General features: G+C 39.4%; 13 protein-coding genes, 2 long non-coding RNA genes and 1 other non-coding gene across 35 annotated transcripts; 7 read left to right on the top strand and 9 right to left on the bottom strand.

The window, feature by feature from the left end:
• Window positions 1-4,547: 4,547 nt before the first annotated feature.
• Window positions 4,548-21,997, bottom strand: dom (domino helicase). 4 transcript variants are annotated; one of them, XM_086909467.1, is made up of 26 exons: window positions 21,662-21,997; window positions 19,006-19,202; window positions 18,223-18,928; window positions 17,666-17,794; window positions 16,298-16,923; window positions 15,843-16,053; window positions 15,216-15,430; window positions 15,002-15,139; window positions 14,841-14,931; window positions 14,415-14,602; window positions 14,245-14,346; window positions 13,671-13,986; window positions 13,402-13,576; window positions 13,089-13,275; window positions 12,675-12,811; window positions 12,316-12,502; window positions 11,914-12,229; window positions 11,767-11,847; window positions 11,228-11,485; window positions 10,668-10,987; window positions 10,292-10,584; window positions 9,836-10,208; window positions 9,502-9,698; window positions 9,316-9,430; window positions 8,894-9,226; window positions 4,548-8,809 (listed from the first exon to the last, which is right to left on the bottom strand). In XM_086909467.1, exons 2-26 carry the CDS (start codon window positions 19,189-19,191, stop codon window positions 5,249-5,251), a joined length of 9,441 nt encoding a protein of 3,146 aa, XP_086765593.1. In that variant the 5' UTR covers window positions 19,192-19,202; window positions 21,662-21,997; the 3' UTR covers window positions 4,548-5,248. The 4 variants fall into 4 exon arrangements, with proteins under 4 accessions (XP_086765593.1, XP_086765592.1, XP_086765595.1 ...); XM_086909466.1 differs by lacking the exon at window positions 21,662-21,997 and adding an exon at window positions 20,436-20,715; XM_086909469.1 differs by lacking the exons at window positions 11,228-11,485; window positions 21,662-21,997 and adding an exon at window positions 20,436-20,715.
• On the bottom strand, window positions 16,134-16,267 carry LOC116415363 (small nucleolar RNA snoR639/H1). The gene has a single exon (XR_004225983.1). It is a non-coding gene; the product is annotated as a small nucleolar RNA snoR639/H1 (small nucleolar RNA).
• LOC147657446 (uncharacterized) lies at window positions 19,622-20,939 on the top strand. Its single transcript, XR_015292397.1, has 3 exons — window positions 19,622-19,836; window positions 19,896-20,466; window positions 20,576-20,939. It is a non-coding gene; the product is annotated as an uncharacterized LOC147657446 (long non-coding RNA).
• Rad51D (Rad51 recombinase D) lies at window positions 21,925-23,842 on the top strand. The gene is made up of 4 exons (XM_003698566.4): window positions 21,925-22,543; window positions 22,685-22,797; window positions 22,862-23,072; window positions 23,162-23,842. Exons 1-4 carry the CDS (start codon window positions 22,400-22,402, stop codon window positions 23,663-23,665), a joined length of 972 nt encoding a protein of 323 aa, XP_003698614.1. The 5' UTR covers window positions 21,925-22,399; the 3' UTR covers window positions 23,666-23,842.
• Window positions 23,843-24,005: 163 nt separating this feature from the next.
• LOC100871715 (uncharacterized) lies at window positions 24,006-30,179 on the top strand. 4 transcript variants are annotated; one of them, XM_031919996.2, is made up of 4 exons: window positions 24,006-24,200; window positions 24,668-24,906; window positions 24,997-25,210; window positions 29,456-30,179. In XM_031919996.2, the coding sequence occupies exons 1-4, from the start codon at window positions 24,118-24,120 to the stop codon at window positions 29,490-29,492; spliced, it is 573 nt and encodes a 190-aa protein (XP_031775856.2). In that variant the 5' UTR covers window positions 24,006-24,117; the 3' UTR covers window positions 29,493-30,179. The 4 variants fall into 4 exon arrangements, with proteins under 4 accessions (XP_031775856.2, XP_012349168.1, XP_086765589.1 ...); XM_086909464.1 differs by adding an exon at window positions 24,282-24,344 and having other exon boundaries at window positions 24,016-24,200; window positions 24,675-25,210; XM_086909463.1 differs by having other exon boundaries at window positions 24,010-24,200; window positions 24,668-25,210.
• Ttd14 (TRPL translocation defect 14) lies at window positions 28,120-43,925 on the bottom strand. Of its 4 annotated transcripts, none has more exons than XM_031919890.2 (10): window positions 42,524-43,925; window positions 40,236-40,303; window positions 39,624-39,661; window positions 38,720-38,757; window positions 32,404-32,520; window positions 29,984-30,112; window positions 29,434-29,907; window positions 29,121-29,328; window positions 28,864-29,045; window positions 28,120-28,690 (listed from the first exon to the last, which is right to left on the bottom strand). In XM_031919890.2, exons 1-10 carry the CDS (start codon window positions 42,561-42,563, stop codon window positions 28,422-28,424), a joined length of 1,563 nt encoding a protein of 520 aa, XP_031775750.1. In that variant the 5' UTR covers window positions 42,564-43,925; the 3' UTR covers window positions 28,120-28,421. The 4 variants fall into 4 exon arrangements, with proteins under 4 accessions (XP_031775750.1, XP_086765588.1, XP_012349166.1 ...); XM_086909462.1 differs by having other exon boundaries at window positions 32,410-32,520; XM_012493712.2 differs by lacking the exon at window positions 32,404-32,520.
• A 1,816-nt stretch (window positions 43,926-45,741) lies between these two features.
• Window positions 45,742-48,608, bottom strand: slim (scruin like at the midline). Its single transcript, XM_012493954.3, has 3 exons — window positions 47,410-48,608; window positions 46,999-47,328; window positions 45,742-46,917 (listed from the first exon to the last, which is right to left on the bottom strand). The coding sequence occupies exons 1-3, from the start codon at window positions 48,082-48,084 to the stop codon at window positions 46,741-46,743; spliced, it is 1,182 nt and encodes a 393-aa protein (XP_012349408.1). The 5' UTR covers window positions 48,085-48,608; the 3' UTR covers window positions 45,742-46,740.
• Window positions 48,609-48,976: 368 nt separating this feature from the next.
• On the bottom strand, window positions 48,977-52,362 carry LOC105736980 (uncharacterized). 2 transcript variants are annotated; one of them, XM_086909460.1, is made up of 7 exons: window positions 52,039-52,362; window positions 51,750-51,956; window positions 51,263-51,524; window positions 49,789-51,197; window positions 49,508-49,640; window positions 49,247-49,425; window positions 48,977-49,176 (listed from the first exon to the last, which is right to left on the bottom strand). In XM_086909460.1, exons 2-7 carry the CDS (start codon window positions 51,945-51,947, stop codon window positions 49,096-49,098), a joined length of 2,262 nt encoding a protein of 753 aa, XP_086765586.1. In that variant the 5' UTR covers window positions 51,948-51,956; window positions 52,039-52,362; the 3' UTR covers window positions 48,977-49,095. The 2 variants fall into 2 exon arrangements, with proteins under 2 accessions (XP_086765586.1, XP_012349420.2); XM_012493966.3 differs by lacking the exon at window positions 52,039-52,362 and having other exon boundaries at window positions 51,263-51,538; window positions 51,750-51,883.
• A 1,177-nt stretch (window positions 52,363-53,539) lies between these two features.
• Window positions 53,540-221,817, top strand: LOC100871246 (uncharacterized). 3 transcript variants are annotated; one of them, XM_086909453.1, is made up of 12 exons: window positions 53,540-54,498; window positions 88,636-88,825; window positions 88,919-89,103; window positions 100,058-100,103; window positions 101,351-101,523; window positions 214,534-214,722; window positions 216,548-216,703; window positions 216,779-216,996; window positions 217,303-217,429; window positions 217,988-218,649; window positions 218,729-219,027; window positions 219,207-221,817. In XM_086909453.1, exons 1-12 carry the CDS (start codon window positions 54,307-54,309, stop codon window positions 220,376-220,378), a joined length of 3,609 nt encoding a protein of 1,202 aa, XP_086765579.1. In that variant the 5' UTR covers window positions 53,540-54,306; the 3' UTR covers window positions 220,379-221,817. The 3 variants fall into 3 exon arrangements, with proteins under 3 accessions (XP_086765579.1, XP_031775848.2, XP_086765581.1); XM_031919988.2 differs by having other exon boundaries at window positions 219,204-221,817; XM_086909455.1 differs by lacking the exons at window positions 53,540-54,498; window positions 88,636-88,825; window positions 88,919-89,103; window positions 100,058-100,103; window positions 101,351-101,523 and adding an exon at window positions 128,217-129,424 and having other exon boundaries at window positions 219,204-221,817.
• LOC100863125 (tubulin monoglutamylase TTLL4) lies at window positions 60,810-65,065 on the bottom strand. Of its 3 annotated transcripts, XR_015292472.1 has the most exons (6): window positions 64,318-65,059; window positions 63,787-64,190; window positions 63,127-63,517; window positions 61,971-62,636; window positions 61,190-61,363; window positions 60,810-61,110 (listed from the first exon to the last, which is right to left on the bottom strand). XR_015292472.1 is itself a non-coding variant. In XM_003698567.4 (4 exons), exons 1-4 carry the CDS (start codon window positions 64,939-64,941, stop codon window positions 62,178-62,180), a joined length of 1,878 nt encoding a protein of 625 aa, XP_003698615.3. In that variant the 5' UTR covers window positions 64,942-65,059; the 3' UTR covers window positions 60,810-62,177. The 3 variants fall into 3 exon arrangements, 1 of the variants encoding a protein (XP_003698615.3); XR_015292471.1 differs by having other exon boundaries at window positions 61,190-62,636; window positions 64,318-65,065; XM_003698567.4 differs by having other exon boundaries at window positions 60,810-62,636.
• Window positions 221,818-221,908: 91 nt separating the features above from the next.
• Window positions 221,909-230,954, top strand: LOC100863358 (serine/threonine-protein phosphatase 4 regulatory subunit 4). Of its 3 annotated transcripts, none has more exons than XM_086909451.1 (17): window positions 221,909-222,110; window positions 222,195-222,274; window positions 224,030-224,280; window positions 224,385-224,458; window positions 224,783-224,889; window positions 225,079-225,308; window positions 225,437-225,565; window positions 225,638-225,744; window positions 225,823-226,014; window positions 226,081-226,239; window positions 226,316-226,498; window positions 226,581-227,027; window positions 227,101-227,206; window positions 227,320-227,350; window positions 227,465-227,484; window positions 227,565-227,610; window positions 227,843-230,954. In XM_086909451.1, the coding sequence occupies exons 1-17, from the start codon at window positions 222,048-222,050 to the stop codon at window positions 229,356-229,358; spliced, it is 3,741 nt and encodes a 1,246-aa protein (XP_086765577.1). In that variant the 5' UTR covers window positions 221,909-222,047; the 3' UTR covers window positions 229,359-230,954. The 3 variants fall into 3 exon arrangements, with proteins under 3 accessions (XP_086765577.1, XP_086765578.1, XP_003698617.1); XM_086909452.1 differs by having other exon boundaries at window positions 221,933-222,110; window positions 228,230-230,954; XM_003698569.4 differs by lacking the exons at window positions 221,909-222,110; window positions 222,195-222,274 and adding an exon at window positions 222,999-223,230.
• LOC147657445 (uncharacterized) lies at window positions 227,465-247,592 on the top strand. Its single transcript, XM_086909458.1, has 7 exons — window positions 227,465-227,484; window positions 227,565-227,610; window positions 246,026-246,173; window positions 246,323-246,373; window positions 246,469-246,603; window positions 246,689-246,905; window positions 246,975-247,592. Exons 3-7 carry the CDS (start codon window positions 246,064-246,066, stop codon window positions 247,515-247,517), a joined length of 1,056 nt encoding a protein of 351 aa, XP_086765584.1. The 5' UTR covers window positions 227,465-227,484; window positions 227,565-227,610; window positions 246,026-246,063; the 3' UTR covers window positions 247,518-247,592.
• On the bottom strand, window positions 239,061-245,529 carry LOC100872033 (uncharacterized). 3 transcript variants are annotated; one of them, XM_086909456.1, is made up of 7 exons: window positions 245,369-245,515; window positions 245,158-245,262; window positions 244,010-244,055; window positions 242,906-243,136; window positions 240,066-242,811; window positions 239,670-239,901; window positions 239,061-239,593 (listed from the first exon to the last, which is right to left on the bottom strand). In XM_086909456.1, exons 2-7 carry the CDS (start codon window positions 245,212-245,214, stop codon window positions 239,585-239,587), a joined length of 3,321 nt encoding a protein of 1,106 aa, XP_086765582.1. In that variant the 5' UTR covers window positions 245,215-245,262; window positions 245,369-245,515; the 3' UTR covers window positions 239,061-239,584. The 3 variants fall into 3 exon arrangements, with proteins under 3 accessions (XP_086765582.1, XP_086765583.1, XP_003698818.1); XM_086909457.1 differs by adding an exon at window positions 244,312-244,539 and having other exon boundaries at window positions 245,158-245,512; XM_003698770.4 differs by having other exon boundaries at window positions 245,158-245,529.
• LOC100872271 (uncharacterized) lies at window positions 247,532-249,610 on the bottom strand. Of its 2 annotated transcripts, XM_086909459.1 has the most exons (4): window positions 249,304-249,610; window positions 248,672-248,963; window positions 248,435-248,586; window positions 247,532-248,351 (listed from the first exon to the last, which is right to left on the bottom strand). In XM_086909459.1, the coding sequence occupies exons 2-4, from the start codon at window positions 248,858-248,860 to the stop codon at window positions 248,081-248,083; spliced, it is 612 nt and encodes a 203-aa protein (XP_086765585.1). In that variant the 5' UTR covers window positions 248,861-248,963; window positions 249,304-249,610; the 3' UTR covers window positions 247,532-248,080. The 2 variants fall into 2 exon arrangements, with proteins under 2 accessions (XP_086765585.1, XP_003698820.1); XM_003698772.4 differs by lacking the exon at window positions 249,304-249,610 and having other exon boundaries at window positions 248,672-249,160.
• A 2,159-nt stretch (window positions 249,611-251,769) lies between these two features.
• Window positions 251,770-253,913, top strand: LOC105736901 (uncharacterized). The gene is made up of 2 exons (XR_004225899.2): window positions 251,770-252,135; window positions 253,402-253,913. It is a non-coding gene; the product is annotated as an uncharacterized LOC105736901 (long non-coding RNA).
• Window positions 253,914-258,120: 4,207 nt separating this feature from the next.
• On the bottom strand, window positions 258,121-273,997 carry Cdk5alpha (Cdk5 activator-like protein). Its single transcript, XM_031919992.2, has 4 exons — window positions 271,628-273,997; window positions 270,636-270,878; window positions 258,657-258,953; window positions 258,121-258,261 (listed from the first exon to the last, which is right to left on the bottom strand). The coding sequence occupies exons 1-4, from the start codon at window positions 272,072-272,074 to the stop codon at window positions 258,166-258,168; spliced, it is 1,083 nt and encodes a 360-aa protein (XP_031775852.2). The 5' UTR covers window positions 272,075-273,997; the 3' UTR covers window positions 258,121-258,165.
• Between the last annotated feature and the right edge of the window lie 234 nt (window positions 273,998-274,231).

The raw sequence follows: 274,231 nt of genomic DNA, 5'->3' as shown, positions 1-274,231 counted from the left end.
AAGTTCTAGTATAAACATCGCATCATTGAAAGAAATTTGTAAGTTCTACAGGTAACTATAGATAAATATACAATCGCATACAATTGTTTCGTAATTATTCTTTCTCATTCGTATGTATCAACAAATTAAATATTTTCGAGGCTGAATTATTTTTCATTAACTTTTATAAATTCAAGAAGAATACATTTTGACATGCAATCAGAATATTGCGAAGATATTTTCTACGAATTATTCCTCGTTTTCAAGAAAATAACATTTATATTATCTGATACATTATCCCTTAAACAAAGTTGCATTGCTTAATATAAACTAATTTGTCAAAAGTTTTTTTCAATAAGTTCTAAGGATGCAAAACATTCAACATGCGTGGGTTCTAATTTCAATGAAATTAAAACATTAAACTGTGCATAGTCCTGTCACTCATGTTTCTGTTTGCAATTCTATAATCGTTAACAATTTGTATTTATATTTAAAACAAAAAATATAATAAATGTTAATACTACAGTAATTCTCTAAAAGTTAATGATGCACAAAATTTTTGTTTTAATATCATGTACAAATTCGGCCAGCAAATTTTGAAAAATGATAGAATAAAATTGGCGTATTTCAATATTGATCGAATTGAAATGATATATGTTTGAAATACACCATTCTTGATAAATAAAAATAAAATATCAAGAAAATCTTTTATGACATATAACTATGCATATGTAAAAAGATATTTACACAAATATTATAGTTATATTATGTCTAAACCGAAATAGTTACTACATCGAATTGATTAGAGTTTATTTTCATTACTCTTTTTATTTGCAATCTCTTTTGGAATGTTGTAATTTCTTTTTAATTTTTTTTTTTTTGTTTTTTGTTTTTTCAAATGAGAATTCCATATTGATTTCATTTCGCTTGATGAACATAAATTGAAAATAGAAAAAACTTTGTAACATTTAATAAATATGAAAACCCGATGAAAACATACTTACTTTGGTTGAGCATCTGGTTGAGTTTGTGACTGTTGTTGTTGTTGTTGTTGCTGTTGCTGTTCTGTTGTTGTTGTACTTGTTGAGGATGAATAGGATGTGCAAGAGTTTGCAATTTAACTTGACTAGGCCCGGGACTACCTCTTGCAGTTGTAACAACAGGTTTACCTTGAGCAGGTGTAGCTTGGCGTAATTGAGCACTACTTGCAGTCATAACTTGAATTGTTTGTTTTAAAGCAGCGGATGCAACTGGAATTACTCTTGTCTGCAACGGAGATTTAGCTAAAACTACTTGACCAGGTTGTGAGACCGTTTGTCCTGTAGAAACCTGAAATCATAGAAAAAGAAACAATAAAATAAAATGATTAAAAAAAAAAAAGATATCAAATATAAAATATGTAACATACATGTGTAAATTGTTGCATTGCAGATGGTTGAACATGTTTCATGACTTGTTGAATTTGTTGCACAGTCATCGTTGCAGGCAATGACTTTTGTTGCACAATTAGTTGAGTTTGAACACCAGTTTTTGCGGCAACTTGCGTTAATTGTGCAACTTTTTGTGCTGGCAATTTTCTTTGATGGATAATCTGAGGATGAAGAGCGAGCTGACGGATTTGTTGAGGTGTTGCTGTACGTACATTTGCAGTTTTTACTAAGGTAGCAACTGGAGTTCCACTTGTAGATGTTCCAGCATGTTGTACTTGTAAACCTGCCTGTGCGAATATTTGAGCTGGAGTAAGTCCAGTCTGTGCAGGTACTTGTACTTGAGCTACCGCTTTTGCTTGTTGCTGCAAAGCTTGTCGCTTTATTAGTGCAGCCATTTCCGTCTCTGATACTGCACGTGCTACAGTCTGTTTTCCAACAGTAGTTTGTGCAACAGTGCCACTAGTTATATTTTGTTTCATCAACGTAGCTCTTTGTTGTGCAGCAGCAGCTGAAACAGCTACCGATACTTTTTGACTATTTGCAGCAGCTTGTGCTTGTAATACTTTTAGTTGCTGCTGTCGCAATAGAACTTGCTGTTGCCGATAATATTGCAATTGTGCAGCAGTTAATGTCTTACTACCAGAAGGCGTTGCCACAGTAACTCCAATACTTTTTTGTGTACCTGCAGGAGAATTTTGGGCAGCGGATACTAAACTTGCGGTTGCAATTCTTTGAGCAGCTTGAAGATTACCAACACTAACAACAGTTGGTGCTGTCCGTGCATCTTGCATAGTTAATGTTCCTCCTGGTCGAGTTTTAACTGTTGATGTAGCAACTGTCGTACCACCGGTAGTAACATTAGTGATTGTAGTAATAGTCTTCATTGTAGTTAATCCTGTTGTAACAGTGGTTGCAACTTGCGTTAATTGATGTACTTGAGGACTTGTGGTGTTTGAAATATTTTGTTGAGCTTGTTGTTGTTGTTGCAGCTTAATTTGTTGCTGCTGCTGCTGCTGCTGCTGAACCTGCTGTTGTTGTTGCTGTTGTTGCTGCTGCTGCTGTTGTTGTTGCTGTTGCAATAGACGAGCGGCTACTTGTTGTTGTTGCTCCGCAGTTAAAACCTACATGCATAACAAATTAATAAAATTTTCAAGAACTTAAAAATTTAAATAATTAAAATGTTATACAATATTGTACTAACAGCATGCTTAAGTTTCTCTTTTGCAATCCTATCGGCGCGTCGTGTTGCAACTTCTATAGGAGCTAACGGATTATCATATTGAATACCACATTCAGCTAAAACTGCAGCGTTGGTAGGATTTTTCATTAATGGATTAACGAGTAACGGTTTAACAGTAGGTGTTCTCTTATTCGAAACAGATTTAATGGTATCAAATCTTTGACAGCACATTAATGTAAACGAATGATTTTTATCCTGATTATATAACTGAGACGTTTTCATTGGCCTGTTTGTTTTGCTTTGTTGCTAAAAGAAGATGATAAAAAAATAATAATTTTTTTCCAACAAGCATCTCTCTCAAATGTAGAATAAAAATATCTTGATATACCTCGGAAACCTGAGGCATTTTGTAAACGCCTTTTTGTTTCTTTTGCTTTTTCGGCGTGGTATCGTAAAGTAATTTTCCTTCTTCTCTTGGTACTATTACCGATTCGTATCTGCTTCTACATTGTTTAGGAGATCTATATATTCGAGAAGTATTGTTTACTATATCTGCAACTAAATCCCAATTGGGAGTGTGGCCAGGAGATAAAATCATCAAATTTAATGGCAGTCCTTGATAAATTTGAATTGCTTGAAGTAAAGCCCAATCCTCGTGTATCATCCAATCTAAAACATGTTCTTGGTCCACGGAAGATTTCGATATATGCGAAGGCTTTATACCCGGCAGTGGAATTGGTGGCCGCACTATACGGTATTTATGTAATTTCATATCACGGCGAATTTTCATAAGTGCTGGTGAAGGCCGATCAAATAAAGATCTCGGTGCGTAAACAGATTCTTCTTTATGTCTCATTTTAACCGCTCGACGTCCTATATAAGATATAAAAAATTTAATATATAATTATAAAAATAAAAGTAAAACTAATTAAAAAACAATGAATTAAATAAATAAATAAAATGAATTTATATATTGTAACTATATTTATACATTATACTTACCATCACGATCATTAATTCCGGCTTCAATTCTACTTCTCTTTTGTTCTTTTTTAATGTATATCGGAGGTAATTGTGCTTCCGACATAGGAGTATTTTCATAAAGAAATCCCAAAGAATAGTCGATGTAAACATCATTATCCGTTGTAGGAGGTGTGGGAGGACACCACATCTAATAATTAAAATAATTTTTATATATTTTCAAAAAACGAAAATGCAAATAAAATATGTACACTAACCGGCATTTGCTCCATATTGTCGTCCGATAACCATATCTGCAAGATATTAAAGTACGACTATGAGAGCTATTCAAAAATTAGAAATAAAAAATCTGCTTCAAGAAGATTTAAAGGGATTACGAAGAATGAGCGTCGTGTATGATGCACCAACTTTTCAAGTATGCAGAAGAATTTGAAGAAAAAATCGTTTCCTCTTCATTTTTATATATGTCTTCATATTTCTTCTATTAAGCATAAATGAAGTTAAAAAATACTAATGTCGAAATAAATGAATAATCTTGGAATTTGAAGGAAATGAATAGGAAATATACATACATTTTGCTCGTTCAAAGGCTCATTTTTGTCATCAAGAATTTTGTTATTTTAACTTCGCATTAAATATCAAATATTATACAAGACGCTCATTAATGTGCCTGCTTATACCTTGGCTGACTCCAAGTTTGGAATGGCAAAGGCAGTGTTTTGGTGCCATTTTATAAATAATTATTTGGAGCTTTCTACTGCATGCTATTATCTAATTTAATTTGCAAAAAATTTTTTTTAATGTGCGGTCATGATAGCCTTGCCACACCAAAACATCGCGAGAATATAAGATCATTATTTTTAATGATCTCAGTATATATAACCAAGCACACTGAGCAAAATTTGACACCAAAACGGAACTGAACCTTTGATCGAACAGACTTGGATACGCACCAAGAAATAAGAAAACACATGATCTTCGTAGCAAGGAATATTTTGTTTATTTCCTTCCTCGGACTCACTCGATCATACAAAATACAGGCACGCAACTTAAATATTACAGTGGGGCATACCATTAAACGAAGAACTTCTTAAGTCTAGCATGTAATCAGGTCGTCACCTCGCAAAGTATGTAATACAAGGCGTTACACAAGAGCAAAGTACGACGCATTCACAGTATTACTTCTGTTTTTGTTTACTTCTGAATCGACTGTCTATTTCTTTTGTTTATATGATCAATTGCTACAAAATCGTCGCGAAAAGCGAGATTTTTGCAGCATGCTAATGAACTAAGCTGTAATGAATTGTTCTCATCTATATATTCTAATATGATACAGTCAGATATCTTACTTCTTTCATCTTTCATTTTTTTTATCACCAAGTATAAATTACAATGTCACTTAAAGACATTTGAAACCTTTACAGGAAAGTACAATTTACAATGCTAAAAATGTTACACGTATGTACTTAGTACAACGAAAGAAATATCTTACTTATCTTTACTTTTGTGATTATATACAAGAATCATGTGAAAATTAAGAAACAAATAAAACTTGGATTTCTTATGCGCACGCAATTCCAAGTAGTAGTCCAAGATAATGTTTATGCGTGTCTAAATTATGAGAAATATTTATACAAACACGCTGCTAAATGTTACAGCGATAAAGTTTTAGCGAGACTCAAGATATAGTACCGCTACTTAGTTTTTCCAGTTGAGTTGTTTGTGAAGGAGGAGGAGGAGCAGGAAGCTGAGAACGAATTGCTTTTTTAAATGGCGGTATTTGCTCTTCATCGCCTACCGCGTCGACTATTTGCGATTCGTTCGTTTTTCCCCTTATCAACGGTTTTGCAAATGATGACAATCGTGTTCGCTTAATTTTTCTTCTTAATCTTTTTGAACCATCTGATGAATCGTAATTAGGATCGTTATCTAAATCGACCAATGCTATCACTGTTGATTGTACAGGCAATGAAACTTTATCCGTTTTAAGTTTAGAATTCAACGATGTATTTTTCATCGTCGATGTTTTTCCTGACTTACTGGAATTTGTATAAGTACTTGCTACATTGGAATATACATTAGATGAAACGCGATCTCTATCTCTATTATCCAATCCAGAACTACACCATCCATCTAGTTTACAATTTGAAGTAACATCTGAAATTCTAAGAACACAATTTTTTTCTGATGAATCAGATCCGGAATTGGAATTAGAATCGACGTTTTTTTTATTATTTTTATCAGCAGAATTGCAATTAGATGTTTTTGTATGAACAGAACTAGAAGCTTTATTACTATAATTACTTCTTGTATCCAAAGTAAGAATAGCAACGACTTTAGCTGTTCTTTGTGGTTTTTCATTAACATCATTAAAAGTAGGTAATGATGAATCATCGTGTTTTGTAAAAGTTTCCGATACGACTGCGTTTCCATTTGAATCTGTATTTAATGTTTCCGTTTTTGAAGAAATAGAAGATTCTTCTTCTTGTGCTTTTGAATCAGAAGATAAATCTGTTTTCCGAATATGTTTATTTCCTTTATTTGACATATGATTAGCGCTCGATTTTCCTAAATTTAACATGAAATTGAGTCCAGATCGAGTAACTCGCGATGTTTGTTCAGAAGTAGGAACAGGTGTATCCGGTCGTCGTCTTGTGCTTACATTTATATTGCTAAATTCATTGTTTTTCTTAGATCTAGTCGAAATAGAACTGCAATCTTTCATTTCATTCAATTTTTCAGAGATTGGTTTCATTGGTGGTATTGAACTGCTTCTTCGAAATGGAGGTGGATTTAAGAATCCATTATCCAAGGATTTTGAACTACGCGTCATAGGCCTTTCATATAATGTTGTATTCTGTTCTTCATTTCTTAATGGTGAATTTATATTTGACATAGATCTTGTTGCTGGTCGTGGAGAAGATTTAAAACATTCTGGCAAAGGAGTATCTGGTCGTCTTTTGTGTACTGATTTCATAGGATTTGAATTTGGTGGAGGTGTTAAAGAACGAACTACACTCGATCTTGTAATTCTAACTTGTTCTATAGTGGGCCGAGGCGTATCAGGTCTTCGAATTTGTGTCATCTTACTAATTTCTTTACGATGAGTATTCGAAATTGAATTTGAATTTTCATTTCCTTGATTTTGTTTTGATTCACAGCATTCGTCAGATAATATTAGAGACGAATGCGTTTCTAAATTTTTATTTTCAGAATTATCTATATTAACATTTATTTTTGCGCTTCTTGTAATAACTCCGTAAGATACTATATCTGGTTTACGAAATTTTACTTTATTTTCTACATTAGACTCAGATTCACATGATTCATTCGAGTTTAAAATATCAAAAGAAAAAGTATTGTCACTGGTGCACTGGTCACTTTGCATTGGTGAAGTCAACTGAATTTTTGAATCATTTTCGTCATACATACATTCATCTAATTTAGTAAAAGATTCTTGTTTGATGCTACTAAATTCCTGACTAGATCTTGATTCTATCACAGAAATAGATTCAGTATCATTAACAAACTTATGTGTCATATTTGAATTTGAAGTACTTTCATCAAATTGCTCCTTATTTTTGAACGTTTCTTCTATGTTCATATTTTCCTTTTCAGTAGGAGTTTGTGCTCTCGCATCGTTTTTTGACCCACATTCATCATCGGAAACATTTGTTGTATCTTGGAATTTATATACAGTTTTATCTTCCAATGTCTTTAGTTTTATATTAGAAGTAAGTAAATCCTCTTTTATTTGCATATCTGCTTCATTAATATTAGATGAAATTATCTCATTTTTAGAAATAGAATCATTTAACTTCTCTATAGATTCACCGGTATTTTCATCTACATCTTGAGCAATCATTTTATTTTTTAAAGGAGCAATTAATGAATTTTCTGATATATTAATTTCCTCATCTATTTCTAAAGTTATTGGATTTTTTAAACATTTTGAATCAGAAATTCTTTTTATTGTATTTGATTCTATTGTAGACAAACAAGAATTACTACTTTGTGAAATCAAATCGACATTAGAGTTTTCAGAATCATCATTATAACTTACATCACCTTCAGAATTACTAGATTGCGCTGTTAATTTATACATAGATTGTGTAATATATATCGATGATGACATATCTGTTACATCTTCATCACAAACTTTGTCATCAATTATACTCTCTTCTGAATTTTTACACTGTTCTGACATACCAGATGAATTACCTGATTGAGAACATGTTTCTGTTTCTACCGAATTTAAAGGAACAGAATTAGATTCTTCTATCGTGATTGTTTTAATATATTTTGACTTTGGTGAAGAAGTTGCAACAATGCAATGATTTGCTATCACTTTACAATTTTCAATACTTTCAGATAATTCTTCAGCAGGTAAAATTGTATCTTGTTCACTGTCAGTACATTTTAAATCAGATGTTGTTATTACTTTTTGATTCATAATATCTTCTTCGTCAAATTTATTTGAAACATTTGCATTATTCAATTTTTTACAACTTGAAACGGGAGATGAAGGTAGGACGAAACTTTCTTCTGCTTTCATTCTCATTTCAAGTTCGCGTTGTTTACGCAGATTACTAGCTCTTCCTCGACATTTTGGTTTTATACCAGGTAAAATAGGACTTACATCTAATGTCCATAAATTAATTTTTACGTTTCCTCTAGATCTCGTTCGCGGACTATTTAGATCAAAATGATTTTGACTGAATGATTTATTAGACCGATTTTTACGTTTTGGATATCCGCCTTTTCCAGAATCATTCTGATCATTTGTCTCCTCCTCCTCATCTTCATCGCCTTGACTTTGACTTTCCGTATGACTTGACTCTTCGTCAAGACTATCTTCTACGACATCTTCTTGTGATTCTGATTCTGATTCTGTAGTAGTCTCAGTTTCACTTTCTGATTCTTGAGCACTTTTACTAATATTCTTACGCGAATTCCTCCTCCTATTCGGTGGGAGTTTCTTATTGACTAATTTCTTAGAATTACTAGCACTATTAACCTGATTTTGCGCATCCTCACGTCCAAACGTCAACGGCTTCTCGTCATCATCAGCTAATCGCATTCGTCTTTCTTCTTCCTCACGCAGCGCTCGTAATCGATCTAATTCCCATTCTTTCTTTTGTTCTTCGAGTTCACGTTCTGCTGCTGCAAGTTGTGCCGCAGAAAATGCACCTTCCGATTCCTCGACAAACTTCATTGCATAACGTTCTATGGGCGTCAACTATATACAAAAAAATGATTTTTAATAATTTTATTTTGATATTAAGAAAAATATCAGCAAAATAAATGTAAACATTTATTTTACCTGAGATACTAAATTTTGTACTTCAAGTTCAGCCTTGCTAACTTGTAAATCATCCCTATCTGCATCATCTAAAGGTATATTTTCATCAAATTCTGCTAAATCAGCAACAGCCTCTGCTTTAGCAGTCTTTGCAGCTTGAACATCGAGATCTTCTTCAGCAGCAGCAAGAGCACTTTCAAGTGCACCCATTGCTATCTTATCCTCTAAAGTTTGACTTTGATTATCCTTTTGCAAAAATTTCTCTCGATCTCTATTTTGTTCCAATACTTCGGCCATTCGGGTTGTTGCATCATTCTCCGATTGATCAATATTAAAAAGATCTTGAATTGTAGACTAAAAATAATTATAATCATATTATACATGATTAAATAAACATATTTTAAATGAACATTTTATTAATACTTTTGAAATGAAATACTTACACTTTTAAAGTAAGCTGTTGTGAAATTCCCTCCTTCAATAGCTAAATCTCCAAGTAGTCTTTTTTGATTGGCCTTTTTCAGAATATTTTCTTCCACAGTTTTTTCACTTACTAACCTAAAATATACATTATTAAATATACTTATAAATATAGGAATATCATATATTTTATATATATATATATATACCTGTAGATATGTACATCCCGAGTTTGACCTATTCTATGACATCTATCTTGTGCTTGGGCATCCATTGTAGGATTCCAATCACTATCATAAAATATAACGGTATCTGCTCCTGTAAGATTTACACCGACACCTCCAGATCTCGTCGACAAAATGAAACAAAATATTCGTTTGTCTCCATTAAATCTTTCCATCAAAACCTATAATTTTTTCATAAGATAAACTATATTAAAAAAATAATAAAAGAAACAATGTTTTTATAGTATTTTTATAAATTGATATATGATTTTTATAATAATTTATTATTATAATAATGTTTATAGTAGTTAATTATTACCTGTCGCTGATCTACTTTAGTAGTACCATCTAAACGTAAATATATATGACCATGAAAATTAAGAAAAGCTTCTAATACATCCAACATTCTTGTCATTTGTGTAAAAATTAAAACTCTATGATTTTCAGATTTAAGTTTTCTAAGAAGTTGATGTAAAGATTGTAATTTTCCACAATCATATTGTATCAATCTAGGATCCGGGAATTGCGTCATCATTGCACTAGCTACTGGATGGAACAATGCCAATTTTGGCGATAGTTGACGTTGTAATTCCATTTGTATACGTCGTTGACCAAACAATTTATGTGGAGGAGGATGAGAAACATGAAAACGTGGTGCAGGAGCACATACAGCAGGAACATGTACAACAAACCTAGTACAAAACAAAATTATATTAAAGATAATTGAATATTAATATATATTGAAAATTAAATTTTATTTATCAATATAACATACCTTTCAAAAACTTCTTTAAGCTCTTCAACAATTTGTTCTGTACTTTTAATCGCTTCTGCAAGTGCTTCTGTGCGAGAAAAAAATTGCCTTCGTGTACGTGTATTATCTTTAGCAGTTGCACAGTGAACCCAACCATTATGCCATCTACATGCTGTAGATGGTTTACCAATTCTTAATGCCATAAACAAATCTTCTCCATATAAAGGACACGCAGCACATCGTCTTTCATTAATATTTGCAACCAGACGAAGCTTAGCTTGCCTTCTTTGTTTTCGTTCTTCTTCTAATTGTGGCTGCAAAGAGATTACATTTAAAATTATTTAAATCTTTAAAAATGTATAAAACAATATAAATATTATATTTTTAATATAATTACCAAATAAAATTCGGATTTTGGACGTTCTTTTGTTTGTGCCTTTTCTGATTCTTTTTGTGCGTGTCTAGTAACAATACCGGAACGAATTGATTGTTGTTGAGATTGTCCATTACCAGCGGCAGACTGTGCAGTAATATTAGGAGAAGCAGTAACATTCAGTGGTGGTACTCTCATTACGGGTCTTCCACTTGTTCCACTTGTAGTTGTCACTACACCTCCTATGACTTTGTTTACAGTAGTTGCTGTAGTAGATAGGCCCATTAAAGATTTTGGTAAGACTTTCAAACGTTGTACACACGGAGTCATTACTGGAAATGAAACTGTAAATATAAAACAATATTAATCATTATTATAAAGAGCAAAAAAAGATATAAAAAATATCAATTTATAAATTATGCTGTATTGGATTAAAGATTTTAGCTATTAATTTAGGAAAATATTTATAATCATGCATTATATTTTAACATTCACTTAAATGCATACAAATGATATGAAAAAAAAATGTATATGATTCACACAATGTCGACATAAATCAGAGGGGCATGAGACTTGGGACAAACCTGTGTTAGTGTTTTGTTGATTCGAAGTCAGAATGATATGTCTACCAATAGATGTTTGAACCATCTGTGCAAGATTAGGCATTGCTATTCTTTGGACGGAATCACCTTGTTTAACTGCAACTGTTTGTGTTGCTAGTCGTTGCAATCCATCTATAATATTTGCATTTCCTACTGTAATCCTCTGTGCATTTGTTGCTGCTGTAGTTGGTGTCACTGTTGTACTTTGTGGGTTATGTGCTAATGTTCCAACAGGGATTGCTATTTTCGAAGCAAATACAACAAATATTTTACACAAATTGTAATTCACAAATGTTAGATAATAATTAAATGTAAGTTTGTTAATGTGCTCTCGGTTCTAGAATGCTTATAACATAGGAAAACTATAAACAAGCTGGCCCGAGATGATCAATTCCTCTAGCACCACTGCAAGAATGATTACACAGTGACAAGTTTGAGTGCAACCACTGATCGATGATGCACAGGATTTCAGGTTTTAAATATACATATACATTAAAAAAATAAGAGAAAAAAGTATTCACCTTTTACACTACCTTGATGTTGAACTAATTGTACAGAATATCCCTGCAATTGTTGACCACCTGCTACTTTTAATGTGACACCTGTAAAAATAAATAAAAATTAAATAAAAAAATACTAAATATTGATAAATATTTATAAATTTATACCTTGTGTTGGAGTACTTTGATTATTTGCAGTCTTTATTAAAGGAGATGTCCCAACTTTTGGAGTAGGTAAAATTCCGGCTAAATTTTTTAATTTTGCTTGGGTCTGTCGTGGAACAGATGGTTTAACTTGATTAGATAATCTAACATTAATTTTAATTTTTCCGGATGGACATCTTGGAGATGGATCTGATTGTGTGTCTATTTCTTCTATAAGTTTTCGTGACGTTTGTAAACGCCTAACTCTATGCGCCACGAACGCAGTAAGAGTTAATTCCAAATCACATAATAAAAGATTAACACTAGATAGATCGATATGCTATAAAATAAAATCAATATATATTATACTTTTCTTTGAATTTTTAAAAATCTTCATAAAAAAATTAAGTTTTATATATATATTACCTTAAATGGATCATAATCCAGAGCACTCCATATCAAAGAAGCAGTGACATATTCAATTGCTTCCATTTGAAATGGTGATACAGTAGGTCTCACTTCAAATAAATTTGGATGATTGCATACTTTTCTTAATTGCATTAATACATTAATAACGCTTAACAAATTACCGCTAGCCAGAGTTTCTTTTGTCCTTTACAACAAAAATTGTATTTATGTACTATATAAATCTGTATATATATATATATAATATAATATAATATATAATATATATATATATATATATATATATAATAAAAATTTATATTTTATAATATATAATGCATATAAATATATTATAAAAATATAAAATATGTAATACTTACTTTGCTCTAGACATAAAATCATCATACAGATATCTCTGTCGTTTTGATAAACGACACATGACAACATGTTCATATTTTTTAGGTAATTGTTTTTCTACTTCTGTTTTTAATCTTCGCAATAAAAAAGGCCGTAAAACCTATAAATAACGTAATATATGTAATATGTAAATGCAATAAAGGAATTGGATTAAAAAACAAATAATATAATAAAAATTTTATTAAAAATGTTTCTCCAGACAGGATTCGAATGTCATATAAATATATTATGACACGCGAGTTTTAATAGAGAATTTTTTTTAATATTTCGCTATTTATATAAAACAGATATATAATATATAATCATATATCTGTGTCGGTAGCGAATAATCGTATACATGAAATAATTATAAATATAAAAGCAAATTACGTACAAACCTTGTGCAGACGACGAATGATATTTTCATTATATTCACTGTTCCCTTCTATCATTCCAGTAACAGGATTACTAAACCATTCTTTAAATTCTCTGTGTGATTGAAATACATTTGGCATTAAAAAATGCATTAATGACCACAATTCCATCAAATTATTTTGGAGAGGTGTACCAGTAAGCAATAAACGTCTGTAACAATAAAAATTTTCATATAAAATAATAATTATAAAATACAATATAAAATATACAATTATAAATATAAATATAAATTATAATTATTTTTAAAATACATTATCCAAATATGATATAAATTACCGTTGTGTTTGAAAATTCAACAATAATTGCCATCTTTGTGATTTGAAATTTTTTATATTTTGAGCTTCATCTAATATAAGATACTTCCATTTTTTTCTTCTAAAACTTTGATGATCTTGTATAACTAATTTATACGATGTTATACAAATATGAAATGCATTAGGTTTTGTCCAACCTAAAAATAAACAAAATATTATAAATATTTTATTTATATTTCCTACTACTATAATTACTTTATTTATATTTCTGTTTAATAATAAATTTTGTACCTGTTCTCTTTTGTTTTCTTTCTTTTTGTGTTCCATAATAAGTTAATATCTTAAATCCTGGACACCATTTTTTACATTCCATTTCCCAGTTGAGCATTACAGATGTTGGTACTATTATGAGATGAGGACCCCAATTACCTTTTTCACATGCTAAATGTGCAAGTAAAGCAATTGTTTGTATGGTTTTACCCAAACCCATTTCATCTGCCAAAATGCCATTTAATTTTCTATCATACATTGTAACAAGCCAATCCAATCCTATGTGCTGATATTCTCGAAGAGGATGTTTTAAAAGAAATGGAATTTTTGTAACAACCTAAAATTATATCAATTTTTTGTTAGAGAATTATAAATATTTTTTTTTAACTCATATAATTTATAAAAATTGTCGTGACAATTCTCTAAAATAAATCGACGAATTAATTTACTTGTCAAGAAAAGATGCCACTTATACTTTAGCCTTTCTAAATGGTCATGTGCAAATTATTGTCACATAACCTTGGATGGAAGGCTGTCTCAACAATAAAGACTGGCTCCACGACAAAAAGATTATCAAAATATTAGAATGACGTACACTAGTTGTAAGTAAAGTATTTCCTTTAGGTTGAATACTTTCTGCCAATGCTGCTACGTTATCCATTTCATTGTGAGCATCTGAATGATCCAATTCTGCAGTCTATAAAAAATAACCGATATATTATTTTTTTATATAAAGATTGTCATCATCTAAGAATATTATTTTACTTTATCATCTGATGATTTCTCCATAGATATATCTTCTAACAGAGATTTAAGTCCAATATCAGTTTCATTATCAGTTTGTGTTTGAGACTCCTCTTCTCCAACTTCATTATCACTTTCTTCACTTTCACTTTCGTTAGTTGTAGATTCTTCTTCATTCTCTTCTTCCTTTGTGCTTTCTTTATCTGATTCTATACAAATATATATATATATATATATACTTATATGTATATATACATTAAAAATAAGTATTCATGCTGATTCAATAATTGTAAATTTTAATTTTCAGACAAATGCCTCATATTACATCAGAAATAGAAATCAAGAATGAAAACCATTTCTTGAATCATCAGGAATGGTAGAATGTCATCACCAAAATATGAATATTCTATAACTAAAATTAATTTAAATAATATTATATATATTTACCTTGAATTGGTTCTTGTTCAACATCCATTGGCACATCTGATATGTTACCATATTTAGCCATAAGTTCATCAATAGACATTTCATTTTCGGCCTAAAAGTATTATACTTTTATAGAGAAAATTCATTACTCCTCTATAACAGCTAGAAAAGTATACACATACTTTGAGATCGTCTAATTCTTGTTTATAATCTGCATTTTCTTCCAGTTTTTCTTGTTCCATGATAGTTTCTTCCTCATCTGAGGATTCATCTGATGCGGCAACAAAATCCATATCTCCATCCGCTGTCTTTTCATTCTCCTTTTAAAATATACAAAAAATTATTTATCAAAATAAAATATCACTTATATTCTTGATCCAAAAATATATTACATACTTCTTCCACTTCCTTTGATGCAGGTGACAAACTTTTACTTCTATTCTCTAAGTAATCAGGTGGTAATTCTTTTAAAAGATCTTCTAAGGGTAATTCCGATTCTTTTTTTAACAATTCAACTTCTTCTTTATGATTTGTCACAGATTTCAGTTCTTCTTCAGCTTTTGCTATAGTTTCTTCATCATCATCTGAACTTTGGTTTGGTTGAAAATCCTCTATATTAAAAAATATTATACAAATATTAATTATTATACAGAATATTAATATACTCGCAGGACTTTTGGAGAACTAATTTTAGAGTCAAAACAAATATATAAATTGGTATACAAAAATATTGAAAAAATTTATTAAGTTATAAGCAATTTAAATTCATGTTACATAAAACGGAAAGAGACAATATAATGAAAACAGAGTGATTTTACTTTATTTCTCTCTCGCTTTGTCTAAATATAACTTTGTTTATAACTTTATAAGTTTTAACTAATATTTTTGTATATCAACTATTATATTTGTTTTGATCCTTAAAATTGAATCAAAAATATCTTATAAATAATATTAACATATGTATTAACATCATATATATTATATTATTAATACAATAAATTCAATAAAATAAATTTTACACACCATCAGAATGAGATTTGCCAGGTGGTATTGGAGAAGAAATGCGTGAACTATTCATAGAAGCTGGTATACTTTGAGGACCATCAGTTTTATTAAGTCCTTCAGTTAACCACGTTGAATATTTTTCTGTTTGGCCCACAATAAAATTTAAGTGCTGGTCTAGTGCTTGTTTTCTTTTTTCTTCAAGCCTCGTTTGCTGCTTATATTCCACCAACTTAAAAAAAAAACAAACATAATAAAATATATACGATATATTTATTTTTATAAAAATATTTTAGATGCTATGAAAATAAATGTCCTGCATCAATTCTTTGATTATAAAAATAAATAAATACAATCATACACAATGAGCAGACTTTGCTGTTCCCATAACGAGCACACATTTTCAATTGAAATACATTGAAATTGTCGGCTTAATAGTATGGGGTAAATAAAATTATTACAACTTATAAACTTACTTTTTCTACATTTGTCCAGAAAGTTTTAATTTCTTTAGCGATAAAACTAGCAATCTTTTTTAACCTAAGTTCTTGTGATTTTTCAGCTTTTTGTGCTTGAATTGCTTTCTCCTGAAAATATTTTTGTACCATACGCGCACATTTTTTTGCTGCAGCTTTTTTCCACTTTCGTTCTTGAGCAAAGTCAGCAGCTAACCAAACCATTTCTTCCAATAAATAGTCCCAGTGAGCTTTTGTACGAGGTGGTTCTTGTACCTTAGGTAATCTTCTTTCTGACCATAATCCTTCACGTTGTAATTCCGCAATCCTTTGCATGACATATGCTTCTTGTTTAGCTTTTTCTACTATTTGTTCTTGGTTATTTGTGATATCACATGATGTCGCATTAGAAGCAGGTAATTTAACAAGTTTGACAACAGGTTGAACAGGTGTAGTAGGTGTAGAAGATGTTTTTGTGGTAGTAGTAACAGCAATTGTAGTAGTAGCTCCAGTAAAGGTAACAGTAGAAGTAGTCATTGTAGTAATAGTTGTTGTAATAGATGTAGTTATTGTAGATTTATCTATCACTGAACTTGGAACGGTTGTTGTTACAGATTTTGGTGAACTTGGAACTATTGGTGCATTACCTGTAATGATAATAAAAAGACTTAATATATCAAATATATTTCAAAAAATTTTTGAAAAATATATATATGTATCAACAGTGCCCTTAGGTTGAGAAGCATAATGCTAAACAACCTTACATAAGCTGTGAATTAATTAATTTTCCCACACAGAGTGGACTGTTCCAAAATACATAAATTTGAGCCAGCCGTCTATTGTGGGATTATATGTTATCTCTATAATATTGTAAAATATTAAAGAAAACATAGAATCATAATACATAAATTATTAACATAAATATAAATATAATAAAAATTTCTCAAATAGAGATATTGCTATGAGTATGAACTATGAAATATGAATATAATAAAAAATGAATTAAAAAAAAATTACATGAAATAAAATTTCTCATTATATTTTTTAAACAAAAGTGATTGCTTTTTTTAATTTTAAGGAATATTGCAATACTATTTAATTATTAAAAAACAACATTATTAATTATAATCAAACTTATTTAATCAAATCTATAATAAACTAATTTTAATAATGCAAAATAATTTTAATAAGATGAAAATAATTTTCATATTAATTGCTTATTTTTATTTAAGTTTCATTTTTTCTGAACTTAATTCAATGCATAAAAAGCATTAAATAGAAAGTATATGCAAATATGATAAGAAGAAGCAACAAAGATAATTTATATAGAAATCTGTATAAGGAAGATTAATGGATCTAAACATCAAATGATAAGCCTGCAGTAATCACCTATAATGAGCGTGGGTGCTAGAGTAGAAGTAGGTGGAGGATGAGCGGTGACTGGTGAAGACTGAATTGCTGGTCTGAAGGCAAACACCATGCCATGGCGGCCCCCTTGAGGCCTACCTGGTACATGTCCTATTATGCAAAGTAATTATTTTGATTGTTATAAAATATGTACTAAAACTCTTAATTGTTTTTCCACTTTCTCAAATAAATATCTATCAAAAAGGAAAAATTAATATTTCTATTCAATTTCTATATAATTTCTATACAAAATAAATCAAAATATATTTAAACATATATTACAATATTAATCAAAATATTTTTTTTTAAACTTAATACATTATATATAAATAGAAATTATTTTTTTATTTTTTAATTTATTAGTTTTTAAAGAAATAAATATAATGGTGTGCCTTCTAGCATTCTAAGAAAAATAATTGACTAAATATAAATTATATTAGACTAAATATAAAATTTTATTAGAAATTTGTAAAATTGTTTTTTTTTCTTTTTTAAAATATCAAATTTATTACATATATTTAAAATAATAATATAATTACCTTGTTGATTAAGTTGGGCTACTGCAGCAGGCAATGTTGTAGATACTGCAACTGGAGCAACATTGATTCCAGAAATTTTTACTTCTGTACATTGATTCACAGGAACTATTGTAGAAACAGTAGTTGTAGTTGGTGTTAATGGAATTTCTGATATTGCTGGCAGTGGAGCTGTTAAATCTTCATCATCATCATCTGGATCTAATCTATGTTGCCGTAAAAAATGCAAGTATTGAGGTGTTGGAGGTTTCTTTCTCCATGTTTGAAAATCCATCATATTGCCTCCAGCATGTAGAAAGAATAGTTCTGATGCATTTTCAGCATATTTTTCTCTTATTGCACGCATTCTTTTCATTTTATGTTCCATAATTCTCCTTCTATAACCCATTGTATCATCAGCAATCATAGTAGATTTTTCAGTGGAATCTGCTAACTTCAATTTCTTTCTTGCAGGTGGTGACTGCAATGAAGCTTGAGAAGTTGGTGCAACAAACATATTTCTAATAGAAGTACGAACAAGTTTTGGAGATGTTGCTAAAACAACTTTAGGTGAACTTTGACGGGTAGGAGATGTGAGAGGTGAACTACTAACACCTGCAACTCCCACACTACTTGCACGTGGTGGTGTACCACTAATATTAACAATTCTACTAATATTAACACCGATTTGTTGAATATTTGCATTTGTTGATGCATTACTTGGAATAACCTACGATTAAAAAAATAATTGTTTAATTTATATTCATTAAAAAATTTAAATATTTATTATAGAAATTTCATACATACCTGTGTAAGACCAGGAACCTGTGAAGTAATAACAAATTGTTGTCCAGTACCTGTGGTAAGAACATTGAGTCCTTGAGCAGTAGCAAGAACTTGTTGCAGATTAACTGTTTGTTGAGTTGTGCTTCCATTGCTTCCTCCACCCCCATTAAGGGGCGGTAAAATAGGTGCAGTCTGCTTATCACTCATTACACATTACACTATTAAAACAAATTATTGATAAATATTATTAAAAATTATTTTTTAATTTTTTAATTTTATATGAAATAATTTTTAATAAAAAAATTAGATAAAGATAAGATAAGATACATATTAAAATTTTTTCAATATTGACAATGCATTTAAATATAATTTTAAACATACCATAAAAATTTCTATTTATCATAATTAAAATTTAAACTTAAGTTATTTGTAATTAAATTTTGAAAAAGCTAAAATAATAAATATTTATATTTTTTTTATAATAAAAAAAAATTTAATTAAATTTTTTTTATTTTTTGATAATAAAATAATAAAAATTATATAAATGTTTCAATTTTTATCTTATATTTGTCAAAAGAATTTTTAAAAACATTTTTCTTTAAATTAAACTAATAAAAAAAAATTATTTTAGATTTATAAAAAAAAACAAATGAAAACAAACAAAAGGAGAAAATTAAAAATTAAAAAAATTGAAAAATAACTTCAATTTGTCAATTGTATGCAATATTATATTAAACTGCACATTTTTTTGACAATTATATGTTTATTTCATATTAAAAAAATATACATATAAAATTGATAATTAAAAAAAAAACATATATAAAAAATAAGAAATTAAAGCTTCACAGATTGGTAATAAGTTTATTTTTCAATTACTTAAAATATATGAATAATTTATTATCGAATTTTAGGTCAAATATATACATTTCAACCTTATTCTAAGTAAGATAATTTCAATGAATCAAAATGAGAACGTTAATTGATTTGTGAAAAAAGCGCCGAAATCAAAATTTCTCCGTTCACAACTGATACACCACATTGGAATTTATAAAACATGCGTATTGCGCAAAAGAAAAAATATCCTTCAAAATACAACAGCATGAACATTAAAAATGTATCTACAATCAACTGAATAGTGAAACGAACAATGTCATTTAGAATATCAAAAGATTGCAACGAATATGCAAACGTCCAATATATCAAGCATTCAGGGCGTTCAAGTCTTCTTATTAGAAAAATGTCAATTTATTTTAATCTAATAACAATAATTGTTACACCAGTCTATTAGTTAAACTTTTTAATGATAAAAAACAATTTTTTCGATCTTTTGAAGTGTATCGCTTTCCGAAAGAATACATTTTTCACAATTGCGTCAGTGGAGCCTCGCGGCGATACAAAGGAAATTTTTCGTCCGCCATGTTGGCGTTGGTCTGATAGGAGGGCGGACTTACCATACTGTAATCACAAAATTCTGCAATGTAGGTGAGCCATCCACGAAAATAATTGTTACACTCGTGATCGACGAGCATTAAATTGTAATTAGGTACTTCACGTAATATACAGTGCATGAGCTATATCTAATATTTTACAGAACATCGTCGCTCGACTCGCTCAAGGACGCACACACTTCTAAACATGGCGACGGTTCCCGACAAATTTCGACCGCGACCAGATCGTGAGCTGCTTGCTACTTCACGTTTACACAAGCCACGGAGAGATGCCGCTTCAACTGAATACTGAATCTGCGATTGGTCGAATACAACCGGATACTTGGCAACGTGGCAGTATTAAACGTTCCTGATTGGTTACTGGTAAAAATATTAAAAGGACTTGTTTTCCGACTAACAAATCAAATCAGCAACTATTATTTCTGAGTAGATATACATTTTATAAAATCTATTGCTATATGTATTGCTAATATATAAAAAATATTAATAAAAAAGTATTACAATTTATTCCTTTATGATAAAAATTTAATGTATAAAAAACATTCAGTTCGATGTAACTATTTGCAAAATAATTAATCTTTTAAAAAGTATTCATAAAATAAATATTTTTATATAGTTTAATATTGAAATTAAAAGATTTTATAAAAATAATTATTTTTCTTTGATAATAATTTTATATAATGGTATACGATCGACAAATATAGACATACATTAACATACAGTATTACATCATTTTACATTCTTGGGATCGCCGTTATCCAAATATTTCGATCCAATTTATAGTGAAAATAAACTGATATCATGAAACTATATATATGTATATATTTTCATATCTCTTTCATTTATTTATTAATTATGTACCACGTGTTTATAAAATTAGATGTTATATCTTTTTAATTATTTTTTTTTAATTATAATTATTATTTATAAAATTAATTAAAATAAATTTTTATGTAAAAAATAAATAAATTTTATTTTTTATTCAACTTATTTTTCAATAAATTGTTATTTTGTAACAAACAATATTTTTTATTTGTTTTATATATTTTTTATAAGATAAATTTATGAAAATATCAGAATATATTTTAAATTTTGATATTTTATAATTGATATAACATGGTTGCCGCGTTACATGCACTTAAACATACCACGTGCTACTCACAATTGTTATAATCGTTAATATTACAAATATAAGCAAGTATAAGTTCAAAAAAGAAGATTTTACTTACTTTTTCGTTGATCTTCATTTTGTGCCTTCTTATATTTGTGAATTTGTGTATTTTCTAACCAAAATCAAAGAAATATTTATCTATATATTGAACACATGCGCAACTTCTCGTAATACAACGTATGTTAAACACATTTTTAAATGTAACGATAAAGTCCCAATAAGTTTTCACGAAGCAAATCATAATTATATATAGAATATATCGTATCATATGAATCATAATTAAATAAAAAATGAAATTCAAATACATTTGAATTCATAATCTTTTTTTCTGATTCTACTTGATTCTACTATATTTAACGAAGTACCTGTTTGTGATACGTACAATCGTAAGAATGACGCTGAGGTCATTTCGATACTCAACGCATCATCTTTTGAGTACCACCGTTATATTTACATTGATCTACGTAGTAAATGCGATAATAATTTGAAACTTATTATTTACTATTATTAATAAATAGAAAAAGATAAAAATTTTATCAAATTAAAATAGAATAATTGTAAATTTTTATATAAATGTTTTAAAATTAGATTATATTTTTTTTATAATTAATTATTATCTGCACTGTTAATCATAAATTTATAAAAGATTGATTATTATATTATTATATTGATTAAGTTAGTTTTAATTTTCCGGAAATCTATTAATTTTAAAAATAATAGATAAAGAAAGTAATGAAATTGAAAAAGTACGATATATAATAAATAAAGAGTGACTAAAATATCAATTATCATAAATATGACCAAATTAAGTACAGCTGTAAATTCGAAATTATCAAGCATCGTAATAGAACAATTACAACATAAACATATTTGTACTCTTATACAATTTATAGATGAAGATTCTGAAAAATTAGCATCTTTTACAGGATTGTCATTAAAGGTATATATATATATACACACACACACATATATATATATATATAGGTTTATTAAGAAGAAATAAAAATGAAGATTTTAAAATTAAATATATTATGTAAATAATAATTTTTGCAAAATGTTGATTGTAAGGTTAAATTTATAGGACATAATTGAAATTAAGCGAAATATTTGTAAAAAATATGGAGGTTTAGTTAAAAATGCTTTTCAATTATTTGAAATAGAAGAAAAAAATATAATTTCTACAAACTTATCAAGGTATATAAATATATTAAATACAAACATTCAGAATTCAGAACTAATATTAAATTTAATTGATTAGTTTAGATAATTTATTAAAAGGTGGTTTATATTGTGGTCAAATATATGAAATATGTGGTTTATCTGCAAGTGGAAAAACACAATTGTGTTTTTCAATTGCAATTAATATTGCACTTAAATGCAATAATCTTGTAAGATATATTGATACAAAAAGAGATTTTTGTGGTTCAAGAATAGAACAAATTTTATTAAAGAAAAGTTATAATAAGCAGGTATGTATATTTTCTGTAATAATACTGTAATAATAATTTAATGAGTTAAAATGAAATTGGTAAGCAAAACATTTTTATTTTAATTCTAGGTTATAAATGAAATTATGGAACGTATCAAAGTATGTTGTGTATATAATATACATCAATTGTTTCAAGTTTTACATTGGTTATCAGTTAATTTAAAAGAAGAAAATGAAGAAAGCCGTACAAGAATTATAATTATTGATTCTTTACCAGCACTAATTTTTAAATTTTCTAAGGATCATAAAACAACAATTATCTTAAATCATCTAGCAAATATTTGTCATTTTATTGCTAAAGAATTTAATTTGTCAATTATTAGTGTTAATTTAATTAGTCAATGGAATAATATTAATGAAGAAGGAACAAGTGCAAGTTCAAATGAAAATATTAATGATATTCTAACTAATCCTACTTTAGGAAAATATTGGGCACATGTTCCTAATACAAGATTATTATTAGAAAAACAGGAACTTGGAAACAGAAAAATTTCAATTTGGAATAGTTTTCAATTAGAAGCAGATCTTGCATGCACTTTAATTATAAGTGATTCAGGTGTTTCATGTTTATAATATTAAATAAATAATGATTTTTTTATTATTTTTGTTTTTAAAGATTTTACAACTAATATAAATAAATATTCAAATATATTGTATACTATATGAATTTTGTTATTTATAAGATATTCAATTAATGTTATCTATAATAAATTATCTCTAACATCTATAAATAAAATTAATTAATTTTAATATTATTTTAATCTCATTTGATCATTGAAATTTTATTATTGATTAATATAATAAAATTATACTAAAATTCTGATAAAATTTTAGACTTGCGTAGTAAAGTTTATGTTTACCGCTAATTTCAAAAATATAAGAATGTCGTCAATAACTTCCGGTGACGTAAGTATTACAGTGTTGCCATATTTTTATATAATGTGAACAGTAGCATAACAGTTTATAATGGTTATATTAGATTAGAGTGTTTGTTAGAGTATATTGTTAATTAATTGGTAAGAACGATGGCTTCCTTGGTTGCAGATTATGGAACTTCCTCAAGCTCAGAAAGTAATAGTGATGATATTTCGGATGATGCCGATAACACGTAAGCTTTCACCATCACAAGCATGTTTCTCTATTGTTTATTTTCTTCTTTTGTATAATGATAATTCTTTTAAAATCACAGAAATTTAAAACTTTTAAAATGAATTATTATTACTACATCTTTAACATTATATTTTGCACAAAGGTATGTTTCTTTTTTTATAAAACAAATAGCTTTATATATTTTCATCTATATTTATGAAATAAAAATTAAAAAAGATATATTTATATCATAAATCTTATGTTCTACAATATTAATCTATATAATTATTTTTATTTTGATATTATTTTATTTTAATAAATAAAATATATAATATTTTTTATTTTTACATATATATTTTTCATTATTAATATGATTTATATATTTACATATATGATTTTTACATATATAAATATATTCAATCACAGTTGATACTTACACATCAAATTGAATTTGTTCTTTGTAATCTGATATTGCCTAACCCTTAGTTTTAAGGAAGAGGAAGAAGAAGATGATGAGGAAGAAGAAAATAATGAAAACAATGAAATATGTAAAAAAGCTTCCAAAGAAAAACTTCCATTACCAACTCCAGATTTTAATGGCATACCTACAATGAAAACTTCAGTCTTCTCAAATCCATTTGTTGAAGCAGAAAAAGCAAAAAGTGCAATTCTTGAAAAGCATGTGAAAATGACTCCAACTCTTGATGATACAAAAATGATAAATGGTAAAAAAATTTGTTGGAATTATAGGAAAGGTAGATGCCGATTTGGACATAATTGTACTTTTGCACATGATTCTGATTTACATCGTACAGCAACTGAATTAGAAACAATTAGAACACCACAAGAAACAATTATTTGTCAAACTCCTTATAATGGTCAAGTTTCCATTAATGATGATGATGAGATAGATCAAGAAAATAATCAAATGAATAGGCGTAAGAAGAGGCCAGGATTAAGTCAATCTTTAATACCAAGCAAGAAAGTTTTAAAAATGTACAAAGCACAACAAGCTAAAGCTATTAGTAGGTAAATGTAACTATATCAAATATATATAAGTAATGTTAACATATAATTAGCTGCTATGAAATAGAAACAACTTATAACTTTTAAAACTTAAATGAATTCATACAAGTGGAATTGATTATAAGCTGCATAAAAAATAATAATCAAAAAGCATTAAAATGCTTTATAAACAAAAGAACAAACTAAGAAATTAATCATTTCTTTATATATGAATAAAAAAATTAAAAAATAAATAAATAAAATGAAATGAAAATATATGCTTCCAAATAAAATTTTGCAGAGAACAATATACATGCAGATTATGCTTATTTCAAAATTCATGAAAGTTTCAAGATTATTTAAATATTCAATATTCAATATTTCTAAAAAAAGTGTTCGTTATGTATATAAAGAATAGAATTTAATTGTATAATTAATACTTCCAGGGACCTGTATAAGTGAATCATAATTCATTATGTCTTGCATGCAAATAGTTTTATAAATATATTTCTATTTATATTTGGTATTCTTAACTTGTCCATGAAAACATGTCTTCTTATATTTTGTTATGTAATTTAATTATATGTTTATATGTCTCTCTTTTATTAAAAAGAGACAATTATTTAAAAATTTTCCTTCAGAATCCTTCATTAGAATTCTGAAGAATTTATAAGTAGTGAGAAATAATTTTTCTATCTAAATATTATATAAAATATCACTACAGCTTTAATAAAAATTTTTAGATACTGTTTAATGTACAGAATAAAAATTCATATAAAAGTGATGTGTATGTAAAGAAAGAATTATATAAGTTATGTACAATATTGTTAATATTTTTTCTTGATAAGTATTTAATATTTAATTTAGGTATCAATAATTATGCAATTATAGCAATGAAAAAAGAAAAAACAATTACGCTTCCACTATGCATTACTTTTTACATAATGTTATAAGATATAAAATAGGACTTTATAATTCTACATGAAAAATGAAAATATAAATGTTTATTAATTTTGATTTCATCAATGATATATAATTTGAATATTATATAATTTCTGCCTTTAAATTTTTCCACTTAAATATTCTTATTATTAAAATTTTTTATGTTATTGTATATTATAACAAATGTATATTTTCTATAAATTTTAAATTTCATTAAACTTCAAGCATATACAAAATTGATATGTATGAAACATCTAATTTGTTTCTTTAAAGTTTAATTTTGATATCATTGTGAATTATTATAAATAATCAGGATTTCAATTTGGTAAATATACTATGAAAGTTATTAAAATAAATTATAAAATAAAAATAAAAATGTTTGCAAAAGAATTACAAATATTTTATATAATTTGTTTAGATAATTTTTTATTTAATAAGTTCTTTTTAAAATAATTTGTAAAAAAACTATAACATTTGCATTCAAAGATTTGATATTCTAGAATAGATCATTCTTATAAAAATTTAACAATAAAACTGTTAAGAATAATGTATAAAATCATGTGAAAATTACTTTAATCAAAAAATATAATTTTTCAAAAAAAAAAAGTTTTATTTGCTAAGATAATTTTATATGCATCAATTTAACAAATGTAAAAAAAAAGATATGAATTTATTAATCTAAAAAGCGAATGTAAAGTCCAAAAATACTTATGCATCGAAAAATGTTATATTTTATAAGTTTTTCTTTTTTATTTTCTAATAATAAGTTTATGAAAAAATGTTTTGAAAGTAGCAATAAATTTCAATGATCAAGAAGTTATTGATTTCTATTTTTTTTCCTAATAATACCATATGAAAATGCAAATAAGTTTTAATCTGAAAATATTATTATAAAATATTATATATTAAATCTTTTGATTAATATTAATTATTTAATTATTTAATTATTTATAAGCAAAGAGGAAAAGGAATCTCAAAATGTACAGAAAATGATAGGCACATGACATTTTATTACGATATTACATGGGTACAATATGAATTCAGATCAATTATGTATGGTATAAGTGCATTGATAACTGATTATTGCATCTTCCATTGAAAATATATATTTATATATCATTCTTTTTTTTTTCACTTCTGCGACTAAACATCTCACAGGCACTTTGTCTCTAAATAATAGTAAAATTTGTGATAAATGTTTCTATGTAAAATAAGCATATATGTATATATATATATATATATGGTATATATATATACTATATATATAACCATCACAGTTTATGTTCATTAAGTTATGTTCAATAATGAAACAATTTTTACTGTTAAATTAAATAATAAACGTTTAATAATAAATTTAAAATTAATGTTTTTTATAATCTTATAATAATCTTCTTTATAAAGAGTACAACTCAAAAATCGATATTATTATTTAACCCAACAGCATTTCCAATAAATTAAAGAATTTTGAATTTAAAATAAATTTTTATGGAAACACCTGTTAAGTATGTTTGACAAAATTCTTGTCATAACTATAATACATAACTCTGACAATACTGTAGAATAGTACAATCGTTAAACCATATTTTTCTTGATTACTTGTTGATAAAAGGCAAGTAAAATATTAGATTTATCTTGACATTTTATATCAAACTACTAATAATTTACTCAAAATTCATATCTGTTTATAATATGGACAATATTTTTTGTTTTCTACACTACAGTTTATAAACTTAAACTTTTTCATATTTTAGTGCAGAATATTATTTTTCTATTAAGATAATGTTAAACATTTCTAAAGGAAAGTATACTTCATACAGATCGTATGTTCTTAAATAATTACATAGCTTAATATTTATTTTGTATGCTCCGTGTTACGTGCATTTTGTATCAGAATTATTTATAGTAATTTTCTTAAATAAAAAGATATTATAGATAATAGACAATACTCTAAATAAAATAATGAAATAGCGATGAAAAGTGAAATGAAGTGATTTAAATGTAAAAATGCTTAGTATATTAATCAATATCACTTGTTAAACAGATCGGTAAAAAATAAGTTACAGTCGAATTATTAAATATATTTCACACAGATATTTTTAAAATATGCACGCAAGATTAATTAGAAAAGAGGTATTATAGTTTATAAATTTATCGTTTATAAGTTTTCGAATCGAAATTTCGGAATTAAGTCAGTGCCAATAAAATATTTAATTTTCTTTTTAAATTATTTAAGTAATTTGTTTTTTATCATTATCTAATACAATCAATTCGAAACTGTCTTTGTTATATCTCTTTATATTCTTTTATTTTTAGAATCATTATTCAATATTGTAGTAGAACTACTAGATTCTTGACTATTACTTTTTATTTTGCTATTTCGTTCAACAAATGTCACATTACTATTCGTAACATCATGAACGCCATTTTGTACGCCATTTACAACTTTATCTATACCATTAACTCTATAATGATCAACTGCGCTTATTTTTTTTTTACTCGATGAAGGACAAATATTTTTAATTTCTGTCGATCCAGATTCTCCCAAGCCTGCAAGGGCGTAATCTATGCAATTCAAAAGAGATTGATCAAATGACAAATCATTTATACAAAAAAGAATATATCGAATAATTTTCTTTATATATTTTTTATATTCATTAAAAAAATCTATATAATTTAATTAATATTAATTAATACATATCTATATAAGTTAATAACAAAATATATTCTATACATACCGTGTAAATTATGGCAATATTTATTGGTATTGTTCCATTCTTCTCGTAGACTGAGATTGAACATGCTGTAATCTGGATTTCCAGTAACTTCTTTTTCGATTGTCAGGAACTGTGGTAATATGTTCTTAAGTTCATCTCCTGATAATGCTGTATACGTTTCAAGCAGCATCAATCCTCGACATCTATAATTATATTAAATATGATACATAGTAATAAATTATTTTATTACATAATATATAACATTTTCTAATTCTGACCTTGGATGAGCGGGTTCTCTATATATATCTAATTGGAAATACTGATTGTTGATGAGGAAACAACGTCGACGCTTGAAAATGGTGAAATGTGAATCATCGCGTTGAGCGAGCATGTTCAAATAATCTCGATGAGTCAGTTGTGTTTTAACTTCAATCACTTGGCCACACATTTTTGGGCGTCGAATCGTATGAATATAAGACCAGTGACCTGTCAATTTAAATTTATTCATAATATGACATTATTGATATAGATAATATTAATATTAAAAAAAATCATATAATAATTATATAATAATTATATTTTTTTGCATACCCTTTTGGCCACGTTTACGAAGACGAGCTTGCATCTTCGGATTGTTACTTTGGAGGTAGTTATGGACAACATCAAAGTCCTGGAACGGTGGAAACTCAGAGTCTGGTGGCAAAGGATCTTTGACAAGAAACTTGACTTTCCTGCTACTCGCTCGTAATCTATCTCCAATATCGATACCCAATTTTTGGCACACGCATTCGATCATACGACAGATCTTCGTCTCAAAATCCTGTGAGTTGTCTATTACATCGAAATAAGGATGTCCGACCCAGGCGGCGGCCGCTTTGTAATCGAGTTCCCGAGCCAATTCAACACCTTCCGATCGACATGCATGTTCTTCCGTCGAATAAAATTCTTCAGCACCATTTGCTGCTGAAACCATGTGGATGATCTGATTATACCTATTGTCTCGAAGTTCGACACTATTCCATCCGTTCGAAGCCATCAGTAATTCCCATTTATCCTTTGAAATAACTAAATTGAATAAAACAAAAATTAGTCTTAAAATTTAATTATAAAAAAGGAAAATAAAAATTTATAACTTGCTCACATGCAGAAGCATCCATGGCACCACGATCACAGATAATAAGACAATTTCTTGTGCAGCTGTCACCCAGCTGGAAGAACGTATTCTCTATCTGTATCATCGTACGTAAAAGATTCTCTTGAAATTTAAATCCTGAAACAAATCAAGATAAATTATTAATCAATAAAATATTAAATCATTTAATATACAACAAATAAAACTATTTTCCATGATTTCTTTATCCTACAAATCAACTTTTACGCATGAAACTATCCCATTGATCATATCTAGCTATATACTTTTTTCGCGTTCATAATTGTTGCATAGTAACAAGCTATGAATTATTTTGGATATACGCATTAATATATTGTTGATAAGTGATCACGTATATATTAGTATTTTTTTCAAAGAATGACTATATATAACGCTGTTACAAGCGTTACAACAAGATGATTAATATAAATTTTCTCGAGTAACGTATCACTTAAAAAATAATTTTTATATTTTAAATATGTATAAAATATTTTGTCTCTTTCTCGATATTATTGCAATGAAAAAACAAATCTTAGATATAAATATATTAAAACGTAAAATTATCGCAATAATTTACGTGATAATATCCATTTTGAATAGTATCTGAGATATATCGTGAAAAGATAAAAATGAAAATTTAATTCATTAAGAAAACCTTTCAATATTTTATTATCTTTTTATTTAACAATTTGGAGAGATTTAAACAAAATTCATTTTCATTTACATAATTATAATTAGCTAAAATTACTTAAAATTATCTAAAATTTTCATATGTTTTATAAAAAGATCATTTTTTTTATTAAAATATTTAGTATTTAATGATATATTTATTTCTTGCATATAAAGTAAATAATGCATAATAGAACAACTCTTTTTAATATTGAACATACTAAAATAATATCGGTAAAAATATGTGCAATTTTATTTTAATATAAAATATAAAATACAAATGGACATTTTATATCGTATTATAATTTTTATAGATAATATCTAATTTATACATATCTCTCATATCCTGATCCAATATCATATTGATTCAAATGAACATTCGATTTTACACGCTTATGAAATATACGCTCTTCTTAATTTTTAAAATTCTTTCAATAAAATTCTCTACTATAAGAATATTTTATATTGTTAGACAATTGTCTGCGTTGTACGGGTCAGAGATATGATGTATCATTCCAGACAACCTATATGCTCGAGTCTTTATCACGATATCGATACTCGAATCGTTGAAAAAAAAAAAATCCAATTAATGGAATGGCCAATTTCGTCTAGTGGCCTCGATGAAATTCAGCAATAATTCCCAATGATTGACGTTTTTGTTACCAAATCGCAATCGGATTCAACGTTTTTCGGTATCGCCAACATGAATACGATATCCTTGCGGTTCTGCGACAAAGAATAGCCGTTTCGAGTATGTTATGGTATAGTAGAAACGTCTTTACGATTTTACAGATGAATAACGATGAGTATCACGAATGTTCAGAGATGCGATTAATAACATTGAACATTCTAGCAACGAATGATTGCATATTTACATTACGGTTGATGCACTTCTGAAAGTTGAATTAAGAGCAAGGAGAATCGAAAGGCATATTACAAGGTTGCTCCATTACAAGAAATCAGTTCAATTCCAATAATCAGTTCTCGTTCCAACCTAAAAGATATGTTCTCTTTGTAAATTTTTCTCATAGATGCATACCATCAATCGAAGGTTATATACGCAAAAGCATGATCGAAATATAGAGATATAGAATTAGCGAATGATTGAAAGTATATTTATAAATGTGTGCAATAAAAATAATCATGCCTAATGTATCAAGTGTAACACATCATTCGATGGATCGCACAGGCAGATTTCTAGCAGCAGGGATCGATTCGAATAGCTCTAACAAGGCGTTTGGATGATTAGCCTCTTTTATTTTCGATAATATTATATCGCATGCAGAGATTATCGCTTCTCAGAAAATAAAAAAAAAAAAAAAAAAAAAAACGTAAAATTGAAAGGATATATTTAAAAAAAAAAAAACAAACTGATCAAGTTTATCACAAACTGAAAAATTCTTAGAACCACAGTGATATTCTTATCCTATAATATCCTATATAATAAATTCTTAAAATTTATTATTAATATTTAATTTATCAGGTTAATCAAATAATTAACTCCATAATACCATAAAATCGATCAATTTGACTTTAATAATTAGTTTTTTTAATTACACGAAATGGAAAAAAGTTTCACGATCACAAAGAGAAAGAAGGGACAAGGTTGTAAGTAAAAGGAGAAACATTCGGAAGCGTATAATCTCTGTGATTTCCATATTTTGTGTTCTTAGTGAAAGTAAAAAATAGAGGCTGTTCCTCGTTAGTATCGCCTTCAAAAGGGATGACTTTCTAAAACTCACCCTCACCGGAGTCAACTTCCAAGACCTCCGGCCATCTCGCTTCGTCTTTGTCCGATCTGTTCCTGTAATGTCGCTGTGAGGACTTCGTAATCGAAGGACGCGACCCGGATCCCTTTGCTAGAACCAACCGACCTTGAAGACACTTCCAGTTCGGTAAACCTCTGTGTCATGTATTCCCCCCGTCACGGATTTTTTTTTCTTGTGCGCAGTTTAATTAAATCGTTCTAGAACGATCTTCATCGTTACATTAGCCACGATTTTACAACCTTTTTATCATCGTTTGTCATCGAAATTGCTTGCACGCTAACTCGTCCTGTCTCCACGTGATACGACGCCTATCGATTCCCCTTGCAATTAATATCTTTCAACAAATTTCCACTGATTCCACCAAACGAGATACGAATACCGATCAGAATATTTTATTTGCAAAATTTTGTTCGAATTTATTAATAGGTGAGATATTAGGTGCACGTGTATAAACATAAAGCAATATCAAAAATTTTTAAAATATCAATAGAGAACAAGAATACATGTGCCAGATGAAAATGCCAAGTTTGCAATATGTGATTTCACAGTTAAGAAATTGAGTTATCGAATAAAAGTTTTATCATATAAGAAATTTTATAATTCATTATTTCTGTATTTAACGATTTGGTATTTTGGTAAGCAAGATAAGATAAAATTGTTATCTATCATCGTTGAATTATAATCCAATTTGTCATTTCAATGATTTTATATATTTATTTAATAAACAACAAGTTAAAATTTTCAAAGAATAAGGTTGAGGTTCGAAATTGAGAAACGAAATCTACACGACAACTCACTGCACTAACGAACATATGGTTTCAACAGAAACTTCTGAAAACAAAACTATCATATGGCAAGTTTTATTTCTTTTTTCACGTCGACGAAAAAGGATACAAGCTGGATCGAGCATTTCTCGACGATCTTTTTACAATAAAGAATTTCTATTACGATTCTTTATAATTCGCATAAAATTTAAAGCATTCGGAATATTTCGTAATTCTATCAATAAAATTGGACAGCTTAACATAGACTACCCATAGTGTTTAATAATTGAGCCAATTGCGTTTATCGCTATAAAATGATTTGTGCTCTCGGTTTAACGAAACTTTTTATATAATTTTCTCGAGTATAGTACATATAGAGAGATCTATAAATGGAATATGGAATTGAAATAAACAATTCGTAAATAGATTTTTAACGATTGCGTAAATTGATTTGACCTATTTTAACTGGTAATATCTTATTCTAACTGGAAAACTTGTCAATTGTAACCAATTATTATTTTTCAAGCTTAATCTTTAGATAGGATCATGATTCATTATTTTGTTACAATGTTAAATTCGTGATAATAAAACAATGAAATCGTATTTATACGCCGTATATATTAATTGTATTAACATTTTATAAATTTAACCTCATTTTTGCCGTTTCATTGCTTTTCATGATCACGATAATTATGAATATTAGAAAACATTGATCTTTGTATTTTATCAACTTTTCCGCATATGAAATGATTATTTATAATTACATCTTATATAAAAATAGATAAACGCGAAAGAAATAGATTAACGAATGAACGAAATTCTTTGATAATTAAAATATATATATATTTCAAATAATTAATTAAAAAATAAAAAAAACCGAATAATCAAACGATTGAAATTTTAACTGTATCTCGTATAATAAAAAAATGTATATTATGCATGTTTGACTAGATATAATGTATTATTGTGGCCAGAATTTTGCAATCGCTAAAACTGTATTCCATAAAATTTAAAAATGAAAAAAAGTTTGATAGTCGAATTTTTTAATTCGGATAATCGAAGTTTTTCTATTGTCCTAATTCATCATGGTTTAAAAATAGGAGAAAATGTTGCTTCTGGATAAATTGTTTTAATCTCGTGGCTCGTTTCGTCGTTTTTCCTGTTGCATTTGTTTAATCATCGTGGCAGACTAACAGCTTTGCAAGGAATTGTATCCGGCTTGAAATATAATTTAATTTCTACGTTACTTTTTCATCTGTGCAGAATTTGGCGTTTCGAAAACTAACACGAAGAAGAGTAGATTCAACATCGTGCTTCCTGAAGCACGACTCTTTCACTTGACCTCTTTCAACTCTCACCTTCTACGAATCTTCGAATTTTCTTCGTAAAAAAGGTTCAAGAACGATTAATGAATAATATTTTCTGTATTAAAAATATATTTTTCGATAATTTATCGTTCTTTATAAAAAGAAAAAAAGGAATAACAATAGTGAAAAAATCTTAACGAACAAATTTATTTCGAAAGAAAGAAAAAAAGAAGCAACGAAACTAACGAAGTTGTCTAGACAAAGTCATTATTGGCGCGTAGCCAACAAATTATATACCTAGAATAACGACGATAAAGAGGATCCAACAATCGAATGCATACATTAAATATAAATTTATTAATAATCGATGTTTGGTATAAAATAACTTATTACGAAGTATCTATCGATGAATTGAAGGATGTATATATATATATATATATAAAAGACACGCTCATCACAACCGACCTACATTAATTAATGAATATTCTATCGTGCATAGATAACGGTAGAATAGAATGATAAATTCTAGTCATTTCATTATCATGAATATATTATGGCAATTTTTGTAAGCCTCGTTAAAAGAAATCCTTAAACGAAATATATGTTCTCTGGAATAAATGCAATCAATCAAAATTATAAAAATAATAATAAAAATCGATTATCAGTGTCATTTGGATTATGCGTATACGTATATAATAGAGGAGAAGCCAAATGGAGGATTTAATTACAGGAAGCCCGATTTGTATTAGCATTTCAAGGTCGTGGATTAAAGCTGATAAATACTTTTATGTAAGTATAAAAAATTAAATACGAGCAAACGAGTATAAGGAAGATGTTTTTACAGATATACAAGGAATTACTACAATTTTTTACGCGGAATTTGCATCAAGAACCTGGCCATCGTTGTTGGACTGCGATTAGTTACATTAAATAATTTAACAATCGTGTTTTCGTGTCAAATAACCTGTTGGAAGTTTCGAAAACTATGAAACTGGTATTTTACTCTTAGATATAGGATGAGGTAATGAATCTGGCAAGAAATCAGGGATGATATATCACGGATTGCACGTTTCACAATATATATAACATAACGTAGATAGATCGAATCAATAGCGATAATAAGGAATAGCAAATTTCAAATGAGATAAGTTACAGATGTATTGCATAGTTTCAATGAAATTTTTGATCTCAATTTTCTGTTACATAATCGTAATACGTGTGATGTATTATTATCTTATTAGTTATAGTTAATCTAATCTTCAAGTGGAATGTGTAAATAGAATGGAAAATTCACACGAATCGATGAAAATTTCTCGGTAGATCTCGGGTTAAGTGGTGAACAAACGATCATTTTGTTTCGCAAATATTTTTACTGCCATTGGACGAACAGACATCGTTTATCTACCAGGATAACTGGTTGAATTTATTTAGAAGATGGCAAACATTTCAATGCCGATTGCGTTACGATGAAGTTGCCGATGAAAGTGGAACATCGAGAGAACGTAAAGAAGAAACGAAGAAAAAGATGGAAAAAGAAATATTTTTGTTATTTTTGGCGTTATTTCAAGAATATATATACCAGTCAATTGTGTATAGCTGCTAAAATAATTCTATGACAAAAATTGTGACAGATTTTTTTACGAAGTTTTTTAAAGTTAAAATTACGATACTCGTATAAATCACTATGATAATGTAATTGAGTATATTATATAACGAGGATTTAACGATCCTTCTTATATAAAAGCGTTCTAACGGAACGCTCTTCGGATACCAAGCGCGAATTTATTAGTTTTGATTCTAACTGTGATTATATATTGTATTGTGATTAGTCGTGTATGATTAATCCAGATAATGAGTTACTGGCAAGCAGAAAGGGTGACCTATCGAGGAAAAGTTCGCCACCCAGAATGAAATATTGAAAGAATATCTATATTATATATATTTATAAAATAATTATGCAAAATCGACGTTTTAAAAAAGATGATTTTGAATATTTATATTCATATATTATGAAACCATAAAAATTTAAGTATTTATGTTTTGTCAACAATGAGATAACGAATATTTAGAATGAACCGATAATCAAGTCCACTCGAAATGAAATATTAGTTTATTTGACCGTTGATAAATTTCTTTGGTCAAGTTAATGGCAAATATTTTTTTACGTCTAATAAAATTAAAAAAAGATTCTTAAAAGATTCTAAAAAAAACTTTTTAGAAAAACTTCTTAAAAAACTTCTTCGTTTTATCGTCGAACGGAAATCGACCTTCTTTTTTTTCTTGTTTTTATTGTTATTATTATTATTATTTCAATCGATTATCAATTAAATAATAAATATAATATTTTATATCATTTACACGATCGTTGATCGTTCCAAAACATCGTGCGCGTCTCGTGACTCGATCGCGTTCACCACTTGAAGCGAGAATCTTGGCAAGTTGCCGGTTTCGATTTTACGCAATCGTCGATGTTACACACCGACCATTCTTCTTTAGTCCACCCGCAACCAACTGTACGGATTCTTCTTCTCTTTAATGCGCGCGATATCTTTTTCTTTTTTTCTTCTACGTTTCCATACGTTTTCACGTTTTTAAAATAAATTTATTTTTCTCGTTGCGTCGTTTTATCCGTTTCAACGTTTTACCTGTATTTGACAGAAATACGCTGACAGAGTGTGATGCAGAATGACGTAACATTGCGTAATTTGATATGAATTCACGTTACAAGAAAAAGATACATTTATTTGAATGATTGATTATCATTGATTATTATATACGACTTTGACTATTGTATACTATTTGCATGTCATTCAAATTAAAAATATCTTCCTTTTATTATTTAATTACGAACTTTTCCGATGTCGAGAAACTACGTAGCTCCGTTCTTATCTCGTTTCCGGTATTTTATTCGAGAAATATCACCAGTTTGTTTTATAAAGCTTTAACACTTTATTCAAGTTTGCGATGGCATTTAAAATATTATCTCAATTTCTGAAGTATCGTATCGGCGTATATCTATTTGAAATTTCGTCCAAAAACAATTCTGAATATTTTATCGGTGAAGAACAAATATGAGGACAGGTGACAAATACGAACAATTTAAGTTTGTCATTGAAAGTGATTTCGGGCTGATAAAAAGTTTTGATGATGGTCGATGCATACACAATCATATCTACGTTTATACGGCAGCAAGGGGTAAAATGTGAGGGTATGAGAAGTGCTCGCGCGGACCAACGATCGATACTGCTCTGACATTGTGTCTCTCCTCAAACTTGCGTATCCGCTACACCATAATCGCGAGACAATCTTCTGTTCTGATTTCTAATTTTCTAATTTTCATTAAAATATATTATTAACTTCGATATTTGTTGTAAAAACTTCATTTCGGTTAGAGACATTTTGTAAGAAAAAGTTGTGAATATTTATTTTTTTAACCTCTTAAATGGTTATTCCATATATATTCATCAGATACTATACTGCTTCCAAATTGTGAACTTCTTATAACATATATTCAAATTATTCAAAGTTGACTTTCCTAAAATTATAATTTAATTAATTAAAATGAGCAATATACAAAAAAGAATAATATAATAATAGAAAATTTGTTATTACGAGAATTTATATAACTGTGCAATATCTTCAATGATGAATTATAACGCTTAAGAGATTAACTAGGAATTAACTTGAATTCTTAATTTTAATCAGCCGATATTTTAGATTTGTCTGTAAAAGTTAAGAAATAAACTAAACCTTATATATTGAGAAAATATGAAATTTGCCTATAATATAAAATATTTTGATTATAATATAAAATATTGCATATTTAAGTTTCATATAAAAAAATTGGATTCATTTTAATTACAAAGTTATAATTTGATAAAAAAATATGGTACAGATGAGTTTTCGTTGGCGAAGATAAGCGCGCAGACATAATAAAAGCGGTGAAATATAAATTTTGCAGTTGGGTAATGTTTTTCTTCTCTTCTAGAAACCTCGTAAACGTTTTGTTGCGAGTGTTTTTTTATCAGTGTCGTAAACTCGAGCCAAGGCACACATAGTAGCGGAATTCTAGGAAAGGGAAAGCATGGATAACGCATAGTACATGAAACGCGGATTTAAAATGCGGCGGTAGGTTGAACCGGATACGCGTATTCGAAACGGATGCGAGACTAAAGCTAGAGAAGAATGGTAGAAAATGAAAAGTTGAAGTGAACTTACCCTCTTCAGCGTTCAGGTCTGAATACTTTACGCCGCCGCTGAAATGGAAAAAGTAGAGGAAAGATGAAACTATTGATAAACTAAAGTATGATAGATAAAGAACTTTTGGAAGAGTATCGATCTTTTTTTTTTTTCTTTGACTCAAAAAACAATATAACGTATAATGTGAAAGAAAATTGTTTGTTCGTTTATCAGGTATGATAATTCATATTGTTCGCATGTGACGATACTCTCACGTGTTTCGTTTTTTTTCTTCTTCTTTTTTTTTTTTTTTTTAAGTTTATATTATCGACATGCTAATCTCAATGCTAAAATAGACTTCGTGCACAATGCATGTATTCGTCGAATAAATGGTTCTCGCGATACATGCGCAGCGTTCTTTCGAGTCAATTGATTTTACACTCGATGATTCATCGTTTGTCACAATCAGGATATAATTTTATGCAACTTCTATAAGCTCTGGTTCCGATCGCTGACAAAGGATGTTGAAGTACATCGTACTCCAATGTTTTCTTTCGTCGCCGATAAAATCGCAAATCGTTTCTATACTATCACCATTGTTACGTCTTATTAGTACGATTCTATGTCTCAATCAATAATTCTATGACTAGACAGCGAAAGGTAACGGAATAAGCTCGAAACGAAAATTTAAACGTACGAATTAAAGCGATTCTTTGTGAGCTGGAAACCGAGTCCGTTTCTATCAATATCTGAAAACGATAAAAGAACGCAATTTTATGGATTCTTTTAATTTGTAAGATTGAAAGAAACGATGGAGAGTCTCCAAACAATTTCCAAGCATATTTGAATAGCTTCGAATTCATACCACAAACTTTCGTTTTTTGGCTGTATCTGTTCTTTCCACTGAACATATTTATAAATTTGTTATCGTGTAATTGCATACCTGAGCAGCACGGTCGCTGTCTCGGGAACACGGAACACCTGAAAAAGAAGACAACCAGCGCTCTATCGAATCCAAATCGAAGGGTTATAACCAAAATCAGTTCGTATATTCAGTTCATTTTTCTTTATTTTCATTATACTCATCTTAATGGATCACGAACGAAATTATTTCAAAACATTGTATTAAGGCAAACGATTTCGAGGAGATAAGATTAAAATATTTTTTAACAAATTCTAAAAGTAAAAAAAATTGTGTGCATGTAAAATCATATACAATAATACTTTCGTTGTTAGATAAAACTTGCGAAAACTTACAAAGACAAAATTATGAAGACTACGGATTAGAGAAAAATAACAAAATGAAATAAATGGATTTGCTTATATTATATAATACAGTCTAATTATCTTATAATAATTATCTTATTGTTCGACGTATTTTTTTATTAACCGGAGAGTACTGAATTGTTTGGCGTGTTGTTTAATTTAAATCGAATCTTCGGTCAAAGAGATAGGCTGATGTAGTAATAACTTATGAGACATTTTTTTGTAAAGGAATACAACTTTTTTAATTATAAAAAAAAAGCGAAATAAAAAAACAGCGAGACATGCCTACCTTCCATCCCAAGTTTTCAAAGAATGTGCATAGCCGTGCCTGTCCAGTTGTTTTGCCGCCGCAAGGTCCTGAAACATAAAAATGAAAAAATTCTTAAGCATCTCATTTCTTTTTTTATCTTTCAACTTGGGATTTCGGTTGTTTCTTTTTCCATAATGTGACAACATAATTATTCAAAAAAGAGGAAATGTTTGAAAGGAAACAAGTGATTAAAAGAAAGCAAAATTTTATTTTTTGAATATATATTGATTATTATATCGTTGGATTAACAACGTTAAAACAAATGATATAAAAGACATATATTTAAGCGTAGAGGATGTAAGAAGGTACGTGGTGGCATGAAAGTACGGATTATTCTTGTCATACGAAAGCAAAACGAAAAGGTTATGACGTCGCTAACCTTGACTTCCGCGATACCGCATGGCTATTGAACTCGAGTAGCGTAAATAGAAATATCTTTGATGCGATCAGCATCCCAAATAATGAAATCAGATTGCAACAAATCCAGCACAATTTTCTATCTCTTTAAATCATCCTAATTATAAAATTAAAAAAAAAAAAAAAAAAAAAAAATAGATTTTAACAATCTTAAAATTTTTTATCAATTTATATGAATAAAAATATTATTCTTTGACATATTTCAACACGTTTATTATTATTATTATACTTTGAACAACGCTGACGCATGAAATGATTCGCGATTAAAAAATATTTCTTGAGACATTTAAGATGTATATATTAATATGCTTCAAGTGATCGACCATCCATGCGCCATTAGCCAGCTGCACGCTCATTGACTCATAATTGGTTTGAATTGTCACACGTTGACATGAACACGATTTCATTAATATCGTGAATTGTAAGAATTTCATTGTTAGAAATTTTCGAGATCCAATCATCTAAAAATTATTGATCATAACAAAATTTGTAATGAAATTTTTGGAAATCAATTTTCGAAAATATCAAATGTAAATTGAAAATTTTAGAAAAGATTACTTACATATGAAATATATTTTAAAATTATTATAACAATCTATGAATATTGTTTTATTATAAATATAAATATGACGTTTATGTATTGTAATTTGTCAAAATTTATTAAATATTTTTTATATTTATTATACAAAAAAGATATCATAGCTATTGTATTTGATATATATATATATATATAACTAATAGAATAATATTTTTGAAAAAAAAAATGATCGATTGATATAGTAGGTATAATTGAATATTATTACAATCAATTGTAAAGGTTAATGGTGTTTATGTATTGGCACGAATATACAATTCGAGGCTATCGAAGAGTAGATCATTGATTACTAGGATCTTTTACTTAATAATTCTAGAACAGTCATTTTATTTATGACATCAAATTCACTTTGCTTAATTGGTCTATTTATATATAAGATTTTTTATAGAAATTGAAATTGATCCATTGAGCCTTATTTAATTATCGAACACAAATTGGAATGTGTGTATCAGAAAAACAAATTTTGATGTATTATGATGTTATGATATGATTTGGAAAATCATGTTTTCGATGACTTAAATTTAGATACGTCAATATTTATTAAAATAGTTATGTTTCATTTTATAACATTTCGAGTTATTTCATTTTATTTGCGTTGTCTATCTTAAAATAAATTACGTTGCTAAGTTCGTTTTACAAGGTTAAAAATTTTATATGAATAATAAATAAATCTTTTAAATTTATTCATAAATGATGAATAATAAATAGTGATTTTATGCGAATTTAAGTTTGCATTTATAAAATTTTTATAGAAAGAAAATTCAAATGATTACGATCATATAGTCATATATATGAATAGTTTTTTTACAAATGATTATAAAAAAAAATGAATTTAAACATATATATGTAAATTCAAAGTAAAACGATACAATTCGTGTTTCATTCAGGAATTCAATCAATATTTTCACACCACTGATAAGCACGTAAAGCATCCTGCATGTAAAATGACTGTCACAGCGGAAAAAAAGTTACTTTTCGTTCATTTTGTGTGTAAAAATGAAATTTGATAAGCAAAAAATACGAATTGATTAAAACAGTTATAAAGCTGTTGGAACACGTGGTTTACATCGATGTGTATAGATCGCTCCTTCAAAGATATTTTTCCAGCAAATATTGTTAATCGAAAATACGAAAATTGAAAATATATGTGAAAGTAATATCTATTTTATCGAATAAATGTTTTGTAAAGTAAACGATACATGGAACATATGACAATGAATTTTTTATTAGCTAAAAAAAAAAAAAAATAACTTACCTCCAGTGAGCACTAATTTGTACAGACGTTTCTGCTCCATTATTAAATGAATGTTTTAAAAACTTTTTTGCTGATCAAATCTACGAAGTGTTTCGAGTCGATGTCGATGTATGGATGGAGATAGGTCTTCGTCTGGCACGTGAATGGTGTCTACAGTTACAACAAATACTACATGAACACTTCACCGTTCATTTCGATATACTGCGGAGTTAGATACATCGAAGACATGAGAATAAAGTGATGATATCTTTACACAGAAAAACAGTAAACTACTACTTGAGAGAGCAGACGTCTGCCTCAAAATGAAGCGGTCTGCATCTGCGGGTTGGTTAATCGGGTTATACTATTCTCTTCTGTGTGTATGGTCATGCGCGATACGGAAACGTACGAATCTACGAGCGCCTCTTACGAAATTACCCGAACAATACTTTATACGTTAGATATTTCATTTAATTTCCAACTATTAGCATTAACTTTTAATTTTAAAAATTTTATCAAAAAAATTATTCTTTTTTTTTCTTTTATTTTCAATTACGATTATGCATGATTTGATATTTTAAAATTAAACGATTTACGTGGTCGTAGCGTATTCGTTGGTTATGCTTGTAGAAGATACAATTTTTAACACATTTCTTAATGTTAAATACAAGTAGAGTGGCGCTTTTTTAAAGGATTTTGCGCGGTGAATTTAATTTGGTAATTTAATAGAAAGAAATGTAGAAGCAGTTTATATAGCACCTCTTTATCTTTTCATAAATCGTTACCTGTACAATGGCTATAAATTACAGCGACCTTTTTTAAGCATATAATAAAACATTTCCATTTGTTTTTACAACGAAATTAATTTACAATATTTTCTTTTGTAAGCCGCTTTTTAAAAAATCAATTACAATATACGTCTGTAAAATATATTTATTTTCGCAGATGAATATTGCGTATTTTGTTAGTTAGAATACAACCAAAAGATACAAACATTAATTTACATATTTATTTTTAATATTTAGAAATATAGTCTTATGTATTTGATCTCAACAATCATAATTTTGAATATTTTTCACATCTGTTCATATTAATAGAACATCTGTTCATATTAATGAGATATTATGTTGTCAGTCTATCGATATTCTGTGAGCAGACGTAATAATATCTAAGTACTTATCGCGTATTGACGTTTCGCGATCATTATGAACGCGTGTACATGCATTTAAAGGCACGAAAACAAACGCGCATACTATAAAATACTTTCACCGTTATTATTAATAAGATAAAGGCATCAAGAGAAAGAGAGAAATTGGAATTAATACTCAGATTTTCAAATAAGATTTAAATGATTTTAATGTAATTTTTTTTATCTGAAAATCCTTACGTTTGATAATTTCATTTAATTGCGAAATCGTAACATACAATGTTTCAAATGTTACATTCTTGTAACGATATAATCTTTACAAAATATTTTTGTTACATTGCATTTCCAAATATATTTGTGCATTATCAACCACCTGTTTCATGTATAATTATATTTGTAACTTCAACAGTAAGAAAGTGTATTTTTTACACAAACTTTATATATAGATTAATATGTTAAGTATAGTGTGGTATTGAATTTAATAAAGGGTATGTGAAGAGAAAGAAACAGAATTAAGGGTATCAGCTTGACTGTATTCAATTTCCTATTTACAATCTATCTTTACTAATACACACGCCTATGACGTGCTTTTTTAAATTTAGATAAATAGCACCGAGAATTGAACAATATATAAGAAGAGAAACAACCTTCGTGTCTACTTAAGTATAATTCGCGTGATTTTTCGAAATAATTCGTTTATATGGAACGTCAATAAGAATTGCTTATTATACGTAATTGACGTATCGCATACAAACATTAATGCATTTAGCTTATCTAATTTTAAGGCAAGAGTTTCTTTGCGTTTTACACAAATTCATACAATATTTATCATTCTTTTTACCATCATTTGTTCCCCGAGTTTTCTTTCAATAGTCATGCCCACTAATAATAAACAGATGCATATTTCGCATTGCGTACATAATAAAGTAACTTTTAAGCTATTTTGTACTCCAAAATTGGTACGCAAATATTTCGTCAGTTTGATATGAAATTCTGTTTCAGAGAAACTGCAAATATAGAGAAAGGCAACGTTCTATTTCATATTGTTTTGTACCAAAAAGAAGCAATATTTTTTATAATTTTTTGTTTTCTATTTAAAAAAGAATTTAAAGAATGTTCTACATAAGATGATTTCCATTTTTAACAAAATTTCTTACTTTTTAAACATTCAATGATCAATAATATTTTTTTAAATGTTAGTACATTTTTTTCTATACAGCCTTCACAGTTTAGATATAATTTACTTAACTTATTATATAGAAGAATTAATAATATAAAGAGAATTAGGATCAGATTTTGAATTCAATGACTATGACTTATAATGTTGAAACATAATATTTGTAATATTATATAATATTAAAAAAGAATAAGTAATATCATTAATGGTTTCTATCAATACATCATTCATATCCACTTATATTCATTAAAAAAATAATCTGCAATATGATATAGATAATAAATAGATATATTATGTAATGAATATTCTTATCATAATATCATCATAAAAAGGCTTTTGCAATGGAGCACTTTCTGCTATTCAATTTCCCTGAATAAAAGAATTAATTTATTCAAATTATTTTGTATAATTACTATTAGATTTAGGATTCGTTTTTTCAAGGAACTGAATAAAAGTGTATCCGAAGATATAAACTTATAATATCTAAATATTTGTGTATTATTTGTACTGTTGATCTGTATCTAAAGGTATAAAATTTATTTTTAGCAGTTGTAAATTATATCTATTTCTGTAATTATTTAATTTATTTTTTTAACAAAACAAAAATGAAATTTCATAAACAACAATGAAAGAAAAATTTTATCTATTAAGCAATAAATATTGTATATATTAGTACATTATATTATTACCATCATGATACTAAATGAATTTTTCAATCAAAAATTGAATTTTAATTTAAACATCTATTTAATAAAAATAAAACAATATATTTTGATGGTGATTTCTTTTTATATATTCTTATTTTTCTCTTTTTAATTTAAAATCGTAGCACTCAATAATTTCGTCTAATAATGAATTCATTATTGCTTATTTATATCTATATGTATGTACAAAGATATAGCAAATTTAGTGGAGAACATCCTACAGTAGGAATAAAGAAAGACAGCATATTTTTTAACAAAGTATATGCGCAGTTTATATCGAAAATTTATATACGTTATTATATTTTTGTTGCGAATATTTTATAACATTTAATGTAAATTAATGAGCATATTTGCTAGCAATCTTATGTACCATGCAATATAATTCCTTGTTCACAATAAGAATATCTGTCTTATTAAAAGATTGAGTAAAAAATATTAATTGAATAATTCGAATTGGTAAAAAAGATAATATTAATAAATAAAACTTTTACTATAAAAAATGAATTACCAAAAAAAAAAGGATATTGCAAGTCTTTTTGCAAATAAAATTCTATTATTTACTTACAATTTCTGATTTTCTAAATTTAAATTGTTTATAGATACAAATGAGTTATAATAAACTTTGGAAAAACCAGAAAGATTTTAGAAATAATATAATACATTATTTATTACACAGAGTGTATAAAAAAAAATCTGGATAAAACTTTGAATAAAAATTTAATGTGCTATAATAAAAAAAGTTCGTATAAACGTATTTTTTAAAAAAATTTCATTATTTTATGATCAAACTTCACATAATTTCATTAAAGTTAAAGTTGAATTTGATTTAATTTTATTATATTTAATAATTTACTACAATTTAACATATTTGAAGCATTTACATTAAATTTTAACATTAATATTGATTTCTGAATATATGAACTTTTCTTTCTTTTTTTAACACATAGATAATTCATAGACAAAGTTTCATCCAGTATGTAAAATATATATTGCACAATAATATAAATAAATTTGAAGAAAGTGATCCATTGATAATATTTGTCATATTAGTTGCCCAACACACTATGTATCATTTTTATAAAAATATTGTAAGTAAATTATGGCAATAATATTCAACAATTACAATATTCATGCAATAAGTAACTGGTAACAATGGTCGGAGTGGTAACGCTTTGAATATGTAGCAAATATTGGGAGAGTTTCTTAAATATTATGCATCATACCAATCAATTCTTTGCACAAATTTTAAAGGTATACCCATATGAAGTAATTGATCTTGAGACTTATACCTTAAATCAGGATAATAATAAATCAATGCTTGCCAACATATTTCCGATAATTTAGGAATTGTTAACCAAACAGAATGAACTGCATCTGTTCTTACAACCTACAATAAAATTTTTTTAGAATAATTTAGATATATAAATATTAAAATAAAAAGACAAATAAATAAAAGAATTATAATAACCTTATTATTTTCTTTAATAATACCACCAAATGTATACATGCGTCCTTCTGGAGTAAGAGCTGCAGAATGAAAATATACAGGACATGGAAGTATACATTTTCTTAAACATGTCCATTGCAGTAATTTTAAATCTAGTCTCCAAACATCAGAAAAAACATGATCTCCATTATATCCTCCAGATATTACAACTGATGTGACACCTGATTTTTCATCTGTATATTGTACAGATCCATGACAGCGTCTAGGTTCTGGCACTGTATTATCATCATTATCACCATATGTATTTAATATTATCCATTTATTTGTTTCTAAGTCAAAAGCAGGAATCTCCTAAACATGATTTTCATTTCAAAGTATTTAATTCAAATCCAAAATATTATATTCTGAAAAATTATATTAAAATTTACATACTGAGAAACCAAATGCTTCTGTAGCTGTTCCTCCTCCCAAAACATATATAAGTTTTCCATCAAAAGCTAATTCATGCCTATATCGTCCTGTAGGTTCACTTTGATCTCTTCCAGAACATATATAAACAGTTTCCCAAACACCAGTCCTAAGATCAAATCTATGAATATCACAAGTATATTCGTATCCTGTAGTACCACCAACAGTATATAAATATGACCCATGACATACTAAAGCTTGTCCATATTGGGGTTCAGGTAGTTCTCCTTTTGCAGGAACTATGTACATTTTACCATCATTAACATTGCACACATAAAGATGATTACTACAACTATGTCCAAATGGTACACCAGTTCCACCATAAACCATTAGGGCATTACCCCTTAAAATCACTGCATTAGATGCCAATTCATTGGGCATATTATCTTGACCTGGTAACCGTTTCCATTGTTGTGTAACAAGGTTGAATTTCCAAACTTCTTTAAAAAGTGGTTTACTAGAGATCCATGTTTGATCATTTTGCATATCAGGATCAGTATCAGAGATACAAGGATTAAAGCCACCATAGGAATATAAATTCTTATGATCACACACTATTCTATGTCCACTTCTAGCTTTTGGACGTTCTACACTCTGTGCTTCATGTTTCATGAACACAAATGGTTTGAATGTATACATATTTGCCAAATTAATTGACAATAGATTGTTATTTTCCAGAAAAAGTAATTAAAAATATGAATGCTTCTTTAGGGTTTTTTTATATGATCCAAAAAATGGTATTTAAAAAGAACCATGTGTAACATTCATACATATCGTTTTACGTTTATCTAAGCAAATTACTTGTCACGTTGAGGTTTATACGTTAAAATAAATGTCGTGCTACTTTGATTAAACATGTGAGCATTGTTTCGATGCGCATAAGAAATTTTTAACATAGACATCTTGCACGAACTCTACAATACATCTGGTGTACTTTTCTTACATCGATGAACATGGCGTAACGCAATAAAATTCTTTACTATTTTTCTTAATGATTGTATACTTAATAGATATAAAATATTTTATTTTGATTCAATTTTTTCGTTCCACTTTTAAGCCACTTTTTTTCAACTGAGTATATTCAGTTGTAAACTTATGCTTCATTTAAAACTTCTTCTTTTACGCCTATGCAGTAATACAAATGCGACTGCGCGGCGCTAATCAGCTGACTGGTTATAATATTCAATCGTATTCACTAACAGTTTATTGTGTAAATTATTTTCATTTTATATAATACGATAAAATATATAAAATTTAATTATATATTTTATAAACATTGTATAGTTCATAAATTATTTATTTAAACATCAAATAGATAAATAGATATTACGTTTTTTTTTATCTTCTTTTATGACTCTAATATATTTAATAAAAAATTAACTTACTTTTCATGTTAATTTAAGTATTTTTCTTATAATGGAAGATTTTTCACTTTATACATATAAATTTAACAAAAAGAAATGTTTTCAATTTTATTTACAAATTTAAATTTATATGGGATATAAAATGCATGAAGAACTCCTACGCCATCTACTTGTGATATTTATAAATATGTATGAATTTTATTTTTATTAACAGTCGATAAATGTTTACAGATTTTTAATATATAATTAAGCGATTAATTAATCAAAAAGATTAATTATTTTTATATTATTTTAGATTTTTAATTTCACTTTTTAGGAAAAATTTCAAACGTCGTTTTGTTTCATTTTCTGCTATATCTTGTCGTATCTGAAAATATATAACGAATTATTATTTTTTAATATCATTTTTCTATGAATGAAAAAAATTTAATATCGACCTTTGCAAGTAAAGGACCACTCAATTTATCCGGAACTACGACATTATCCTCTATATCATCTTCATCATTCATGATATTCTTGTTTGTATATGTTGTACCTTGAGTTAACAATTTAATACTATCGCGTGAGAGAGCTGGAGCAATTAATGCCGCTAGCGGTACTCTTTGATTAATTAAACCTATGCAAAAATCAAGAAATAGATCATGAAAATATTACAAATTACAGAATATTAAACATAATTAATTTAAACATGGTAGAACCTTCATTATTAATTTTCTTGGTCTTAAGGGAAGCACACATTTGTCCTACTAAGATTCTCTGAGTGTTCGTCATTCTTTGCAATATTACATGATTCGCGTCTAAATGATTAAGATCTTGGGCACTTTTCCAAGTCTGTAACCACATGGAATAGGAAAAATATTTGTTATCAGATCTTTTTCTTTTGAATATTTCAGATTCCAAGATTTGCAATAACATCTTATTTTCTTTGCTTTTCTTTATATTTTTTTTTTTTTTTTTTTTTTTTTTACAAAAATCTTACTTTGGAATTCGAAGTACGTTTAGTGAGATTTCCTGAAATTCTTCGTTGTTCGGCTGTTTTTATTTTCGAGTTTTCTCTCAAGCTATTTTCCATCTTTGTCTCCGAGATTCGTATAGTTTCATTTTTTTTTTTTCTTTTTTTAATTTTGTTATCGAGGTGGCGATAATTTTTATTATCCATTTTAAGATTTTTATTTTCAACTTTTTCTGTATTAAAATCTGAAGATATCATTCCGGTATTTCCAGTTTGATCAGGTTTCTTCTTATTTTCGGTAAAAATGTTATTTCGTATCTCGGTAATTAGAGCATCCAGAGATGGAAGTGACGGCATTTCTAGAGTCAACGCGATTATCTCCTTTTCTAGAATTCCCTCGAATCGAAGATCTATTTCATCCGCCATTGTGGCTACTGAAAGTACGAAACTTTCCGGGGAACTGACTAACGATTGGCCCAACAGAGATTGAATGAAATTTTGTATTTCCGAACGCACGAGCATTTTATTTATTTCCTCTCTATCTCTTGCGGTGTTAATTATTTTTTTTGATTTTTCTGGATTCACGCGTTCAAGAACCTCGAACACAGTTTGCACTAAAGCTTGGAGCTGATAATTGACAAGAATCGGCACGACTTTGTAATCTTTATTTCGAAGCTCGATATTTTTAATAGGGGCATTCAAATAAATGCATTTTCTACACTTCTTAGTCATATCTGGATTCATCGAGCCTGAAAGAAGTGAATAGGTCGATGGTCGACTGCCAAACATACTGTAAAAATGAGACTTGATGCTCGATGTTTTCGAAGGAGCTTCTTTCATCGTTTTAATACTAGATTTTATGGTAACAAGGTCTTTAGGCATGGTGTCGTTGTTCTTTCTCCGTTTCGATTTTAACATAGTGATTCCATGATCGGTCTTGTATGACGTACCAAACGTAGATCTTTTCGACGGACTAAGCATTCTCCAATTTTTAGTAGATAAGTTCATTGTTGTTCTACTTAAGATATCGTCATCATCGTCAAGACGAAAAGATATACTGTTCTCGTCCAATCTGTTCAAATCAATATTCGAAGAAGCGAATTTTTTTTTAACCACACCTTCGGCAAGAGCTTGTTTAATTCGCAATTCGTGAGAGGCGCCAAGCAAAGAATAGACATGCGGCGAAATCGAAGGCATTTTTTCGAGGCCTGGCAATATTGTCCTACATTTAGCGTTGGACGACAAAACTTTCTCATAGTCAGCATCGTTCTCCATGTATTGTTTATACTTTTCCTCAAAGTTCCGAATCGCTTGATCCTCCAGAATTTTCTTCCGCGGATCTTCGTGAAGTTTCGTGTTCGACGAAACTATTTGAGTATCCACTACGTAACAGGGTATGACGTTGTTCCACGCACCGGAGAAATGTTTGTTCTTAGCTTTAGAAATAATTCATATAGTGAATCAAACAAATGTTTCGTGTTTATTTCATAGCAAGTTATACCTTTCTCCAATAAAGATGTAATAGGCCTGACAATGGAATCATCGTTGTTTTTCCACTTGGTACTGTGGGCGGTCAACAAATGGAGGCAAAGAACTTTGTCGGGATCTACCTCCCCTTTGGTGAACACTATCGAGCGTACGAATTCGTACGAATCTTTCGGCACTTGCTCTTGTTCGATTATCTGACTGCTTTTTTTAATGACACCCGTGCAATGGTAGCAAAATCCAGGATTATGAGTGTCGTACATGCGCACATTAATAGCCTACGCGTCAATTACTGTGCTCGCAATTAGATTGGAAAATAGAATCGTATTTCCGGTGATTGTATATAATATATCGGGGAATATATCAATAATTTAATTTCTAATCAACTAAAGTTTTCTCGAACAATATAAAAATATCCATTAGAAATGAAAAAGAAGCTATGTGCTTTATTATCCTTAAAGAGATTTTTTTTTTTTTTTTATACGCAATATACAAGATCTTACATTTGATCCAAAGGATGGTGCACGATGTTCCAGATCCTTGTGACGCGATCTAAACCGATGCCATGCAGTTTCTATCATCCTTATATCCGATTTCTCCACCTTCTCGAGTTTCTCAAGTTCTCGTGTCAGTATTTGACGGCTAATCTCGTTTTGCTTAACAAGTTTGTCTTGCAGAATTGGATTTGATTTCATAGCCATGCTTACGATCTTCATAGACGGAATTTTATTATTTATTGGGATAAGTTGGAAGTAGAGACGAGAGAAAAGTCAAAAATGAAACAAATCTTACTTTCTTTCTTCGTTTCGCTCAATTGTGTAGAAACGTGAATATAAATGCGTTTCACTTCATATTGGATAATTCTTCCATTTAGTTGTTTGGTTTCTTCTTCGATTTTCCCTTACTTTCGACTAATTAAATTTGGAATTATAACAAAGATTATACATCGCGATAATAATAAATAAGAATAGTTATTTATTTTTATACTCGTTCATCTTGGGCAATGTTTAAATATTATTTATTTCTTAATCATTCTATAAAAGATAAAAATTATTTTTACTTGACAAAGCCTGAATTTTGTTTTAAATTGAATTTATGGCATTCACGGCATACTATGATTTTAAAACAGAGAAGAGAAGATGATATGATAATATAAATGATACAGATAAATATTTACCTATAATTTAGATGAATCTATTGAGTAGAATATTTGATTTATTAAAAATAAAAAGAAATTTTCTTATTGATAATTTTTTTTTTGTTATTTATAGATTAAATAATTTAATTATTATAAATAAGAATGTACGATGACAAGTCTGCGTAGTTACTATCGTGATCGTAACAAGTTTAAATATGCGCTAATCGTGCCAATTGTAACTGATTATTTTTCTTTGATTTCTCGTGTCAACGACAATCACGTTCGTCCAGTATTCAATTCTTAATATTATCGAATATATACGTCATAAGAGCAATAAGCTTCCGTTTCAAAAACTATTCCTTCCTATTGAAAAGTCCTATATTGTATAATATTAATGCATATAACCTATACATAAGTCATCAACGATATCGATTTGTCCTCGCACGAGTAATCGACATGCTTCATAAATACTATAGAGAAACAAGTTTCATAATCTATCTGCGCACAATCGATTGTTATATCGATTTTCAAGCATCATTCAAGACTTTCAAATTTTTATTCAAACGAAATAAATTAATTAAGAAAAATTATGTATATATTATTTGAAATTTTAAATTTTATTAGAAATAATTAAAATTTTTATTAATTAATTAATTTTTAATTATTAGAATTATAGGATAGTCATTAGAATTAATTATATTATAATTATATTTATACATATCATATCGAATTATAATCGATATAAATTGAAATGGAAGAGATCTCATATCGCATATTAAAAAAAACATAAGAAAAATGAAAAAGAATAATTTCTAAGTAAGAAAAATTTTAAACTTGGAAATGCAAAATGGCGTCATTGACGATCCCGTGATAAATAATATCTTGTAATTGGTGGTTTCGGCGAGTATTATTAATACAATGTCGTTGATTGGTCGAACGGTTGGTTAGGTTAGTCGAGATTGATCGCGCGCATCGGTTACATCAGTGTTTCGTAGTCAAGCGTGCGTATGGCATACGGGTTCTATCTAGTTTTGAAATTCGTTTTGTTTACGCGGATTTCTTGGTACGCTAGAAACGAAGACACGAGAGTGACGAAGAGGCGCGACGGTTAGGAAGGCCGGTAGTGTGACGGGCCGCGTGGTAGGAGGTTGCTGCGATTCAATTTCAGTCGAAGCGCGCCAGGCAGACCGAGCGCCAGCAAGAACTGGCTGTTCTCTTTTCCGCACCTTGTGCCTTGCTTTTCGAATACTATCGAATCTCCTGACACACGAGCGCACCGCACTGTACCTTTCTTCGTTCTACCATGGTATGTACGTGAAACTAGGATACACATGTGTCCGTAGGAGATGTTAGTAGAAACGTGTGTGTGCACGCGACCGAAGCCAGCCCTTCAGCATCCGAGCAAGTGTTTACGTCGTGCGTGTAACCCAACGCGGACAACCGTTGCTTCAAAACCAGTATTTGCATTTTCGAACGCGTTCGAAAAATACGATACGTCAGCGACCTAGTTTTGAGAGCGAAAATGTCGAGTGACGGGGCTCGTGAGAGTGATCTTTGACTTCGATTGGTCGAATGCGTGAAATTCGTTAACGACTTTTTGTACCGCATCGGTAGTTGAATCATCGATGTTTTTGTTTTGATATGTGTGTAGAATTTTCAAAAATAAACCGAAGTAATGAATGTATCATTGATGTGTGAAGAATGCGTTTGAATGTCAATAGTAAAAAGACATACAGTGAATTTGGACATAGACAATCGAAATATTCATCATGTATATACAATTTTCGATATAATCGAGTTTCGATAATTCGTCGATAGACTTGAGTCACGATAATCGTATAATTTGTGTGACCACGTGACACAAGATGCGACCGTTTGCCGCCATGAGAGCACGGGGATAAGGAAGAAACACGTTTCTCAGAATGGAATTTGGAGGTTACAAAGGCACTGGTCCTCGAGTTAGGGTGCGACGACGTGCGGAATTAGGCAGACGGCTCACCAGGAGGCTATCTCTGGTCGCGAAAATGCCAGCTGCCATTCTCAGCAAAGCGAATCCACCTGAACCAAGGCCAGTAGAGATCACGGCAATCGCGCCTGACAAGACACACCTCACCGTGAGTAAATTCTATTTTATTTTCTCATGTTTCTTGTCTTGTTCAAAATATCCTATCGCTATTCCTATTCTATTATCATTTTATCTTCGAAATAACGTATTCGAAACGGAATAGCAATCGATTTACTTAATAATTATTATATTTTATTTGCGGATCACACATATTGTCTCGTTCGGAATATATCATTCGGATATTTTAGCGAAGAGTTCATTTGATTGTCGATTACCGACCGTATCTCGTTAAATTTCGATTGTTTCAAATTGTGTCGCGAACATACGTTTTTCGTAATATCGTAGAAAAGGCCAAATCTATATCTAGGCAACGTGAATTCCATGATAGAAATCGAAACTCCGGCATAGGATTCAAACGATTAATGTAGCCTACCAACACGTAGACCGTGTACCGAGTACAAGGTGCCGTACATTCTATACAGGAGTAAGAGGCGTTACCTTCGGTATTTAAGCGCTCTATAGTTGCACGTCATTCTCCTTTCGAGTGTTCGTATACGTTTGCTTTGCTTCTTTGTGTATATGCTCTTTCGCTGACTTTTGTTAGCGATTGGCGAGGCAACGTTTATTACAGACCGTTCGCTTAATTATTTCCGATGGAATTAATGAATGTTTGGATTCTAGTTCGATCATGTATTTACAACATTCCGGTTAACAGAATATACAAGCTGTGTATTAGCTGACAATGAGATACCGGCAACTTTTGATTTACAATTTCTTTTCCTTCTATTCAATCTAATCCGAAACAAAGACCGTAATCTTTTCATGCTTATTCGAATAATCATTGTTTTTTTTTTTTTACTTTTTTTTTTTACCACGGCTCTTAATCGCATGGGAAAAGGAATATTCTCATCTTTCGAGTAACGTTTAATATAATACAGTAATACAGTATGCGCGTTTGCACGTGCGTACGGCGAATTTGCGAAAAGAAAAGTGAATGCGTCGTACGTATGCGCGATGGCGTTCCTTGAACTCCACCGACTTCTACACGTAATCATCGTAAGAAAGAAAGTGCGCAACGTGATCGATAGTCACTTTCTACCATCGAGCAAAATGCACTTTATCCCGAATTGAACTTTTTTTGAATTATAACACGTATATCGATTTTGTGATCAATCATGATCGGAAGTATTTAATATATCACGTGGGTGGAAACGAATACAACCCGATTTTATTTTTCACTGCGCACGCGTATACGTTGTACACGTTTCTCGCGACACGCATACTCGGACATTCAGCTACCGATTGTGGATATCAATCGTTTAGACCGGAGTGGTAATTTTTTCAATTTTTATACGGATATTTGTAACATATATATATACATATATTGCTTGATTGCACAAAGCAGTCGCACGTGCACGCGTAATATGTAGCCACGGTTGCATCGTAAGGATTACTGTTATTTCAAACGAGCTTCGTGCCGTTTACCTATAAACAGAAAACCCTAATTAAATGCTAATGCAGTAGACAAGTGTTTTCTCTGTTGATCGAATGATCTCGCGTCTCCAACCGCGTTTGCCGGGATTTACGATCTAATTGCTGGATAATTTGTAGCCTCGATTCGTACGGAAGAAATAACTCTTTTCGTTGTCTCGTTGAGCCATCGATGTAACGTTCTTCCCTTTCCACGTATCTCCTTTCTCGCGTTCGCAATGAATCTTTTTTTTTTTTCGCTTTCCTCTCTATCACAAAGAAATTTACACGTCCTATTCTTTGTCAAACGAACGTTCTATCAATTAAATTGTTAGCTTTTACATAAATCGAATCTATTTGTTCGATTTCAATGATCATCGTGTTACGTAAGCGGATTTGATTGCGAGCGAGATTAGAAATCTTTCAAAAGAAAACGTTTGTTGATTTTGATACTCGATGACAATAAAATCGCGCAATCATTTATAAATTTTACTATTCCAATCTTTTTCAGTTCATTTATATTCTTAATCGCGTATCTTAATATCCACGCTTTAAATAGGCGTTGTTTGCTTCGTTCTCCGATTACTTTGAAAATTATAATATATAAATCGTAAACAAGTCGCCTATATATAATCATTCTGGAAACGAGAATGATTAAATCACCAACATTATGCAGATGTATAGATTTTATGCACCACTTTCTCCGGCCAATTTCTTACGATTATCTTATCGAATGAAAAATAATTAACAGTCAAACATCCGGGGATTAGTGACTTTCCATATATTATACTCAAACTAATATATTCTCTCGTTGAAGAAAGATATCACGTAAAATCTTGTAGGATTATAAGAGTCTCGATCTAAAGAATTTCCAAGCAAGTCCTATGAAGAATTACGAAATTCAATAGTTTTCAAATTTAATAGTTTACAATATAATTCTTCAATGAAGGATATCGTTGTCGAAGCAAGATTTCGATCATATTTTAGGATCCTCAATCTATCTTCTCAGACAATATTTTTGCTCCAATTACCATTCTTTATAACATAAACCTATAACGTATCCAACATTGCACGAATCACTTTATTAATTATAACGCTATAAAATGAATCCGAATTTATAATCGATATATATCGGTCATGGTTGCCACCGATAACCATCGTTCTTGTTCAATTCGATCGACACGTGAGCACTTCTCTTAAAGGAGTCACTGACACGCCGATCGTGAAGCGCGAAATTCACTTTCAACTTCGAAGATCGGGAGAATCGTGGCATCGATCGATCCGTGCTGACGAAACCTACACCGCTCGTCTAATGAAGCGGAGAAAGTGACGATCGAGTTGGCCAGGTATCTCCGTGTTTAGCATAGAACTCGTGGAATATCACGAGTTATTCGTGGTCGATTTCGGTTTATTATACGCGAACCAGCATGTAGAATTCCGCATAATGGCAACTGTATAAGCCGCAAACGAAACTGTACTTTTACTCTTTATCTCTTCGATCTATCGCTTTGTTCGTTTCTCTTTGTTTCATTTTTGCGATAGATTAGGGAGAATAAAATTTTGAAAAATTATAGAAATTTGGAGAAAGAATTTATAACTTGCACAATATTTTATATCTCTTCATTTTTTTCTACTTAATCGTTCGAAATTCTATCAATTCTCGAATATTTAATAAATAAGTAGAAGTAATATTATGCCCGAAGAGGTTATTTATCGAGTTATTTTTAATACAGAAACAAATCGTATTTTAAGTGCCGTCTAGAAAACGATTTAATAGCTCATTTGGTTAATTACACCGTTCTTTCCCCCTAAACAAAAATGTTAATTTCTTCTCGCGTATCTCGTTCCAATTTTTTTTTTTTTTTTTCTGCAAGCGAAGCGAAGTTAGGAAATTCGGTTCGAGCGAAAGACTTTGGAGCTTGAGTAACTTCCGCGTAACACTTTACGTGTAAAGTAAAAGTCGAAGAAACGAAATCCGTTACACTGTGCTTCCGCTGACACAAGCTTTTCCCGAACGAGATGATAATTTAATCACCCGATAACTCGAAATTACGAGCAATTAGTATTTCCATCGCGGCCGACACGTTTCGTTATCGCGTGAAAGATGAATCGTCCGCGAATGAACGAAGGACTTAAAATTATATGCTGATCGTTATTTATCACGTTCGATTAACCATTTATCCCGTGGATGGATCGATTCCGTTTAGCCTCCGCTCGATTTCATTCTCGGCCGTCCCGCACCTATCAATTATCATCTATCATAGAAGAGATATCATAGAAGAGATTTCCGCGATTTCTCGTTTGCGTCAACTTGATCCAGAGACAAAGAACACACGCGTTAGAGTCGTTTCGCGATGGCAGAAACTGTTGCTTCTACCGTGTTCAATGCGATTTCCGCCATGCCTATTGCGTCGACCTATTTTCACGGAGACGGCTCTCTTCTCTGAAGAGGACAGAGAGATATCAAAGCGTGGATTTATTGGTGGAAAATATATCCGAGGTGCGATAAATAAGTAAGTAGGTGACGAAAACTCGGAAACTCGTGCCAGGATTTATTTAGATTCACGTTTCTTTTTTCTTTTTTTTTTTTTTTTTTAGGAATCGTGTCGCTATTTTCCCTTTTACTTTCTCGTTTATTATTTACCGTTCGGTTTGATAACGGAGAATTCCGAAAGTTGTTGTAGAAGAGCTGAATTGTTTCTACCATTAACGATAATTGTGTCGTAATTAAGAGTGGACTAGAGTGGATTCATTCGTGAGATTGCGAATTTTTAGATCTCATTCTGCTCTGATTGTCAGAGTCACGCAGCCGTACACCCGGTAATAATGTGACAGTCGGAACGCAACCAGGGTAAAACAGTCCGGTATTTTATCACGCTTGACCGCGACCGAGAAAGAGAATATACATGTAATAACTTAAGATTGACAATCTGTCGCTTGAAATCATAAAGCGAATGATATCTCTCAATATATATATATATATCGTCATAAAGTTTATACATTCGGCTCGATTATTCTTGTTTCCTGTTATGAAACAGCAACGACGTACCTTTTGTCAATGTTCCGTGATGTTTTCAACGATTCATCATCTCTTGAAAGAGTTATTGATCGTTCTCCTCGGTAAACACGTAGCTTAAGCTTTTTAAAAATAGCTGCAACTGTCTTGAAACTTGAGACTTTCTACCTGTATTCTCTGCACCGAAACAGGTATCATAATTCTGGGAAAGGTAGGCGGGTATTTGATTCGAAACACTCGACGTTCACGGGAATTGGCGTAATTTCTAAAAATTCTTCCAGATGGGTTGAATCATGGAGAAAAAGCTTCCATTTAAAATTTCCTCGTTTTCATTAGTAACCATTTACGAGAACCAATATAAATATATATATATACACATATAAAACCGTATCTTTCCTCATTTAACACATTCGTTTTTAGCCATCATCCATCCCCTATTCTCGTTCTTGGTAAAATAAATCCATAAATAGCAAGATGTTTTTCCGGAATTTCTCTCGCTTCCGATACGATAACGATCGATGTCCATTCTTTAGCACTTCCAACTAACTCTACCGTGACCGTGCTCGAATAATAATTGCGGATTAACGAAGGAAAGTTCGAGCGCAGCAGCTTTCCGTCCTGTTCGAGCAAAAAAGTCGCTCGAGCCAGTGGCTCTGATAAATCGTTTGTGCTCGCGTGGTATGCGCATCAAGAGATAGAACGCGTTAAAGCGCGCGATGCTCACGTGCGGTCGTCGAGAAGAAAAGTAGGTTGTGCATGTGACGAGGAGAGCGGGGGAGGGGACGAGATTCGCGGAGGAGACAGTCTGAACGAGCTGAAAACCGCTGAAAGTCGGGGGTCTACGGAATTTTCAGGAAGTGATTCATGTTTATGAAGCCCGTCCCAGAGCTTTCACCGGCCGCTTACGTCAGACGTTCGAACGAGGTGACGAGCCGTGACCGATCGAAATTATTACCAATGCGTTTTTGCATTACGAATTCGAGAAATCGTATCGATATTACCTTTAAATGTAATTTTCTATTCGATTTTTCCGAGATAGATATTAAGTCGGAATAATTACAATTAAGATAACGAGAAGAGGGTCGATCGAATCGTAGAATTTTCGAAAGCGACTCTCGAGAGTTTCACTTTCGATATCGTATCGATATCCTTTAAATGTAACGTTGAACGATGTTCGAAACGATTATCAGCCGATCAAGCCGATCGAAATGGTGAAATTTTGTTTTTTTCGGAGAGATATCGGTTCCGAAATGTTTTCAATAACCGATGGAAAATTCTTTGTACGTTTCTCAGCGTGTAACGAGAATTGTTTGCTTTTGCCATTCACGCTTTGGCGAAGCATGCATTCGAGAATTATTGTGAAACTGTCCATCGGCTCGCACCGTGGGGAAATTCAAAGCCTTTGGACTGGATCTATAGAATGCTCTCGCGTTTTGCTTTTATCGTGTATAAATAATCCTTGCCTATAAATGTTAGCATTCTCGCGTGCCAGTTTTCGATACAGGTGATGCTCGTGAATATTATTTTACTTTTAAACATTTTCCCAGACTCGATCGAAACCATTTTACCGTTTCTTTATTTCCCTCGAGATGAATTTTTTTACAATTTCGGAGAGTATACTTTCTCAAGAGAAATTATTGTATTATGTTCTTTCGCTTGTGACACGCGTGAATTTAAAGATTAAAGAACGCAAAGAAACGAGACATATCGATTCGTACGCAGAAATACACGAGGCTTAAAAGAAATCTCTGGATCTTCTGGATCTTTCTTCTACTTTTCCTCGCTTCATCATTTTCAATCTCTTGTTCTTTCCTCGATCGCTTAACGTTCGAAAACTATTCAATATTAAATAAGATGATCTTATCGATAACGTCTCTGTTTTTATGATTTATTAGAGATCTATATAAACCTTTTACGAATAATCGACATGAAAAATTCTATAAAACTTAACAATAAGAGAATAATTATTTTTTTTTTCTTTTTACATATTCTGTTCTCGATTTTTTGTAATTTTATTACAAAATTATTATTATCATACCGCGAAAGGTATAAAGATGATCCCTAAAGATGATTAAAGACTAAAGCTCTCGAAGCTCAATCCACGCCACGATTTCAAAAGGGAAATTGAGTTACGCGTAATTCGATAAAAGGATTCTGTCGTGGAAACGGATACTCCTATTAAGAAGTGTGGAACTTGTAAACGGCAAATGAATGACGTCAATGTGACCGATATAGTTAAAACGACTTACAGTACCTTGCGGTTATGGTTGTTGCGCAACCTCCCGGCTAAGGTGGATTAACAGGCGTAAGGTTTCGTCGGATTTCTCGAATTCCTCTGACATCGGATGTCTCCAGAGACGAAATAGTTTAAACTCCTCGTACTCGCGATTTAGTGTCTTAATCGCTTATTGAGAAACTGTAATCGTACCTACAGTTTCGTATATATATATATATCTCGTCGTGAAAATAATTATATACATATAAGTATATGAAAAGCATTAAACTTGATAAACTTGAAAAAATGTAAACTTGAAGTAATTTCTAGGAAAATATATGAGAAAGATGTTACGTGTATGAAAAAATTTCAAAAACGAAATTTTACGTAATCAGGTAAATTCGATTATACCTTTGTATATTAGGTTATCCCAAAAGTTCTTTATCCCAAAATCTCTCATTTTTCCGATCAATCGCCAATGTATTCAAAATCTCCAGTTTTTCCAAAACTGGACTTCGACTCGGCATACATTTTTTTCTTTATGGAAAGTCATCCGATCGTTTCGCTCGTGACGCGTAATTCGAAGAGAACGATGAATATTTCTCGACTCATAATCATGGCAAAACCGCGCGAATTTAAAAATAACGAGAAGAACATTTGGGACAATCTAACGCTTGTCTTTTTCTCCTTGCTCAGATGTTACAATGAGATTAATTAATATTAAGAATTTGATAGCAAATACAATATAAACTCGACGCACGAGGATATTTCGGAATAAAATTACGCGATCGAGGATACGGGCTATCCTCTTCTTCCATACCTGTCATAAGTATTTTCCTCCTTTTTTTCCTTCGTGCATATATTACGTACTTCGAGAATATTATTACGTAAAAAAATTCTCGCTCCACGCTATTGGCCTTGCTCCGTGCGAACCGCTTTAATTGGATCTCGAATGATATCACGGGTATAAGCGTGGGGCAAAAAAAAAAAAAAAAAGAAAAGAAAAGAAAAGATCAAAGATATCAGTCTACTCGTTTTGATCGAGATGTTGCATGTTCTCGCAGTATCGTTGCAGCCTACGAATCCCCTCCATTCTGTTATCCGAATAACGATTTTCCCAAGCGTCCAGTAACCGGTCGTAGTATCTCTTCACTTCGAAGAATTTGAAGTAACAATAAGAATTTTTGGTAGGGAAGATTTTCTCAAAGTTTTCAACCTGACTCAGCTCATCCTCGTAACGTATCAACTGCCTGATATCGTCCCTGGTCAAATTCTCGAGTATAATGGTCAAATATTCGTCGCGCGTTTCCATCGCGTTGATCTCGTTCTGTTTCGTCTTTTCTTGAAGATTCAAGGCCGTGCTGTACAATTTGTAATTGTGCGCGATCGAGTCGTACTTCTTGTTGGTTGTACCGTTACTCGAAACTTGCTCGTTTTTCGGTATCTGGTATCCGACCATGTTCAACACGTTTTTGACCAAAGTACCCTGAAAAACAAATGGAAGTCGCGCTCAGACGAAGGCATCATCGTACACGATACGACTGTGACTCAATCGATCGTGACCATAAATAATTTATCATCGAACGTGCGCATGATTTCCGTGTATCATTGCGAAGGAATTCGAAAGTTGGAAATTGAACGGTGGTAAGCGCTCGAACGAATTACGTACGTACGAGATCGCGAATGGGCACAATTATCCGCGAGTCTAACGTGTTGCGAATTCGAGAAAGTTTGTACCGCGATGGAGAAAATTATTATTTCCAATTAGTTAGCTTATTATTATCATCGTCGAAAAGTTTTGAATAGAGCGTTCGTTTTATCCTTCGCGAAATATGTTATATAACGATCTTTGGACAGAATCGATTCTCGTTAGATTCAGATTTTCTTTTCTCTCGAGAATTTTGTTTCTGCTATAAACTTATTATTTTAAAATAAAGATATAAACGCCAGCGTCGCGTTCTTTTGAATCTCAATACCTTGATGGAAGTGTCGAGTGGCGAATCGGTTTGCAACGAAGGTAGAATGTTAACTTCGAGCAACCAGGGCCTCAAACTTTCGTCGAGGAGTACGTCGAACCCGTACAATTCGTAACAGCTGTAACTCGAAACAAGATTTTCCGAAATGGCGGTGTTCATGCTGGATTCCACGGCTACGAATGTCTTGATAATGATATTCTTGATCAGGGACCACAATTCGCTAACGTTCACGTCTTCCTGCTTCAGATAGGACCATAAACTCGAGAACGACCATTTATGCCCCTTGAACGAATTCACTCCATCGTTCATCACGTATGCGGGATTCTGTTTGTTCACGCTACTGTTTGTCAGGTGCATGTATTTGTCGTTTAAATTGGTTCCACGAATATATCTAGATAAATCGATATTATTTTTTATCATTAGAACGAAACGAAACTCACGAAATTGTGCAACTATGTATATATATATATATTCAAACGGTAAAGAAAATTTTCCATGATTTCACGGTGTGATTCAAAAATTTAAATATCTAATTTCTATCGGATCGGTCGCAAAATATATTCATCGTAGCGCGGAGATAGAATTAATTGTTCGCAATTCTTATTACGCGAAAATCGATAAAATACGGAAGAAGATTGTGTATATGTTTCTTCGAATTACCTAACCGAAGCGAAACGAACCAAGCCCTCTTGATAGATATAAATTCTGAGGGGATTGATGCTCGTTAGAAGAACGTATATTCGCAGATCGAATTTCAATCCGTTGATTAGTTTCGGCTTGGTGATGTATCGTTGAATGATTACCGAATGCCACTTTGGTATTTCCCACCATTGATTAACAATCTTGATACCCTGGCCACGACCAGCGCACGGCGGTTTGATTATCCACGTGGTCCCTATACCGTGTCTGCTCCACATGCTCTCGAATTTTTGTATCTCCTTGGGCAGGATGTACGTACGAGGCATGAAGTTGTAATCGGATCCGAATTTCTTCGACATTTTGTTCAAGTGAGTCCACAATAAATCCTTGTCCCCTATATTATGCGAACCAGGCATGTTGTTTGCCTGATGGGAAAAGAATAAATAAGAGATATCGCGATTCCGACGATTGCGATGGTGAAATTGTCGTTCGATAGAGGAGAAGATTTCTTTGAACCAACCACAGAATTTCTCGAGAAGAAATTTTGTTTACCTTTTGAAACGGTTTCATACGTCGAAACCTCATCACGTCTTTGCTGGACATATTCCAAACGGCGGACCAATCCGATCCTTTGTTCACCACTTCGTATCCGGAATTGACCAGGATCCTGATCAATATCCTGGGCATGGAGCTAGTGAACTTCCATTTGAAAAGTTGAACGAAATCCCTGGGCAATTTTTTGGTCGGTACGTGATCGTGGCTTTGGAAGAGAACGTAAGGGGACACGTATGGGAAGAGGCTTTTTCTCATTGGTATTGGCGCGATGTCCCTAGCCTTATCCCCGTCCGCTCTTTTATCGAAAATAACCGGTTGGTTCGCATTTTTCAGTGCTACCACTTTGTTCTTCGCTAATTTCGAAGACTGACGAACACGTCTCAACACGTCCACGGATTTCGCTTGTTGCTGTATCGTTTTGCAAAATCTGACGGGTGGAGAATCGGTCAATTTCGTCTTGGAGATCGATTGAAACAAAAAGATTTCCGTGAGTTTTTCGTAAGTCAGCCATTCCTCGTCGAAATTGAGGTTAATCATTCCGTTGGAAGTGCTGGTTGTCGCGCATCGATTCGACGTGTTTTCGAGATTCTCCGCGTTAGGATGGCCGAGGTCACCATGCATCGTGATATTGGGATACTCGTAAATTTTCCGTTCATTATCGTACAGTGTTTTAGATACACTGGGAATTTTAATAGAACTCCATTATCAAACTTTGCGAGTTGAAGTTGTACGCGAAATATCGACTATCGTCCCGGTTCGCACGCTGCTCGATAATCGATCCAATTTATTAAAACGACTCGACGACGAATCGTGTTGCAGACCCGTGTTGCAGGGTCGTAGACGCGCGTTGGGCATCGTCGAAAAAATTCGAGCGTTACTTGCTTCTTCCTCTCCCTCCTTTTTCCTTTTTTTAAAGGAGAATAGAGAGCGTAATGGCGTTCGTTAAATCAGTTTCCGTTCACCTATTTCCTATCTAAGGAAGGAACAATGCAACGATTGATTCGACGGGTTTCCGCGTTTGCGTGCCAGCCGAGCTCGCTTTATCTCGCTGTGAAGAAGAGCGGTCGAACGGACACGCGGGGGTTGGTTTATGCGTGTGCCACGCAACGCACGTGGTTTGGACGCGCGCACAAGACTCGATACAGCACGTTTCAATAATCATCGACCAGGTTTAACCAGGATTCGACTCAAATCGATTAATTCAATTTATCCTATTCCCTTCTATTATTTATAGAATCCAATATTTCTCACGATATCCAACATTTGATAAATTATCCACGAGAATCGACAATTTTCTCGAAATCCAATTTCACGTTTACTTTTCACCTCGTGCGTAAATACGTACATATATATATTAACAGCCCGTGTGTATGGAACGGCAAGTAGGCGAGCGGCCAATCCCTGGAAAAACACTGGGGGAGTTAAAGCTAATCCCTGGAAAGTAATAAAAAAGCTGGTTGAAAAAGGATCCATCGATAGATGGGTGCAAATACGCCTATCGAATCCCCCGCAACTCTCCCGTCCGGGTTCTTCTAATGGCGATGCTAATTTGATTCCCGTGTAGCGCAATCACGGCCCTGATTGTCCATGTCGAGCGCATCACGCGCATTCCTTCGTGCGCGCGTTTTCCATCTTGCACGATTAATTGTTCCCCGTGCGCCCGTCCGTCCCCGTACGCAGCCCCCCCTTCTCTAACCGTGTTTGCCTAGGAGGAATGCTCTGTTGCGTCTCTGATCTCCCGCTCCGTCTACACAATGCACGCGGAACGTAATACACCCGCTTGATCCCCCTCGATATGAGACGCCCATTTACATACATACGTACGTCGAGGTGGAGAGGAGGAAGAATCGTTTCCAGGTGTTCCGGTAGCGTTCACTTTCCTCTCCTCGTTCGCTTTCGAACAGAGATATCAGAAAACGGTTGATTTAAGGAGATCCATCCTCCTTCTACGTTTCCAATCTGACCGAGCTCGCCGAGCTCCGTACAATGCGCGCGATATTAGATACCGCGCGAATTTACATGCCGGGATGAACGATCTTGCGTTCCTTCTTCCGGCATCGCGCTCCTTTTTCCATTCTCCTTTTAGAAGAGGAGAAGCCGGGGCTAGAAAGGCTAGGCTCGTTTCTACGCACGGTAGCTGGGAACCTGGTCTTTTTTTGGGTTTCTCGAGAATGGTAATTTGGGGGAGATGGTTCATTGAAAGGGAGGGGATTGTAGCAAGGATCGTTACGTGTTGTAAGATTGGAATGTGGAAAAAAAGAGATTATTTTTAGACGAGGATCGTATCGTATCGTGGGAATGTTTGCTCAATCCGAAGAGGTGTGGAATTTGCAAACGTGCTTGATGCCTATTGATAGTATTCCGATTATCTGTGTATTACTGTGTAAATACTCTCTTTTTTTTTTAGAAGAATTTTTATATATGTACATAAAACTCGGTGAGAAATCCGTTTGAGAAGAACGTTAGATTTTTATTAACGGTTTCCACGATACTTGTACACTCGTTTTCGTTTCGATTCCGAAATGGAGCGCAAAGTAAAAGGGTTTACCATTCGTTTCCTTTCGAAACGATTCTTCGGAGTCTCGTACCGTTACCAGTGAATCAGATCCACCGTAAATCACGCGACTCGCGATACGTTTTTTTTTTTTATCAACCAAGGCGAATTCGGAAACGGTATATACGAGGTGTCTTCATTGTTCTTCTTCTTGCTTGCTCTTTTTTGCTTCCTATTTTGCCTCGGTTTTGTTCGAGCATTATATTATCGGTTCTGGCAGTTTTACGCCAGACATACGCCCAATGCTGATAATACGAAATATATCGCGGCACCGATACACGGTTCACGTGGCAGGCATAATGCGAGACGAATTCTATCCTGCCACTTTTCAAACGGAAATCTCTCCTGTTATTTATAATCGTTATTAATAATGAACGAGTCAAACAACCTGTCCAGATAAATCATTTTACTTCTAAATGTAGAATGCGCTCGATCGATATATTTTAATGCTTAAGATTAAGAATTTTTTCAAAAGGCTTTGAACAGTTGACAGTTGACTTCTGAATGGATAGTTTGGATAATTTGATAATTCTTCTCAGGATATTTATTCATCTGCAAATATCAATGCGATTCTTAAGAATTGTTCGTTCTTATTTTTTTTTTTTTTTGCGAAACTACCAAAAAATTAGAATTCACCATAACTTTTCTCGAAAGATAAAAATCGCGAAAATTCTTTACAAACTCTCGTCAGAGACAGAGTGGTTGGAAAAATGGCGGAAAGGAAGGTCGCGTCGCGGTTTTCTAAAGGTAAGCGAGCTCGAAGCCCGGTTAATGAAGAGGCCGTGTTGCGAAACTCGAGTACGGGTATAAAGATGGGAAGAGAATAAACGCGACAGATAAGAATAGAGGAGGTGGTAGGAGGAGAGACAGAGGACGGTGGTGGAAGCCTTGAAGGTGTCGTCGAGATCGTGGTCGCCATTCTCGAGCTTCATCGCGCGGGTAAACGCGGCGATCCGAGGCGGGATCGAAGGCACGCGGCAACTCAACTCCTCCATGCACACATTGTCCCCGGACGACGTCCTTCGCTTCGTGAATGCACGCGACTGAGATTCTGCCCGCGTGTACGTACGCGTGTTTGTAACACGCTCATGGTGCATCGCAGATTTCGCAAACAGCCGACGATCGGTGTACGTGCCTGCCTTGCTTTACCACGTCAGGTGTGTATCGTGGTCCTCTCAGCTGGATCGTGCCGAGATTAGGTGGATCTAATCTTAGATCTAATCTTCGATTCATAATTGAAAAGCGATTCCAACCGGTTGCTTGGGAATCTTAGATTCTGCCTCTTCTCTTCAACAAGTATTTAAGGACGAACGAAGGTATTTAATTGAATCAAATTTTAAATGTTGAAACGATTTTGATCGTGTCTCGAAAAATCAAGATATAATAAGCTTTTGTACAATGTATTATATATATCGAGGAATAGTCAAGAGTACGTTGATCTTTTTCTAAAAAGGATAATCTTATTTTACGGAAGAAAGATTGGAGAAAAATCTTTCCTGTTCCTTGAATTCGCGGGACTTTTTTTTCTTTTTGTAACGACATCATAATCTCGAAAAAAGGGACCTCACTTGTACATCTTTAACATCCACGTTCCATTCTCGTAAACTTGCTAAAAGGAGAACGCGTTGTTAGAAAGTAGTAGAAGATTATTCTCTCATCGTCGATTCTTTTCCCCTCTGCCCCTGCCCCCCTCCCCCTGAAAGGTTGCGTTCATTAAGACTCCGCGATTGTTGTCTACGCCAATTAGACGTGGATCGACCACACCGTCGCCGTTCATTTATTTGTCTCACGTTCGATTCGGTTCAACGTACCTGCGTGAATCGTTTCAGATATCTATTTTTCCTACGGTTTCTTCTTATCCTCTGTTCTCCCCTCTCCTCTCCTCTCTGTTTCGAACACTTCCATAAGCAGGGGAAGCAGGGAATTCCACCCGTTGTTCTCTCGTACTCTCGTAATTTTGCAGTGCATCCACGGCTGCGCATTCCCCGTACTCGCGATGCATTAGCGATGTCGCAATGCCGGCATACGTATACTTAAAATCCTTCCCTCAAAACGAAGTTTAAATCTCTCGTATATATCCAAACAAACAGCCTCTCTTGCCTCTTTTCGAAAACTCCCCTCTCCTCTCAACCTTGTTCCAAAGGTTCTTTATCTTCGAGAAAACTATTCACTGTACCGCGTTCTGCACTCCTGGCGCATTCGTGATTTTGCAACTCCTGCTTGCATACAGGTGCGTGTATATATATATATATATATATCCCTCGACGTCGATTCGCGCTGGCACAAAAACAATCGGCGGCAACACGTTCGAACACGGTCGAGAGCCTCTCCCACGCTTCACGAGCGGATAATCCTTCGAAAATCATTCAGGTTGGGAAAAGAGGAGAGAAGAAGAAGAAGAAGAAAAGAAAAGAAAGGGAAAAGAAAGGAAAAGAAGAAGAAAAGGAGAAGCGTTATTAACGACTGCAACGATGTCGAACGCGAGATTGCTTTCTAATAGGCATCGTCGTGATTATGGTCATTCACTCGCGCGAATCGCTTCTTGGCGAGACTTCTTCTTCTTCTTTAACCTCGTTCAGCTTGGAAACGTATTCGAAAAATATCAATTACGGTGGCTGACGTCAGTTTTTCCACCGTCGCGACAAAGACGACTCTTCTCTCCGCTTCCATCGAAAATAACCGGCGTAATAACCGATTCGATGAATTATCGATAATCGATATCTCGCCTTATTGCCGATTTATCATCGGCAATCGAGTTTCGATTCTCGGCCGACGGTAACAACCGATCCGAGGCGCGAGAGAACACGGGTATTCGTTGACCCCGTTTCCCTCGGACCTTTGGGATTGTTTGGCAAAGACAAACGAGCCGTTGCAGATTTATTTTGCGCCCCCCTCCCCTCTCTCTCTCTCTTTCTCTCTGCAAACTCGCGTCTAGATACGCGTGCAACGAGGATTATCACGCGTAGGCGAATATATATACATATATATTTGTTAACGCGCGTTCAATGAGGAGAATCGTGGAACGTTTATTTAAAGTTGGCGCGTTTACGATCGATTCCACCGGTCGATTCGTTGATCGTTGAACGAACGGTAATTCGTATACGATGACCCCTTGTTATTAAAACTGATTGAACGGTTGATCTGTTGCGAAACTTGTTTGAAACGAATGAAACGCGAAAGATTATTTTTTTTTTTCTCGGGAACACAACGCGGATATTTTTCGCGATATCGATAAATTAACACATCGTGTTTTCGCATCCAAGTGTGTTGCGCGCTTATTATTAATTCCAACGCAAATTTTTGATAAAGCGATGGAAGGAGAGGATTCATTGTTTATCTTGACGATCTATCTTGATGATGTATTTGCAGTATTTTTTTTTTTTTAAAGTAATCAATTAACTTTGTTTAATCGTGTCAATAATTTTCTTTATAATCGGAAAAAATTCGATCGATTAGATAATCCGTCGGGACAAACACTTTGATCGAAATTGTAGGAAAATTTGTGCTCCATTTTTCAAATTCCTCTTATCTTATACAACTGGATCAATGTTACAATAAGCGAAGATACGATTATAGATGGATAAATCGAATGAGATACGCGTAATATTCGTACGGAAAAATCGTACACATAGTTGTCAGAATCTCGGCAAATAAGATATCGATGGAAAAACATCGATAAATATTCAACGGAATTTTTTTCTTCCATCCGTTACGATTAAGAAGAATATTTCTTTTTTTTCTTTTTTTACCGTTCGAATTAATTCTATTTGCAAGAGATGTCGCGTATACTCGTTCTCGTTGATTCCACGATTTATTATCGGCCAAGTACCATTTACGCGGCATTCCGTTGAATACGTATTACGGATTGGTCTCTCGCTGGCAAACCTCTTCTTCCTAGTGGCACGGCACCGACGATGAAATATCGCGATCATATTTTATTCCCCGCGCTTTTTTTCCACGCTCGATTAAAAAATAATTCCGCTAGGCGGCACTAGGAGGAAGGCACGGAGGATATATTATTCCTCGGTCTAGGTTTCAGGTAATGACCACGCGGCCCGACCTAATATGCAAATTTCCACGGAACGCGTATTCGTATGCGTTTCGCGGGGAACACGAGGCGTGGCTAACATTTAATAATTCATTTCCCTAAGGTGAACAGATGGATTTATCGTAACGTGATCGTATCGTCGTTCCGTTCTTATCACTCGGAGGAAAAATAATAATCGTTGATAGCACGGCCAATAATCGAATTCTTGAATAGACCTCTTTGTTGGAACGCACGAACGAGTTCAAGCTATGCTCGAACGAGAATCACGTTCACGCGAGCCGCGTTTGCAACGATTAAGCTTAACTTTTCGATCGCGTGCTATTCGCGTGCTTGTCTGGTCTTAGAGAGGTCTTAGAGTTTAATAGAAGAAGAAATTAAATACGTATCGATATGCATGCGTTAATTTTATTTTTAAACAACGAGAATCGCGATGTTATAAGGAAAATTATAACGTTACTCGTGATATTTCAAATCTTATTTCTATCCGGCTTAGCAAAATAAGAATCTTATCGATTTCCAAGGAACCGCCGTCCAGTCCAGAATAAAATCAAGAAGGCCGGTCAAAAATATTTTCACTTAGTCAGCTAGTCGTCGTCGGTTAAAGACAAAGCGTATACAATGTGAAAATGAGATTCGGCATTATCATCATGGTCCATTCGATGGGAGAAAACGAAAAGGAAGGCGGGGAAAAAAAGTATCGATCCTCGTGTTAATGTTGTCATTCCGCGATGTTGCTCGCGGTGTGGTCTATGAATGGTGGTCCCGATCGATCGATCGATCGATGCCGATCCTGATCGATCGATCGATCGATGGAAGAACCACACACGGGGAGGGAGGGGAGGGGCGGTTAGGAACGCGGTCGGCACCGATTTGTCGAGGCGGTTGTCAATCTCTCTCCATGTTGAGAGATAGGAGCCGCGTCAAAGGCAAGAAAACACGTCAAGGCCGTCTCGATTGGTATAGTGGAACGAATACCTGTACTGGATCACTGGAAGACTTTGTATTGAATAAGGTTCAAAGCTGATTCCCAACCGCGATGGTGCTCCAAGTCTGGGGAAGCTGGCAACTTTTCTTGCGGTTTCGTGGCGCGGTACACGCGGTGTCTATTTTCGATGCGTTACGTAGATCGCATATAAAAATGCGCCAACTTTCAAAATGGCGTATCCAGGTGGCATTGGTTCACGAAATCGGAACTACACGGACACTTGACCGGCCGGGAAACGTGCCAGCTCGATCCCGCTCACCGTCTATTTCCATTAATACAGAACAGAAGAAACAATTGTGATGCAATTCGGACGTTCGATATTCCATGGTGTATTTGACTCGAAATTTCCTCGCCAATCTTTCTTCGATGTGCGTTTCCAATGTGCGAGATATACGTACAAGTTTATCTCACTTCGCGGGAAAAAAGCGCGAGACTACGTTTATTTGCAACTGCGAGAGAAAAGACGAGTCAATCTTCGATCTAGCGATTTGATCACATTTGCGATCGATGACTCGTTCATATAACATTTATAAGTGGAGAAAAAGATGTAGGGTCGTAATGGCACACATGGTTATTGTTCGTGCTGTATTAATCGATCGAAAAAACGATGGGAATTTTTCCATAATTGCGGCGTGAGAAATTACGAGAATCGATTTCCCTGGAATTTCCATTAGAATTTCCGTGGATGGAAGATAGAAGCGGCAAGTCTTTCATTTTTGGATCCGCGTCGGAGGAAGAGAGAGGAGGAGAGGAAAGAGCGTTAGAAAAATGTGTAGGCACGTACCCACCAACTTTCGCGCATCTGTCGATGTCAGGAAGGTCTCCGCGCCGCCAAGGTCTGCCGCGGAGATATACTGCGCGAGCATTATGCAGTCGTTGTAGACATTTTTATGCAAATCCATTTAGTACTGTGTCGTGCCATCCGTTCCACTAATCGAGCACCGATGCCTGCGTTGCTCGTCCAGACGTAGAGAAGAAAATCGCAGCTGGCTTATCGTCCCTCTTCTCTAAATTTAAACGCGCGTTACGTAAGTTGGCTTCGCTACCAGTATCCTCCCATAAACTTTTCTTGCGAGTCGTGATTTGTAGCCAACCGATTTGAAAATCTGCGTCGATCTTTTGAGAAAATATCCAGTTTCCGCGTGGAAATAGAATTGGATGAATTGAATGTATTCGAAAGGACGGTGTTGGTGAAAATTTATCAAATATTTAAGCGATATATCGATCATTTGATGATCCATCGAAATGGGATTAGAAATGGAATTGGAGTGGAATTTGTAAATCTAGCGGAACGAAAATTGGGAAAATTTGTTTGCCTCGTTTTTTTTCCACGCCAACGATCGTCCTCTACTCATCAAGGATCCCCGAGGCTTTTCATCGGACATTATGCAGTCGTTCGAGACATTTTTATGCAAATGCAATCGGCATTGTATGTGAAATCATCGGTTTGATCGGTCGTCAATGGAGCGAAGCGCTCAACAACGCTTTCCCGCCCGTCGTCAGACGTTTTAATCGACTTTGCCGATAATTTATGACTCGAATTGGCCAAGTCGTTCGTGAATCGTATACTTAATACTTGTATCGAACGAGAGAGTGGCGGAGGGAATCAATTTTGAGACGGGTCTACGGGAATAAATCGGCATCCTTGCTAATCATCCACTCTTCCTTTAAGACGCGCACCTCTCGTTGAAATCGTAAATCTACATGGAGCCGTTACCTTCGAGCAATCGTACGTAATTAGCATTGACTTATTAACTCCACGGATCTCCATTATCCGTGACTGTACACCGAGCACGTTTCCGATCGTATTACTCGTCCACGATTCGCGTTCGTGAGAATACGGAATACGCGAGCGATGCAGATTGCTTCTATTTTTGTAACAGATATTATTCTCCTTTATATAGCGACGAAAATTACGATATTTGTACATCGATAATCTCATTTAAAAAGTAATTACTTGCAATTAATTATTTCCAATACGCGATCTTCTGAAATTTCTCTCTCTCGAGCATACGCTCCAGATTTTGCTTTTCTCAGAAATTATGAGAATCACACTTCTCCCTTTCGATTCGATTAAAATTTCCAGGATCGAGATGAGCAACAAGTGTCACGACGAGGACCGCAAAACCACAAAAATCTGTTTCGTGATTTTATCGATATTAAAGATCTTCTTCTTTACGCGAACGATTTAAATCATCGACTCGTATCCAATATTCGTATCAATATTTTTAAATAAATTATTCATCAAAATTGTAATTTTGAAATTGAAATACACTGTTGCGTAATCATCTATCTATGCGGGAAGAAATGGTTAATTATCATCGTATATCGGTACATATTAATTTCCGCTCGACAGAGGGAATAGAATCTCGACTCCGATTGGCCAAAGCGATATTTGTCCCTGACAAAAGCGATCTTTCATATTAGTTAATATACACACGTATATCGGCTCGCGATATACACGGCTGTCCACTAATATGGTTACAACGTGCATACCTTTGATCGTATCGATACGCATACTCATCGCCAACCGAGTTGTCCAACTTTCGACCTTGTGATCGGTTATACGGTGCTGGAATTCATCGTTAGACTATCTTAGACCTGTATAAACGTGATTCCATACGTCAATAACAACGATCGTTTACCGATCGAGTACCACTTCGATTCTACGCACATTGAAATTTCATTCATCATTTTTTTATAGTTTCCAAATAAAAATCGATATTAACATTATACCAAATACAATCTACACGTTTTCGATACGCGTGGAAACGATAAAATCGAAACACATTTAATTCGCCCGAAGAAACGATAAAAGTTATTCGCTTAGCGCAATATTTCTATTCAAACGTGCTGTACAACTCGTCTCGTGCTCGTTCCATTATCCATACAGATTGAACAAGGTTCAAAAGCGCGATAAGAAAATGAACGATCGCTTTCCAATTAATAGGAAAATTAATTCTCCTGCCGAATGCTCGTGCGGTTGTATATCCCTTCCTGGAGAGAGAGGTAAATCCACCACCTTGCTTTCGAGTTTTTCTCCCAGCCGGGAGAGACTGAGTCAGGTTGTAATAATAACATAATAATAGTGGGGATCGGCTTTGTTATCGATCTACCAACGATCGCCGGTTCAAGTTGAGTGAGTAATTGCTACGGGCATTTGCTTATCCCCCTGTCCACGTATTAACTCGGACACAGCGCACGAAGTGTGGCGAGAAGTAACGCGATAATACTCGGCGGAGGTGGTTTTGGAACGTCGAATAATATCGGTGGAACTATCGATGCTCACGAAAATGGATCCACGCTAGATGGAAGATAATCGCGCATCGAAAAGCGGCATCGAGAACGATTTGTATCTTTGGCAATTTAATAGAGCGCACGATTTTTTCCGCGCGACTCTTTTATGAATTTCGAGCGGGAGAGGAGTTTGGATCGAAGCAAGAGGAGAAAAATCGTAGTTAGATGCAGTGGCTCGTGTCGAGCAACGATTTATCGTCTCGCGTGCGTTGTCACCCTGTCTCACATTATTCCTCTCGGTCGTAAAGCGTCGGTCCTCTACTTCTCGTTCACCCGATAACCTTTCGAGAAATTCCTACCTTCCCTCTTCGTTTCGATCGTGCATTCGACGCATACGCTCTACACGTACGTTCCATCGACTCGTTTTAAGTATCCGTTTTAAGTGCAACCCAATTTACATTGAATCCGTCGTTTCGAAGAAATTTTCCGATAAGAGAGAGACCGTTATTACGAGACTCGTGACTCGTTACGAAGGTTAGAGATCATTGCGAGAATGATCTTTTGTTCGATGACTTCTGTCATTAGTCGCCAACAACCTCCTCCAACTTTTGCGGAATTTTAATCCTGGATACCCTGGAAAAAAATCGATCTGTCTATGGAATTGGAATGTAGGTTAATAATTAGTTAATGGGTACGTTGTCGTACGGACCTTAATTAAGAAGGGAGTTTAGCGAATATTTTTTCGCCGACGAAAAATCTCTTATTTTGTCCGCCCAATTATCTACGCGGACCTAAATTACGCTCATTAATAAAGCGTAATCGATAGGTGGACGTTACGTGATATAAGATTGTCACATTAATTGCGCGAGTTACGTAGAGTTATGCGCAAATGTAAATACCCCTCTTATCGATTGCTCGTCGAGGCCTCGCGACATTATAAATGCGCTCGGCTTATTCCCTCCCCCCCAACTGTATGATTGCTAATTGCCAAGATTTAGATTCGCAATTTGGTAAAAAATTACCGAAGGAAAAAAATTATCATTTATTTCTTACAACAATTCTCCATTTCTTCTCTACCGAAAGGAGGGAAAAAAGAACACGGTCGTTCGTTTTTCTTATTTTCTTTTTTTTTTTTTCCCTCTCCGTTGTCTCCACAAATGTTGGAGAAAACGTGTATTAGCGTTTCGTCCTCTCACAACCGCGTCCGTCTTTTGCGACGATATCTCGTCAGATCTCCATCTTTAAAGGATCTCCTTTCACCCGTGGCAAAAAGAGGATGCATAATAAGAGGATGAGACAGAGGGAGTTTTCGTCGCGTTCGTTGCGAAAACTTGCCAAAGATTCATCGAGGAAAGCTTTCTCGATTCGACGAAATTTGTTTCCGCGAAAATGGTAAAACGGTCCACGCCCGTCCGCTACGAGTTACGGCGAGAAACGTCTAAATGCCCGTTTCCCCGTCTCTCCATCACCGTTCCGCGAATTCCGCCTCGTTTTATCCCCTCCCCCTCCGAAGAATTATTGCACAGTGGATTTCTCACGTGGCACGCGCGACTTTCGTTCAAAGGCGCGGATCGCGTTCGAGGCCGTATACCGTTATCGGAACGGAGCTGTTACGGAGCTGCAACCTGCTATCTTCTATGGAAATGATACGGCGATAAGGCGCGCGGCTCCGATGGAAAATGTAGCGGATAAACGTGGAGGACTGTGGGTCAACGCAAAGATGCAACGCTTGTTAAAAGATTACAAGCCCTATGGGCGGAGGAATCCGTTAGGGGGAACGGAATCTATCCTTGCGTATTCTTTGGGAAAATTTTTTTTTCGCCGCCGATGTGTTCCCCGCGATTGAAATTATGCGGGCAAATTGTTGCGATCGAAGAGGAATACGATATAAGAAGTTAAAAAATTTTATGTTCGAGATTTGATTTTCTTTGATCTTTTTCTCGAACGATTCATCGATGAAAATAAAATATATTGTTTATCCTATATTTTTTTTTTTTCGCGAGAGGATCGTGTCTCGAAAAAGACACGAGAGACAGATGTGGTATCTTCTCGGAGATTTTTTAAAATTCATTCCCCGTTGAGAAAGTTATATTCGTGTTAATTATTATCTGTTTCCATATCTGTTAGAAACGCTCGTTGCATTTTGTGTAGATGGAAAGGATTGAGCGTGGTGGAAAATTCGAGTTAATCGAATATGTAATTTCGCGGCATTGTATTACAATTGCAACGAATGCCATAACACGTTCGAGTGACGAAGCTGAATGATGGCGAGCCGAAACGAAGGAAATTGCGATTAACATGAACGTTTGGCTCGGCTCGCCTTCCTCGTCCGCCTACTTTTTCCAATCGAGGCGGATCGGATCCAGAAACGTGATCGCGATCTTTCGAGGATATCGAAAGGAGGATATCGAACCGCCTTTGCGGAATCGAATTCGCGTCCTAGGCCAAGTTTCCACTGATGTCATCGACGTTTAAAAATCGAAAACGCGTGGGTCAAATTCTGTGTCACGGACCGCGAATCCAAAAGAGAAATTAGAAATTTTCTTTGCCGACGCGGACACACTTTTTTTTTAATGGAATGGATGATGGAATCTTGTTCTTTCTAGGAAGAAGAATATTAACGATGCGAATATTCGTGTTCTACGAATTGTTTATTTCCTCATCGGAATTGTAACATTTATGCACAGAGATATTCGATCACGGTAATGCCGGAAAGTACTGGAAACTGTTATCGAGTTAAGTGTCGCGCAAATATTAGTCGAGAACGACTGTTTATTAATAAAAAGAAATCGATGCAAGAAGTAACGATAATTTGAGCGATGAACGTACGCTAATTCTCGAAATCGACAAGAATTTATGAATGAATTTCTGAAATTCTATGCTATGCGCGAACAAAACGACTAAATTGTTCGAGCTGTATAAGAGTCATCTAATCATCCACAGATATCCATACGGATAAGTATAATTATCGAAATTACGTCGCGACATCTGAAATCTATATTTAGAAAACGAGTTTTTTTTTCTTTTTTTTTTTTTTTGAAAAGCATGTCGAGGTTGAAAACGTGAGGAGATACCGGGTCGAAATTATGATAACCATGCTAATTTGCAGTTGACGGCGGTGATGCATGGGGAAATACAGCAAAGTCTCGACAAGTGGGTGTCTCTACTTTCACCATTATCGTAACGGTATACCCCTGTATTCTAATTCCTTTGCGTGTCACTGGTCTGTCGTATCGGGTTCTCTCTCGCGTATAATATTATATTTTCGTTTTTCTAAACTCATAATGTGACTTGCTCGTAATATATAGCGTTATCGCCAGCTATGTCAGCGGCGTGATACACGTGATCGTCAGGTAGATAGGAAATCTGTAAAGACGATTTAGTTTCGAACAATCCCCCTCCCCCTTTTTCTAGTAGATTATATTTATTATAAATTCCACAACTTCGAGAGATATCTATCTCGAAAATTTGGCGGATTTTCATTAAAATTTGTCAATTTGAAAATACAAACACCGCTGATCAATATCAATGAAATTATATATATATATAAAAAACAGCGATGAAATGATTTTTTGAAAAATTTATTTTTGCCTTCACATAAATTTCTAATTTCTCGAAATTTGGCAATAAGAAAAATCGAGAGTACAGTCGATTATAAAGCAATTTTGAATTGCTTGCACATCAGAACAGTTTCTCTCTTGTGAAACGACGTTAGGCCATTCGATCAGCCAGCATATCGCCTAAATTCCACCACATTTTTTTCCCCCTCGAATAATTTATACGCTTGACATTCACTCGTATTAATTCCAATTCCTAGGATGTACACATCTCGAGAAACTTCTTTTTGGTTCCACGACTATTATCCACGATAATATCTGTGATAAAGTGGGAGAAAAATTGAAAAATTGAAAATCGTTGGAACGAGATCGAACGGTCGATCGATCGACTTTCCAACGAGTCCCTCTCCTCTCGATTTGGCAACAGGCAAGCAACGAGTTTTGCGGTCACGGAATACCGAGCGACTCGATCGAATTTTCGCGGAAACGTTTAGCATTTTCGGATTGTGCAAACGTCATTATACTGAAATTTCCATCGGGTTTTATTGCTCTCGGATCGGTGCTTATTCGCCGCGTCTTGCTCCGTTTCTCTCGATCGTTGCGCGCACTCGTGCGATTCCGGCCACGCTTCGACATTCCGGGGACGATCTGGTGCACGCACGCTCGTCGGGGAAACGATTAATTATCATTAGACGCTCGTCGATCGAACGATGTCTCGCTGCCAGCCTTTCCAGATGCGATCGTTTCGGCCCAATCGATTCCTCGCTCGTACCGATTCCCGCACACTTGCGAATTATCCTGCTCTCTGATGACTTTGCGATCGGTTGTTTTCATCGACCGAGACACGGTATTTCTTTCCTCTTCTTTTTTTTCGAATGCAGAACGTCGAATCGGTTAACGTATTTCGACCGTTCGTGTATGTTCGAGTTACGTGTTTGCAAATCAATCTAATTGAAAATGAGTCACGTTTACGTAACGTGTTATATGGAAGGAGAGGGGGGTTCCTGGTAAAGGAACTTGGGTGTGATGATGGTTATTTCTTTTTCTTTTTTTTTTTTTTTTTTTTTTATAGATCTAATGCAAACGTAAAAAGTAGACACGCATTTTAAATAAAAATAAAGATATCTCTTCGCGATTATATACTACTTTTTTTTTCACATTCACGTTTCGTGGATGTTCTGAAATAGAGAAAGAGATACGATACTATTAATAAGATACAGAGTATCGGGATGATGGAGCAAAGAAAGGAGATGATTGATGATTATCCGTCGCATCTTCATAAAAATTGATCAAATTTTTCGTAAAACAAGTTTCAGGAAAAAAATTGTTTCTCTTCTTTGCAAGTATTCTATTCGAAACTGCGAGATTAAAAATGAACGACGTTGAAACGACTACTTCGAAATCGTTAAAAAGTGTACGGTTCGATCGAACCGTTCATTTGGCAGCACGCGCATCGCGGTCGAGGATTCCAACACCATTTTCGTCTCTTTGTATTACGTAGAGAGCGAGATTGGGTAGATTAGTCATCGTAGGGGGGAATTTTAATCGAGACGGCCAATTAAGTCACTGTCGCCGAAATGAGATGCGGCGGACTCGCCGATGCGAGGCGCAGAAACAATTGATACGCGCGATTAAAATTGCGTGTACCGCGTCGGACGTGCAATGTTTTCTTCTCGAAGGAATGCGCGTATCCAGTTTACCAATCGAATCACGGCTAAATTGTAACGAGAAAGAAGAGATCGTTTGAACCATTCGTTTCTAACTATTCTTCTCGCTTATTTTTTTGCCCTTTTTTCTTTCTTTTTTTTTTTTTTTTACGTTACTTTTTTACACACTTGACTCGATATCCACTCACGCAGAACGAGTCTCGATAAAATACGATCGAATCCGTACGGATTTTTTTCCGATTCCGAAAACGATATCCAGGAACTGACCTTCTCGAGCGATTTAAAAAAAAAAAAAAAAAAAAAAAGGAAAAAAAGCATCGTGGATTCCGTGTCAGTGGGTTAACCGTACCAATAACGCGTTTCCGCGTGTTTTGGTTCTCGTTCCTTTACGGTTAGATCGACTCGAGACTTAATTATAATCTGATTTCTAACAATCCTTAGGAAGGAAGAATCAATCGAAAGCAGTTTCGTTATACTTTTTCGTTATACACGAAACTGGCTTATAATCCGTCCTGATAGAATAAATAATAGACGTTAAGTATTGTATAGTAATTATGATTGGTAGTATTAATTAAAATAATCGCTCCATAACTCTCGGATCTGTGAAAAATTGAATACGTAAAAGTATCTCAATGATCCCGCTCGCTTCGTTCCTTAAATTTCCAAAGCTTGCGACCTCTTCATTGCGAAAAAAAAATCTTCGAACTGGAAATTACCAGCGAATTATTACCCTCTTCGACCGATCGTCCCGAACAATTATCCGCAATTACGATGTTTTCCGTCATTCGCTGGCAAGGTTGCGGAACACCGGGGCCGTGGTTGAACCGTAAACGCGCGAAATTTATCGCCGTTCAAGGATCCGTTTGCCGTGCAAACATCACTAGCGCGACAAGACTTGTGTTTCGATACTTTGTTGCCGCTTCCAACTGTCACTTCGGCAAGCTCGTATTACGGTATTACGAGAGATATTACGCGTCGGTTTAAAATTTGTTAAATTCGCGGGAAATTCAAAGGTAAGGTAAATCTTATCCACACCCGTTTCTAATCTTCTAGTATCCTTGAATTCGCTCACGACGGATCGAGCACACCGATAATGCCCGTCGAGGCAAACAGGCGTGCGCCTCGGCAAACGAACGATCGTAACGAGAAACGATTATTCGGTGGATTAACGCCGAGGTTCCCTTCGAATAATATCCAAGACAAATAATACGTTTTACACCGAGTTTAGAATGATATTGATTTTGTAACGCAACGGAGGGGACGATCGTTGAATAAATATTGGATGGAAAAAAGCGGAAGCAAGGGGGAGAGAGAGAGAGAGAGAGAGAAAAGGTGGAAGAATCTAATCCATTATCGCGTTAGCCAAACGCTCTCGTGGAACTTGACCGTCGTTTTCAGTCGTCTGACACGCGCGCAATCCCACCCACGCGAATCGTCCTTCTCGACAGCTCGTTTATCTCGCCTTTTTCGCTCACAAGATCACCCTGCTGACCTAGAGAATCGAGTGGGTGTTTCCTTCTTCTTCTTCTTCTTCTTCCTCCCTTGTCTTCGTCGTTATTCGAGCGACAATTAATGCAGTCCGCTGTCAGCTATCACCTTGACTCGGGCACGCGATTGCTTTTTTTGCAGCAACGACGCGTTTCGAATCGAAATCACCTTCTCGACCACCACTTCTCGAAGCTGAGCTCAGCCGTCCGTCGAATTTTCGATAGATTTCGATTGGTAATGGAATTCTCGACGCGGAATTCCACTCGTCGACGCTAAAATTAGAAAGCACGGGATAGCGGTTGTGCGATCCGCGAAAAATCTATTCCCGAATGTGTATATCGGGTAATGGAGCGCGAAACACGTTTCGAAGCGAGCGCGGTTCCAGGAAATTTGCTTTCGACGATGGGGAGGATCAGTGGCCCCTCATTGGGTCATGCAAATTTAGACCGAGTCTGAAACGTCTATTCTCGAGGCGTGCGTGGCCCGCCATCCACGATTCTAGGAGGAATCCCACCGCGCCTTTCCACGTTTCTGCGACAATGGAGCTGACTTACCACCCCACTTCGCGATCTCTGAACAAGCAAACAAGTGGGCGCACGGGTGAATCGGGAAATGCGGCCTCGGTTTATCAACAATCGCCTCGGAATAGGAACTTACGTATGCGCAAAGAAGATTACGCGTACGTTGTGTAAATAAAAGTAAAAAAAAATGCGATGGTATCTCGTCGAATTGGAACATTGTCGATTAAACTTTATCTTCGCGTTCGTTTGACCGATTGAAAAAGAGCCTTTCTTTAAGATATAACTATTTGCGATATTAATTTAATTCAATCGTTGAGATATTTTTACGTCGATGCGCTTCTTTTTCCAACATTCTCTTCAGTTCATTCCAATGAATTCGATCAGTCAAAAGACGTGCGATTACACAAGCTAATACGCTTTAAAATCGAGCGAAACTTTTTCTCTTTTTTCGCCAAGATAATAGAGGGAAGTCGTATTCGAGCGATTCGTCACGATGAACCATCATCGTTCGTGAATCACGCATAAGTAAGATCCGACTTAACCATCGCCTTCCATACGTCGAATTCGTTGTCATAAAGATAATCGCCTCCTCCGCGTCGCTGTGTTGTTCGCGCTATTAATCTCACGAGTTAATACGAAGGCAGAGAGTACGACACGACGATGTTAACGTCGAGATAAACGGAACTCGTTCTTGCGAGGAGCATGTGCGTCCCGAAACCGGGTCATCCGCATCCGTGCCTCCACTTTTACTATTTTCGACCGGCGCATTACCACCTCTGAGACTGGAGCTTAATTATCCAGAACCAGAAATTCTGCTGTCCTCCACGAAAATCGTTTCGTTATTGTCTTTTTTTTGCGTCCCGCAAACGGGACTGTATTAACAACGGTTTCATTGCGAACGGTTTCATAGAGCGTAAATAGAAGTTTTAACCTCGAGAGTCAACTAGCGGAAATACCGGTGAATCTGCGTTTCCTGTCACAGCTTTCTATGATGGGGGAAACGCGCTCATTGCGCGTTGAATTTCGATCGAGGTATTTTAGCAAGGTGGCCAGGGTTGATCGTTCAATTTTTTAACGATCCTGTCTCTGTGGTGAACAAAAAAATCCACTTGCGTCACTTCCGTTCGCCGCCCATTCCGAACGATTCGCTTGTCCACACGCGACTTTTGGATTTCTCGATTTTTATCGCGTGAGTGCGCGTGAAATTTTTGTAATCCAAAATTCGGAGGATCGTTTTATATTTGATTCGATAAAAAGAAAAAAATAAATTATATTATAATTTTGCAGGAGAATTTAACGTTACTTTAGCTCTACTTGCCTACGCGACGCTTTCATCGGAGACTCTCGAATGGAAATTCGAACGCATAGACGTTGTTCAAGGACTCGAGAGTGGAAGGATCGCGTAGGCAAAGTGTTGTTGCATAGAGGCAGCGCAGGTTCATCGGAATTCCCTCGCGGAACGATTTCAGGTGGAACGATAGTTTTCAACCCGCGATGTATAATGCATCGCGCGCATCACGGCCGATCCGCGCGCTGAATGGCGATTTTTCATTTAACGCCCGTGTTCTCACGAATCGAGCAGCGCTCGCCAGCCGTCCATTTGTCGTCGTGGCAGACCGATTCGATTCGAAAGGAACGGGCGAGTCTGTTGGTGGTTGCTGCTCTCCGACGAATTGGTTCGGTCGTTCTCTAGCATGGGCGAGGCTTAGAACGCGCGTTAACACCAACACGCCGTGTATGTGCGCGTCGGCCGCATCCACATTCACACGCTTTTTTTGCGCCCAGCCCAGACCCCAGCATGCGTGTCTGCACCGCGTGTGCGTACCGGCTGTCTTCTTGTCGAGGAAATTATATCGAACTGGATTCAGGATCTGAAAATTGGGAGGAGCTGGATGGAGTTATTCAAATTTGCGCTTGTTAAATTTAAATTGTATTCGAACGAAGACACGAGGAAGATCATTTAAACTCGAGAGAAAATAAAATAATGGAAACTGGACAGCGATGGAGAAAATTTAACAGTTGAAGTTACTTGGATCAATATAATATAATAGCTTACGAATAAATGTTATTCATTTTAATAAGTAATCATTCAAACTTACTTTTCCAACGGATTATAACGGCCAACTCTGAAACTAGATCGCTCGGCAAGAGTGCCATGTATTCTTACTTTAAAATACCCTGTCGGCGAGCAATTTTTCTAATTTCAAACTATACAGTATTTAACAACGAGATCGATCAATTTTTATTGCATCTCTATTCTTTTAAATATACGATAGGGAGATATTTAATCTGTTTTATACGCGTTCAAGGCAGCGTTAGGCGATCTTAGCAAAGTCTCTCCGCGTACAACGTACTTACAACATTCTTGTCCGTGCCACCACTATCGCGAGCTATATATACTTACTTGGTATGTCCTTCGTTCTCTCGGTTGCACGACAATCATACCTCTCGATCCATTATTGGCAGCCGTTATTGGGTAACGACGTTTCGGCAAGCGTGCGCACTTACCCAAGCGAATTGTAGCAAAATTTATTTATTCGTATAATCAATTGGACAACAATAATAATTTATATTTAAAATTCCAACGATTTTTGCACCCTCCTAAGATGCATATAACACGTCCTGTTGCCACGCTCCGTCTAAAATCGGATGGGTCGAAAGAATGCCGTCCGTTAATTCGTAAAGTAGATAGCCCTCGGTCGGAGGGCTCTAATAAAACAATAAAATTGCCGACACGCGCACGGCTCTCAATCATCCACCGCGATCGCTTTCTTCTGACCCGGGCCCCTCCTAATTGGCCAATGATGTAATTCTCCGAATTGAAAAAATTGGCCTCGTGCCACGTCGAAAATCCTACTATCGTCCGTCCTACCATTTAACATCCATCCGTCCATCGTGAAAATTCGCCAAACACGAAGCTGAAACAAGCGGAAACGAACGTCACGCGTGGAATAGAAATTGAAACTCTCGATCGAGTTTTAGAGGTGTGGATGTGGACGGATTCTTCTTCTTCTTCTCCTCCGTTGGACGAGGGTGAAATTAATCGACGCGGCTCCTCCCGCTCGAAACACTCGGCTCTCTTCCGCCTGGACGGAACGGGCTTGCTTGTGACCGACGTAACCACGCTCATTGTCCCGTAATGAATCTGGGAGGGACAGGATGCTGCTGCGCGTACGCGTGTTTCCAACGAACACACTGCAGCAACACTCGTTACGGATATCGCTTCGATAGACTTGGCGTTTCGTACTTGATTTTTATTACGTTGTATATAATAGATATCTTGTTTATTTTTTTTTTTTTTAAGGAGGCAGTTAATTTTTGGAATTACTTCGATGAAATGGAGAGAGAGCATGATATCTCCGATTTCCTCTTCTCGAACAATAGTTACTATAGTAACAAGACGCTGTCGTACAATTCCTCGATCGTGTAATTGTAACAGATCCACGAATCGAGGCAGAAGGCGTCTCGATCGCGGAAGGAAAGTATCGCATCGATGCGTGTCTCCCGTCGAACCAACGTATTCGTTCCGAGTGGACGAATCCACTCCGATCGTGGAGATCGGTGTATCGATCGGCAACCAAGTCGAGTTGAACGCGACAAAGAGGCGTCTGCTTTTGTAAGTCGTGGAACGAAGGACGGATGATTAAGCGAAATCCGATTAACCTTAATGGCGAGGGATTTAATCGAAAGACATAGAGAGAGAGAGAGAGAGAGAGGCGCGGATGTTCAGGATGAAGAATGAAAGTTTGCGTGGCAATTAGAGGCAATTTCCGGTCGGCAGGGGCTCGAGTGATTCGCGCGGTGGTAACGCGGGGCTCGCGATCGTCTCTCGTTTTTCTCCGAGAGAGACCACGGGACGGAGAGAGAGAATGTGTACGAACCGTTTTGCTCGAGCGACTTGTAATTTTGTTGCTGTCCGGGAGGAGTGATACGTTAAAAAAAGCAGCAGGCTCGATCGTTAGCCTAATATTAACATCCATAAAGTGCGATCGCGTGTAGAGAGCGGGGGGGGGGGGGGGAGAGGCTTCTTGCACACGTCTGGTTCCTATCAAATGTTTAATTACAATATAAAGCGGCAGGCGAGCGGCCGCGATGTAAAGCATTTACTTTTGGCCGAATAAGGCCGGTTTCAAGAGGCTGTTTCGCTGGCTGGGGGGGAGGGGGAGGGAGGATGCGCGGTGTGTACTCGTATCTCGCGCCAATTTATAATCCAGCTTCCTCTTACGTTTCGGTACACGACGCGAGGGAGAAAGATTGGCGATGCAACTCGTGCGGCGGGAAGTGGAGACGAAGAAGGAAGGGATTATCGAAGGAAGGAAGGACTCCGGCGAATCGAACCGAATAAATACGAGGAAAGAACGAAACGAGAGAAAGAGAGAGAGAGACTTGTGTATAATTATGCAATTTAGATTCAGTTTTACGATTCTGGTTTTGGGTTTATTAAAAACGAGAGTGGGCGTAAGCGTCGTCGCCCCTTCTGATCCGAGAGTATATATGAAAAAAACTTGGCCAACGAAGATAATGCGTTTCTTGTTTAAACGAAATGTCGGTATATACGTCTTGTCGGGATACTTCTCGTGATACAACCGTGATGAACCGATGAGAATCGTCCAGCGATGTGTATACATATATATGTATGTATATATAAAAGCGACTTGTAACGCGAGCCAAACGAGTAATCCCCTCGGCCGTTCCTTTTCTTTTAATCGCATTTTCATCCGCCGCTCGATTAACCGGAGGAAAGAGCGAGCGGCCTCGCGTTGGATCGGTCACATTTTATTCTCTCTCTCTCTCTCTCTCTCGAGCCTATCCCGCGTTTAAACACCTTTTGATATCGAAGCAGCTCGATCTTATCGGCGTAACATTATCCCCGTACATTATCGCCGTTTAAGGGTTTCATAATTTCTTTCATACGAACACGGTTTGCGTAATAAAAGACGCGTGACGACGTTCTGTTCGATAATCGGCAAGAATGCGGTTCCACCGTTTAGCCAGAACTGGTGGTTGCTCGCGAGAGGAGCCACGTCGATGCGTGACCGAACGAAAACACGAGGGAGGGGAGGGGCGAACAAATGCACCGAATTCCTGAGCGGGGCGTAAACGAGCGGTTTCTGCACGGTGGAGGGAAAAAAAAAAAAAGGAATATTATTCGATATGATTAACGGTACAACGGTTCTAGGCGGGTATCTCTCGGCCTACTACCGGATTCTTCCTTCGAATCATACCGATCGTATCGAACGATCGTGCCGGATCATCCCGCCCCGCTTATATTATACCCGCGATTATTTACAACCGAGAGCGAGAAAGAATTTCGATCCTCGACGTCCAGGCGGCTCTTGGAACCCGTCGTCCGAGAACCGATTAGGAAAGATCGGCGTCCGATGTCGGGTGTAAGCTGGCCCCCCCGGCGTATCGTTGTAAACCGAGATTAAATTGCATTGTCCGGCCCGTTACTGTGCCAACGATAATTGCAACCGCGGCGTAAGGTTACCTGCGAGGTCGCGGGTTAAGCACGCTGGGCAACCAACTCTCGTGCAACGCGTTACAATTTTCGTTTGCCGGACGATCCACCTACTCGTATGGCTCGATTAAAAAGTTCGATCAAACTCGTCTCTTGCTTTCCCTTTGTTGGAATTCGTCGAAGCTGTGGATCGAGGGCTCGATGATAAGCGTTCGATCGATATTAGGATGGATACAATTAGAGTTTCTAATTTGTGGAAAGTTTCGAAGGAGTTGGAATATTGGAAATTAGCGCTCGACTCGACACGCTTTTGGAGCGTGAAAGAATTCGGCAGGTTGCACAGGATCGTGCAACAACTGGAAGGTATTTCCAGTTCTAACCTTGTCCCTTTTTTACGATCGACCGATTCCCCTTATAATTAGGATATATCTTTGCTTCGTGGAAACGGAGCAAAAGAGTGTCGAAATGGTTTAAATCGAGTGTGAAATTACATCTCTTCGATCTTGTTACGCAATACACCGTATTCCACGATCGAGTACATCGATACCAATGATTAGCCCAATTTTTTCTGTTTTTCCTATATCGAGTGGAGAAACGTGGATTTTGGCATCTTGTAACGTGTTAAACTTTATTCGTGATATAAATTCATATTTATAAAAATATTAGAGATACGAGTTTTTTGACTTTAAAGTTTCGAAATCCATCCCCTATCCTTTTCAACGACGAACGAATATTCCCCTTGCGACTGGCTTATCATTGCCGCATATTTATCAGGGATCTCCCTTGTCTGATTGCAGCTACCTGGTGTGTCTCCCGGAGCTATTTCATCCGTGGTTGCACCCGTGTTATTAAAGTATCGGGTCTGCAGACCGAGATTGTTGCTCGCCGGTTCTCGAGCCGAGGTCGATCCAGCCGCAGATGTGGGATTGTTGCACGGGGAAGTTTTGTTGATCGAGGACTCGGCGAGACAGTACGATCCGATAGGAGGTGAGTCCTCGACTGGTTCGATCTGATTTAAAAAAAAAAAATGACACGTACTCATACACAGAACGACGGATGTTTGTTTTTATCGTGTTACAGATACGGACAGGAGATACAGAGCCACGGAAAAGTTGTTGCACGCAGAGGAGGAGTATCACGAGGCTTTGTGCAGCGCGAAAGAATTGTACGCACGGCCCCTGGCGCGAAACTATCCCGAATTTCACGATGTCATCTTTCAACCGCTCGCCGATCTCTCTCTGGTCACTTCTGAACATTGTCAGAGGGTGAGTTGAGAATCTTATACGTATTTTCCTCCCCTTTTTAATACGTTTAATCTATAAAAAGATCGAAGTTCAGAGACCTCGGATAAATTTTAAAAAGAAATTTTCCTAATTATCTTTTATCGTACTGGAGTTACAAGTACTTCGCTATTTGCTCGAGATCTCGTTCAAACTTTCGTACGCGGATGGTAGAGCTCTTCTTATCGACCGATTCGTGTCGCAAGGCTGCGATCGGTAGCCTCGGTCGAGAGATGGCAGCACTCGAAACGTGCCGCGTTATTCGCACGGCACCTGTTACTTCGAGCACGTTGCCTTTCTCCTAGCGTGTCGCAATTACGTTTGACTCTTCCAACCTGTGTAACCTTTCGCGAAAGGGAATTCCAGATGATCGCGCACGCGAAGATCTCTCTATCTATCCAAACGTATCCCGGTTTACCTTCTAAGAATTCTTTTAAACCCCCCCAAAAAAATCCTATCTACATTCCACCAGAATTTAATTTCCAGTCGCACAACGTTCGATTGAATTCGCGTTTTCTCAACATATTCCCTCTCGTTAGAATTCATTATCTCGTTAGTTGGCTCTTCTTCCATCCGAGTATCTTACACAACAATGTAAATACCGTTCAACGAGTAGTAGTCGTAGCCAGAAGGCAGAGCTCGTTCCAAAGTCGAATCCGATCGTCGCTCTCCTGTTTTCGCTAAAAACAACCGTGGAAAATATCGCGGACACGCTGATAAGGCGAGGGAGGGGGTGCCTGCCACTCCGGATGGACGTGTTTTCTTAGGGTAGACGATAAAGAGGATGGGTGTCCTTCGGGTGTAAACACAAAGCCACGCCGGCGGAGCTGGTTAACGAGTCGGGATGAGCGATGACGGTGGTTAGCATCCTCATAAATATTGACTTTTACAAGACCGGCAGGCCGAAGGAACTCGGCTGAAGATTCAACTGCCTCGTAAAGTGAAAAAGCCTCGGCGAGATCGTTGCGCGGGAAACGCCTACCTTCTTTATTCGAAGCGACGAGACGACGGTGATGGTCATTGATAACGAAGTTCCAGGGCAAAAAGCATGCAAATGTATCGGCCACGCTCCCGTGCCCGATCGATCTGGAACGAATTCTCGAGCGTCCTTTTTTGTCACGATCGACGCGTGTATTAACAGTAGATTTGATTCTTTTTTTTTCTTTCGAGTAGATCGATCGGAAGAAAGAGGATTTTGAAGGTTGCCCTCGAATAAAATCCGCCAAAGAATACACGTTTCTTTTTAAACCAAAAATATACACGAATTCGGATAGGTTTCTCCAATATGACGACCTATCTATCGCTATTTTCGTACTACACGTACCAAAGATCGTGCGAGTTCTCGTCATTTTCCTTTTTCTCTCCTCGATTCGTCATAGCGATCGATCAATCCGAGCCGTCGATGGTATTATTCTTTGTCGGAGCGCGTCGCGAAAGGAAAAGCTGAGACTTTCGGCTGGATCTTGCACGTGGTATAGGAAGGTGGTCGAGGTCGATCTATACGCGATTGTCGATGACGCGAAACCTCGGCCGGGAGCGAAGGTTAATTGGTGAAAATCGTTTCGAATCAGCAGTTGCAACTGCAACCACTTTCCGGTGCACCGCTCTTCTCTAACCGCCCTTTTTATCCCGCCTCGTTGTTCGCGCCTGCCATGCTCTCCTCTCCTCTCCGCAATTTCACTTTGGAAGAGGCGGGCAATTAGAAGCAATCGCGCAGCTGGGAGGCGAGGGAAGGGAGATCTCTCGTCTCTTCCTCGGTTTTTCTCTCTCGTCGAGACGAGAGAAGGCGAGACGAGGTAGTAGGATGAGTCCTGTGGGCCAGTCTTCTTCTTCCTCTCCCTTCGAGAAGCCTCGAACGATTCCTGGAAAAGTATCCCTCTCGTTGTTCCTTCTATATCGTTTCCTCGTCGAGCGTAGAATTTCGAGAGGAGGGAAAGGGCGCCTTTTCGATCTCTCCTCGTCGCCTCTCCTCGTTTCGCCTATCCTTCGTCCCCCTCCCCCCCCACCCTCGACGCGGTTGTACGCGCGCTCTACCACCGTAAATTACGTTTTTGCGGGGGAACGCGCGACGGTGATGGCGGCGCGGCTTCAACAGTTGGAAGAGGTTGGTGGATCGCGATGCGCACGTGCACCTGCGCCGCTCATTGCCCCGAGCCACCACCAACCCGGAATGCGACAACTGCTCTCTTACCCGACCAACGCCCTCTCCTCCTCGCCTTTTCATTTTTTTTTTTTGCGCCGCTCCTTACTTGCACCGCTCCGTCCCGTTTCTCTTCCCTTTGTTTACGGAAGAGGACGGCAACGTGATTGGTTAATTACCCTCGAGCGTAATTAGGGATAAGGAAGGATATAGTGGTGGTGGTGGTGGTGGTGGTGGTGGTTGCGAGATTTAAACCGAGCGTGGATGGGAAAAAGAAGAAGAAGAAGAAGAAGAAAAAAGAAAACGTTTGCATCATTAGGAGAAATAGTTGGAGAGATATACTTATTCATTTACATACCCGACGTGAAATTAACATTTACGTTTCGAATACTTTATTTTTATTTATCCGCAATTATATCGTAATTATCGGAGGGGAAATTAATGGATCTGTGTATAAGTTTCAAAGATCATCGAACGTTCGCGTTCTGTAGATTTCCGGAATCGAGATTTACGTCATGGCTAGGAATAAAGGATGATTCAGATACGAAATGACTCGATCCGAGATAATAAACGGCGGACTCGGCTCATATTTGGTCGTATCGTCGTTAATCCGTGCTCGTCGTGGTTAATATTCGCCACGAAAATCGAAAATCGGATACCGTCGTGTTCTCGATGAGATTGCTCGACGAGAAGAGAGCCAGTCCAAAAGCGTTTTTCTCCTCGAAGATCGGGCGAGCCTCTTTTCGAACGTGATCCTTCGACCGCGTAAAATCCCCGTGAAAACGAATCGGGGTTTAGAACCTTAGAAACCAACCCGATCCTCCGTGACCGAATTTCGCGATACCCTTTACGAATCGCTCGTCGATCCATACGTGTTAATCAGAGCGTATAGACGCGTAGAATTGAGTTTCGGTTAACGATCTTCTGGCGCGCGAGGTAATATAAATGCTTGGCTTATGAGTCAATATGAAATTTTTTGCACAGTTTGAAATTGGTTGATAAATTATTGCTATGCGAATGATTATTAATCGCGCAAAGGAGAGGAAATTTGTGTTACGAATCACGTATATTAAAAAAAAAGAAAAATTTAATACCCAGTTTCCCTCTGTTATTTCGATCGAAATTTACTTTCACAAATACACGCTTTATAATTTTATTCTTTCCCTCCCCCTCCCCCCCCTCTTCTCATGAAATTATATACATCACGCCAGTATCACGGCAAGTCTCCAAGTTTTAATTTCTAAAGAAAGTTTCTTTCTTGTGAGAAATCTTCTTGGAATGAATAAGATGACAGATAAATTATTCGGAACTCCAGGTCCAGAAGCGATGGCTTCTCGAAAATCGAACGAATCCAGATTGAATCTCTATCTTCGCTCACGAATCGTTCCGTTGTGAGGAAAAGGAGAAGCGGGTAGAAAATTCTTGCAAGTCGATATCGAGGTAAAGGACTTTCCCGCGGTGTGTCGGGCAAAAATTAAACTGGAACGTGTCCACCTCCCCCCTCGGTCCATCGAGAAAAATGAGACCCTTGTCGAAGATGAAATCGAAACCATTGCCGGCGATCCGGTATCCCAGCGCAGTCCACTTTCCCGACAAAATGCCACCACGATCGTCCACTTTCCTCCTTTTTTTTCGCGTTGACCCACGTGCTCCATAACACCGCCGCTCCACTTTCTTTCGTTTTCCCTTTTTTTTTTTTCCTCTCTCCTTTCCACCGCGAATCGCGAGAACGAGAGAGAGAGAGAGAGAGAGAGAGAGAGAGAGCGCGGGTAAAGTTGATCGAATCGACGAACGATGCCCTAATGCGAATAAAATTACGTCTGGTCGCCAGTGAGCTCGTCGTCCGCCATCACCATTGATGATGACCGAAGTGATGAAGAGGAGTCGTCTCTCTCTTTCTCTGCGATAATGTACGCGCCGCCAGACGATCGCATACCATTTCATTAATTTTCCGCCGTTTCTCCTCTCTTCCTTTCTCTCTCTCTCTCTCTCTCTCTCTCTCTCTCTCTCTCTCTCTCTCTCTCTCTCTCTCTCTCTCTCTCTCTCTCTCTCTTATCGAATCGCGTCGTCTTCTTTCGAATTTTATTCCAAGATAAGATCTCGCGATGATCGATTAACTTATCGAATTACGTTTTAATTTTGCGTGAGAAAAAACGGCAAAATTGGCACGAGTCTCGTATCTTTTATTTCACGTTTTCTTTCGTATATTTTAGATACACGGGATATTTGCACACGAAATGTGTCCAATCACTCGCGGATATCCATCCATCGTTAATTTTCTTCTTCTTCTTCTTCTTCTTCTTCTTCTTCTTCTAAGAAAGATAAAATATACCTTTGACGTTCTATAATTGAAAGGAGGGGGAAAAAAATAGAAGGAAATTCTTTGAAGAAACAAGGGGGCTTGTTTATTTTAGAAAGGAAAAGATGCGTCTATTAATTTTTCGGCCCCTCGTTGGAATAAAAATTGCACGTTTGGAACCCTGTCGACCGGATCCCCGTATATTTGTCACGTCAAACGAATCTGGTATGTTTAATAGCCGTGATTTCAGCCTTTCCATCTACGTCCACTCGCAGCCTTGTCTCCACCGACAAAGAAATTCCATCGGTCGGATTATGCGTAACGTGCCACGAGCTTTCAGCGCGAGGATAAGAATGAAATCGGGTTTTGAACGGGAGGAATCGAAAGAAAGAACGAGAGAGAGAGAGAGAGAGAGAAAAAATAAAAAGTTGGCCGACACGGCTTAATCACCTGCGAGGCTCGCCTTTTAGGTGGTGACATTTATTTCGGTGACGCCTTTCGGGGGCGTTGAGTGGTCATGGAATGAGAAACACGATAGTAACGGGAAATGATAAATACGGGAACCCGTAAGTTCAATCATTTTGATTGCACCGCTAATGGGACCAGTTCCCTTATCGATTCTCAATTTTTTTCTCGCCCTTCGCGAATACCGTGACGTCGGTTCCAAACTGTTTCGCGAAAATTAATCGTCAAAATCTCGAAAATTGTACGTAAATTTATTTATATTTCTCTATTCATGAGAACGCATCTTCGATTTATCTGTAAAGTTTATATTTCGTTCTTAGAATTTACGTATTTCTCAAGCAACTCGTCTCGATAAATCTCAAGATCCACCAATTATTTTCCGGGTCACGATTTCAAAGGCCTCGTTCCGAGACGAAATCGAAAGTTGTAGACGAAAGAAAAAGTATAGGGGCGGTCCAACATTATCCTATTATATCTTATCCTACGTTCTTTCCTCCTCCTCCTCCTCCTCCTCCTCTTCTCAAAGGAACGAACAAAGAGAGAGAAAAGATCGGTCGAGAAGACTCGTCGTCTCGTGTTCTCGATAGACGCATTAATCAAACCTGTTCTCCCGACACCCTAGAAAATCGCGAAACACTCGCGACGCGGCACGCTTTTATCTCGCGCAACAAGAGAAAGTGCGTTTCGTGGTAGACGACGCGCGTGTATCTTCCATCAACTCCGATTTTACACCTTCGCCGTGTCCGTCCATTTTTCAAAAATTCCCTCCTATCTTTCCTTCGCTCCCCTTTCTGAACCGATCTGAAAATCGAACGAAAGGGAGCGAAAGGTTATTATTACGCGGCAAACTTGTCTCGCACACCCTAAGGATAGAATAAGTCCGTTAACGATTAATCCACCGTTGTTAACTTTCGAACGGCTCGGTTGCATAACCGAGGTGGAATTAAAGCTCGGAGCGGACTCGTTAATCAGTTGTTGAGCGGCGGGAATAAGGTGTGACCAGATGGAATTACGATCTAAAGCGGGCAGAATCGATGGTCGATCGTGACGGATCGATAAATTTTCATTGGTATCGGGGCCACGTAAGTCGTAATAATCCTTGCTGGAATTCAAATATCGCTCCCTTTCCGCGTCATCGATTCGTTTCCATTTCGATACTGTTTTGCTATTCGTTCAACCTGCTCGTCACGCTGGTAACGACCATTCTTTACGACTGTGCGAAGAAACGATGATCGAGGAGAAATATCGATTATAACAGCTTGCTGGGTAATCGACGCCTCGACCACGCGCTAGTGTGAAACAGGTGTGAAGGAGAAAGAGCATTTTTCTCTCTCTCTCTCTTTTCGTTCTTTTTTCTTTTCAACCGCAAATCTGCTTTCTCCATCGATCTCGTTAGCGACGAGGATGAACGTATCGGGGCGTTGTTAACTCGACGATGAAAGAATAAAGGGATTTACAAACGGCCCGCAAATGGCCGGGACGTGACGCGTTATGGTGTCTCGAGTAATTTTCGTTCTGAAATATCGATCTCGAAAAAAAAAAGTCGATATAGAAATTATATAATAATAACAACAACAACGAATTTAAAAATATCATCCCATGTTAACACGCTACAAGCGTGCAATTTGCATCGATGAGCGTTTAAATTAAGACCATTCGTTTTGAAATTATTAAAGAGAATAACGTCACGCGTGAAATTTCCAAAACGCGAAACAATATATCTTATGTTTGCGCTTTCGTCGCCTGCGAGTCGGTAAATAAACTTTGATCTTTGAGCTATTTCTCGGTCGCGTCAACAAGCCGTCTCGCGTGGCGGAAATGGAACGAAATTGTCGAAAGGTGGGGAAAAAGAAAAGAGGTACTCGTTGAATCGTTCGTTTCTGCTTACTCGTTTTTCACGGATTTCTCATTAATTCGCTATAATTTGAGGAAACTGGGACAACGCGGAAACGAGTTACACGCGTCAATGCTGTTTGAAGTCTTTGAACTTTGATGCTAGCGTCAATAAATGCGAAGAAATGGAGACCGATTGTTGAAGCGTAGAAAAACGTGATTGAGAGTGGGCTGGCCTAACGCGAACCAACGTTTTTTTTTTTTCGTCGAAGAAATGGTTATAAAAGATCCCTTTTTACATTTGAATGAACTCTCGCAATACTCGTAATCTTTAATAAAAAAAACTGGCCAAGTTCCGTTAATTTCTACGATTGAACGCGAGAACGTCGCCGTCCGAATCGAATCTTATGGATCGTTAGATTTCAATGTAAAACGAATTGATCTTGCCTCGCGCTTCTTGCATTTTTTCAGGGAAAAATTGAATAATAAAATTGATAATTACAAGCGTAATAAAAATCAGTGAAAAGTGTTTCACGACTCGATAGATTCTTCCAACTTTCCACTCGTCGTACACTTTCGAGAATTCAAAAAAAAAAAAAAAAAAAAAAGAAAAAGATCCAAAAATAGAGTTCTCCTTCTCTTTTCTAAATTTCTCTTCTATTCTATTCCAACATCGTTCAACCATAATTCTAATATTCTCGATATTTTAACGATATTGAACAGGGTTATAAAAATTCCTCGATAACTCAATTACAATAACCCATCCTTCCTCGTTCCCAGCTTAATTAATATTTCACGCAGGAGCAAGGAGTCAGGGGAAAGAAAGCCTTCTTCTCAACCTCTTTTTTTTTTTTTTTAATCCCTCGATCGGCGTATATTATTTACGAGCCGAGCCATGGATGAAAATTCATTCCCCCGGCTGAGTGATTTACATAAATGGAATAGGAAACCGTCATATCGATATCCTCCTCCTCCGTGACAAGGATGGAAGGACGTATAACTTTATAGCACTCCGCAGGTGCATCCCGTTTATCGATCTTCGATCTCTCGACAGGGAACGGGAATCTTTATAAAGAGAGAAAGAGAGAGAGAGAGAGAGCCGGCGACTATAAAATAATAATGGGTGGTTGAAACGCCCACGCACGATCTCTAATAACACACGGCCTCGATTATTTGGGGGGGAGAGGAACTCGCGAGACTAGGTACACCATCCCCCTTCACTGGATGGTATATACGCGGCCTCGAAAGGGGGACGGTCGCGCGCGGACGTGTAATTAAAACCTGGAGGAGAGATGGGGGGGGGGGGAGAAGGAGGGAACAACGAAAAATTGGACACGGCGTGTAATATTGAACCGGGTTCCCGGCTATAATCGGTTACGATCGAGATGATCTATCGCTATTCCACGAACCTAGAGAGGGATCCTGTCCCTATTGCGACTCCCTATGAATTATAATCGAACGGCGGCCAATCCCGGTAGCCGAGAGACGCTTTCGTTTCGTTTTGTATCCAACATCGGGAAAATAAAGTTGGATGTTGATGGAGGGGAAGGTTTAATGAGAAGGTTGCCGAGGAGAATTTTTTAGTTTCTAAACCGATTTATAAACTATCTCCCTCCCTCTCTCTCTCTCTCTTCAAAGTATATATATATATATATATATATATACACGGTCTCATGAATATGAATAATTCATAATTAATCTAGGATTGGAGTTTTCGAGGATACAAGGCTCGGAAATGAATGGGTCACGGCGTATGCTCGGCATCACCGGCGCGTAATAATGCGATGCATAAATGCATGGGCACACGCAACGCGTGCGCGCCTTAACGTAGATACGTATCTGACAATAAGAAACGCATCGAGCACCGTCACGCCGTCGCCGATGACGTGACAATGCAACGTGCGTCCGCCTCCCCCATGCATCCACACGTAATACTTTTTTCCAATTTATTATTCGGCCGGGGTGCGGCCGTCATCCCGCTGACGCATCCATCCCCTTCGCATCCGAACCCTTGATCGATGATACCGCGAAAATTGATCCGAGCGGAGGCGATGGGATTGATTTCACGTGGCGGCGTTTCCTCCTCGTGGAATATCGTGGATGACGAGCTGGCATCCCCGTCGAGATTCTTTTCCACGGATGGAAAACCGGGCTTCTTTCTCGAAGGACGATTATCGAAAGATATTTGGGCAATTAATCGAATCGTGCACCGACGTTTTAGAAAGAAACGAATATATATATATTATAAACGAGCTCGTCTCATTTTTAGATGGTTTATCGTCTAGTTTATGACTCACATGTGGTTATAATTCTTTTTTTAAGTATAAGAGAAGAAGGTCGACGACCTCTTTAAACTTAAACAACCTCTTTTCTCTCGTTCATTTTTCCACGTGGAGATGCTTGCTGGATCCCATGCTTGGATGCGCTTCCTAAAAATTTTTTTATTCCTTTCCTTTCCTTCTCTATATTCCGTGCCGTATAATTCCGGACGGCAGGATATTAAGCGCATTGTCGAAACGATCGCGCGTAACTTTATAAATCGCGTATAGGTATATAAGTTAAAAAAAAGAAAAAAAAAAGGGAAAAGAAGGTATTTGTCTACGTGAAAGATGGCAATTAAAGGTGGACGAATTGCTCGTTAACCGAGTCTCTGGGGAGACGGAGACAAGCAATTTTATTATGATTACACGATGTCCGTGATAGGGGCCGGGGGGCAATTAACAGAGTATCGATAATTGGCAACCGGGACAAGGTGGAAAAAAATGTCGAGGCAACCACCGATTAATTTTGATTCGCCGTACGATCATTGGGTTAAAGAAATGCAAATACAGATCGTGCCCACCTGTCTCCGCCACTTTTATTTTACACGACTTTCTCCCGATTTTACGGCTCCGTTGAAATTAACCATTAAACGCGGCGCCGATTAACATAACGCATCGATACTGCCTCTTTACGAGTGATATCTTATACACATTGTCGTACGACTTCACCTACCGTAATGGATACGTATATACGATAAGTGGATTCCCTCGTGACAATGTTACTCGTTAAAGAGTTAAGTGGGTGTCGTTTGGTCCTTTACAAGGTCCTCGTATCTACGTGGTCGATCGGTTCACGGTGCTCCAAGTATACTCCAAGTATCGTATTGGTCGTCGCTTCCTTCGACCAATCTGTTTGAATAAGCCGTGAAAATTTATGCATCGATTTGACGAATGCCATAACCCTTCCAATAATCGTAACGAGTTTAAATTATTTGACACGCAAAGAGAAAAAAAAAAAGAAAAAGGAAAAAAAAGATGCGCGTTCAAGCGTGTTCGTAAGTTTAGTTTGGATTTTGTCGTTATCATCTCAGATGCACAGACGTTATCATATACAAATTGAAGAAACGAAGGATCTATATATGGCGATTGATAGGTGTAACAATATTTTTCTCTCCTTTCTCTCTTTCTCTCGTTTATTTCTTATTATTCAAGGAGGATTTCCGACCCCGAGTTTGATCGACACTTTAATACCCACCGATAGAAAGAGGACTCAAGGACTACCGTGCTTATTCACATTGGTTATGCTCCCCCCTCGATGACGTCCTGATTGGACATAATGCCGCGTATATTATAATTCAACGGACAAGCTCGTTTCGAGGACGTGATTTAACTTCACGCTAAATCACCCTACAGATCGAAATAATAAAATTGAAAAAAGAAGAAAAATCCTTTTCACCCTTCTAAACACGTCTATCTCTGTCTCTGAAAGTCTCTTTCGTTTAATTTTTCATCTCAACTTTGCTCAACTCGAAACAAATCGGGATTTCGATCGGAAATTGGACGCATCGAGATACCCGTCACAATTTTTTCCTCCACCGTTTGATTCGCAAATTTTGCGACGCGTGGTACGGTTTTTTTTCCCCCCCTCAACGAGGATTGCTTTTTTTCTTTTTCTTGTCGTTTGAAAAAGATCAATTGCGCGTAAAGATATTGGATCGAAAGGGGGAGGGAGGATATAAAAAAGTAATCAAACGATGATCGGTTCCAACTCGGCCCGTTGTATAAAACTGGCGTATGGCACTCCCCTCGAGCTCCCCTCGTTCGTGCATTATACTTCATGTATTATACATGGCCCTCTTTATTCTTTTTCGCCCCTTCCTCGTATCTTGGTCATTGTATTTTAAGAGCCAATTCTACCGCGCCCGTTTTGCTTTCTTTCAGATCCGCAGCGCACTCGAGAATTGGGACGGCGGTACCTTCAAATCGAGTGAGTACACAGACTTTCCTCTTTTTTTTTTCCTCTTCTCTCTGCGAATTCTCGTATCATTATTATATACGCGATTTTTTTCTGAAATTTTGTTCGAACACGTAGAATTGTAAATTTAACTTACTTTTTTAATTAATTAACGCTTTCGCACAATTCGAAGGATTCAACGATAAAAATTGAGCGAAATGCAATCGACGTGGACTTCAAGGATCAACGAATCAACAAAATTTATCTATGTAATTCGTAATGAATCCATGGTCCATTTGACATGAGAATTATTTATGACGAGTTGAATAAGAAAATGGAAGCAGAATATGGAAAAAAGTGAGAGATTCGATGGTGAATCACGGTTCGTGAATATGGAAGGTTTTCTTCGCCGTGGCGGCGAAGATCTCATCGAACGAGAAACTGCGTGAAAGAGAGAGAAAGGTATGGATCGTTAAACAGGAACGAGTTTCGTAGGGAAGAAGATGATGATGTATCGCTGGATCGAATCTGTTCGAAGAGAATTTTGGAGGACACGAGATTCCATGGGTATTCCATCATCGAGAATAAAAATTTCGCGTGTCGAAATTTCGAGATCACGAATTTGTCCGGATAATTAACTCTCTCTCTCTCTCTCTCTCTCCCTTTCGTGTCTTTATGTCCATATCCTCGAATATGGGTCAACGAGCGCGATGATTTAGATTTTGACTCGCACGCATCACCGCGTTTCTGATTACGTGATCGAGCGATCGCTTAACGATCATTAAATATGGATCGTGAAAAATCATACCACAAACATCCGTTAATTTCAAAGTGAATTTCGAGGAGGAAAGATCGTTAATTTTCTTTATTACATGATTAGAGTGCGAATACATTTCAGAGGATAAAACTCTCGTGAATTGTTTCTGAGAATATTTCGAGAGTGATCTTAAGTCACTTAACTCTCGAATACCACTGTCGAACGCAGTGTCGAGAACAACTCTCGAGAGTTCCACCCTCTAACGTACCCTTAATCGATGTTATCATTTATGAAACGACCACATTTACGAGTGATGTTATTCATATTTGTATTGTGACGACTGTCTCCGTATTAATTCTTTGCTCTCTTAGACCGCAGTTTATCATTTACAAAAATACGTATATAAGAGAGACATCTTGGAATTGGCTCGTCGAGTTGCTCGAAACAGCCAAAAGGATTGATTCGAACTGATTTGTCGCTGAAGAGTGGATAATTATTTCTAATTAATCCTTCGTGTCGCCAGGTGATCTGTTTCCTGCCTCGTTTTGGAACTCTTACTGGGATTACCTGGAGAGCTACGGAGAGGCCAGGAGGATTCTGGACGAGCTGAGGGCATTCGAGGATCCCCTGCTGCACTTCCTCGGTGTTAGGCAAGCTGCGGCCAGGCATTCCCCATCCTCGTTACTTCTTCTACCGGTAAGTCGTAGTATCGATAGCTAACCCGATTAATAAGAAATAATTTGTAAATTATCCCATGCGATTGGATTAATCTGGGATGAACAGCGCTTGGGGCAAATATATATATATATATATATAATTATACGTATATTAGACATAAATTTGTCAAGGTATATCGGTAGATCGAATATGGGATAAGATGATGAGGTTGGATATACGTATGCTTGATCGACCGATTAAAAAAATAAATTGAAAAGGTAAGGATGAAACGTGAAATACGTGTAATATGAGTTGCACGATCATCCGATCGATTGGATTCAAGATTCAAATCGTAGAAGTAAAATTAAAAAGTTGAAAAACTTAACTCGAGAAAGTTAATCAGTTTCGTGTTTAGGCACGTCCTATATCTACGATGCTCGTACGTACGCGATGCAGAGGCAGGTTTCAATTATATTAATAAAACTGAGCGTACGTTCGTTCGTAAAGAAAATAAATGGTTAAGTATACGAATATACATGCGTTTTCCATTTTGTTTTTTTTTTTTCTTCTTCTTCTTTTAGCACACGTAACAGGGTTACGACTGTGCTAATCTACGCGACGCTAAGATATTCGTCGTTTTACCGGTTACTAGTACTGATATATGTCGATGATATTTCAAGCGGATTCCCGCTTGGATACGTGTCTAATTAATCCCGCGGTCGTTAATTCTAATTACGCTCATTCGCGGAGGGAAAGGGAGAGCCCCTTTTTTACCGACCGGATTCCCTTTGACGAATTATCACGGGATTCTTTTTTCCCCCTTTTCTTCTTGCGTTCCTCGCTCGCAAGAAATCGACCATGGTAATTGACCTTAACGATCTCGAAGCGATGAAGAGACACATCTGTTTTTGCCCTTCTGCCGGCCAAGAATCGCTCTCGTCTCGCGCGCACGGTGAAAGTCCTATCTCGCGGCTGTGGTGACGCAACGATGTACAGAAGAGCATCATCTTCGGTTTAACCTTTCGATTCTCGGCCGCGTGTGATCGAGCGCGCGTACATCGTGCCACGCGTGTCGCAAAAAGATTGTAACGGAATTGTTGTTGGTATATTATTCTCGAAACGAAATTTTTTCTTTATAAACTTCTCCTCGATCGAGGCGTAGAAAAATTCGAAAGGAGGGACGCGAAAGAATTATTAATGTTATCGTTGTCTTTCTTCGTCGCGTCGAAGACTTTCGTTCCAATTATCAGTCACGTGGAGGCGCGTCACTCATCGATGAAAACTGGATTTTAGGTCACTCGGTTTAGAATTCAAGAGGCGGTTCCGTGGTACGGGATATCTGTATCGGGATAATTAAATCGAACGAGTCCTCTGTCTCAGTCTGACGCGTCTTGATCGTTTCTGCGCGCGAACGTTTTTAAAAAGGATCGAAAGTGACGCTTGTAAGTTAGGCGAGGCCGATGCGGGGCTGATTGCAAAATAGAAAAAATGCCAAAGTGGCGGACGGGGGATATCGGTGTGCGGGCCCGCGCCACGTGTGTGAGATGAGCTATGTGACAGCTTATAACGGGTGTAATGATCCGAGCTTCGAACACACCACACCATCGAGTCTCTCCATCACGATGGAATCGACCTCGGCTTTAACGTCCGTTGAAATATAGACTCGAGGCTTGTAAGTCACGCAGCTACCCGAGAGAACTTACCATATATATATACGTACATAGCTAATGTTGCTTGTTCCAACGACGATGTTCATCCGGGGTAAATGTAGTTTTGTCGTGAATACTTAACGAGCAACATCGTTTCTCCCTAATATCGTCGTTACTTCGTCGAAATTCATACCAATTTCTCGCAACTTTTCCCACTCCTGATGCTCTTTGATCTCGCGCCATCTCTTGATGATCTTAAGATTCGTTCCAACTTGGATTGAAACTTTTCCACGTCGTCGAGACGCGGACGATTAATCGGTATCGTTGATTCGCTATGAAATTTCACCTGTCCATTGAAGCACCTGCAGCCACCGCGGCTAGTGCACCCTGCCTACGCTAAATGTCCGCTAGATTATGCGATGCCTTGTCACACGTGGGTGTCCCTGGCTACCCGTTCATATCAGCTCCCTGTGCCGCGTCACTTTCCTCCTCTTTGCCCAAGCCTCGTACGACAAAGTGGTCCCGCTCTTAATATCTCCACCAGCTTTTCCTCGTAGAATCTGCTGTCACTTTTCTCCCCTCCCCTTATCTATCGCTCCCGTGATAACGTGTAATTTCCACGGAGAGATCGTCTTCGAGATTATATTCAAGTAAATTAATATCATCTAGGATAGTGTCCCTCCTTCGATTTGTTTATCTTCATAAAAAGTAAAAAGCGTAAATCTTGCGACGACACAAGGGTTTTTCGTAGGGTTCTTATTAGGAAATTAGGAAATTGGCTCGAGAGAAAGTTGTGAGCGAGGCGCCTCCCTTCCTCGATACGCACCTGCCCGCTTATACGCAAACGCTCATTGTTTCTCTTCTCCTCTGGCGTGTTGCGGAACGACGAGTGATTTACGAGGTGCGCGCGACGTAATACGCCCGCAAGATAATTTCGCGAAGCCTCCGCAAATATTATAAATTTCGATCGTTCGATTCAATCGTTTTCTCCCCTCCACTCTCTTTCGAATCTTTCGGAAAAGGTATGCAAACGCTTGCTTGTTGCGGAAACGGCCGCGAGTTATTAAACCAGGGAAATCGGCGAGGAGCGGCAATTAAAAACGTGAAACGTGTTAACGGTTTCCACGTTGGAAATATACACGCGGCGATGGTTGGCGCGTGATAAATGATGTTGCGCTCTCACGTCGATGCTTCTTCCCCGATGCATCGAGGAAAAATTCTTACGCTACGTTGTTGTCGGCCGTGAAAAAATTCGATACGAACGAAGGTATATCCATTATGGGTATATCCACGATCTCTCTGATATAAAGCCTATAAGTATAAAGCTTCCGATTTTTTTCTTTCTTTTTTTTTTTTCTTATTAAGAGAAGATATCCATTCGAGAGAAGGGGAATCTCTCGTTGATGTATTCGATGGTAGTTTCGATCCCGCGAAATGTTTGAAATTGTTGGAAAGTTAGCCGGTTTCTCGAATATTTCTTCGGGATCATATTCTCACCGCCGGTGTCGTAACAGGCGATACTCTTGGACCAACGACGGCGACGTTAATATGCTCGATCGGGTAACCGAACGACGATAATTGACAACCTTGCGCCGAGAGATTTACACAAAGTTGCTTACACACTCGTCGCGGCGTAGAACAGCGTAATCTCGCGAGCCGGATCGGCCGGAGTTTATTTTCCTCTTCTTCTTTTCTCTTTCTTTCTTTTCCCCCCCGTTTTTTTCTCGTCCGCGGATGAAGGACGATTTGATGGGCGATAAACGCGATAATATAAGGGACAGTATGGCGGACCGTTTAAAGACGAACAGCCAGGACGCGACACCGTGGTCGTGAGTAAAAACGAGCAAATCGTTTCGAAACCGCGAACGGCCGAGAATTTACCTTGCTATAAATTGTGTCATCCCGCGGCGAGACGCGACGCCGGTGTCCGCGAGAATAAAACACCGCCGAGGAAATTAATTAAGATCGGCTGTTTCAAAAAACGCGCGCGATCCATCCAAGAAGAAGAAGAAGAAGAAGAGGAGGAGGAGGAGGAAGAGCGAACTCGTTTCATGCAAAAGTGGTCCGTCTCCTGAATGTTTCCCGCGATTTTGATTAGGAGAATAATTTTAAAAATTCAAAACGGATCGATAAATTCGTTGAAAACGAATGGAGCCACGACGGTACCCGATGTTAGATGTTAGATTTTCCACGTGAGGGGAAGGAGGAGATGAAGAGCAGAGGATGGGAATGGTATATAGCGGAAGAAGAAGAGGAAGAAAAGGAAAGCGCCTGTTTCCGTGTGAAACGTTTGACGGACATAAAGTTCCTCTCGATGCTGTTTAACGATGTTTGAGTTAGGAGGAGAGGATGAGATTCGAAGAAAGGACAAAAGAAGCGGACCCCGATAAATTCGTTCAAAAACTATACGCGATGTTAGATGTTACGCTTTTTCGCTTGAAAGAGGGAGAGGAGCAGAGGATGGTCACGTATATAGGGGAAGAAGAAGAAGAAGAAGAAGAAGTGGAGGAAAAGGGAGGACGAGAAAGAGGGTTATTAGTGATCGATCCGGGGAGCTTCTTCGATGGATGCCGGATAACAAATTGTTGCAGGACCAGTTTCACTGAATTCGAAGAATCGTGGCCAAGTTGCGGGAAAAAGATGAGGGGGAGGAGGGTGGTGGAGGGGAGAGGAGGAAGACCTACGGTGACGCGCACTTCGAAGGTCTCCCCGTTCTTCCAACCTTCCTCTCTCATTCTTTCGGAATTATTATCAAGGTCGGATCGTTCTACGGGGTTAACCTTCTTCTCACGCGAGGTGACGAGGAGGGTGAATACCTTTTCGATTTGAATTCACGTCGTGCCGCGGTTCAGCTATTCGAAATGCGCGCAAAGGGAAAACTGTTGCGTTGTTTATTCGTTTTTAATTAAACGAAACTAAGCTACTGTTAAACCTACTTTTCTTTTTACCGGATACGTTGTTTTTTTTTTTTAATAAATTCATTACGTAATTTTCGAAACACAATTTTTACATCACTCAGGAAAGTAATTAACTGTAAATTTTATTTTTAAGAAAACGTTATTTCACGATTTGAAGAAATAAGTAAATAATGCGTTAAATTGGCATTACATCATTGAAATAGCGATAAGCACTGAGAACTTGGTTGAAAGCTATCTAAGTAACTAAGTAACGTAATCCCATAATCTATTAACGGTATATAATCAAGCGTGTACGTGATCCGAAGGAATCGAATCTGATCGTATTGAATTCGTTTGCAGAAAAAAAAAGAGGATTCGATTAATCGGGAATCGGGTGTACATTCGTTACACCACCGTTGACAAGGATCGCGATTTATTAATTTGTCGGAACGCGGCGAGGAATTTTCGTCGAATAGAGCGAATGAATAAGAACAAATCGAGAAGAACAAAAGCGTGTAATTCCGGATCGATCGATCGATCATTCGTGAAAGTTTCGTATGGAAGTTATCACCGCGATTGCTATAAATAACGAAACGAAAGCCGTTAGTCATAGTTGGTGATCGAGCAAGAAACGGCGGGGTCTAATCGATTCGCCGTAAAATCGCGTCCCGCGTTTAAGGAAGATCGCCGTGCATTATTTTCTCGAAAGGAGGGAGGATGGTTTGTAAAAGCGACTTGCGTGTTTCAAGATCGAATTAGTCTTCGCAAACATAAGGAGCTCGAGAACATAAAACTTATCCTCCCCTTATGTATTCGCCAATTTTTTATTTTCGAACCTTCTACTCTCTAGAAGGAATTAAAAAAAAAAGAAAAAAAAAAAATGGTTAACGAATAATCGATCCGCGTTTACCAGACAGAGTCCATTTAACAGCGACATCTGTCGTTACAAAAAAAGGATGTATACACGCACATATACGTATAGGCGCGTTTGCACGTAGGCGCGCAACTGGCCGGCGCATAATCGGCAGCATTATTTTCTTGCAAATGGAGTAATTACGCGGTACGCGGATAATAATAACATTATCCGTACGGAGGAATAATCACGGAGTGGAGAGCCTTGGTCGAAACAAGGGACACGTAAGTGTTTCTTACCCCCGCTTACGTTGCCCGCGCGTAAATTTTAACGCTAACGATTACCATAAACGCGAGGGCCGTCCTAGGACGACCTCGAGAACGTTCGAATAATTGGCGGGAGTAGCGGCAATTAGTCGAAAATGGTTATCTCCAATTATCCGGCTTGGGATGGAATAATGGGAACTGGCGGTCGAAGAAGAAGGGTGTTCCTTCGGTGTTGAACCGAATTCCTAGGCGCGCAAAAGAAGAGGAAAAGAGGAGTGGAGGAAGAGGAGCCGGTGGAAAATGAGCCGATTGGGCAAAGATACCACGGAGAGAATTTTCGCGGGCATTAACTTTTAACGACGGATAAGCGTGTATAGACGGACACGACGATGGACAAGGTTTGCGCAACAACCGAATTATTAGAATAATTGCCACGTTCGCGGTAGTTAAACGACGATTATTGCGGCTTGCTTGCATTCCAACGGGCTCGGGTTTACGATACGCCGTTGAACCAAGCCCACTACGCGTTACATTCTATTGACATGCTCGGGAACGATTTGTACGCTACGAGCCAACTATCCTGCACTGGGTGTCTCGGGTATTTCTAAACAAGCGTCACTCGCAGAAAGGTACCGGAAAGAGGAATGCGATATTTTCTTGGCTATTCTTCTTTCTACGTATACGTATATTCTGGAACTTTGTTGTTGTGTTAAAAAATGTAAAAAAAAAAAAAGAAGAGGAAAAGAAAAGAGGGATATATTTACACTTGCGTTCTTGAAATTGCTGAAACTAATAATATTGATTAACGCATTTGCATAGTAGTACTTGTAATACTCTGCCGTATCCAAGAGAAAATGAGTCATATTGTTGTCTGACAATGCGGTTACGATCACGTAGGGAAAAAATCAAATAGGAACATCTGTCCTATTCATCGGATATAATGTCTCTTAACTGTTGTATTCTATCTTGTTATCTGTCACGCTATTTGGAGCGTTACACGTCACGTGTGAAAGAGCGAAAGTTAATAAAAATTTTAAAACGGTAAATCCATTGCTTTATTGCTCGCTCTCGTTTTCGACCAGAATTGGACGATATCTTTCGAACGAAATGGAAACTCTTCGATATTTTGCAACTCTTCGAGATGATAAATCCTTGACAATCTTCAATAAGGATTCTAATTCTCCGACGTGTGTACGTATCTCGAGATTCTGGTCAGCTTCATCCTTGAGGGACGCATCCCTCGCGCGGAAATTTATCGACAATCATTTCAAAAGCCGCTGCTTTATCGACTGACCAACGAAACTAAACCGGTCACAGCTAACTATTATCGCCTCGATGTTAATTATTTATCGCCACATCATTCAAAGCGACGAGCGTTCGAATCGCGAAACGTCGGTTGATTTTTAATAATTGAACGTTCTCGACTCCCTGAACTATCGTGCATGCAACCGTGATTTTGCAAGGGAATCATCCTCGATCGGACTCGTTCCAGCAGCAGACAAAACAATAGATTATCCAATCGATCGTGATTTTTCGAAAGATCGCTTCTCGCGCATATCTGGTGGCGGACAGGTTGTTGATTTCTCGTTAGAATCCAGGCTAATTGCACTGTTGTGCAATGGAGAGAAAGAGAGAGAGAGAGAGAGTCGTTGATTTATCTTGCGACATCTTTTGTTGTTCGGTTTTTCGATCACATTTCCCATGCATCGATCGATCTTAATCGAGCCTTGTTTCTATATCGTTGGAACGAAAAAAAAAAGGAAAAAAAATTCTCGTGCTAATTTCTAATGGATATCTACCTAGATCCATTTAGTAGGCGTACGTACGCCAATTTCATCATCGAAATTAATTATGCATCGGATTTGCGCAATTCTCACGCGGTCTATCAAGATCCCTATCCACTTTCGAATTTCATTTCCTTCCAGCCTCCGGCACTTCCGCCCAGACCGGTTAATTAATCGCAATTACGCGGCCGGTGAAATCGAGTCGTCGTAGTTGTTCGAGCAGTATATCGCTTTTACTAATATAATTCGATGTCTCTTGGGAGAGGCGGTACTTACTTACTTACTTACTTTACTTACTTACTTACTTACTTACTTACTTACTTACTGCCCCTCTCTCTCCCTCTCTCTCTCTTTCTCGCGTATCTCGACAGACGAGTTAATTGCATTTTCGACCGGTGATTTATGCTCGCTTTCGTTACAGATCTGAATTATATATTTCATCTATTCAATTACAATTAGCTAACAAAGTGGCTAACAAAGTCACGAATGATGTATCACGACGAAAATTTCCTTTCCTTTTACAAAGGACGTATACCGCGTTACATTTTTTTCTTTTTTTCTTTTTACGAACAATACTCGTTCCGTTCACTGGACGACAGCTTTTTCTCCTCTCCTCCAATTTAAATATAAATTCGAAGAAAAGAAAAGAAAGAGAAAAACTTGTTTGCCGAATTAATCTCTTGCCAGGACACAGATCTCTCATCTTTTAAAGGTTAAAAGGTGCCCGCTTCCTGATCCTCTCTCTCTCTCTCTCTCTCTCGAAAACCGAACCTTAAGCCATCGACACCGTGAGAGAGGGGGACGACGAATGGACCGTAAAGAAAGACTGCGGCGGTATGTAGAGATTCCGTTACAGACCGATACAATGATAATGGCAATTATTCTCGGTTCCTGGCCCCTGCCAGTCGGCCGTGCAAACCTCGTGGGCGATTACACGGCCCACGAAGATATACACGGCCAATCGGACGGAGCGCGAAAGAAGAGAGGAAAGCAGAGAACGAAGAACCCCTCCCCGCTCTTAAGATATCGCTTATATATATATTTAATATTCATTCGGTGTAAGCGCGCCACCGTCGTTAAAGCTCGGCCGTCGTAAAGCACTGTACACACTATGGCGTGCACGTGCATCACGCCCCTCTCTCTCTCTCTCTCTCTCTCTCCTTCATGGTTTAAGGCTGGCCAGTATACGTACACGCGTAACGTCGTTACTTGCGGCACGTCGTAAGTAACACGTGTAAAGGCGCGTTTGCACGAGCGCGAATCGTGCAACATTTTCCGCCTGAATATAAATATAGCACGGGGTATAGACGGTGTGCTGGAAATCGTGGCGCGAGAGAGGTGGTGGTGAGATGATCGGGTTCCGTTTCTAAACAAATCCTCCTACGTTTGGGTTTGAAATTAGGAAACGTAGCATGAGTCAAGGAGTTGGAGGATAGCGGGTAAAGAATTTTAAGAGATAATTGATCTTTCGTATCTGTCAAAAATTCTCTCAGCTTCTTCTTTTTCTTCTCTTTAGGAGGAGTGTATCGTGATTTCACGGTACACCCCGTGGATGGATGCAGACCCCGTTACGAACCCGAAATTTCGTGGAACAATAAGTTAAGATAATCATTCGCGGAACTGCGAAACGGAGGACGCTATCTTACGTCCCGGTGCGTCTGGGATTAATTGCGACGCGGGTCCCGCGGACGCCGGCCAGCATAATTCTCGTTGAAGGGACGGGTGCATCCACTCCGGATAGGGATTCTTCTTAAAAGGTATTTCGGGTAGGAAGGAGAGGAGAGGAGTTTCGGTGCGGAGAAAAGGTGGACGATTGTTGTATTCGAAGGTTGATCAAGGTTGATGATTCTACGTTGATCGGGTGGAGGAGGAGAGGATCTTTTTAAAGACTGTTGTTACGCAACAACAGTAAGGAAATCGTGATGGTTAGAGGAGGGTGAGCGCACGCGCGGCAAAGCATTAATAATCAGCGGCGCGTATAATTGGGAGAGAAATCACGTTTCGGTGGAGAAATATTTCCGTGCAACGTTACACGGCATTCCAATACGGTGGTCGTAGCTATCATTCGATGAAGATGCACGATGTATCATCGAGAGGAGCCGCGCGCGATCCTTCCAGTAAAATTCAAAGATACGTACGCGTAGACGCGAGGGGGAGGAAGGGACCGGATGTCACGCATACATTGCGTGCGCCGCAAACATCGAGGGGGAATCGCTGCACCTTGTGGAATAATAAGCCGCGCTGTGGGGTCGTACTTGCCCTATCCGAGGACGAAGCTATCGACCATGAAGGATGTGGCAAGGATGCGAATATTTTTTCTTTTCTCTCTCTCTCTCTCTCTCTCCTGTAAATCGTGTAAACTTAAAGCGGAAGCAAAACAATCCTGGTAAGATTCTCAACGTTGACGATGACTCGAGTTGGGAATAATTTTGAAAAAGAAAAGGAAAAAATTAACGATTATTAATCAAATTTTTAACATTCTCCGTAGCGTAATTCGAACACTCGGCGATTAACACCGAAATTCAGAATTTCCAATTCTGCGGGATCGTACAAAGGGTGTCTCTCTCTCTCTCTCTCTTCTTCGTTTCCTCCGTATATACGATATTATCACTCGCGCTTTCAACTACCGACCGAATGTCGGCAGCAGGGGACACCATTTCCAGTAGATCCCATAAAAACGAACGTTTCATTAGGATAGAATTATCGGTTAGAAAACAGGCTCCGGTCATTAACGTCGCGAGCTGTGTACCTGTTTGCCGTTTATGAGCCGAGTTATATAGTCGGACACGTGTTGCTCCCGCCTGGCCGGAGGAAGGGACCGCCGTCGGGGGAGGAAATGAAAGTTACTTATTATCGAAGGGGATCCGAAAGATATCGATGGATATAATCGCGCGAGATGAATCCGGATATCGAGTGGAACCACCTCGACGACTCGAGCTTTGCCCCTGGCTTTTTGCCGCTCATCGAACGACGAATAAGCGAAATTCTACTTGCGCGTATATGATCGATACATGATGGATGTCTCACGATTCGATCAACGATCAGAAGCGATGCTTTCCATCGTTGACCCGGTCAATATTCGAAGAGATCGGTTCGCGGCTCGAGTAATTGTCATTAATTACGGGGGGAGAATTTCTTGGTGGATGACAATAATTTGTACAACTGGCTTCGAATCGAAGCCTCGAATCGAAAATCGAGAGACACCTCTTCTATGCGATGCATGCTGGCGTAATTACAAAAAGGACGGGACGATCCTCATGAATAAAAGATGGGGGGGCCTGCTCGCAACGCGAGGCACGCGCTGAATTATTGAGAAAACATGCCGTTTGATCTCTCTCGGGCGTGATCTACGCGATGATCCATAGAATGGAACTTTGCACCCGTGGAGGACTTTGAACCCGGCAAAATCGTATCCTCCTCTCGTCATTTTCCCCCCTACCCTCCTCTACGCATCTACGCAACCGTACAGGTAACAGATTTAATTACAACGCGTATTTTTTCGAGACGACAGTAGAACGAGATCGTGACCGATCTTGGCTCTTAGCCGGTCCCAGCCGAGTCACGTTCTCCGGGGACGTTGCGAAATTTCGCGGGGACGAAAAGGAATTCGCGCGTGCCGCTCGAACTCCGCAACGAACGGCGCAAGAAACATCTCTCCTCGAAAGTCGCCGATATAAATCTCGCCTAGGTTTTCGCCCTTCTCTCATATCCCGAGCGTTATGTAAATATTTCAGCGAAACGTATTTACACCGCGCTTCGTCGTATTCTCTTTGAAGCTCGTTCGAGAAAAATTGCTTTTCCTCTTGCCGTGGTGGCGCGTATCCCAGCGCGACACGCCGCGCCGATGCGCGCGTGCATGGAATCGGCAAAATGCGGCGGTGTCGTGTGCGTGCGTGCACGCACACTCGGCCACGGCCACGCGCCTGTGTGCACTTTCACCGTCGTGCACGGCGGAACTGCAAAGTAGCCTACATGCAGGGCGTTAAACTCGTGGCTCGCGGCGGTTTGATCCGCGACCGAGAATCGAGAGATATCGATCCGTTGCAACAGAATTCCTGCAACGCAGAGAGAGGACAACTCTCCGTGCCGTGTGGATTCGAACGTGGTTTCGCCATCGAATATTCGTCGTCTCGGTTCGCCGCGCATCGCATCCTCGATTCGGCGATTCTTATTTGATCCTCGATACGTCGGATAGACGAGGACGAATAATTCGGAGCGAGAATGATAATTTTCGATTTCGATCGGCAGAATTATCGATGATAATCGAGGTATTTTTGCATTTTTATCCAAGTTGGACGCCGCTAACGAACATTCCGCGTGATAAGCTTAATTTACGACGGAATTCGCGGCATTCTCATTCGTAGGGCGTGTTATTTTACAATTTCACCGTAATGGCCGGGTAATATTCGTCCGACGAAAACGTTCGACACCGTTGGAATTGATAGGATATTTACGTCGGCTGGTTAGCCGAGTCCACTATTCGAGCATCATCGTTCCGCGGTTCCTTTGTAAATCCTCTCCGATGATCCCGCGGAAAAATCTTAATCCACCGTAATTTCGTTGAAACTTTATGCATCGGAGGGGGGAGAGGGAGGGGGGGGGGGAACATACTCTACGTGCCTGGCGAGTCTCGAAGTCTCGTTCCGAGAGGGGATACCTTCCGGTATCGGCGATGCAACAACACGGGCTCCTCTCACCTCCGTGAACAATCTTCGTGATGTAAACTCTCTCTCTCTCTCTCTCTCTCTCCCCCTTTCTCCCGCCAATTTGACCAAGTGACCGGCCAACTATATCATCAGATACTTGGAAATTGGCGAGCGATACGTTCACGCGGCCATCTCATAAATAATAACACGGGGTCAATTTCTCGGTGCGGATCGAGAGGGGTATCGAGTTTATTCGCGAAACCGGCAGAAAGCGACTCGTTTTTCATATAATGCCTGTATCGAGCCTCGAATAAACCTCGAGTGCTGAATTACCGAAGTTAAACGATCGAAGATTGATTATTATCGGCGTGTACATCATCGTATATATCGAAGGTACGAACTCTGAGGAAGGGAGAGAGAGAGAGAGAGAGAGAGAGAGAGAGAGAGAGAGAGAGAGAGTCGTAATACGAAGTGAGAGAGTCGAGGGGTAAAATCGATTTCGAAGAGGATTAAGTTTTGGAAAGTTGGAATGAGATCGCAACCTTTGTGTCGAATCTTTGTATCAATCGTGTATTGTGTTGCAATATTTCCACGACGATAAAATTTTCCAATTTATATTCTTTCTCGAGTTCGACGAGAATCACCTCGTTGCTCTAAAACATTTTTGATCCAAAAATCTTCTACCAGAGAAGATTTCTACCAATCTTTTTCTCCAAGTCGAGTGTCAATATTCAGTGGTAAATTGATCGATGATGCGCGCCTTCCGTTTCCCCGAGCCGGGATTAAACCTCGTTAAAGATTTACGAAGACAAACAATCGATTCTATAATTTATACAGCCTCGTTGAAGCGTTTAACCGCGGCTATTTCTTCCCCTACCCCGCCGCGGACAAATGGTTCGTCCGAAGCGTATACGCGAGCGGTAATAAAATTTCGTGGGGAATTTATTTATCGATTCGCCGTTTAAAAGCGCATCGGTGCGGCCAGATGTATTCTCTTTGTCGGTGTTGGCCGGGCATATATATCTCCGCGAGCACAAACCGCCGCGCACCTTAGAAGGTAGACGCACGATAACCGACCATCCCTTATCTTCCGCGATTCTAAACGCGAGCCAAGCGGTACCCATCCGTATTTCCATCCGTATTTAAGGCTTAATCCAATTTCCTCCATCCACGATCCTCGCTCCACGCTTCTCTCGCGAAAAGATCTCTCTCGTCGAGTAACGATCCACGTTTACGAAAGATTCGCTTCTCGACTAATCGTTCTCACAATACGCTTCGTCACCTTGCTTTCTGAATAGACTTACTGCGCGAGCGCAGTACACTGGTTAACTCGTAGAAAATATTCGTTACTTTTTTTCGTCGTTATTCCGAATTTTGATAAGTAATTTTGCTTTCTGAGTAAATTTACATTCATGCAGTACACTGGCTAACTGGCAGAAAGGTATTCGCGCTTGATGTTGGATTCCAAGTTTTGACAAGTAATTTTCAAAATGTAATTTTGCCGTTTTCTTTTCTCAGTAAATTTGCATTCGTGCACATTTTGTTTTCGTCGGATTCCAAGTTTTAAAAAGTAATTTTCCAAAACTAATTTTGCTTTCCGACTAAATTTATACTCGTGCAGTGGGTATAGAAAGTATTCGCGCTCGGCGTTATTTATTTTCGTCGTTATTCCAAATTTAAGTAATTTTCCAAGAGTAATTTTGCCATTTTGCCTTATGAGTAAATTTACAAATGTATAATTTTCCAAAAGTACATACGTGGATAGAAAATATGATACTTGATCGATAGATACATAATATGTGTTCTCGCATCAACCAAGTAGGAAGATTGAATAGGTATTTAGGCAATTACAGCGTGACAAATTTATGTTCCAACGATTTTTACTGCGCTGCGTAAATATGTAATATAGTCATACGCGGAGATTTGAATGCGTGGAAGCCGCATAAGCGCGCGTATTTGTTCAGCTGAGGTCGCGTAGCTTTGAATTCTTTTTTTTTTTTTTTTTTTTTTTTGCAAAAATCTCTGCATTCTCGAAAGGGCATCGGCCCATCGAGGCGAGAAACCGGACACCGGAAGTCATCGCCAGGAGAAATTTTTGGAATAACGTAAACCGCTACGTTCCCTCCGCGTATCACGCATCTACGAGAATAAAAATTAGACTTCATCGAAGTGGAGCAAGTTGACGATGATCACTTAAAATGTGCCATCTTTCGTATGCGAGTCAGGAATATAAAATACGTATCTGTCCGTTTGCGAGCGTGAAGTCGAGTAAAAGGGAAAGCCGAACGAGAGAGAAACGGGAGAGGATTACTTTCCTTTTTTTCCCCCCCTCCCCTCCCTTTCTTTCTTCCTTTCTTTCTTTCTTTTCGTTCGATCCAATTATTCGTCCGGCTGGATTGTTATTAATGTAATAACGCCGAGTACAACAACCGAGAAATTGCGCGCTGGTGATCGGATCGGTTGAAAAAGAAATAATGGAAGAGGGGGCGCGACTCCGGTGAAATCTCTCGCAGCGTTTTTCGATCGGCCGGGTACTTGCGCGCTCCGCTTGGCCACCCAATGCGTGTCCTACAAAAGGCAAGATCGAAACGACAGCGAGAGGAAGTGGACCGATCTCTGGACGATACTTACTTACTCCCCGCGCCCCGATATATCTCCTCCATACGTGTCTATGGAACGCGATTTATATTCGACAACCACGCCTGGATTTCGCGGTTATCTGGTGGCACGCTTCGTAAAATTGTTGTCCACAACATCCGATCATTTAGATTATTACGGGATAAAGAAAAATCGCGCGCTGTGAAAACGGATAAGCCTCGTTTCGCTACGAGGATTCAAGTCATACGCTCTTATTTTTTCTCTCCTATATTCGCTGTACTCGTGTCATAAAAATTACGCGCTATGCATTATTAATTTTATCGCGTCGTCGTTATCGATATTCCAGTCGCACGATACGTCGAGGAAAGTTTGATTAGAAAAAGATACGATTGCACGATAAATTGCGTTTAAATTTGATTTGAGCTTTTTCGGGTTAATGCCGTCTCGGAGAGAGGAGAGAGAGAGAGAGAAAGAGAAAGAGAAATCATTTCGGTCTGCAGGAAAGAAAAGGATAATAAGAATCCCTTCGAATCCCCATTGACCCATTGAGGTATTTAAAACGAGAAATATTAGAAAATGGTTTGGAAGAGGGGTCGTGAAGAATCGATTATTGTGTTGATTATTGCAATCGAAGAAAATGGAAGTGCATCGTTTGAAGTTGGCGATGATTGAATACACGCGGCGATTTTGCCCCAAGTTTCCCAGATTGGCGTCGACTGTGCGCGTTTACCGCTAGCCCTCTTAAACCGACTCCGTTACCGCTCTTTCCATCGATCCAGATAGTGGTATATCTAGTGGATCGTTATTAAAAAAATATCCGAGATCTCGTTGAACTCTCGTCGAGATTTTACGAGAAGAGAAGTCCAACATTCCGGATAGAGAGACTCGTCGTCGCCTTGTCGTTTTTATTCGAACCGATCTTTTATAATATTATAAAAAGTTTCATACTCAAAAGTTTCGACTTTTCAATTGTGTTCTTCTTCACGCGGCGAAAACGGAAATTCTAACGTTCCTTGTCGTTATTGCTTTCGTGGGAGAGAGCTGAATGAAAAACGGACCTGTCGATTTATTGCCCGGTCCGATAAAAGTTCGTTAACAAGCCATTGACGGGTTTTTCGTTTTTCTTTTCCTTTCGTTTCGTTCTTTTGCGCGACGAATTAGAAGATTAACGCGGATCCGTCGAGATTCGCGCGAGTCGGGTACTCTCGCTCGAAGTAAATAACGTGTCGAAATTACGTGTCATTGTTCCTTGGATGAAAAAAAAAAAAAAAAAGAACGAGTTCTCGATACGAACGATTAATTATCGTGAAACTACCCATTAACGACATCGTTATCGTTTCACGGACACTCCGGTTAATGAGATTTCCCTCGAGTTTCTCTCCTATCGACGATCGAGCGTATGGGCAAGAGAGAGAGAGAGAGAGACTCGTTTGTAAAATCAGCCTTACCTCGGTTTACGACTTTCCTATCTAGTGGGATATCTGCTACTTGCCACTACTTGAATGTCCGCGTGTTGCAATTTAAGATTCGTATAAATAAGAAGGGGAGGGGAGGGGAGAGGGGGGGGAGGAAATTAGAAATTTGTATCTCTCTCATATACCACGCATGATGGATTCTCTCTCTCTCTCTCTCTCTTCATTTTTCGTATTCCATCTTCTGAAAGCTCACGATTCGACGTCCGGGCCGGGACGTTGTTGAGGAAGGTCTAACCGGTCTTGCGATTCCTCGTATATAACGAATGAGAGAGAGGGAGGGAGAGAGAGAGAGAGAGGTGGACGCGCGCATATGCAGCGCGTTTCACAAAGCGAAGCTTTCACCGATGGAAAGCTAGCCGACGGCCAAGGTGGCCGAGCACGTTGACGTTCAAGCTACGGTGTACACAGTGGGTCAGAAAAATTCGTGCAGCCTTTAAATGGGCTTTTAGTTCGCGTAAGGTCGTTCGCGAAAGTGGGCCGTGAGCAGAGCCCGCCACGAGTACGCTCGAATGTAATTGAGAAAATGAGCGGATTTATGCTCGCCACGCCGCACAAAAGGAGGAGATCGCTGCCTCGTTACGTTCGCAGCGAAAACTAATCTCTCTCTCTCTCCCTCTCTCTCTCGATCGTGATTTATGCAACGTCCGACTCGGTTAATTGGTTCATTCAGATCTTCGTGCCGGGGACGATTATTTATATACGCGATCCCACTGTTAATGGGGAGCAAGGGATCGCGTCGCGTTTAATATGATCGGGATGGAATTAAAGGGGAGAGAAGGGAGAAGCGTGGAAGCGAGATGCGATCAAGGAGGAACGGACGGCGTTAAACGAGAGACACACATCGAATTATCCACGCATGACCTTCGTAAGGTCGTTTAGATGACCTTCGCGCGAAAGTGTCATCCACAAGCGTGATTACCTGTTCAGAGTTGGAGTCGTCGCTCCATCCGTGAAACAGGTATGTGGGGAGAAACGCGCGATAAAATACGCGCGAAATCTTTGCAACCGTGTTCCTGGAAACCGCGTAACCAGCCGTGCAATTTTCTCGTGAAACGACAGGTAGTAGTGTGCAACTGAAACGCTGAAACGCCGTGTGCAACTGTTGCACAGTTCCAATTCCTTTGGAATTTCCTCCTCTCCCTTCCTCCCTCCTTCTCTCCGTGTTGTTCGAGAATTTAATTCCCGAACAATTCCGAGTAACTTTCGAACTGTTTGTCGTCGTGCTGTTTTTGGTTATCATCGAGCAGGAATTTAATCTCGAACCGAAGTACGTAACTTTCGAACGTCGTATTGAATTGAATATCATCGAGAGTAGATAATGCGATTCCTCGATGAGAGAAGAGCGTAATTTCGAGGAAATTCGGAGCAAAAGTTTAAATTAATTTTTGGAAATCATCGAATAGGAATCTCCGAATAGCAATCTTCTTCGATTCGATTTTTCAGACGAATTCAAAATAAACTTTTAAACATCTCGTGATTAATCCATTTCTCGAACGAATCTTCTTTAATTTCCATAAAAATTCGGAGCAAAAATTCAACTCAATTTTTGAAAATCGAATCGAATAGCAAATTCTTCGATTCGATTTTTCAGACGAATTCAAAATAAACTTTTAAACATCTCGTGTTAATTAATCCACTTCTCGAATAGCTTTCAACGAATCCTTCTTAATTTCCATAAAAATTGGGAGCAAAAATTCAGCTCGATTTTTGAAAATCGTCGAATAGCAAATTCTTCTCGAATAACAATCGATTCTACTTTTCACACGAATTCAAAAATCGACTTTCGAACGTCGCGTCTTACCAACCAATCCATTTCTCGAATAGATCGGAACGAATCTTCTTTAAATCCTCCTCCTCTCCATAATTCTTAGCTCCACAACACAAAGTAAAGTAGCAACGACCTCTGTGTGCTACTCGATCGGTTCCAATGGCGGAACAAACGAGCGCGTTCGCTTTTCTACGATCAGGACGTGGTCGCTACACTGCGGCTCCGGTAAATCATAGGCTCTCGGCTCGAACACGGCCCGCTTATTCACGCACCGTGAGGACGCGTTTTGCGTGGCGCTGGTATATCCTCTCGCAACGCGGATTGAATTCCTGCCGGTCCGCCTCGGATAAGGGGAGGATGCCGTAATATCGAGGTGGATATCTACCACTACGCCTCGTCCCTCGCCTCGAGATCGTGTGACGTCACTCGTAACTCCTTTAGGGGAAACAGACTTCCGCGATACGGACGGGGTCGCGTTGCGGACCTCGGACGGCAATAATGGCGCCCAGCCTGCCTCTCCACGTTGACGACGATCGTTTCTTTGTCCACGGGGACGGGTTACGTGTAGCTCGCGACGTCCCGTGATAGGGAAACGCTCGAGGTCTTAACTAACTAAGTACTTGTCTTTGTTTCCTTGAATGGGGAAGAGGGAGAAAGAATGTCGTACGTACAATTTCAACGTCTCCGATGCCTGTATTTTATTGTGGAAGTAGAGAAAGGGATTATGCGCATTTTCTGAATACGTACAAGGTGTCTCGGTAATTTCTTTCTTTTTTTTTTTTCCACGAGACAATGGTAGATTTTTTCTTCTTTCGTTTTTAAATTAGAAATAAGGGGGGAAAGCGAAGATAAGAGGAGGCAGGAGGAGAAAGATGATCGCACGCTTACGCGAGTTTAGATTTAGAAAAAGTTCGATAAACGAATAATAAAGCAACGACGTAGCCATAGCATCGTAAGCAACAGATCGGAGGGATCATTTCGTTTTGTTGGAGAAAGAAGTTTCGTGGAAAGAAAGAGAAGTCTGTCGTAAGAATTCGATTCGTGTCTGCAATAACGCGTGCAATAACTATACAAGTTGTTTATCGGCGTATACAAACGTACACATGTATATTTAAACGTTGTACTTTACTCGCGTTTAACGAGCAACGAATCGCATCGTCCGAGACGTTAGACAAGCCGGCACGAACAACCGAGTCGAAAGAAACAGATTCCCCATTGTGTAAAATAAAAGACACGTGTTGTAAAGGGTGCAATTAATCGGTTGGGAAGATACGCCGTTTTGCGTCGGCTAGGATTTGACGGCGCGTCTCACGGTTTTCTGACCGCGTTAAACCCACGTCCCCTCCTCCCCTCCTCCTACGCTGGATGGAGAGGATCTCGGCTAGCAGAATCGTTTGGCGCGGCGAGGAAGGACGGCGGGTATCATCGATACGACGTCGAGTCGCGTCAAGCCGGGTACGCCGCCGTGTTGGACACACGGTGTCTAAATAGCATCGTGAACGAGCTCGATGCGCGTCGTAAGATCGAATCGTCCGAGGAAGGAGGGAGGAGAGAGAGAGAGAGAGAGAGAGAGAGAGAGAGAGAGAGAGAGAGAGAGAGAAGTTCGAAAGAGGAGGAGAAAAAGGGACAAATGCGTGGTCGATGCAAGAAAGGAAGAACGAAAGAAAGAAAGAAGGAGAGAGAGAGAGAGAGAGAGAGAGAGAGAGAAGACAGAATCTGTGAGAATGTCCTTCGAGAAGTTCGCCCACGTTCGTTTTTGCTTCCGAAAAGCAAGTTCTCCGTGGAGTCGTTCGTGGAACAAAGTGGCAACGCGAAGGACGGAGGGAGACGGGTGGACGGAGCGACCGGTACGTGAGTCAGTCCAAAGGAACCTATCTGGTGTAAGGTACCAGGCGAGGATTCTTCTTCTGCGCAGGACGTTGCACCGATCCGCCTCGAAAAGATGTCTCTCCGATCCCGAATTAGGAGCCGAGTCGATCCGCCTCCAATTTTTTCTTCATCCTCCTTCCCCCCCCCCTCCCTCTCTTTCATCCCATCTTTTTACGCGCGGAATCCCACGCAATCCCTATATCTCTCTCTCTCTCTCTCTCTTTCTCTCTCTCTTTCTTCTCATCCGAGTAACACGATGTCGGTACATAATCGTAACAAGGGACATCGAAACGGTCTTAGAGTCTATAAATACAAAGCGATGGTGATCGCGTATGATTGGCCGTGACGCGACAAGCCAGTTGGCGAAGAGAGATCTCTAATGACCGAGACGTGGGACACCAGATGCGAGGCAGAGTTTGCGCCAACGATATTACGACGGACATTTCCATAAAGGACTTTACGGACCCTTTACTACACCAATTTGCTGTACCGTTAACCGGGATCGTCATTATTGGAACGAGCGGGTTCGAGTAAGAGTGCAGCGTGCGGCACGCTTGTGAAGCGGCGGTTTTTCCGCGCTTTAAAGGCTCGCGCGCAATGCGGAAATACGCGGCATCGTTATCACACTTTTGCGGAGCAAAAGAGTCGAGCCTCTCCGCCCGAATCGTTCCATATTACGCCTCGTCCTCGCCGATCTGTCCACGATCGAACGATTATTTACGTTACGCGAGACGAATCGCAGCTTCCTTTCCTTCGATGAACGATGAAAATGATTGTTATTCGCGCGTACCGATTCGTGGAAATGAATATTCGTCTTGTGTCTTGTTATTCCAAACTAAAAGTTAAAAGCTAGGATAAATGGGAAATTTGGCTTGGAAAGGAAGAAGAAGAACTATTCGATGGTTTCGCGGTGCAAGTTTTACCCGTTTCTTGCGAAGATGATCTTTTGCTCATCTTTTTATCATCGTAGGAAGGAGCCTAGGTATGAACCGTTAGGCAATAATCCACATTCGTAAAAGCGCCACTCCAAATAGTTACTAAATAAAACTCCTGTTGATAGTCTCTCTCTTCACAAACTTTCTATCATTATACATATATTCGCTAATATTCTAGAGACTTTCGTTACCTCGATCTCGTAACCTTCTCGTAAATATAAATACCAGTGCAAAGTGTTTATAATCGAAACCCAAGATGGATCTCTCTACAGGATGCGGAAAATTGCCACCACTTCCGCGTCCTAAAAGCAACTTGTTGTTTTCGACTGGCTACAGGGACACGATGTCGTAGCAAGATTATCGACCGATGATAATGAAATCTAAATTGCAAATTGCGAGAGGCATATAACTCGCGCTCGTTATCCACCACGCGATGCCCCATTGTCGCCGCCACGCGCTCTCTCCTTTTCACCCGAGTTTTCTCTCCGTCCGCGCGAGGATCCGCGCGGTCCAGGTCGTCGGTGGCATGCGGATGCCTCGTGTTTCAATACCCCATTCGAAACTCCGCCGTCTACATCGCCGCGAAACGGTCGAGGCAATATGCCGTGGACCGTTAAGTGGCGCGACCTTACTGGATCTCGAGGTAAAAAGGGGGAAGAGTGAAAAAGTGAAAAAAAAAAGAAAAAATAAAAAAATAAAGAATAACCCGTACGAAAGAGCCACAGAGATGAGGGGGCATTGTCGAGACGGCGTGCACGATCCGTGGAAATCGGGATGCACGCGGAAACCACGTCATTCCTCTTCTTCTTTCTCTTCTTTCTCTTGTCTCGCGATCGATACGCGTTTCGTTGAAAAACGGAAGCGAGATACACGATTGGTTCCCTTTGGTGGAAGGGAATTAATCGATTATCCCCTCTTACGTAAGATAGAATGGAGAGAGAGGGAGAGATTTATATCCGAGGAGGATGTGAATAGGTGCAACGATAGGGGAGGATCGATTGGTCGAGACGAGATGGGAAGGCGGAAACGTTGCGTGAGGTCGCGGAGGGATACCCTTTTCCGAAAAGGAAAACGCGTCAATGAGATAATGGGACTGCGAGACATAAATTAAGATATTATCGCCAGGGTGTCTATGAGCGCCGTTCCATCCATTGTGTTTATCGTATATACGCGAGGGTCGTTGAATCTTTAACCACAATTACATAAATAATATCGAGCTTACGTACTTATCCGAAAATCCGAGAAAAGATTTACGATCGTACGCCTCGCTTTAAGGCTTCGATCGAGCTTTAGTTGTAAGTTCGGTGAAACGAGGAGGAAAAAAAAAAAAAAGGGAAAAGAATCGCGCGCGTGGCAATGCGGAAACGAGTTGCGCGAGGTCAAGGCTCTTGAAGGCCCTGGAATGAAAGGACGAGGCTCTCTCCTTCTCGAGGAAAAGATAAGGACGTAACGACCGGATACCGGGACCCGGTTAATTTGACGCCTCGCTGAACCACGCACTTTTCACGCGAGACTTTCATCGTTCGTGGAACGTAACATTACTCGGTTGAATCGTGATTGGAATCGTGAATTTGAACTTCCACTGGAACTAACCTCTGATCAACTGATCGATTTGGGTTTGTCGCGAAAGAAAATTGATTCGTAGACTTTTTTCACGGGGGATTACAAGAATTTTCCCCGTTTTGGAAGATTTTCGTGGAAAGGAAAAGGGGCAAAGGTTTCGAAGAAGGAGGGTTCGTTTGCTCGAAGCCGGCGGATTCCACGCCCATTGTCGAGCCATTTATTAATACCTCTCCATCATTGACCTTTCCATTAACCCGTTTACGCAAGCATACAACAGCCGACAAAACAGCGAGAGAGAGAGGGAGAGAGCGTTTGGATAACGCGCGAGTTATTAGACCGGTCTTTGCGGATCGTTATCGTTGTCCGATCGATGGAATGGAAGTATTTCCTGGCCGGGACTCTGGCGTGCATTCGCGACTTTCACGAAGAAACGATCTCGTTCGCAGCCTTAACTCTCGATCGCATAGCTTGTTAAACGGGACGACTTGCGAGTCGAGAGAGCGCGCGCGCACGCGTCGGTGAAACGTTGTAAATCACCGTTCTGTTTGCCGACCGTTTCGAATATCTACGATTCTTGTGTCACCGATTTTTCACGCGCGCCTACCAACGCGTCTATCTTATCTAAACCGTTCCGTATCGACTTCTCTTTCGCAATTTCCTCCTCTCTCTTCTCTCTCTCTCTCTCTTCTCGCGGTGGAATTCGGCGGAAGCTGGCTCGGCTCGGTTCTGGCGGTTTCTCCGTTACAACCACGGATACTTTATCTTGTATCTATCTTTTCTTTTATCGGCTCGTTGTTAAGGGAGTGAGAATCTTATCGCTTATGGCATAGTTGCATCGTCGAATCGGGTTTTATCTCGCGATTCGAATCGATCTTTTTCTCTTTTTTCTTTTTTTTCTTTCTCTCGAAGGAGAAGGAAACGAGAGATCCTTCCATCGAGCGGCAGAGGATTTTATTTACTTATAGAGTGATGGCTCTATGGAGAAGTTTTGAAGGGAATCTTGTCATTCCGCTTTTACTCGAGCGTGAGAAGAAAGTCGGTAAAAAAAAAAAAGTGCAGGTAGAATTTTTAATAAGATAGTTTTAAATCTTTTTTTTTTTTAATAACGTAACTTAAAAATCGCAGCCAATCTATCCGAATTAATAACAGAGTACAGAGAGAATCTAAGGAGGAGGAGGATGCAAGGAATTTCTATTAAATATTTCTCCGTATAATGAAATTTACATTCATATCCATCCAAATGTTCCCTCTTATTCTCTTGCCTCTCTAATTCTCGGGAATGATAACCCTCGAGCTCGGGCTAGCAAAAGTTTGCAAACCGGAATGTTGTTTAGATTCGCCCCTCGTGGCGAGAGGAAATCGCGGTCCGGCCACTTCCTGCGGCACGTTCACTTCCGTCTCGTCGTGGCTCTCTCGGCTGATAATCTCCGAAGGCAGGTCGTACTGAAACGGCGGCCCGTGGTCGTTAATTTCTTGGAGCGGAGTGAAACCGGCATGGAGTGCGCAGAGAGATCAAAGGATAATATTTCTCACACTGGCCGACAGTATAATCGGCACGCAACGTTTCTCCCTTCTCCTATCCTTCTCTCTCTCTCTCTCTCTCTCTCTCTCTCTCTCTCTCTCTCTCTTCTAAGAGAGTTCTCTCTTTTTCATTGGAGAAGAAGAGGGATTTTTTTCACGAATTCACGTCGTGGGCCACGTGTGCCGCGATCGTGAACGAATCGATCGGAGCGGCACACTTTCGACCGAGATCGAGCTCGCTTTCGAGTTGGTGGAGATGGAAGACCGGAAGGGAAACGATCTATCGATCGATCGATCGATCCGATGTACCGCTTCCGTGGCCTGCGCAGGGATAATCGGCCACGGTTGATCGGCCGTCCGATTTTTCTCCACGTCTGCTGATCGTTCGAGATCAGGCCTTCGATGCGAATATCGGCGGCGAAAGTTTCGATTGTAAGCCTCGTCGTCTCGCATCCTCGTCGTTCGTACCACCACGGATACAGCGCCGGTAACACGGAAGTGGGCATAGCGAGATAGGTTGTTGCGGATTATGGCGTAGTAAATAAGAGTTAGCGTATTGACGATAAATAATTGTTTCCGTTACCGAGCCAGTAGCGGTGTGTTTATTCGTAAAGTGATTATCGCGAAACAAATTATTTGGAAATAACGCGTTTCAAATCGCGCGTTGGTGGTCGTCGCGACTTTCCGAAACAAGGGATTGGAGGGAAGAAAATAAAAAAAAAAAAAAAATGGCCGAGAAAAGAAAAAAGATTCGTTCGTGATAACTGGGGAGGAGGGATATTTATTGCTCGGTGGATCTTGATGGTTTTTTCGCAGTTTTGGCATTCCAGTTTCTGAAATATTTGGGGAACGCGAAAACGTAAAACGATTCGATCTCGTGGCCGGAGTTCGTGAGCCGGATAAATAGATCTGGAACGGCGGGAAGAGACGAGGGAAGAGGCAGGCATTACGCAAACCATATATATATATATATATATATATATATATATATATATATAGGAATTATTTTTCGAGTTATGACTGGTGTAAAAGGAATGCACGCAACGCGCCGCGACCCGATCTAATCAGATATTTATGGCGCTTTGACGTTATCTGACGATTCAACAAGCGCTCGTGTACCATTTCTTTCTCGCGCCGCGTTCCAGTTTCGACTTCTCGAAACCTCAAGTCGAAACGAGCGAACGCGTCCGTCATAGAAGCTTCGAGAGCACGAGTGATGTGCCGAAGATACTTTTACTTCGCAATCGCGGGACAAGATCGGGAGGATTACGAGAAGAAGAAGAAAAAGAAGAAGAAGAAGGAGAAGAAGAATTTGTGAGGAAGAAAAAAAAAAAAGTACACCGCGATTTCGCGATAACTGGAATTTATTCGACCTTTCTCCACTCGTGTTGAAATTTAACCCTCGACCGACGCTTAAAGAACGCTTACAGCGCGAGAGAAAAGACGAGAGAAATTTTCATTCGCGGCTTCTTTCTTCCATTTTATTGCCATCCATCGTCGAGAAAAGAGGGGAGCGACGAACGAGGGGAACGGCCGTCGCCGTTGAGAGACGAGATTCGGTCGAGGTTTAATTATTTCATATACGTCCAACAGGTAGCCAAGTAGGATAAGGCGTGTGTGTTTCTGGTTGCACGTCTCTCGCGTTTTATCGCATAGGTGAATCGCGACGCGGGACAAGTAGACGAGTCTCTCGCGCGAGAGGAGACGAGAAAGACGATGAAGATGAGAGATGAAGGCGAGAGGAGAGCGACTGACCGCGCGTGTACGCTCGTCGTGTTCTCCTACACGACGAATCTCGATCGTTGCCTTACGGGGGATCTCCTCCTCCGGATTCTCTTTTTCGCGCGAGATAAGAAGGAAGATTCGAGCTTAATTATATCGCGACAAATCGAAACAGAGACGATCGAACGTTTTCACAAGTTCCGCTTCTCGTTTCTAACGCGTTCGAGGAGGCAATGAAGAGGAGGTCGCGTCGATTCTCGACTCGCATCGTCCTTGAAACGGACGGTGTCGTGGTCGATCGATCATCGGATCGATCGAAGCTCGGATCGAGGAACGATCGGAAGGTCGCGCACGTTGTTAACCCCGTCTTATCGAGGAAAGAATTGCTCGATGCAGGGGTTTCTCGATCCGAAACGAGCTCTCGTTTCCACCTCTTTCGTCGCTTTCGTCGTGGAAGATGCCGCGGCGTCCTGTTCCGCACGACTACTCCCCATTTATCGCGTCCGACATGCGAAGAATATCACCGCGAAGCAACCGAGAACCAGTCATCGTGCCATTAATTAGCCGGTTGACGCCTAGAAACAGGAATTCATTCCGGGGTCAGGTATTATCAATTGCTTTTATCGTTGCCGAGACCGTTACGGCGGGACACGTTTCGCCGGTTGCAAATAGAGTACGATGCACCCTGCCGCGCATCCAGCCAGCCGGTTATACGCGAATCTTGGAAAATCAATTATTAACTCCCTCCCTCCTTTTCCCTCCTCTTCTCGAAAACCCGTTCCACCCAACGCGTTTCCTCCAACTTTCCGTAACGCAACAGCGTCGAACAGCGCCACGCTCGTGTGATAGATGACAAAGAAAAATTCCGTTCCTTCTTCTTCTAAAAAAAAAAAAAAAAAAGAGAGAGAGAGAGAGAGAGGGAGGGGGGAAGGGAGGGGAATGGAAAAATTAGGCGAATCGGAGAACGTGCGATAAAATAACCCTTTTTGCGGCTCGAGAGAGGAAGGAACGACGCGTAAGGCCCGAAGGGGAATAAGTCCCGATCGCCATGGTAACCGATGGACTCTCGGTCTCGCGGCTGGCCGTCGTAGATCGTCAAACTTCGATCCGGTTCGTGCGGGCTCGCCCGTACTCGGGCATTTCCGTGGAAGCGAGGCCAACCGGTCGGCAGACGCAGTCACCGCGCGACCAGTTCGATTCCGCACGTAGCCAGCGATCGTCGGTGCTCGTGTCGCGTGTATGTGTGTGCCGCGTCGCGTCGCGTTCGATCAATCGTGTATCAATCGTATCTTCCGCCCGTGTTGTTGTCACGTTTCGCCAATTGCCTCGTTTCCTGGAACGAGAGAGAGGAAGAAGGCGTCGTCCCATTCGCGAAACAGGGGAACCGCGAATCGGCGAGGAAAGAAACGGTGCGCGTAGAAACTACCGCTTTGAACACCGTGTTTGCGCTGCACGCCCCAAGGCAAAAATACCTGTGCGCCTGGTTTCGAGCCGATCCCCGACGAGCCTCTGACACGTCGCTCGCTACCACTTTTCTCTCCTCGTCCGATCGACGACGAGAAACGTGCCGCCGGTGGGCGAATACGCGTAGAAAACGAGCGTATTGCGTCGCCAACGAGACTCGAACGAATTGCTCCACCGATATCCCCCTTGTCTACCTACGACTCGTGTTTGTACTCGGTGACCGATTTTTTTTCTATCGCGCGTTATCTCGCTGCCCAGCCTTGTGTTTTTCCTCCTTTCCGCAACGACCGTTCGTCGTTGTATCAACAAACAGATAGGGAAAGATATAGAGAAAGAGAGAGAGAGAGAGAGGTGTGCGTGTGTGCGTGTATTCGCACGCGAGGCAAAGTGTCGTATACGCCGTTCCAGCAACCACCTGTGGATTTCGCGCGAAGCCGATCGAGTGACGGAAAGTGCATACATACATACATACATAGATATAACTGTCGGTTGGTGGAGGAGGAAGGGGTGGTGCATGTTGGCACGAGGAGGTGAACTCGTCGTCGGTCGAAGGGCCGGGCCGTGCGAACGATCATGTCCGAGTGAGGAAGTATCGTCGGGATCGTCGGGAAAACAGGTCGAATGATGACCATGTTCGGGACCCTCGTCCAGAGGCTCACCTCGCCGGTGACCTCGCCGACGAGCCCTCGTCGTCGTTTCAAATCCCCGTCCCGTTGGGAGGTGCAGAGCGATCCGGAGGACGATCCGGCCGCGCCGGTACGCAAGTCGAGGGCCAAGCATTTGTTGGATAAGCGCAAGAGCAAGAGCAGGGCGCGAGCTTTGAACGTGCATTCGGAACAAGTGCAGATGTGCAACTCCGGATGGCACGACGCCGCGTTTCCGCCGCTTCGGGGTACCAAGAGTCTCGGCAGGCTCGACGGTATGAAAGAGGTGAGTCTCGTTGTTTTTTCTCTTTTTTTTTTTTTTTTTCTTCTGCATATATCTATCACGGGAATACGATTCCTCCGGCGTTGCGTAATAAAACGAAGCGAGGTGGCGGTAATGTCGAAATTCCTCTGTCGTGCCGTCATATTATATGCGGCGTGTTACTCGCGCAGATTGGGGGGAATTTCGAGGAGAGCGGCGGTTCGAGCGTTTGGGATCCGTAATTTGGATCCTTTCGAGAGGAAAAAGTTTTGTGTTTAAAAGTTTATCAACGGGTTGAACCTTGACGAGAATTTCGTGTCGCGTTTCGTTTTACACGTTTCTGTTCGATGCAAATCTATTAACTCGGTAATATCCTCGTAAGTCATTCGTAGTAGTGCGTCGAATCGAGTTGACATTTGATTTTCCTCGGTGTAACGTTACCGATTAAACCGCGAATTCGTATTCGCCTGAGAAGCATACAGTAAGCGTAACTTTACTTTTTCTTTCCACTCTTTTCTCTTCGATCGCTCGAAACGCATTTTTCGCGGACGTGTTGCGTGCCCATCGCTCTTTCGAAATTTCGTAAAATTACGCGAATGTTCGCGCTGAATTCCCACTGAAACGATATTTCAAAATATCGCGAACGAACGAACGAACGAACGAACTTTTGAACCGGTCGAGATAAAACGAGTTATCATTATTGTTACATTACGTTGTTGTACGCTATCATGTATGTAGGTTCTAATAGAGTAAGTAAGAGGAATTTCGAGGCCGGAGCCTATTCCGCGAATTCGAGAATGATAGTAAACACGCGCATGCCTACGTGTGTCCCTATGAGAATGTACGTGTCTAAGCCGCGTGTTTATCGCGTGATAACGCCCAATACCTCGAGAACGGGTTTCACCGTTTTCCCAAGCGTCGATCGAAACCTGCGATCTCCGTGGAATCGGATTCGAAAATTGGGGATATCGGGTCGCGCGATTAATTGGAATTGAACGCGGGGAAAGGATAAAAGCGTTGTACTTTTCCATAGCTTTTTAATTAAACTTAAACTTCACGGCGCGGTGAGCGGCGGCGGCGGCGCAACCTGATTACATAATTGCATCGCAACGTAATACCAGTTTTTAGACCGGTGTTTTTGCGTTTTTAACTCGTTCAACCGCGAGTTTCGCTCGTGATCCGCGCTCGCTCCTGATTATGTAGGCGAGCGTTAATGAGTTTTTCTTTCTTTCTTCTCTTTTTCTCCCCTTTTTTCTTTTTCCTTCCTTCCTTCCTTCCTTCCTTCCTTTTCCTCGAAAATGTTGAGCCGCGGCCATTACCTTCGTCGCATCCGTGACACGATCGTAGCGACGTGTAACCGGAACACCGGATAGGTGGGGAAAGGGAGGAAAGAAAGAATAAAAGAATCACGGAGCGAGCGGAATTTCTCGCTGCACAGGCGAGAGGCCCGTGTGTGCGTTTACTTGGATTTTACTTGGAGCAGATCCTATGATCGTTATCGACCGAGTGTTTTCGCCGATATAATATCGTTGTCCGAGATAATTTACGTTCGATAACGGATCATCGATATTGAATCGAAAAACTGGATTATTAATAATCGAATCTTTGTACTCGTCCGACTCGTAAAATCGTTTCGCGTATTTCGAATTCGAATGCCAATATGATATTTCGATTTGCCCCGATCGAAACGAACTTTGCGAACGACTTCTCGACTTCCTTCCGCTCGAAACGATGAAAAACGGCGGGGTCGTGGAGCGTAACAGTCGTATAAATCGGCAGCTTTCACCGAGCGTGGATACATCTTGCCACGTCTCCCGTAACTCGAGCAAATTGTACTCTCTCTCTCTCTCTTTCTCTCTCTCTCCTCCTCCTCTCCCCTTTCTTCTCGAACAGCGGGACGCGAAATTGCGGGTAGGAGAGGAGAGGAGAGGTGCGCGCACAGCGGCCATTAAGTGTCGTCCACGACGAAGGTGGTGCGTTTCGTAATTCGACGAAATTGCACGGTTTTAACGACTCGGTATTTGAACGACGACCTTTTGCGCGTTTCTCTCTGCGCTCGGCGCCACCACACACGGGGGGATGGGGGGGGGAGGAGGGGACCAAAGAAATATATAAATACACGCGCGGATCGGCGGCAGGGGCATTAAGACCCCCGAGTAAAAGGTGGACGTTGCCGAATGCTCGTAATTCGAGCGACTCTTAACTCTTAACGACGACAACGCTTTCGTCCCGCCTCTCTTCCCCCTCCCTTTTCTTCCTTTTTATATATTTTTCTTTCGCCAGGGAAGGCCACTCTCTCTCTCTCTCTCTCTCTTCGAGTACCATTAATTTCGCGCGAGAAAAGAAAGAAGATTGTGGATATCATCGAACGCGTGTAGAAACAGCCCCTAACGACGCTCTCCAAGCGTCTCCACCTCCCTTTCGGAGAACACTGTTGAAGAGGAAACGCGTTGTCGGAAGATAGGGATCTGGCGGGGCGCATCTAGTTAAACGCGGTGCATGCAGAAAGGGTGGAGATCTCCTCTCTTGCTCGAACTCGATCTTGGTGCGAGACACGAGGAAGTTCCGGGCCGAGCTCTCTCTCTCTTTCTCTCTCTCTTTGGAGATCAGATAAGATGGACGATCGGTGGTGATGGAGCACGGTAGCCGAATATCCTCGGCCCTCTCGGCCAATGCTCGATTTTTTTCGAGGTCCTTGAACGCGGCCAGTCCTTGAACCATCTTCCCGAATAGGGAATGTTTACCGATTCTGCCCCACCGAAATTCCTTGCCTCGCGTTTTAAACGGGGATCAGGAGGTGGGGGAGATGGGATGGGAATCGAAAGGATTTTTCGTCTCTTTGATTTTCGTCGATATCGAGAAGTTGTTTGTTTTACAGGCGTTTTATTTCTTCTACGATCTCGATACGACGATATTATTATTATTTTTTTTTTTTTTATCGCCAAGTATAAGCAAATTTTAAGACGGCGGAGAACGAATTGAGCAATCGAGTGAATTTTAAGAAGCGTTAAGAATCGGCGCCGGCGGTACAAGGCGGCTAAAATTCCTGGTCGATCGGAAAGCGAGCTCGCGAACAGGCCCCGTTGGCCCTAAGGCTCAAGCGCATTCCGAAACTCTGAATCAAGCCTCGTTTTCGTCCCCCCTCTGCGTGGAACGCACACATCGGAGACCGCGATCGTTATCGCGCAACGCGATACTTGAGCGTGTTATCGCACGCTTGGGATTCGCGGAAACTTTGAAAATTCATAAAAATTAACTACTCCTTCCCCTCCAATTTCGAATCTGGAGAAAAGAAAGGAAAAAGGAAAGAGAAGAGAAGGAAATCATGACCGATCCGCGCTCCCTTCACGATGATTTACGCTCGAGCCGGGGCCTAAACGCGAAACGAATGACGAGAGGAGCCATCAATTTCGAATATATCAGAAGGGATTAGTCGAAAATGTGTGCTGCTGCTCGCCGATGGCGTTGCGTTTTTTATTCTACGCCAGAAATCCGCGTGTTGCTTTTTCTACGTGTTGGAACGAGCCAGTTCCCCGCGGGTGTCCCCGCCATTGTTCGGACGAATTCGAAAAGACGAGGCAGAAAAAGATGCTAATTGTGAATATGAAAATCGCGGCGGGGGTGTCGAGCCATCAGGTTTCGTTCTTTACGAGAACGACCAAGAGCACACGCCACCTCTCTCTCTCTCTTTCCCTCCTTCGCTCTTTGCCAGACTCTTGCGATTTTCGTCTTCTCCTTTTTTTTTTTTTTTTTTCTTTTGCATCCCTTAACATTCGCTCGGTCGAAGGAGTTATGACGAGTTGACCATTCCCGAGACCACGAAGATTTCGTAGAAAAACGAGTCTTGTTAATGGCAAAAAAGCTGGAGAGAGAGAGAGAGAGAGAGAGAGGTTCTCTCGAAAACGTTTCGACCGTGACATTCTTTGATAGTCCCTCGACCTGTCCTTGATCCTTCCTAGAAGATGCTAGATCTTCCCCCATCGAGAGACCGTTGTTTAGATATAAATGGCCGTGAGAATGGTAGAAAAGGGTTAGAGAAGGTGATAAAAATATGTAACGCGCGCGTGTATTTTATCGCCAAGTTTCGATCTTTATCCCTCCCCCTTTTTTTTTTCCTTCGCTGTAATTAACCATCCTTTCGCGTTACTCCCTCCCTCCCTCCCTCTGCCCTCGTCGATCCTCGCGGGAGATATCACGTGAGATCGTTCGCCCCGTCGAGTCGCCTTTTCTTATTCCCGCCTATCCTATTTGCAATTTGTTTTTCGCACGACGTTTCTTCCTTTTTCCTCCCTCGGCATTCTTCTCGCGATTCTCGATTGCATTCTGATCGATGAAACGAAACGCCGTGTAACCGCTTCACCAAAGCGTATGAATAATTAAACGAGCCGTGACATTAGCCGCGTTATCAGAATGTAAACACATCGGAGGGGGGAGGGAAACGTGAAATGGTTCGCTAACGTGATACGTGCAACGATATACGTACGCGTCGACCTGTCCTGTTTGCCACGTTTCATCCATCCGCGGCATAAGATTTCTTTTTATATCTACGGTGTCCTCTTCCCGATCCATCTGATATAATACGATATTATAGCCGATAGGTGAAATAAATTCGTCGTTAAAGCGTTAAAGCGTGAGGACGAAGATTAAGAAATCGTCGAAATTTGCGAAAAGAAAATTTTAGAAGGAAAAACTTTTCCAACAAGCACCCAATTCCGTTCGTCTCGTCTTGTTTTCAATTTCTCTCCTCCATACATCCTCTTGTAACGGCGCGTGGCGAATAAAATATCAAAGCGATGAATCGTCTCGTATACACCTGAATCCCCATTAGAGGGATTCGCGAACTTATCGTTCGCGGCCGAGAGATCGTTTCGTTAACGAAGGTAACCTCTTCCCTAAAACGACACGCCTTCGTTCGGGAAAAGAATGGAAAGAGAAGAGAGAGAGAGAGAGAGAGAGAGAAAAACGGAGGAGGAATGTTGGCACTCGCGCAACCTCGTCGGGATCGTTAACTGCCAGAGAAACGTAATCGCGGTAATGATCGCAATTAAATTCGTGGCGATTCTCTTCTTTGACTCTGATTCTCCTCTCTTCCTCTTTGCCCTCTCGTTAAGGTGTGCATCGTGATTAAGGAAGCGTGGTGAATCCGTTTGTTTCGTTCCCGATGCGATCCAATTTATTCTCCAAGTAATTAATAGTTGCTACCGAACGTGGATACTTTTGTAATTCTACGTACAAAGAAATTCTTCTTTCACGTTTTCAATTAACTTTTTCTTCTTTTTCTTTTTTTTTTTTTTTTTCGTGTTCTCTTTCCAAGGCTGTTGAGATTCGTAAACGAAAGCGAGGCATGATTGAAATTATCGTTTATATTAGAAAACGAAACCACCTTTAGGACAATGTTGTCCCGAGGATCCACGTGAAACGTCGTCGTTCCAATTATATACATATGTAGCTAGATTTAGCGCATTCGATAAGACGCGGCTTCGTTTCTCTTTTCCAACGTTTAAATGGGATTTCATGGACAAGAGTCGGTTAGTCGGTTAGTCTCGCTTCTTCTTTCTCTTCGATAAAACGAGCGGTCTTTCGAGCGCGCTTTATAAAGCGAGCCTTTTGAACGCGAGCGTTTCCGCTTCGAAAACGGACATTCACGGACAGACACTTTCATTCACGGCATACACACACACATTGAAGACTCGAGTTTTGTATCTTCTCGTGGGGTGTCGCGTAAAAGAGTATAAATGAATTTTGTCATTCTTCTTTTTTTCCTTGGTCGACGGAACGTCTCGTATGTATAAAAATTTCGATTTCGTTTTTTCTTCCCTCGTTACGTCTTTTATTATATTATAATTTTGTCGTAAAAATTTTTCGTAAATAATAGAATACTGTATTAAATTTCCATTTTCACATAATCGATCCGCGACTCTGGCTAATTAATCCTAATGGACGAAACGTTCAGTGGCGCGATTCCAAGTTTATCGAACTTTCCTTGAAATAATAAAATATTTTAATTTTTCTCTCGTTACATCGAATCGAATTTTGTCGTAAAAATTTTTCGTAGACAATAGAATACTGTATTAAATTTCCATTTTCGATCGAAAATGATAGCATGATCGATCCGATATCTCTCTAGCTAATTAATCCCAACGTGGACGAAACGAGTGGCGCGATTCCAAGTTTATCGAACTTTCCTTGAAATAATAAAACATGGTTGGTTTCGTAGACTTTGAAGCATCGATCGCGAGGGAGGGGGAGGCGAGTTTCGACGGTAATTGGCCGGCACAGGGGCACGAACGCTCCGTTAGAAAACAGCAACATCATAAAGCATTCTTTCATTACGGAATCCAGATGGTATCTTATCCGAGGCGTGCTCCCATAATTCAATTCACCGGTCTCCCACAGGTTTCGTGCGAAACTCCTCGCCTGGCAATCGCGGCCCGCGATTTTCTTCAATAAGGCTTGCGATGCACAATGCGCGACGATGATGTCGGGGATGGCAAATGGAGGAAGAAAAGCAGCCTCGACCGATCGATCGTATATCTCGTCGATTGCGCCTCGGTCGGAACAATCGAGCGATTTACCGGGCATTGAATCGTTTCCTTGAATATTTATCAAACGATGTATAAAATAGGATATATAAATTGATGGTGATCATCTGGAAAAATATTTGGCTGTTGTAGGAATACAGCCTTTGCATTCGTTCCTTCTATTATTATCGCAGATAGTTATTCGGAATTGACAAACGATTCGCCGAATTTTAAATCGAAATTAAATTTATCGAGCAGTGATTTTATGCTAGTGTTCGTTGAACAGCGAAATAAGCGTTCCGACGACGGAAAAAAGAAGAAGAAGAAAAAAAAAAACGTACCAATTCGTTGTTAAAACGTTGATCAACGAATGAGGAGTATTAATCATTCTACTTATTTTCTTCTTAAGGATTAATTAAAGTTTTAACATTCCAATGTTTCTTTTAAACGCGTCTCATAGAGTATAATTTCGCATGAGTCACCGATAACTCGGCTGGAAGTTACTAATTGCTGGAAGACCTCCGCCAACTTTGCGCAGGAAGATCGTGTACACGTAGACTCGCTCGCCAGGTGCTTTCACCTAAATGGAAGGAGGGAACAATGAACGTGGAAGGGTCAGTAACTGCGTAACGAAAAGACGGAAAAGGGAGCGCGAGTCACCGTTGTGTAGGCTTGACCAGCGGTAATGCAGTGAAAACGAGGTCTTAACGACCTCGACATTAAGTCGGGTGCCGTCGTGTCTTCATTCCTCCTCCCCTCTCCTCCCTCCCTCTCCTTCTCGACTCGTTGTTCTAGCATGATTGTCGGCTTGTGTCAAAGATCCACGACCCGGAGAACGGAGGGTTCGGGTTAAACGAGGAATTAACGTCGAGCCACTGGACAAAGTGGATGAAAACAAGCTTTTACGATAGTATAACAGGCACGATTTAAAACCAGAGGTGGTGAAATTGTCGGGGGAAATCGTGATTCGCGTGTCGTTTTTACGACACCTGTCGACCTCTTATCCTCGTGATCTATTTAGAATAATCGAACCGTTCCATTTTTTTCCCTCTTCTTTTCTTTTCTTTTCTTTTTTTTTTTTCTTCTTCTTCATTACGAATCGAAGAAACGTGGATGACAGAAAACAATTTTTATATTCGTGTTAAAAGTAACTCGAGACACTCTCTTTCACGCAGCATACGTTATTTCATTCCTGTTTTGAATTTACACGTTTAAAACCACAATTAACAATTACCTTCTACCTTCTCCTCCTCTCCTCTGTGTCCAATCGATCACAAAACGATAATTCCTCTCAACCTCATCGTCGACGAAGAATATCTTTCGTCGAGAGGATCCAGCTCCTTCGAGATATATATATCTTAATTAACGGTTGGCACGGAGAGCCGCGTTCCATTTGGCGGGGGAACATCTCGTGGGCCCGGATTAATCGCCGCCTCGCGCGACGAAATATTATTTTCGCGTTGCTCGCGACGTTCGACATGCATGCTCGGCGAAATTACAACCCGGTGAAACGCTTCGCGCTCCAAGCATCCGAGGTACCGTTATCGAGCTGGTGAACGTCGAGCGCGAAATCCTCTTGGATGACGGCTGCTCCCGCTGCTTCTGCCTTCGAGTGTCGAGTGTCGTTGCTCCTCGGACGAGTTTCTAATCGCGTCGCGGGGGAGGGCCATTGTTTCGCCCTTCCGGGAAAAATTGGGGAAGGATGGGACTCTCGCGCTCTCCATCGCCATTATTTGAGAGAGAAAGAGGGATCGATGAGAGGTTTGTACGCGCGATATCTGAAGCTCGATTCGAAATCATCGAGAGTGAAATATTGGAGAGGAGCAATTTATTTGAATACTTGTTATTTTTATGAAAGGCAAAACCGTTTGCGCTCGAGAGGCGAGTTTCAGTCAGCCATGTCGTTTCGTGCGGCAGCTCGAGCGATTTATGTGTCAGATTTATCTCCAATTAATAAGAGCGCGGTATTAATTTGTAAATAGGTTCTTTGTCTTGTTTATTAAGAAATGTATAAAGTCATTTTGTGAAAAAGTCGTCGAGCGCAAAGGGTTAATAATTTTAATCGCAATACGGTTTAAATTCGATTTCGTTATTTTGTTTCTTCGTCTCAAACGGCAAGCAACGGAACGGTTGTAAAAAAGTAATTTGAATGTTAGTGGTTGATTTCGATAGCGTTGTTTTTATTAGACTTGGGAACGTGTCGAGTAATTTATAGGACGAATATTTCGAATAATTTTATATGAAAAGTGGCGGAGGGCGTAGCGAGGTGAACGAGCCGAGAATGCGATACGAGACACGGCTTACTCATCGGCTTATTATTCGCGGTATCGATTTTACCGCATACCTCGGCCGTCTATTATTATCTCACCAGTTGACTACCTTCTCTGTTTATTAATTATACCGATTGTAGCAAGCTTATCTGTATTTTATATTCCGGCTCGTGTTCTTGTCTTCTGTTCGTCGAGTCATATTCTAATCGCGTTCAACAGATCGGCATTCCGAACTTTGTTGCTCGATTTTTTACGACCTATGAATCGGACAGCCGACCCGATCATTCCTTTTTTTTCAATCAAAATGGAAACAAGCGTTAGAAAATCTTTAAAAAGAAGAGACAAATTTTCGACGTTGCATCATGATAAATTTTCGAGTGGAAAGGAAGGATCGATTTCTCTCGTGATAAAGAATAGATATATAAAATTGAAATTAAAAATCCCACGAAGAAAGTTGAACGAAAAAATTGAATGAAAGATGGAATCGCTTCGGTCGAAGGCTGAATTGGATTGAAATTCGAAGGGGCCACGGCGAACGCGGAATTTTAGACCCCGCACTTTATCGGCTATCAGTTTGATTTGCGGTAAGTGGCTCGTTACGCAATGAATGCCATCGATTTCCTGCCGCGGTTGCACCGCGGGCCCCTCGAACTCGATAAAATCGATCGGTATCTCGATCTTGTACGGCTGCCCAACAGCGTATTAGCACCGATCTAGTTGCTCCTCTTGCCTCGCCACCTTCTCTCTTCCCCCCCCGCGATCCACGATCGCGATCCTCGATCGCACCGCGGGACACGCTTAATTCGAATTACGCTAATTGACGAGATACGAGCCTCGTACCTTGCTCTCCGCTCTCTCTCTCTCTCTCTCTCTATTTCTCTCGTTCCACGTAGAGGCGATACGCTTCCACCGGAAACGGAGAATGAAGTCTTCGTTGGCTCTAATTCGATCGAGCGGATTAGATACCGGAGCGCGTAGCCGCGGGCTGCCTGCCTCGCGTTAATCCGCGTTATATTTTCGTTCTTTATTGCTGCAGCCGATATTGCTAACTGGTGGTTGGCGATGGTGGTGGTGGTAATGGTGTATGTACGAGGCAGAGGATACGTATCGCCTGTGGAGGAACGATCGTAAATATTCGATATCGCGATCGTGGAAACGAAGTGGTATCGCGAATTTTTCTGCTTTTCTTTCCTCTCCTTTTCCTTCTTTCTTTTTTTTTCTTTTATCAACGAACGCTAGATTTCCGCTCGGATTATCTTCCATTTCAGAGGGGTAAAGAATTTGTGTACGGTTGATTGTGATTCGAATCTTGGTTTTTGACGCAACACGTGTATACACGTTCGATTACACGATAATTTTTGGTCGAAGATCAAATTGGACGATCGATTCGCACGTTCGTTGCTGATGAGCAGACAGTTTTGGATTTCATTCCATTATATTCCATTTGTCATAAAAAAATCGATATGTGAGCATTCTCTTTCGTTTTTTCTTTTTCTTTTATGAATAACGCGTTTTTGAATATACGTGTTTGTATTGAGTTTAAATTAAAACGGAAAATATGCGAAAATAAGGATGTTATATATATTTGGATGATGGAGCGACGTTTGGGTGGAGAGCATTGGACGGTGCAGACAGGACCTTGTTCCACGCCGGAATACGGCCCTCGGGAATGCCGAAGGTTCCGGTTCTGATTCATTGTCGCGTCATATATATCTAGACGCCGGTGCCTCCGTCTCTGATGCGTGGGTTGGCACGCACGCAGACGCGTGCAACTTGATACATATTCGCTGGTTGAACGATGGAGAAAGAGAAAGGCCGTCGTTATATATATATCGGAAGAAGAGAAAAGGAGAAAGAGAGAGAGAGGTAGGAGGAAGAGGGTCGAAGAGCCGGCAAAGAGAAGTAACGAGCATGCCTATTCGCGCCATTCATATTTCCTGGAACACGACGCTCCTCCGCGGCCCATTTCATTTAACGCGTTACGTTATATCGTCCCTTCTCTCTTCTTCTTCTTCTTCTTCTACCAAATTCATTATTTCTCCATTACGTATTTTCCGTGTTAATCGTGCTATCGAAATTCCTCGTTTCGAAAAAGTTTCTCTAGTTTAATTCATCGTTTTTTTCTAAATCATCACTACTTAGCATCACTGTGCGACGCTATATCATCCATACGTATATTTACAGTCGCAATATCTTTGCTCAATTATAGTAGAAATAATCAATTAAGCCTGCATTCCTTCCGAAGTTTCTTCCGAACTTCCTCGTCTTAACAAAGTGGCTTTGGCAAGGACTTTTCATTCGAAACGTAAATTCTAAATAATCAAGCGTATATTCTTTCCATTATCCGCTGTCGAGGTGGTAATATCTTGTAAATATCTTTGGTAAATATTAGTAGTTCGATCTACTGGAAACAGCCAATCGTATAACTCACGTATCCCCCCCCCCCCTTTTAAACGCCTTCTTTAGTTCGTTTTTTCTCAAAGTAGTTTCTTTTTAAAAAGAAAAAAAATTAAGCAACGTATATTCCTTCTTATGGAACGTAATTCAACGCGATGTCCCTCGGGTAGTCTTCTCTCTCAAGAATATCCTCCTCCTCCCTTTCGAGCGTATGCTCATTTGCGGCGCACCCTGCTCGCGTCGTATTACAAGCGTCGTTTCCAAGCCACATGTCGAAATCCCATAGACGATTCCGCGCCATTGTTTGCAAACACCTACGAGCGAGCCGGGTATTTTCCTTTCGCGCTCGAGCGCGACGCTTGTTGCACGCGTTCGATCGTCGGCCGGTGAGCCAGATGATCCGATCATTAGGGAGTCGAGAGGCGTCCCTCGATCGGCCAGGCTGATAATCCCTCGGTCCACGCCTTTATCGAGCTCGATGAATCGAGCTTTGACCTGTTGCGCCTTCCGCGGAGAAATTATTTCGCGGAGGAGAAACGAAGAATCCGATGTTCGGTGAGAAATGGGAAAATTTCGAGTCGAATTTGGCAAAATAAATATTTCTTAATTTTATTTATAACGAAGAAGGTTCCTCGTTTCGATATTTTTAATTGAGAGATGAGAAAAAATGGAATCTGAAGAGAGTTTTTTTTTTTTTTTTAGAGTACTGCATTTTTTAAATGTTTCCAGAAGCCGTAATGGATTAAGTATTCCGTGTATTTATAGATCTTGTTAGAATTTCCCAGTAGTTACAAGGTTCCTCGCTCGGTTCTCGCCAAGAACCGCTCGCACGAAACCGCTATAAACGCTCTTCGCATTCAAACTCACGCGTAACATGCCCCTTACCTTCTTATCCAATCCCTCGGATTTCGTTCAAAAACAGCCCAAGATCCTTCGACGATCGTTTCGAATCGGAATCACGGATTCGCGAAATTTCGAGAAAAAAGGAGAAAAAAAAAAAAAAAATCACCGCCAAAGAATGTCGAACGAGCGTGTCGTTGCGATCAAAATTCCCGGTTCGCTGCTCGCTCGTGATCTTCTTACGTGATCGGCGAAAGCAACGAAAAAAGGAGATTTGAATTTGGATTTGAGTTTCACCTTTGGAAAAGAGAACAATTATCGGACTATTATTACGTCGGACACGTGGCGATCTCCGGGAATAATTCGCCACGGTGACTGTGATACCGCGTGGTGGATACACGCCGCTGGTAATGGGATCAAGTTCAATATGTGCTCACGAATCTTGGTGAAATTCGATACGAAAGTTCACTTTGTGGGATTCGGTTACTACCTCGGTTTGAGATAACGTTCAATTGTACGTATTTATAGTGTACTCGGGTTATATGAGTTATTTTTGAATCCCTCGTAGGAGCATTCGTAGGATTCGAAGTAATACGTAATACGAGCGCTTGGATACCCGATAAGATTCGTTTTATATACGGAAATAATTTTCCATTTACGAGTATCGTAAATTAATCCTTTACGGAACGATCTGGATCTCTTTATATATTTTCACCGTTTTATTTCACCATCCTCGAACGATTCTCGAACGATCTGGGGGAAAAAATTCTGGGGGATATCGAAGTCCTCTCGTTACGCAATATCGTTCGTACACGAATAATGGATTATAGCGTTGGAAAGTTGATACAAGCCGAACTTTGTCCACGTTCGAATACGAATTCGAGGCTTTCCTTTCGATTCGAAAATACTCACTGATTCGAGACACTCGAAGTATGGATCGGATAGATGACGATCGAAAAGTAGAATCCACTCGCGATGCTACTTGATCCCATCGCTAGCACGCGTGCTCGAACGTGTTGTACGAGCAGCCTCTCCAAGTATCGATCGATGATCCATCGATCGCGCGAACGATCCACCGCGGGTAGTCTCCGGCCAATATCGAGATTTATCTCTCGACATGCTCTCTCGGTCAGCATCCGTGTACACGTCGCCGTTGTCGATCCTTGTACGTACACGAGATCGGGTGTGTGCACATCCGATGAATAGGAGATCGATCCACCCCTGTTTTTCTGCCATCGTCGAAATCGTTGTTACATCCAGGGATGTTTGCCCAGTCAACTTCGATATATCGACACTGGTATTCGAATCGTGGAACGTTAAGGCCGACCTAATCAAAGTTATATCGCCCCTTTGTTAAAACTCGTAACAAACTTTGGATCTATGGATAATTTGGATAATTTTATTATATTGTGGATAATTCTCGAGTCGAAGTCTTAGTTGTTACACTGTTTACGCTTGAAATATAGAAAAGCAAATATTAATATTTTAGATTAAAAGTTTTTTTTTCACTAGTATTCTATCTATACTATTTCTCGCTTTATCTCACACAGTTGAGATACAAATGACGATGTAATCCTAATAATACAATCATCACCGGAACGGTACGTGTATTATAGTACTCTCAGTATATTATTAATTATTAATTTAAGATATCGTTATACTTTCAATTTATAATCTCATATTATCCTCAAAAAGATTTGAATCCGAAATCCTTTTTACTTTATCCGGATACTTATCCGGATTACTTGTTTATACGCTATTTTCGAAATTTCGAGATTATAACGAGTACAGTACGCAAATAGTATAATAAGAACGCTATGTTCCATGCGCCATCGTTACACGCTTTTCTACGATTCTATTTACGATCGTACAATCGCGTACGATTCTCCAAAGCTTTCTCCAATCCGTCGCATCTCTCCGCTTTCGGTCTCGTTAAATCCGTCAGGCTCGTAAACTGATTTGTATATATAAATATGCGCCTCTCTCGATCTTTGATACGCGTCGTCTAACAAACGCGTACGTACGCACTCGACTACGATACGAGGGGCATGATTTAAGCGCTACCTGGCGCGTGCACCGTTATTACACCTGAATATCTATCGCTCGCTATTTCCATTCCTTCCCTTCCTTCTATCGATCATTTGCGAATTAAAATCGCTTTCTATCGATACTTCCCTCCAAGTTTCTCTCTGAGATTCTTATTTCTAGATAAAAGATCCCGCGATATCTCAAGCACAAATGGATATAAATTTGTTTTCTTTTTATGTATATATATATATTTTATACGATATGTAAGTAATTTAAAGAAAATGATCGTATAAAGAAATCGGATTTTGATGAAAGTGCATGTAAATATTACGTGAAACTTCGATTCCACGAAGATACTTGGAAGATAAAATGATGAAACGTTACGGCTTGCGTGCGCGCAAAGCAACGCACGATCAACTTGTTGGCGAGTCACTTTGTTCGCATTTTCAAACACGCGATTTGCTCTCTATTCTGCGACTGTAGGAGCGATGTAAATCGCGGTTCGATACAGCTTTTTAGCTCGACAGGTGCGACCAAGCCAATTCTATCTTTGCAAGAGGGCAAAACTCGTCCCGTGGCTCGATTACTTATACATTCGTGGAGCCGGCACGCCGCCTCGAGTCGATCTTCTCTCCCTTACCCCATAATCTACGGCGCACAATGTCGCCTGATTATGGCCAGGGCCGATATGTCGTTGATTCGGCCGGGTCAAACCTACGCGCGTTATTCAAATATTAAGCCGCGCGCACGTACACCCTTTCGCTTGTATTCCGCTCGGCCAACAAAGAAAAAAAAAAAAGAGAAACGAGCAGCGGGAGGATCGAGCATTCGCTGAATCCCGACTACCTGGGTCGATGAACCCTCTTTGGGAAATGTTCTCCCATTCTTTCGACCCGTTGGTGATGATATCGCCAACCCTCTGTCGCCTCCTCCTTCTCCTTCCATCGATCGTTTCACCCGAGGGATTTTCGCTTTTTCGGCGAAATTGCCTCGACAGGTGAAGATAAAAGGAAAAGTTTGAAGGATATTTTTATCCGAGGCTGTAATAGGAGATTGGTCTTTTATTGTCGACGCATAAATCGTGGAGAAAATGATCGATATGTAATTATTTAACGCGTAACGATTGGGAATTTCGAACGAACGGTTCGAACCTTTACCTTTACGGATCGTTAAATATTGATGGACAGAGATTGAATCGATGGAAGCAATAAGCGAGGGGGCCGGCAATCTCGTTGTTAATTTAACGGGTGAAGACACTCGAGGAATCGTGTCGTAGGAATCTCGCGGGCACGGATCCCCGGCAAATTTGCATCACAATGGCGAATCAAGAGGGAAAGGTTGGTGGAGGGACACGTGGTCGTTCCGCGAAAGAGGCTTGGCCCCTACGAGGACGCGTACGTACATAAGTACTCTCGATACACGCGCGGACCACTCGCGAGAGGGTTGTCCTCCGCCTCCCTCTCTCTTCTTGGCCACGAATTCGCGACGAATGTACACGGATGAAACACGTTCCGCAGCGCCTCTCCAATCGTGATTTATGCACCTCTTCTCGCGACCATCGTCGAACGACCTTTCGACCTCCCCTCCTCCACTTCTCCACTCGGCTCAGAGAGATAAAAGGGGGTAAAAAGTGGTCAACGGAGGGGTCAATTCGATTTATCCAAGGATCATCGCATCTCGCACGCTTTGTCCCTGTCGATTGGCTGGCTGGTTGCCAATCGCTCGATTCGTCACGATAGCGCCTCCGTTTTCTAGGCCAAGTCAATTTTCACGTTCGTTCCGGACAATATTTCCACCGATCGCGTTTAGATATCGTGGCCTGGTTTCGAGGAATCATGACCGATCTTACCTTCAAACCACCTTGGATCTCATGGCGTACTTGCATTTACGCAATTCCGCCGCGCCTTCTCCTCGATATCTGCCCTCCATTTGATTATTCGTACGAGATGTTAAAACGTTAAAACTCGACGAAACGAGTCGGTGAAACGAAAATTTTCATACGGAATATACCTTTCAACGAACAATTGACTTTCGATCAATCATTTCGCATCGATCCTTTCTCAATTTTATTCCTCGTTCGAAACGAGCTTTTTTCTCACGCGTCGCGCGAAGGAATGTTTAGAAATGTTTCGATTAATCATCGATGAAGCCACGATACGCGACAAAGCTACAAAGTTCGTATGCGAATCGAGGACCCCTTCTATTCCCATACACACGAGTGGAGAGATCCAGGACTGGATGGAACCCCCTCAAGTGTATACCCTCCCTGGTATACGTTTTTATTTCATAAGGGTCGGTACGTTTCCCGATTTGTATGGAGGAGGGTTGGAAAGCAGAGCCCGCAGCTGTCGCTCGCTCGCGTCACGAGAGAGGTCGAGCCGTGTGTGACGGACGTTAAAAAATGGGGGCTCATTGTGCATCTCTGACGGCGTGAATCCGCTCTCGCATCGATTTCACGGGGTCCTCTGTTCCCTCTCCCTCCCTCTCCTCCCTCTTTAAACTCTCTGGTAAACTTTTGGTTACAAAATGAAAACGAGGAAGAAAGGAAAGGACGGCAAGCGCCACTTTTGGACGGCCATTTCGTTCATTTTTCCATTAAGACGTCATGCCTATTTCCACGCGCCTTTGACTCCGCACGGCCCTCGTTTCGATCCGGTCCTGGACCACCCTCGACGCTCAACTTATTAACCGAATAATTAGTCGTGGAAGATGATGCAACTGGTCTGGCTCTGGTTGCAATCAGAGGGAACGGGATCTCTCGAAATTTTTCACCTTTGGCTCGAGATGGAGGGAACGTTGGAATTATTACGAAACGCTGACTGTTTGATGAGAAAAGACAAAATATGGTGTAGTAGGTGGTTCGGGGAATATATAATTGCTGGAGGAAATTACGCGGCTCTCCGGTCTCAAGTTGGACGAAAAACAGCTATATTTTGCATTCTCGCGTGTAATGCAAGATTTTCTCGTTCCGCTGGTTTGAGTTTGAAAAGAACGACCTCGATTGAGACCACTTGACAATGAGCGACATGCTTTTTTTTTTTCTTTTTCTTTTTGTCCCGGGCAACGGTAATTGCTCTTTTCTTTTGACTCGGTTCACCTATTCTTTGGAGCGTATTGTACGTGTAAAAAGAACGAATCGATGAAATTAGGTGACTGGATTTTTTTTTAAGGTGAAATTTAGGCGAAGGTTGAATGAATTGTTTAATTCTTGGGTAAATACCAGGGTATCTAGGCAATATTTTATCTCAGAGTTACGAATGTTTTACGAATGTTTAAAGATTTATTATCAGAAAATTCATTTTCGTTGAAGCAGCACACTTTTTTTTTTTTTTTTTACAAATATTACAGAAACACGTTCTTATCGAAAATAAAATTTCAACTCGACGATTTTCAAAGTTTACAATTTTACAGCGACAAAACTTATCCAAATCACAAATCGAATAAAAATTTCATGTATAAAATAAAGGAACGATAAAAAAAAAAGGAAGGAGATCAACGACCGATAAAAGATTATATGTCAAGTTGACTCGACGCTTATCCCACCTGATACGACACTTTCCCTTTCACTCTGACTCCGCCACGTCTTTTTATCTCGTCGAAGGAACGATTCCACGAAATTTACGTAGCATAACGAGATGGTGGTGGCGAGCAGTTTTGTAGGGAACGTTCCAACAAAAGCAACGCGACGGAATAAGAAGGTGTATATATATATATAAGAGAGAGAGAGAGAGAGAAAGAGAGAAAGAGAGGGGGAAAATAGAGAGAGAACGAAGCGGAAGGAGGCATCCAACAGGATGCGAGCACGTCCTTTCGGCATTGTGTACGGGCACCGGAACTGTGGGAAAACTTCCACACTCGGGTCTCGCGTTAACTCGCGAGAGACTCGCATGCCAGCCGCTAGTTTTGTATAAATATTTCATTTCGAGGCGGACGCGAAAATTGCGACGCTGCTTCTCGAGAGCGAGCGACCCTCCTCCTATTCCGGATGGCTAATTAATTAGTTCAACGTCGGGGACTAGTCTTACTTCGATAGTTAACTCGCTTCTATATGGTCGCTTTTTGGCTCGTTTAAAATCGTTGTGCAGCGTACGGATACGTGTGCAGCGCGTTGTAGTGGATGAAAATAATCTTGGATCGCGCAATACGTCGACTTAATTGCGCGATTAAACGTTCTCGATAGGATCGGCCAAGCCTTTGAGAACGTCGAATAGCCGCGCTGGGCAACAACGGTCGTGGCAGCGCGCCACGCGAGTGCTCGCCGCGATAGATCGATCGAATCGAAATTCGATTCCTTTTCGTGGATGCGCGAGCGAGGATGCGCGTGGAACTTTCGCTTGCGAAACGTTGGTAGTGACGTTACGCTCGAGGGATTATCTATTGCGTGAAAACGACAATACTCTGCTCTTTTCCGTGGAAGGGAATCCGTTCCACGCAAAACTTCCTCTCTCTGTTTGTTACACAGTGCGTTAAGTGTTCGACGGGAATCGAATATAAATGGGAATTGTGCAGTTCAAACGTAACGATGATCATCGTGATTGGTGGTTAGAAAGTTAGGTTAGGAAGTTTTACGTCTTCCTGAGTTGTGAAGTTGAATTGAATTGTGAAAGAGAAATAGCAAGGTTGAAAGTCGTTTTTTACTTCTGAAGTTACAAGAATGAAGCGATTGTTGATAATAAGGTTTGTTGTTGAAAATATTATTGTTCGAAGCGATGCAAATATTATTAAGAGGTTAATCGAAGGAAAATCATATTCGATCGAAACGATTAAATATACGATTAAATATATATAAAATCGTTATCCTCGCGACATATTAAGATAAATGAATTGAATTTTATCGTATTTATTAAATCTTACTTAATATTTTGAACATTCGAACTTTACGAATTTCACCGTTGTCGTACATTCCGGATCGTAAAATTACGATCGATTTCGCGTCGTCTTGCGTCTTTTTTCGTATCACGTTCATTCATATTTTATACGAATTTCACGAACTTCACGAACTCTTGTTATAGTTCTCATAACAAGATTTTTATTACACTTTAGATTTTACACACTCGCAATTAAACTCTTTATAAAAATTCCGTGACAATGCACTCTCTTGTCATCGATAAATCACAGGACCGACAAATTCATCGCATTAGAAAATAGCTTCGCTCGTTAATTATCCCAAGTTGACACGTTTATTCACGATATCCTGTCATCTCGCGTAGTTTCGCGGCCCGTTATGAGAGAAATCTTGACGCGAGCAAGCAGAATAGGAAGAAAAAAGGTACACCTAGTCGACCAGACTCTTAGGCGAGCCTCTCTCTTTCCCTCCTTGGATCTTCCAGCTCCTTGGGTCGAGTCGATTTCTTAACTCCAAAAGAGTCGAGGTTCGATACTCCGGTTAGATACGTGACCGACGTACACACGTCGACATTTATCGATTTCCACGCAAGATCGCGAGAGGGAAGGACGTTGATCGAAGCCTTTAGAAACTCCCTTGCCTACCAACCTACCAACCTCTCTCTCTCTTTCTCTCTCTTTCTCTCGCTTTTAAGGCGTACGAACTCTATCCGTGATGGAAAAAAAAAAAAAAAAAAAAAAAAGAGGAAAGATTCTCGCGGATTCTAACCTGTTCCATCGACGAACAGAGAGACGAATCGGTTTCGATACGCGTTTCTAATTTTTTTTTTTTTTCTTTCTTTCTCTTCCCCCCTACTTTCCTCCTGCCTCGATGAAATATCACTCGATATACTTCGACACGTTTTATTTTTCGCGAACGAGACTGAAACAAAACTCAAAGCGAGTCCCATCTTTCGAAAAAAAAAAAAGGAAAATAAATTTTCAAGAAAGAGAAATAACAATCTCGTGTATCTCGATTTCGTATAGATAGATATCAAAATATACGATCAATTATATTCCAAAGAAAAATTATTCTGTAAATAGAGTAGTAATCTCTTTTAGTTTTTATCGTTTGTATTTTTCTAAAAATCACATATCTTAAATTTTCTATCTCCATTTCATTGGATCACCCTATACATTATATCCCTCCGTGTGGATCGTTGCACTCGCATGCTTTCCACTCGACCCTCGGAGGCCTCCTCTCCGTCTCTCGGTCAGGGTCCACACGCCATCGATCCGCTTTTAAAGGGAATATCGACGCGTCTTCTCGTCCAAGTCGTCACAAAGCGAATACAACGGGTAAAGACGAACGAGGAAGCGTTTTATTTGCCGGTAAAGCGCCTGCCCAGACGCTCGCCGCACGAAGAAATATTTCGATGCTCGCGTCACGAGGTACCGTTACCGCGAGCGGGGTGGACCGGTGATCGGTGATTTTTCGTGGATTTCAGGCACTCGTTGGAGGCCGAGGTGAAGTCGGAAATCTCGCGCCCAGGTCACGACTCCGCGATGGCATGCGCCCAGTTCGCTCAACTGCCAAAAGAAACGAGTCCGGCCGCGTACGTTTTCCCCTCCTCCTCCTTCTTCTTCTCGTTAATTAGACCTCGTTTGCCCTCGCGAACTCTATCCGCAACGTGAGCGGATGCTCGATTATTTCGTCATTGCCTCGATTGGAGGATCGTGCGTTTCTCGGCCTGCTTAGAAACAGGATTTTGATTGATCTCGCGTTGGACTTTTAACTTCTTGGGAGGAGGGCCATTTTGATTCTTGGAAAAATTTAAAATTCGATTTTTATTCCGATCTCAAGGCGGTGTTACGTTCAGCGACGATACGAGGATATGCATCGAGGACGGACGATTCTTTGTTCTTCCTCCGACTAGACCGTGTTTCCCATCCATCCGTCTTTGATATTTAAGAAGCATAGAAGTCGGCAAATTTCATCATCGCGTACGATTATTTAGATTTCAACGTGAATCATACATTTTAAAATTAATCTTCTTTGATGATGATGACTCATTCCCCTCTCCTTTTCAATATCCAATAACTAACGATTCTTGTCAGGAATATATCTTTCAAGGAATATAAGATTTCTCGATTTCAAGCTTAACCCTTGAAAGAATCACGACAACATGTATATTTTCGATATATCGATCGGAATGGAATAGAATAGATATCGTATCAAAAATATAAAAAACTTTTACTTTTGTACAAATCGAAGACTTTCCATTTATTACTCTGCGTATCCCGGCGTCAGATAAATCATTGGAGAGAGAAAGGATCCCCCCCCCCCCCGTTAAATATCTCCACTTTCTCAAAAATCTATCGATCGAACGAGGCAGGACGGGATCGAGGAACGAGTTACGAGAGTTCGAGGAATCGGCCGGTTTCGTCAAAAATGTATCACGGCCCGTTGGCGAGGAGTCGGCGGCGAGATCATACCCGCGCGATTCCCAGCAGGAGCACCATTTCGTTTTTCTTCTGTTTCCGCTCCAGATACAGGCAACCAGGCCGTGCAACTCGCTTGCGCCGATTATGGGAGGACGGGCTTTTGCGCGGGGCTCGTTACGCCCCGCTCGAAACCAGCCTTTATGATCCGCGCGCACAACGCTCCGTGGAGACAACGGTAGCCCTATTTCCAACGCCACTTCCGCGCTAGAAAACGCGATCTGTCGATCGACCTGTCCACACTCAGCGAGCACGAATGGCCACGCTTTTCTCGTTCCGTTACGTGGACATTTCGAGTAATGAGGAAAGTGGTCGATCAAACGGGAGAAAAGAGGAGGAGGATCGTAGTGTTATGTAGATAGATATAATTAAACGAATATAGTGGGACACTGGACGATGATTGCAAAACTTCTCGAGGAGAGGAACGAAGATGAGAAGAACTTTCAGGACAGCCCGATAGATAGCGTCCTGATCCTAAACTTACCACCGTTTCTTCGTTGAAACACGAAGCGTATCTCTAATCGATCGAAATCTCTTCTCGTCGAAACTCTTTGAAGCGATACAAACTTCGAACAAACTCCCCCTCTCCAACATTGTACGTAGAAGCGTATGAAAATCTGGAACACCTTTTCTTCTCCTCTCTTGTACCAACGAGAATACACTTAGGAGGGAGGGTGGGAAATATTTAAAAAAGGATCGGCATTAATTCTCGGAAGGGGCACACAGTTGACGGGGCACATCGCGCAGGAAAGGGGTCGCATTACGGACGTAATAATGCAGGTAAAAAAAAGGGAAAAAAACGTCGAATTACCGTGGTCGCTGTTGTGCTGCGGTAACACGAGATCCCCGAGGAAATCTTGATACACCCACGTCCGTGTAAAACGTATTTCGCGGCGCGCTATTTACATAACGCAGTTACGTACCCGCGGATACGTATTATGGTGGTGTGTATACGTGGATCCCATTCGAGAGGCGCACGAGTGCGCGTACGAGTTGCGTGTCATTCGCGGGGAGGGGATGGTGCCGCGTTCGAACACGTGTCCGACACGGCGAGCTTCTTCTTCCTCTTCTTCTTCGTCGTCGTCGTCGTCGTCGTTGAATTCGTCGTCGAAGTCGTCTTTAGATGAATATCGTATTTCGAGGACGTTTAATTGAATCGTTAGTGTAACGCTTTTATCTAACGAGGCGGCGCTATTATCTAACGTCGATAATGGGACCGAGTAAAGTAAGTAAATTCCGAGAGAAAGTATTCGAATCCTTTGTTGTTTAATCGATGTTGAAACGATCCGTGAAACGATATATTATTTATATAGAATGGATGGAGATTGGAATAGAAGGAAAAATGAGAGTAGGATATGATGTATTAAAAGATTCGTGCTTTATTTAGATTTTTCGCAGATACAACGTTGCTCGTTCGAGTAATGTTTCTAAGGTACGGTTGTCTTATCTATGATGGCGTCGTTGTTCATTAGTGGCTATCTCGCCGATATGCTGCTCCGGAAGATCGTTATTTGAGTTGAGAATAATAGAGAGGCATTGTGTGGAAATATGTATAGTTTCAGGGATAATTAAGCGTCGTTTAAACGCGCATTATTATTATATTTCGAGAAAAGGGAAGGGAAATATTTTCAAGTAGATTCGAATCTGAACAAATTATCAAAACTACTGTTTACGAGTGAAAATTTCCAGAATTGGAAAAAAATTCACGCTTTTACGCGCTTACGAAATGGAATTTCTCACGATCCTCGAATATATAATATTTCTAACGCGCATACTTGCGTCAAAGAGTTTACTTTCCTTTTCCATTCGAATAGATTTATTTGCATTTGCACGGCCCGATCGTTCGCAAAGCAAATAAATCGTCAAGGATCGTTGCTCTGGTTGCATCGAAGCTAAAATTAACGTCAACTTATGCCAGCAACGAACTATATCGATCCCTTGGTTATTCTAGACCTAATACTATATTAAGACTCGCCGGTCGAACAATATTCGATGCGGTAAGCGATTGCGATACTTACGTCACTCCTTGTTTTCCTCCCATTTTATTCACCCTTGTTCCGTGTACCTTGGATACATTCCCATACCAGATTTTTCGCGTTCCGATTCCTTCGCTTTAACCCCTTCCCTCGAGTTCACGCACCCCACACACACACACACGCACATACACACCTGTTGCATCTCCACATGTTGTGGAACTTTCCACGTGAAACGTGAGTATGCAGGTAACGTATGTAGGTTTCCTCTGTGCTGGGGAATTTAATTATTTGCAAAACTAAAAATTAAACAACTTATCAAATATGGACGTTTATCGCGTAAAAGAAATAAATTAATCGTTTTTGGATATCGTGCTAACAACGTATTTTCTTCTCGATATCTCAAGAAGATATTCCATTGTATACTCGCGTATTGTATTCGATAATCGTAGGAAATTTTGTATATATATTTTCACAAAATTGTAAAGAGTTAATGGTCAAGTTCCAAAGTCAAAAAAAAAAGAAATAAAATAGAAGAACAAAGCAAGGCCGTTCAAAATGACTAGCATCCGGTGCTACCAACGTTAATTCTTGTTGCTCGCAGAGAGATAATATTTTATCAATGCAAGGAAACAATTACACACAAGGATAAAAACGGTGTAAAGATCGGTTTGGACGCACTACCACAGTTGCGTAACCCGCTTACAAATTGCCGCATCGCGTGTTTCTTTGCACAGAAGAAGACCTTGCCTCGAATTTTCTTTCGTCCCTCGTTGCCTCGAATTCTTTTTCTTTTTTTTTTTTTTTTTCCTTTTTTTCTTTTCCCCTCCCTTCGCGTGCCAAGTTCGATCAAATCGGGCCCCCAGGAACCGTTCTCGTCTGCGGGAGAGGCAAAGTCTTTCTCGCGAGTACATTCAAGCTACGTAGAGGAAACTGCATGAAACTCGTCGTGCACGCGGATGAAAAGTAGCGTGTAGAATCCGTCGTTTATAGTCGGCCGTTCGCCAGACCTCGTCGAATCGATTCGACTCGGGGACGTGGCCGGGGAATCTAATGACTGGCACCGAGTCGCCAGCTCTTCTCGACGTTGTCACCAAAAGTTCTTCGATAGCCTTAATCTCGTCTCGATATAAAATCGCGTATGGAGACGAAAATTAACCAATCAAAAAATCCTAGATTATTAGGACAATTAGAATTGAATTCCTCGTTCCGATGGAGGATTCGATTTACGTACGGATCGTAAATCAAATTGGCCAGAAGGATGCGCGTGATTTTACGATTGTCTAGAACGAAACTTTCCTACGTTTCGATTTCAATGTGGGAATGTTTCGAATATTAATCACGGGTCGCTGAGATGTTGCATTAAATCGAAGCGAAAGAAAAAGCGTTACCGTGCTTTCACCGTCGGTGTTGTGTCGAAGAGGGTCGGATAATGGCGGGCATGGAACGAGACATGGAACGCGCTAGGGTTTATCCTAGCCCTGCATAACTCCCTCCTTTTCTCCCTTCTTTTCTTCTTCTTCTTCTTCTTCCCAGCTCGTGCCCGTTACACCGTTATATTCTACGTGATCCCATCGCGTCCAGCTGTCGGACAGCTGTGCAGGTGCGCGACGCGAGCCTATGCGGAATCGTCGTCGTCGTCGTCGTCGTCGTCGTCACTCCAGATACGCGATGGCGAGGGGGAGAAAAGGGGACGAAACGGTCGCGTGAAAAAGGCCTAGGAGGGAGAATCCCCCTCCATCCTGTCCTTCACCTTTTTTTTCATCGATCCGCGCTTCCCTCTCCTCGCCTTTTCGAGAGGAGAGATGCAACCACACCGCCCCACAACCGCCAACCTTGCGCGCTTTATTCACGTCGCGCACGACTAACGATCCGGAGAGAGGATCCTTTCCATCCTCTTCGTCTCTGTCACCGGCCGCCGCACGCGATGCGTCCGCGCCCCGATCGATGACCGATCCTCGATCAACGGGGAATGCGATGGATCTCGCGTAGCCGTGCGTGCACTCGATCGCGCAAGGCGAGAACCTCTCGCGCGATTTCCAATATTTACGATTCGGGATACGATCGGAATTTCGTGGATGAAATCGTTGAAATTTAAATGGGTGAATTGCATCGCGTCTCTTGTTATTAAGAAGTATATATTTAGAAATCGTAGAGGAAACCATTTACTACGGTCGATCGATTGCCGAGGTAATACGAGGGAAATTTTTGTTTCGTAAGTGAAGGATTGTACTTCTTCTCCTGGAAATGCGTATTAATTTCTCCAGAATCTTTACTCCTGTTCTTTACTTTTCTCGAGCGAGAGGTTTTTATAGAGGTTGTTTTCAATCCGGTTTTAGATTAAATCACAATTGATCTCGTTCACGAATATTTTCTCGATCTATTTTCTGGATCAATTGTTTGGAGAAGAAAAATTGGAAAAAATTAAAAATAACGATAGTTCTTCTTTTTCCAATTATATATCGATCATCTTCATTTTCGAAAAAGGGAGACGCGAGTACTTGTAAGCACTCTCGTTGGAGGATAGTGGAGATCACGTGTAGCCGCGTCGGTTGTAGCGGAAACTGGTTTAGAAGGCTGTCGATGGGTCTGGATCGAGGCTAAATATAGCGTGTCCGTAAAAATCGGAAACGAAACGAAACGGGAGGGGGTTGAGAGTGGATAGAGAGTAAATAAGCCGGAAGGGGGAGAGCGAACGAATGGATCGCGTTTGATATTCAAATGACGTAATACGACTGCGTTCGTTCGTTCCGGTATTGGCGAGTCGATCGGTTATCGATCTCTCTCGTTCTCTCGATACGCTCGCCGAGCCGTGGAACGCGAGGCAACGTTTGAGCGTGATCTACCTACGCCATTCTTCCACGGGAAGGTGGATTTATGAGTACAAGCGGATTAAGAGACCGCGAGCCGACGTTTTCAACTTAACTGACCTTGATTAACGCGAGTGAATCGCCGATTTCGTATCCGATACGTGCACGCGTATTCTCTCTCCGATGGAAGAAGAATCGAAAAGGAGAGAAAAGAAAATCGAGGAAGCTTTTTCTACTCGAGCTTTTTCTCCTCGTCGCGATAAGGATTGATTTGGAATGAGAATATTTTTAGTATCCGTGGAAGGTGGCGACGAAAAACGATTTCTGCCTGATTTTAATCTTCTTCCTTCGAAGAAGAAGAATAACAGGATGGTCGGGGAAGGAATTTTTAAATCCACCGCAGAATTCGAATGTAATTCTTGCTCCAACACGAGATATTTATCGTAAATTATTGCACGATTATCGTCGTGTAATAAAATCGTATCGCGAGATTTTGGCAAGGATGGAAATGCGACAAGGGTCGGATCGGGCTTTTTATCGCGATCCTCTCCTTTTTACATTCTTTCCCATTCTTTTCATCCTTTTCGATTCCTTTTTTTTCTCTCTCTCTCTCTTTTTCCTTTTATCGATCGGTGGAAGAGGAAACCGTTTCGGATCGTTGGTACCCTATCGAATCCTCCGCATCGGATCTCGATAAATCCGCTTTATTCCGTTGGACGCGATCCTCTCCCTCTGTCCTTCTCCTCGGTTCGCGCCTATTTCCAGTTCTCGCGCTATATCCGTCCCCTTGCCATTCAGGATAACACTTTTTCTTCCTTCGTCCCGGCCTGCCCGTTTGCCTCGCTCCCGGTTCTCTGAATGACCGTGCCTCTCCACGCTAGTCTCTCTCTCTCTCTCTCTCTCTCTTTACCTGCACACCTATACGTTTACGCTTGGACGAGAAAAGTAACGTGTTCGCGCTGGTGTAGGGGAGAGGAAACTTCCTTGGTAACCTTGATCCTTCGATATCCGAAGAACTCGCACGATCGTCGCCTGGTCCCACGATCCACACGAATCGCCCTCCACGAATTCACACCAATTCCTGTCGCGATGCAAAACCTGACGAGAGAGAGGGATTTCTGTGAATTTTGTTTTAAGAAATTAACGGGGAGAATTTGTTTTCACTGTGCCGGGAAAGTGGACCAAAGTGGAGTGAAGGAAAAACGTTGATGTTGACCGATAGTAAACGGGATAATAAAACGAAGGATTGATTTCAAGATTCGAAATGACCACTTTCTATGCATTTCTCTCGACGACACGCTTATTTTTCATTCTCTCGCCAAATAGAAAACGTCTCGCCAATTATCCCCCACATACGAGAGAGAATATAATATGAAATATAAGCGGGAGAGAATTTCACGCGATGAAACCGAAATCCTACGTCGAACGAAAGGAGAAAGTTTTATTTTCGGATTAAGTTTTCGTGTTCGGCAAGAATCGGAAGAATCGGGAGTGGCGAGAGCGCAAAGGAGGGCCGTTCAACTTTTCGAATTCTCCACACTCGCGCGGCCACGTTCCGATGAATCATTCCGATACGTTTCTCCGTCATGGGTTGTGCAGCCCCGTCAGACCACCGGACGCGATCATTGCTCGCCGCTTTGTTCGCGATCTCGTTCGTTACCATTTCACCGGCTTGTGCTCTGCTCGCGCCTATCTATTACCGGCCTCGCAGATTGGCCGCCACCGCAATTTTTCCCCACCGTTTAAATTGTTATTCCCATTTGCTATGATGAGTCATCCGTCTTGAATATTTGTTTAATTATCGCGCTTCTTTTCCCACGAATATTTTATTTTACCGTAAATTAGATCCACAATCTGATAAGTACATTATTCGACAAAGAATCGAAACGAAACTGGATGGAATTTCATATCGTTAATTTCGTTACTCGATGTTTTCAATCATTGGCAATATTTCATGTACTTGTTAAAAGAAGAACGATTTTAAGAAGGAAGTGGATAATTTATTCAAACGTCAATTTGATTTCAAAAATCCGTCGTATGGACGCGATTCCATGGAACTCGTGACGTTACCACGCACACTACCAATCGATCCAAGATCGATCGACTAGCGAAAATCGAGATCTCACGCTCGGAATCGTCGCGGCATTTCGCAAAGACCGGTACACACGGGGACAGGATCCGTGACACGGCCCTTCTTCCACCTTTCCTCCTCTTCCTTTCCGTCCATCTCTCTTCCACCTGCTCTCGTAGAACGAAGGAGACGCGCACGCACACGTCCTCCGCGTAACGCACAGGACGGCCTTCGCGGCGAATAATTATGTAGCGGATTTTTCAGTCGCTGTACGCTCCTCTCTCTCTCTCTCTTACACGTTCATTTCCCCTACCCTCGATTCTAGCCGATTCCTCTCTCGCTTCCTTCCTGGGCCGCTCTGCCTTTCTCGTTCGTCTCGTTCCCTCGAACGAAGAAGAAGCGGCGGGCGAACTGGTCCCGCAGGTCCCTTCGTCGAGGAGACTCGTCACCGCGCCTCTCGAGTTCGTTCAACGTACGTGGGGATCTGTCCCCGGGACTGGTCCAGAAGACACCGTCGTCTAAGCGGGTCTATCCGTGCTATCCGATCTAGAACATTCTCGCCTGCCAACATTTGTTTCTTCTTGTTGGCAAATGGTATTCGGCGGTACGTCGAAGGTGTGTTACCATTGCCGTGATGAACGTCGATCAACGCGTCTTTCGAGGGTTAGTCACATTACGGAATTTATAGATGGAAATGGATTGATCCAAGGTTTTTATCGTTTCGAAGGAGAGCGAATGATGCAATGCGATTTAGGGTAGGAGTATGGTATGGATCTAACGGGTGATTTTTTTAATCGTTTCTTTTTTGTCGAGGATCGACTGCGAGAGAAAGAGAAAGAGATGAGAATTTCTTGACACCGTGCATCATGCTCTTTGCGACGAAGAAAGAAAAAAGAAAAAGGAGACGCATCGGAAATTATCCATTTTCATAAATCGATATAATTATAATCTCATCCTCGAAGAAAAGACGAGAGATCGTAATTCGATACAAACTCGATCGGAACACGGAAAAGAAGGAAGGGGGAAAGGAAAGAAGAAGGGGGGGAAAAGAAAGAAAATGAAATATAAAGTTCGACGCGGCGGGAATCGCGTGACGGATCCAGAAATCCGTCGAGAGGCGGATCGATCTACCCCCGGGGGTATAGAAAAATCGTGGTATTAACGCAGAAAAACCGCGGTAATCTCGTGACCATTCACCGGCCATTTTTCCCGGATCCCGGTTCCATCCCTCGCAATAACTCATCGCTAATGTCGCTCGTCGCTTGTACCAGGCGAACTGGTTTCGATCGAATACCCGTCGAGGAGCAGCTCTCCTCTCTCTAACGATTAGACGCGTCTCCTCTCTCTCTCTCTCTCTCTCAGGCACACTCCACCCCACGTCTCAACTTTCCACCTTGCGTCCACCAAGCGTGCTATTTTCTTTTCCGTGTGTCGGTTCGCGTTGCTCGCGCGCGACTCGTCGCGCTGTCCGATATAAATATTGCATGATCGAGTCAAATAATTCCGCTCGAGCATTTCCAGCTTCCCTTTCCCTCTCTCAGCCTCGTTTCTCTCGCGATTTCTCTCTCTCTCTCTCTCTCACACACACACACACACAACCCAGCTTTATCTCGTTGGTCGGTGGAGCGCGGCGGATAATTGGACGGGATGCGGTAGGACGGAATGCTGGTGCATTTGTCTACGGTACCAGAGCGAATGCAACTCTTATTCTCCTCTCTTCCTACTCCTCTCCAACGGTTCTCTCTCTCTCTCTCTCTCTCTCTCTGTTCAGGCTGTATGGGATGCGCAAATTAAGGGCGATTCCGTCCGAGCGGAATCGCCATTTCGCATGGAACGACTCTCCGGCTCTTCTTCTTCTTCTTCTTCTTCTTTCCTCGCTCGTCGTCGCGTTTATCTCTCTCTCTCTCTCTGTTATACCTGTTGGCCGACTACCGGCAACAAGAGGTGCGCAACGCTCGTAAACGATCGGGCCAAGTTTATTAAAATGCGGCGTAATTGCGCGGCATAAATATTGACTCTAGCTCTTTTCTTCCAGGCTTTTATTTTAACCGACTGTGCCGCGGCTCGGAATTTTCTACGACGTTCTACCGTTCTTTCGACCTGTTCCGCGTCGTTTCTTGCCGTTACGACGGGAGGGAGAGGAGGAGGTGGAAGGGGAGAGACTGTTGGCGAGTTCGATTCGCCTTCCGCGAGGGAGAGGAGGCAAATCTTGTTCCTCCATACATTGAGGAGAAATATAGAGGGGAAAGAAATTCGTAGGTGATCGATTCGGGGCGATGTTGCGATCGAAGTGTAATTAAACGAGATAATAAAAAAAATAAAAGAGTCGATTATTGATAGAATTTTTAGAATCGAACGAGCTGTACACGTCCGCCTCGTTCGACAAATTTATTTTATTCACGAAATTGGGGTTTGGGGAAGCTCGGTTAGCAGGTGCAACCCCGACAGATGCGACCTTTTCGATAGCTCGAGGGGAACGAGAAAGGGGGGAGAAATCCTACTCGACAACCCATTTCTACGCGTCTATGTCTACGAAACGGATGCCGCGCGATCCATCATCCACTCGGCAAAAAGGAAAAATCGTTCGAATGATTCTGCGGATTTTCATCTAATCTAATCTGTTAAATGGAATCCGAAAAGAAGAGGAAGAAGACGGATTAAATTTAAACGGATTAGACGTCGACGAGAGGAGGAGTCCTCCGTTATGCAGAAGGATCGGACGCGTTCCCACGGACAAAGGATAGCCGAAGTCAAATTTTCGGCCCTTCCGAGCCCGTTACGCGAGATTTGCCGCACCTTGAAATCCCTTTTCGCTCGGTTGCCTTTCCACATTTTTTCTTCCGCCCCGTCACCAGCTCCCGAACACTATCCCTCGTGTTCCATCCTCCCTCTATCATTCTGCGGAATTCACCTCTCGCCGGAGAATCGCCCTCTGAATCCATCCTCTCTTTTTTGCTCGATTCAGCTCCCGTCTGCATTTCTCGATGCTGACGAAGCTCCGTGGCACGCGATCCCCGTAGCCAGGAAGAGATCGACTCGAATGTCTCTTCGAAGCGTCCGCATGCGACGTTTGTTCTCAGGTGCACGCACGAAATACTCTTTTTCTTACGCCTTCGTCGTACATCCGTCGATCCTCGATTTCTTCCTTCCGTCGGTCATCGTTCGTTCGATATTATCGACCGTTAGTACCTCGGCGAAGGTTTCTCACGTGCGCAAACAAGCGGATTTGCTTTTCGATCGGAGCCAGAGATGGGAAAACAACTCTCACCGCGGTGTTTTCGCTCCTGCGGCCAATTCAAACATCGGATAACGGGATTCGCTCTTCTTTGGGTAAACGATTAATTATCGCGCGAGAATGGAAGGTTTGGAGAAAATCTCGTCCGCTCGGCGGGATGATCGTGTTTGGACGCGGAATTTGGGAAATGGGGAACGATTAAGGGTTCTGTTCCATGGCAGAGATTGAAGCAAGTTGATACGTAAAAGTTGGTGGTACGTAAAAACGATGATTGTTAAATTAGGAGGAGAGAAGACAGAGCTGTTGAATAAAAGCCTCAACGTTTGCGTTTGTTTTTGGAACCTACTTTCCAAATATGTTCCACCAAATACAATTAACATCTTGTTACATCTGTTTTTTTTTTTTTTTTTTTTATGAAAACGTTTCTATTTTAAAATATTCGGAAAAGAAATACTATCTTTCCATGATACTTTTTTTTTTTTTTTCTATATCAGTATACTATACTCGAATAGGTACTAATTGCATCTTTGTTTCCTTTGTTTCAGGTAAGCGAATAATACGGTACAATTAAGAGTCTACTACTAATCGTGAGTAACCGCATAGAATACGATCCATACGATTTTTATTCTTTTGTCCAACAAGACGCGCTCGATTTTCTTCGAGACAGAGAGAGAGAGAGAGAGAGAGAGTTGTCTAAAGGCATTAAGAGTATAACTCCGCATACGAGCCAACGAATAAAAGATTGCTCTTCACCCACAAGGATCAATCCGTACGTAACGTAATCTCTCCCTAAATAGAGACCGTGAAAGATTCTCTCCCCTTTCTTCCATTCCCCCTCCTTTTTTTTCTCGAGCGTGATATCATCGTTGCATTCATCGATGGAATCCTCTTTTTTTTTTTCTTCCCTAAATCCGGCTTATCCAACTTCTATTTTTTTTACACGAAAAGCAAGATTCCCCGAAACGGGCCACCCAAATTCTCAAAATCGAAATCGACGCCAACACCATTTGTCTCGCGAGAAATCATTTTCACGCCTGATCCAATATCAAGATATCAAGATGGAAAAGGGAAAATACGTAAAAAGAAATTTCGAAATTCCGCCCAGTTGCATCCACGATCAGGGGGGGGAGGAGGCCGACTTTCCATTGTACGAGTTCGATCTCGTAGTAGAGTTTCAATTATAACCGTGACTCGGCCTCGATTCACCGATTGTCGTGGCCTACTCAGCTCGCTCGTGATCCTAGCTATTGTGACTCTGCGGGGTCGTAGGTTGGGTCATCGTGGAAGGTCGTGAACGAGCAACAGTATAGATCCGCGGGAATGTGTGCCAACGGAGTTGGCTCGAGCTTCGAGGATACCTGATTGCCTGGGTCAAGGTCATTGCTTACCACCCAACCACCTCGCCGTTCTCTCTCGTCTTCTCTCTCCTCGTCGTCTGTATACACGTACACCTGTTTTGGTTGCACCGTTTGCCTCGATCGAAGCAACGCCTCCAGCGTCGAGATTCCGTCGAAATGGCACGGGTGGTGGCAACTTTTCAACTCCGCGAGCTTGCACCGTTACGCCGAGCGTTCGCCTTTAAGGAAGCTTCTCGACTCAGTCGGGATGGTCTCGAAGATTGCCACAGAGGTTGCTACTCGGTAGATGTTGTTAGAAGCGTTCTCTCTTTATTTGGCGAGAGATGGAGGGAGAGAGAAGCATCGAGATTGTATTCACAGGGAGAAGTAGAGGGGGGAAAAAAAAAAAAATAAAATGAGCGAGGGTTGCGAGAGGGGAACGTAACGGGTGAGAGATTTCCGAGAGATGCGGTTTCCGTGGCGGGCTGATCACCGATTTATCCGCTCGAAAGAAAAGATATCGGAAGGATCGGAATTAGAATTTCATCCTGGTCGATGGAATTAAAGAGGGAAGCGGGATGGGTCTCTCTTTCTCGGTGATCGTTAAGCCAGGGACGAGGCAGCCACTGAAATGAAATGTGAGAAACTGCGCGTGCACCGCGCAGTTGGAAAAGGAAGTGCGTTCAACCTCCTTATGAATCGCTGTATTAATCCCGTAGGCCAATCGCCAATTTTTTCACGCCAGGAGGATGGAAAATTATGGAATCGACTCTAACGATTTACTCGCATGCGATTGCGCGGATAATGGCGAGTCTAAAGTGAAATTACACGCGTGTGCATCATGCTCGGAAGCGTATAGAGGCGCTCGTTAGAGGAGGAAAGAAGAGAAGAATTCTCTCGAGAGAATCTGGGAGTTGGTCGATTAGCGCGAGAGCGAGAAACGATACTCTCGAAAAGGGCATTGTTGTTGCCGAGATTCGAAGCTGAACTAACACGAAATTAGGATAATAATTGGTGGTGGATCCAAGCTCGAATTCCATCGAACTGCGCATCACCGCCTTCAAAAAAAAAAAAAAAAAAAAAAGAACCAATCTAACCTAACGGTGAATCCGTTACTCGCAATTACAAAGTATCTCTCTACCTTCGAAGAAAGGTAGATCCAGTTTCATCTATCTGTCTAATTTCAAATAGGTCAATTCTTCCCTTGTCTGTATATATACACACTCGATGCTTTCGACTCGTCGAGGGAGTCAATTTCGCCGGTTTTTCGCTTCTCCTGTTGGCCCATTCGACGTCAACTCGACATCTGCTCGATGTTCCGTGGCGAAGGAAAGGGGTCGATACACATTTGCGGATCGATCGAGAAGGAAGGAAGGAGCACCGGCGGCTACCGTGAAACGCGAGCTTCTTCTTCCTCCTCCTCCTTCTCCTCCTCCTCGAGCTATTGTTCGAGCCGGGCCGGAGCTAATCGACTGAGACCGATACCGTGATATTCCCGTAAACGATCCCGAGGAATCTGCGCGCGGTCTCGCCGTTTCATCCTCCCCCTGGGGGGGGGGGAGAGGAGTTTCTGTGTTGAGCCCCGGAATCGCGTTAAATCGCGAGATCAATTAAAGTACACGCTCCTATTGGCCGTGATGCTTCCGCGGTTACACGCTTTCGAGATCCCGAATCACTGTCCAACAATTCCCTTTCCCGTTGCGTCCATCCATCCATGGTAACTTTTTCTTCTTTTTATGGCGCTTATGCGAGCTATGCTTAACCCTTTGCACTCGTATGTCGCCGCATACTCGTCATTTTATTATCATACTTGTATTTACGTTAGTAAATATATATATATGTATGTATGTGCGTGTGTATAATGTAATTACATTCTAGAGACTCTTGTTACTTGATTGGTGAACCTTCTTAAATATAAACACGAGTGCAAACGGTTAATTCTTAACTGTTGTTCCAACTACAAAAGTTTTTACCACTGTAATTCTAAATTGTAATCGCGAGAAGCGACCTCGAAACGAGGGACTATCGAACGACAAATTTTACACATAATTATTCGCTTAGTTGCGAGAAATTATTAATCGTGTTTGCGAGTGTGACGAATCGCGAAGATCTACTCGAATCGATCGGGGTTCGGATAGATAACGCGAGCCAAGAAACCACGGTTGCGTATCGGATCGTGTACTCAACCTGTTATCAATTTTTCTTTCTTCTTCCTTTTTTTCCTAAGAAGAGGCTGGTTTCTCGATCGGGCTCCGTGCCGCGATACCGCAAGAAACGATGGATAATAATCGTAGCTCGTGTCTAGGAGCGAGTATCGGGTTCGAGAGACGGGGGCCAATCATCCGCAGGAAACAATCACACGTAACTGTTTGCGTAAATGAAACGAGTGGATGAGCAGGGATGAGGCTCAAGGTTCCTTGAACCTATTCCTATCTCCCGTGTGTTGGATCAGAAACTGGTAGAAAAGAATCTCCCTCCCTTCCCCCCCGCTTGGATGAAATTTCCAACTTTCCGAGCCGATTATTTGCCGATCGTTTCCATCTTTTACGGACCGTAAATCACACCGAGCCGCAATTTGACGCGCTACCTAATAACCACGCCGAGGAAACGCTCGTGAACGGATCGAGGGGATCGTTCATTACCGGCTAACGGCCGCTCCAACCTTCGTAATTTTGATAGAGAGTGTATAAATTATAGAACGTGACAAGAGCGGGATGGGGATAGAGAACGTTCGGGGCCCGCGATTCGGGCCCGCTAATAGCGGCGGATACCTTAAATCAAATCACCTTTCTGGAAACTGGTTTATGCAAAACCGGACGGCTTCTGTTTCGCTCGCGTGTTTCAGGGGCAGAGGAGAGAGTTGGAATAATTCGAGGGGAAATTAATATTTTGTTCCGTTTTTCAGGGAAGAGGTGATCGATGATTTTTCGCGTTGATAGAAATATAATTTTCACTTTTCGTTTTTAATTCGAAGGCACTCGCCTTCTTCGCGAGTCTGTTAAATTCGCGTTAAATTAAAAAAAAAAGAATCTCGTGTAAAAACACGATTCTTCGATCCTTAATTTTTAAAGGGAAAAGAATGGTGTGTTGAGAAATGAAGTGCAAGGTACTTAGAGATGGTACAATTAGGTTAACTAGAAGCGGAGGTAGAGAGATCTTTGGAGAAGGTCGTTCGTCGCAGTTTATTGTGAGGCGCGTCGTTGGAATCGCCGACTAATAGGACGATTGTGGCTTCCTCTCTCTTAGATTCCTCGGTAGAAAAGCGGCTGCGGAGAGATGGTGGGATAATTATCGAGACCGTTCGAGGGCGACTAACGATACTCGAGTTGAAAATCACGTCCTACCGAGGGAAAAAGAAAAAAAAAAAAAAAAAGACGGAAAATCCGAAGAAAAACTTACAGAAGGCATCATCGATCGTTCGAGGCAGGAAGTCGTCGAGAGGCTGTTTCGAAACTGAAGAGAAAAAGCCTTGGGGGGGAAAAGAGTCAAAATTTTGCGAGATCCTTTTATTTTGAACGAACGAATTTCCGAAGAAAAAAAAAAAGAAAAACTACACGCGATTAAAATAACACTCGAAAAGAAATTAAACCGATTAATAAAAACCCTGAAAATCTATAGAGCGTCTTATCTCCCCCTCTCCATGGATAGAAAGACTCGTAAATTACAACTTCCTTGTATGCGCTCCAAAGATCCAATTACAATTTCTACAACTCTCCAGACTCCGAAAATTGATATTTAACCGTGACCCGACCCAACTAACTCGCTATCGCCAACATGTAACCGAAACTTAATCGCGGTAATCCAACACCTAACCTACATCTAATCATCGACCCTATCCGCAAGTTTCTTTTCCTTGTGCGCCAGTCGAGAAAAAGAAAACTCCCTATACGCGCATGCGCACTTACTTACCCTCTCGCCGCCTTTCTTCGCCGCAGAACCTGATAAACATATCAGATCTGACGAACGGCCGCAATCGCCGTTCGTCAAACTGAAAAGAAAAAGAGGAAAGAGAAAAACCCGCCTCGCGGAAGGAAGGATTAACCGTCCAAAGCGCTAAACCACTCAACCTTCTTCTTTACACCGCGAATAGTTCGGACGTTAACACGCGTTAATTTTAACGGACAACACGATATAGCCCCTTACGATTTGTGTGTACGAGGCGCGCGAATGCTTCTTGCATTCTTGGCATTTACGCGTGCCTTCGTTAAAGCGGCACCAGGAAGAGGAGAGGATGGCTCGTTACACAGCCTCGTATTCGTCCTCGTCGTTTATTTCGACTGGAGGCAACAATGGCAACGAGAGAGAGAGAGAGAGAGGGAGGGAGAGAGAGAGAGATCGGGAACGAGACACTCCGGGAGAGAAAGTTTATTACCGGCCCGGAGAAGTCGCCTGCTTCTCCATTCCTCCCCTCCTCTCTCTCTCTCTCTCTCTCTATCTCTACATGGTCGTCTGTGAAAGGTAGGCTCTCGCAGGTGCCACGAATCCGCAGCCTGATCTCGTTGAAAGTGTACAGGTGGAACGAGAGAATCGTCTCGAATTGTCGTGGATATCTGGTCGTCTTACGAGGAGGAATATCTTGGGTCGTAATTGCGTCGTAAGGAAAGTTCGAGGTTTCGAGGTTGGGAAGAACTCTTGGGACGGAATTCAATTTGTAGGGATAGGATAGGATGAAAGATACGAGATGCAGCGTGTGTATATCGCGTTAGGAAAAATTGAAATCTGTTTCTGAAAGTAAAATATATATTCCAGATTGGGTCACGAGTTTGGGAAATCGAGATAAGTTCTTATCAAGTTTATCAAAGAATTTATCGAGATTTTTTCGCAGCTTCTTATAAACCCCACGATAACAAAGCTTTCAAAAGATGGAATGTTTCGAGCGCAAACCAACCCTCGCGACCACCAATCCTTTGCCTCGTACTTTTTTCGAAACAATTTGTTTCAAGGAACACGTCGACGAATAAGGAAAACGACTCGAATTTGCATTCGTTTCTAAGAAAGCCATCCTCTCCGTTTCTCCGGACCCTCATTTTTCTTCGCCCTCCCAGTCGTGGCGCGTACCGTTACCAATTATTATCGTCGATCGTCGAGAAATAAGCAGCCAGCCCGCCTCGTTCCTCGGAACGAGCACGATTATCTTTCCACCGGGGCCGACCGACATAAACCACACCTTGCCTTCAGAAAAGAGAATGAATAATCGGCGAGGGGGGCCGCGGTGCGGATAAAATCGCGTCTTTCGAGCCAACTTCTTCTCTGGGCCGCCCTCTTCCCACTGGACGTCGTATCAACTGTCGTGCCGAGGGGAGGGAGGAAGAAAACCCTCGCGGAGTCCTCTTTAAATCGCTCGTGATTCGCCCAAGCAAAGCACCAAACCGCGACGATTAATCGAGAGAGGTTTTCTTTTCACGACAGGGATCGTTCAACTTTTCGACTTTTCGGTTGTGGGAGGGGAGGGAAGGGGAGGCGTGTGGAGCAAGAAGTTGAATGAACTTACAGATTCAATGCGGTAATTCTTGCTGCGAGACACGCTAACCTGCATCCTGTTTTGCGTACAACGATCATCTCGTGAAACGATTGGAATTTATTTTTTTTTTTTTTTTTTTGGAGGAATTTAATAAATTAGTTTAGATGTGAACGGTCGCTATATTTTCGAAACAGCAGTATGTAAACGTTTTACGGATTTTCGAATGTCGAAAATTGGAAACTTTTTCTCAGGATCTGCGTATATATAATAAAATCGTCTCGTCGTAAAAATTGAAAGTCTAAATCAATTGACGAGTGTCAAAATGAATAAATTGAACGACAAAAGAATACTGTTCTTGAATAAATACTGAACTTTCGAAACTTCGGAATCCATTTCGAGATCCATCGGTATAGAAAGTATTTCACTAGAAAAAAAAAAAAAAAAAACTAAAGAGCCAAATCGGTCAACGAATAGATATGACGAATAGGAAGGAAACGTCGCGTATCCGTTTCCATGTACATCATTACCATATTAATTTATGCAAAAATAAGGAACGAAAGATAAAGGAACGGGTCGTGCTTTCTACCTAAATCATCGTCAAGTCGTTAGATCTCGCACTCGTGCCTCGTGTTTGACAAGCACGCGAAAGGAGGGGCCACAAATTACCTCGATTAGCGTGGCAAGTTTACGAGAAAGCGTGCCCTTGATTTTTCTGCTGCTTTTCGAGCCTCTCTCTATCATCCAACCTGACCAACGAAAAGGGGGAGGGGGAGGGAAAGACACGGTCGTGTGTCGCCCACACAATGCCACTCGCCTAGCGGAACCGCGCCGGTGAATTGCGATGGAGAGAGATCCGGCGAGGAAACAAAACCACGCGGTCGCTGCCACTGGTCAGTACCGGTACGACCGGTGATTTTTACCCGGCCGTCCTCGATTCCAACACGCGCCGTGGTTTGCAGTTGGCGAGCAAATACGCGAGGAGAAAGAGAGAGAGAGAGAGAGAGAAAGACTCGATACCGAACGTTTCGAGCGTTCGTGTAAACGGGAATTTTTCGTTTGCCCAAAAGATTTCGCCAAAAGGCGATTCGGATACGCTGTTGTGAAAGTGTGGAGGTGTGTTATTATTTCTGGCTAATCTCGTTGCATCGAGTCCAGTTTAAACTAAAGCTTTTGCGCGAGACTGGTCAAGGGTACAGATGACTTTCACTGATTCCACGTTGGAGGATGCTCGAAAGGTGAATCGTGGCCGCGTGTTTAAATCCCTCCCCTTTTGTGCTTTGCTTCTTCACCAATCATTCTAGTTACTTTCTGTTCGGTTTCTTAAAATTAATGTGTGATTAAGCAACACGGATCTCTTGACAAAACTGTCTCTGAAAAACGTAGGATATATCTTACTTCTTTTCACTACACACGCACTGCTGCGCTCAAAATCTTTCCTTCTTCGACATTTTTCTTACGATAAATTATAATCGTTCGATATTCGAGTAACAATTCGAATCGTCGCCAAATCTAGCACTCGACAGGGAGGAAAGCAACAAGAAGCGGCAAGAAGAGGATGGAAACGGTCGCAACAAAGCCAAGTCGCAACAGGAACGGTATATACGTACGCACGCGTCGAGACGTAATGTAGGTTAGAAGGTGGGTGGACCCCTGTTGGCTCGTCTGTTTGCTCGTTTTACGGTGTAGCTAGTGTAGCACATCGTGGTGTTGGTGGATAGCGTATCGGCATTCGGGCACCTAGATCGTGTCTCTCGTGGCCGGATATCGTTCGACAGGAGGGGATGTGAAGGGGATGTGTTGGAGGCAATCGAAGGCTGGCAATTAATCGAACTGAATTATCGATCCACGATCGCTGGACGCGCCGATGCGCTTTTGCACACGCTGTTAGATGGATAATGCCACGGGACGTGTTACGGTTAACGTAATGAAACGGGATAATTGTGGATATGATAGAATTTATACAAGAGAGCGCGTTCAACGTTAAATTCGATCCGCGTGGATTCGAATTAAGCTCCATCGAAGGTGAAGAAATTTTTGATAGATAGTTTTTGATAGTTTATTATTATCCATTCGAAATTATGGTTAATGGATCATTCTCGTTTTACAAGTGAGCGCAATTTATCAAGATTAGAATTATCAAGGTGTATTTCAGATTTTATATAAAAAATGTGTACGAACGTTTTCGAATGCAATTAATGTCTTAAATCTTTGAATCAGTTTATTTCCAAGCAAACTTTTGCCTATTCAAAATTGTATATTTCAATTTTATCGAAAAGAATATCGAAAGAAAGCTTCGGATCATCACATAAATCAAGAATCGATCGAATTTTAAAATAAAAATAAAATTCGTACGATCGAATAGGAAAAGAAGAAGAAGGAAAGAAAAGAAAAAAAGGAATTATTCTTCGAACCGAGTAAACGTCTCTAAACTCCGAAGAAATACACTCGACACAGAATGTGTTAATCGATATCCAATTTACGTCCCCCGTCATTCCGATTCGATGCAATTATCGAAGTCTTCGGTCCCTCGCGACCCTTCCTTACCTCCTCTCCTCTCTCTCTCTCTCTCTTTCTCCCGTCTTCTCGATCGGAACAAGCAACGCTTACCAAGAAATTAATTTCAGCGCGTGCGTTACGCGCCGGCCGCAGAAGGAACGCGGCGTATCGAGAAGCCAATCTCTTCACAAAAACTTGATTATACGATTAAGCGGACGGCGAAAAACGAGCGAACCCAGGCCTCGCTAATGATACCGCCTCGAGGATCCGATCCCTCCGCGTTGTGTTACACTATTCCTATATAAGCTTGTCGTTGCCTGCGAAACGAAAATGGCGTATCTATGATAATTAGCCCATTGTTCGCGTCTCGTGATTAATTCTGGCGTAAATCGGATAAATCTTTGGAAGAAGACTCGTTGGATTAAAAAAAAATTTCTGCGTGAAATGAAGGATAATTTGAAGAACAATCGTGAATCTTTTCTCTCTCTCTCTTTTCGATGGAAATACGAAGCGAATGAAAATAGAACGTGGATTCGCAAAGCGCGAATGGACAAAGTGTTATCCACTTAGGGAATAAGGCGGCGCAAATCGACGACTGATCATTTATCATCTCGTTGCATCGAGACAAATCTCGTAACGATTATTACGCGTATTATAATCGCTGTTAATAGAGATAATTCGATTTCAATTAAAATTGCACGTACGCTGGTAATCGAACGCAATATCCGCGCGGTGAAATTTGCATATCCACGTGACACGATGAATGAGAAATTCTCGCGGGTCGTTGATCCCCACGGCGATATACTACGCACGCCACCTCTCATCGCGCCACCACCACACGACACGACATTGTGATCGTTTTAATGGGGCGTCGTTAGGCAACGCGAATAAAACCGGCTGATAAAAAACCAGCATCTGTATATAGTACGCGTGGTAATTTCAAAAGACCGTATATACACACGTTTACGACGACGACGACGACGACGACGACGACCGATCTCTCTCGGCTCCGCCATTAATTCCATCGGTAATTGACCGGCGAGAGTTATGTGATAATTTGCCGCATCGGGTCGGCTGGAAAATTCTCCACCAATTTTTTCCCACCTTTCTTCTTTCTTCCCACCTCCCCCCTTCCCTATTCTTCCTTTTCTTTGCGAAGCTTGCACGCCGAGATTCTAGGGAGAGAGAGAGAGAGAGAGAGAGAGAGAGAGAGAGAGAGAGCGGCGCGGCGCGCAACTCTCTGTCGTTGCTTGCCTCTATATAGCTTCTCGCAGATGAGAAGCGAGGCGGTCACCTCCCTCGTGGAATGCGCGGTCAGTACCCCTTTCTCGCTGTTAAACGCACACGCGTAAGACCGTCTCGCGTGCACAAGCGCCGCCTCTCGCTTCCGTGCATCATCGTTTACCAGCCTCTCCTCCTCGTGCCTCCACCGATCGGTGGAAATTTCAAATAAAGGGGATCCTTTATTCGAGATCTTTCCACTCGAAGCCTCGTCGTTGCTTTCGCTTGGGGATTCTTGTCGAATACGAGGGTGGTGGAATGGAAGGAGGGATTGACTCGAGGCGGCAATAACGTTGGCGGTGTTGAAATGTTAAAATGGGTTTGCAGCAAGTTGGACGAAAATCTATGAGTGAATAGGAATCGGATCGATTTGTTTACACGCGCGACGATATCGATTTAATTATTAAGTTATTTTGATGATATTGTATATACAAAAGGAAAGATTTGAAAATTGGAGAAACTGTTGCATGCCGCGGTCTTCCATTAGCGGAGAGACGATAAGTAAACGCGGGGAGGAGAGGATGGTTGGAGATAAGAGAGGCTCGCAGAGAGGCGCCCCGTATCGAGTATTTTGGCCAGACACGTGTTTTCTTTTACTCGGTTACACTTGTAGAATTCGTGTTCCTCGTATCTGGACCGATTAAAGCTTCTTTCGAAAAAAAGGAATTCAAACTCATCTTTCTTTAATTCTCTTTCGAATATTCGCTCTCTTCATCCTCTCGCAATTCTTAATAATAACTTTTTTTTTGAACACACTTCGTTCCGATCAGAGTACAGTGTTTTTCTATTTTTCTTCTTCCACTTCAAATATTTCCACGCGCCACCTACTCGCAAATATATATACTCGAACGCATCCCAGAGAAGCTCGTTTCGAGCTCCACAGTCGGGTAACTTTATACAACTTTATTCCTTTCCTCTTCTTTCCTCGAAAAGTTGAGGGAGGAAGGAAGGAAGGAAGGAGGGTAGCCACGATGCTGTAAAACTGCGGCCTGCTGCACCGATTCCTTTAACTGCGGCCAGATCGCCACGGACGCGTTTTACGAGGGAATTGGAGATCGGCTCGCTCGCTCAGCCAGCTTTTCTGCCTGGCTGCCTCGGCCGTAATACGCGCAGGGCCCGCGGGGATTCTTCCGTTTTCACCGCCGCTCCCGACTTCCAGCCACAGGATTTATTTTATTCCTGTTTAATGCCCATCCCGTAATCGAAGCGTAATCATAATGTCCACGTGGATTGTGTGGACGTCGCCGCCCCAAGTATCGGTCAACGAGTCGCGGCGTAATGACGAATTCGACGTCGATGCGGTCGATAACGCGCATTTGATTAAAAGGCTCGGATGAAGGAGTGGAGAGGAGAGGATTCGAGAAAGAGAGAGAGAGAGAGAGAGAGAAGCGTTGGATCGAGGGAAGTTGGGGTAATTTTCCTGCAATTTGCAGGATGCGATTTTTCCTCGGCGAAGGAATCAATTTGAATAGAGTTGGTGCTTTCGATATTTTCTTTTTTTTGCTCCGTCCATAGGGGAAAATTATAAATTCTTAACCTTGTTACGCTCGATTCTCGGATGCTAATTTTACAACTCGAGACAAGGAAAAAATAAAATCGCGTATATACGCCTCGGAAGCGGAGCTGGAATATTTCTCGCGACGGTTTCTTCGGTGTTTGATTCGAATTGTTGTCCAAACTTCTTTCTCTCCATTTTAAATAAAATTACAAAAAATTGCGAGTCCGTAATCTTATAGAATCGTAGAGTGTGAAAAAAAAAAAAATTATTGATCGACATTTGACCCGATAAACCAGAAGTTCGATTATCTACGATCTCTCCGAATGGTATCGATTCCGAGAGAAGGGGAAAACGCGGGATTTTCAAGATTTTTCCCCGCTTATAGAGCATTATTTCGAGCGAGGAATGCTCCGAGAGGTTTTATGATTGCGGCTCGAGAAAGATCGAGACTTATCTCTTTCTCTCTCTCTCTCTCTCTTTTTCCATCCCCGTGCCCATCCCCGTTCACTCCTCGTCGCCACATTCGTGTTCACTCGTTGCCGTGTACATCGAGGCGGGAGCAAAAGCTTGAAACTCGAATATATATATAATATATATACGCACACACACACACACACACTCTCTGCGGAGTCGTTGCACCGGAACCGCGCTGATTTTCTCCGCTCGATCGTTGCGCGGCTGCCGTTCGTGAATACGCTTCGAGTGTATTCGCGAACGCGTGCAATCGGGAATATGTAGGTGAAAAAAGGATGGACGCGTGAGCGTGACGCGTGGAGAGAATTTCTTTTCTCTCCTTTGCCCGAGTCCGGGCAAAAACCGGGGGGGGGGAGGGGGCGAGGAGGCGAGTAATGGAGGGGTGGCGCAAGAAACGAGAGAGAGAGAGAGAGAAAGAAAGGGTTCGTTCGATCTCTCCTCGTGTATTACCACGTTCGTTTCCCGCTCTCTCGACGTCGATTAAGCTTTCGTGGGTGATGTCGGGGGGAGAGGCGCTTGAAAAATATGAAAGTTCGAATCGAGAATGAGAACCTTTGTTTTTGGCAGAGGTAGAGATTTGAGTTGATTAGGAAAAAAATTCGAGGAGAAGGATTAGGTTTGAGAAATTTTGAGGAATAAAGAAAGAAATCAAAGTTTGAATCGAGAGTGAGAACCTCTGTTTTTGGTAGAGCAAGGGATTTGAGTTGATTAGGAAAAAAATTCGAGGAGAAGAGTAGGTTTAAGAAATTTTGAGGAATAAAGAAAGAAATCAAAGTTCGAATCGAGAGTGAGAATCTCTGTTTTTGGCAGAGATAGAAATTTGAGTTGATTTAGGAAAAAAATATTCAAGGAGAGGGATAGGGTTTGAGAAATTTTGAGGAATAAAGGTTAAAGTTTATTCGAATTAGAGCGATTTTAGTTTGAAGAATCGGGAGTAATAAGATAATAAGATACTTCTAGGAGGTTGAGAAATCGAAGAAAGTCGAAGGAGTACAATAGGACTCCATTTGTTACCATTCGAGGCTTCCGGGTATAAATCGTGTCTAAAAGAAGAATATCTTCCCAACGTTTCACCATAGCGACTTGTTTCTTTCGCCCCTCAAAGAAACTAGTAACAATACTAGCGAAACATTGGCAAGATATTTCTTTCTTGGACGTGACTAAGCCCAAGTATACAAGTATATAACTCAAAATTGCAATGATAGAACGGTCACATTTTTTTTTTTTTCTCGAAACAATAAAGATTCCACTCCACGCCAAACTTTATCAACATCTCTTTCTTCGTTAAGATCGTTCTTACATTCGTAAATTCTTCTTCTCCTCGGTTAAAATTCGAACATCCTCGAGGAGAATGCATCTTTTAAGGCCATCGCGACGAACGAACGAAAGTAGCGATCGAAAACTCGAACGTATGCGCAAGAGGTCCTTCTTTGCAGATGCGGTGAAACGAATGAAGAGGACCTCAAATATCTGGGAGGCTCGAAAAACGGACAAGCGTGGCGGGTAATATATAATGGCCATCGTTTCTCGGAACGAACAACGGGGAGGAGAGAGGTGGCAGAGGTCGAGTGTCCAGTGACGAACACTCGATAATCCCGTTTCTCGGTACACATATACACGCGCTACTAGGATTACCATCGACCCCCACACCACCCCCTTCATTCCATTTGGTCAACGTTAAACGCTCGCTTTTGTTCCCGGCCGCGTTATCAGCGGCCCACCCACCCCGCACTTGGGCCGTGGTCGCACAGGTGTGGTTGGCGAGTGATAATAAACCGTGTCCTCAACTTTCCTCCTCGATCTTATCTCTATTGTTATCGAATAACGCGCTCGTAAGACGAACCGCGTAAGGAGATCGTATATGCAGTACTCGTGGAGAGAATTCTTGTGGAGAAGCGAGGGTGAGGATTAAAATAAAAAAAAAAGATTGCTTCTTTGAAATTTCTGAACGAAATTTTGGAGGGAGGGGAAAAAACGAAATATCGTTCGAATATTAATCCCTAAGAGAATTCTTTATTCCTACGAGAAAAACATTAGATTATTGGAAATATTCTGTATTGATCCGTTGACATTTTCGAGGACTGACTGAAAGTTGAATAAATTTTTATTTACACGCGATTCAAGATAATCTGCGATTGGCGGGGCCAAAGGGTTAAGGCCGGGCAGCGCCACGATGGAATCGCGTTCCGGGCAGCCGCGCGTTTTCGAAACAAATTACGCCGCCGGCGGGAGGAGGCTATCGTCCCAAGTACAAAGCCCAGATGCCGGTTTTTGCGGTTATTATTTGCCTGGAAGAATTCAAAAAATGAACCGCAGAGGATCGAGAAGAGGGGAGGGAGGGAGGCAAACAGGAAGACAGAAGGGTGGTTGGTAGCCAGAGAGAGAGAGAGAGAGAGAGTGAGAAAGAGAAGGGCGGGAGGAGTGGCGGGCGCGAAAGAAAAACGGGCGGTTAAGAAGAGGCGGAAGAGGATCGCAGAAAGGAAGAATGGTAAACTGCAAAAGAAGTTTCGCGGTCGGGGCGTGTTGTAACGGCCGAGCCGCGAATCGAGCGTAGAAAAAGGGGAAAAATCTTTCCTCGTCTTGACATCCGCGCCATGTCAGCCCGATAATTGAAGAGTTTCGTTTACCCGAGGTTGACTGATACGAAGTAGACGCGCCACCAGTCTTATCATCGATCGAATTTTTTATAGATATTCTTGCCTTTCCTATTTCTCTTCTTGCTATCTCAAAGAAATTTCGAAGTGTCTTTTTTTTTATTCAACGAATCAAAATTTTCCGATAATTCCTAGTTTTTTAACGATTAACTTTTTCTTAACCTAATCTCACGAACGAGTTGTAAGTTACGAAAAAAAAAAAAAAGAAAAAGATTAACGGCGAGAAAAGAATAGCTACGCCTTTTCGTTTGTTAACGAAGTTTCGCCTTTACTATCGCTCCACGAAGAATCGTTAGCCGAGGAATCGAGTCGTGGAATCCTTCGTGAGCCAGTTTAGGCATTCGTTACGGGAGAAAGGATATTGGACGGATGCAGATTTCAGATAGGGTCAATTTATTAGCCCCATTACCATAATTACCGTTAAACGCCGAGTACAAGCACGATTTCACGCGATCCCGCGAAGAAGTTCGCGTCTGAAACGAGGGTCCCGCCACCACACAACACCTTCGTCCGCGTCGACGATTTCGCGCTTAATAGAAACGGGAGCGATCGGTAGGTACGGTATTTTCTTAATTAATCGCCACCGTAGTCCTGACTAATATCCCTGATTAAGGTAAACCTCGAGTTGAACGAGTACGTAGACGGTGGGGGGAAGGTTGGAACGATGGGATCGTTAAATCATCGCCGCTCGCCACCTCTGTCCCTTCCTCTCTCGCCTTATAAAATAGATTTCTTTCCGTCGCGATCTATAATTGGAGTTACCGATCAAGTATCGTATCGACCGAGCAAAAGCGCCTTTCGAGAAACTGCACCGCGCTCTGTACGCTTCGATTTTTCTTGGAACGATCGAGCCTCGGAACAGATTGGTCTCGTTTAGATCTTTGCTCCCGCGAGTCGGATCGCTTTAATTAGTTGAGTTATCAGTTGGATGTATTATTGGATATAGATTGGGGATGGGGGGGAGGGGGGGAAGGTGAGCAATAAGTTAGTTAACGTGGTTTGCCATTAGATTTGCCAGGCAGATTTTGGAATACAATGGAACGTTTATCGTATTTATCGTCTCTTTTCTGTTTTATGGCATCGGTATAAATGGGAGAAGAAAGCATTTTCGCCCTTCCGTAAAAATTCTCAATGAAAGAATTACGTCACCGTTGCTACCATGCCCGCATACCGCATTAAAATTTTTCCGCCGCTTCGATAACGATTACGATCGACTACCATTTATCGTCCCGGTAAACAATAAACAATCGAGGGTTTAAATTATCTCGTTATACTTCGTTCGAATACGCGCAACGTTGCCTTAAATTGCTGTTATCCGAAAATTTTTTACTCCTCCAAATCTTGATCCTCGGTCGTCGATCCTCTTTCGATGACTTTAGTTTAAAATTTTAACCCTCGAGAGGAGAGTCTCGCTGTCGCCACGGTATTTCGTGCGACGGCAATTTGTCGAATGATTTATCTTAGATTTACTCTTAAAAAAATAAGAGCGCGGTATCGATTTGCGAACAGCGTTCCTTAAATCTTTATTTCTTCATCACGAAGCATAAGACATTCGCGTATGCGCGAAATCATCTGAATCGAATTGCTGCTACTTCGCCCGATTAAAAAATTTCGTTGAGCGCAAAGGGTTAAAATTCAAATAATAATTATTTAATAATCATCCGATTTTACATCGTTTAATTTAACATTCTTTTCGATCGATCGAGAATTATATGTATATATCGAAATCATCTGAATCGAGCTGCTTTCCTTGACTGAAAAATTTCATTGAGCGCAAAGGGTTTAGAATTCAAATATCGGGATAATTATTTAACTTAATCAGCGTTTAACTTAACATTCTTTTCGATCGATAATTATATCGAAATCGCGTGATGCATCGAGGATATCGGACTTATCTCAGGACATTATGACGTGCGACAACGTTGACCAGTAGTCGACTCGTCCTGCGTCGCGAGTTATCTCGGGGCGAAGAGGAGAAACGAGGTGGCGATAGACGTCTGTCAGTCGGTTGGAAGGGACGGTTTTTGCGATGGCGCAACGAGGAAGCACGTTCACCGCGCGGAAAGATTGGAACGAGGGTAAAAAAGGGGCGAAAGATGGCTCGCGCGTGTTTTGCAGCCGCACGAAACGCGCACGCTCGATCGCTCGTGCGGATCGTCTCTCTCTCCTCGAGACGTGTCCGTCGCGTTTTGTCTATTCGACACCTTACGGCTATATACCGCGCCGTCCTGATGTTTCAATACCGCAACTATTAACCTCCGATATTACCACATTTTTGTTCTGAAAAATTCTTCGAGTTTCTCGATCCTCCTCCTCTTATTCCTTATCCGCGTGTCTTTTACCAAACAAATTTTCGAAAATCGTGGATTTTTTTTCTATTTACTTTACTTTACTTTACGTAACGGAGTTTTCGAGATATGAATCTTATCAACTCGAATCTTTTTCTCTCCTTTCGCCGAGTTTGTAACCCTTTGTCTCTCTTTTCCCCTCGTTCGATTCGAAAAATCCCTTGATAAATCTCGCGTTAATCAAACGTAAATAAACTCGTATTCTTCCGACAAGAGAAGAGATCATCGACGGGAAAAAAAAGGTATCCGAACCTCAGCCAGATTGAACGGCACATACGCAGAACTGATATCTGCGCATGGAGAAGGGTGGAGCGCGACACAGTGGGCCTCATTGACTCCCATATAGCTTTACCCACACGTGTCGAATCGACACAGACCGCGGCTTTATGCGCCGATGTCAGCGGGGCAACCTCGTTGAACAGTCTCTCTCTCTCTCTCTCTCTCTCTCTCTCTCTCTCTCTCTCTCTCTCTCTCTCTCTCTCTCTCTCTCTCTCTCTCTCTCTCTCTTTCCCTTCCATTTCTTCTGTGGATCGAGCAGAAACGTTTCTCGAGAATTCCTCAGGAGGACGGACAGTGAGCCTCTTTCTTCGTGGCGTGGAAACGAGGGGAGAGTGGAGCACACGCCTACGAGTTTGGCGATTCGACGACGATTCCATGCTATATTATATATATATATATATATACACGCGAGAAAAAAGGAAGAAAGAAAGCAGAAAAAGTGGAAGATTCGGTCGAAAAATTGAATAATCAAATCGTGCGTTCGCGAGAGGGACGCTTCATTACCATAAATACCTTCGGCTTGATGGAAGGCGCTCGTGTATATATAAATTTGAATCTCGTGTCGAAAAAGGCGAAAAAGAGAAAAAAAATGTCTTTTTATCGCGTCTCGAATTCTTATGTTTTCCAGACCTCGATGGATCCGCGATAGAGAGAGGCTGTGTGTGATTCACTCGGGTCCCCACCATTCGATCGAAGAATACGTGACCAGAAAATTGGATAAATTCGTTCAATTCCGATTGTCCGATCGGAATTAGACGATGACGCGTCTCGCAGCACGCGATTCACGAGCATCCCGTATTTATGGCCCGCGTGCGTCCATCTATATTTAACCCTTTTCCTGTATAATTAACGCATTGCCGATCTCGGGTGAATTATGCGTGACGTGTGTCGCCAGCGTTCTTAAATTTCGCGAAACCAAAGCTTTCGACCAAACCTTTGCCGATTTTTTTCCAATTCTATTTATATACGCCTCGACCGCCTTTGCCGCATGTATCCTTCTCTCCAATTAAATTCTCTCGAGAGATTAAAAATATCGAGGATCTCTTTGGATTTGGTCGACAGAGGAGAGAAGGAAGGAGGCGTAATCGCGGACGACGAAGAGAAATGGTTGGCGGAAAGATCACGAATTCTTGGGAAAGTGGTGGCACTTTTCTTCGATGGAAAAGGTCTCGTCATCGAGCATCGACGCTCTTAGTTACGAAAGAAACTTACGAAAACATGGAGGAAACCAACTCTCTCTCGATATCACTCGGGCAAACACTCGAGCGAAACACCAAGATCTCGTAACTGAAACAATATTTGTGGAGATAATATTCCGTTTCTCTCTCTCTCTCTCTCTCTCTCCTTGATATCTCTTACGAGTGTAACTCGTCTCGCCAGGTTGATCGCGTTGCACACGCGTTTGTCTTTCGAGCGTGTTTTTATCGCTATTTCATTGGAACGATCGTATCCAGGAGTGGCTGGTTTCGAGGGGAAAAGAAAAAGAAAAAAAAAAAAAAAAAAAGAGGAAGAAGAAAGGAAAAAAGAATCAAAAGGGCCGACGCATGGGAGCCGAATCCGAATAGTGAGTCGTAAAATCCCGTGCTCCGAATGACGGCTTTCGTGATGCTCGACTTCAATCGAAACGCGCCCGATCCCCCCCTCCTCCCCAACAACATTTTCAGATTCCAACGTGCAATCTGTTTCAACGTGTGTACGTGATACACGCTTCCAACGATCTTCCAGCGTTATCTGATAAAAGGCAATTTACCGCTCCTCCTTTAATGGGGTAAAAATATGGGGAGGAAGATCGGAGGCGAGATAGACCATTCACGAGGCTAATCGTTTCCTCGTACACGCCGATATGTGGATTAACGTCGGGGAGATGGAATTTCCTAAAAGATGAGCAGGGGGGAGGAGGAGGAGGGGAAGAAGAGGGATCTCTCGAGGAATCTCGTGAATCACGCTCGAGGCATCGATCCAAGGTGATTCGGAGACGGACAAACGATCTCGTGTCGTGACGCGATCAAAGAGAGTCTCTGGACACGGAACGGAGTAAAAGGAATTTAAAACGGTTGCTCTCCTCTCCTCGCGTTCTTCAAACTGGAGAAAATTCGTTCGAGAATAATTCGATCGACGAATTTATATTTCTTCGAAGAGAATTCGAAGATTCTTCCGACTTACTTCCGGTTCCTGGGATAATAATTAAGGGTGTGCAGCAGGTCCTTAAGATTTGTACGATCGAGAAATCGACCTTCCCTTTTTATTCTCTCCTTCTCGCATTAATAGCGAGGGGAAAACTCGGCGGCTTTGTATCGTCCGTGCTTAATTAAGTCATCCCCTCCCCCTTCCTCCTCCCAGCAATGTCCTCCTCGGCGCGTAACCTGTGCGTCATTAACGAAGATTAGGAATCACGGATCACGGTGGTCCATCATCGACCAGCGACTGGAAGGAGAAGAATTAGAAGAAGAATTGTAATACACGGTTCCCCTCGTTTCGAGATTCTTGGTTCGGGCCCACCTCGACGTCACCTCGAAATCAATCAAAATCAGAGGAGGGGAAGACGTGATGTACACGTCACTCGTGGCAACATCCCTACGAGCAATGTAAAAGTTGCGCGCTCACGTTTCTCCGGTGCGCGATAACTCTTCGTTTCGTCGGGACATGTTAATTCACAGTTGCGCGGAGCTGTTGTGAGCGGGTCGTGAAAGCGATAAGCTCGGTCGGGAAAAGCGGAAAATAATTAAGTCGAGGGGGGCCCCTCGAGGACCTCCTCCTCGACGACGATGATCCGTCGTGGCACGCGCTCCACCCTCCTCCTCCGTGATAAATCCACGAATTAACCCGACCTCGCTCCGCTTATCTGTCATACGCATACGCGCAGAAATTGTGTGCAACAACGGGCCTCGCCCCCTCGTTTTTCTTCCTCCTAGATGCCTAGCCGAGATGGAGGTTGCTCTCGTGAACGTTTCTCCCGTTTATCCTGTTCTCTGTTTACAGCGCCAACGATCATCATCATCAGTTGTTATTGACAACTACCCCCATTAAGCGGTAATCGTTTTTATTGAAATAACTTGGAGGTAAGTTTCGAAACTGTTGTTCCACGATAAACCGCGCGCTCGCCGGTCACCGGGCGGAGAGAGGAGAGGAGGGTATCTTAAATGGCGAGGAGACGGCGCATAATCGCGCGTTCCCGGTGAAGGGAGGGAGGAAACGTGGAGAAACAATCGACCTGTAATCACGGCCTCGAAGGTGATAAATCGGCCTCGCGAGGACGGGCCCTCGTAAATTACGCTCGACGATAAGTTGAACCCCGACGATAATGGAACGGGGCACGTTTGTCTCTTTTGAACGTCACCGGGTAATTTTCGACCCGTTTCCATCGGGGAGAGGAATGTAGGCTCTCGATACCCAGGAGGATGGATGACGATGAGTATCGAGTATCTCTGCCGAGGCTTGTTGATCGAAATGTTGTTTTATTTGATGGGTACAGGTAATTCTTGTTCGTCGACTTTAACGTTTTAAAGAGGTAGGAATGTTAACGTAAATGTTGTTAATATTATATATTAAGATACGTCGATATTTTTTTAATATTCGTATTGCTCGATATTCTTCCAATTTGTCGAATCATTTTTCTTTCACGCGGTGACCGGACAAGCAAGTTTCGATTCCTGTCATTTTAACGGCTGAATTATCACACGGAATCTTTTCCGAAGCCGTGATTCGATCTAGGTTCAGTGACAGGGCCAGGACGTTTACCTTTCGACCTCTTTTCGCTCGATTCAAAGAAGAGGGATCTAAATCGGGTCTCTATAGATCTCTGCCCCTCCTCCCCCCTCCTCTTTCTCTCTCTCTCTCTCTCTCGGGGCTTTCTATCACCATGATGAAGCCCCGATGCACTTTTTTACAGGTAGGAGAAACGCGCGTTCGATCGTGATTTCTCTGACCAAAAGAAAAACCGTTTGACTCTGCCGTTTCTCCGCGTGACGTGAGAAATAAAACGAGGCTCGAAGAGTTTCACCCCGCGAAAAATCCGCCGCCGTTTTTAAGACATCTGTCGCCGTTCAATCGTCATCCATTTTTTCTTTTTCTTTTTTTTTTTTGAAAATCTTGAAAAACAGCTTCTCCTTTCTTTCGATTCTAATTATATCTCTCGATTAGGTTAACAGTTGTGCCAGGGGTAAAAGCAAATTTTTTTTCCATAATTGTTTTGCATCGAGACGACGAACAAAACAGTGAGATTAGATTCTCTAATGGACTACGTAATAATTTTATCTTTCATCGACAAACCACAATACGATACAACAATCTCGTTAACGACTTTACAAATACCTGAACTCCCTTCTACCTGAATTCTCTTCTTCCCCTTCGATCCGTCGAGTGAAAAATACGTACGGGACAAGTCTCACAAGAGGAAAATCGTCCGTTTTCCATAATCTTGAAGGGGAACAAACTTCTTAACAAACCCGCAAACTATTCCTCCTTCATCCCTCGGTCGTAAATAAATCCGGAACAGGGTTAGCTCTCCCCTCCTTCTCACCCTTTTATTTCGCCCGTCCCATAAATCTCGTAATCCATCGTTGCTCCAGTCGCGCGCACCAGAAAAGAGGGGCGCAGAGAGAAACAGGGATTCCCTCGGCCGATTTTAATTCGAGCGCATCCTCCCTTCTTCTTCTTCCTCTCGACACCCTTTTCTTCTCGGCTCGGCCGTCATCCACGAAGGGATTAGAGGTGTCGTCACTCGCGCGTTTCAAAGCCCACACCACCACTGCACGAGTATCATCGAGGCACCTCTCTCTCTCGATCGGAGTCAGCTTCGACTTTTGGATGGTGGCTCGTGTTTCGAGGAGACCGGCCGACGTCTTCTTCTCTCCCTCCCTCGGAGATTGTTATCGCGAGGGGTCGAAGCCGATGTGACGAAAATCACGTAGCCTCTTTCCAGCCTCTTTCCCTTGCTTCGCTGGAAAAGTCGGAGTATCGGATAACCAATGATTATCGAACGAAAACCGTGGCTAAGCTGCGTTTATCCAGCCAGATTACGCGTTTCTTGGAACGAAGAAACTCGCGAGCAATGAAACGAATACCGTTATTCCTTCCTTCCTACCGATGAGATGATCGGTAGAGGTGTTTTGTTCTGCTTTTCCTTCCGTTTTTATTCGTCGTTGTTGTTGTTGTTGCTCGGCCTTCCAATCACGGTGGAGCTATATAATTCGATCGCGATTTATGGATTTCGGTGAATGTTCGGAAGATATGTAATGAGAATTATACAGTGAAATACGCATTACGTGCATCCACGTATAGATGTGGATTACGAGATGAACGTAAGATGAGGGTACAGGTATTTTAACGAGAGGTGAAATTATCTGTAGATATAGATCCTATATATTTCAAAGATCGAGCGAGAAGAAAACTCGCAAAATTTATTTATTATGATATGGCAGTTTGATCGACAGTGAATAACGTTAACAATTAATAATGTAATATTAAATGCAACGCGATATTAATAACTTCTTGATGGAAAATAGAGCGATTTAAAGCAAGCGTGTCGTTTAATTTGAATAAACGGAGGGTAAAGCATTGCGAGTAATAAATCAAGATAAAGGATCTTAAATTGTATAAATAAAAAGAACGATCTTTCGACTTTCGCTCTCTCGATTTTATATTTATAGAAATTTTATTACATTATACATTATTTGTAATTTCGTCGAATCATATAAACCGACCACGATCTATTTGCTTTCTTTCCCGAGGTGTCATTACGTTACATTACGCGTCTTGGTAAATACGTTTTTTCAAGCAACGAGATAAAGATCCCGCTTCTTCTTTTTTATTTTATTTTTTTTTTTCAAAGAGTGGAAAAAAAAAAGAAAAAGAAACGAAAGAGAAGCGTTTTTTTGAAGCGTGGAGGAAAAACAGGCGCGCGAGAGTTCGCGTATTTCACTCGCGTTTACGAGTCACTTCGGGCGAGAGAGAAGCTTTTAAGCTTCGGGAGTGGCTTTTTTTATCGTTCACAGAACACAAGCGCGGGAGAAAAACTATAAAAATCGTCGTAAACGTCGTGACGGCAGACGTTAGACAGGGGAGGTCCTTCAGGAATTTGGATTTTATTCCATTCGAAACCGTTTTATATATGCGTGACTCTTTCACGCGATTCTTTCGTCCTTCTTTCCGTCGAGCTCGCAGCGAGCAGTTTGAGCAGGGGGGAAAAATGGTAAATGGATCGATGGTAAAGATTGGAGGAAGAGGAGTGGCGACAAACGGAATATTTTCGGGTGCGAATATATTGCCGAGTGATACTCTTTTTAAGCGTCATCGTGGAGGATATTTTTCATTGAGAGAGAGAGAGAGAGAGAGCAATTTTGGAGTGCAACAAATCTGGGATGCGATAAATCCGAGTATTAATAAAATAAAATATTTTAAATATTTCCTTCGATCCTTTTGGATGAATATATATATATTTTTTTTTTTTTGAAACTCTCGAGATTCGCTGAATATTTTTCGTCGGGGAGATAATTTTGGGGGATAAATAAGCAAAATATTGTATTTTGCTTTAAAAAAAATGTGCAAATACTTTCGTTGAGAATAAGAATTTTGGGATGTAACAAGATACGACGAATGTTTCATTTACAAAAACTATTCTTTGACTTTTCTATTCATTAATCCATATTTTCGCGAATAATTTAACACGCGATTTGCCGCAACTAACAACAGCTAATGATACACGAAGAATAAAGAGAATATATATACGAGTGAAATTCGTGAAAAACAAGATATGGAAGAATTTTCAAATGGTCGGGCTAATTAATTCGATTCGCGTTTGGGGGACGACAATGGGATCGAAGGGCGGATAAGGCTGCCGGTGACAACTGAACAAATATCCTGCACGTGTGGTGGCGAGGACAAAACGGTGGGAAAATCGTGGATAGGTTCTCCCGACAGACACCCTGGTGGCTCCTTCTTCAACAGCAGAACGTAGCAGGTAGTGGCATGTTTCGAGACCACCCTTCACAGTTTCTTATTTCACATTTTTCTTTTTTTTTTTTTTTCTTTTAGAGAAAAATACACACTTATTTCTATCTTCCAATTTATTCTCCTTTTTAAATACAAACATCACATTAAGTCACACTTCCTCCCATCCATCAGAGACTGAAACAAAACGATCGTCAAAAAATGATGGTTACTTAACTCGTTAACTTAACGAGTCGATCGAAAAGAAATTTTCCAAAGGATCGGTACGATTACCTCGATTATCCCTATTCGAAATAACAAGATATTGATCCGAGCAGTTGGAAAAAACAATGAAATAATAGCGGTGGATCGAGTTGGAAACGAGACGGATGTTAAAAGTACGAGCGGTCATTAACGCATTTGCATGCATCGCCGCGTGATTGACCCGAAGAATCGGCGCGGCGTTAATTACATCGACGCGTAAACTCACGCATTTAACGGTGATCGCAACTCGCATTCCGTTATATGGAAAGGAACTGGAAAAAAACCTTAGGAAGGAGAGATACGATCACGATACGAGGCGGGTCGAACGCGCCCGTTTCATGCGAGTTCCGTAATTATCCGCAATCTTGGAAATCTAGCAAATCGCTGTTTATATCCGTGGAGAAGACGCGTGAAAAGATTCGCGTGTTCTCGCGTCCGTTTCCGTCGATTGAACGATTCGAGCGTGGGTGGTCAACATTGTCGCTATTAATAGGGGAAGGTCGCTATTAACCGTCCATTTCCTTTCGATTTTTCCTTTCGAAAATACAAATCTCGCGTGTGACGATGATGTATTTCCGATATATTTACAACTCTTGGGATCTAGGAATAATCTAAGTCGAGACCTAATGTCGATGCGACGCAATTTTCTTAAGTAGAATTTTAATTATTGGCAAACAGTCGTCGAGTTGGCTGGTTTAAAGGTTTTTTTTTTTTTCATAATTGCAGATAGAAATATGTAATTACACGCGGTTATTAAAAATTCAATTTTAACGTTTAATTGAAGAAGAAAATTAAAATTAATACAATAGAGCGTAGAATGTACGTACGTACGCACATACATTCGTACTACGTAATAATATACTGTTATAAATGTTTATAGACGTCTGTGCCCCCTCCTCTATCTGTTTGAAATATTGTTTCCCAACAAAAGATGGATTATATTGCAGTATCTGTGTCTCTGCTCTGATAACAGGCGCAAACAACTCACGGAACGATTTAAATATTTTCTTCTTTGCAATCACCGTTAACGTTAACAAAATTGGACGTTAACAAAACATAATCAAATTCAAACTTCGTGCAGAACACGTGTAGAACAACAGAATATCCGAAACGTAACGTAGCGTAACGAGGGGAAGAGGAAGGAAGAGTTTGTCAGATCTTCCGCGTTTCTCACGACATCTATTTCCATCCGAATCCCCATGTCCTCCCGGCCCGTAGAAGCAACCCATAGCTGCCTCCTCCCCATGGGTTTCGTTCGAACAACCAAATAAAATAAGCGACCAACTTCTTGTTTTCGAAGGGGTTCAAAGTTGAGGGGCAAAAATCGGGCGCCGTGCCACCGTCGAGCGCCCGTGTCGAATCGGCCAATCGGAAGCCGGCCCCCTCCCCTACGTGCCTCGAGTTCCAGCAGAAAGCAGATGTCGCGTAACCGAACCGTCTAAAACTCAGTGTGATCCTGACTCACGTCGCGATAAGTGGCTGATAAATCTTTTGGAGTGTGTGTGCGTGTGCGCGCGCGCGCGTTAAACGAGTTTGTTTCTCCTTTCCTTCCCCTCCCTCCCGCCCCCTCCTCCCATTTTTTTCGCCCCCTTTTACCGCTCTTTTTACATTCCTTCCTTCCCTCTCTTGCCGTAATTCTTCTCGCCCCTCTCGCACCTCCACGTACAGTACGCGAGAGTTCTTTTTTCCCTTGTTTTTTTTTTTTCATGGTGCGCGCGAGGAACACGAGGCGCCAGCGAAAATGTGCATCACGTTCGGGACGGTCAAGGTGATTATTCGACTCTTCGCGATCTTATCTCCTCCTCCTCCTTCCCCTCTTAATGTTTATTAAGAGATTCCTTAAGATTTTAATTATTTTATTGATCTTGGTAATCGAGCGAGTTGTACAATCGCGTGATTTCTTTTTTTTTTTTCTTCTTGATGGATTTTTTGTAAAATCGGGAATATGTTCCATAGAGGAAGCCTCGTTTATTTTTCGACGCTTCACGTCGAGAATGAGATATTTTTTTTTTTTTTTTTGGATGACAGATCTGCTAGTCTGCTCGTGGGACCACCTCGTTGTCTTATCTATCGCAATAAACGTTGTTCGATAACGTTTTTATTAAATTTTCCCCCTTCGTCCAAATTTACTTTGCCAACAAATATTGACAAAATTCCGAAGAACTTGCATCGTATAGTTTTGTTCCTCCTTTCAAACTGTGATCGATTCCTTTTCTGTTGCAGGTAAGTGAGTGTAAACGAGTGATATGAGAAATCCAGGATATGGCTTCTTCGGTGAGTAACTGAATGAATCTCGAGATCGATGGCTTTTGTTCTCCAGGCCCCATCGAAAACCGGAGAAAGAATCGGAAAAGCGACGAAGGCGTGCGTTGCCACGTCATTCGAGCTCGATTTTCTATCCTCGAAGCTCGAGGGAGTTGAATTCTCTCTTTGGGAGAAGGCTTTCTCGAAGATGATCGCGCGTCGATATGGAATGTGAAACGAATAGATACAAAAGGAGGGAAAGACGATTCTCTCTTCCCGATTCGCCACCACGATAACTCGTTCAACGGTTTAATTAATAGTCGATATATACAGTGTACGAGTGTAGAAAAGGAAGAGTTTACTTTATGAAAGGGAAGAGGAAAGAAAAAAAAAAGGGGGAGTCGTTTTCTCTCTCTCTCTCTCTCTCCGCGTTGCGACAGTTTGAGCGGTTGTTGATCGAGAAACAAGGCGTGGAAGATGAAACATCTAGTTAATCGTTTTTCTTCGAGTCGAGGAGAGATGGAGAGATAGAGCGTCCAGTTCTCTCGGTCGACGATTTGCAAATCTTGACTTTCGTTCCGCTACTAGTTCTCAGACGTTTCAAAAAATTCGATAAAGATTTATCAATTACAATTACAATGCGTACAAACACAGTTGAATTCGAACTGAATTCGATTAGACGAACCACGAGACGAAAAGAAGAGACGGCGAAAAAGGGAAAAAAAGGATATATATATAAAAATTCTAAAAATTGATCTCGTGAAAAGACGAGAAGGAGAAGCAACAAGCTCGGTGAAATTTCTTCGCTCGGAGAAAGTTGTGTACACATTCGCTAATTAGCGTCTCCGTGCCGTAAACCATATTTGTAATACATACTTCCTCGAATATCTCTCGGGTTTATGTCGAAAATATAAATTGGCAAGAAGAAGAATCGGCGAAGAATCATCCGTCTATTCTCCGCCTCCGTTTATCTCCGATCCGAATAAACGCGCGTATAAGATAATTCGATCGGCAAACGATCTCTATTGCCGCGTAGAGAACAAACGGTCTCATTATCGTAAGAAACGCGAGTATTCATTCTCGATAAACGAGAGCTTTATAAATCTCCTCGAATATAAAGAGTTTTCTTGTGCTCTCGGCGAACCTCGTAAAAATCCCTCGAGTCCCATTTAATCTCGAATATTTTTCTTCTTCTTCTTTTTAACTGTTGAGCGAAGCGTAGCCAGCATAGATTAGAAAAAAAATGTCCCAATTTTTTTCACTACGACGAGATATATATTTTAAAACTCGAAAGATCGAAATACACTATTGAATATACGAGTTACGTATGGATTCGTAATATTATTCAAAAGGAATTGAAAAAGTAACGTTGATTCGCTGATCGAGCCGACAGATCGAGAAACCACTCGATCGAAGGCAGGTGGGAGGCAGCGACCTCGTCGAGTCGAAAGTTTGTGAAAGAAAAGGCGCGAGAGGGAGGGGAAGAAGAAGAAGAAGAAGAAGAAGAAGATCCTCGAGAGAAGGATTCGATCGACGACGACGACGACGACGACGAAGAAAAGGAGGAGGAAGAAAAAGGAAGAGATTGGTCTCGTGGCTGCGCGATAATTGCCAGCACCGACCAATTGCGACGGACACGCGAGAAACTAGCGGCGGAGGAGATAAAGTTTTGAAAAGTGCGCGCGTTCCTCGGCTCATAAATCAGGAATCGTCGGACGTGCGGAGATGATCGTCCAGTATCTCGCGACCACCGGTGGACGTCCCTCTCTCGTATGGAAATCGAAATTCTGCCCTCCCTTTCTCTCTCTCCCCTCCTCCTCCTCCTCCTCTTTCCTCTGGATGCAATTATGCGCGCGAGCCTTTCAGCAGAAATGAATCTGCGATTTTTACGACCGCGACCCGATAGTATTGATTAATGGGAGCGCGGTTCATAAATTTCGCCCCGATATATCGGTCAGAGCTGGACGATGATTGATTTTTCGAGCTCGGCATTGATTTAAATTGAAACCCCCCAATTGAAACGACGAGAGAGTCGATGCCAATTCTCGCGAATTCTCGCCAAGAAGGGGTCGGGTGGAGATACAAAGATAAAGTTTTTTCTAATCTGGAGAGATTAAGGATCTGAAACTTGTTGCAGATCTGACAAACGTCAAATATTCGTGTCGTGCTCACTTCGAGTAAAAAAAAAGTAGAAACGAAGCTGTGCACGAATATTCACATTCGTCGAATCCGATCGTTTTCGCGATTGAAAACGAAAATTATCGATCTGCTCTTTCGAATCGAATCTTCAAGACTTCTCGTCCCCCTTTCGAGTTCCTCTCCTCTCGTCGCTTCTTCGACCCGAGTTGATACGAGTCGGTGCTCGCGAGGAGAGGATTTTCGAGCCAGTCTCTGCTCTCGAGAGAGAACGAGAGAGAGAGAGAGAGAGACAGAGACCGGTCCTCATAAATTTCTCGATATTGGCGCGGTCGAGATACGATCGATTGAAATTAATTCCGACGCCTGGCACCGACGCGAGCCCGTTGAAACGCGAGATTACGCGCGCGTGTAGGAGCGCGCCAAGCCGAGCCAATCATCGTCCACCGGGGGGAAAAAAATGTAATTCGAAGCGTTCAAAATAGATACAATCTTGAAAACTGCGTGAGGCCGCGCCGTTCATAAATCAGAAGTCGCTTGGTCACACAGGGATCGTACCACCCCTCCTCTCTCCCCCTGCCACACAGAAATTGTGTTTGCGTAATTACGATCTCGCGGTTAACGATGCGCAATAAGAGTAAGAACGGCCGCGAATTTACGAGCTGGTATTTCGACGAAACATCTCGAGTAGTACCAGAGGGGAGGAATTGTCGAGATCGAAGGAAATAACAATGGAATTAGGGAAGGGGAGGGGATTCTAAGATGCGATTTTAAGATTTAAAGATATTTGAAAAATTTTGATCAGTCGTTCTATGATAAAGAACTTTAAAAGTTTAAAATTTTTCCAGGGAAATATTTACTCGTATATAGGGTTATTTTCAGCAATTATTTTTTTGAAAGAGGGTTATTTATATATCGTTTTACTATCGTAACGGATATGCGTTCCCGTTTACAAGGGTAAATACTTGGTGCTCAATGAGAGGATTTTTCGCAGGTATGATATTCTTGGATTAAGGAAGATTTGCGGTTCCCCTTTCACGAGTGTCATAAATTGTTGGTTTGGGTTTTTCCCAAACATCGTTCGATTGAATGGAAGGTTGGAACAAATTTCCCTGACCTGCTTAATTATCGTTCGAAGCCCACGCCTATCCCCCGATCATACAATGATTCACACAGTCTTTGCCTTTGCGATAAGATTTTGAAATTTACATTGGACAATTTTTTTAGTCAGGATCGAATTGATTCCAATTCTTTTTTCGTTTTAGAAATTTTATTCGAAACTTATCGCGGACTAAATACGATAAAATTTTACTACGACAAAACGACGATAAAAGATCGAAGAGGGGAATAAAGAAGAAAATGGCGGATGGAATTTTTTTTCACGTATCAAAACAAAGAAAATTGATCTTGGATCCCTATCGATCCTACGGTAGAAGCCGCGAACGGCCAAAACCGCTGATCATACGAGGAGCGGATAATTGGTGGCGAATAACCGGCTGCGATTCCAAGATAAATCGGTGGCAACATCGAGGGTGCATCGAAAACTGCAACATCACGCTACGTTTCGACGTAGCAATCATTGGACGGGCTCGCAATTATCCGGATAATTGCTCGTCCGCGAGGGGATTAATATTATCTCGCTACTGACCATTCCACGATTGATAAACGTCGTTGGATAAATGTCGTGGTTAGCCAGCTTTTTAACGCTTTTAACCCCCCTGCTTAAACGATTCGGATTATGAATCGAATTGTTAAAATATATTCGATATATTTAATAGAATTGAATAGAGATAGAATTTTAGGAAAATTGATCATCTCGATCTAATTTTATATTTATCGTTATATCTTGAATTGATTTTTCAATTGAAAGAAATGCTTATGATAATAACAATATGAATTTACCCATTTACGTAAAAATCCTACAGAATAGTAACATTCTCATTTCAAATTTTATATATTCTCAAGTCAAATTCATAATAAAAATATAATTTTCCATTTAAAAATCTTCTTAATTCGATAAATATCATTAAAAAAGTTATATATATATATATATATATATATAAGTGTCTGATTTTATTAATTGCAGATCAAATCGATTGAAAGTTTGTCGAAACTAAAATTTTCTTAAACGTTCTGATACTGCCACGTCGATCGAGATAAAGGATATATATTCGAGCGAGGGGGCACTTTAACGCGCCTCGTCACGGTCGATTATCGTTATACAAGGTGGACGGTCCCTCGAAAAGGAACGAGTTTCTTCGAAAACGACCGGTGATATTCATAAATCAATAGGAGAGCGAACGGAAGTTTTTCGGGATGAATGAACGCGAATGCGCGAATAATTAATGGGAAGAGACTCGTTCATAAATTTCTAAACGAGTGGAATTGTTTGGAGGAGAGGGCGAGTTGATTCCTTGTTCAAACGATGGAGGAGAATCGGATCTGATTTCGCGTTTAGCTAGCGTTGTAAACGATTTTTCTCGGGCTTGGAAGATTATTCTCTGCGCATTGTGTTCTAATGCCAGTTTATTAATCCTTGCATCAAGTAGGAAGCAAATCGAAAGTTGCAATTTTAAATTTCTTATTTTTAGCAATTTTCTGATAATAAAATTCTAAGCTTGAAACACATGGAACGTCATATTAAAGAATTATCACATTAATCTTTGTATACTTCGTACTCAACTTCGTATTGTTTGATTCTTTGTTATCCGAAGATAACAATCGCGTCTACGATACAATCACAATAATCAGAGAATAATCACGCGTCCGTGAGGAATTTCATTTCAACGAGGAGAAAAAAAAGACAAAAAGTTTTCCAAGAATTTTAAATCATTTCTCTAAATTCTTCGATCCTTCGCATGGAACAAACATGGAACGTTAACGATTCAAAACTTTTTCTTCTTCCCGCTCGCCACGGTTACCAAACATTACACTTTCACGCGAGAGCGTGGAAGGAAGCGAGAGGATGACAAAAGAGGAGGCGGTGTTGTTCGAGGACCGATTTCTCGAATTTTTTATTCACGAGAGATTCGAGGAAGGGTTGTTGTACGCGCGGTCACGTGTTCGAGATCCAAGAAATCGATAGCTGAGCGTGTGTCGCCGGGAGGGACGAGTGCATTCTAATTACTCGACCCATGACGCCCGGAAACCGCGTGTACGTCGCTTCCGTTTCTACGAGACATTGTCCCGCGCTCTTCTACATGGAAAAGTTGTTGGAACGAAGCGAACCGTTTGTGCAAATGAACATGCGACAATTATACACAAGGAAAGGAAGGAGAAAGGTAGCGATGCGTTTGTCGTCAAAATGAATCGACTTTTCTCGAAGCAACGCCGGTTCATTCGAAAGGAAGGCGGGGGGGAGGTGGCTCGTTAATTAATCGCCGGTTTTAAAGCGGCGGCATCCTCTGCTCGGCCATTTTCGGACCAGGAGATCCCCTCGTAATCTTGTACAGTGTTAACACACTGTGTTACTTTCGACCATTTACCATGCTCTCCTGCCACCTTCGGAACGGGCCGATAAATATTTCGCGACGATGAATTATTATCTTGTGCTTCTGGCGATTATTATCGCGTTCCCGATTGGCTACGCGTGTTTTCGACGACTCGTTAGGAGCGTAAGCGATAGATTCGAATGTTTGAAAGTTGGGGGAAAAATCTTGGATCTATCGCAATTGGCAATTTAATTATTCTCTGGCATTTAATCATTATTCGTAGTTGGATAGTGGGCACGTTGGTTATCCAATCGCTGATCTGAAATGAGATTGCTTGTTCGCCGATCTTGGTTATTCTGGAATATGCGTGTGCATCATCGTGTGATGAATTCGATTTAAATCGCGATCGTAATAAAAAGTGAGTCATTTGAGAAGCGGTGGGTGGGAGTTGAGTCACGTGACGATTGTTCGACTCCCACGCTCGAGACGTTAATCGTCAAATAATTGATTTGCGCCGTTTAGAAAAATAATTTAATTTTGAAACAGATTGAATGGAGACTCGATGCAAATATATCCGACTTATATAATATAAACGCGATTATTATTTACGACCATTTTATTCCCTCCGCTCCATCTTTCCATCTCAACAAGGAAAGAAGTTTCGTTACGAACGACATGTATCTCTCTTATTTTTTCGAAATTCGTTTGTTGCTCGAACGAAATCTTCCTTTAATTAAGCTTTAATCGATCGATATATTCCATGGACGAGCCGTGTGTTGATGATAAACGTTATCGTTATGCACACGGCGAGATAACATACATTATTCGGTTGTGTTCTTGCGTATATACGTCCGGCTATATATAAAACACCGACTTCTCTTTCTCCGCGAGAACTTTGCACCAGTGCAACCGTTTATCGAATCTCGTCCGAGTGCGGCCGAGGAACACAGGGAAGGAAGAGATCTCTGAAGTAACGTTTGTAACCAAACGTCGCTCTGTTTCGATACGCGTTTATTTTCCTTTCGTTCGTTCGTTTATTCGTCGGAATAAAATCTCTCCCTCTCTCTCTCTTTCAAGACAGAATAGAAAGAAAAATATCACGCTTGGATTAATTCGGCGTGGTCTGGATCGATCCTTTTTTAAATTTAAATATTTGGAGAAATGCCATATGCCATGTTTGTAAATTGATCGAGGAGAAGAGATGGTTTTGCAACGATTGATAACAATTGAGAAGAAAGCGAGATTCAAACAATAGATGTTGCAACGACGTTTTATCTTTTTTCTTTTTCTTCTTCTTTTTTTTTTTTTTTTTTGTTTCCCACACTTTTACGCGAATTTATAAATTTCAGTTTAAACTCGAGATGTTCGCACACGCTCGTAATGATAGCCGATCTATCTGTGTTATCAAGAGTGATTTGGCATTAAAGAAATCAGCGTAGGGCACCGTAGCGAAAGCACAAAAATATTCATAAGTTGGTGAAAAAAAGGACGGAATCCAGTTCTCCTCGACACAGATCGCTCCAGTTAGAAACTCGTTCATCACTCGTTAAGAATCGATTACCGAACGACCGACACCTCTGATTAGTCTCCTGCGATCTAGGCCAGCCAGATAAGCTAACGAGTCTAACAGCTCCCTTCTTTTTTCTCGATAAAATTTTTGTCCCTGAAAACGACCGACTTGGAAAACATCTGGACGTCCACGTTTCCCTTCCAAAAATTCCTAATGGAAATTTCTTGGCAGGAAATCGATAGCGAATAGGAAAGTATCTAAGAAACTAAGACGCGTAATCGAGCGAACTTTCCCTCGCGTTCCAATTATCTCGTTTAATGAGAATTCATGATAAAAATCTGGAAGGCATAATCGGTATAGGAAAGAGATCTACGCTTTAAGCGTTTTCCAGATTCATAGGATTCGAATCCACCGTTTCATCAAACTCGTATAACAAATTCGGAAGAATGTATAATAGAAAGAATATGTACCAATAATAAAAATAATCAAAATACTTCAAAATACTTCAAAATACTCGTAAACTACTCGTAAACTACTCGTATGTGATCCCATCGGTGATCATCGGAGAGAAGAAAGGGATCGGGAAGAAATCGCACGTGGCGAGTTTAGGAGAAGGAAGAAGGGAAGGCGCGAGGGGAAGAAGGTGGCCGTTGATGAAACGGCTAATTAATTTTAGTGGGCCGCTCGTGGAAGCTCGCGGCCACGCACACGCAGCGCGACGCTCGCGCGTACACCGACATCCATCCCTCTCGTCTATACTTGGCCCGTTGGCTACGCCGAGAGGCGAACAGTTTCTCAAAGGTCCTCGAGTGCATCGTATCACGCGCTTCTTTCCACTCCTTTTCCATCGTCCCTTCCATTCCATTCTTTCGTGTATTTATCTTTGCTCGCGTTCCACCGATTCTAGCCAACCGAGGAGCTTCCCCGGCGAACCTCTCTCTCTCTCTCTCTGCAAGAGTTGGAAGAAGGCCGATCCAGGGAACGATGTGACCGTTGACACGCCGGAAGTGCTCGCGACCTTCGATAAAGCGGAGGAGGAGCCCTGTCTCGCGTACCAGTGTCTCCCGTTTCCTATTCGCGATTACACGAAATATCCGGGGAATACCTCGAATTGTACATCAGTGTGTCGAGTGTCGAGAAGAATTCTGTTTGCCGCTGTTTTCTTTTTTTTCCTCTTTTTTTTTTTTTTTCTTCCGGATCGTTATCATGCTACGCAGGGTGGTCAGTGAGAAGTGATGTGGTTCAAATATTACAAAGGATACTACGACGTGCGCAAGCTGGAGCTAGAGTTGGTGAGTTTGGGAGAGTTTGGGTTGGACAGTTTTGAGCAGATTTGCTTCGAGCAAATTCTTAGGTCGGGTTAAAGGAAGACGCGTGTTTCGTAACGCGATTGAAATTCCACGCGGACTTTCAACTCTCGAACGCGGCCGTCCCATTACCGCGTTTATCGAAATTGTTTTTTTCCTGAATTCCTCCTCCGGCAACTGCTACTGCACCGCGCCTCTGTGTATCGCCTCCTCCTCCTCCTCCTCCTCCTGCCTCGCGATAACGAGCGCGGAGGAGACACTCGACAAGCCACTCGTCAACTCGGGATTGGAGGGCTCTGTCCGGTTTCCCAGCCGAGCGTGAAACCGAGCAGCGTTTGAACCCGCGGAAAACGGATCTTCCGCCCCTTTTGTCCGCTCTTGCAAAACTGAGAGATGCTCTTAAAAAATTGGAGCGTCGGCCAAGTTTTCGTTTGTTCGCTCGATAATTCGAAGGTCAATACGAACGAAGTGATTTTTCTGAAGGATTCTCCAGGAAAGAAAAGCGCTCGCGCGTTTGATGCTTCGATCGTGCTTCGACTCCCACGCGCCATTACTCGTCGTTAACCTTTGCGAGCGATCATAATAATTTTTTCGTACGTGTTCGCACGACAAGATCAAACGTGGTAGTTGGTTAATTCTGTCTGTGAAAATTTTAACAACGATGATTTCAATAATTCTGTCCATTTCACGATTTTCTAATTTTCTAGAAAGCGACGAAATTGACCGAATCGGCCGGTGGTGGCGTGACATAAGATTCCGTAAGATTTTCTAGATTGGACGAGAGGGAAGAGACTCGTTCGTGAATGACGTGCACCGGTCTTGTTCTTTGCCGGCGCGTGCACAGTCTCCTTCTTCTTGGACTTCTTCCAGTCCAGTCGGTTATTTCTATGCGTCTCTTCGTCGGTTTCCTCCTCCTCCTCCTCCTCCTCCTCTTCTTCTTCTTCTTCGTCATCTCCTCGTCGTTCGTCGTCGTCACGAACCGTGTGTTCGGCGTCCCACTTGTAGCGTTCACCCCGAATGCGTTTCTATTTTGGCGCCGTTTCGACCTGCCTCTCCTCTCCCCGACCTCTCCTCGGATATCCAAGGTATCCGGTTTCGAAATCAAAAAAGCACACCCCCTCTGGGGAGGGAAGGATACGAGGGAAGCGGGAGGAGAAGGGGGCCGACGACAGGTGGCGAAATTATCGTCGCCTCGTGTTTTCGACGAAAATCGGCGAAGAGAAAGAAAGGAGTGGACGAGGAAAAATACGACTCTCCTCTCCTCTCCTCCCCTCGTTGTAACGTTTCTCTCACTGCTCATTTTTCCTCGCTCCGTTTCATCGCTTTTTCTTTTACCGAGAAAATATTCTTTGTACCGTGCTAAACATATCTTCGGTACCGTTTCGCGATGACTCGCCTCGCAACGCGACCATGCCATTTGGGTTATTAGGTTTTGCCATTTTTCTTTTTTAAACATCGAGAGATTAGGAGCATTAGTGTTATTTTTTCTTTTTTTTTCTTTCGATAAGGTTAAATTTTGTCACAATTTTCGCGGGAAAACTTGTGCGTTGTGGATTTAGGACTCGTTGTATTAATTTTATAAATTGGAAATTTTGATTGAAAGGATTAAAGAGGAAGAAATTACGCGTATTTATATATATTTTTATATATATTTTTCTTTTTTTATTTTTATCCTGAACGTTCTAAATGAATTGACAACGAATAAAGGCAGGAGCGCATATAATATCTGTTCCTGTGCCAAATAATTAAGAGTCGATCGCGCGAGGTGACCGATATTCCGCGAATATACGATAAATTTAACAATCGACCTGGCTCTATCTGCCCACCGAATCGAATCGAATTAAGATTCTAACCAAGATATTGTAATAAAATCTGTAAAAATCCACGAAGGGGATAATCAGCCGTATGCTGACAGAACGTAGAAAATTCAATAGAAAATAATTTCCAAATGATCCATTGTATCGAGCGTTCGTGCCGTTCTTTTGTTTCGATTATTGCACTATGAATATCGTTTCGAATATCTGAAACGATTTATAGTTATTGCCCTTTCTACTTGATGCAGTCACGTTGTCCTTCGTGCCTTTAATTGCCTTTCGTGGAATTCGTATTTTCGAAAAGAAAGGTTTTTTCTTTTTTCTTGAAAATGGATAATGGAAGAGATGCGAAGAGAATAGGAATAGGTTTTGAAGCTTAATATCGAGTGTTTAGTGATTGACAAGGATTAAAAGTCAATGTCGAAAGTTGGTTGGTACGTTGAATTTTAATTTAAGATAAAAATAAAAATAAATTTCGATATTAATAAATAAAATAGAAAGTAAATTTAAATTGGAGGTATATTATTTTTTTTTATTATTTAATAGCGTATATAACGTGCATCTGTAATATAATTTTAGAAAGTGGAAAATGCAAGAAAATAACGTTTCTACCGATACGTGTACTCACAGTAGTCCCTCACAGTATTGTCCAGAAAATCTATAGCAGTGGAATTAATTTAGAGGATTAGAAAGTTTGTTTAAACATATGATGATCACTCGAGACTTGATGTTGGTTTTACGGATTTATCGCAGCCATCAATTTGGTTACAAGATGTAAAATTTGCATAAAGATAACTTTCAAAGAGAAAGTTGATAGGTTTATAAATTCAATGATTCATCATTGTTACCGGATAACATATCCAAAATACTTTTTTTCTTTTTTAATCCTCTTCGCGTACAATTAAAATCGCCGTGTAACCTGTCAATCGTCGCGCCATTTTTCATCGACAATATATATATATATATATAACTTTGTTAAATATTAAAAGATTAAATTTTTTTTCGTTGCAAATCCAAATTTGGATTATCGAAAATTCAAATTACAAAATAAAAGTAAAAAAACAATAGGTTCGAATTTCGTCATCATCCTATCTATCCTGACCCTGGACAAAGCCACGAGAAAAACGAGACGAGAGATAACGAATCTGGGAATAAAATCGCCTGAAACACGATTACGTTCTCGAACGATCGATACTATTGGCTCATTCCCTATCACTACCGCGAACTGTCAACAAAATACATGGAGCATTGCATGAAAGCCGAGCAGGATAGATAAGTCCCGGCATCTCGAGGATTTCCACGTCACCACGAGATAAGGAGCGAAAGGAAATCCAAATGTAAACGGTATGCGACTTAAGGGTGGCTTTACTTTCCCCACCAACCAAGTGTCACGCACCATAATCGGCAGGTCTTCACAACCCCGGCTGTGTCAGTCGATTCTCGGACCACGTATCGCTCGGATCGAACCAAACCGATACGTGCACCACGCGTGCAATTTTCTTCGAGTTATCCTAAAGTGAAAAACATTACCGTAAGAATATTATTACAAAGTGATATCCATCTTTATACTGTTTCAACACCGATTCTTTCTCACGTGATATTATAAATAAATTCTTCGTCTTAGCGCATCTACAATCGTAAGATGAATCGATACGGTGATTATTTTACGACAGTGTGAAAATGTTGTTGGATGGAAAGCGATGTGTTTCGGCGAGACGAAGAAATTTTTGAAAGGCTCGAGGATCGTTCTAGGAAGTTGGTGGACAGTAAGCATCTTGACGAAGGATCTCGACGAGGTAACGAAAAAAGGAAGAAGCAGAAATTCTTGGTAGACGGAGACGCTGTGTGAATTTCTTCCAATTACGGCCAATATTCCCGATGGTTTATTTATAAGTGATTCACACTCGGCAGACTTGGTAGGCACGATTATAGAATCGGCCTATGCATATTCCCGTGTCGGTGCACAAATATAAAGTGGGCGATTTGGCGCCTGGTCAAGAGACAGTCTGCGAATGTCCGAGAGGATATTCTCGATTCCGTGAAACAAGGAGGGAAGGGGACAGAAGAGGTGTAGTGCGACCGAGACAGGATTTGGTTAGGCGCGTTTGAAGTTATTTTGAAAACTGGGCTGGTGCATTGACCGTATGCTGACTGCAATCCGTACGTACGTGCCGGATGCTCTCTGTCAAACGTTTTCCGGGAATCGCCCGCGATACCACCTGGCATACCAAACCTGCCTTAACTTGTCCCCCTATCTTTGTTATCCGGACGTTTGATTTTCAACTTCGTATATCCTCGTCTTTGAATTCGATCCTCGAAACTTTTTTCTCAAGTTTTTCTTTTTTTTTTTTAATTTGTAAATTCGCCGGTATTATTGCAAATCGTAGTCAACGTGTTTTTATGATCTATCGAAGGATCCCCTCGGCGATTCCTCTTAATTATTAATTATTTTTATGGAAAATTTTAATTGGAAAGGATTTCCACTACTTACGTATTTCACCATTACCTTAATTGTTTATTGCTTTAATCGCGATTACTTTGCGACACCGCTACATTCGTTCAATAAATTTGGACTACGTGTTTTACTTCCAAGTTTTTCTAATTTGTAAATTTCCCGATATTATTGATAAACAATATTATTGTAAATAGGAATTGCAGTTGATTTTTATGATCTTATGAATCGATAATCGAAGGATCCCCTCGACGATTCCTCTTAATTGAAATTATTTTTATGGAAAATTTTAAAGGGTTTCCAGCACTTACGTATTTCACCATTACCTTAACTGTTTATTGCTTTTTTAATCGCGATTACTTTGGTGCCAAGGGACGGGATATCGAGAGAGAGAGAGAGAGAGAGATTTAAGGTAAAGAAGGTACACACGTTCATTGAACAAATTTGGACATCGTATTAGAGATTTCTCTAGGAGTCGTCCAATCCTCCATTCCACGAAGGGCGCCGCGCTCGAGGGTTTCCATTAAGAATATTCGATGCCCGGCCGATACCGCGGAACCGCGTCGTCGTTTCGTTTAAACACCGTGGCAGATAGAGGAGGAGGAAGTGCATCGGCAGGCGTACACATCGTGGCGTTTAGTCGACATTCCTACGATGACTAAGGGAGCCATTCTCCTTGGTCGGACGTCAACAAGGTCGTTGTCACGACTCTTCGCGCGCTTTATAGGAGCCCTCTTAAGGATGTCAAAAGTATGCTCGTTAAAGGCGCCAGCCGCATCGTGGTCTCCCGCGATTCTTCTTCTTCTTCTTCTTCTTCCTCTGCCTGTGTTTCACTCTGCGCACAGCTATACCTGTGTATCGTATATGGGCGCCCAAGACGTCGTAAACGTCCCTTAAATGCGAGAATTTGTGACGTAAAGTGCGCAAGATATTCGTCAATGTGTATAATGGCGATAAAGAGGTTTTATCTCGAATTCTTGATTCTTTCCTATTCTTTGTACTTCGTTATAAATGCAACGTTTGGGATACGTTGTTTAGAAATAGGGAGAATAAAAAAAAAAAAAAAGAAAGGGATGTGAAGAGTTTGTGAAGCGATGTAACCTGGCTTTTTTATTTTCAACGATTCGAGTATCTCCAATAATTTATGACCGGGCATGGTTTTCCTAACGCTTTCCAGCTCTTTAATTTAAACGAGGTAGCCACTTTACAAGCGACGCTTTGCACGCCATGCGATGAACGCGACGATTGGTCCTTCTCCAACCCCTTTTTAGTATGCATTTTCACGAAAAGCAAGGAAAAATCAAAAGCGATGGTTCTTTCATTTATGGGTGGTCCTTCCCAGAGCAATAGCATCGGTTTAAGCATCGTATTTGTGCAATATCCAAAGTCAGCTTTCGACTTTAACAAGTTAAGAGTTAAGAAGTGATAGATTCGATAGAGCGAAAGTGATAAATTTTTAATTACGAATAAAAGGAAGAAGGAAAGTCACCGATTCATTCATTGAACTTTTGGAAAAATTTTACACCGGTTCTTAAACAGTTCTTATCCGTAGACAGAGGAGGAGAAGAGAAAGATGAAAAGTTCCACGAATTCTTCCATGTCAGTTACAAAGCGGTGAATTCAACTTCGTTCGGAAGAAGAGAGCATAGAGAATTATATATTATTTTGCTCGTAAATCTTGGACTCGAGTCTTCTTCAAAACCCTAATCAAGGTACAGTTATCGTTGACTCAGCGAAACGTGAATTTTCAAGATGGCATCTCCGGCAGCAGGGAGATCTATCTTGTATCACGATTACCTTCATAAGAAATTCGCGATCGGAGGGCGAGTCGGGGCCCCCGTTGTTCCGCTTCTTTCGTCTCGATCGGTTAAAAAAGCGGCTTAATTTCCACTTCCTAGACACTCTCTCGAATCGAAGTTTCGTCCATCAAGTCCGCACCTGTTCGTGACGAATGAGAGGAATCGTTGCCGCGAACCGGCAGCAGGAAGAACTCTCTCAACCGGAGCGGTTAGGAAGAGAAAAGGAGCTGAAGGAATAAAGGAATAAGAGAAAAGGGAGTGGATAGAGAGGCGAACCTGCTAGAGAACCTTGTCTCTCTCTCTTTCTCTCTCTCTCTCTCTTTCTGCGTGTGTGCATTTCCTGGTATGGGTCTTGGCGGTCTTCAAAGCCGTCGCCGAGAGTAGTCAGAAGCGGTGCTCGTTTCTTGAAATAGGAAGAGAGAAACCGGGAACGAAGGAATTTCCGCGTGTCTCCCGGCCGTTCCTTCTTTCGCGGCAACTCGACGAATCTCTGCGTTAGGTGTATTCCTATGGAATACGTCTGATTTTTTTTTTTCTTTTTTACGTATTTTTACACACGTGTAATATCGAATGCATCCTCGTTGAAATCAACTTCTTCTTGCCGAGGAATTTTCGACCATATACGCGATTAATTGATATATTTCTACGTCTAATTTTTTTTTTTTTTCGTCGTCGAAGAATTTTCGCGTGTCTTCCTCTCGTTCGTTCTCGAATCTCTCGAATAGAGATTGTCTCTCTCGAATAGAGAGACAATACTTCTTTTTTTTTTTCTTTTTCATCGTCTTTTAGAAAATTATCGAATGCTGTTATCGGTCTGCCTTTTCAACGTTACAAACAATGTTACAAAATTATTGGAAATATATAGCCAAAAGCGAATCGAGCAAAGTCATCGAAGTCGTCGTTACAGGACTTCTTTCAAGGATCGTTTCAACCTCTGTCACGCGTAATTTTGTTGCGCTATACGAAATCGAAGGCAGCAAACATCACGATATTTTATATTTTAAAATACGACCTTGCTACCTGATGACCGTACGAGGGAGAAGGGGGAAATTTGCATAAAGCTCGTTCTCTCTCGTTGTTCCCGTCCCCTCCCCCAAAAGAGAATGCCGAGAGGGGAAAAAAGGTTTTCTGAAAGAAGACCTTTAAATTTCGGTCCAATTTCGACCCAAGAACTGGTTCTGAATAGAACCTCTCCTCCTCCTCCTCCTCCCTTTGCCTTCTCTTGGAGCGCCAAACGCACGCGCGAATAATTTGCGCCAACCCGAACTGAGAAATTAAATCGTACGTTATATACTATAATTATACATTGTATCGTTGCTACCTGCCGGGAGCACGAGATTTATACATCGTCTCGAACGGGAGCAAAAAGCGGTGGCGTACCGAAGATCTATTTTTACAGTGAACGATCCGTTTCTCCAGACTTTGGCCGCCTTTGTTTTCTCGCCAAGTCAAGTTTTTTCTTTTTTTTTTTTTTCCTCCTCCTCCTTCTTCTTTATTTTCCATTTCGTGTTATTTATTAACGTGTCGATCGAGAATTTATCAATCGAAAAATATTTATCGATCTAGTATTTATTTGGAAAACAGAAATTATTAAGCGCGCGTCGAAATAGCTCCTCGAAAGCTTCTTATCTCGGATACGAGCATCGACCCCTGTCCGATATCGAGCCACTGCTCGACGATAAAAGCTAAGTTTTTTTCTCGCGACCGACAATCGTCGGTCTCGAACGACCGACGTATGTATTTTGCACTCCCTCTCCCTCTTAAGGCCGAGCGAAATTAAATGATAATTATGGCTGGATGGTAATCGCTTTCTGCAAAATTGCAAGCAAACGATTTTTGCAAACGAAAGTTTGACATTTTTTGTGTTATTGTTCGAAAGGAATGGAAATGGATCGAGGAGAGAAAAGGGTGGTCGCGTTACGATATCACGGTGGTCGTCTTATTGGTCGATGGGGGGGCGCGTGCACGCATCTCGATCCACGCTCGGATCCACGGCGATGATGGTAATGGTCCCTCGTGGTCGAAGCTGGTGATGGTTAACTACCTACATGTTTCAAGGACACCCGCCTCTCCCTCCTCCCGCCCGCCTCTGTGTCGTCGTTCGATTCGCTATCACAGATCTGCACTCTTCTGACTTCTTCACTTCGACCAATCCTCGCTGTCCAATTTTTCTCTCTCTCTCTCTCTCTTCTTTTTCTTTCCATCCATCCTGAATCATCCGCCCGATTTTTCGCTCCGATTCTTTTACTCGCGCACATCCTTTATGACTTCGTTATCGCGCTAATTGCACGATTTTTCATCGATGGGGGGAGGGAGGGACAAGATCAAGTCAATTTTTGTTGATCTTCTACTTCCTTTTTTTTTTTTTTCGAGCAGTTATCGAGCGGAGAAAACGAGGAACGTAGCATTTTTGTAGAAATTAGAATTTTATATGAAATGCTCCGTGGGAAATTAACATACGACAAATGCATAAGTAATTATCTATTCTTTCTTTTTCTCTTACGAGTGAATCAAAAAACTTTGCACGCGACTCGCGGCTCGAAACTTTCGAATCAACGACTTGAACGATTCGAGGGGGGAAAAAAAATAACACATGGAATTTGAATTTCCATGATTGGAGAGCGACGGTGGGCGTACTCGGACGTATGCCAGGAGGAGAAAAATCGTCGATCCCGTCCCTTTCTCTTCGAACGACGTGGAAAGATTTCGGTGAAGAAGTGGCTCGATCGAAATTTCGAAATTTCCATCGATCTGGTCGAACGGATTCTCCTCTCGATCACCTTGGGATTATATCGCGATCTCCGTGATCCGATATAGAAATTCCACGGTTTCCAACCGATCGCCGTGTGCAGCGAGTTCGTTTCTATCCATCCCTCCCCCCCCCCCCATCTCTTACGGCATTGCCATTGTAGTGGAAAAACAAGTCGTGGCACTCCCATTCACCAAATTCCTTCCTTTCATCGGCACCGATTCTCCTTGGCCGGCGACACGACTTTTCGATTCTCCCTCTTTCTACTCGGTCGCCGAATCTCTCTCCACTCTTCTCCAATGCATCCCCTTCCATTTGGAGTATTTGTGGATTTCTTTTTCCCATATATCTTCCATTAATTCGAAATTAATGATATTATTTATATAATAATTCGTACAAAATTGTTCACTCTAGAGCAGAGTAAACCGAATGAAATATCGGTCGAGAAAGAAAGAAAGACGACGGCTCAGGACTCGATGTTAACAAGATATCCGCGTTGTCCTCCATCGATATTCGGTTCTGTATCGAGGAAGGAGAGGAGAAAGCACAAAGCGACAGCTCGGCAGTCCCGACAATGTTTATCATTGTTGACTCGTGGGTCGTCTGTCTTCAACCCGTTAACCCACAACCTGTATGTAGACCCCGTATCGTAACCGCGACACGCGTCGTCGACTTTCGACGTCGTTGTTGTTGTTGTTGTACGAGGTCGAAAAATCGGTTACACACCTGGTGGACTAGTAGTGAACGTAGTTTGAAGAAATGCACGCGTGCCAATCTCTCTCTCTCTCTCTTTTTCTCTCTTTCTCGCCAGGTAAACGACTTCCATCGGCGTTCCCCAGTCGAATGGCTAACGGTATTATACGTTGTGCCTAATACGAGTCTGTCAGGGATCAAAGCACTGGATCTCTTCGCATGGATGGACGTTCCACGATCGATCGTACAAATTGTCCAAACGTTTCACTCCTCCAGTCCGTTGGAAAACGTTCGAGCGAAATCGGTGTTTACGATCCCCTCTCCTCTTCTTGAAACATCCGAAAGAGGACCGATTATATTGTTACTTGGAGAAACGACAAACCGACGACTTGTTGTCGCGGACGAATCGCGAACAGAAGTGGAAAGAACGGCGGGCCCGGTATCGGAATTCCGTCATCGAGGTGAACGGAATGAGATTCCTTGGTCGTGGCTCGAATACCTCTGCCAGCGGTTATTACGAAGTGCCGCTAAATAGTAAAGGTGTGTACGTGTAGGCGCAGAGGCGTAGAATCCAGCGGTCTTTCCCCTCTTTCGCCATAAATCCGCTCGAGGAATCGTTTCCTGGTTCGTTCGTCGGTCTTTTATCGAAATTATACCCCTTTTCTTTCCCCTCTCTCCCTCTCTCTTTCTTTATAACACAATGGATCGGTGGTTCGCACGAAGGCGGCGGTGTCTTGCAAAGGGAGGGAGGAGAAATAAGTTTTCGAAGAAAGAGAGGAGGCGCGCGCGCGACAAGGCTGCCGAGGCCGTTGATTTCTTGGTTGGAACTTTCATCATAACCTCGACGACGAAAGTATGCAATTACTCGTGTCACGATCCCGCTTCGAGGAGAAAGTACCGTACAAAACGCGGGAAAGAAGAGGAGGAGGAGAGCACCGTTCGAGAAAACGCCCTACGCCACTGGCGGCTGCCGCGGCGACAAAGCTGGAATCTAAGCCAAGGCTTGGCACTGCCTTCGCTCGCCGGTGCTCGCTTCTTCCAGTATTACATACTATTATATACCAGAAGAAACTGTATCCGTATACGCGCCAGGGATCGCGTGCGCTTAATGAATGAACATCGTGCACCGGTGAATTTTTACGCGGCCACCTGCTTCCATTACCGGCGGAATCGCTTCATTTCGAGCTTTGAGCCGACCTAGCCTCGCCTGCTCTTCCCTCTGCTCTTTTACGGTTTATTTAAAGTAGCCACTCGCATTTTTGTTTTTTTTTTTTTTCTTTTTACGACGATCGATTTTTTCTCGTCCAATTCGTTTTTTTTTTTTTCACGATACGAGTTAGTTTATTTGGATTATTGAAGGCAAACATCTTCTTCTCCGTCCTTTCTCTTTTTTTTCTTGGATGGCGACCAAAGTTTTTCTCAGATTCTTCCGATCCGCCCACGTCACGTAGTATTAGTTATTTTTCTTCAGCTTCAAATCAATTTCAAATCCGGTAATCTTCACGTTTGCCGGTTTTTTTTTCTCTTTTTTTTTTCTTAAAATTACAAAGAAGGAGACACGTGTCGGTTTGAGAATTCAGAGAATAATAACGAGCCTTCTCTTTCAATATCCTCTTTCAATTGCATTCGAACTTGCAAGAAGGAATCGCAAGGAAATTCCTAGAGTTGGTGAATAGAGAGGAGAGGGAATATCGTGGAACAATCGCCTCCTCATCGTAGAATAATTCTTCCACGAAAGATTCCTCTTCTGTTATCCCGAACCGTCACACGCGAACGGCGAAAGGCGAATGTGGGCAGAGGAGCGTGTCGCGGCTTCGTCGAGGAATTATCGTCGCCTCGCGGATAGCCGAGGCTTTCGTAATCCTCTCGGTAGTCGGCTTATACGTATACGTGTACGTGTATATATATATATATATAGTATATCGTCCTGTTCCTCTCGTCCGTTAGTCTCGTTTGAATGGATTCTCGGTGAGCGGAGGAACAGGTTCACCGTACTCGCCGAACTTTCTTTCGTAGAAATCGATATAGAGTATAGGCCCTCGGGCCTGTTTGTCTTGGCTGCACGCGGACATTACGATACGTTCGACGAAATCTTTGATATTTGCCGCGAAAGTACGTGCGATCTTTGGACGCGAGAAAAATGTTGAAGAGTTGGATACGTGTGGTATAATATTTGTCTGTCTAACGAGAGAGAAAAGAACGAATAATTTCCGTGGAAATTTTTTAGAAAAGTTGGAAAATTTCATTTCACTCGTTGATAAGAATCAACGAACGAGTTGTTGTTAATTTATCCTCGTTACAAACGGATTAAATAGCCGAGGAGTATAAATAAGCGATGAATTCATTAGTGTAATAATATTCCAAATTAATGATTTCGTATTACGAATCGTTTCATGCTACGCAACTTTTGCTTAAAAACATATTCTTTTTTTTTTTTATATACACCGAGTAATTTATGAAATATTTAAAGTCGGAAGCCGCGCCTTGTACTCGCTAATGCAATGTACAATCGTTTATAATTGCCAATTGAGATAAAAGAAAGAAAAATACACACAAACGCGATGCTTTTTTTTTGCATCTTGCAAACACGAAAGAGAGGTTTAATATTATTACGCATATTCCCTTATGGACCTTCTCTCTCCCCCCTATTTCGATCGAAATTATCGTCCATGGTGTATATAACGCGGTGTTTCGTAATCCCTTCGGTAGTCGACGTATATCCTCGCGTTTCTTGCAACGTGCCTCGTATGTATACGTGCTTATGCACGCCTATATATCGTACGTAATGCACGTTGCATTCCTCGACATTCGTACATATATATAAATATATATATATATATATATATATATATATATATACATATACTACATACATATATTTATACGCGTTATGCATTCCGCGTGGATTTGACCTCGATGCCGTGTTATTAATGCCCATTACGTTATATAAACGAACCGCCGCGATCAGTCGTTCTTTCTCGTCGAGGCGAGATGCGAGATACGGGGGATAGATGAGAGGGAAAAGGATGAGGAGGGCCTCGCGTTGCTGTCTGGTTGAAAACGAGAGAGGTTTTCTTCGACGGCAGAATCCGCTCTGGGAGGAATCTTTTATTAATCCGAGGCTCGCTCCGATCGGCGTGTTCGAAACGGCGGAGGAAGATTTGTTTCTGTTGATATCGATCCCTCCTGGATGTAAATCTAGCCGAGGCCGGGTAATAAATCAATCCGCCACAGGAAGCAAGGATTTTGTAACTTTTCGAGAGACAGGTGTTCTCTGGGTTGCGTAACTGGAAAGCAATTTGTCCCGAGTGCGTGTAGTAACGTCCACGCTCTCTTGTAATATCGTAATATCGGGACGGTTGATGGAAAAAGTTACGTTACCTCACCGCGAGGCCTTCGAGCGTTCGACGAGGGCTTCGACGGGGGCTTCCATTCCACCGATTGCCGCAATCGGGACAAAAATTGTGCCGTCCAACCGATTTCTTCCTCTCTCTCTCTCTCTCTCTCCTCTCCTCTCCTCTCTTCTCTTCTCTTCTCCGCCCCATTTGTCCGGATGAACGCGAAACGAGAATAGAGAAAATAATACGCCGGAGTTTTTGATTCTAAATCTCGACCGTCACGGATAATTTCAAGCACGATTCACGATTCCTTGGGTTTTTTTCTTTTCTCTTTTTTTCTCTCAACGTTTGAGCATGAATATTCATTTTTATACATCGTACAAGAAGCAAGATATTTCTGGAATACATAAAATCGAGCGAGGCGTAAATATCTTATCCCGATGAGGTTTACGATATCCAATTAACGAGCGTTTTAAGCATCGCGCGCGTTGCTCGTTAATCAATCGTAATTAATGTATTAAATATATCGTGCAACGATCGAACTTATATTTATAAATTCATAACCGAGAAAAAGAATGTAAACTATTGACCATTATTAACCATCCAATCGCTCGGATCCGAGAAGAAGAGTTGACCTGTAAAATTGGGAAAAACGGCGATTCTCCGTTAGACAACAACCTCTCCGATCCGTTCGATTCGCGATTCTTATCCCGAGATCGCGTTAATCAGAACCCCCTGGAGAGGTCATCCGAGTGATCGGAGGTGGACGTCGCAGAGGCGTAAACAGTCCGCGGTGAAATAGACTCGTGGTGTCGCGGGGTCGTCGATTGGACCCAGCGTGGATAACGGTAGATACTTTCGAACACGCTTCTCCAACGATACGCGACACGGCCTTTTCTCTAATACCTGTATCCGCGCGTATTTCACGCGATGCTCGACGCATGCGTCCGTCGTAAAAAAAAAAAAAAAAAAAAAAAGATCTCTTCGAACCGATTTCGAGCCGACGAAATCATTGTGGCCTTTTCAGCCATCGTGTACGCGTCCTTTGCTTTTTACACGTTTTGGAAACGTGTAAGAAGATTTCGAAATTTTTACGAAGGATTGATTCTCTCCAGTCGATTTTGAATCGATCGGATTGGTAAATTTTCCATCTTAAATATCGAGAAATAAGGTTAAAAAATGATCGAAGAGATGAGTTCGAAAAGACTCGTCCAAGGTTAGGTAAAAGCGACAAGCGTTGATCGGGACCGGAACGAGACGTTGAACGTGTCGATTGTGCAAAGCATCGGATAAATAATACGCGGAATCGGATTTCTACGCCTGGAGCCAGAAAGCTCGATTTACGAGCGAGCGCCTATCAACCACCACCACCACTCGCTTCGCTGGAATAGTAGAAACCTACTGCGCGCTCTTCTACTCTCCCCCTCAGTTCCCCCCTCCTCCCCCTCTTTTTTCGAATGGCAGGCCATGCTAATTAGCCAATAATTTAACCGCTCGTGTGGAGGATCCTGTCGGCCACCTCGACGACGCCATCGAAAATCCTCCGCGGAACGAAACGTTGCACCCTCTTCTCCCTCGCCCGATTTTTCTTCCCCTCCTCCACACACCGCCTTCTTCGCGACACGTCTCTCCTTTGTCCCGCTGATTAATATGCGAGGACGTCCCCAGACTCGTCGGGCTGCATTAACAAACAGCCTCTTGTGCGTGGTCAGGACATCTTATGTTGCCCACACCCCCTCGAAAAGCCACCCTGAAAGAAGAGATCCAAAGGTTCCTCTCCCTCGAATCTTCTCCTCTCTCCTCCTCCTCCTCTCTCTCTTTCTCTCTCCCTCCCTCCTTTCTCCTTTGAACGAGGAGAAATCCACACTCGAGATCCATCCACTCCTCCCTCGAAGGAGGAGTATTTATTTCGCTGATCTCGAGACGCGATTGGGACGGAACTCTTTGTGCCCCGAGACGAATCTCTCTCTTGTGGTATACGTGCACGTGAATCGTGGACAGGATTTCGGTGATTTTTCGCCCCACTGACGCGCTTCCTTCGAATTCTCTCTTTTATCCGAGGGACGCGAAGGATTCTCGAATATACATATACGTGTGTATATGTATATATATGTATATATAAGGATTAGTCGAAAGAAAAGGGGAGTATAAAATGGGTGAAAGCTTCTGGTGTCAGTATTCCGTGAAATGGGTTATATGGGATTTTGGAAATATTTCACGTTTATCTCGTTTCTTCGAACGATCCGTCGGAAGATCTGGAATGTTTGAAAAAAGGAAGAAGAGATATTCGATTAGATCGTTGGTAGGCTCGGTAACAATCTGTTGAGAAAAGTGTGTGTGTGTGTGTGTGAGAACTGTGAGTGTGCGTTATAACGCAACGAGAAGGAGCATACTTGTGTATCGAATCGATTTCGACACGATTCTTGCAAAAAAGAAAAAAAGGAGAGGAGGTTGTTGGAAGAAACGGTGAAATGGAAAGCGGTCCAAGTTTTCGTACGCTCGTTTCCATAGGTGGAGGAGTAGAGGCGAGTTGGTGGGCCGCAGCGCCTCGTGACTCGATTATCGAGCGGCGATCGAATAGCGGCTGTACAAATCGCCGCGTTCCATGTTCCTAGCTATTTCTAGGAATAATATAATCGACATGGCGCGGTGAAAGTGTGCGAAAAGGCGGCCAGAAACGGTGCCGGGGATAAGAATGCCGCGTAAAAGTACGTGTCGCTTGGAACAATGACGATGGGAAACGGAACGAAAGAAAACGAGTGAGGAGGCGCGGGAGAAAAAGAGAGAGGGATGTCCTCGTGATACTCATCGAAGAATGCCGATAGTCGTTAAATTGTGATAATTACACCGTGAAAGAGAAATTTTCCCGATAGCTTAAGCAACGTCTGATTGCCAATTATCGCGAATCTCTTCTGAATTGAATCTCTTCTGTATGCTAATTAAAAAAAAAAGTCGGATGCAAAAGTTCAGATCGGACAATTTACATATATTTTGAAAAAACATGTAGACTTTTTTTTTTTCCTTTCGATATTCCGTTTCGATCTTCGTTTCGTGAAATTTCAATTTAAAATTATCATCACCATTAACTCCCTCCCTCCCCATTCAGTAATTTTCCAATTCGTTAATTTCAACATTACCCGTCGCATTACTGTCGAATTACCGAATTAAAAAGAAACCTGTTCCAAACAGGTGTTTTCAGTCCACTTGGAAGGAAACTTTCCATCTCGATAAAAAGCGCGATCTCGAGGAGTCACGTAGGTATTAGAGGTGAGAGGCGGACAGGTGAGAAAAACGGTGACACGGGCTCGTCGAGGTGGAGGAGCGGTTGCTTCCGGTGGACCGATGATTCATTGGATCGCGAAAGACGTATCACGGCCGTGTGTTGCGCGCGAAATCTCGCTCGCCTCTCAGTCTGTCAGTCGCGGGGCGAGCAGCCGGTGCTCCTCACGATTTCGCTTCCCCCATTGTCTCCTCGCGTCGAAGGAACGTTGGTTGGTGTTATTTTCGCGATCGTTTCGAGATCGAGATGTTTATCAAGTACGTGGACGTGTTCATGGACGAAGGCTACGCGTCTGACTCGTCCAACGTACGTATATTATTAATATTGCCAAGATTGAAATAAATATTCGCGATTGGAAACGAATTGGAAAAACGGGGATCGGGTGAAGGATGATATGGTGAGGTTATAAATCAGAGTTGAAAATGTGTTTCGATGTAGCGTGTAATTAGACGACTTCGAAATTAATTGGTCGGATGATGCAGCGTTTACGGTAATTATTATCGTGATTAATGCTCGTGCCTGCGAATCTAAATTACGAAATTTATAGATATAATTCCGTTCCACTTGTAGATTATTTATGTATTTAAAAGATACAGACAATTCGGGCCAATACCAACAATTTTAAGAATTAATCGATCGATCGAATTGAAAGTTTTGTAAATCGGACGTATTTCCGAGTGAGAAAGCGTCAGAAATGTGATCTACGTTTCTCTACTCCAATTAATTTTAATCAATTTCCCCGGCTAATTCGGGAGAAAACTTTCACGATGTGTAAAAAGAATTCCATCGACTTAGGAACTTTGACCGATTTTATCCCGTAGCATCGTAACAAGGGTGTACCGGCTTATGATAATACGGATTATCCGATCCGATCGATCGATCGATCGTCGATATCGAGAATCAAATTTTGGCTCGTCAATGGCTCTTCTTAAGCCTCTCCTTCTCACGGGATTAACCACCACCATGGCTTTGAGTGGATGTCCAATGATGATCCAAGAACAACGATCGACATCAAATCCGATTCTGGAACAACCAGAGATCGATCGTGGATATGAACGTTGCGAAAGCAACTGTTCCGAGTGGGTGGCGTTGGCACGGTGGTCGCATTTTAATTGAAAATTTCGAGGCACGAGTGGGTGCGTGGAAGGATAAACGGGGCGAGGATAATAAAAAACCTTTGTACCTTTTACCCTTGGTGATTAGCGAAGGGAGAATTGGCGATATACCACCTTGTCTGTCTTGTTGCCACTCGATTGCCTCACGCTCGTATAAATCGAGATCGAGCAATTTTATATTTATCCAACGAGGTTGGCACGAGGTCCGTGGAATCGTGGGCAAAAGCACGTGGGTGGTTTATTGTAAACAGCTGGTGGAAATTCGAGCACGAGCGATGCGAGACGCGCTCGCTCGTGCCTCGTAACAATTAAGCAATGAATCAAGCGATCGCGTCACGGGAAGAAGTGACTTACATTACGTTCCATCGGGCTCGAGTTGGCTCGAACGAAACGGCACCGCGACGTGATTGAACGGTGACTCGCCGCCAATTTACATAACTCGCCTCGATGTATCGTCGCTGGGACCGACGATTATCGCGATCGTACCAGAAAAGAACTTCCGTCGATGTCGATCTTTCGACGTGCACTTTGCATTTCGATCGGCTCGTTCGATTACTGTATTACGGCTACGGCTAATTTTCTTTAACTCAACCGCGAACCCCTCCAGGGGAAACGAGCTCCTCTTATTTCACCGTGCCTTCCTTTTCCTTCGTTTTCGTTTCGATCGATTATAGCCGCGTTTAAAGCAATTTGCTTCGCGTGGAATCGCGCGAAAATCGTGTTCGATTGGATGGAAACATCGTTCTAACGAGGAAATGATTGGTGGGTGTTGCAGGTCCAGAGGTTGGCCGAATACGAGAGGTACCTGGGGCAAGAGGCGAGGAATCTAGTGGAGAACGGAAACGGAAGCGTCGGGAGTGGCGCCGTTCTCCAACGCGGTCAACTGGAGGGAGATCTTCACCGTATCCAGGAATTGTTCCCTGGCGATAATCTCCGGCTACACGAGCGAGATGTCCTCACCACGGTATTTATTTCTCTCCGCACCTCGTTGCGATTTATTATTCTTATATAAAAGATCCATCGAGTTTTTTCTCCCTTATACGATGAATATACGTGTTTTAAAACGTATCCGTTTGCAAAAGTAGTCTCGACGAATACAGAATGATTTCCGGCTGGAAACAGCGTCGGTTATGGGTAAAAAGGAAACGATTCTCACGAGCCGAGCTCGAGACCATTTTTCCTCGCGCTCGTGGAAAAACGTTCACCGCGCATGGTGTTTCCCACGCATCTCACGGAACACTCCACCATGACGATATCTAATACTATGCTGTTCGCGCGTGTTGATGTATCACTGAAATTGTTGTTGCGAGATTAAACAGGAAGTTTCTTGCATTTTCTCTCGCCCAGAAATTGGAGTTTCTGGCTTTAAGCAATAATTCGTTTCAATTTGTTAATATGGAAAATATGAAACAGTGGAGTTTTGCGAGGAGATGCGATAATTTTTTCTTTTTTTTTTTTTATCACAATCGACGGTAAAAATCGTTCTCTCATACTCATTCGTCTACTCATTCCTCATTTCAATCCTTAAACAAAGCCACCACGGATCTGGCTGATACAGATTTTCATTCTATCTATGACACGTCTCTCCGTGTCATCGTCCCACGTGCACCGCAATCTAATCTGCATACTGGGCGTAAAGAGTGTATTGTCAAGAGCAGCAAGGAGGGAGTACGTGGCATCTGATAGATCGCTCTTTGCATAGGTGAAACGCGTGCTCGCGTTTCCCAATGCTTCTCCTCTCGCAACCTTGCGCGCAACCCATCATTCGTATTCCCGTGAACACGATGATGGAACGTTTCCACGAATCGCGTAGAATCACCGTCGTCGTCGTCGTCGTCGTCGTCGTCGTCGTCGTCGCGTTACCTTGATTTTAACGCGGCATTTTCATTAACACGCGGCAATTCAACGAGGCGAAACAGTATTTAGCAGCAGTGCACGATTTCTCTCGTCGTACGCGAGTCGATTCGATTTAAGGAGAGAGAGAGAGAGAGAGAGAGAGAGAGAGAGAGAGAGAGAGAGATCGAGAGAGAAATATGTTAATCGGCTTGTAATTTCGTGTTTCGTGTGTGTCTCGTCTCCCCCCATATTTGGAGGAGAGCTATTTGTCAGACGTAACTGTTCATCCGTGTCTATCCACGGTCTCGACGTCACCGGTCTCTCGATCTCCCGTCTGGAATCTCTCGGCTGGAAGTGCATCGTTTCAACGGATGGAATCTCCGCTCGATCTTCCGCCAAACGGATCGCAACGGTTCGCATGCCGTGATTTCGTTCGGTTAACAACCGGCTCCGAGTGAAAATTTCGAAGGAGCGGGCCTCCAGAAGACGAGTCGGCCAGTGACGGTGAAATAATGCTGTTTAAGTTATCCGAAAGTTAATGCGGCTTGGCACGTTGGCGTCCAGTTATTAGACACCTGCTGCGAGGATGATAATAATTTATGTCCTAGATCCCTAGGCATCAAAATTAGTCGTTATTTTCTGACCCTTTAACAACGATAAGTGGATAGAGTCCACGGGTATCCTTGGTGGATACCAAGGATAATTTAATGCTAATCCCTTGTCCAGGCTCGATGGGTACATCCACGTCCACGATTACCAATATCCAATTCCTCGCGCGCATATATTTGTACTTAACGATAGACGTGTTAATTGGCCAAGTCGGTTAGGATCTGTTGGCCAGGATCTCGTTGGAATCTCGTTCCGCCTCGTGGAACGGTATCTCCTTTAATCCAAAGATAGCAGCGATAATTTGTTATTGATCTCGTTCACGAGATGGGTCTGTTTCGTTTCAGAAAATGAAGAGTCTTATTCGCAAGAGGAACGGTGGAAATCCTGGAAGGCTTACCAGAGTGTTGTCGCAAAAATCTCTGAACGTGTCCAACAACTCACCAGCCCCGAAATCTCCGCCTAGAACCTTCCTCCTGGAGACTCCTGTACAATTCACCACCGTAAGTAATACATTCGATATCGATCGAGTTAATATAAATTCGTCGCATCAATAGAATCTTCTCCCTTATTTTCAGGGTGTGCAGTCCCAGGACAGACACCTTTTTCTCTTCTCGGATCTGTTGCTCATAGCGAAAGCACGAAACGGGGGTAACTTCAAGCTGAAACAATCCGTAAGAATGAGCGAGTTATGGCTAACTGCCGGCCACATAGAGGACGTGGCCGAAACGAGCAAGTCCCAGGAGACGAGCTTCGTCCTCGGTTGGCCCACCACGAACGTCGTCGCCACTTTTATGTACGTCACCGCCATCTCTTGACAATCCGTGTTATTGCACCCTTTTTTTTTTTTTTTTTTCTCTCTCTCTACACTTCCACCTCACCTTGACCCCCTCGTAAATGAATGGTCCGGATTTCGCGTCGCTTCGAGGCTTGAAGGACTTGTTGTTTTTTTTTTCTAGAGAGATAAAGAATAAATAATAAACGCAATAAACTCGTGAACTCGAGGGTGGAGGAAAGAGATATATCGTTCGATAAAAATCGTCGAGGTGTCGGTTTTATCGCGACGCGTCGCACCAACGTTTTATTTCGTTGTTTCTTTCAGGACTGCTGCAGCCAGGGATCTCTGGTGGGGACGTTTGACCGAACTCGTACGAGAGGAGAGTATGAAGGAGCCGCCGGACACGAACATTCAAGTCGTGTATCACGACAGTGACACGAACACGGAATACGTAAGTGCAGCATACTCCTCTTCGTCGCCGCGCGCAATACACAGACGACGGTATTCAAACTAAACGGGGAGAGAGAGAGAGAGAAAGAGATGCAGTCACGCCTTCACGGTCCATTCTTCGCACATATCCTACACCCAGGCGAGAGAGACCTAGTGGCGACCTTCCTTCAGGCATTCCTCCTCGAGATAGATCCCCTTTTTATATTCATTGACGTCAACGGAGTGGATCGGTTCTGCTAAAAAGAGGAGGAGGCCCCTTCTCTAATCTCTTGGCTACGACTTGGGTCGTTATCGATCAGAGCCGCGTTGTATTTAAATACATGCGCCGCTCGATGCCTCTATTAGGTGACACGCGAGCGCCTTTAACGTTTGCCGGAAGCTGGCCATCGTCGACGCCATCCAACGAGAACCCATCCTCTCTAATAACTGTCTCTAATCGCTATAATCGCGTCTAACGCGTGCTCTCTCGTCGTGTGTACACCTGTGCGCTGCGATTCCTGTTCCGCGATCTTGTTATTCGTGTTGCGACCGCTACATATCCGCATTGTTTCCTCCGCAGTGTAAGACGATCATGGTCGGATCCGAGATGACAGCGGCTGCTTGCGTCAATTTGGCCACTCGCCTGTTGGATCTTCAAGGACCTTTTCAATTGTGGGCCAGAACGTCCGCGGACGAAGCGCCCTATCCATTAATAGGGCACGAGAGGCCTTTTGCGGTCAAACTGTCGAATTTACGGCACACCCTGTCCGCCGAGGAGGGTTTCGATCTGGAACATTGTAACAAAAGTGGCCACGACACGTGCCACTTTATATTAAGGCCGGTACCGAAGTCACCGGTGAAGAAGAATAAATCGAAGATCACTGGATTGCTCAGGAGATCCCTCTCGTTGAATCCGAGTTTATTCGGGGTCAATCTGTCCAGACTCGACGAGAACGGATTACCCAAACCTGTGCTGGTCATGCTTCAACAACTGTTCGCCAAGGGGCCATTCACGCAGGGAATCTTTAGAAAATCGGCCAACGTTAGAATCGTACGAGAGCTACGGGATCAAATCGAGTCCACTGGTGACCCCAGCTGTTTGGAAGATGCCCCTATCATAGCGGTGGCAGCTTTGCTTAAAGACTTTTTGAGATCTTTGCCGGATCCTTTGCTAACTTCCCACCTGTTTCCCCTCTGGATGGAAAGTTTGGAAACAATAAATCCAGTTCAAACTATTAAAAAGTGGGTAAACGAATTGATATATATTTGTTTAACGTTTAAGTTTCTCCTTAAGACGTTTAACGAACGACGATCATTTCAGTATTCTAGATAGATTACCCAAAGCGAATTATACCCTGCTGTCGCATTTAATCTGCGTTTTACACCACGTGGCACGGCGGTCGAAGCACAATCTCATGTGTGCCAGCAATCTGGGCGTGTGTTGTGGACCTAGTTTACTCTGGTCTCCGAATCCATCTGTGAATCAAAGTAGAGCGATACCTACGCTGACGGAAATGTTGATTCGTCATTGCGAGGTTCTGTTCGGCGAAGGCGTCACACAGCTTTTCGGGGAAGAACGCAGCGACAGCGGAGCCGAAGAAAGCACCGATAGCCTTCACTGTGAGCACTTTACTTTATCTCTATATTTCTTCTCCTCCCCTTTATTACTTATCCTTTCTTTTTACTTACTAAAACTCCAACTCCAAGATGGAACGTACGATGTATGCTTCGTTCGTTATCGTTCAACTCGTGAACGAGCGTATAGATAATCCACTGAGGAATTTCTTTCGTTGCAGCAGGTGGGCTTTCTCTGGACAGCCTGGACCTGACGGAACCACCACGCAAGGACCACATGTCTCTCTCTCGAGACTCCGGTCTGACCTTGTCAGATTGTCAACTCTTCATCCCAGAATCTCCTGTCGGCTCCGAGGATTCCGCCGTGAATGCCTCGTCATCCAGTTTCGACAAGTCTCTAACCAAGGAGGACAAGTCCACCAACAAATCGTATATTCGTGTTTACGGTGGATGGGAGGAGAGAATAAACGGTTACACGGCGAATAATCATCATCCGAATACCGTGGAACATAATTTCAGAGAGGAGAAGAACAGCATCGGTTACCCTAATCCGAATTTCCAAAGGCAAGATTGGTTAAGGGCACAATTGAAGAGAACACCGAGGACCAAATTGGACGAACATGATCATCGCAAGGACAGGTTCGACGAGAAGGATATCTACGGGAGGGAATATCTCAGACAAGATTCCATGAAGGAGAACGTAGAGAATTGCAAGGACATTTACAGGAACTCCCAGCTGGACATTGCGCGGGATCTTAGGTCTGAATACGAAAGAGCAACGCAGCAGGATATTTGCACGGAACGGGTCTCGATTCACAATTCGGAACAGGATCTGTCGGGGGATACGACGTTGACTAGCGACAGATACGAATTCAAGAAGGAACGTTTCAACGAGTTCAAAAAGGTCAAGTCGGAAATGTATGTTAATCGCGAATCACCCGTCTCGCAGAACGGTAGCTACCATTCGGGTAGCGATCTCTACGAGTTTAAGAAAGTGAAGAGCGAGATATACGTGAATAAAGAGACGACGCGTACGGAAAGATACGAATCTGAAAGTAGTATCTACGGAAACAGGGATAGAACGAGCGAGATATATGGCTCGAGAGAGAGAAACGATTTGTACTCTTTCAAGCAGGCCGAGGCAATCGATTTGTACGGTGACGAAGACGACGAGGAAGAGAGAACGTGGCCAGATACACCACCACCGCTTCCACCGAGATTGAGGCATCTGCCGCCAGTACACATGAATCTGGAAGACAGGCACAAAGTGGCCGGAAGGTCAAGGTCTCTACCACCACCGCCTCCTTATCGTCCGCCTCCTCAACCACGTGCCTCGGTTACTACTAGACATCTAGGATACGGAAGATCCGTAGTTGACGATGAGAGTTATGTTTGAAAAAAAAAAAAAAAAAAAAAAAAACGAGGAGCCATAGAATTGTGGTCGCTTGTATATTGTGTGTATGTGTGTGTGTATGTAAATGTTGGCACCTCAAGAATCAAAGAAGCGAAAAGTCGCAAGTCGAGATCATGGATACATGTTGGCTCGTGTATATATGGTCTCATTACGGCTGAAACTAGTCCAAACTGGAACGTATGTATGATATCGGGAACAATAGCGATGTACATATAATATCTTATTGCATGATCATCGAGGAACGAAGAGATACATTGTAACATCGCTTGATTATTCAGTTCGTTAAAATATGTAAATCTACGATAGATTATGTTAGAAATATAAGTTGTATAAGCACATTGTGTAAGTCACAAAACGCTATCGGTTGTTCGCGATTTTTAGCGATAGGACTTAACTGTTATACAGTGATTCAGGGTGCTTCCTTAACGAATCTTAATTAATAGATTTTTTTTTTCTTTTTTTTCACTCTCTATTAGACATTCATATAGAAACGTTTATTGTTAAATGTAAGCTTTAGCGGACAAGACTTGCGTCGAAATGATATTATTCGTAATTTCTTTTCTTACGCGAAGAAGATTTTTGTAAAAAACAAGAATAAAGAAGAATGAAGTATACATATATATATATACATATATATATAAAGTGTAAAGTACGCATATTATGCGAACAGAGAGAAAAAAATATTTCCATAGATATTCGAATACAAACTGCTTTCAGACATCAATATCTGTGGAACGAATCGCGATAATAAAATGTAAATTTTATTGCAGTCGAATCAAGAAAGGTGGAGTGAGGTTTGTTTCCATTCGTTGTTTTAACATTATCTTTTTAAATACTTTTAACCAAACGCACATCTCTTTATCGAAATGTTTCGTAATTTCGAGATTATTTCACGTTTACTAATACGTTCCGCGCAATAAGAAAACAGCATTGACTGCATCATCGCGTTTCCTTTTTCATTCTATGTACATTTGTATTTCTCACTTCCTTTTTGTCTTTTAACCGGAAGCTCATTCATTGCGGAATAAAAATTATAATTGAATAATCCATATTCTCTCCCTCTCTCCTCTCTCTCTCTCTCTCTCTGTCTGTCTCTCTTTCTCTCTCTGTTATTAATAATTATCACATTTTGTTTTATATTTTTTAAACTTAGAACATATAAATCGTAGAACATGTAATCGTGCTTCGTACGAGGATACAAGCGATTATCTTAAAACTATAGAATACACGCGAAAGTTCAATGGCGCTGTTCAAATATGATCCAAATCTTTCGCTCTTCTGTATATATTAATGTAAACTGTAATCTTTTATATCGTTAAACGTATATGATAAACTCTATGCAATGTCCGTAAAGTACGTATATACTTATCTAAATTATACGACATACTATGAAAAGTAAATATATTTCATATTTTATACAATTGCGTGTGTTCGGTAATATTCATTTCTTGCGACCTGCATCTTCAAGAATTTCCTATAGGAGCATCTACATGTAGAATTTCAATAATCATTCTTGAAACCCATCGCGAACGATCGTGTTTTTTACTTCCGCGCGAGATATCACCTGAATATGCGTTTCCTGTTCTGATCAATTCTTTCAAATAAATGGGGTTATATCCGTTAACAGCATTCATCGTAAAATGCGTGCATCATGTTTATGGACTATGAGGAATTTGCTAGCCTTCAATTAGACAAGCCTATACCTGATATAAGAGTAAGTAATATTATGTGCACATCACATTCATTTCATTCAAAGTAGAACATTTCTAAAACGATTGATTTATAATTCCCTCTCTAGAATGAAGAGCAATTAAAGAAACATACTTTAGATCCTAGTTTGGAAAAAAAACCTATAGAGAGAGCACTTCATCTTTTGACGTAAGTGAATGAAGGTTATATGTACATTTGTTGATGATAAATCTGAGACAATAATGATTCACTTTCTCTGAAGGTGAAAATAATTTTAATCTTATTAATACTCACAGAATTGCTTTGGGCTTGGTTTAATTATAATTTTGCGCATAGTGATTCGAGAAGTAATATTGTATAGGATCTTGAATTAAATCACGTAATCCTGTGTGATTATCGTATCGTAAGGCTAGATAATTAACTAATTCTATAAAATCTAAAAAGAATAGTGATTATAGAAGTAATAAACAAATTAATTTTATTATATTAACTGCACATGTCCATATTATTATTCAATTAAATTTTACAACAAACAAATAAAAAAAGAGATTGATATACTCGATGAGAGATTACAAGTTTACGAACTTGTAAAAAAAAGTCTCCATTGCGGTATATTATCGTAGATTTTGTGTCACGAAGTTGCGTAATAGGCTATATAGAATACTGCGATTTAAGCAATATTCCTTTTCAGAAATATGTAAATGATGTGTGTTAAAACGATATGCATCATCATTCGAGAATCGTGACATGACTACATCGATTTGTCGATTACACAACATTGTCGACTACTGATCAACGCATCGCTTTATTGTATTACGCGCGACATAGCATTACGTGTTTTCATCGGTACGTAGGCTGTGTTCGGACTGTTCCGGCTAAACTCGGAAATACTCGATGCCTCGTACGACAAGTCACATATAATCGATACCTTGGTGTAGGACTAGTAGGAGCCCAGTTTAGTTGTCATCTACGTTCCGTTGTGTTGTTTTTCTTGCGTCAAGTGCGTCATGAGAGTGCGTACGCGTGTAACATCGTAACGTAAAAAAAATTAATCTCGTCTTTGCTCCTTTATTGTGTTTTCGTCGAATAAGATGCACTTTGAAAATGTTGCAAGAGGAAGCTCTGTACAAGAGCACATCTCCTCGGTAAGTAGTTGGATAGAGAATGATTTTTTAGTTAGTAAATCTAGTTCGTTATTATCGTCCGTCTTTTCATCCTTTCGGCTGTTTCTCTTTCGTATGAACTCATGCACGATTTCTAAAAATATCACAGCGTCGTTCAAGAAGTATACTATCCTGTCGTTTAAGCGTTGCTAATTATAGTCCTTTAAAAACACTCGTAAGAAATGACATTCTATTGTAACTCGTAAGCAATTTACTAAGACCTTGTTTGGGATAATAAAATTTCAAAGTGTAAGTTATTCAAAAATTTGATACTATTATTGATCTTTATATATATATATATATATATATATATATATATACATATATATAATAACATTATAGTAATAAATTTTATTGCAATAATGACAATTTATGAAAGATGAAAATTGTAAGAATACAACTAAGCATTCATATATGTATACTATAGCAGTGAAAACATTGTCACATGCTTCAAAAGGATATGTTATGTAAAGATTTTTGGCCTTGAAGGTTGCATATATTTAAAGAAAATGAAAAAACTGACTGATGGGATTATTTTTATAAAAATTTGATGATTATGGAAAAATTCATGCAAATAATTTTTTTAAATTTAAAATTTAAAAAAGTTAATAAGTTTTTCTCTGTATAATAATGAATAATGAATATTTATTGAAATATGATATATAATAGAAAATTTAGAATAATATAATAGAATAATAGAAATCATTGTTTTTATTAATTTATCTTTATTAATGCAACTATTGCTTTGTTTTGTTTGCTGTTATATGTATAATTATTTCAGGAAAGGCGATGAAATTCAAAAACTCAATTTTATACAAACATTACCAAACCTGTTAGCTACAGAAACAGAATCATGTATAATACGTGTAATACCAAAACTGCAGCAGTCATTAGCTACTGCATCCACGGAATTTCACATTGCAGCTTCAAATACAGTCAAAACAATTTTAGAACAGAAACTTGTCAATCATACTGTTTTTAGTCGAACATTCCTTCAAAGTATCTTAGATTCACTTGAAAAACGTGATCCAGGTAAAGAAATTGTCTTTGCTTATCCATTAGATTTGCTAGTTAAACAGTTTCATGCATTTGGTATTATTCTATATAACTAAATATGTATATATGTACATTTAAAGTTATCTGTCATGCATGGCTGGAGACCTTACTGGATGTGATAGAGTTACTGCCGATAGAAATCATAAGAAAGCAGGTTTGTATAGATGATCTTAGAAATTGATATTCAGAAAATATTGTCATTTAGAAGGGCAAATGTATAATATAATTTTTATAGCATGTAGGCAATCTTATAATATGATTATAGTACTTCAGTAAAAAATAAAATTGATTTATTTTTATTTTATTTGGCATTAGATTAAGCATCAAGTATTAAAATTCATTTGTTACAAAAAAATGTTATGTTTATCATCAATAATATAATTATCTTCAATGATATAATTATACTTCTTAAAATTTAAATATTATTAAAATTTAAGTGTAATATCATATGAATGATAATAGTAATACAATTATACAGATACTTCCATTGACTCTAAACAAAGGGCAATTATCACAGCCTATCTACTCAAGGATAATATGCAGCAAGATATTAGGAAAGATTTGTACAAGATTTGAATCTGGTCTGTGAGTATGTTTCATCTTATCAAATCTTATTAATTCTGTAATATTTTCATTAATGATCAATTAATATCAGCAACAATATTTCTAAATGAAAAATTAAACATATTGAAATTTAATAGTATACAAAATTATCCAAAGAAATTCATTTCAACAAAGTCATTAAATAAGTATATGTATTAAAATTGTTGTCAGGATACAGAAGGAAGTTCTACCAATGGTACATTCCCTCTGTCAGGATGTAAATAGTGAAGTACGAGCTAATATCTGCTTGCAGCTACGTTTCGTTGCTGAAGGCCTTAGCGCTGACACTCTAAAAACCTCTTTGCTACCATCTCTCGTAGAATTAGCAAGTGATGAAGAAAGCAATGTAAGATGCGCCGCTGTAGAAACAATAGCGTATTTGCTACCTTATTTTCAAGAAGGTATGCTTAATGACTAGTTGTGTATCATAAGTATTTCAAGTTTTCTATAATTTATAAAAAAATATTTCAAATTTTTAAATTAAAATTCAAGTATTTTAAAATAGAAATATGATAATAATTATTTACAGAAACGATAAAAACTATCATAGTGCCACTTGTTAAAAAATTATGTGAAACTTCACAGTCTATATATCACGACAATAACGTGATATGTATAATTGCCCAAGAATATGGAAAAATTGTACTTGGCCTAGAAAGTAAGATTTCTTAATAATTGAAATTTTGTTTTTGCAACTACAATATGTTCAACTACTCTATTGATATTTTAGAATGCTTATTACCCGCGGAAAAAACATGGTTTTTAAAATATTATCAGCAACTTGCACAAATGGGTATTCTTATAATGAGGAAAGAATCCAAGCATCATATTCCATTTGTAAGTCCTGTACAAAAACATAAAATTGAATGTATTTTATATTATAATATACATTTTACATTCAAAATACGAATCTAGATGGATATTGATCTTGAAGAAGACGAGAAATACGTGGAATGCAGAAGATGTTGCGCATTTAATCTTCCAGCAATGTTCATTTTTGTATCAAGTTCTCCAGATGATACAGATTCATTGCTTCTTACATTTACTGCATTGGCAAGCGATCATTATTATTTGGTTCGGAGAACTGTAGCGTGTGGAGTTCATGAAGTAAGAATTTATGACTTACAATTTAAAATTATGACACAAAATTTTTAATTGAAAATCATTATACAGGTAGCCAAAGTATTGGGTCCAAAAAGTGGACGGATAAAAACAGATCTAATAAAATTATTAAAAGATAATTCTGAAGAAGTTTTACAAGGTATAGTTCCTCATATAGCAATAATTCTTGAATGTTTGGTTGAAAGTCACGTTATCGGCATAGATAAAATGGTTTGTATGCTTTTTTTTATAGCAATTATATGAAATATATTTATTTTATTTATATAATTCCGTTTGTCAAATATAGGATTCCATTGTTATGGAAATAGGTAGAGCCTTATTGAAATGTGAATCGGAAATGGCAGGTACACATAATTGGAGATTAGTATCTTTAATACATTCACAGTTTGAAGTATTGCCTAAATATTTTCCAAGTGATTTTATATATTCATATTTTGTGCCAATGGCTTTTTTCAGAATATTACATGCTGTAAGTTTTGAATATAAATTCGTTTATATTATAATTTCGTTTTTTGCGATTATATATAATAAAATTTTTTTATTACTTTCAGAGGCCAATACCTATTCGTCTCTCATCGGGAAATCTATATCTTATATTTTTACGTTATAACACAAAACCTGCGCAAAGAGTAGAACTTCGTACTAAATTATGTACAGAATTGGCCAATAATACGAATTCTTACTCGAGAATGATGTTTGTTCGTATAATGGTAAAAGCTTTAGAAATTTTCTCCACTGCTTACTTCAAGGAGCATTTTTATACTACTTTATTAAGTTTGGCTGAAGATAATATAGCTAACATAAGAATGAAAGTAGTTAATTTGATGCCTCAATTAAAAAGTATCCTCCAAATACCAGCTGATAAAAAATTGTTAACTATATTAGAAACGACGGTGACGCATTTAATAAATAGCGAAAAAGATAGAGATGTATTAAATTCGTTAACAATTGTTATAAAAAAATTGGACGAGATAATACTTAAATATGAAAGCCGAACTGTAAGTAATATTATTTATAATTCAATGTATTAATGCAAAACATTTTTATATAAAAAATTTTGTTTTTTTACAGCCAAGTGGAGTACTTTCAAAACAAGAAATTGAAGATAATAGAAAATTTGAAGAAGAAAAGAAAATATCAGGAATAGCAATTGGAAAAGCTCCAGCTCCGAAAAAAGGTACATGAGAAGAAATTCCAATATATTATAATTAAAATTATTATTAAAATTATTTTCATTTATTTTATTTTATTTTATTTTTGATTAAAATGTTTAAAATATTTTAATTATAGGCGTATGGCGACAAGCTGATTCCTCGAAAGCGTAAGTATATATTATAATTTGAATATCTATTCGTGTAATCAATTTGGAATATATAATTATTTTTTAATTATATTTTAAATTAATTTAATGCTTTTTATTCTATTCCTTTTTCAGGCCGCAAACAACCTCCAAAGGTAAGTATTTGTTTTTCGTTGTTATTCAAATATAGATTATTTCACACAATAGTAATTAAAATTAACAATATTTATTATAGATAGCATAACCTCTCCTCGTCCATCCACTGAATCATTAAAAACAAGGTACATAAGTTATATATTTATTTATCCATTATATATACTTTTATAAATAAAAATAACTTTAATTATAAGTGTTGTACTAACATTCGAATAGAACTAATTATTCGAATAGAAAAGATAGACTCTTTAGAACTGATGAAAAATAAAGTTGTGAATCTGTCTCTATCTTTTTTAGTTTAGTTAACAATTTCAGCAAAAACCTAATATCAAATTCTGCATGCTTTGCATCTAACAGAATTCAACTAACACATCCTTGGGAAAGAATAGGGTATACCAACTCAAATATTAATACAGCCCATACTAACTTTGACAATGGATCGTGCAGTGATTATCTAATGCAAAAGACTCAGCAAAACCGATCGAAATTATCATTGCCCTTCATATTGTGGCCGGAAACATGTGAATGCAATTATGGGGAAGAATATACTTTTCATTCTTGTCCCTCATCCGATTATGCAAAATCTGTTTTTTTGGCGATCATGAGAGAAAATCGGCGAAGATCGCAGCAAAATTTTCTATTAACTCGAGATTATGCTCGCGAATTTTCCACTAACATTGCCAGCAAGGACACTGCCACTGTAAGAACGCTTGCAGCTCACTATAACTCTTGTTGGCCTTGTAGCTCTATGCCCGAGATACCGGTAATGCTGTCGGATGACGAATTCCTTGTGGATGCTGGTATCAGGATTCCGGTGCAATTCTCTCAGAGTACTTCCAAGATACCACATTTACAAGATTCCATATTTGGTAAGAGAAGAACCTCGTTCAATCATTTTCGGCCTACTGGCATGAATTTCGATAAAGGAAAGCCTAAGAGGAATTCTTCCGTTGAATATGAAGACTGTATAAAAAGAAGAACGACTATTGATCAATCTAACCATGCCAGAACTTCTATCGATTGCGAGGATGGATTAAGATTGGTGAAGGAAAATCAACAGCTTGGTAAGAAAGATCCGGTATATGTTGGTCCATTGATAAGATCGAGATTTGGATTCGGTATAAATCAAGATAGGACGATGGACGACAAAATGAAAAGACGAAATTCGTTAATATTAGATAAAGAAAAACCGAAGGTTGTACAATCAAAGTGCACGTTAGACAGGACTAAAAGGAATTCTGTAAATTTCGAGAAAGGAAAGCCTAAGAGAAATTTTTCGGCCGAGTATGAGGACGGTATAAAACGAAGAACCAATGGTACTAATCACGTGAAAGGTATACGATTACGATCGATCGATTATGAAGATGGTTTGAGTTTAGTGAAGGAGAATCAACAACAAGATAAAAAGGATCACTTATATCTTGGGCCTGTGATGAGATCGAGGTTTGGATATAGCGTGAATCAAGAAAGGGCAATGGACGATAAAATGAAACGACGAAACTCATTGATATTGGATAAAGATAAGCCTAAAATCGTCCAATCAAAGTGTATGCTGGACAGAACTAAACGACATTCTGCAAATTTTAGTTTAAAAATGTTAGATACGAAAGAGACTAAAACTACTTTGAAGGATCAGCATAGCTTAGAAGTGACCGACTATACACCGTCGGAACGACTAAGCAGAGCTTTAAGACGATATTCGACATTAGATGTGAATCATAATCAGGGACATAGCAAAATACCCTTAAGAAGTTTTGTACGTCGTAGTAGAACTGCACCTGCCACTAGGGCTTCCAGCCCTGTGGGTTCACAATTTAGGTATGAAGAAATCGATAAGCTGTGCCGAAAATTCGAGGAGTATCAACTCTATTAGTGTAATTACATCAAACGCATTTACGTATCAATATAAAAGGAGAAAAAAAGAAGATATAGCTGTATGTGCTGGTTCGCATCTAATTACAAATACGTTGTATCAGGGGGATAGTAAGATTTTGTGGGATACATTTTATATATGTATATATATTCTGTGTATTTTAACCTTTTATAGAATCTTAGGTTTTTCGAATTCAGCATTTTCTTTGAAATAATGAGGCATTTGAAAACTATTATGAGGTTGTTCCGATTTACGATTTCGTACAACCTTGTATATTTCTCACTTATTTATTAGCTAGCTTAATGATATATTTTTCTATTCGTATATAATTGGCAGAAGTTAAAAGAGAAGGTAAATCTATAATATTTTATTTATTATCAGTAATCTATTTTAGACATTTTTTTTATTTTATCATATTCCCACATTATATTGAAAAAAAATTTATATTTCGATAAATCAACTAGGAAAGTTTATCAAATATTTTAGTATTTTTAATAAAAAGATACGCATGCTTATGTTGGAAGACTGTTTATTAGACGATGCTGTATCGAAGTTCGTAAAAGTAAAAGAATAAGACTATTTTGCACTTTAATTTTATAGCTGCATATCTAATACGTATTACTCTATAAAAGTTTATTCACTGATTGAATAATATATTCTAATAAATTATTGTATTTAGGGAATTACACACGATAGATGACGAGATAACAAAAGATAGAATTTAATTATTAATAGCCAATTTTAGGTCTAGTCTCGAATAGTTATAAAAAGCAGGGCTAGTTTTAACATCTGTAAAACGATGTTTTTTAAATGTTCGATACGATTTTTTGTATCTTACTTATTTTTTTTTTTTTTTTAACGAATTCAGTTGAAACATGCCAGTAAAGGCTGATAATTTTTAATAGGATTTTTCGTCATTGTTTTTTATAACTTGTTTTTTAATTTAGCTTGAATAAAAAAAAAAAACAATCTAATGTCATATAGACGCATATAATAACGAACGATTATAATGATTATATATTAATTTTATTATTATATCGTATTGCATGGGAGGTGTTATTTAGTAGCTATTGTAATTTTCGATCGGTTTACGAACATCGCCGTTAATAATTAATTTTTATTCAAAGAACCAGTGAACTACGATAAACGAAGTAACTTTTTGAGCGCAACTTTAGGGATTCTCGATTCCCCGATTTCCCTTTAAACACGTTGAACGATTAAAATTCTTCCCTTGCGTAGTGGATTGGAATTACTATTGTGTCTTAAAAACGAGAAATATCTACGAAAATATCATACAGTCTTAAAGAATATCACATACATGTACACACACACACACAAAAATATATATGTACATAGACTGACCAAAACGATTTAACAAATGTCTAATTATTATAAAGTAGTAGTCAAAGGAGAGAGAAAATTAATGAAATTTATCGTGAAACTAAAATAATAAAAGAGATACCAATATGTATCAAAAGGACAAGTATAATATCTTCGCAGAATATTTTCATTGAGCTTCTAATAAATGTATTTTGGGGTGAAAGATCAAAAGACAAAAAAAAAAAAAAAAGAAAAAGAAAAGAAAAGATATAAGACGCTTCAAAGCCAAAGATAATGATACGATTAAATATCAAATGTACAAACCCTTAAAAGGCATTATGTACTTGTATCATGTACATATACTGTATAAGCCTTACAGTGCAAGTGCCATTGAATTGATTGGAGACTTCAACGCTTGGAAAGAGGGTGACCGTACTGTCGAATGGAGAATACAAGGTAAAACTTTGAAAAAAGTAACACCCAAAATACATAATGTCCAGCAACTGTCACGACGACGATTATTCGTGATTCGATATTTAATATCACGATCTTGATACGTTGCTCCGATAAAGAAAGATTATTCGTAGCTATAGTTGGCTTGTAAAAAATATTGTTCAAGAAACGAAGCATCGACTATTTTTCTTACACATTTATTATTGTAACTAGCTCTTTGTCCATTCGAGTTTAATTTCGATCCCTTTCATCTTCTTTCGTTCGTTTCTCCCAATTTCATAATTTTCGAGGGTTGTAAATCCAATTTTATATAGAACGTTTTTTTTTTTTTTTTTTTTTTTTTAATAATCGCTAGTCAATCCGATTTCGCAAAGGTTTTTGCCTATATAGCAATTAATCGTTATTGGTCTACAATTTATACTTTTTCTCGTACAAGCTACTGAACACCGAAGATAGATCACACTCTCTTTACGCTTAGAGACTAGAAAGAGATGCAATTTACCGAATCGATTGTTGCCGCGTAAACGATATTAATTATTTTGTTATAATTGTAAGATCTTACGGCTACCGATTTATATGGTAACATAGCGAAGCTTGTTGTATTATTTTTATAGGAGACTTTAGGGTAGCGTCAGCCGTACGATTTCGTGAATCTAATCACACGTGGTGCAAAGAAGTTATTCGAATCGATCGAGTAGAGAAATTTTACGACGGATTGATGTATATTTAAATAAAACAAAACTTGCGTATTTCGCCGAATCGTACGGTTGTTGGTTTACCATGCGACGAAACTTCTTTTTTATAGGAAATCTTAGAATATATTATATATATATATATATAATATACACAGACACACACTAATAAGTATATATTTAATGAATTTTGAACAAATTGTTAAATGTGCAACTATAGGGACAGCCGTAGCGCGTTTCGAAGAAAACCAAGCGAAAGTAGAGAGCGAAGAACGTTTACTTGAGCACGTTAGGAGGATAATTAGGAAAAAAAAAAAAAAAACAGGGAAAAAGTAAAATTTCTCGAATCTCGAATATTTTCGCCCAAGAAATAATCGCTTAAAATGCTGCTCCTTATTTTTGTACAGATCTTAACGTTCGTAATATTAACTTTTGTGCCAGAAAGTAAAAATATGCAGTATATTATATATAACAAGTAAAGAAAAAGAACACACACACACACACAGACATTCGTGCTACTCTCGTTTTACGTAATTGTTAACGTATTTGTTTCTTTATATACGTAGAAAAGAAAGAAAAAAAAAAAGAAAGAGATGAGCACTTTTATCGCTGACACTGTTATATGATATATATTATACGTATCGTTACGTATGTCGTGTACGTAAATCGAGTAAAATCTGGGAGGTAGAATTTTCTTTATCCTGGACATCGTCGTTCGTCGATCATTTGGAAAAAGAAAAAGTAATAATATATGGTGACCATTGAATAAGAAGAAAGAAAACGTCACGTCACGCGTCAATTGAATTTTATCGCATTAGAAACTGTTAGAAAGAAAGAAAGTTTCCAAACGTTATGGCCTGCGTGTTTCTTTCGGGAAAGAGTAATCTGTGATGATAAAAAAAAAAAATAAAATAAAATAAAAGTAATGATACATATTTAAACGCGAGAATAAAATGGAAACAAATAAATAACGCGAAGAGAATTACGTTCGTGTAATTATGAACGTATCGAATTCGTTGAACGATATTTTTATTACTCATAATTGCTCCCGTAAAGAATAAGGAATGTTACAAACAGAGAGAAGTGTATTTTTGTGAGGTATATCTGTAAGAAACAAAAATCTAGTTAAATGTGAACAACTAAAGAACAACGCGATCGTAGATTTTATTGGCTCTATCGATATATTATACATCTGTTTTAATATACGTTACAAACAATAAATCGAATCTTTTTTGTTACACAATCCGACAATCTTTATCTTCTCGATTATCCTTTTCTCTCTCTCTCTCTCTCTCTCTCTCTCTTTTTGTTTTTTTTATTATTGAAATAAAAATTTCAACGAAGGGGAAGAAAGAAAAGGTAAAGAATTTCTTTTTAATTTCTTTATTTCTTCTACTTTTTTAATAAATCAGTGACTCGAGTCGCTACAAACTGTGTATGAGTTCCTTTTATAATTTACTTACGAAGTATATAATAATGATTTTGTTTGATCACCGATCGCTCATTCACACGCACCCGCTTACCTTGATTATAAAAAACTTCGAAAAAGATAAATCGATTGGAATTTTCCACTCTCCACCCGATGAAATGCGTTCTAAACGTGAGACAATAGCCCGATACGTTAGTTCCCATCGCTTATCATTTTTATTTCATTATTTATTTCATTATTTGTCCATCGAATTCCCTCCCATGTGAACAGTGGCGACTTTTATACTATATGCAATAAGGATTTCGAAAATAAACGCGGCATTTATGTTATATTATATTTTTTTCTCGTAAACTCTCGACAACAGATACTTTCCTTTTGACCAGTTGTAAAATACTGTCTCTCCTCTCTACATATTTTTTTCTTCTAATTTTTAAAATCCCTCCCTCGCTCGAGAAAGGAGAAACTAAACTTTTGAAGGACGATCTCTGATGATTGGCTTTTTTTTTCTTTATATAAAATTTCCTATAAACAATATCTTTTCCCGTGGAACAAAGATTATTTTCTCGGAATTACATTCGAACAGTCCGAACTGAATATTTTCTTTCTTATTTTGTCGAGAACGGATTGTCAAAGTAAACGGATTCCGATTTCTTCATTTTCTTATCTCGGTACTTTTCGGTAAAAGTATTCCCTTATCATCTACTAGAATTCACGCTTTCCTCTTTCTTTGTCTTCTCATACGTATCTATCTTTCGAATTTATGCCGTTTTAGGGTGAGTTAGAAGTAAACATCTGAATAAAGATGGCACGGTGTTCATCACATGCGAAACGTTTCAGGCGGAACCAACTCCCTTGATTCGTACGTTTCGTGCTCTTTCCATTATATCTTTTTCTCGTTCTCTCATTCGCACAGAATCATCGGCTGTGTGATCAACGGACTGTATGTACGGGAGAAGTATGTACAGAAGACTTCGTGGCTCGATGCTATCGATCTCGTCGAAGCAACGCTCCTCGCATTCCTGCACTCGACATCCTTTTCCCTTCTGCCGCACGGGGATGATATATTGCACGTGTAAAAATTAACTGCGTTGCTCGAAATGAATATCAAAACTGAGCTTAATGTTATTAAACGTTCTTACGATCTTATTATATTATCGGAATCGATAGAGATGGAATTACGAATTTGATCAAATATCGTAAATATCTTGAAATAAAACAAGAAAGAAAGAATAGAAAAAAAAAAGATTGCAAGTGTTACGATAAATTGTTGTGTAAACTCTTGTTTTGGAATATTAACATTAATTTTTTCGTTAATCGGAGTAAAATACATATATTCATATATTCAATTTTTCAAGAATCTGATTAACCTTAATAAAGAACGATATTACTGACATTTTTGAAAAAAAAATAGTTGAAGAATCATTCTCTTAAAATTTCAAATTTTTGGATACAACCTTCCTGTCTTCAATTGCACTCCAAGAATCAAGTAGCCGCGCCATTAGCAATTCATCGAACTAAAACGTTCGTTCTTTTATTCGAACGATATCGCAAAAAAGAAACGAGACGCTTTAAGAGCTTGAAGAGCGGAGGAAGATGGCGTCCCTCTCGATTGCACTTCCCCCATTTTTACCCGTAATTGCTACGATCGCGTGCAATCGAGAGCACTTTCGTCGAGTCGGTAGCATCGATACAACCACGAGGAACGAATTGCTTATGCATCTGTGTTCGTGTTACGTTCGTGTAAGTACGCGCAAAACGATACTCACTCCTTTCAATCGCAAAATTCTAATACGTATATATAGAACAGGACTTAAGTTCGCAGAGAGAGAGAATAAATTTAGTCTATCTCTTGCGTTTCTTTTTTTTTTTTTTGTTTTTTTTTCTTTTTTTTGTTTTTTTTTTTTGGTTGTATTCTTCGTATGCTACAATTTGTATGTGTATATGTGAGTTAAAAGCGTTTCAGATTGCTCGTATCGCATAAATAATCCCTGACGACGACAATACGAATCGCTCGCAGTTCTCTCTCGCACTCCTCTTCTCTTCTCTCCTCTTTGTCTCTCGAGAATCAATTACCGCACCGTTGAACGTGCAATTATACGATGCAGCATCGTACAACTCGCGAGCGAAATCAATCGAAACGCGATAATGGCTCCAAAGACGATTCGAGCGCATTTCATCACACTAGTATATCGATTTCTAGCCATTCCATTTTTCCTTTTGCTTCGTATATAATATATAGTATATATATATATATATAACACACACAAGTAAAAATCGTTCTCCATCTCCAGCGACGATTATCTCGGATCACAAAATAAAGAAACCTTGGTTAACGCTAATGCCACACACCGACTATATGTACAGAAATTATAAACAGAGCATATTATATATTGTATATAATACCCTTGAAAACGTTACTCGCTATTCGTGATCAATAATATTATCGTTAGTAAATTCTTAGATATGGTTGTTCGAGGCCCGAAGACTGGCACGCGTCATCCCTGACTTCCAGCAATTCCGTAACTTCGTCTCAAGCTCGTCATGCCTGGAGGGCATTCTGATTCGGAGATCGATCGAATCGCAACATACGCGAATACACGACTGAATTTAAATATTTCTTTACCATTTTTAAATAGTTTGATCCTCTTCATTGACTAGAAGCTACGTTAATTTAACAAGTCTTATAATAAATGCAATCGTTACTGTGCCTTTGTAATATTGTAAAATTCGAAGCGTTGTCTCGATCGATTGTCACGTACGTCGCGAATCAATGTGGAATGGATAAGGAAAGAGAGAAAAAAGGGGGGAATTCTATTCGCAGACAATCGTGTCGCTCGAACTATCTCCTTCCGTACAGCGAAACGCGTGGCCAGACTTGAAAACCTGCTCGCGATAGTTCCTTTTACAGTAAAAATATATTATCGCTACAATAGTACTTAATTTTGACTAGCATGTGTTTATAGAATCGATTACCAATCCTTATACAACTCGCTAGAATCGATAAACGCGATCTTATTTAAACGCATATATAAGTACTTACATACTTCGATCGCATCGAAACTTGTTATTCTCGATTGGCAATCATTATCAATATAATAGAGTTGCGTAAAAATCCGTGAACACACAAATCTCGTTCACGCATCTCTATATATTGTATATATATATATATATTATTCCTCTTAACGTTCTACAATATTTACTTGAAAATTGTATGGTACGATGTCGGCTTTATCTTAATGATTATACCTTTTTCTTTTCTTTTTAAGAAATTACGATCTAATAACTTCCGCTGGGACTCTACGATCCACGCGAGTGTAATATAAAGATCGATCGTTTAATTCTATTCTCGGATAATCTTGATTTTCGATAATATTCATTTTTCGCTCGATTAAGTATCCTTCGTGTCGTGTTCTATAAATCATTCGTATGGAGACTACGAGTTCTCGTATAACGTATAATTAAGCATATGAAATTCGAGAGCTTGGACAGAATGACTTGGTATCTTTCGAATTTACCAAGCAGAGCAAATACGTAATATTCTTTTTTCTTTCTTTTTTTTTTATCATTTTTTTTTTCTTCCTTTTTTATGCTTTCAACGTCTCGTCATATCTACGATATTATAGAAGACACAGAACACGTTCGATACACGGAATGCAGAAAAAAAAAAATATATATATATATATATAAAAGGGAGAGAAACGTCTCTCCGTTATAAAAAGAACAGAGGTTAATCAGAAAATTATATATAAATCTAGCTTCTTTAGATATTTCCTACAATTTAACCACACAGCAACTATTATTTCATTTTTTGTTCAGTCTTGTGATTAATACTACTTTAATACTTTTACAATTCGTTATAGAGTCAACTGTAAGTATATAATTCTTTATATATGTATAACCCCTCTGTGTACCGAAGAGCCGATCGTTTGCTCGTTAACTCATTCGGCTCGATCCTTAAAAATTCGCGACACGATAAACAGGATAAGCGTGGCGTTGCTACAGCGATAGTTGTGATTGCTTCGACAGAAAAAGAAGATGAACGTATACGAGAACAATATCCCGGGGCTTGAGAAAACGACGGACGTAGTTGACAGTAGAGCGTCACTATAATATAATATATTACAAATTCTGTTCCGGCACGATGAAAACAATTCCTTGCATGTTGGGGGAAAATACAGCTATATTGTCATTGAATCGTGATTCCCGGTTTAACTTTACATTGTTCAATGAATCTCTAATATGCAAACGGTAAACGCTCATTACCGTTGATCTTTTTGATTCTGAATACTGATTTGATTATCCACTCCGCAGAGCGCAACATGTGTACATGAAACAGAGAATAATCCATTTTAATATATTTCAATGCGAAAACATTCGATATCGATTCTTTCATTTCTCTCTCTCTCTCTCTTTTTCCATTTTTCTTTCTTAATCTGCATATAACTCCTAGCATTTCTATTATTGCGTTCAGTATCACTGCATAATATCATACCGACCAACTCAACCAGCGCGTTATCATCCATTATTCTCGATGCAAGGTTTCACTTGCGATCGCGAAATTTTACACGCGTCATTTTTTTTTTTTCTTTTATTGCTTATTTGCGCGATCTCGCGAGTTAATTCATTCGAATGAGCAAGCAAAAAATTAAATTTAAATGCAGAGAAGACTCACGGTTATAGCTCGCACATATGTATAAATGTATAGTTTTTTTCTTTCCCTTTTTTTTTTTTTTTTTTTTTTTTAACGACGATCAAAAAAAACTTCGAAGCTGTGCAGACGTAAGAAGATAGGCCTAACTAATTCGATTCCTCTTCGATACGTCATACGACTAGCTCTTTCGTTTAATCGTCCACGATAGTTTTATTTTATAATATCATACGATAGTTTCATTTTATTTTATATCAAAAAGATCCTGCACCATCGAAGTAAAAATAAATATTCTTCGTTTCTTTCCCCCACCCTCCCTCCTTTTTTTGTTTCTTTTTTTTCTTTTTCTTTTTTTTTTTTTTTTTTTCTCTCCTTAAAGAATTCCATAGACATATAAACTCTTCTTCGCGCATAAAAAATGACATAGATATATCTTAAGTACGAATGAAAAATATTTTAAGTACGTTTCTATAATTATGAAGAAAAAAAATAAAATTATATTGCAATTACGATTAAGAACTAATTCGTTGCGTAAATACATATATATAATATATAATATATATATATATAATCTAGTAGGAAAATTATATGAATCGAACGCATATAATCGCGTAAAAATGGGAACATATATACGATGAGAATGATTACCGATTAAAAAGTCTTTGCCCGTGAATTATAAAAATTCAATAAAAATAATTCGAGTTTTATATTCGTTCGCGTACCCTTAGGACTTATTTAAAGATATCTCGTTTATAATCTATACATAGTGCCATCTTTGATTGCCCAGAGACTACGATATCCATCATATAAATCTCATTAAAAAGAAGACCATTTCACGGCTATATAAATGTTATCTTAAGCCTTTAGAAAATAAGTTGTAAAGATTTGAAAACCCTGTGAGTGCTATGCAACTGACTACTTTCATTGCATTTTCCTTCCCTTTTTTTCATTATTTTGTTCTCCTTTTTTTTTTTTTTTTTTTTTTAAACTTTTTGGTTGTATATTTTAGAATGTAAGTCGATGGTATCGCATTAACCGGTATAAACACGGAGCATTTAATTGCAATGCTCTGGTTTAACCGCTATGCAATACCCTATTATATAGAAGTATACTCATATAAAATAAAACATATCCAAAAAACGATATACTCATATAAAGTATACGATGCACACACTTCTTTTTATCCTAGGGCAGGATTCTTACTATACAAACTATTACAGTTTCTTATTGAGCATATTTTAGAAATTGTTTAAATCGTTGTAGGAAGTATTTCAATTGTATTGTATTGACTTAATTTCAACTATACGCTAGAATCTAGAATCTCTTATGAAAACTCACCTTTGCTCTGTTAGGTTCTTTTGATTGTGCGGATTCGCTTTGTAAGAAGACATTATCGTAAAGAAAGCCAGAAAGATAAGCGTTCTGAATAGGTTCCTTTTAATGTGATTTCTGAACCTTGGAAGTTCAAAAGATAACCCTCTCTTTCTCTCAAATTCAACGAAATGCACATTTCGTGTCATGCATTGCTTTAAAAAGCATTGACAATCAACTAGATACTTGCGTATAGTGTAAACAGTCATGATGCCCCAATTATAATTTCTACCATGAATACTCTTACTGGTTTTGTTTGGAATTCCTAGGAACTTCAAATTTTCCGCTCTCTTCCCAAACAATGTTGCTACGTTCAAGCTTCCTATAAAAACGATAAAATTAAAAAAAGAAAATAACACAGTATTGATGATATAATTCCATTAAACTATGTTACTCACATCGGGAAACAAAAAGTGTTCACGAGTAGGTTGCGGCTGTTCAAAAGGAGAGCTGCTCATATATCCAGGCGAAGGGGACTCGCTTTTCTCAAGTACTGGGGTAATATTTGCGTAATTGGCTGATGGTGTCGTCAACGTTCTTCCTTGCTCGACAAGAATACTTCTGTCAATCTTGTAATACTCTTTTCCACTGCGAGGACGAAGCGTCGTTGCCACTGCTCTGCCACCCAGTCTGAAAAACCGAGTAAAAGATCGAGTATTCTTCTTTTTCTTCTTCTCTTTAATGACCTCTTCTTCTTCTTTAATGACCTCTTCTTAGTCAGTGTTTCTCCACGATACGAAGAGGGTGGAAGCTTTAAGAAAACGTTAATTACATTCTATACAGGAGCATCTTACCTCAAACTATCCGGCGTATCGGATGACGAGTGAGACGATAACGACAACGTCTCGATGTAATCTGACATATCAGATGTACCGCTACTCGTGCTTCGCGAGTCGATGTAAGGGGTATTAGACACTTCCCCTGGACTATTGAAGCCTTTCGTTGCCTTGGGTAAACATGTCGGAATGTCAGCTTCTGCCGAAGAGGATTTCGTAGGGATTTTGATTTTCTGAAATTGAAAGGACAATTCTCGAAGTGGATCACTGGATTTTGATTTTCTTGGTAAACTGCTGTGATAACACGTAGGCGGTGAACTTTTTCTATAAACAGACAACACATTCTGCTTCCTCGTCGACGTCGAAGCGGTCAATGATAATTCGAACTCCACGAATTCTGCCGTTCTATGACTAAGAGATCCAGTGGAAACACCTGAATCGTTACTACTAGAAGAGTCTCTATTGTGGCCAGTTTTAGATGGAACGGAAGAGGAGCGTCGAATTTTTATGAACGATGGTTGGGGTGAGGTTACCGATATTTGTCCGTTATCTTGGTTAATCTTGACCTCTGAATTAACGCATGGAGAATGCGTTTCTCCTCTAACCAGAGAAGCTTTGTCCGCTTCGCTGGAACATTTATGAATGGTCAACGTCGAAGGGAACGTATGATTCTCATCATCCAAATAGTGAGCAGACTCTGCAGAATAAGATCGCTTTCTTAACAATAAACCAATGTTTCCACTTGATTCTGTCGCACCATTTCCGTCCAAGTAACGACGTCTAAGGTACGGGCTGGACAACATCGCCGAACCTGGAACACGAAACTCGGAATCGGATCTCTTTTTGCCGCTTTCCGACAAAGCGGAGCCTGATAATGCAGGATTGCTCGAACTCTTTATACCGCTGCAAATTCTGGACAAAATTTCTTTCGAGCAAGCATTGTGCGCTGGCTGCATCGGTAAATAGCCAGGGAACGGTTTCTTTGGCGTTTGCTTTTCAGGATCCATAACCAAATAATCGTTTTCGCTATCTTTAACATGGCCACACTTCTGGCATATTTTGGACGAATCTTCTGTGGGCGGTTCAGGTGTGTCGTCCTTAATTTGATCGGAAAACTTTTCTATCTCTTCTTGTGATATTCCACTTTTAGCCAAAAGGTCTTTACTGTTTTCATAATGCTCGAGGGATTGGGTAAAATCTATATTCGCGTAATTCGCCTGTTTAGACTCGGGTTGCGTGTCGATAACAGGTTCAACGTTCTCGTAATTGTTGGTTCTTGTTTCTGGACATTCGCAATTATCCTTGTTCTTATCTTCCACGTTCTCCGATTTCTTCACCCGTTTCGCTGTTGCGTAAATCGCAATCTCTCCGCTTGCGTTAACCACAGGCATTTTCCCTTCTCCAGAAAGTTTCACAGGATGCACAGCAACCCCGGTTGGTTCAATTCCTGCACCTCTTCTACAATACGGCAGTACGAAACCGGCCCAGCTCATCACATTTTGGCAGGGACATCCGGAGGATCTGGGAGATTGAACGGTGAGCTTGGCCGGACAGCCGCACTGCTGCAACACTACAGCTTGAGGTGTTTGCGGTGTATCGTAATTAGGATAAGTTTTTGGCAGTGCTAGGCATTCTTTGATTTTCCTTGGCGTGTCATAATACTGATCTGGTTGAGAATTCTGTTCCAACACCATATGGTGGCCCAAAATCGTCTTGGGCACGTCGTAATTCTCATAAGGACCAGCAGCGGCGGGTGTGTTTCGCAGGACCAACTGCTGCTTACGCGAATGAACGCAAACTTGTTCGTTTGGCAATGGCATGGGAGGTTTTTTAACCTTTTTTGTGGCAGTGGTTTGGGACGGTTTCGGTGGTCTCGGTGGCAGTGCGTTAGGACTTGGCGACACGCGTTGAACGCTCGATTGTTGCTGCGAGTTCTTCGAATTTTGCGAACAATGACATTCCATTTGCTGCGAACTGGAATAATCACTGTCATGACTGCTACTACTGTACGAGGATAACGATAATCGATCGAGCGTGCGTGGCTGCAAGTGGCATCCTAAATTATTCATAGTTCCTGCCGGACTGCTTATACTGCTTGCTCCGGTCGTAGTGGCTAAAGTTGAGGATTTCGAGACGGTTCCTAGCTTGCTGATACAACTGGCACATCGTTCGAGAGCGGATGTTCCTTGACGAGTGAGAGAACAGCTGCGCCATTCTCCCGGCTGATCAGGCAATTCCGAAACGGAGACAGTGTCTCTGCTACTATAATCCCTGTCAAGTTCAGTTTGTTGCCTACTCTCGGTAGACGACCAATAGGGCGAGCTCTCGTTCTTGCAGCTGTCGCACTGCTCTTCATACGTGGACGAGTAAACAGCCGAGGGGAAGAAATCGCTAGCCCTCGTTTCCGATCGGGAGAATTGACGGCGCGGGCTTTCCTGCATTATCTGCTCTCTGCTCATTGGTCGTTTTTTCGTCAGCTTCCCTTCCGCCGCTAATTGCAGCATCTTTACAATATCTTCTCCTTGATCCGTTATTAATACGTGAAGACCTTCCCCTCGGCCGCATCTCGAACCACCCTCGAAGCAAAATCGTCCTTCCACCACGCCGTATCGCCGAAGATGCGCGATTTCCCAAATACCAACTAATCTCGGAGGTATACCGACCGTGATACAGAAACGACGATCCTGAATGTGTAAATGAGCTGGGCCATTTGTGAGCTTCGCTTTCGATGGAACTGTGGAAATTAGGATCAGGAACTGTTGATCTGTGGAAATAAAATGATTTTAGTTGTCAAATGAAAAGTGTTTAAGTCGTGATTTATTTTTGATTTAATTTTTTTCAACGAAAATGCACTTTACCTTCGCCCAAATTGTTAGAGATTTTCACTTGCCATTGTATCAATCGTTCTCTGGTGTCGAAAGCCAAAACAACCGTCACATCTTGACATATTATAGCTATTGTGTTTGATTCCTTATCAAGAGTGAAACCACTCTCTACACCGAGGAAATGTTGCAAACTTAATGAAGCTTTCGTTTGACCTTGTTTATATCGATCCTTGCTATCTCCGTAAAGTTGCAAATGAAGACAATCTACAAATAGGAGTAGGATGTCTTCTATGTAACTGTGCGTTGTTTAAAATAATTGTTTAAAATAAACAAACGGTCGAAAAACGTTTAAAAATGTTTTTGCGAAAATTTTTTTAAATAAATTTGATTAAAGTTTTCTGATATTTCACGCTTTAAGTGACTAGTTTAACACTTATAGGCAGATGTAAAAATACAGTAAATCCTATGTTAGCCCCTTCTACTGTACTCTTAACTAATTCTTCCTAAAGAAAATTTATGAGCTACTGGTGTCCCTAAGTTTTAAAATATCCTTAACTTACAAGGGCCAGGTATTAATGGTTATTGCCAGAAGCAAAGCTCTTCTTGGAAATTTTTTGTTTCTCCAGCTAGTCAATCTGTAACAGATGTGCCAGCTGCCACCCTAGTATAGGGACACAGGGAGGAATTCTTTATGCTGATAACAAGTAAGGAAATTCTTTTAGATAGGATTAGAATTGTGATAGGAAATGAAATTGTTACTATTTTTTAGAGTCACTTTTTAACAACTGTTATCTTCTTTTTACAGGTGTAGCTTAAATATTAACTTTTTTTTTCAATATTGATAAGATTAAAAGGGCTCATTCTTAAAATGCATATGAATAGTTCATTGTAAAGAATATATACATTGGATATTATACAAAGAGAAAAGCGTTCTTATATCTTTAAAGTAACACCAAAAAGAGAGATATGTATAATGTGCAACATTTCCTGTTTGTTATCTATATCTCTGTGTGAAATTTCATGTTTTCTTTTGCTTTAGTGATAATGTTTCATACTTCTATTTATGATATAATAAAATGATTTTTAAAATCTACTTTTATACGCAAAGATGAAGTTTATTTAAAAAAACAATTTTACCTGCAACTGGTGATAACTTTCTCATGACACACCATCTTGATTTCCACTGTAATGCAAATAAATAATTTTTGAATGGCTTAATAATTATATTAAATTGATGAATTTCATAATATATCATTGAATATTACTAATAATAATACAAAGATTTGATCATATATAATAAATATCACATATAATAATGCTTATGTTACATGTCTTATGTTTATATAGATTTATTATGCATAAAAACATTATACATATGTAATATACGTTTGCTTGAATCCATTTGAACCCTCTATGATAAAAATAAAAGAGTTTCCTACCCTTTTTCATCTGAATGACTTCTTTGGTACCCCAATGTAAATAAAAGAAAATGAACTAGCTTTTTATGGCTTTATGACTCTTCATTTCTTTTCACATTAAATACTTCCTTAAGCTTTCAACAACTACTTCATAGTTGTAATGTTAATTGAAATCATATCATGATATCTTAATTTGATTTCTTGCTCATGATAAATAGAAATTAATCATTGTATTGAAATTTTAATGATCTTAAAAAAATAAATATTTGACATTGATAAAAGTTTATTTAAATAAATAAACTTCTAATTATTCATGAAACTGTATCCATGAACATTAAATATTTAACAACTATATATTAATTAAATGTATATAAAATTAAAAATTATTTTTATAACATAATTTTCAGCATGTTATTATAATTTATAATATATGTTGATGAAAAAAATGAAATTTAATCATATATAATTTGAATTTGAATTTTCATATTTTTCATTGATTCAGTAAAAGGTTGTATACATATGTATATACACTTTTCAAGCAATATACGAGTATTTAACGAGAGTATTAAGCGCAAGATCTTTTACATTATTATGTAATTTTTTTTTATTGAAATCATGTCGTATTTAAATAATTTTGAAATAATTAAATATAAAAATGAATTTGAATTGAATTATGATTCATTAGGACGATTTTCCAAATGAGAATATAGAATACTGCGTAATTTTATCATTATATAGATTCACGAGATAAATTAAATTATGTTATATTGACAAATAATGAATTAAACAATTAATATTCATCGGACACTATGATCGTAAATGTAAAGATGTAACTAATTAAGAAAAAATTTAAACGGAAGTACTTACTTTTTTGCCATCGCGAAATTTGACGTTTCCCTCGATAATACAATTGTTATCCACCATTGTAGAAGACTGCTACTACTGCACTGCTTTTAGGTGTTTTTCTCATCACTATATAAAAGCATTCGGTTTACTTAACGCTGCATATCGAGACACTATAAAACACCTTAGGATACTATGAACAACAAAACTTCCTGATGCACAATCTTTTTCTTACTAAACATCAACGACAATTCTCTTTTACGAATCACGCGGCAAAATCCATACTTCGAACCGATGGTACTGAGCATCCATCTTGACAATCTTAACTTGCTGCGTGTACTGCTGCGGTCCTGCTCCCTTTCGAAAGCGTATTCTGCACATTATCCATTCCCCTGCACTTTGGTCCAGTGGCGTAGCACCTATGTTTTTTACTTTAATAGACTTTCTTCGAGGCAAGCGCCGCTGGAACTGAAGCTGCCGTTTACAATAAATAACTATAAAACCGAATAACTTATCGATTTCATACTATTAATTTAAATTTTAGAAAATTTAAAAAATTAGAAATCACATTGTATTTTTTATTTTGTCTCGATATAAAATTAAATCAAAGAGATTCATTATATTTTGAATAATTTATATGAAATTAAATTTTGGAAACAATTATCATAAATATTAAAATATTATATTTCACTATGTATTTTTTTATTATTGTAATGAAAATTCTTATTAAAATTACATAATTTTGCAAGAATTTATAGAAAATTTTTTTTATAATGTATAAGAGTTTTGAATTTTCCGCAAAATTTTCTTGCTCGATAGTGGCGACATAAGAAATCAATTCATCTATTTACTATCATAGTTTATGGTTTATGGATTTATCATGTGTTTATAGGAAAACTTAACCTGAATCAATATTTTAATTTCTTTACGATGAATACACCAATATTGACAAAACAACAACAAAGACATTCATTATCAGCAAAAAAAGGATCGGTTAAAGGATTACGAAATGTCTTAGCACAACCTCAAGATCATTATTGGTATGGTAATTTTAATTCATATGTTTTTATAAATAATTATGAAACTATAACTTAATATATATAATTTAATAAATTTTTATTTTTAAATTTATTATCTTATCAAGATTTTTCCTTTTTTTATAACAACTATAATAATTATATGTTATTAGGCCAATTGTAGATTTAGAAAAATGCCCATTATTAGAAGAACTTTTGAACAAGTAAGTTGAAACAATTTTAAAGAAAAAAAATAAAAAATATTCATATAAATTAATATCTTTTATAATAAATATAATAAAATATAATAAATATATAGATTAATGCCAGCTATAAAGCGGCCATCTCATTCAATTCCATGGTCACAACTTAGACATATGAAAAAAGCAGAACGTGTACAAGCTAAAAAAGAAGCACTTCAAAAAGATGAAAATATATCAAATTCAGAGCTAATGTAAGTATTTTGAAACATATTAATATTTTTTTGATATGCATTATATATTGATATATATAAATTTTTAAAACTTGAACCTTTTTAGAAATTCTGTGATCTTAGGCATAAATGCTATCACAAGATCTTTAGAGAAAAATAATGTTTGTTGTATTTTAATGGATGCAAACATTTCACCACCACTTTTAATAAAGCATATTATTCATATGGCACAAAATAAAAAAGTGCCTTTATTATTATTATCTAAATTAAAGTCTATAACATTACACACTATAGGATTTGCATCTGCTGCATATGCCTTAAAGGTAAAGTTATTTGAAATATACAAATAATATTAATCTAATTTTATTTTATTTTTATAATTTAAATTGCAGAATGTTGTGATGGATTCTGTAGATCATCATTTTCATCCTTTATATGTAACAATATGTGATATTTTTAAGGATATACCTGCACCAAAGAATAAACTTCAATTATTCCAAGATATTGAAACATCAGAACAAATCACTTTAGATGAAGAAAATAAAATAGATGTTCAAAATGAACTTCAGATTGAATCTTCAGAACCAATTAAATTTACAATATCTACAGATGTATATTTGTATAGATCTTCACGTAAAGAAAGAGTATTTATTCCACCTAAATCAAAAGAAAATTCCACAAAAGAATCTAAAGATACAGAACAAAATGATTTTATTTCTGTAACTAATTATGATTCTGATGAGTTTGATACAAACATTAAGAAAAATACAAGATATATCAATATTTGTGAAAAAAAGCATTCAAAAAATGGAAAAGATCATACAAAAATAAATAATGTATCTTCAAATGTCAAATATTTACCTTTGAAAGTTAAACGTTTACAAGGTAATATTAATCGCATAAAATCTACAAAAGTAAATAAAAAAAGACAATAATATAAAAAAAAAAATTAATATAATTAAAGATTTTTTTATTGTACATGTTAATAAATATTGAATATATAAATACAATTTTTATTTCATTAAATTAATAAATCTTATACATATAGTATGCATATGGTATAATGTTATTTATAATAACAAAACTATTTTTATTATTTATATATATAATATATACAAAAACTGCATTTTTCATATAACTCAATTATAGCATTTTTAATTTTTTACTTTTTATAATAAAAATGTTTTTATTTTTATTAATTATTTAAAATATAAACAAATTTATTATTATTACTAATTATATATATATTAACTATGTATATTCTGGCCAAAAAAGCCTCAAAGTCTTAATATTGTTACATTATTTATTATTTATTATTTGATTATGTACTATAATAAATCAGTCTTTTGTACATATCAAATCCACATAAAAAACATGTGTTTTTCACTTGTTTATAGAAATTATATATTTTTTATATATAGAATTTTATAAAATATTATAATTAAAGATACAAAGAATATTTATTTCACGTATATTTAATACCTAAGAAACTATAATATCACACAGGCAATGTAGAATTTACAGAAGATTTGAACATTCTTGTAAAAAACATTAGACCTTTTGTTCCTCCTGGTATATGACTTACTAAGAATGATATCATAGCTATTAATTGTAAAACAGCACACAATACTGTTAATGGTGTAGATTGTAAATGAAGGGCACAATAAAGTGTTCCTATCAAAGTTGCAAAATAAGACACACTAAAACACCTTCTTTCAGCAGTAAATAATGATTTTAAATAACTCAATGGACCCAAAAGAAAGCAAAAGCTATAAAAATTTTTTTAATATAATTTTAATATAAATTTGCTTATATTATCTTTATATAATTATATTTTTATTCATAAATTTACCTTGATAAAAAGAAAACGCTTCCTAAGGTGTACAAAAGTGCAAATTTTCTCGCTTTTAATAGTAAAACTGGAATATAAATCGCCGACAGACAGAAGCAAAGTACACCCATAGAAAAGCATACAACAAATGCTATTAGTCTTTGTATTCTTGTCTGTCAAAAAAAAAGAAATTTGCGATGTTTTTAAAAACATTTAGTAGTTAGGTTATTATATTAACAATAAAATGTATATACGAACCATACTAGGACAACATTCCTTTTGTGCTCCTTGAATCCATCCTGTTTCTTCTTTGTCTTCCTCACTTTTTCCGAACCATTTTCCAATATTTGTTTTTGGTATTGTCACCGCAGGTACGGTAATTTTAAATTGTTTCTCATTTTTACTGCTAAGAAGATATTCATTTAGTTCTTTGTTAAGATCGGCCATTTTGACACGTCGTCATACTTTATGTTTACACGATTATATACACAAATTACAAACAACAATTTTCATAAGTTATTTTTCTTCATAATATTTATTAAATATTAATCTGAAAATATGACATATTGATTACTATTTTCATAATATTATGAAGAAAATATATATATGTAGTACTACAGCCATAGATTAAATATGGAATAGATCTAGTATTGAATAATTTTGAAATAATTTAGAAGCTATATAAAAAATATATTTTACATATATTTATTTTTATACATCTTTTTAAGTTTTTATGTTATATAATATATATAATATGTCACTATATATAATAACTTAATATACATATATTAGATATACAAAGTAATTTGGTAATTGATGATATAATCGAACAGAAGATAATTTTATGTGTAAAAAATTCCATTAAATAATAAGTTTATTCTATTTCCTACCTGTTATTAGTTGTATTTGTATACTTTGATAAAATATATTTTACGACAGAAAATGTCCAACATTTAATACATTTTTTGTCTTAAGCTTCAAAAAGACTACTTATCGATATTTATTTTTTATAATAAAGATTAAAACACATTATTTTAAAAAAAGAATGATGAAATGATGTGTTCAATTGATTTTGTATCTCATCTATAATCAGATATTAAGCATAAGTAGTACTTTCCAAACAAGGAAAACAAATAGTCAAAAAAAAACAGATATGATAAAAATATAAGAATCAGCGCCATCTGTCGAATGTTAAAAATCATATTTCTTCAAAGCTAGAATAAAGTAGAGTAAAAATTGAATTTATCTCTTGAATAGTTCTAAAAAATACTTTTGATACTCAAGAGATGGCGCAAATTGTCAATTCTTTGTATAAACGTGTAAATGTATCAAATTCTAATATAATTAGAAGAAAATAATTAATAAAAATAATGAAAAAAATAATTAGATAGAAAGTGATACATGAAATTTTTCCAAATTTTTTTAAATTCTTCAAATTTAAAAATTTTTGCTGAATTTTGTTTGATTTTGTATTAAAAAAATATAATAGAAAATGATATGATGCGAAAATTTCTTAGTATTTTTAAAAACATAAATTTTAAGTGCGAAATATTATTTTCATTTCACATCAGTATTATGAAGATAATAATACTTCGATATGATCTATAAAAAAATATTAGACAATATAATTGAATTAAAAAAAATGATGAAAAAATAATTTTAGGTTATTTTAATTATCTTTTAAGTCAATAATAGGGAAATTGATTGAAAAACAATCTGTTGTGAGTTTTCAAACTTACATTTATTTAAACAAATCAACATTGACCTCATATTTACGGGTTGTATACTGCATTTGTTGCACAGGTAATGCATCACTCTATTACGCAAGATCTATGTCGCGTCCTGCAACGCGTGGCATCATTTTGGGATTATTTGACAAAAAATCAAATATTGGGGACGGGGGAGACTGAGTATCGACAGTACTCTAATTAGGACTAGAGAAATTCGACTAGAAAAAAATGAGCGGTTGATCGTGCTCGCGTAATATAATAATAATAATAGTGGTAATAATAATAATAAATAATATTCAATAATAATGATCGTGATAATAAAGCTAATAATACTCACAATAATGATAATACTTCTCGGAGTTATAATAAATATGATAATATTAATACATCAGCAATAATAATAAGCACAACGTAACAATAATCAGGGACATAAGTAACATAAGTAACAAATCGATCACATTCGAATACAGTACACACTACGAACCGTTTTTTTAATAGGTTCATTATCATTTCGCATTTTTTTTTTGTCATTTAATGATTTTATCGCTATATACGTACTGATCACGGTCACTCGATCTCTCGATTATACGATATATGGAATGAGATTGCTAATTATTCAACACGAAGGCTCCTAAAATCATTCTCATACCGCGAAATTAATCATTTATTTTTGTCAGGATTAAAGTACTTATTAATTACATCGTCGGGTATGTAATGTACGTGTGTATGCGTTAACACGCGCATATTTGTGTACTGTATGTATGCATGTATGTATACAATATATGTTTATTTATATATATATATATATATAATTTTTTTTTCTGTTTCATCTCCAAACATGACCCACTATGTGGAACATATGAATGTATGTATGTGTCCGAGTGTATTATGTATTGTTTATGTATATGTATTACCCGCGTGTTTTTCATTAATTATATATTTTGGCTTTGTCTGTTCTCTTAAATTTGTTTTTTTTCCTTTCATTTTTTTTAACGCTAATGGCAGCACAGATACAATATTATTCTTCTTTTTTTTTTCATCTTCTTTGTTTTACACTGTAGCATTTTAACGTGTCCGAGTCTTTTCTTCTTAAATAGAAATAACATGTTATGAATCACTTTGTAAAGCGCGTTTAAGCGGTTCCTTCCTTTGCACAATGGAACCGTTAAAATCGCCGCCATTCGGGATGGTAATTACGCAATTAATACGCTATGTATACATTTATACAGTACGCAATGAATACGCCAGAATTAATTATTGTATGCACTACGAAGGAAAGAACCTATATTTATGTATATTATGTATACGTGTGTACTTCGAGAAGAAACGAATTGCTATGCAGCGCATTATTATAGTACGTTTAATATAACTAGCGTGGCTCCTTCCTCTTTCTCTTTTCTTGTCCCTTTCCTTTTATTTATTTTTTATTCTATTCTTCTTTTCGAATTTATTTCACTATTCGGCGAACTGATCGTGTTTCGTCGTCTTTTTACCATCTCGCGAGAAAATATAATCATCGCAAAACGATGATTATCACATGACATTTTAAACGCAAAAAAGGAACAATTTTCGAACACGATGCAGCGATCAGAAACGCATCGTACAGCATCCTTCTCGACGCCACGCATTTTTAATACGATTCGTTCTCTAAACGCATCGACGAATCAGATTTGCGTATTGATCTCGAGAATTTTCAATCGAAAAAGGATCTATGTTTCCTATACAAAGAGTATTATCTTATATCAGTGTGTGCAGCTAGAGCGATCATAAACAATAAATGCAACAGCCTTTGTCTCGTTAAAGTATTAATAATAATTTATCAACTATCAGTTATTGGCTACAACAATCGGTATTCTTAAATAGTATACGCAGCTAAGAAAAAATAATTAATAGTCGAAATAAGAGAAATAGAGAGAGAGAAAGCTCGTACATTTAAAATAATGAAAGTATTTTAGGGGACAGTTCATATAGGTACATGCCGGATATACATAAGTAAGTATTACTATATGTAACTATAATGATCGTGTGTGTATATGAATGCGTATATATGTATGAATGTGTAAGTTTGTATATATATGTGTATGTGTTCGTCGAATTATTAAAAATCGGTGGAGCCTTCGAAGGAATAATATAAATTGAATCATTTTAAAAGCGCTTCTATTAGCTAATGATTTACACTAGAATAATCCTAACCTCTGAACGAAGAAATGCATGTGGGTGCGTCACAGTTTCTCGAGATCAAACGTAATCCTTCGTCGAGTCGACGAAAGAAAGATAGATTGCTAGCCACGGATAAATTGCCAACTAATTAAATATATTATCGATCAAATGCAACTAATGGCGTATAATTATCTGTTGACTGCCCCCCCACCCCCTTAAACTTACAAATACCTAAGTGAGAATTTCTCGTACGCTATGCAACGGTAAAATCAGGCGCGCAGTACATTAGACATTGTTTAATTTCTCTTTTTTTTTATGTAAATATGATGTATGATATCTGTTGTAGTTTTTCGATTTTTTTTTTCTTAAATTTGTTTCTCGTTTTATTTTGTATATACGATCTTGTTTCAGAACCCGCATTTTATAGAAAAAAATTCGCGAGTACGAAATCGCGCGTAAACACGCAAAAAAAAAAAAAAAAAAGAAAAAAGGGAATTATCTTTTTCTAGTTTTTTAATTTTTTTTTTTGGTTTTCTCTTTTTCGCTCTTTTCTTTTTCTCTCGCTTTTTATTCGCTTCGTCTTTTTGTTTCTCGCGCGATTCTTACGCAAGCTCGTCGTTGACATTTCTTTTTTTTTTCATTAAATCTCTTTTTTCTTTATTTATTATTTTTTTTAATCTATCATACTCTCTTTCTTTCACTTTCTCTCGATTCCTTTCTCTCCATTCCTTTCTCTCCTTCTTTCTTACTTTATACTTTTTTTTTATTCTTTAGAAAATAATTTTTATCTCTGTGAATTTCCTTTTTGTATCTATTTTTTTTCTTTTTTTTTTTAATTTTTTTTCTTTGTTTCTTTTTGCACCGACAGCGTTAAGAGCCGCACGAGTAAACAACAGAATCGATCTCGATCTCGAGGAACGAGTAAGTTTTGAAGTTATCATTTTCGTTCTCGAATATCGAATCGGAAGCATTGGTTTTTATTCGTACGGCCAATTATTAGAATAATATAACTCCCGCAAGACTTTGTATTTTTTTTTTTTTTTTTTTTAGATTTTTTTTAGATTTTTTTTAGATTTTTTTTCTTTTCTTTTATTCCAGACATCAGCGACGTAGAACCGCCTCTATGGTGCTTGCAAGAGGTTCTCAACACGAGACGACATCGAGAAACCGCGAGGGAAATGAACGGGCAAACGAAAAAATTCGGATCCGAAGTCGTTTGGGAGGAAGTCCCGAGTTACTACAAAAAATTCTTCTTTTTTTTTAACAAAACGCTTCACTTTTGTCCTTTATCTTTCTATCTTCTTCTTTCTGTTTTCCCCTTCTTTTGGCATACACGATATAATTACGATCACGCGCATTACACAACTGTGCTGTTAGATACATAGTTTGCCTCGTATAATTTAGAATTATAGCTATCATACATTATTAAAAATATGTACAAAATCTGTGTGTATGTGTATGCGTGTATCCATGTAAGTAGTATCTCTGTTGTAAATATGCATGGAAAATGTTCTCGGCAGTTAACGTGCACATTACTTTGAGTATATCGAACATCGCAAAGTAACACGCGTGCTAAGTGCCTCGTGAATAAAAATGCTCGTGTTCTATGATTCTCTGTGTCGATGTTTTTCCCGTGTAAATGTTCACGTGACACGTTTCGAAGCACTGTTTTTAGTCGGTATATAACATATAGACCGATGGATGAATCGGATGTGTATTGAAATCGAAATACAAAATGCACTTTCAATCGAGGCTTCCTCCGTTCACCAGAGAAACGTCTCTGAATCTCCTTTGCAATAATATCAAAAATCTAAAACGATCGAGTATCGCGGCCAGGAAAGCGGCAAGAGACCGACGAACGTGTGTACAGAGAGCATATATGCGTTTTACAATATGTATACAGTACTCGAAAATCCTCGACGAGCCGCGAGTTCGTCGATTCCACGGTTTAAATACCAGTCAATGGAAAAATGTTTTCGCTACTGAAAAAACATACCCCATAAGTCGTATAATAAGTACGTGCAGCCGTCGATAACGTGGATTAGTTGCTTCTTTTTTTTTTTTTTCTTCTTCTCTCCTCCATTTCTTAAATCTTAGTACCCCATTCTTAAATGGCTATTCAATGAACCATAAATATAACCCTAATTAATATTGCACGCGCCGGCACACGGGGATCGCTAAATGTCGTTTTACCTCAGATAGCGGCCCCCTTTTATTATTATTATTATTATTTTTTTTTTTTATTTCATGTATGAACTTAATTATGCGTATTATGCATTTGGCGAACGAATCATCTTCCAGACCCTAAAGGGATCTGCTATATTTTTCACTACAACGCGACGATACGTTCACGCGATTCATTCTTCTTGTTCGCGGAAAACAGAAAGGAACGGTGTAACAAAGGTGTCCTTCTCGTCGAGCCCCGACGACTCACCGAACGAACTTTTTTTTAAATACTCTCGTCTCATCCTTGGAACGAGACCGATTCTACACCTAACAACTCTCACAATGCACTTGAATCGTATCGTTCGTTACGTTCCGTCTTCCTTTCCATTCGACTTGTTTCGACTTTTCGACGATCTGACTAGTGATCTTTGATCAGTGACACGCAAACCGCACAGTTCTTGCAACTTTTCTTTCCTTCTCTTTTTTTTTTTTTTTATTCGGTATTAATATCAACTATACTTAAAGATCTAAGCTCGTGTTATTATCGTTAAATCGGATTTAATCGAATATCGAATACGGTTCGACCCGTCAACGTGGCTGAAAAAGATTTCAGTATCGCCGAGCCGAAAGTATCCTCGTTTATTTGAAGAAGGTTCGCTCACACACGAGGGTTGCCATGATTTTTCTCGATATTCTTCGTTTTGAGTCCTTCCAATGCCGTGATGCGCACATTATTTTATACTACGCGAAGTTTCCGTCAAATATCCTTTTAATCCCTTGCCTCGATTTTTTGCGTGTATCCTCGGTTTAACTTTCTTTTTTTTTTCCCCCCTTTTTCGTTTCACAGAAAAAAATCGTTGACTCTTCGATTACTACCTCGTAATTTCCTCTTACCTTTCGGTACGTGTTCGAAACTTTCTGTTAGTAATAGTAGTAGTAGTAGTAGTAGTAGTAGTAGTAATAGTAGTAGTAGTAGTAGTAGTAATAGTCTTCGTTTTCGTAGGCCAACGATGTAGAATTGCGCCAGCGTGGATAATCGTCGTTAACTTCTCTCTCTCTCTCTCTCCCTTTTTCTCTCTCCATCGCAACGTTCCCTCTTTCTTCGTCTCGGTTCGCTCTCGTGAATCTCGTGAATCTCTCGTACGATTCGCAGTGCGCTACTCCATCACGCGTCGACGATAAGTGAAGCATAAGCGGCAAATTGAAATTGAAGTTTGAACAGCACGGAAAATAATCTTGTCATCGCAGTTGCACGCAAACTTTCAAACGTACGTACACGTTCTAACACCGGTACAAAACACCTAAGCGAGCTAATCGTGAGCGAATCATGCCCTACCCTCCCTTCATCCCTCCCTCCCTTCCTCCCTCCCTCCCTCCCATCGAGCACCGAAATTCGTCCCAACGAAGGGGAGGGAGAGGGGAGGGAGATGGAAAGGAGTGCGAGAGGGAGGAAGGGGGCGAAATTAATTATAAAATACCATCGCTTCGATTTCGAGTACCGTTCTACCGTTTCTACCGTCCCCCACTTTTCAAACCGTCGTCACGTATTCCCGCAACTCGGTACTCCTGTCGGCTCCCAAGCCGTCGTTAGCAAACCACGGATCCCCGTACTTGGACGCCTCCTCGCTGCGAGCTCTATTAGGGGCACGTGGCCGTTCACGGGCACGCATGCGGGGCACCTCCTCGCTTAACGACCTCTTCCCAATCCCTATCGTGGCGGGTACCTCTAACAAAGCCTTGGATCTCATCAACTGGGGCCTCTGACGGCTCTTCGCCTCCTCGCTAGCCGCGCGAACGATCACGGTGGGCGGCATCAATCTGTCCTCTCCTCCGACCTGATGACTCTCCGACCTCGCCCGTAGAGCCTTCTTCTTCGACAACCCGCGACCCTTGATCAAGCTCTTCCTCTGAACGGGTTGCGGAGAATATTGTTGCTGTTGTTGTTGAGATCTCTGCCTTTTCACGGGGCTGGCGGGAACCTGAGGAGACCAGATCGGCGGGGACAGATCGACCGGTGACTGCACCTTCTTGGGAGGAGTTCGTTCCGGCGATTCGTCCTTCCATCCGCCTTGATAGATCGGGAACGCGGACACCTGGTTGAGGATCCTCCACCGGAAATCCTCGTCGTCGCTTCTGCAAGGCGTCGCCTCGGGAGGCGGGTGGTGCGTAGGCGTCACGTTGTGGAACGGCGACCAGGATTTCGGCTCCTCCGGCTCTTGGACAGCGAAGCTCCCGCCCACGACGCCCTCGGACGGCGAGCCGTCGTAAGGGGTCCATTTGATCTCGCTGATGTGCTTCGGCTCCCGTTTCTTGATCCCTATGGTGGGAAGGGGCGAAGCGTCCTCGTACGGGGCCCATTTCGCGTTCGTGATCGTGATCTCGGGGGAGATCAACCTTCGAACGATCCTGTTCTCCAACCTGGTGACCTGGCGGGGATCCGGCTCCGGCGACATGCTCCTACGAATACTGTACTTGGGCCGTTCCTTCAAACTCTTGCTCTTGAAACCCTCGCTCGACTCCTGACTCCTCCACTTGGAGTCCTTCCTTTCGACGGGCAACGAGAAGTGGGATTTCATGGCCCATTTCGAACGAGCCTTCTTCACCTCGTCGGGGCTGCTCACCTTCTCCTTCATCCCCCATTTCTTCGACGTCTGACTGTCGACCCTCGCGTGCGATCGTTCAAGCTTCGGTCTCTCCCTCGCCCTCTCGGTCCTCACTAGCCTTGTGTCTTCGCTCGCGTGCTTCTTCAGTTCCGGTTTCTCGGGCGGCGCCGGTTCCACGACCGGCTCCTCCTCCTTCCGCTCGACCGTCATCGACGCGGAGTAGTACAGTTTCCTCTCCGGCTCCTCCTTCGTCGTCGGCTTCTCCGCTTCTTGTTCCGGTGATTTCTTCGGCTCCGCGGGCGGCGAAGGCGCCAAGATCTTCGACTTGGGGCAGGTGCATCTTGGCTTCGGGTTGGGCAACACCTCCGGCACCTGAAGCCACCTCGCCTCCCTCGCCATTCTCGTGTCGTCGCTGCTGTGCTTCCTCAGATCGTGCATCGGCGTTTTCAGATAATCCGGCTTGATCGACCATTTGTCCGTCTCCGCGCTGTGGTGTTTCCTGAGATCGCCTCGCTGCACGTCCTGCGACTTCTTGTCCTCCGGCGTCAGGCTGTGGCAGCTGCATCTCGTCCTCTTGGCCAGGTCCAGATCCGTGCTCGACGTGTGCAGGGCCCATCGAAACTCGGTCCCCTCGCTGGTGCGCTTCTTCAGATTCCAGATCTGCTCGTCGGGGGAGAGGAAGCTACCGTCGGCCCATCTCGAGTCGATGCTTCGATACTTGGGCAGATCCCGGCCGGCTGCGTCCACCTGCACGTCGCAGCTGCACGTCCTCTGGGTGGTGGGCGTCCTCTGGGACTCGAGGGGCGCCGACTCGATCGCGTCCAGGTCCTCGATGGCGAGCAAGATCTCCTCCCGCCGTTTCTGGCCACAGGACGGACATCGGCCGCTGGCCTCCCCATCGTCGCGGCTAGGTCGGTGATGATGGTGATGATGGTGATGATGATGTGGTTGTCGATGCAACGTCGAGGTCGAGGTCGATGCGGAGGGGTCAAGCTGCGGGGGCAGCTCCTCGTCGTCGCGACGGCCGTCGTCAGAGTGTCGTGACGTCGCAGCCGTGCCTGTCGATGCGCACCAGCAAGTGTGTGTAGCTCCGTCAAGCCGCCTTGGTGGGTACCGCGACTCCGGAGACGACGAGGCTCCGTTCGAGGCCGGTACCAGGCAGACTGCCTCGATCGCCAGCTCCGCACGCCTGTTTTCACGGTTTTCTCTCTCGATTATTCGGCCCCATTTTCATTATAATCTAAGTCTAGAGTTTAAAGACGAGGCAGATGCCGATGGAAAACGATGTAGCGAGGTCGTAAAGATCGATCGGACGATATACAAGATCGCTATGATTCGATGATACGTGGACGGAACTCGTGAAGTTTTAGTTTCACATTTTTCGAAAGATCGATTCTTCTTCCGTTCGATTCTGTTCTTTCGAGCATCCAAATCGGAGAATCGACGGGTACAGGCGTCGTGAATAATCAGGTTGGGCCAATCGATACCCGTTTCAATTCACGACCTCGTTGTATCGTTTCCAAGAATAATGGACAATTCGATATAAATGCACGAAGATTGGATCACAACGAATGAAGTACGAACCTTCAGTTCGGTGAAGACCTCCGTGAAGAATCCGGGTTCGCTGTTGATTCGCAGCATCTCGGAGCTTAACCGGTTCACGATCAGCAAGCACCTATCCCAGAACTTGTCTTTGCTGTCCTCGATGAGGAACGGTTTCAAGGGATAGCTGATCTCGTTCCCCATGTAGCTGTAGCTCAAGTAGAGGCACGTTAAAACCGTTGCTTGAAGCTCCCTTTCGGAAGCCTCGTCCCCGTCGACCAACTCTCTCACCAGCATATAAATGAACACAACGTTGGCGGGATTGATGAACGCGACATCCTGTTGGAAAACGTTTTCGCGTTAGTTTCTCATGTTATATGTACAGTCGTGACAATCTTAATTATTAATGGAATTTTACTTTCGAGAAATCGCTTCGACGAAATTAAATTCGTTGATTAAATTTCACTCAACGCTGAAAATAATCGAGACGATACCACTTTCAACAAGATTCTTTTCCCCAAAGTTAAAGGAACAACAACGAACAAGATTTCGTTAATGATTGAAAATAATCGAGACGATGCATTCCTAGTCCACTATCTTTATAAAACATCCATCGATGAAAAAATTCTTTCTCTCGAAGTAAAAGAATCCATCTTCTATCACAGAGTTCCAACGCAACGATGAGAAAGAGTTGTGCGACAACCTCGATTCGAATAGAATCGAATTCCTACGAGTACAGAGAGGGCCCTACGGACAGACATTCGATGCGCCTCCATTATACTTCCGCGCATTCAGGTGAGGTGCTTCTTCTTGGCTGGCAAGAGCGGCGCAGACGATACTCGTCGAGAATCGACCGGCAGAAAGGGATGATTCACGAGCAGTGTCACATTACGTGCCACGGTTGCGAAATTGCAATCGGCATTGTAGCACTCGATGTCAGTCGCCGCTCGATACCTCGATTGCGACAGGTCTTCTTTTCATCGCGCTCCCTCCAAAGGGAAACGATATTTCGCGGCCTCTTCTTCCGCAATCTCGAACAACGCTTATCTTCTCGAGAAGACTCTTTGCGGCTTTTGTCGGATCACTGTTTTTCGTCTATTCTCGAAATTGTGATGATTTCAAACATACGTACATCACCTTTCTTAGATGTTACAAAACGGAAGAAATAATTTCTTTTAAAATAAGTATGTAAATTTTGTCGAATTAATATTTTAAAAATTGACAAATTGTCTGATTTTTAATTATACTTCTCAGTCAATGAGAAATATTGCACAATCTATAGCAACACATTCTTCCCCCAGGACAGAACAGCGTACACGTTAATATCACGACCTGGACACGTCTATTTCCATTCACGCGTTAAATATTAACGACCACGGAGTTGTCTAATTTCGCCAGCTGTCCTTTATCAAAGTCGTTTTCATTGCTCCAGAAACGAAGTCCTCCGAATCATTAGCGAATTAGAACGTGGCGTGGCAAAGTACATCGTCTCCTTAAGTGCTCTCAGATCAATTGCGGTTCCATTGATTCTAATGCATTCTCAATGGTGTCCATAATCGTGTGGCCGTGTTCATTTTACACTTGTCTCGCTTATTTTCTTATTCGTAGAATGAGAATAAAATTGGAAGGGATATCAGGAGATAAAATAAAACGATTATAAAATCACCATTTTATTCATTCTGAAATATAATACTTTGCAAAAGTTAGATTTTCTTTTCTCTTCGCATCAGACGACGCTATGATTGAAAAATATTTTCTTCGACAACGAAGCTTACGAGAAAACAACAAAAGTTTATTTCTTAATTTCGATAATAGCATTGACAAAAATCGTGCAGCCGTTTTCGACACTTTGGATTCACAGCGAACAAAAAGATCAAGCGATTGAACGAATAAATAAAGATTTGAAATTTGCAACAATCTCATCAAAGCCACGGATATTTCAAATCAAGCCGTAATAAAATCGTGAGGAATATCGAGAGCATTGATCCTGTCATCTCGATGCATCCATACGTGCAAGAAACTTTGTGCACGAGCGGAAGAACTGCCACGCCTGTGATCACCAGCGTACGTTTTAATTATCACAAAGCATTCGTTGTAATTGGACGATAACTCGAGGAAAGGGACGAGAGAGATTGCTCGAAGGGTCAAAGACTCGTTCCGCTTTGAATATAAAATTGAGAGAGAGAGAGAGAGTGTGTGTGTGTGTGTGTGTGTGTATGTGTGTGTATGGATAGATACGTAGGTCAAAAGAGTAGAAGAAAGTAGTGGATTAATGTTGAAAAAGGGTACGTGATTCACGATTCTTTCTTTAAATGTTTTAACGCTGTCGGATCATGACAATGCCTTGAAAGAAATTCAGCTTTCCTATATCTTCTTGTGCATCAAGTTTACTTATTGTAACGTTAACAGACAAAGGATTAAGTAAAGCTTAACATCCCGAAGTATCATCTTATATATTGCTATGAGAATTTATTAATAGGAAATAAATTTATAACTCGTAATTTTGTATTAAATATGTACGGATCTATTAGGAAGATCGTAATACAATACCAGTTAAACCAAAAGAGGACGATTCAAAATTAAGCCGAACATAATAAAATTTCACATTTTACAAAGGCTTCGAGAAAAATCAAATCGTAAAAATAGATAGATTCGCATATTATGGATGCAGCAATCCATTTCACTGTCAATTTTCTCGAAAACGAAGCCTTATATATATAGAAGCCTTACATATTATCATCTACATTCTCGAGTTAATTTTACAGAACCAGAATTCTCTAGAATGTTGCAATTTTTATATACGCTCAACGCACACTTCGTGCTAACGAAGAAAAGTCAATTGAAAAGTGTGTATTACACTCGAAAAATCGGAAGTTCGGTCGAGTCGCAATAGATGTTTTCCAGAAATGTGTGTCGAAGAACGACAGTTAACGACGAGTTTCTTTGAAGTCTTCCTTAACGTTAACGATATCGCTCGTGACAAAGGGAGAGAAGAGTGGATGGAAAGAAAGCGTGGAGAAAGTAGCCCCCGTGAAAAGAGAGGCGAGCCGAGCCGAGTCGATATTGAGGAGCGAAAAAGGAGGAAGGGAAACTGTGCAAACTTCAAAAAGGAAAGAAAAAAAAAAAAGAGAGGGTCTCGCGGTAGCTAAGTTACAAAACATCGAGCTCACGACTATTATTAGCCCGACTATTTCCGTTTTTCAGGACAGATAATAGCTTTTGATATTAATTGGTCGTTGTGTGTATCGAGCATGGAGGGAGAAAGGAAGAGACAGAGAGAGAGAGAGAGAGCAGGGCAATCGTGTATGGCAAAGGAGGAGCAATTTATTTTTAAAATAAATACCTCTCCCGTGTACTCGATACCACGGTGATATCACGTTTACATCGTTTCCACGTGTCTTGATCGCCTCACAGAGGCGTACACCTGCTTGGATGTAACATGGCCAAAGCGTTGGAGGAGGGTGGAAAAACGGCGACACAGAGAGCACGAGTATGAACAAAGTAGATATATTCGTCCTGGTCGATATTTGCCAGGGGTGAGCGGCCTGCATCCCTACTAGAACCGCTCTGTAACCGCTTTTCATTTCTCATCAGCTTATTAAGATCCAACGGTTCTAATTGAATTTTCCAGATTCTGTACATACGACGAGGAATTGTCATCAGGTGTCAACAGGCCTTTTAGATCTGTGTGATCAACGCGAGGAAATCATCGTCCGTCACCAGACGAAAGTGTCTCTTTGATGTTGCGTGTGTGTGTGTGTGTGTGTGTGTGGTATTCAAGGGATCATTCTTTTACGTCTGATTGAATTTGACGTGGCTGCTTTTGACGCGGTTATTTATAGAGAATGTTAATAATGATTCGTTAGATACATTTTTTCTCTCTTCTTCGAATATCATTTTTAAAGTGGTGCTTGACAATTCCTTGAATTTTGCAAGTTCTTTTTATTAATAGCTTTATCGCGATGCAGCAACGTATATCTCATCATAAATATAAATCTACATTCTCTACAGTGTCTCTAGTTGATTTGCTTTTTTATGAGAATCAGTGTTACATGAAGATTGAATGCTGTCGTATTCAAAGAGAATTCACAATGATAGCAAAAATTTTTTTCAAATAAAAAATTAATTATGCGTAAAGAAACTCATTAAAATGAAGAGGGAAAGTTTTTAACTTAGAGAGAAAATCTTTTCACGCGTTTGTCAAACACGATTATAACAACGTGTACATTAAATTATACAGCGAGAAAGATGGAACACGTGAGCACACGTGATTACGGATCACCACGGATATTTAAGAATCGAAATTTTATTCGGCTTCTTGTTGACAAAAACGAGATAAGAACGTATCTTTCGCGTCCTCTTTGTCGTCATATTGACCGCATTGCGAGTATGGAAAACAATTCCATCGGTGTATATGGTTTCCCTTTAACGAGATTCTCCGCAATGACGTTCAACCTTCTTCTATTTACCGTCTAGACAAAATGGATTAACGTTCTTACTTAAATGGTCTACGTGTTGCTCGTATCTCTGTGTTTCACGATCGTCAAACCCGTTCTCGAGTCACGTGCTTTTGCGCCAACGAGTAAACTTGTCAGAGAAAAGTGGATTGATATTAAATCGATCTCGCTTCAGATTGGAATCCTTCGTTGTGAATAAACCTACTGGAAGATTTGAAGAGTGACATCTAACGGATTGAAGGTTCGACGATGTTTCCGCTGGAGAAAGAGGTTATGCGAATACTGGAAACGAGAATGGCGTTACTCTAGAATATTCCAATTGTAATCTCGCAATCAATTAGAATTATTGCTACCTCTACGTAATTCTATTAAAAAAGACACGTTTAGTTCATCTACCGAGGATTTATTTTTAGCAAATTGTTGGATTAATACGATCGTAATTTGTTTCCTTTTTCTTTTTCCTTTTTTTTTTTTTTTTTATTTTTATCTTCCTGTTTTCGTGGAAATATCGAATTTTATTTACTATAAAATGCATCGAGTGCGCGAGATCTGTCGACGCCCTCGATATGCAGCGTGTTTCTAGAACAGGCTGCATGTGTCACCCTTGACTGATTAGATTTGAGCACGTGCGCGATCGATTTGCGGTTCTACGTCGACAAGTAGAAACCTCGGAGGGAAGAGAGCGTGATTTCTTGTCGTTTTGTTTCTCCGCTATATAAACGAAGTAACATGTGTATAATTTCTACGAAAAATACGAGGCACCAAAAATAGTGAAATAAATATTTTTACCCTTACTTACTTAATAATTACATATTCGTGACTTGTAATTTTAGACAAGATTGTGAGATAGAGAATCACTTTACGAAATTTATTTTCAAATATATTGTATTTTGAGATTTATTCCTGTTATTAACTGCTTAAATCTTTTAATGGTTCGTTATTACAAAAGTATACTATACCGCGAATTTGTCATGGCTATTATTCTATTATATCATTACACGTGATATTATATTTTTACATTATTACTTTAGTTATATTTTAAGATTCGTTGAGCTTTTACTTTTTTTTTTTTTTTTCACTCTGTTTCATACGAGGCAGCACAATTTCTGAGAAAGTGTATTCCGCCATTACAGTCGTCGCCTCGATGACCGTCGTTGTTATGCGCGCCACTTAACGTCGAATTAAGTGGCATCTGCAAGGAGAAGTGGTAGAAAGCACGATGGAAAATTATTCAGGGTATCTGATTGCCCCATTTGCATCAAAGTCTGCACTGCGAATAATTTTATCATTAATCGTTCTTGTAAAACTTTCCAAACGAGAGCAATGTATCTTTCATTGAAGGTTAAATCATTTTCAAAAAAAAAAAAAAAAAGAAAAGAAAAGAGAAAGAAAGCACGTTATCATACATTAATCTCTTTCTCCTTTAAAATGTTTTCTCGACGCGACGAACGAAACGCGTTTGCTCCAGATTCGTTTGCGTGTAAATAAAAATATTTTTTTTAACTCGATCATTCTTCATAGATGAATGATTTTTGCAACCCAGCGGCTGATAAAAAAAAAAAAAAATTTCGCCCGATATTTAATAATAGTATACCATTTGGTTTCGCAGCGTGCAATCGATAAAGCCAACTTTTACGTAACACTATTGGAGCTTTCGATAATTCGATACAACCACGATCCGGCGAACATCCAACACCAAGGTTTACCCGCACGAAACTTCTCCCTACACCCGGCAAACTCCTATTTCAAATAAATCAAACCAAGTTCGAGTTACTTTAACGAGCAACTTTCAACCACGTGGAAATTCTTTCCTCTCGAACCGATATAACCGATAACTTCATCAAGCGAGTACCTGCTTCAACTATCCTCATTCACGGTAAAAAAAATTTCCACCAACTGTAATCCAATTCCTTAAAACCGAGGATAACGATTGCATCGTTTCGATAAATTCGATTTCGATTAGATTAGAAAATAGAATAAACAGTTTGGCAAGTAGTTTCGGGTAGACGAGGAATAAAAGCTGGTAAATTTTTTTTATTTTTCTCGAGCAATCCCTTCGCCGCGAGTTTCTTCTCCCTAAGGGTAAGAAGCTCTGGGGTTCGGTAAGAGGTCGTCTCCCCTTTTGCAATTAAAACCGAAGGGTGAACGTCCCTGGCCTGGCACCCCGCATATTTCCACACTAGCCAAGGGGTGGCTCTCTGCGACGTTGCCGTTACACGCACGTGACCCTCGACTCCCACCCCCTTCACGCGGTTTTTCCCCGATGTTGCACATTGCTGCACACACATTTTTCCGTGGCGCCTCTCGCCACGTCCACCCCCTCTCGATACCTTCCCCCCTCCTTTCTCCCTCTCTCTATCGATTACGCGGCCGTTCTTTATAATTAACCGTGCAGCGCGTTCCAATTTCTGGTGGCGAGAGAAAGAGAGAGGAAAAAAAAAAAAAAACGCGTACCCATAGCACTTGCGAATTAGTGCCGCATGGGGGATGAACTGGGGAATGGGAGAAAAAGCGTCGAGCCTGGTTATAAAAGGATTTTAGTCAGTTTATTATAGGGAGCCCGTTGGTGGAAAGTAGGTGACGAGTAGATGATGAACGTAACCAAGGTGTATCGAACTAAAAATAATTGTCCCGTTGTTGAATTGAAGGGCTCGTGATGACGAAGGCGATCCTTGCTTGGTCACGAGATTCGTACGTAGGTAATTCTCTTCTAATATAAATTACACTGGCAATTGCGTAATGGTGTACAATATTTTGATGTGAGAAGATGTTAAATTAGAGATGCTTTTTTTTCTTAATTTTAATTTATCGCCTTCTCTTCGTGCAGGGAAATTAAGAAAAAATTAATACGTTAGATTGTCATGGAATGATCAACTTTCGAATTATATCCGTTCTATCAGTTTTAATATCGTCACTCGTTTGATAATGTCATTATCGTAAAACAATTTTTAAGGTAAAAAAAAAAAAAAATAAATTGAATGAAAATAGATTTATATCGAGAATATTTTCGAGCATATTTTTAATTTCAATTATATATCTATATATCAAACTAATATGAAACGAAATAATTGTCGTTAAACAGTGATCTAATATCACTATAAGTTATACGTAGAATTTTTAAATGTTAAAAATCATCACTAAAAACTACTTCACTTTGAGAACCACTGCATTTCTTTCTTCCTCTCTCTTTCTCTCCCTTCAGAAAAGAAAGATTGCCAAGGGTACTTTTATAGATAGGTTCGTGGATCTCGAATAGATATTAGAAGAAATGTTCGTAGGAAATGGAATCGGTCCTGGCCACTCAGAGAGCCAGAGACGAGTGGTGAGCGTAAGGGCTAGTAGGATTTGGGGTTGAAAAACAGGGTAGCTCTGACGAGGATCGCTAAAGAGAGCCTTTGACAGCGAAAGCCGCGGCTCTGTGTATATTTGCCTACACCATATACTCGCTCAGACGAATAAACACACGCACGTGGATGGGTTCCATGCCACCCCTTATTAGGGGTCGATGTGAGCGTGGATGTATTATCAATGATACATTCGTCGTTCGCGAACGGCCATTGTGAAAACACCGTGACTTTTGCTCGGATTGCAGCTTTTGAACAGCTTTTGAAAACATATTGTTTCCCGTATTTCTTTGCGGGAATTCCTATAAAACGACAGTCGCCATTTATTTTAGAATTTTTTTCTTTTTTTTTTTTTTTATTCTTAACCCGCATTAAAGATTATAAATCATAGCGTGAAGCGTGACTTTTTCACTTTGCGTATTAATGCGTTTTACAAAGTTCGTTACTTTATAAACTGAGAAAATTGAGTTTAAAAAAGAGTTTACACAGAAGCAGAAGTTTTATGAAAGCGATAAAATGCGATTACTCTTTTACCATCCTTCTTTTCATTGTCGCTGACTGACGAATCCAATGCAATCCGCGATATGATTACAATATTTTGAATTTATCAAAGAAGAAAAACCTTTAAAAGTGTTATCGAATACTATTTTTTCCACTCGTCCAGATTGAATTTTTATTATATTATAGCTCGGATCGATAGATTGGTAAATCAAATTTGAAAGAAGATTATACGAAATTACAATCGTTAATGCGCGTATAATAGGATCAAAAGGGAAGAGATGAAAGAGATTTTTCGTAATCATTATTATTAATGCTAACGTTTTACAGATCAAAAAATCGATGTTGACATTTGGTTGGAAAAAACACGCGACTGCGTGTCCATGGAAATGTCGCATTTCGATCGAACGTTTCGAAAACTGGATTAGCGCCATGAATGTGTAAATATTTTAACCGAATCGTCGAAATGTTGTGGACGAATATAGATGAATCAACTTTAGAACATTCCTGTTATTCTTCGATCATCCCCTCTCCTCGTCGCTGACGTTGATAAAAGAATGAGAAAATCGCCCGACGATAAAAGGGGGAGAATATAATCGAAGCTTTAAAAATGGACATTGGAATGGACGTTAATGGACGATTTTTCAAGCGTAGTAAAGATAAGACCAAGACCCTCGTGTGCATTCATTTCGGGGATGGATTTATCTGAAAATCGCATCTCGAATTTATGGGAAATATAGTTTGCATAAACGTGTCAATCTTAATACGTTTTGTCATCTAATCTAATTTTTTTATTTTAAAAATTTATAATACGCTTTTCATCGGTATTATTATTATTTTTTTAATAAATTCAAAAGATAAAATATATATATATATATATAAAATTAAATAAAGAGTAATCTTAAATAAAGAGTTTACGTGTCGTCTTATCTTATCTCTGTTTCATCTTCGATAAAATTTTCGACGGAATAGAAGTCATTGACGATTCAGCAACACCGTGCATCAAGAACAAAACATTGTGGCACAAAGGATTGAAACGATTCTAAAAATAAAGGATCTCGATGAACTTTACCGAGAAGATAAATAAAGTTCTTGAAAGTTCGATGCAATAAAAAAAAAAAAAAAAAGGAGAGAGAAGAGTACTAGAAATATGGTTTTACGTAATCGATGGAGATTACCCGATTCACGTGACCGCGATCAAATTGTTCCCAAGATAGTGGTCAGTACGTGAACGTCACTCGTGACGGAAGAGAAGCCACGGTAGAGTAAATATCATTTTCGTGGGTAGAACGATGATGATTTTCCACGAAAAGCAGCGTAACGACGCGTGATAGCTCGTAAAGCCGGATAATCGATAATGACCTTCGTGCTGGCGCGAGAAAAGGGACAGTCGAAGAGGAATCTCGCCCACGCACGAGGGAGAGAGAGAGAAATTTTTCCAAACGCGAAAAAAGAAACCACATTTCGAGAAAAGGGGTTGGACATTTGAGGAAGGAGGTTCGTGTTGGTTTTCGTGGGCGAAAATAAAAACGATAAATTCACTTGCGCTACTTGAATTCAAGGTGGTGTTTAATTATACGTCAGCGCTTGACCTAATTTGATATTCGCTCGTATTTTTCCATTCTGTTTCATTCTTTCGGATTTACTCTGGAGAACCACAAATACACGCGTACAATTTTCGTCCGCCCCCCTTTTTACCCGGCAGCAATGTATTCCATTGACAAAAGAAGGAAATCGGAATATTTCTCCAACGTCTTGATTCGCGTTGATCGACTTTCACCGACAAATACATCGAAAATGGAATTCCATTTTATTCATCGTGTCTTGAGCGATAATGATACGCCCGACACGAGAATCAACTTTGTCCGAAGGACACGCTTTCCTCTCTTTTCTACTCTTCGAGCGCTCGTTAATCGACTCGAAACACGTCAAAGCTATACCATAGAAATCTAAACGAATTATCTGACGATTCTATAAATAATCCTTTATTTTTCCGTCTACAACAGCGTGTCATAAATACGCTTAATTCTTCTTGTAAGAAATAACTTTGCAGAATTGAATTCTTCTCTTCTCGATCGTTGAACATCTTAAAAATAACTTTGTATCGTAAACGATTAACACGTGGAAGTAACGTGCAACAATGATTAATACATTTTTCATTTTTCATTCGTCAAAACTGTAAAATAAACAAAACGATAAGAAAGAACACACCTTGTTGTCCATCGAAACTCGACGATCCCCATCAACGAAGACGATAAAATTAGCATAAACCGCAATCGCGTAAACTCATTAGCATAATATTACTCGAGACACGAAAACGAAATTCGAAGGGAGACCCGTTTCATCGATCCTCCACTTTTCGCGCAGCCATTCTATTCCAGCTATATTATCCGTGTGCAGCGAACGGTTCGTCGCGCCTTCAAGTACCATATGGATGCGGTGGCTAAACGGAGGCTGGTGTTTCGTCTCGCGGAAAGCTTAATTCCCTTCGTGACATATTGTGACTAACATTGTGGCGTGGTTGGATCTCGTTACTCTCTTTCTCTCTCTCTGTTTCTCGTATTCCCGCGGGGAATATTAACGTGCACCCTGGAGAGTGGAAAACGAAAGAAGAAGAGCGAGAGTTCGATGTAAGAAACGTGGAGTGGAGGGTGGACGAGTACACGCGTTCAATGGCGGATCTCGTTTTCGTCTAACAAGTAAGCGGTGACACCCTTTCTCTCATTTTACCAGCCCCCAATATATGCATCGACACGGAGGAGGAATGGACGGCGATCGATGACGAGGATTTCTCGCTCGAGGCAAATAATCTTCCGCCCCGATGCGAACGTTGTTTTCGATCGGTGAAGCTTATCCGAGACAGAGAGCTTTCGTTTCTCTCGCCTCTGGCTAATGGTAATTTGATCGGTTATAACGGTGAATCGTTTGGTGCCTGCCTTAATTAACTCATTATCGCGATATTCGCGATAATGATGGATGGCTTTGATCAGATAACGGGTATGGAATGCCTCGTGCTCAGGATAAATATTAATTATCGCGTTATCGTTAATTGGTTGCTCTCTGTTATCGAGCGCGATCCGTTGCTCGAACGTGTCTTGAAACGTGCCTCTAACAATTTAATAACGCTTTTGAGATACTACGATGCGAATAAGAAAGAATAGTGTTACGAGGGTTAGGAGAGATGTAATTTTAATTTTAATTTTCGACGAATTAACAATTTCTTTCTTTTTCTTCTTTTCTCTTTTAAAGAAACGTTCGTTGTGAACGTTTTTATTGCATCGGAGAGGTATGTAGTAGAATTAAAGAACTATATAGAGTGTTCCATTTTCTAGGCAGAGAACGCGTGAAGGTCGACTTTAATTGCATTGGATGCATTAATAACTTTCGTAACTTGTAAAAACTCTATCGAACTACTAGTGAAAGATCAATTTCTTTAAAGGATATTTCATCGTGTAAAATACGCGGAAGATACAAACCCAAATTTCTTCGTTTCTTTCTATCTCGTGTACTAAATAATTGAAATTAAAATATCCTCTCTAAATTAATAACTTCTCCACGGAAGAAACGAAATTGATCTTTACACGACTTCTCTACTTTTCCTTACAATAAATCCTCAAGACCAAATTCTGAAACATATTTTACCTCCAAATAATCGAAATAACACGAAATTTCCTCGTTTCCGTTACGTTCTTTTTTTTCCGCCCCCCTTCAAAATTACTCACCTGCCATCCTTGAAGCAGTAGGCTTCTGTCGACGGTCCTCAGCCACATGACAGCGTCGCCAGCCTGGAAGTCTCTTAAACGGGTGCATTTCCTGTGAAGGAAGACGCCGAGGCATTTGAGCAATTCCGAGGTCGATGCCTGGATCACGGTTTTCCTTGGCTTCGGAGGCAAAGGCTTCTGCACGAGCTTCTCGCACGTCGGGTTGTGCGTGTTGTGATTGTTGTTCGACGCCGGCGGTTTCGTCTGCTTCCGATAAAATGGCGGATTAATTCTTCGAAAAACTGCACGCACGCACACACATCCACACAGAGGGAGGTACTCTATCTTTCGAGCGTGAAAAGATGGGGTGGCGATAAATAATTCCATCCGTCGACCGGGGGAGTCTCGGTTTCCGTTTTAGACCGGAATCCTTGACGAGGAGGTGGGCCGATAAAAATTGAAAGGAGCTCCTTTCGAGGGAATCTCTTTGGCCAGAGGGGGAGAAAAATACACAACCGTGAAACGTAGACGGAGGGAAACGTAGATAGGATCGATATTCTTTCGATCGTATCTAGGGTCAAAGCACCTACGATGCTCTTTGCACGAGACTCGAGGTTCGAGGCTACTTGGTGGATATCTACTAGGTGAAAACGGGCCACTGTTGCCGCAATCGGCCACGTAAACCGTTGCATCATATTGCACTTATAGATAGAGGACAGTCGTTTTCGATGTTCTTGGATATTTATAAAAAGAAAAAAGAAAAATCCACGACACACGGTATTGGTATTGCGTATAACTATCTTTTCAAAATTTTATATTCATTTTATATTCAATTGATTTCAATATTAATATCGAAAAAAGTAATATCGATGAAAAAAGTTTCTCGAAAAAGGTGCCACTATGGTGGTATTTTTGTACTTTTCGAGTATTTCATGCTTCGATAATTGAATTCGTAAAAAAAATTTCAATGAACTTGAATCGAGAAGAAAAGCTCGAAAACGAAGAAAACTCACCTGAGGCGTCTGTATGTTCTTATTCTTATCGACGATGGGTATGTTATCGAGCGGTTGCCTGAACCCGATGTTCTTGTTCTTATTGTCGAGCTTCTTCTTGTTGTTGTTCGACGTGCTGAACCGTTTCCACGATAACGCGTTTATGAACAACGAGTGTTTCTTCAGGTTCTTCTCGAGGGCGTTCTTCTCCGAGATGATTCTCGCATTGTCGTTGTTGTTCAGGTTGATATTGTTGTTTTGCAACGAGTTATTGTTCGTAGGCGGATGATTCGTAGGCGGCGCCGGCGCCACCGTAGCAACGCCGCTCTTGTTCTCCCGGTTCTTCGCGTTGTTCAACTGCTCGTAATTGAAATTGTTCAACGTGAAATCAGCGGGATGCTGATGGCCCGGTGGAGGATACACGGAACCGCGTCTGTCACGCGGGCTGAACGACAACACGGTACCCATGCTGCTGGTTCGGTTCTCTACTTGTTGTTGTTGTTGTTGTTGTTGTTGTTGTTGCGGTGGCGGTGGTGGTGGCGGCTGTGGTTGCGGTTGAGACGGTGGCTGTTGTTGCGTCTGCGTCGCCTGATGACTGGGATTTTGACTTTGTTGTCTCACGTTTTGGGGCTGGTGTCCAGGGTTTTGAGTCTGATGACCCGGATTCGCCGACTGATGACCTGGGTTCTGACTCGGGTTGCCCGGGTTTTGACCCTGATGGCCAGGATTCTGAGCCTGGTGACCTGGGTTCTGGCCCGAGGTTGGTTGCTGCTCTGCTCTCTGGCTCTGTTGGGCAGGATTGTGATGATGGGCCGGGTTCTGGGCCGGGTTCTGGGCCGAGTGGCCTGGATTCTGGGTCGAGTGGTCCGGATTCCGAGACTGGTGTTCCGGATTCTGCGTCTGTTGTCCAGGATTCTGGGCCTGATGACCCGGATTCGGAGCGTCCGAGTTCACCTCCTGGGTCTGATGACCCGGATCCTGTGTTTGCTGAGACGTAGTGGGCGGAGGTCTCGGTGGTTTCAATGTGGTAACGCGATGTGGGGGTGGCGGGGGGGCTCGGGGAACCGAGGACTCCCTCGAGGGTCCCGTCAACGGGGTGGCATCCCCTGGCTCGATGGCCTCCTCCACGACGGGACCCACCACCTCGCTCAGCCGACCTCCCAGCCTGCTGACTTCTACCTGCGATCTGGACGACCCTGTCTCCCCCTTTTCTACTTTCCCTTAATTCCCAACTTCTTCTTCTTCCTCTTCCTCTTCTTCTTCTTCTTCTTCTTCTTCTTCCCTCTGTTCTATCCTCCTTCTCTCCTTCACCTTCGTCCTCTGTTTCGTAGTCGGCTGATCGCGATCGCGTACCCTCTCCTCGGCCGGAGAGAACCTCGAACGTCGTGCAGGTAACCGCGATCGATACCACGAAACAAGTGTACGCGAAAAAATATACTGCGCGATTTATTCGGCGCACACTCTTTCCTCGGCCGGATCGTGGATCGGTACGCCCGCGAGAACTTCCCTCCTCGGGTCTTACTGTCACGAGGGAAAATGTCGTCGATGCGTGGAGAAGATGTCGGTCGACGTGAGCAAAATGGCGAGCGATCGATGCCTTCCTCGCCGCCCTCCGCCTTTCCGAGGAGGAGGATCAATCGGGTGAATGAAAACACAAAAGCGACGCACCGAATACACCTCACCGAGATGTATTATTATTATTATTATTATTATTACCCTTCCTCCCTCCCTCCCTCTCGTCGTTACCTCTCAAAAGGCACGGTTACACCCGGGTTTCTCCCCGGTGAACAGCCCTCCTCCGATTCTTTCACACGATCCCTTTCGTTCGCCGTTCACCACCAGCACCACCTCGTCGTCGCACTCCCGTCGCACTCGATTTACCACTTTCCCGAGTGTCGTTGTTCCCTCCACGCGGTCCTCCCCGTAGATCCGTGGATTAGCCCGAACCTTCCTTCCCGATGGATCGATACGAGCCAACAACAAACCATCCACGAGAACGTTCACTCTTCTCCGTCGCACTCCTCTCTCGATACCATTCGAAATACCTCTCTTTGTTTACTGCCTCCCCTCCCGGGAGCTAATCTCTCGATCAACCACAGATGTATTTCGATATAATTCCTATCTCCTCCTACTATCCCAATGCTTCCTCTTCTCCCTCAGTTTTTATCTCCTCGACGAACTCGCGTACAACTCCTCGTCCCGGCAATCGCAACACACTCCTCTCGAAATTACGCGTGTAAAACCCACTTTGACCTGTACACGCTCGCGAGTACACGAGCTGTCACTGTTGACAAAGCGCGTTGTTGGCCGTATATGGTGTGTGTGTGTGAGAGAGAGAGAGAGAGTGTGTGTGTGTATGTATGTGCGTGTGCGTGTTGACAGAGCTGGTCGGGAAACAGTGGCGCGGCGAGCTCCGATTCGTGTCTGGTGCTCCCGTGTCCGCCGACGTCGCCGTCACCGTCACCTCGTCCTCGTCGTCGTCGTTGTCGTCGTCGTCGTCGTCGTCGTCGTTTCACGATCCTCTCGTTCGTTACTTCGCTCGCCCGTCCGTCCACCGCCAGTCTTTCTGCGACCAACCAACACGTAGCACGCCCCATCCCCGTTATCGCTGCGCGCGCACTCGTT

Source organism: Apis florea, unplaced genomic scaffold, assembly GCF_048593485.1.
Source record: "Apis florea isolate Af1SG1 unplaced genomic scaffold, ASM4859348v1 contig_3158_pilon, whole genome shotgun sequence".
In the NCBI taxonomy this organism is placed as follows: domain Eukaryota; kingdom Metazoa; phylum Arthropoda; class Insecta; order Hymenoptera; family Apidae; genus Apis; species Apis florea.
Note: the sequence above shows the minus strand (reverse complement) of the source record. Positions and strands in the feature narration are given on the sequence as shown.

Excerpts from the sequence above, each read along its gene's own strand:
- LOC100871715 (XM_086909463.1), top strand. The coding sequence starts at position 24,118 with ATGGCTTCCTTGGTTGCAGATTATGGAACTTCCTCAAGCTCAGAAAGT. Across the intron at positions 24,201-24,667 it reads TCGGATGATGCCGATAACAC|TTTTAAGGAAGAGGAAGAAG; the intron begins GTAAGCTTTCAC and ends CCTAACCCTTAG. Across the intron at positions 25,211-29,455 it reads CAAGCTAAAGCTATTAGTAG|ACGAGCTTGCATCTTCGGAT; the intron begins GTAAATGTAACT and ends ACGTTTACGAAG.
- Rad51D (XM_003698566.4), top strand. The coding sequence starts at position 22,400 with ATGACCAAATTAAGTACAGCTGTAAATTCGAAATTATCAAGCATCGTA. Across the intron at positions 22,544-22,684 it reads TTACAGGATTGTCATTAAAG|GACATAATTGAAATTAAGCG; the intron begins GTATATATATAT and ends TTAAATTTATAG. Across the intron at positions 23,073-23,161 it reads AGAAAAGTTATAATAAGCAG|GTTATAAATGAAATTATGGA; the intron begins GTATGTATATTT and ends TTTTAATTCTAG.
- LOC100872271 (XM_086909459.1), bottom strand. The coding sequence starts at position 248,860 with ATGGCCGATCTTAACAAAGAACTAAATGAATATCTTCTTAGCAGTAAA. Across the intron at positions 248,587-248,671 it reads AGGAATGTTGTCCTAGTATG|ACAAGAATACAAAGACTAAT; the intron begins GTTCGTATATAC and ends TTTTTTTGACAG. Across the intron at positions 248,352-248,434 it reads AGCGTTTTCTTTTTATCAAG|CTTTTGCTTTCTTTTGGGTC; the intron begins GTAAATTTATGA and ends AAATTTTTATAG.
- LOC105736980 (XM_086909460.1), bottom strand. The coding sequence starts at position 51,947 with ATGGCTATGAAATCAAATCCAATTCTGCAAGACAAACTTGTTAAGCAA. Across the intron at positions 51,525-51,749 it reads CACCATCCTTTGGATCAAAT|GCTATTAATGTGCGCATGTA; the intron begins GTAAGATCTTGT and ends ATTGACGCGTAG. Across the intron at positions 49,426-49,507 it reads CAAGAAAATTAATAATGAAG|GTTTAATTAATCAAAGAGTA; the intron begins GTTCTACCATGT and ends ATTTTTGCATAG.
- slim (XM_012493954.3), bottom strand. The coding sequence starts at position 48,084 with ATGTATACATTCAAACCATTTGTGTTCATGAAACATGAAGCACAGAGT. Across the intron at positions 47,329-47,409 it reads CAGAAGCATTTGGTTTCTCA|GAGATTCCTGCTTTTGACTT; the intron begins GTATGTAAATTT and ends AATCATGTTTAG. Across the intron at positions 46,918-46,998 it reads TTATTAAAGAAAATAATAAG|GTTGTAAGAACAGATGCAGT; the intron begins GTTATTATAATT and ends ATTTTATTGTAG.
- LOC100871246 (XM_031919988.2), top strand. The coding sequence starts at position 54,307 with ATGGAATTTGGAGGTTACAAAGGCACTGGTCCTCGAGTTAGGGTGCGA. Across the intron at positions 89,104-100,057 it reads CTTCTGAACATTGTCAGAGG|ATCCGCAGCGCACTCGAGAA; the intron begins GTGAGTTGAGAA and ends GCTTTCTTTCAG. Across the intron at positions 217,430-217,987 it reads GTGACACGAACACGGAATAC|TGTAAGACGATCATGGTCGG; the intron begins GTAAGTGCAGCA and ends TTTCCTCCGCAG.
- LOC147657445 (XM_086909458.1), top strand. The coding sequence starts at position 246,064 with ATGAATACACCAATATTGACAAAACAACAACAAAGACATTCATTATCA. Across the intron at positions 246,174-246,322 it reads CAACCTCAAGATCATTATTG|GCCAATTGTAGATTTAGAAA; the intron begins GTATGGTAATTT and ends ATATGTTATTAG. Across the intron at positions 246,604-246,688 it reads ATATCAAATTCAGAGCTAAT|AAATTCTGTGATCTTAGGCA; the intron begins GTAAGTATTTTG and ends GAACCTTTTTAG.
- LOC100863358 (XM_086909451.1), top strand. The coding sequence starts at position 222,048 with ATGTTTATGGACTATGAGGAATTTGCTAGCCTTCAATTAGACAAGCCT. Across the intron at positions 225,309-225,436 it reads GCTACCTTATTTTCAAGAAG|AAACGATAAAAACTATCATA; the intron begins GTATGCTTAATG and ends AATTATTTACAG. Across the intron at positions 227,207-227,319 it reads AGCTCCAGCTCCGAAAAAAG|GCGTATGGCGACAAGCTGAT; the intron begins GTACATGAGAAG and ends TTTTAATTATAG.
- LOC100872033 (XM_003698770.4), bottom strand. The coding sequence starts at position 245,214 with ATGGTGGATAACAATTGTATTATCGAGGGAAACGTCAAATTTCGCGAT. Across the intron at positions 242,812-242,905 it reads CTCTAACAATTTGGGCGAAG|ATCAACAGTTCCTGATCCTA; the intron begins GTAAAGTGCATT and ends TTATTTCCACAG. Across the intron at positions 239,902-240,065 it reads GATACGCCGGATAGTTTGAG|ACTGGGTGGCAGAGCAGTGG; the intron begins GTAAGATGCTCC and ends TCGGTTTTTCAG.
- Cdk5alpha (XM_031919992.2), bottom strand. The coding sequence starts at position 272,074 with ATGGGTACCGTGTTGTCGTTCAGCCCGCGTGACAGACGCGGTTCCGTG. Across the intron at positions 258,954-270,635 it reads TACTGCTTCAAGGATGGCAG|GATGTCGCGTTCATCAATCC; the intron begins GTGAGTAATTTT and ends GTTTTCCAACAG. Across the intron at positions 258,262-258,656 it reads AGGTCTTCACCGAACTGAAG|GCGTGCGGAGCTGGCGATCG; the intron begins GTTCGTACTTCA and ends CCGTGAAAACAG.
- LOC100863125 (XM_003698567.4), bottom strand. The coding sequence starts at position 64,941 with ATGCATGGTGACCTCGGCCATCCTAACGCGGAGAATCTCGAAAACACG. Across the intron at positions 63,518-63,786 it reads GTTCGTTTCGCTTCGGTTAG|ATATATTCGTGGAACCAATT; the intron begins GTAATTCGAAGA and ends CGATTTATCTAG. Across the intron at positions 62,637-63,126 it reads CACTCGACACTTCCATCAAG|GGTACTTTGGTCAAAAACGT; the intron begins GTATTGAGATTC and ends TTTGTTTTTCAG.
- Ttd14 (XM_031919890.2), bottom strand. The coding sequence starts at position 42,563 with ATGGAGCAGAAACGTCTGTACAAATTAGTGCTCACTGGAG. Across the intron at positions 32,521-38,719 it reads AGACCTGAACGCTGAAGAGG|CAAAGGGATCCGGGTCGCGT; the intron begins GTAAGTTCACTT and ends GGTTGGTTCTAG. Across the intron at positions 29,046-29,120 it reads AGAGAACCCGCTCATCCAAG|ATGTCGAGGATTGATGCTGC; the intron begins GTCAGAATTAGA and ends ATATAATTATAG.
- dom (XM_086909467.1), bottom strand. The coding sequence starts at position 19,191 with ATGAGTGATAAGCAGACTGCACCTATTTTACCGCCCCTTAATGGGGGT. Across the intron at positions 17,795-18,222 it reads AGCCCAACTTAATCAACAAG|GACATGTACCAGGTAGGCCT; the intron begins GTAATTATATTA and ends TTTGCATAATAG. Across the intron at positions 13,577-13,670 it reads AAGAAAACAAAAGAGAACAG|GTTGGACAAAACCTAATGCA; the intron begins GTACAAAATTTA and ends GTTTATTTTTAG.